Below are 283,464 nucleotides of genomic sequence, written 5' to 3' on the forward strand. Positions count from 1 at the left end.
TACTCACCCCAATGAGTTGTTTTTACATATATCAAAATGTCACTTGCATGGAAACAGTATGCCAATAAAAAAACTACATATTTTGAAGCATAGAAGAAACTTTACCTAAAATTTTCTGGGTTTGTTGGCCATAACATGGGGCTTCTTATAAAGTTTGGTACAACCCCAAGAGCAAACATGTTGCACCAGTCTAATTTCTGGTCTTCTGATAACACAAAAGCCTAGCCATATCCCTGAACAGTCCCAGGAGCCAGTGCATACTTCTTCTTCTCTTCCAAAGGCAGCATGAAAAATTCCTTGGCCACCTTCTCTATGCTCTCAAGTATACTCAGATCAATCCCATGATTAACCACCTGCCATATAATAGTCACCTCGATCGGACCAATCATTAGCTTCTATGGCTTGCCATGTTTTTTTTTATACAAGTGATATTTCTACACTACTCCATCTAAATCACGGAAAGGAAGTTTGGGAGGTTCAAACTTGGGTGCAAAGAAGAATGCACACTTCTATAACCAACTTAGCTAAACCCAAGTCTACTTTACCATGTTATTCATACAAGTAAAAAGAAAAAGTTTTACCTGGAAAAAGCCCCAGTTCTCAGAGGCGTTTGCAAGTTGGGAAATCTCAGTTTTGATTTCATCTTTGGTTCCTTTTACAAGCTTTGAGAAATTGATGGTGGGAATGTCAGTGGAGCATGGCATGGGAGTGGCAAGTGTTGCCCTCTCAGTCATGTCCCTCACAAATCTCTCAGGAATAATGGAAGGCTTGGATTTTCTGAGTTCTTGGACATCATCGATGTGACCAACCTTGATAGGGTGAATGGGTTCTGGGGCCATTTGGGAAGGAAGCACAATTTGGAGGTTAAAAAAAAAAAAAAAAAAAAGAAGGCAAATTGTATAGACTTGGTTAGATTCTATTAGGTAGCTCAAGGTCTTGTAGAAGCCTATATTTATAGGGGGAGAGAAGCATTGAGGTTAGGCACTTTGTTAGATCTTGTAATTTAATATTGCTATTGTTGTTGTTACATCAAACATTGGGTGTGTGAGCTTGTGGGGGCCTAGATTTATGCACTTTCTAAAACAAGTCATACATGTATCCCCCTTGGACTAAGGAACAATCAAATTATTGGCGAATATTGCCTATGGTAAATTTTTCGGTGGGCTTGTTACACTGCTAATTGATGCTCTTGATTTTACTCTATGATAACACGTGTCAACTTATAACAATGCATCCATTTATTCCACCGTATTATAACTCCGTAAAATATTAATCATATTAATTATAATATATAAAATGATAATATCACGTGACTACATCGTTCATTCATATATTTTTTTGGTATGAACATGTGATGCAATAAATTGTCGTTCTTGCAAGAGAAAGGAATCTGAGTTCCAACAGTGTGGTGTGGTGGTAGTCCATGCAAATTGTCTGTTGTGCAGACTTATTGGGTGGTGGTAGTAGGGGCCATTCTCAAGTGCTATTCAGATGCCTTCATTTTTGCAAACCAGATCCAGTGTTCTCATCATGTCATTGTTACCTAATGCAAAACAAATGGTCAGATGGATTGAGGAGGAAATGAAGTCAAAAGGATACAGTGAGAATTTGTAAATTTGGCTTCATCTTGACATACGATGGATTTTAGCCAGTGTTTTAAAAGGCGAAGGCGTGGACGAAATGTTTCATGGATAGCTCCGTCTAGGGAAAAGCCTAGGAGTAGGGGTGGGTACGGTGCGGTTCGACCCCTAAATTGGAACTGGAACCGAAATATATTAACGGTTCGATTCGGTGCGGTTCCACTTAAATTTATAACTAGAACATTACTGTTTGGTCTACACCGGTTCCGATTCGGTTCTTGCCGGTTTACGGTTCCTAATAATAAATTATTTGAACACCAAATCATTATGCATTCAAATACATCTTCTAAAACTGATTACATAAAGTTACATACAACACATCTTTTTTAATGCAAATGTCTTTGGTAGTGGCACCAAGTCAACAAAAAGAGACAACTAAAATACATATGCACTGGTCAATCAGTCAACAAACAAAAAAATGATGAAACAAATTGCAAGTTTTCAAACTTAAGAGAGCAAGCAAGAAGCAGCAGCTCCTGTACACAATTTTTCAACCTATTTTTCAACCTATTATACCATGACATGTGTGTGTATATATAATTTATTTATTTATTATTAATAAAACGGTTCGGTTCAGTTCGGCCGGTTCTTGGTCATACGAAACCGGAACCGGAACCGGTTTGAACGGTTCGGTTCGGTTTTTCACTCAAAGTTGACTTTTCCGGTCAACACGGTTTTTTTTCTTACGGTTCGATGCGGTTTTGCGGTTTTGCGGTTTTTATGCCCACCCCTACCTAGGAGCATGAGGCGAAGCCTCATGAAACCTAATTTTTTTAATGTATGTATATATACATTTATTATATAATATACATATAAATATAAAACTTTGTAAAAATATTTATATCATTCAAAAGTGCACAAGTCAACAAGTTTAACCAATCAATCAAATTAATCTAACAATCAAACAAATGGAATCAGACACCTAGTCTTAAGTGCTATTAATATGTATATGAGAGTTTTGAGTAATATTAGGATGAAATATGTAGTCTTAAAAAAGAGGAATAAGATAATGTGATGTTTCTTTTAAGTAAAGAATATACAACAATAAAAAACAATAAAAATAAAACATGTTTACTTTTTTTTTTTCTGTTGGGATGTTATGAGGATATCCATAAAAAAATGCTTATCTATAAATAATAAAAACAAAGAAGAAACAAAGGATGCTTATGTATCCATCTAAAAAATAATATAAAAATAAAAGTGAATAAAAAAAAAGATAGTGGGGGTAATAGCAAAGTGGGTCTATTTAAATTTTAAAGAGAAAGCAATTATTTTAAAACCAAAAGCCAGGAGACTGTCTATCTTCTTCATCTTCTTCGGCTCTGCAACTCATCTTCTTTGCTGGGCATGGTTTTGGGGCTTTTTTTTTTTTTTTTTTTTAAAGCAAAAAATGGAAGAAAAAAAAGACGCATGGACTCCTGGACGCCCTGAGGTGCACCTTTGCCGCCTTATGCCGACTCCTAGAAAACAGAGGCGGCAAGCCACCCAACTAATCTTCGAGGCCGCCTAGGTTTGCCCCAAGGCGAGTCTTTTAAAACATTGATTTTAGCCAACCAAGTCGTTTCAACCTCCAAAACAACGTTTAATTTTCATAATAGAAATCAGACCTTTGAGTTGTCGTCTGATTAATATCGAATTAATGTTGTTTTAACTACTGGGTTGTTTAAGGAGTTGTAATCAGTTTATTTAAAGTCTTTGGCTATTTCAGTGTAATCATTAAAACAATTCAAAATTAATCAAATAACTTTTTTGGGTTTTCTCTCAATCTCTGGTGGATTCCAAAAAAATTTGTTCTTCAAGATTTACATTTGTAATCCTTATATGCTCGTGCTACGTCACCACCCTTGCCATCCTCCAGTCACCATACCTCAACACCACTCACTTATATTAAGTGTGGAATTTTCGCACTCTTTACTTTTTGCGCACTTTTGCCGTTTTGTTTAGTGATTGGATTAAATGATAAATAAATAAATAAATAATAATCAACAGATAAACTTATAAGAGAAGTGCATGAGCTGAAAGGGAGTGCAAAAATCAGAAAACACTCCCCTTATATTAACTACGAAGAGTAACCTATGCGGTTGGTTAAAAATTTGTTGAATGTAAAGAAAATATTTAGACACAAAACCGTAATTAGGGATTGGATTTCAGTTTAGAGATTTTCAGTCTCTGAATGTAGTGCCCAAGATGAAGTCCAAAAACACAATGAATGAACTATGAACTAAAACTAGACCCCCACACACACCAATCTTGATGTCTTTTGGAGGAAACTCTAACCCCATAAAATTGTTTCACTCCATGTCGACACTTGTCACAAGTTTCAATTGTATATATACAACACACTTGATCTCATCATTCCATGTATGACCGAATCAGCGGCACACCCTGTCATGCAATAATATATTCTGTAAACATTAACAATATATACATATATTATATATACTTGAGTTTTAGCATTGTTCAGTAATAGTAAAAGGACGAAAATGCCCTTGATTTTTTCAGTCCATTACCGTTCTGCTGCCTGCTTCACATAATAAAATACCTGTATTGCCCATGATTGCCACATGTTGATCATCTTTTATCCTCCCAGGTTGCATGTCTATGATTGTTGAGTTGTGGCACAAAAAAAGATAAAATAATTAATTAAAAAACTGACAAAAAATTATTTAAAAAATATGACTTAAATCAGGCCACGTGGTTTGTGGCGCACAACACAATAAAAAATTATAAAAACATTGAATGCATGGACAAAATAATTATTAAAAATTGTGAGAAACCCACCTATCCCCATTGCTTTGCCTTTTGATTATTTTATTTTTTGATTTTGCTTAGCTTTTTGCGTTCCACGCCAAGTCCTACAGTAGGTGGCACGGAACATGGTTTGTGGCACAGAATACAATAAAATATTATTAAAACATTTGAATGCAAAGTCTTCTACCGAGTGTGGGCACAAAGAAAGATAAAATAATAATAAAAAAACTGACAACAAATATTTAAAAAAAAATGAGTTAATCTAGGTTTTTGGCACATAACACAATAAAAAATTATAAAAAAATTTGAATGCATGGAAACCAAATATTAAAAATTGTGAGACGCCCCGCTATCTTCCACCTTGCCTTTGGTTATTTTATTTTTTGGTTTTGCTCTGCTTTTTGTCTTCCACGTGTTGATCATCGGGGGATTTTCTGCTAAGAGGGCTTCTCCCTTTATCTTTCATTTTTATCTCTTTCTTTCCTCAATTTTTCCTTTGCTTTTTCTGCTTCTTTCTTTCGCGTTTTAGCAAACGGTGCTTCGTCTTTTTTTTGTTTGTGTGTCGTCATTGTTATTATGGGTGCATGATTTGGTTCTGTTTTGTATTTTTAGGAAATGGTGTTGTTCGTTTTTCCCAGGTTTTGTGTTGCCATTTTAGCGCTGGTTCTACTTCAGGTATGTCGTTCTTCTTTTCTTTTTTTTTTCTTTTTTTTTCCCACTTATTTTTGCTTATTTTATGTTCTTGGGTAAATTTGGTGTTTAATTTAGAGCACAGAAAGTAGGAAATAATTATTAAAAAATTCTGTTTTTGGATGAATTTGATGTTTAAATTAGAGTAGAGAAAATAGGAAATAATAAATAAAGAACGAAAGAGAAATTAAAAAATTTATGCTTTGTTTGACCAGGGTAAATGAAAAATATAGCTCCAACTCCTATCGATAAATTATAGTCGTATATAAAGCTAGCAAAGTTAAAAGTCCGAATTTGCAGGATATGAAAACCATCGATTCCCGGAGCTGCTCAAACATAAGCAAAGTAGGTGATTAGTATATGTATAATTTATCATTGTACATTTTTTTTAAATTTTTCTATGATAACAAATTGTGACAGCCCGTCCCGGACTTTTCGTACTGTAGGGGTGAAATGACGGTTTTGCCCCTAATGGATAATTGTTGTTTGTGTGGTTGTTTTGGGTTCTTGGTTGGTTGCATCCCAGCCACACATCCATCATCATCCTCATCCCCCTCTCCTGTTGACCCTGTCTGTCCCGAGACCCTTTTTCTCTCTCTCTCTCTCCCTTTCCTATCTTCTTCTTCATCATATGTACGGACAACACCAAAACAAGTTGAAATCGTGGTAGATCGAGGAAACAAACTACATATTCGTGCTCGTGAGGTCCTTAGGAGTTTAACCATACCCATTTCAGGTAAGGATACCTTCATTTTCACATCGAACTCAGGATCCCCGATTTTGGTCACTATTCATACACACGTTAATTCTTGTGTTTTTGGGAATTTCAAGCTTGTAGGAAGCTTGGTGAGGTCCTTAGGAGGCTCGGGGTGGTTCGTTTGAAGGTTTTGGACGTCGGGATCGTGAGTTGCAGGTTTGGCCAGAGTTGGTGGTGTTTTCCCGGAGATTCCATTGGTTTTGGTGCTTGAAATTGGTATGGATTTGTTCCTCATGTTGTAAGCTTCACTTTGGTATCAATTTTGTGAAATTTGGATAAAAAACGAAGGAGATATCAAGCTTAGAAAATTTCCCAGTTTTCCAACGCCGGCGACAGCGCCGGAGGTTGGCCGGAGAAAATGACGGAATATTCCTAACGGCGTTAACGGAATCAGTTAGATTTAACGGAATATTCCTGACGGCGTTAACTGACGCCATCAGTGTGCCAGGCACGTGCCTACGCGTGGGCGACGCGTGTGGCCATGCCTTGGCCGGCTCGTGGGGGCGCGTGCGGTATTGGAAAATTATTTTAAAAATATGGGGATGTTCGTGAGGTTGAGTAGATCACGTTGGTGTATTCATACACCCCATTTGAGCATTGTATGAGAAGTTATTTTGTAATGTTGGTTATGTGCTTTAAAATTTACGTTTTTATAGTTGTTTCGCATATAGGTGAGACCTAGCCCGAGGACGAGCGCGGTCACTCGAGGCAAGGGGGTTACGACCCTTCTACATACCAGTGAGTGGGCTTTTAGTTTTCCGTATATACCTATATACTTATGTTTTCCCCAAAAAGTGAAATGAAACGTTTATACGTTTATATGCCACGCATTATGTTTGCCGTTTGATTATGCATTATTAGTTGCATATATATATGTGTGTTGGTGCTGCGGACGCACAGGTAAGTGTCAGGTAAGTTATGGTTTATGTTTACGTCCAGTAGTGATTTGAGATGCATAGAGAGCTCATAACCTGCACCCCCGGTGTCAGTGCTCCTGCCCAGAATTGGGCACAGTCTTTCACGTGATGTTCACCTCCCGCACCACACGCTCATCTTGGATCCAAGTTAGGTGCACAGTCCTGTCGTACAGACCACTTTAGATGGTTCCGACTCGTAGGTGACCCGCGATTATTTGCCCAGTCTTCACGTGATCGTAGCACTTGAGCGTACTTATTATACACCCAGTCCTGTCGTACAGACCACTTTAGGTGGTTCCGACTCGTGTGCATGTATAGTTAGTGAGTTGGAGATTTGAGCTCTAGATTCAGCCGTACAGGTCACGTTTGGTGACTCCGGCTGATAGATTACATGTTTTGATTAGCATTACCTGAGTACTTACATTTTATTTAGAGGCATTTGATATGGCATATTTCTGAGCATGACTTTTATATATATATATATATATATATATATATATGTATATTCTATTTTTTGGGAAGTATACAGGTTTTACAGTGAGGGGTTAGAACTTGTTTATGAAATGGTTTTTGAAAAGCTTTGTTTTTGCCCACTCACGCTTTCTGTTTTGCGCCCCTTCAGGTTCTAGTTTGGCTAGCGCTTTTGGTGGCTCCCCAGAGGATTTTCTCGGCTTATCTAACAGATTATCACCAGTGTAGGACCACCTTTAGGTGTGTTTATTTAGTATTGTTTCTCCTGGACTGCACTAGGTCTTCTATGCTCTGAACTTTGTCTTTCACACTTACGCTTGCACATGTATGTTATTTACTTTGTGTATAGCTAGGTTTGTTTTTATTCGTACTTTTATATTTATTTATTAGCTTCCGCACTGTGCACATGGTTACGTCACTTCCACGTGACGACCAGCATGCCCTGATCTCGGTCGGGGTGTGTCACAAACAATAAAATTTTTATACCTTCTTAACTTTTTAAACCCATGTATATCTGATGGGAAGAAAAAAAAAATTAAAAAAATGTGATTAAAACTGGGCCACATGATTTGTAGCACAACAAACAATAAAAATTTATACCCGCCCACGTGTCAGTCATCGCCACAAGGTAGTATCTCTACCTTTGTTCTTCTTTCTTCCGTTTTCTTTTGAATTTTTCTTTGTTGTTTTTCTTTGCTTCTCCCGCTTTTGGTAGTCTTTTGCTTTCTTCGTTGTCTTTGTTTGCTTCTCCCGCTCTTGCCAGTCCTTTTGTTTTGTTTTGAATCGTTCTCAACACCTGAACCAAGTGATCAATCTTATAAACGAAAAAGAAAATCTGTGAGAATAGCGTTTTTCATTCCTGGTGAACAAAGGTTTGATATCTAATTTCATACTATTCTCAAATATGATGTTTATATTTTTACATCATGTTTTAAAAAATTTCCATGTGTTCACTTCAACTTTCTTAAAATTTACATATCAAACATTTTCAATAATTATTAAAAAAAAAATCGTCTTTTCTTCTTTCTGTGAAAAACTATATTAATGTTGCATAATCATTCAACTCAGTGAATCTAAAGAAATTTTAGAAGTTGATCCAAGAAAATGTGATGAGGTTCCGATCAAGTTATTTAAAAAAAAAAATTGCCTCCTACTCAGGCAAAGCCACACAGCAGCACTGGAAACAATGATTAGATTAGTATGCTTTCAAGTTGTTTTATCTTTTCCTCCATTACCATTTAAATGTGATACTAAATCCTACCTAAATATGTTCTGTTCTATTCCTCTTTGTTCAGGTTGTTTTATCCATGACAACAAGGGCTGAAGACACCTTTGACTACTCTGATCAAGAATGCTTACCGTGTTTTGTTTATCTATATTAAATCATGTTTAACATGTTTAAAAACCTGTACATATCTTTTTTTGCCCAAAACTCAACAATATTTTTTGCATCCCCATACAACGGCATCTCCTCATTTTTTGTATGCAAAAGCTAGAACACACTATATTAGATGGGGTTATTAGAAGAAATTCAGTTATTATAATGTTTTTTGTATCTTTATACCAGGAATTTCTATTTTTTGTAACTGAATGTAATCCTCGTGGTCCAGAAATACATACAACTGCTACAATATAATGGATAACTATAATTTGTATCTTTATATTATCTAAATTTAACCTTTTCCAGTTAACGCTTTTCCAAATTCATTGTTCCTATTTTGTAACCGAAATTTTTTTCATTTTTAACATTTTAACTTAAAACCCGCGGCAACGCGCGGGTATTAAGCACTAGCTTTGTTCTAAAGTTGAAACTGACGATATAATTTCTTTGAAAAAGACTACCAATTAGCCTTTTATAGTTTTATATATGATAATTGTCTACATTTAATTGGGGAAGGAGGATTCAGGTTTGACTAACATGGATATAAAATTGAATATATTTGCAGCGAGTGTGATATATGGCGCTAAATATCATAGGGTGTTGAGTTTTACCCATACATTCTGGGTTCGAAACTATTTCTTAGAATAATTTGAGGAAGGTGATGAGGAATAAGCAGAAGGTAGACAGAGATATTCCAAAGCAAGTAGTAGAGTGAATGGTAATATATAGTCATTGAGATTGGGAGATGGGGGCGCATGATGTCTTTGATTGTTTCTTTCTGAAAACATAGAAAACTTGGGCACAATCTCAATTTATCTCTACTAATTAATAAAACACTCATTATCAACCAAAACCTTATGAAATTACAAGTTTAACCCCTCTAATTAAAACAGAACATGAATAAGAAATATAGGTAGAAATGTAATTTCACACAACCAAATTTTGCTGTTTTTTTTTTCAAAGCCTCACCTACATGTAATCCTAACATATCTCTAATAAAATAAAATAAAATAAATAAATAAATAAACTTCCCACTCTCACATTCTCTATCACTCTCTTCCACTCTTCTTCTATTTCAAAAACAAAAATAAAAAAAAAATTCACACACACTTTGTGTGTGCCCATATGCTAGTATTTTATTAATCTTGTTTGCTCAAGCAATATCAAGTTCTCAACCGACTAAGGGCTGGTTTGGTATTGCTGTGCTTTGAAAAAAAACTGATTTTGCTGTGCTGTGAGAATAAGCGGCTGTGAAATAAAGCAGCAGAGTGTTTGGTAAACTTTTTTGTATAAGTGCTTTTGAAAAGAAAAACAGTATTATAGTGTTTGGTAAACTTTATGTAAAACAGATGTGAAAAAAGCCGATTTTCAAAGCTGGGTTTTGCAGCTTCTTGTTTTTGGCTTTTTTTCACCCAAAACTGTGAAAAAAAGCTGAAGCTGAATGTTTACCAAACACAAAAACAGCTCCCAGCTTTTTTTGATACCAGCTTTTTTCAAAATCACCTCAGTACCAAATCAGGTCTAAATAAAGCCAATTTTTCAAGTGGTAAAAAGCATTGTGCACCCGTGCATGTGCATACTCGTGTGTATTGATGCTAGGGCCAGCTCAGGGTAGCTGGAGTAGGCCGCTGCCTAGCCCTTTCTGTGGGCCCTCAATCTATTTTATTTTATTTTATGTACATATAAATTAATGTTAGAAATCTTGTAAATGTTCAAATAAGAAATTTATAGACCTTAAGTCTTTATCTAAATATAATATCTCATTGGATTAAGCGGTTGAGCTTAACATTTGTAAAATTGAATTATTTTATATAATTAATTGAATAAAAAAACAACAAACATGTTTTGAACGTGATAGGTGGAATGTCAAGTGACTCAAACCTATTCTTATTGACTTGAAAAAAAATTGTTACTTCTTTTATCGCACTCTTCAAATTGCCATACACCAAACCCTAAACAACTAAACCCTTCGGCCTTTGTCGCATTCTCAAGACCGGCCCAGATTGATGCACTAATTTTTAACAGCTAGAAAGCATTGTGCACCGGTCCATATGTGCACTGCAGAATTTTCCATTAGCCCAAGGCAAGCTAAAGTTTTAATTGCTTTCAATGTCACCACCATTTGGTTTGCTTTTCATTGATTCACTCAAAGTCAAAGAGTAATTACAACAGATTGTATTTCAATGTTTAACTTATGATTTAGAATTTAATTGTTTAATATAACTAACTAATTTATACTAATCAAGGCACAATCAAAGTAGATAGTTGACTCTTAAGTAATAGAATTTAATTGTTTAATTAACCGCTTTTCATCAAAACACCATCACCTTAGCGAACCCATTTCATGCAGATTTCTCCTCATTTACAATTGAGTTATTATACCTTCTTTTTTTTCATGTAAATAATGTCATGGATACCATCTATTTAAATTATATTTTGTAAATCATATAACGTGATTGTTGATGATTAGATTATTACTTAAGTACTGATTAACGTGCTTATTACCTATTGATGACACATTACATGGCTTGCAAATGTGGTCAAAATATTAATCTGTGTAGCATTACTTTTTTATTTTGTATAGTTTATCAGTTTCAAAGAAATAATGATATAGTAAAATAGATACACATTATTACTGTTACCAAACTAAAACATAGTATTTTGAGGTCCAAAATTCAATTCTTTACTATAAAGTATAAGGGAGGAAATTATTCTAGAAATTATAATTGTACGAAACGTCGACGTTTCACCGCCTAAAACCTTTCCCGCCAAAATAAACCGTCAAACTTTCATCTCATTCAACAGCTCCGGCACTGTAAAGGTTCCGGCTCCGCAGACTCACAGCATTCCGCCACCATAAAATCCGGTTATTTATATGACACTTTGACGGTTTCACCACCAACCATATCATCAACTGTTATGTCAGGCTCCGAAGAATTGGCTTTGCAAGCCGGCCGTTGGATGAAATGCCTGAACCAAACGTTGTGTCCTGGACCTCGCTCCGGTTACGTCGACACGGGTCAGCCCGGAATGGCTCTCTGGCTCTTTTGGAAGATGCCCGAGTGTACGGTTCTGCCCAACGAGTTCACTTTCGCGACTGTGATTAATGAGTGTTCGATCCTTGCTAATCTCAGAACTGGGAAAGGAGTTCATGGGCCTGTTGAACTTTTGTGTTTTCGATCTAACCTTGTTGTTTTCTCTTCGCTGGTTGATATGTACGGGAAGTGCAACGATATCGATAATGCTCAGCGGGTTTTTGATTCGATGGGCTGTAGGAATGTTGTTTCTTGGACTTCAATTATCAATTGCTTACTCATTGATCGGAGAGTGGGAGAATGCTCATGGTCTTAGGTCAGAAATGAGGCGTACGGGAGTGCAAAAAGAACCCGGGTGCAACCGGGTTGAGGTCAAGGACTCAACTTATGTAGTCGACGCAGGAGATGTATCATCATATGCGCGAGGGAGCGAGGTGGTGGCCTTTTTGAGGAAGTTGGAAGGTAAGACGAAACAAAGAGGAAGGTCTTTGTGGATGTGGAGGAGTCGGCCAAGGAGGAAATTGTAGGTGTGCACAGTGAGGGATTTGCGTTGGTAACCAAACTAAAAGGATTGTCAAGAAGTTTTCAAGCTCATTGGTGCCTGAGATTGTTGAGTGGGAGTTTCTTGTTAGAGACGTTAACATATTTCGTCACTTTAAAAATGGTTCCTGCATTTGTAGGGGTTTTTTTGGTGATTAGTGTTCAATATGTCTTTATATCCATAATAATCGTAATGGTATTAGGATGCTTAATATTTGATCCCCGAAAGGCAGTCGTTCTCTATGCACGACATCCCATCTTTATTAACGCATTGAGGAAACTTCGCCTCTCAAATTTTCGTCAAATTTGATCTCATTTATTGACATTGTTGCTTAAACTTTAGTTTCTAGTCTCAGATCTAAAATTTGACACCAAAGTCAGCTCAAAAATAGGCATCATTCCCCGGTAGTAGGCGGCATATGGATAGAACCCTTCCACTTAAAACCTAAATAATAAAGAAGACTAAAGTTGAAGAAAATTGAGAATACAATTTTTTTTCAGGACGTCCTGAACAGAGAATTTCTTTTGGACGTCCAAAACAGAGAATTTCTTTCTTACAAAGGAGATGAAAAACCCATGAATTCTCAAAGAGTAACAAAGATGTCAAACCCTTGCATTGCCTTAAACAAACAGCGTTTTCCATCTCTTAGTTCGGATCAAATTTCTGCCACATTTACGAGTAGCCATCTATGCAGTATCAGTCTTAAAACCGTTGACCATATTTCGCCTTCTAGTGTCGGAAAATCTTCAAACACGGATAATCTCCTACTCATGCAGTCCATGAGACAGCAGTTTAACCATAAGGGTCGAAACCTCGAGAAAATCTTCAAGAAACAAAATAAGGTCCAGAACTCGAAAGAAATAAAATGATGATTAGAACAGATAACTCCGATGATGAAAAAAAATGCCGATAACTATTATTACTGTTAACGTTATTGTTCATGTACGATACATAGTGCGAAAATCATGGAGGCAACACTGAAAAGATTATTCAATGTTGGAATAAAAAGAAAAACAAGAGAAGAGAATAGTAAATACATAATGTAAACAACCAGCACCTGCTGCTGCTAGCGACCGAAGTCAGCACCCATTCTTCTCCTGCATAAACCAAGATCCCACTTTGTGAATTGAAACCCGATAGAGTAACCTGCTTCGAGAAAACCTGTATCGTGTGGCAAATATCCAGCTTTGACATCCTCAAAGAACAAAACTTAATAATAATTAAAATCTTAAAACGGATATCTATCGTTTCAAGGCAAAAATCAAATCAAGAAAAAGCTCGCCCATCTGGCACGACTGATGTACTAAACCCACATCACAGAAGAAAAACCGTTATCTTACTATGTCTAAAAATAACAGAAAGAACTATTTGTATATAAGCTGACAGAAAAAGGCAACTGAGAGAGGGAGACCACCACCACGATGGTATCACAGGAGAATGGTTACTGAAAGTGGAGTACAAAGGTATGAATACCCTCAAGCATCGCTGCCTCTAGAAAACTTTATCCTCAAACAAATCAAACCGAAACTCAGGCATTTAAAACTGTTGTGCACTGAAGTTCAATGTAAAGCAGCCATATCAGTTACCAACAAGGATAAGATCTACAATTTTGCGAAACATAATAGGTAGACCCTCATTCGCTCGGTTTAGATCGAAAGTTGGTAACTCAACAATCAATGGCGACATTTCCAAAAAACAAGCTTGTAAAACAATGAATGACATCATCTGGCATACAAGTGAAAGTAGTATGAAAAGTTGAAGACCAATTAAGCTTAGTGCCCGGGAAACAATGAGCACGTGCACTCAGTTGATGCAATAAGCAAAGGTCTGACCAACACCAGGAGCATTTGAACTGAAACTAGAGTCATTGGTTCATGAACCACATCATAAAATATTTATTGCTGAGAATATAACAGCAAGTGCATGCTTAACAAAAACCAAAAACAAAAAGATATTCTAATTACTCTTCAGCAACCAACTCCAACCGAGAAGAAAGAACCCTCGTAACTTTTTTAAAATCTAAATATAAAAGTTTATTCTTAAATATCAACGTATCACAAGTACATAGCATGAATTGCGAGAAAATTTTCATATGCCATATCAAAGCATCACGAGTCATTGATGCAGACATAAACTGATACATCCCACCACATACAAGGCAAAATTTATTATTGGAAAAACACATGAATAATATAGGGTAATTCTTGGAGTAGGATAATGTTTGTAAACCTTTTTTTTTTAACACTTGAACTCACATGCAGCGATGGTCCTAGTATGTACTCCAGTAGGTCACAAGTCTGAACTTCTCAGGGGTTGCTCCACCAATGTTCTTTGATTTCACCTACACCAACATAAAAAAGTTTACAAAACACATTTCTCAAAAGACGACTTCATTGTTGCCATTACAGTGAAGAAAAATATTACATACCTGAAGATTCAATTCGTATTTCAGTCCTCGGCACAATCAACGTATACAAAAGCTTAAGCTTTTTTTGCTTCAAGTATAAAGGGAACCTTGGCCAAGAATTTGGTTTCCATTCCATCAAAATTCTGAAAAACAGTAACAAAACAGAAAAATGCTTGATAGAGCATTGACCGATCACCACTAGTATTCAACCTTCTCAAAATGGTTGCCTAAGAATATCTTCCAATCTCTATAGATATTTTTTTCTTAAACCTCAAGCACCAAATCACAGGAGCCAAAAAAAAAAAATATATATATATATATATATATAACTGAACTATTACATTATCTCTGAGCTATGCTCCCGAACAACTAATTCCTCTTTTCCCAACCCATTAAAACTTATGGCTGAGCATGATGTGCCCTTATCGGCGTCAAAAATAGACTTAACTTGCAAAAAAATACATTATAAAATTTGGTAATCAATCTCACTTTGTACACATGTACAGAAGAGATATGAACTGTCAGTAACCTGCCTTCTTTGCAGATTTTCAAGTGAAGGTCCAGGTAGGCATCCTTTCTCCTTTTTTTTTCCTGATGCCTGCCTGTTTAAGAGAGAAACCATGAAAACGTTCAATATATACAGGGTTGACTTAATCTCTAGCACCACCAAATTTGGATCGACTTATGGCCTCCATTGCAAGCTTAACCAGATGGATGAGCTCCTCTAAATCTTGGAAGCTGAAATCAATGACCCTCCTAATATAATAAATACAATCATTCTTATGTGCATCAGCCAGTGTCGCGCAAGCAGCTGCAAAAGCATTCTGGGATTTCCTTGAGGCTTCCATTGCAAAATTTACATCCTGTGTCTGCAAAATAATACATACTCATCTTACCCTCTTGTAGCACGCTGGTAATTGTAAAACCATTACCATACAATTAAATCTGTGCGAAAATATCTTACTGGTCCTACACAAGACGAGATGACCTATGAATTTATAATCCAACTAAATATTTTAATCACAAGTCATTCAAGATGTTTATAGAAAGAAAAATAGGCTTGCTTGGAAGCTTTCATACAATATATTTTTTTCTTTTTCTTTTTCGCTGAAACTCCAATAACAATTGGCTAATCTATGCAATATCCGGTGGCTGGAAATTCCAATTCAGCTTCCTAACTTTTTTATCCACTATACATCCATGATTCATAGTACTGAATCTGTGGTCCTGAATAAGTGAGTATCGAAACACCTTGAAAGAACACTTCTTAGCAAAAATTCATATCGAGACCGAGTGCAAGACTAAATCAACTTACAAAGTCAAGCAGCCTGACAAAACTAGAGCGGTTACGAGCAGCAGCAACATGGTTGTTCAAGTTATCTAAATCTGATGCAGAAGATGATGGAGACTCACCTGAACAGTGAAGAGTTTAAAGACAAAAAAAAAAAAAAAAAAAGTTGAGTTGTTTGATATTTTCTCAGTGAAAAGATAAGAACGCCCAGATTTCTACCTTCTGCTGTTTTTTATCAACAGAAGCGGTCTGTACATATTTATCACAAATGACAGATAATGTAGATATTTCATTATTAGTTATGATAAGTATGGTTCTGCAAATAACAGTAAAGACAGTATCTCTAAAGGCTTGACATTTTCAACTAAACATATTTACCACATGTTTGTTTAGTAACATAAACATTCAAACTAGAATAAATAATCTACAACTTCAAATGGCAACCATTTCCTAATGGAAGAACAAAACTGAAACTTGACATGAAATCCAAAGATTATCACATAAATCATTCATAACCTCCCTACCTTGAGGAGCCATATTGAGAGTAGCTTGCAACTCATTCCGATCCCTGTTTGTACTAGAATGTTTACAGTAAACCACCCTCATGTATGCCACCTCCATGCATTTATAGGCCAAGGCAGCAGAAGCTACTTCTTTGCGGTTTTCATATTCATGGGCACATAATCTGTGAATTCAAAAGGTTCAGCACAGAGCCAAACACCAGGCTATAGGAACGCAGAAACAAAAGCTTCAAAACTTATAGGGCATTACATATTTTATAAAATTAAAAGGGACCATCTCTGCATGCAAATAATAGCTAATTGAATCTATTGGCTGAGACATAAGTCATCAGGACGAGAAACAACTATTTCTCTTAAAACTTAGAGCATTTAACTTACTCGCAAAGTTTAGCTGTAGTACTGTACACTTGCAACGTAGTCATATCTCCATGTTTGCCATTCTCACTACTGCAACTTTCTAAAAGCACGGCTCCTTGGAGAAAGTTCAGGGCAGCTTGGAAGTAAGCCTCACTACTTTCAAACTCAAACCCAGAGTTCTAAAACATAGTAGAACCACACCACAGTATGAGTTAAGAGCACAAAAAAAGAAAAGAAAAAGAAAAGAAAAAAATTGTATCAAGTCTGTACTAAAGATTTGCTAAAAAGTCAAATGAGAACAGGAAACCTTAAGATAATCAGCATAGTCTCTAAGCCTCTTGGCCTCTTTCAAGATATTAGTAGCAGTCTGGGCAGAGGAGTTTCTCACAGGACTTGGCGCACTAACATCTAATGCTCTTTGTTGATCAGGCATGAGACGTACCAAATTGCAATTAACTCCATTCTTGTTAGCAGCAGTCCCAGCCTGCTTTAGTAACTTTGTCATATCACCATTGACAGTGATATCGACTGGAAGCCCTTGAAACACTACTTCTCTCTCAGACCCTGCAATAGGTGGGGAACAAAGAGATGGTGTTTCTTCTTTCCTTTCACCTCGGCAATGTAAAAACAATTGTGATTTCCCACTTCTTGACTCATGTTGCATCTGACCATCCTCATGTTTCTGAATCAGGTTCTGTTGCAGTGCACTCTTCCTATTAGGCCTCTGCGTAGAACTAAACTTCACAGCTGATGCATCATAGTCCTTTCGTTTTGGTTGAGTTTCCACTCCACTGTCACTTGACCCATGTCCTGCATTATCCCCCCTACTAATATGATAGTTTTCATCCTTAAGCTTGACCCACTTAGTGCTACACTTTTCAGGAAGATCGTGTCTAACATTATTCCCTTTTCCATGAACATAATTGGGTTCAATCTCAGACTCATATCTTTGACCCTTCTTCGAGCAATCATTCACTGGATCAGAAACCTTCATCTTCCTATCCAAATTAGAAGTGCCACTTCTAACAATGTCCTTAGACTGCAAACAGGAACCCTTGCCAGATTTTTGCACACAAACAGGATCTCCAGTGTGGTCCTTGTTCTCTCTGTCATCATCATGAGAATGATTCATGCCATACTGATTATTGAGGCACTGACCATTTTCCAAACCATCATTATTACCACTGAGCAAATGGCTATTCCAAACTTCAGAAGAAGGTTTGGCAGTGACATTGAGTTCACCATTGGCATCTCCATCCTGGTAGCCTACTGATGAAAATATATTGGCATCTCCATTATTTGTTAAAGGGAAACCACCATAAGCAGAATCATCTTTCCCTAAAGCATCTCCCCTTGCTGAAGTAAGCCTGTCTGCATTGGAGGTCCTCAAGGGAGATGAAGAAACTGATTCCACAGGTGAGCCTTTTACTTCTTCAAAGTTAACTCTAGTTTTATGGGAACCTGAAACCTTTGAAGAGCTTGAAGTGGCAGCCAAAGAAACATGCCCAGGTCCCGAATCCCTTCCCAATGAATTTACACCAATGAATGTTTGTTGAGATGCATTCTTTTTACTATGTTTCTTGGGTTGCTGGTCTTTTACAATACTCCTATCCTTTTCCACAACATGAATTGAATTAATTTTTGTGCCTGAAATAACAATATTGGTCGCTCTGATTTTTATATTTGGTCTATCATCTCCATTACCAGTACTAGACTCTTTACCATTAGACTTCAAAATCCTGGACCTCTTCTCCTTCCGATATCCGCTTTCACTACTTTCCTCCTTGGTATATAACTTCCCTTCATGCCCAAAATTTTGAAATGTCTCCACATTATTCTGAGTATCCTGCCATTCTCTCATCTTTCTTTTCTTCATGGAACCATCTCTACTGCCTGTTCTCACATCCAAAGCCCCACCATGCAATGAGACCTGAATTTGGTCTTTCAATTTCTTTGCAGAAACTTGTAATTTGTCCTTGGCTACATCCTTAGTGCCTTCAGAATGACAGAGGTCATTGTATTTAACGTCCTGACCACGTGCCTGGATTAGCAAACCAGTACTTGAACCGACACAAACCATCCCAATGTCAACATTAGAATTTGTATTCTTATCAGCATGCCACATATCTCCTCTCTTCAGTTTCTTAGAAGTTCCAAATATATGCTGATCATCCTCCTCCTTGTTTTTCAATCTTACTGCCCTGGCATTATCTGCAGATATAGAACAACCCAAATAAATACAGGCGCCGGTTACCTAGTTTTGCATGTGTTATGGCAGTAGGAAAGGGAAAATTTACAAATAACTGCGTACCTTCACTTGTTTGCTTCTCCTTCTGCTTAGGTATGGTTTTTTCAATTTTCAAGTTTTGCAGCTTGCTCGTATGTCGAGAACTAGATATCTTTATCACATTTGATTCTAAAGGAGGCTGGTTTATGTCATTTGAGCTTATACTTTTCACAGCTACTTGCAGGTGGTTCTTTGTAGAGTTCAAGAGACCACTTCCATTACTTGCATTTGGTAATTCCTTTAAACCATGTTTCTTCTTCCCTTGATTAGACATGGTATGAGAACTGAGGTTCTGATCAAGATGTAGGACATCAACTGCAGGTACTGCAGATGCTGTTCCATTAGCATGAGTTTGCAGCTTATTTATTCCTTCTGAAGATGGCATCTGGTATAATGTTTGGAGTGCTTTGGTTGTTTCCTCCTCACTGATGTCGCATAGATTCATCCCAGGCCTACAAAAAAAAAAAAAAATTCAATGCCACAGTGAAAAGGCAGCAAAACAAGCATGCATAGACTCAAGTGATTAGTTAAAGATCTACACATACACAGGCAGGAATGGGTATGTGCAAGCGCGCAAGAGTGTGTGTGTATGTGAGAGGGAGAGAGAGGGAGAGAGAGGAGTGAAAAAAAAAAAAAGAAGAAAAGATATGCAAATATTATTGTCAAACCCAATGGTAAGAAGGAAGCTTACAGCCAATTAAGCATGCTACACAACCACTTCTCAGGAAGTTGCTCCGGCTTAGTGCCTAAGGGTAGAAGCCGCCACTTCTGACAACTATCACAGCACACCCAATGTTCTTCTATAATTACAGGAGCTGCAGCCGCGGGTACAAGCTCCGAAGCAAGTCCATTTTCCTTTGTTTGTTGGCACGGAACGGGAACATCTTTTGACAGTAACTGATTATCAGACTTTTTGCCACTCCATTTTTCCCTTGGTTTATCCAAGCATGCCCTCAGTTTTACATCAATATCAGCAGCAGGTCTTTCTGCTAGATCCATTTTATCCCCTTGTTCCAATCTTTTGTCCCCCACTGAGACTCTTTGATTATCTCTGACCTTACCATTTTGCGACTTTGACTTCTGAATTTTTATATCAGATTGAGGAACACCATGACCTCCACTCAATTTATCTTTTGGAGCCACACCCATGTCAAACTCCAGGCGTTCCTTTGTTGAAATACTTGGTGACTTTTCCTTGCTTTGATTTTCCTTTGACTTAGCCTTGCCCTCAGAAGATAGCTTTGGCCTCTTGCCACGCACATTAGTTTTTGCTTGTTCACGTGATGTAACTTCCTTACCAACATTGTGTTTGTGCAAGTCTTCCTCTTCCTTGTATTTGGATACATCAGAATCATCTTTTGAGGCTGAAATCTTGTAATCCTTGCACTTGACATCATCCCTGAGATCAACTGGAATATCCTTCTGTTCCCAGACCTTTTCCACTGAACCATACCTAGAACTCTGCTTCTCATTCTTGACACCACCCTGATCAGATATCAACTCCAATGGCTCTTCCTTCACTAATTCAGAGGAAGATAATTTTCCTTTCACCTCATTCTCATTCGCCTCCCTAGAAGCTTCAGGTGTCTTACCAATCACTTTCAAACAATTACCAACAAATACGGAATTGGACAAAGGCGTGGCTTTCAAGTCATTGAGCACAAGCTCCTTGTCTTCTCGGCTCCCAGTTTCTGATTTCTTTTTCATAATAATTTTCGTGTTATTCTTGATACCATTCTCAAGCTTCAACGCTACCGGACTTTCACCCATCCTGGATGCTTTAATTCTCGTCTCCTTCGACACTTTGCTGTTGCCCAGTGTGGAAACAGAGTCCATCACAGACAAAGATGAATGCTCTTGATGACCCTTTGATGAAGGTACTTGTTTTTGTTGATAAAGCTTTCTCTTTCTTACTAAGCAAAGCAAACTGTCATGAAGTGGTGATATCAATGCATCTCCAGGAACAGGAAAGGAAGTCATAACCTGTCACAAAACATAAACAACGCCCATCAATGCAACAGATCATTTTAGGTCCATCTACAGCAATAGAAACTGCAATAAAACATCTGCGCTTACCTGAATAATGTTAGTGGAAGAGTTATCCACAATCACTTGAGATGGAGGTTTCATTGCCCTACTTTCCTCAGGGCTGTTCTCCGAAGATAAAGATGGAGAGCCAAGTCCAAGATCACTATATATTGCTACATTCTTCTGAGCCGTGTTATCAGGGTTCATTTTGATTCGAACCTTCAGTGTCCTTTGATCAGTTGGATTCCCCTGTCTGTTTGAGGTTTCATCTTTCACAGAACACCTCTCAGCTACTTGAGTAGGAGGCAAGCACAAATTCCGTTTAACTGAAATGTCTCCAGGGAGGACCCTTGAATTATGTGACAAATGAGCACTGTTAGCAGTTCCAGGCCTCACATTTGGGTGTGCATTTGAAAAAGCTTTCAGATTCTGAGGGTCACCCTGTATGTTAACATAACCCGCGAATGCTCAACTAACATAGAACTTTCCAATCTGAGATGATCTCAGCCATATATAAATCCTCCCTACCAAATAATAAATAAGAAGAATTTTTATCCATATACCTCTGTTAAACATTTAGGAGATCTTGATGTGTTGTAGTTTATCTGCGGGGTCTTTGGATGAGACAAAATGGATGGAGACCTTTCATGAGAAGGTAAAAAAGTGCCATACCCACCATATTTTGCCCCTGAGAAAACAATAAAGTCCATCCACTTGATGAGCCACTAAATTTACAAGTACAAATATGAAGCACTCTGTCTACTATTTTCATGGATGTCACTTACCCAAAGTCTCAACAGAATTACCAGCCTCAAAATCCTTCATGAAATGGCCCAAAGCATTCTGAATTCTCTCATCCTTGAAAAAAATCAAAAAGATAGTGTCATTACAAACATTTTTTTATATGTGTCATTACAATCATTTTTTTATATATGCGTCATTACATACATAAGACCATTAAAAAAGAATAATAACCAAAATGTCTGTACAGAAACATAAGGGCTATTACAGAACGTTGCAGAAGAAGCCAATTGTGTAAACTTGTCTTGGGATACTGTTACCTAAAACCAGCTTAGCCCATCATAGGTTTTGTTCACGTAAATGGCAATCAATAATGCTGCGTCTTAAGACTATCTTGGAATTTTTTTCACGAACGGTATTTCTGATAGCCAAGACAACAGAAACGAGGAAGTGGAAACTAAATGTTATTTAACATTACTTGTTCATAGACAACCATTTGGCCTACTAAACTCAACCACTCAGCATTTGGAAATTTATAGGGGGGGGTTAAATGTTTTGTTCTCTTGGACACTGAACAAACAAGTATTGAGTTCAAATTCACTAATGCTTTCCTTGCATCAATAAACATACAATCATAAATAATCTATGAAGCATCATAATGGAAAGAAAAGAGAATTTATGCTCATTTAAAAACTCTTGATACTATAAATCATAGTAAATCAATGGTACCTACGAATAACTGCAAGAGTTCACTACAATAAGGCTGTTGCATAATCAATTATCAGCAATCAGCCATGAATGTACTTCTTCTATACTTGAACCAGAAAATAATCTACATTGTCTCTAAAGCCAGCCGAAAACACCCAGAAACTTCACTGGCAGTTTCCAAAGCTTTTGCATATTTTGATGCGTTGGAATACTGCACAACTTAAAGCGAAAAATTTAAGACTCCTAATTATTGCGTTGCGTTTTACTATCCAAGGGATAAAAAGTTTCTACTTCACCCTGCTAAACAGTTGTCTGCAAGTCCAAAGTTCATGTTCCAACTCAATTTCCTTACTTTCTTATATTTTCTCGGAAACCAAGCAAGCAGTTACAAATTACAATCCACCATTGTAATTCAACATACACATACATCAAAAACAACATAGAAACTCAGCCTTAAGAACAAATTCAACACACTATTATCTTCTTAAGATGTCCATATATTGTTTATCAACTCCAAAGCTGTCAATCAAGATTCTAATGAGAAATTCGAACACGAATAAATCAATGAGACAAAGATGCCCTTACAATGTAAGAGAGATCGTTGTCCGGTTCAAGGTTTTCCTCGTCATCATCCTTGTAATAGCAAGGAGCCTCGCCCTCTTCAAGCTCAGTATTATTCACCTCCATCACCACAAACCTTACAAAACCCTAACCCTAACCCTACCTCTAACCCCAAAACCCCAACCTTTTCACCCCTTCACGCACCGACCTTCCCTAAAGTCCAGCATCAGTCCAATCCCCAAAATACCCCCTCCGACCCACCAAAGCTCTCGCAAAACCCAACAAAACCCAGAACCCGATTCTCCGACAACCGACTTTTCACAGTAGGAATTTCAAAACCCCCGAATGGAAAAAAATCCCCAAAAATATCAAATAAAAATTCACTGAATTCATATTATGTTAAAGCTCCTCCGGTGGAACTCGCAGATCATCGGGTTCCGGGATCAACGGCGGAGATTGGGCGGGGCCGATCAGTGCAGAGTATTGATTGGCTGCAACGGGTTTCGACGGCGGAGCAATCGTATTGATTGATTTGATTTTCCGTACACTGTCTCTCTTCTTCTTCCCTTCGTTGGTGTACCAATTTTATTTATTTTATTTATTTATTTTATTTGCGCCTAGCAATCCTTATTTTTTAGAGAGTTTTAATCAAAATATTTCTAGAATTATTCATTTTTAACGAAAATAATATTTTTATTCTAAAAAATCATTACTGATACTATTCATTTACAACACATTTTAATTAAAGCTCAAAATTTTGAAATTATTTTCATTAGTTTTTCTTATTTTTTTACTCTTTTTCTATTTTATTAGTTTTATTTTATTTTTAATTTTGATTTGTTTCTCTTTTCAGTTTACAATTTATTATTTAAATTTTTTTTTTCATGTATAATTTTGATGCGTGAAAGAATTGAGGGTGCGTGCCAAATTGACGATAGCTTTAAATTCTGGGAAGTCGGAGGGACATGTTTATGAGGGAACGGCGCTGTTTGCCATGTGTTTTGAGTTGAGAAAGATGTGCTACCGCAGACTTTGTCGTGTGGAATGTGGACCTTGGTTTTTTTTTTTGTTTGGAAACGTTGGATACGTATGCTACGTAGTACAAAATAACAAAGTCAAATATAACTTTCTTTTAACCGCGTTTAGTGGTTGGCGATGAATTCTAAGTTGGTATTTCACACAACACATTCTAAGTTCAATTTTTTGCATGGTGAATTACATGATGATGGCCAGATTAGAAAGAGGTTGAAATACCTCTGTGAGTTTTTCCAACCTTTGAAAAACGGAATGTCGTGGCGAAGCTACCAGCTAGTAGCCTTTTATAAAGAAAATATATATATAGTTGATCGTCATGTAATGACATGGAAAATATATTGTAACATATATGTTTTGAGGGTCATTTATATGAATTAAAGAAATTGACGGTTCATTGTGAGGATGTTCCTTGTTACTATAACCGTTTATTAATTTGAGGCATATGAATGGCTATATAGTCTCCAAATCGGCCGAATCTATATGTAGAAGAGTTTAAACAATGATAAAGATAATGAATGGTTTTGATTATAATATTACGGTAAAATGATTCCACATTAGGGGAAGGACCTTCCCTTTACTATGAATGAGTAAACTATTATCCTTGAAGAAATTTGCCAACCTTAACATGCTTATCCTTTAATTGCTTAACTGATTAATTAATTAATGCCTCATTCATCTTTGACGTTGCTCACTCAGATTTTGCATAAGAAACCACAAAAGTACTGCAAGATTAAACCCTAATCCTCCATTTGGTCATCCTGCAAGGCTGCAACCAAGTTATAACATCGTCCCCCATTCTACGTTGGCGTGAGTCAGAGGTTTAGGTGTAATAGGAATGTATTTATGTTTCCTAGTTTGGTTATAAATTCTCTTTAATATTCCTTGTATCACAAGGGGAAGTAGTATATATCACCTCTTAAGGAGAAGAACAAGATAGAAAAGAATATTTGAAACCCCATAACTACTTTTATATTGGCATCAAAGCAGGTTTCAGCCTGTCTCTTTCTCTTTTACTCTAGCTGCTAATCTCTGAGAACCCAAAATAATTTCTAGCGTGGTCTTGAAGCAAGAGAACCACTCACTGGGAAAACCTTATAAACCTAAATCACCAAAACCTCAAAGGCACTGCTTACCCCACTGAAAGAAGGAAAATAAAACCTAGAAATCTAAATCTCAGCATCTCAAAGCAAGAGACAATGCTCATCACACTGAAAGAAGAAGACACAGATCAAGAAGAAGACAGATTGAAACTCAAAATCATAATTTTATCTTAGTGCTGACATTAGAGATTCTTGTTGGCTTCAAAATCAATTTGCAAAAAAAACAAAAGCAAAAAATCAAGATTTGATCTCGAGACAAGAGAGTCACACATGACCTAAATCATACCAATCCACCAAGTTGTTGTTTTTAATAGATGAACAGCGAATGATTGCAGAGGCTGTGCAAGAAAAACATATTGAAGCAGGAACTGGGCTTGCGACACTTACGTCATGTATGCAAGAGTCTTGCCCTGCTATGTCTGGCACTCACCATTCAATTGAGCAGCAGGCGTGCATGCAGCCCAAACCGCTGAACATAAAGGAAATCATGATGTTGGCAGACTCGATAAAGGCTCACTGAGCCCACCAGCGAAAGTCCATCAGAAAATAGACCAGGACTCAGCTAGTCTTGGCCCACAACTATCTCTTTTAAACTTGATTGCTTCTCAAAAGCAATCCGACAATCCAGGTAAGATAGAAATAACCTTAGTTGCATTTATTGATCTTGATACAGGTTGGATCATTAACTCTAGAGCCACTGATCATATGACTTATGATCGTACTTTATTTAACTCTATAACACCACCACCACGAGATAGTATTGTCACTGCTAATGGAGGTATTGCCCCGGTTACAGGGACAAGTTCGATAACACTCAGTCATACTCTTTCATTACATAACTGTTTACTTGTTCCCACGCTCTCAAGCCATTTGTTATCACCGAGCAATTAGACTGTGTTGTGCAAATATTTCCGTCTTTCTATTTACTTCAAGATATCCGACTCATGCGATCATTGGTTGTGGTACTAAGAGGAGGGGATTATACTATGTTGATGATGTTGCATAGGGTCGTGTTCATCAAGTTCAAGGTCGTAATAGTGGGAAGTTGAAGACTATTAAATTGTGGCATCGTTGACTTGGTCATGCCTCCTTTGGATATTTACGAAAATTACTTTTGTCATTGTTTAAAGATATCTCATATTCTTCTCTACAATGCAATGTTTGCACATTAGCTAAAAGCCATTGTGCTTCGTATTCTTCAAGTTATAATAAACGAACAGTTCCTTTTAAGTTATTTCATTCTAATATATGGGGACCTTCTTCGGTTACTACTCAACATGGAGTGCGTTGGTTTGTAACATTTGTTGGTGACTGCACCAAAATGACTTAGTTGTACCTTATGAAAAATAGAAGTGATGTGGGTGGCATCTTCAAAAAGTTTTATCACATGGTCTATACTTAATATTCACTCCCTGTTAAAGTGCTTTGATCAAACAACGGTGGTAAGTATCTGGCATTCTTCATGAAACTACATGTCCTCAAACCCCACAGCAAAATGGAGTTGTCGAACAAAAAAATCGGCACATCTTTAAGATAACTCATGCTCTTCTTATTGGTAGTTGTGCACTCCAAACATATTAAGCTGATGCAGTCACTTATGCTATTTATCTCATAAACCAAATGCCATAACGTGTTCTCTCTTTTAAAACGTCATTGGCCGTGCTCGTAGATCATGTTTTGCTCTCTTCCACTCTTTATCTCGAACCCCAGGTTTTTGGTTGCGTGGCACATGTCCATCTTCACAAAAATCAAAGAAGCAAGCTTGATCTCTGTGCAGTGCAGTGTGTGTTCTTTGGCTTAAGTCTTCAACAAAAGAGGTATCGATGTTATCATCCATCTACTCAACATACATACGTCACTATGGATGTTACATTCTTTGAAGACAAATTATTTTTTCCTCCCAGCCATACTCCTCAAGGGAAGACAACCTTAATAGACAATTATGGCAAGTTCAATATAGTAGAGATTACCTCTACAGACTCTTCTGCTAGCCCAAGTATGCTACCTAATCAAGATGGTAACAGTAGTAGCATCCCTGCTACACTAAAAGAAACCCGAGATGGAACATCAAGAGATAGAAGCCCAAATGGCTTAGAGTGTGATAGCCATGCAATCCATTTGATTTCTTAAACCGTGACAACCCAAGTGGGCTATGTAATTTCTCAAATATTGACAGCCCAAGTGGGCAAGATCAGTCAACAGCAACCATCCCAAGTCCCCAAGCATCTGGGGTAATTAATGTCAGCTCAAAATGGGCCAGACTTGATATTCATAGCCACAGGTCTAAGTGATGGTTGTCTAGAATTAGGTGGACAGATGTGTAGCTCCATTGAAGCATAACACGTCAATCTTAACTTTTCTCATACTCCTCAAGTACACGTTCATGATCCAACGGGTATCCTTGGGGTAAGTTCTCACTCAGATATTGTGAAAACATCTTATGTGTTGCCTCATCGACAAAATCGAGGAAAACCACCTGACATGTACTCTCCAGAAGGAAATGTGCGGTACCCCATTGCAGTATCCACTCATCGACTCTCATCAAAATACTATGCACTTGTTCGACAAATGGAAACTATCAAAATACCTACCAGAGTGGAAGAAGCCTTGAAAGATCCGAAATGGACAGAAGCAATGCAAGTTGAGATGGAAGCATTACAAAAAAAAAATAATACATGAAGTGTGGTTACGCTTCCCAATGGGAAGAAATCAGTGGGGTGCAAATGGGTGTTCATTATAAAACATAAGGCTAATGGAACAATTGATCGATACAAAGCAAGGTTAGTGGCCAAAGGGTTTACCTATACCTTTGGGGTAGACTACCAGGAAACGTTTGCTCCCATGGCGAAAATGAATACCATTAGAGTTTTATTGTCTCTTGCTGCTAATCTTGACTAGCCTTTGAGATAGTTTGATGTAAAAAATGCATTTCTGCATAGAGATTTAAAGAAAGAGGTGTACATGGATTTTCCACCAGGATATGGCACTGCAAACTCCAGTGGGAAAGTGTGCAGACTTTGGAAGACATTGTATGGCCTTAAACAATCACCCAGAGCATGGTTTGGGCAGTTCACCCAGGCAATGAAAAAGTACGAGTAACGACAGGGTAACTCAGATCATACTTTGTTCATCAAACGCAAAGATGGCAAAGTAACCTTGCTCATTATATATGTGGATGCTTTATTATCACATGTGATGATACAATGAAAATTGAATGATTGCAGAGATACTTATCTTCCAAGTTTGAGATGAAAGACCTTGGGGGACTTAAATACTTCTTAGGGATTGAAGTTGCTAGGTCTTAGGAAAGAATATACTTGTCACAACAGAAATATATATTGGATCTTCTGTCTGAAACTGGTATACTAAGGTGTAAACCTGACAAGTCCGACCCTTATATTCTCCCAAATACCGTGGTAGGCACATGCTGACCGACACCTGAAGGTGACGAAGCCATAATAGAATGCATGAGAACAAGAAATAAATAAGACTTATAAATTTAAATATAATGAATATGCATTTAAGGAACGTGTTCAGAGCATACAACTAATATAGAACACTAAAAAAAAAAAATTAATATAAAACTAGTAAGGGAATGTCTCGTAGCTCGGGTCGTAATCCTCGTTCCTATGTCCTGACATCGTTGTAATTTCACCTTCCGCTTATATTCTAAACTAGATGTATGCTCTGAACATGTCAGGCATTATCTTTGTTAGTTGAATATTATTTATTATATTATTTTTGAATGAAATTTATATGCATGTTTTCCATGTTCTCAGCATTTGCATTAATTAAATGACTTTCGTTACCCTCAGGTGTCGGCCAGCACGTGACCATCCCGATGTCCGTGGGATATCGATCAGGATTAAGTCCTGACAAATAAGGAAAAATACCAAAGGTTAGTGGGACAGTTGATTTACCTGTTGCTCACAAGGCCAGATATTGCTTACGCAGTAAGTGTGGTGAGTCAGTTTATGGATGCATCTATTGAGGATCACATGGCGGCGATAATGTGAATATTGAGTTACTTGAAGGGAACTCCGGGGAAATGACTAATGTACAAAAAAACATGGACATATGGAAGTGAAAGGATACATGGATGTAGACTGTGCTAGAAATATTACTGATTGGCGATCCACTTCAGGCTACTCTACTTTTGTAGCTGGTAACCTTGTAACCTGGAGAAGTAAGAAGCAGAATGTGGTTGCGAGGTCTTTGGCAGAGGCCGAGTACAGAGGAATGACACATGGTATTTGTGAGCTTTTGTGGCTTCGGATTTTGCTTACTGAGATAAGATTTAAGCCTAAAAGACCTATGATGTTGTACTGTGATAATCAAGCAGCGCGAGAGATAGTAAACAATCACTTGCAGCATAATAGGACCAAGCATGTTGAGGTGGATATGCATTTCATAAAGGAGAAACTAGATATTAAGTTCCGTTTGTAAAGACAGATGAACAACTGACAAATATTTTGACATATGCAATCTCATCAATGAGGTTTCAGGACTCACTCGACAAGTTGGGCCTAAGAGATATCTATGCTCCAACTTGAGGGGGAGTGTTGGCGTGAGTCAGAGGTTTAAGTGGAATAGGAATGTATTTATGTTTCCTAGTTTGGTTATAATTCTCTTTAATATTCCTTGTATCACAAGGTGAAGCAGTGTGTGTGTGTGTGTGTGTGTGTGTGTGTGTGTGTGTGTGTATTACCTCCTAAAGAGAAGAATAAAATAGAAAAGAATATTTGAAACCCTAGAACTACTTTTATCTTTCTATACTCCGAAATTTTTAAACGTAGAATTGTAAAGTGTATTTCTCAACTTCTATGTTTTTCACGATACTTACTATCTTAAATTCTGCACCCTACATGAGAAAACCAGTCAGAGAAAACAAACACTTGGACAACCTCAACATAGGAATGAGTTAAAAGTATAAGTCAGTAAACTTAACAAACTACAGTAACTAATATTGTCGCCAGTAATTCATCCATGTCGTGATTGCAACCTCCCAATAATCCCAGGATATACATCAAGGCACAAAGTCTGTTAGACGAAAGGAAATTGCAAAATGTAATGATTTATACACCAGACGAAGAACAACTCGACATGACACAAAGACTTGCACAACCAGAACAAAACAGAAGACAACTAGAAAGAGAGAATGATTGATTACTAAGATGAAAGATCATTTAAGCATGCTACACAACCACTTATTTGGGAGTTGCTCCGGATAGTACTGATGGGTAGTAGCCACCACTCCAAACAACTATCACATCACACCCAATTTTCTTCTATAACAAAAGGAGTTGCAACTGCGAGTATGATCTCTGAAGAAAGTCTATTTTTCTTTGTTTGCTTGGAAAGGAGCATCTTTCGACACTAGACGATTATCAATCTTTTGACAGTAGCATAAGTGTCGTTATTAAATACACAAGACCAGAAAATATGAACAATAACCAACATGTCAGAAGTTCACATAAACATAAAGGGGTAGAAAAGAGTTGTAGATGAAATCCCAGTTTTAACCTTCTTTCTTACCTAAAAGCAGCTAAAGCCCATCATAAGTTTTGTACACATACTGGTAACCAATAATGTTAAATCTTGAGATTACCTTGGAATTTTTTTTTTTTCGCGAATGGTCCTAGACGATAGAGACAAGGAAGTGAAAACTAAATAACATTGTTCAAAGACAAACATTTGACCTACTAAATTCAACTCAGTAGTTGAAAATTTGTAGGGGTAACTATTTTGTTCTCTTGGATACTGAACAAAAACAAGTATTGAGTTTAAATTCGCTAATAACCTATGAAGCGTCGAAACGAAAAAAAAGAGTGTACTTCATAGTAAATTCAATTACTCCAAAAGTTCACTAGACTAATGCTATTGCATAATCAATATTTCAACAGTCATCCATTATGAACTTTTTCTATACTTCAACCTGAAAAACAATCCACATTAAAGAGAAAACACTAGAGCCAGCCAACCGAAAACATGCAGAAACTTCACTGGCAATTTCCAAAGCTTTCTACATACTATGCACCGTTGGAATACAACACATATTAAAGCGAAAAAAATTCAACTTCACCAAGCCAAATAGTTGTCTGCAATTTAACTCAATTTCCTTCTTTTTAACTTATACTTTCTTAGAAACCAAACAAGCAGTAACAACACATCACATGTTCAACATGCACGTACATAAAAAACAATGGAAACTCAGTCTTGATATAGTTAATCAACGCTTCTTTGTCATCAATATCATCTTTGTAATAGCAAGAAGCCTTGCCTTGTTCCAGCTCAGTATTATTCTCCCACTCCATCACCTTCACGCGCTGATTAGTCATGAGTATTGATTGGTTGCGGCATGTATCGATGATGGCGGAGCAATCCTATTGATTGATTCAATTTTACGCACACATTATATGTCCATCTTCTTCTCGTTTGTTGGTGGTGGGCATCAAAACACCAAAGAACCTTTGCTTTCCTTATTTTTTTGTCTTTTTTTTTTCTTTTTCGGTAATACTCTATTTAAACTAAATTTTATAAATTATACGACATGGTTGTTGACAATTGGATTATCTAACATGTTTATTTTTTATTGGTAACACATCACATGGTTTGCAAAATTAGTCTAAAAATTGGTCTACCTAGCATTATCCTTTCTAATATGTTGCCAGCTATGAATTTTTTTTATTTTTATACATAACGAGTTATTCACACTAAAGGCTAAGAGAATAAATTGGTTGCAAACTCACGATTTTTGAAATTCGAACCTAAGATTACTTCACGTACAAGTGAAGATGATTACTACTATAGTACTAAATGACGCACGACATGAAACTTTAGAGATGATTGAATTTTTTCAATCTCGACGTTGAAACAACCTTTGTTCATACCCTTCTTGTATTGAGAGAGAGATGGGGGATGAAAGAAGAGAGAAAATTGGGTATTTCTTGTGTTTATTTGGTTTTGTGCGAGAAAAGAAGAGAGGTAATGGAAGAAGAGAGAGAAAAAATGTAGCAGCCTAGCAGGACTTTCATTGGAAAGTTTGTTTCAGAGAGGTTTAAGGTATTCAGATTATATAATTTTTGTAATTTAATGTTTTAACTGTTTGAGCCACTCTTAACGGGTGGAGTTGCATTAGGATAATCACTATTTATGCAATGAATATTGACTGCCTAGATTCCGCTACCCTCTTGCCTGTGAGAACACGTGGAGTTGCTCTTATGTCTTGTTGATAATCTTAAAATTAGTTTCTTTAGTGACAACACTAAAGCTTGAAGCACTAGAGATATTGATAAAGCGTTTAGGCTTGTGCTTAAGGAATTTCCTAACCATAAATCCTAAAACATCTTCTCGATATATAAAGAGAAAATGTGAGGAGAAAGGCTAACATAACCACAAGTAATAAAAAGATGAAAAATATATTATGAATGTGAATAACACATGAGACAACTTTTTTTTTTTTGGTTAAATGATAGATTTTGTTAGATTAGATGTTAGACTATCTATTAACGAGGTTTGAACCCACTCCGTCGTGCAAGAGCTTAACACATTTTCGATACTGTGGTAAAGGACCACTTGCCATGAGACAACTGTTAAAATATAGTCCGTATTGTGCAAACAAAAAAAATCGTTTGACATGCACGTGAGCGTAAGTCAAGAGGTTAACTAGATATTTGCATTTTCTATTGCAATTTCCAAGAAGCAAGAACCATAGCATCTTTTTCAACAAATAAGTTTCCTTTGTATTTTCTTTGCTGAATAAAAAATGATTATGTTGGATTCATTCCCACATTTTTAATCGATGGAAATGACCGATAATTCCCCCAAACTGCATATCCTTTACATTTCAAATGTATATAATATGATAATTGTTACCTTGATGAATTATTATTTTTCTGGTTAAAAAAGCAAATATTTGATTCTAAAATGTACAAATGATGGGAAGGAAGTTTAATAAATAAGAATAGACACCTATACATTTTAGGACCTCAATTTGTGAAAAATTCTTCTTTTATCCCACTTGTTTCTCGTGTTAAAATCAATTTAATATTTTCAAAGATTTATAAAAAGTAGATTTGATTGCACATACTACTTTTGTTTAATCATATCACGTGGTACGATAAACATCAATAAAATAAATCAAGAAAATTTATTTATTTTTCTAATTATTTATCGTACCACGGGACATGATTAAACAAAAAAAAAAACAAAAAAACTTGAACCACATCTCACGTCTTCCAAAACTTTTCTACAGTTTTAGCAGTTGCATTATATCACCTTATTAACTTGCATGTCGTTCTTAATTATCCAGAGTCGAGGTAATTTTTAGAGCTTTTTGTGTACATTTTTGCTCATCACTCTCAAATTGTGGTAATACTAATTATCTTATTTATCATCGTTTAATGAATTTAAATTTTAAAATTTGTATGCATGCACTATATAAATATCGAAATTTTAGATCATCTCCTAATAATGAATAATCTAATGAATCATTTGGTGAGTAAAAATATTTTCAAGCCCTTTGGTAGTAGTTCCTTTGCTCTGTAAATTTTTTTAAGAAAAAAAAAATTAAAAAATTAAAAAAAAAAAAAAAAAAAAAAAAAAAAGTGCAAAACACACGGTTTTATGATTTTTTTTTTTAACGTCGCTATCAGAGTTCTCTGTCTTCTAGGGTTCGAAAATTAGATTCGATCGTGTCGCAACCCCTTTCTCGATTTTCTCACCCAATTTTTTAAATTTCCATCTTAATTATTTCCGCTAGGGTTTCCATTCCCCCAATTTAATTTCACTTGCCTTTTTCAAAATCGATTTCTCGAGATGGAGGGCGTTTTGGTGTTGTAATTGGTAGGTTTTCTCTTTTCTGCCCCCAATTTCCACGTGTTTAGGGCGGTTCATTTTAGCTTCCGGAAGTAAAATCTCCATTAAATTATTAATTTTTTGTTGGGTTTCTCTGGGATTGTGTTGAATCGGCTCAAATTCTGTTTCTTTTGGTTTTATTTTGGGATTTTTACCGTAATTTGGTTGAATTTTTGTTTTTGCGGTAAATAAAGGGAGCGGAGGGTTGAAATTTGTGTAAATTTGGGGGCAAATGTTTGCTACCAACATGGATTCGGCGCGGGATGTTGGTGGAGCTCCGAGCACGGTGTTGATCCCAATGCGTTTTGTGTGGCCTTATGGGGGCAGAAGTGTGTTTCTCAGTGGTTCATTTGCCCGGTGAGACTCTGAGTTTTCGGTCTCGAATTTTGTTTATATATAAATGGAATTTAATTCCATCTGAGTTTTAGGCTGCTTTGTTTGATTAAATTGAGTAATTTAGTTGTGTGTTTCTAAAATGGTATGTTCTTTCTGCAGCAGATGGTCTGAACTTATTCCTATGACGCCAGTTGAGGGTTGCCCCACCGTGTTTCAAGCTATTTACAGCGTAACCCCTGGATACCACCAAGTAAGTTTTTTGTGTTGGAATTAAAGCATTTGAATGGTTGTTGTTGCATAAATTCATGTGCCTTCACCTTTGAGTGGGAATATGAGCAGTAGCAGTCATGCACCGTTGATTCGGTGATCATAGATGATGGATTCATTGAGAAAGCTTGTAATGAATCATATCAATCTTGACATTTAAAGGAGCAAAGTTGAGAAATTTGAATGCAGGCCGTGGAAAAAGGTGTAATGTAGTTGAGTTTTGTTAATAATTGATTGTAATGTAGGTGAATTTAATTAGTAGAATCAAGTCATAGTCTTCATGCACTCAAACTTGGTATTGATGAGAAGAAATATGAAGGGTTAATATCAGGTATTACCATTATGAAATTTCGTTTGAATTATACTATATTAATGCAGTACTGTAAGGTTAAAGAAGATTATTTTAGTTTGAATATCCTTTTGTAAGTGGAATATTTTTGTGGCCCACCGTAGTTGAATTAAAACACTCAGTGATTATAGTCCTAGGATGATGAACTAAGTATATGGTATATAAGAACTAAGAGTTTGGTGACCTGTTCACTTTATGAAAATAAGAACTTATGGAAAACAAAATGGTTGTAAATGAGCCTTGGTGCAAGATGCATTGGATGGGTGGGGTGAGACCGTGTGTGTAGACACCCAAGGTTCAAATCTCCATGTGAAAAAGCTGAGTTGTTTGAGGCAGTGAAGTCGGTATTGTCTTGTTTTGCATCTTTCTTGCCGTGTTCCTCATGGGATTTCTGTCTATGAATATATTTAAATTTTCCATGTGGCAATAGTATGTGAACTTATAGTGCGGAAATCCATAGTGGATGCTTGATTAAGCTGAATTAGTAGTAATATATCAAGTAATAGAGTCAGTTCTGAGAAATTTGAGTGTAGGAGGTGATGTGGTGGTTGATATGAATTCTGGATCATTGGCTTGGCTCACAGATGTATAGAGGAATATTAATAATAATCTATGGATATCACATACTAACTATATTTTTTGTCCTTTTGAAAATGACATGTTCACCTCAATTGGATCACCAGTTTGGAACTTTATTTGTTGAAGTGATCGAATGTGTGTATTTTTATCAGGCCTGCATGCAGTTTGATTTTAGAATGCTAGTACTGGGGTATTCTGTGTTCACATTGATAGGACAGGGTGTTCAGTGTTCACGTTGATAGGACTTTAAACACTATCTTCAAAGTCTTACTTGCATGTGTTTCTCATACTACAGTACAAGTTTTTTGTTGATGGCGAATGGCGACATGATGAGCACCAACCTTTCGTGAGTGGTGAATATGGGTTAGTGAACACCATTCTCTTGGCTACAGATCCTAATCTCTTTCATCCGAATGTAACCCCAGAGATAACTTCTGGACCTAATTATATGGAAGAGGATAATGAGGCCTTTAGGCGTTTGGTAAGAGTCATTCATTCCTTATCATTTAAGATTCTGTAGTTTTTTTCCCTGGGGCGGCATTTAAGATCATGATTGCTACCTCGAAATTTAATGCTCTTTCTATTAACCTTTCCGATATGATTTTACTGAAATTGGGGGTGCTTCAACATTATCCCATCCATGCGATTTGTTTGTATTTGAGTAACTAGGTTTCTTATGGAATTTATGCCTGCTGAACTTTGCACATTTTGAACCTTGCAGGGTCCAATGGGCTACGCATGGTCTGAGTCACCTTTTTTTCCCAAAAAATATTCTTTCTTGCATTTTAATACTCATTTAATGCTCCTATAAGCTGTATTTTCTGTCAATTATTTTTTCTCCAATGAGTTATTAGTGAGAGTGGATTGTGATCTGTTTTGTAACACAGGTCCGGATTACAGATGGTACTTTAACCGATGTAATACCGAGGATATCAGAGGTTGATTTGCAGAGCTCTCGTCATCGTATTTCTGTCTTCCTGTCTACACACACCACATATGAACTACTCCCCGAGTCAGGCAAGGTTTGGATGCTTTGTCATTGGCCTTCCTTTATGCATTCCACATTTGAGCGTCTATATGAATTTGATGTACTATGCATTAGGCCCATTTTTCCCTTTTTTTAATCACATCAAGTTTACAGGTTGTTGCCTTGGATGTTGATTTACCTGTAAAGAAAGCGTTTCATATATTGCATGAGCAGGTATGTACAAAGAAAAAGACGTTTGTCGTTGTCGGTTGAATCATGCTTTGCGTATTTGATTTTTGGAAGAGGAAATAAATACATTCTAGCTTGGTGGCTTTATTATCATTTTTAATGGGGCATTGTGGAAGTTCTAAAGTAACTCATATTAAGTTCCATGTCATAACCGGAGGATCCCCCTAGATATCTTTATGGGTCCCTTTGTTCACATGATTACACCCTTTATGTAATTGTTTCAATTGACATTTTCACATTATTTTTATAAATTCAATTCAACTAAGGAATTTATCTAAGCTTTGCTAGTTGTCAAAATTTGCACGGTAACTTGCTTTTATTTTTTTTGTTTGGCATGCTTGCTTGATGCTGATAATGAGCCAGCATGTGCACCTTTCTGAGCCATTTTTTATTCTTCCAGGGAATCCCTTTGGCGCCTCTTTGGGACTTCAGCAGTGGACGTTTTGTTGGAGTTATTAGTGCATTGGATTTTATTTTAATATTGAGAGAGGTATGTTTGAATCTGAAATGATTTTTTTCCCTCTGGTGAGTTCTTTAAGGTGCAGTTATCTCTTTGTTATTTTGAATTCTTGGATAGTAATTTGATGCCAAAAGCTCAAATATATTAGTTTGAGATTTCCAATCTCCTGTTTGTTTTTACTTTGTTCTTCAATAACGTATACATTCTTAGGAAATTGTGAATCAGACATTTGTTAAAGTTTTATCATCTTATTTTATTGACCAAGTACTTGTTATGTAGAATTTTGCTATTAGTTTTGTGCAATGCATGTACCCGCATTTGACTATTTGAGTGATGTATGTTAATTTCTTAAAGTAGCTAACTTACCGTTTATCTTTTAGCTTGGAAACAATGGATCTAATTTGACAGAGGAAGAGCTTGAAACACATACTATAGCTGCATGGAAAGAGGGAAAAGCATATCTAAATGGACAGGTTGATGGACATGGGAGAGCAGTGCCCAGACAGTTAGTCCATGTGAGTGCTTTATGTCACTCTTTGAATTTCTGTCTTGTAAATGCAGTATGGACCATTGATCAGGTGGATTTTAACTTCAATGTGTTGCTAGATTCAAAATTTGACAACATAACATGGCAGGTATCTGGCAAAAGAACATAACCTGTTATACAAAAATATGTGCATCTTGCATATTATATTCATTATGTTTTATCGTAGGGATTCATGCAATAAGGTTTTTTTGTGTCTGCGCGTGTTTTGGAATTATTTTGAAATATTTTTTAAAAGACACAAGAAGGAGCTTATGATTTCATGCCTTGGAGAATTGCTTCTTGAGTACGCAAGCACACAGAAGCAGCCCTCCTTGTGAAGCTGTTGCAGACTCTTCTGTTGCATACAATTCGAACTCATTGATGATCATTAGAAAGCATTCAAAGGATTGTCACTATTCAAATCAGTAATAGTTTGTCTCCAAAGTTCCAAACAAGTAAAACAAATATCAAAGTTGAAACTTGAATGCTGTGGTAGTATGACAGGAATAAATGGGCTGTCACACGAGCAACCACTGTCAGTCCTCGTTAGCATAAATGCGAATGTTCGTGTGGAGATATAATCTGTCTTGCATAACTATATGATAGTTTTTGTATCATGATCAGGTTAATAATTTTGGTTAGACTGGTTCATTATTGATTTTTCAGGCTGGACCATATGATAATATGAAAGATGTTGTTTTGAAAATTTTGCAAAATGGTTTTGCTACGGTTCCAATTATCCATTCATCTTCAGAAGATGGCTCATTTCCACAGCTATTACATCTTGCTTCACTGTCTGGTATTTTAAAATGTAAGCTCTTTGGAAACTTCTTGTATAATACTGTAGGTTCAGTTCGTAGTTGGCACTACTACTGATAAATGTATTTGCAGGTGTTTGCAGGTACTTTAGGCATTCATCTAGCTCATTACCCATACTTCGAGCACCAATATGTGCACTTAATGTGGGTACTTGGGTTCCAGAAATTGGAGAGTCGAATCATCGGCCATTAGCAATGTTGAGATCAAGTGCTTCGCTTAGTGCAGCACTTAACTTGCTAGTTCAAGGTTAGCCTTGTGGTTTGAACTATAGTGGGATGCCATGTCCATTAGATGGTACACGCATCCATGCATTGCATTGGCATCTGGCAAGCCTGCTATTTTAGGAAGTGGAGTCAAGTTATCTGAACTAATCTTGTGTTTAAGGATTTGTTACGATTAATTTTTGGGTTATGCATCAATGCACAGGATGGATGACTTTATATTATAACACCAAAATTTTGGAGTGTGCAAATATTTTAGACGTATATCCCATCATGCTAACTCAAATGCATTTTTGTGTTTGCTTTGCAGCTCAAGTAAGTTCAATACCTATAGTTGATGATAATAACTCTTTACTGGAAATATATTGTCGAAGGTAGTTGTAATTCTATTTTTGTATAATTACTGCTGTTGTCATCATTGATTGAAATAAATGATCAGTTGTTTTTTATTTTAACGAACCATTACTAATATTTTTCCATTCACATTTTCTATACAGTGACATAACAGCTTTGGCTAAAGATAGAGCATATGCTGGTATTAATCTCAATGAAATGAGTATTCAACAGGTAAATGATGTAATCCCTGAACATAGTTGTTTTTCGGTTTCCATACAGATATGCTTGTACTTTCTTTTGTGCATCTTAAATGTCTTATGGAATCACAGTTTTTCAGATGCACTAGAGACAGAATTCCAATCATTTATTTTGTGGATTGGCAGATTTAGGGGCCTTATGGTTTTGAGAATTATAAGTTGTGGTTTAGTTAGGTGGCTCTTCTGTCAGTTTTGAGGAATTTTTTTTTTCTTTGGACAGTCCGGGGTGTTTTTGTCTTTTGGAGAATCTTTGTTTTTGTAGGCATTGCAGTTCTTATCTTTGTTTTTGTAGGCATTGCAGTTGGGGCAAGACTCATTCTCTCTCTATGAACCAAGAGGTCAAAGATGTCAGATGTGTTTGCGCAGTGATTCTCTGCATAAAGTGATGGAGCGATTGGCCAATCCTGGTATATTTGCTTTATTCACTTTCTTATAAAGAAGCATTACGGACTTAATGTTAAGCTGCTGTTGGGTAAAGTTGCAGAGCTATGATCGTATGGAGAAACGATATGTCCAGCTAATCTTCCCACTTAACTTCCCTCAAATCTTGGATTTCAGGTGTTAGACGACTTGTGATTGTAGAAGCTGGCAGTAAGCGGGTTGAAGGCATTGTTTCACTAAGTGACGTTTTCAAGTTCTTGATCGGTTAGCTCCTGAAGGCAATGGATGAAAAAGTTAGAAGGGGTTTGGCTCTGTGGTCCTCGACTCCAAGCATGTGTTGAGGGGCAACATCTCCTCCAACCCCAACTGCTCATTAGAGAGAATCCAGTACCTTACACGGTGACTTGATCTCGTATCATTCAATATACAATTGGATTGGCGTCTTTGCTTTGCCTGGTTTTTTTTTTTAGGATTTTAGGCTGAAGAAAGAGGCCTGTAAATACGAATTCATTTCCTCAGAAATTTGTCTGTCTTCCCCCTCCCTTATTATTTATACATTGTGATGCTGATGTAGATGCGATGTTACTGAATAGCGGGGTTCGTTTTAGTTTTATTTTATGTCGAAATTAGGGGGACTAAAGAGGGAACAAAATGATGGGGGGGGTGGAGGAATACTGAACAATTGACGTTATTTGGCGCTGTGCTTACTTGTAGTAGTTGACAACTTGACATGTAATTGGCTTTTTTTCGGCCTCGTTCGTATCTTCGTCGTGCGGTTTGATCCTTCAACGTATTGTAAGTAGCAGGCCAATGGAGAACTAAATGAAGACAACCATGTTATGCTGTGTATTTGTTACAACTTAATCTTCTGTAAAATTAAATTTGGATTCTCTAAATTCACCCAAAGTTTGGTGGAATTTGAATCATTTGATGCCAACTTTCTTTTAGGATCATTGTGGGTTAAATCTCACAATTGGTTAGTAATAATGTGGTTCAAATTCGTTTTTGAAGAAAATCAAACCTAAGACCTCTCACGTACAAGTGAAGAAGAATACTATTAGACTGTGGTACTAAGCGGTAAAGTGCAACGAAATTTGAATTTCAGGAATGATTGAGGCTAAATTCTGAGGTCCATGGGGCCAAATGAATCGAGCTTACCCATTCCCAAATATAGTCTAGGGTTTACATGTTCTTTTGGAGGGTTCGACTTTTGGGGTACAATGAAAATGGAAAAGTCAGGTTTGTAGGAAATCTAAATTGTTTTTAATTTAGATTAAGATTTTGCTCAAATCAGACTGAAGAAAAGAAAAGAAGAATTGAAAGGAAAGGTAAACCTTCGGTGGCTTCCCAAGCGACATTTTTGTGTTAATAATTTGGACCACGTGCAAAAGATGATTTTCGTAACCAAACCGAAAAATCTACCCAATCTAAGTTTAAATATAAATACTAAGCGTTTATTGACATTTTAAAAATATCACAATTCTTTACAAACAATACGAGAGAATTTGTCTGTAAGACTGACAAAAATTACCACTTCAATTTAAGGAAAACTAATAAAAAGAACTTAAAAACTTTGAGTTTTAACGAAAATGACAAAAAGATGTTGTAAGTGAATAGTACCAGGATTGACTTTTTAGAGGAAAAATGTGATTTTTCGTTAAAGTGAACAATATCGAGAGCTTTTCGTTAAAGTTTCCTTCAATTTACCCTACAGGGAGAGAGGAGTTTGGACCGGAGATGCAGCGGAAAGGAAATACCCTATGGTTTAGTTAACTTTGCCTTTCGTTTCACAATGCCAAAAGCTAAATAAAATGCAGAGATTTTGTTCAACATTTATATCATTATATACATACAAAAATGCTCCAAGATACACCTCTACGCACATTTGATTCTGGCGATGGTTGAGAGGGGGATATATAGAAGGGCCAAAAAAGATCCACAAAATATGCAGAGCACGTACGTTTAGGGTGTGAAGGGGAACTATGTAGGCACCAACGCCAGTATCTGGTTCCTAATAATGCCCATGCACTTCTGTATTTCTCCGTAAACCGAAAGGTTCTGCGGACAAAGTGGCTGCAAACTAGTCACGGCTTCGTCTAATACCTGGGCGACTTCAGACGGTGGAAACTGTCGCGCTGTACATGTCTGCATTTCATGTGGCAAAAACCAAAAGCAAAGGTCATAAACAGATAAATCCCACATTGTATAATGTAATTTGTTACTTGGCCCCTTAGAATTTTAGTTTCTTATGTTAGTTATATCCACAAACAATTTGATTGCTTAAAGCAAATGGGAAATTTTAGATACTCGAGAGAAGCCGATCAAGAAAAATTAGCAGCAACAGAAAACCTATGCAATGTATACTCAATTACCTGAATCATCAAAAACGCTGCAACACAATTTATAATAAGGTCTGTAAGGGCTTTTTCTTCATTTCGCTTCGATACGCTATTTGACTTGGGATCAGCTGAACAACTCGTTTCCATTGGTTTTGATGTACAGGCAGTTGGCTGATCCTCAGAAACCCGAACTGGATCTGCAGGGGTAGTAGAAGGTCCCAGCATGCCAGCGTCATCAGAGAGCCGATTACTAACAAAGTCTATAATCTCCTCCATCCTATCAAGTTTATCTTCCTTCCTCAATGATGAAATTGCCTGAAATAGTAATTAAGATGAAATTGTTGCCAGAGTGCCAACGGATATTTACTCGCTGCAATTTAACTTCTGGTTGAATAACAGCAGCTCATTGAGAGCACCAGGACAAAGAATCAAAGAGCACCATCCATACCTGCATAGCTGCATCAACCATTTTGCGGGCTTTTGCTCTTGAACTTTCAACAATATCAAACACATGACCTGCCGATTCTTGGGCATGACAAGGATACCCAGAAGGGCTTGGATGGCCACCAGGGTCGCTTAAATTTGCCATGGGCTTCACCAAGCTAACTGCGGGACTCCCTCTATATGTGTTGCGTTGTCTTAAGCAAAAAAGAGCAGAAGAAACCTGCGCATGAAAGGCTATCAGCTTGCTTCATAGTTGCATTGTTGCAATCAAATACCAACATGATAAACGGAAAGGAATGAAGCTACAAATGGGACGATTGGATACTGATACCTGATCATTGACTTGACTCAACTGTAAGAGCACCGCAGCATATTCCTTTTTAAAAGGCTCAGAATCCCTGATAAAGTTGTCTCCATCTCTTTGGTTTTCCAACACCTCATCATTCATGTGCCTCAACTCAGATACCACAGCATCCTACAAGTTTCAAAATTATCTTCTCAATACTAAAATACCCAACATTGACAGCAGTTGAACACGTAAAGTCACTTTTCTCCAAATATAACACATTTTTCCAACGGTTAACACCTAAGATGGATATAAGATATTAAGCACCACACCTTTTTGTCAAGTGCACGAGTCAACTCAAATATAGCTCGTATATCAGCCTCTTTTGCTTGGATCTGCACAGGAAGTGAAAGCTGAGAATTTGCTACTTGTGCAGCAGCAGTTTCATGGGGCCCACCTTTAGCTTGTACAAAATTCGATGATTTCCCCTAGCCACAATTTCAACTTTAGATAATAGCATATAATTATTTGCACTATAAAGTTTTCTACACATAAAGATACAGCCTTAATATAAGCTCCTTGGTTTAAGCAGTCAACATACACAAATGACCAACGGTAACAACGTCCTAAAAACATGAAAAAGTGAAAAGCATGCTCTGTGTATACCAATACAACTCCAACAGGACAATAATACACGGCACTGCATACAGTAATAGGATTCCAAGTAACATGAGCCGCAGACTGGTAACAATAATGGCAGATATTCTGTTTCAGCCTCAATGAAATCTAAAAGATTAGCAGTGTTAGTGGAGAAAAAAGAAGTGCACTCATTGTTGTGTCATTAAGACAATGACAGGCTTAGACGAATGCTCATCTTATAAAAGGGGCAATTTCAAGGCCCTGCATATATCAGATACTCCAAGATCCTTAAATATTTAATAACAAATCAGGGACGCAGACAAAATACAAAAAAAGATGTACAAGCCAGAATGCAAAAATAAAGACCACATGTTTTGGCAGCTGCAACTCATAACTAACCTCTGTCTGCTTTGATGATTTGTTGATCTGATGAGGCGATGGCTGCATATAACAGGGAACAGTGCTCTCCACATGGTCACTAGAGGCAACCTTATACCCTTCAGTCTTTCCTTCTTTAAGGCGTTCATTACCCTTGAGCTCCTTTAGGTTCTCAATATATTTGTTGACATTGACATTGACATTGTGCTTTGTGAAAGAAGCAGGTAAATTCTCCACTGGATTTAAAGGCATGCAATCAATATCCTGTCATGAAATATGTTACAACATACCATTAAAAAGGAACGGGAACTGAAAAGGTGTAAGTTATCATACACATCACATTCAAGACATCACTCAATCATATAAATATGTATGGGAGTGTTAGCAGCCTTCTCACTTCTACACATGCTACATGTGTTCCACTAGCACACAAAACTAATATTTAATTATTTTTTGGTTGACAAACTAAAAGTTTAATTATACTAACAAAGGAATAAAAGTAGTGGGATTTTAATATAATTAAAATTTTTGTTTTAAGTGATAGTGGAGTATACGTGGCATGAGGAGAAGTGAAAAGATTGAAATGAGAAGGTAAGTGAGAAGGTTGCTAACATTTCTAAAATATGTAATATTTCCAAAAATTATGTGAGGGGAACTAGTTACCATAATATGTTCAACCCCTAGTTCAGGCTGATCAAACTGAACACGACATCTACTATGGTCAACGGTTAGTACAATTCCATTGAGAATCTCTCTAGTCCTGGGATGAAAAGCAATGACATGCTGTCCTACTGATAAAGGCCGAGCTAAGTCAGTTGGAAGCCCTTCCCTTGTTCCAGCATTAAGTTCGGCATAATGTGTTCTAACAGATTCTCGGTACTGATTAAGCTTCTCCTTTTCTTCCTTCAGAAACTGCTCAGAAAATCTCCTCGGTCTGCCAAGGGAACTGCATGAACAAGCGAAAGCAAAAATTTAGCACAACTTTATAAAAATTTCTCCAAAAGATAGTATTACTTTCCAGTCAAAAGTTGCCCCTTAAAAAGAAAAGTTCCAATCAAAGAGGAAGATCAGGGACATTTACCTCCGTATTACACCCCATTCAACACGAGTTAATCTTGGAACATGACCTAATCCAACATGATTCAAGTACTCCACAAACTCCCTTTTAGCAAACCATGGGTAATCAATTGCACTATAAAACCATTCAAAAGCACACCATCTTCGCACTTGATACCGAGACAAGCAATTAGAAAGTCTTTCCTGAAAATGTAAACGTACACCAATAAATGAAACAAAATACAATATAAAAAAAAACCAAAGGTGGCGATATAAATGATACCACATTTTTACCTTAATATTTATTTCGCTGTTACGAAATGAAGGAACCAGTTTATCAGGCTGTTCATCTAAAATACCCTCAGTAGACTTTCTATCCTTCTCTATTGATGGTTTGTGCCTGTCCAGCTTCAATTTAATACTATCTCTTGCAGGTAAGTTGGCCTGGTTTGCAGATGGTACTCCTAAAGCTGATAATCCAGAATTATTCTCCTCCCCTTCATGATCAGTAGAAGAAGATGCATTCCGTAGAGGATTCATTGATTTCCCTTGCTTTGGGTGTGTAATATAATGAGAAGACCGTTTACCTTTATTCATAGACTTATTCACCTCAACTGTAGCCTGAAATCAAGGATAAATACCAAAGTTAGTAGAAATTAAAGGCACATGAAAGTTAAGAAAAATTAACTCACATTGTAACTACCATAAGAAAGGACATGACAATATGGAAATTATATTTTTGATCTTAAAGTGTTACTAAACTTCCAAAATAGCAATATAAGAAGAAAAAAAGGAGAGGAGGGGAAGGGGGGAAGGGGGGGGGGGGGGGGGTGTGGGGTGTGGAGGGAGAGGGAGAGGGAGAGAAAGGAAGTAAAGACAGCACACCTCAATCTTTTGATTGTCACTCCAACGACAGTCTGTTTGAATTGCGTCATTGTATACCTGCAATTAATGTCACAAATGTTCATCAATTTATGCTCTAACCAGATGGACCATATTAAGCATCCCGAGTAAAGAAAAACTGAGCGAATTTGTAGAGGAAGAGATGCTTGTCCTTACTTTAAATGGCAACAATTGCTTTCTTTTTTGCAGTCCGGTGTTAGACTGGTGACCTCCCTCTTTCAGTTTGCCCGGTTTAGATGTTTTCAAAGCACTGTGTTCAACCCCAGGAATTGAGTGAATCCCTTTTGTTTTAGACTTGTTAGCAACATAACTATCCTCTTCCCTGACATGTGCAGAAGACTCTAAAGACAGAACCAACAAAAAATAAATGTCGAGTCAAATACAATCGGTTAACCGTTTAAGAGGATCTATAAAGTAACTGCAACAATTTTAAAATCAGCCTGTTTAACTGATTTTGTAACCCTTGAGACATCTGAAAGCATATTTAAGAACAAACTGTCACAAAAGATCCCTCAAACTATTGATAATGAGTACAGATAAAACAAAGACAAACAGAATGTTAACTTTATTCAAGCATGCAAAGTCTAATTCTAATTAAGATCTACATGAACTACAAAGAAACACTTTTTATTTTATTTTCATAAAAGAGATAAGAAGAAAGATTTATGGTAAGTTAACAATTCAAAAACATTGTATTTGATCAAACCCCTTGATAAGGTACCAGGTAAGCTAATAAGAAGTTTTAAATTCTGAAATTGAATGCTAGCATTAGGAGAAAATGAATAACACAAACTGAACATTTATAAATTAAATACATACACCTCTTGAAAGAAGGAAATGATAAGAGATAAAACCCAATGTTCCTAGCAGAAGAGGGTAAAAGTTACTTTTCAAAACACAAATGTGTGACCTGTATCAGCAGTTTCGGGCATCATCAAGGATAGATCTGCCAGAGTTTGTAGTGCATCAAAGGGAGTGTTTTCATCTGCATGGAGAAAAGAGTTGGAATGAATATTATCTAGAAATGCTTCAACTGTTTGGAAGACAGAGCAATCAAATCGAAAGGTGATATCAAAAACCACACACAAAAACAAAAGCCAAATCTGACAGAGTTCAATGAGAATTGCAAGAAACTAGCAACACAAAACAAACCTAACTCAACTATACCTGTCCTACACATCAAAAGTACGCAGCTCAAAATTTCAAAGAAAACAGGTTGTACAGTAGTATACATAAACATCAGTTATAGAGGGAAGGAGAGGTTAAAGGGGGGAGGGAGCCTGACTTAAATGTTTTCTAAAATACCTTCTGCAATCAGAGCTTTTTTACTTTTGTTTCTTTGTTCCTTGTAAAAGGATCTTGCACTTTTCGCAACTTTAGTTTCAAGTTTTCCCTTGATAGTACCTCGCTTCTGTCCTTCCTCTGTTCCGCTACCGGCTTCTTTAATGTCTTCAAAATGATTGCTTTTATTTTCATCCCTTTGCTTCTTTACAGAGTATCTCTTCCCCCTCCGTTGGAAGTCCAGAGTATCAGTACCTTCTTTACCCACTGCATACTTTTTACTTCTGTCAAAGTCTTCATTGTCAGCTTCGGTGCTTCCTAAGCTCAATTCATGTCCACCCTCATCCATTTCACCAGCACGGAGCCTGGTTGTAGTCATTTCCGATTCTGCACCCTATATGTCACAAACGACCATGAATACTAAACTATTATCATGAAAGAACTGTTAGGAAAGCAGTTAAACTCTCTTTTAAATAATAATCTTACCATCATTTCACCATTCCTAACAGTTGGTGGTGTACCTTTGGCTTTTCTCTTAGATTTCCAAGAAACCAATGGAGAATCACCTCTATGTGAGGCCTCAGTCAATGCCAATGCTATCTCATTAGCAACATCATCATTTTTGGTGTCTACAATTGGTTTTAAACCTTGCCTGGCTGGTGAAACATAATTTCTACTGTTATCTTTATCACTAGAATATGCAACAGGGACTCGAGGAGTCCTTTTTTTAACAGCATGAGGCCTAATTCCTGAAACAGATTAAAAAAACATCAATGGCATTAACATCTTTGAAGCCAATATATACAGAATAAAAAAGGCAAAGAGAACTCTGAAGAGAACCAAGAGGAAAAGAAGAGACAGAGAGAGGGAGAGAAGAAAAAGATAAGCAAGGAGTAGAATGATTGCAAGAAAAGAAGTTCAAATTTATCCCTGTGATCTCAATTCACAAAAAATTTTGTATTGCATCACAGTAGGCCCTATCTATAGAGGTAATCCTGAAATAATAAAATAATAACAATTAAACCCTGATAATTCCCAAAATCCTGATTTTAATAAATAAATTAAAAACTATTTATATAAACCTAGTTTCTACCTTTGCTCCTACACTTCTTATTCCATCCACCACCACCAATTTCTCTTTACAGAAACAAGGGGCAAACATACACAAACAAGAAACCACATTTGACTCAAAGTTGCACTATATTTAAATATGAAAATATGACATGAACAGCACAAAAGGCAGCAGCGAAACTTCTTCAGTACAAAGCAGCAAATGAGTAAAAGAAAACCACCCGCCACCCCCTCCTTCAAGGAAAAACAAAGAAACAAAAATGCAAATGATACACATACGGAGATCATATCATTTCCCACCTGAGCGCCTATTGTTCAACAGTGACAAGCAGTCGTTACTTGATGCCATTGGAGGGGATTGTGAAGAATCTGGAATATGTCCAAATCTTTTTGAGACCTCAGTCTGAAATTTTACCCTTTCATGCTTTTGAGGTTTCCAAGGAGTTCCTACACCCTCAATGCTTTCTTGTTCACTGTCACTTCCTCCCTGCAAGGCCAGAGTCCTCTATATGACTTCCATATGGATGATTCTCAAAACACTAGCCGAATTTATATCAACAGTACAAGATCATTAAACTCATTTACGCAATAATATACATGCACATGGTCACCATAAATGGAGGGAAATGATTTTCACGCCCCTTACACACCCCTCTCCATTTCTGGGCTTTGGACTGAATAAATCAGAAGAGAATCAAAGGACATAAATTAAAAGGGGTGTGCAGAAGGTGAAAAGGCATGTGTGGAAATCATTTCTCTAAACGGATAGAAAAATCGGCAAATATTACATATCGTGACAATGACAAGTAACTCAGACCAAAAAAAAGACAGACAAAAATAACTTATAATCATGAATAAGCAATAATTAGCATTTATTTTAAGTGTGAATAAGAAACAAACTTTTGCTCACATGCTAGTTACTGCTTAGCAAGTAAACAGAAAATTAAGTGTCTTGAGCGGTAACTAGCATGTAAGCAAAAGAATATGTTTCCAACACGGTTAAAGAAGGAACTTCATTACTGTTTCCTTTAGCAATAAACCAATGACAGGTTTTTATTATTCCTTAGGAAAATTTGCGTTAACAGCTGAGAAACCCTTCACCGAATAGACCAATGCACTATGGCCACCTTCCTTTTATTTCCTGAAAACGTCCTTATTCTTTCTCCCTACTTGAGTTAGCTACATTTATCTTCTCCTTACGAATTTCATGACAAAATGTACAGTTTCCTTTCTCCAAGCAGAGTTTGTAGATATACTAAAACAGCCAAACTGGAACACTACCAGAGGTTAAGTGCATATAGTAATCTGAAAACTCGGTTAAATTTTTAATTAATTTACCAGTAGAGAGTAGTGGTCAGTCATCATTGCTGTCAGACCAATAACAGAAGCAACACCTTCAGGAAGAGATAAATAGGCCTGAAAATATAGCAAATTCTTGAGTGACATGCTACAAATAAAGCTTATCATTAAAACATAAAAAGCGTACACATTTATTTTCTGCAGGATAAAAACAAAGTTTTGTCAAGATTATGGCATCAACATAGTTTGTAAAACTATAACCACAAAATATAAATGTGTTGACTCACAATATGCATATTCAAATTCTATCATCTACTTTCATATTAGCTTGAAAAAAAGAATCAAGCAACGAAACTTCATCGAGCATTTACTGAATTCTGTTCAACTAATTTGTACATAACCAGATTTTTCTTTTATTTAAAAAAAAAAAAAAAGTATCCAATTTGTAGAGCTCAACAAACTAAAATGGCGTCAAATCTTATTTCCTGATGCAAAAATAAGTCATAATATACAATTTAATTTTTCTCTCAAACTACTGAAAACTCCAAGCAATGCTGGACTTGCCGCAACATCAAAACAGTTAATGAGGCCATGACTAAAACAAATTTTTTGGACACAACTTGATCTATATGGATCCAGATAGAGCATACAAGATAAATTGCACAATATCCCACACATACCTTATTCATTGTGTAAAGGGCCTCTACCATTTCTACAGATCGGTGGCGTACTACAGCAGCCACCTAAAAGACAAATTAAAAGTAAATTAGTGAGCTGACTGGGGATCCAAACATGTTATTCATGTGAAGAGTATCATAAAATTGGTACTAGCCTTCTTCCAATCTTTTCCATATTTACGATATGCTTCATAAAAATGTTTTAGCTCTTCCTTGCTCCATTGAGGCCCTAACATGTCCGACAACTTTCTCTTCTGCACATGAGAGGACAGGCAAAAAGTTTCAAAAAATAGTTAAACAACTACTACATTGAAATAGTTCTAAAACTACCATTAGACAATCAAGGTCATTACTGTTTGAAAGCTGCATAAACATAACAAGAAGTAAACCAAAATTGATCACATAACTTCTTAGTCCTGGAGTGGCAATGCAAAGTTGTTACTTCAGAAAAAGGAGGAAGAAAATCAAGAATTCTTTTAGTTTCCATTGACAAAGTTATACAATGGTAAATGGGGTTTTCCAAAAAACAAAAGAAAATTATTAAAAGCCAAGCTAAACAGAATTATAACAAATAAGGAAAGAAGTTGGATCCAGAAATCAACGTTCAATAACCATGTGAAGCAATACAGTACTTATAAGAACAAAGTCCATAACTAACTAACTAAAATAACTGAAATGGTCCCATCTCGCTCCCCCCAACCAACACAGACCCTAAAACAAAAACAAAAACAAAAAACAAAAACAAAAAAAAGGAAACGAAGTACTAATTAGGATCTGTTATTCTGTATTCGAAAAGGAAAAAGAATTTCGAAAAGATAATTGACTAAAAACATTTCAGATGATAACATCCACAAAACAAAGTCAGGACTTACTTTCTGCCCACTTGTGTTAGCATGCTCTCCATGCTTAGAAGAAGCCTCATTATCATAAGAAAACCGCTTGCTCACACTCTTTGATTTTCTTGTTGGGGGCATGGCTAACTCCTTAGTTACCTGAAACAAACGAAGAAGAAAGCATAAGCCCACTAAATCATAATCAAAAAGCAAGGTTATACAGTGATTCATACCAACACCAACTGCATCAAATCAAATCATCCTACAAAAGTTTAAGATTGCCCTATCATCAAAACTCTTTGTTACTTTGATGACAAATTACAGGCTACTAGGTGGCTACAGCGGGATGAGCAGGGAGCTGTCGAGAACACATCCCTTTTAGATATCTACCATAAAACCTCTAATTCGTAGTGGGTATAAATTACACTGTTCGAAAAATCCCCGACTAGCGCCTAGCCACCACCCCAATTAATGCCTAGGCATTTGAAAATTAAGAAAGGGTGCCTAGACCTACTGAGGCACCCGTCTAGACCGCCTAGGCACCCGCCTAGCCCCGCCTAGGTTGCGACTCACTTAGACAGAAAATAGATAACTTTCATTTTGCATTTTATTTTTTTTTTCAATAAATTGTAAGAGAATTGTTGAATACTTAAATGAACACACATTATATGCTTGTTCCCACGTTTTCATTATGTTCCAATAGCTCATAATAGATATGTCATTCTATTTTGTAGTTTATGATGAAATCATATATATTTTAAGCATAAACATACACTTATTTACACAAAATGTAATAGATTTAATTAAATCTGCCTAGTCCACCTAGGCGCCTAGGCGCTAGGCCCTAGCCTGCCGCATAACTAGCGCCTAGCGTCTTTTAGAGCCTTAAATTATGATAATTGATATCCAGTGCATGATGGGTAAATGTATGTTTCCCATATAAAGTCCCACAAAGCAAAAGGAAAGAGATTAATAATCCTAAGAACGAAAACTAAGATTCAGAATTTTACTCTCATATAATAAAACTATACTTGTCAATTTTCCCGCCAATTTTACTGAAAATCTTTGAGATGCAATCTTAGATCTCAATTGTGGAGCTCAAAGCTAAGGTTTTCCTAATCCAGATAAACTTGGCATCAGCGTTGGATCTCCGAGAATCAAACATGAAACAACAGAAAATCAACTTTCTAACACAAAAAATTTCAAATTCGAGGCTTCCCTTACTTTATCAATTTCAAAATTATCCTAAAACAATAAAATCCACCAAAAAACTGAGCCAAAACATAGCAATTTAGTCCGAGCTGAGCAAAAATTTCCACTAAAAGTTAAAATGATAAAAATGAAGAAGTAAATTCTCGAAAAATTGGGTTTTCTTTTGCTGCAGGCAGTTTTCTCGGAAACCCAGCATCGAACGAAACCCTAAAGCTAGTAATGCGTTACCAATACACCATTTGCAATTCGAAATTTTGATAACCCTAAAATAAAGGAAAATTCAAAAAAAAAAAAAAGAGAAAAGGAAATTCACCTCTGGAGGAGAGTTTGCAGACCAATTGGAGCGCGTCTAAATTCTGAGAGATGGAGTGAGAGAGCAATTGAGCAGCAGCACTGCAAGTAAGAAAAGGAAGAAGAAGAAGAAATTGGGGGTACAGCCGAAGCCGCGAAACTTTAAAACAATGTCAGAAGAGAATTTTGTTGCTATTTTCATATTTTGCCTTCGTTTCTGCAAATTTCCGCACGTGTCGTCATTTTTATTTTTTTTTTTTTTAGGAATTTAATAAACTATTTTCAGTTCATAAAAAACGCTTTTGAAAACAGCAACAAAACTTCTCACCATCACCATGTGGAGTTGTATTAATTCTATAACTCAGTCGTCCACAGTTGCGTCAAGTATTCGTCAATTTCAAGTATTTAATGTCTTTTTTAAGGTCTTATTTTAAGTCTTTCGATTTTTTTCTACCTTTTTTGTTCTGAAATGCTGTCTTAAAATTGCATTTTTTTAATCAAAGAATGAGGTTAAAAATCAAGGTTTTTTTTTTTTTTGAAAAAAAAAAAAAAAAAAAACACTTGTTATGTGATTTCGGGTCCAAAACGAAGAAGCATTTCCAAGCAGGTTAGTGTCATTCAAGAACAATAAGAAAGTGAGAACTAAAATTAAAAAATAGGCTGTGTGTCTGATTAAAGTTTGAATAAGAAAAATTTCTATGAAAATTAGATTAATTAAAGTATCGTGTTATCATGAACCGAAAAGTTAAAAAAGAAAAAGTCCCTGTACTACTAAAACTGCAAGATAAGATGTTTGGCTAATTTACTTGGCCTAATTAATTCTCATTCTTTCAAGATAAAATGTTTGAGTAGCTTGGAAAGCAAACAAATTTAATAATTTGACTGGAGTCAATTCTGTCACATCCCCGCCCAGGGGGGACCACTTTCCGGGTCCGTTCCACCACCGTAACACGATATTGTCCGCTTTAGGCCCCGACCACGCCCTCACGGTTTTGTTTCTGGGAACTCACACGAGAACTTTCCGATGGGTCACCCATTCTGGGAATGCTGTCGCGCGCTACTCGCTTAACTTCGGAGTTCCCATGGAACCCGAAGCTAGTGAGCTCCCAAAAAGCCTCGTGCTAGGTAGGGATGAGAATATACATTTAAGGATCACTCCCCTGGACGATGTAGGATGTTACAAATTCCGCTGACTCGAAGATGATAAATTGATTTGGGAGCTCTCACTTACTGGGAAGTTTTCCTTTTCTTCTGGTTATCAACTTATTCGAAGGAAACGTAGTAACTGTGCTTGAGCTAAGGTTATTTGGCGATATTTTATTCCGCCACGGCTATCTGTTTTGGCTTGACGGCTTTTTCATGATAAACTTCCTACTGAGGGTGCGCTTCAACGACATGGTATTTCTTTGGCATACATTTGTTGTTTATGTCGTAATTCTGAAGAATCTACTGCTCATCTTTTCTTCAGCTGTCAGATATCTAGGCAACTTTGAAGGGGGTTAGCATGCCATTTTGGTACCTCTTTGCCTCTTTCAGATTCTTTGGATGTTTTTTGGGATATCTATGTGCGTACGCCCTTTTCCCAACAGTTGCACAATCTCTGATTTTTTGCGAGTCTCTACCATTACGGCTATTTGGAAGGCTTGAAATTAGTTTATTTTTTATGGCTGACCACTCAGTTTTCATCTTCTCTGCATGTCTATCAATTCTGCGATTGTTCATAGTGGAAAGTTTATTCTTGGTTACTCACAGGGTTTTGACACTCGGATCATCTCTTCAATGGGGATCTGACCTATCTCTCGCAAGGCACCTACTATTCTTCTTGTCCTTTGGTCTCCTCCTTGGTTTCCTTAGATTAAACTTAATACAGATGGTTTATCTAAAGGAAATCCCAGTCATGCTGCTTGTGGAGGAGTTTTCAGGAATTGCCATGGTCATTTCCTTAGTGGTTTCTACCAACGAATTGGTTATAGCAACTCTTTTTTTACACAATTATTATTGGTGTATAGTTTGCATATCAACTGAGTTGGCATTGTCTTTGGTTGAAAAGTGACAATTGTAGTGTTATTTCTGCTCTTTAATTGTCTGATTTTGATCCTCCATGGCCTTTTCGTATGCAATGGTCTAGTTGTTTGGACCGCATTCAGAAAATAACTTCCTACTCATCTCATATATATTGGGAGAGAAATTTTGTTGCGGACAATTTTGCTAACGTGGGCTTGTCTTCTCTAACTTTAACTTGGCATGATTCTCCTCCACCCGCGGCTCATGCTGCATTGTTTTCTGACTATGTTGGCTTGTCTGGTTACCGCTTCTTAAATTAATGTGCATCTTGGCATCCATGTTTGTCTTACCTTCTTTTTTTTTCCCCTAACTTTGTGGTGTTGCTCAACTTGTTTTGCAGGTTTAGACCTTTAGGATTGCTTTTAGAGGGGTTAGACTTCATGTCCCCCCTATTTTCTTTGTTTCTCTCTTGTTTTCGTTTCTAGAAGGGTACGGTTTATGTCCCCCTTTCTTTTTCATGTATTGTTTTTGTTATCTCTGTTTTATGAGAGGTAAGGTTTATGTTCCCCCTGACTAGGTGTAACTTCTTTTTTCGTTATCAATAAAATTTCCCTCGTACCGTCGAGGTTTCCAAAAAAAAAAAAAAAAGAATCCACTGACTTGAGTGAATAGAAATACGGGAGAAAGTGGTATTTTCATTTCATCTAACCGAAGGGTCTCGTAACTGGTATAGTTAATTAAAAGCATTCACTCTTGCATTTAAAGTACTAAATCCAAATCTTTTCTCGGCTATATATATTTCTTGCTTTAGAAAAAAAGTATTTTTGAGTGACAGGTGTATTCAATTGAGATTTTGAGCGACTTTAAATCTTTTTATAAATTTGGGGTATTCAATTAGTATTTTAAGTGATTTTCTGAAATTCGACGTGTATTCAATCATGATTTTAAGATAGTTTATTACAATCCTTAGAAATCTGGGTGCATTGAATTAGGTTTTAAAGAAGTTTATAGCATTTTAAATGTCTTCAATTATAAATTTGTTTTAAAGAGTTTAAAAAAATTGAGGAATTTGAGGGAATTGAAGAGATTTGGTAGTGTATTTTAAGTATTCACATATCTCACATCTTCACCTGAGATTTCAAGGGCATTGAATCAAAATTTTACATGAAATCTCAACAAAGCAATTAAACTCCATCAAAATCCATATATTTATAAATCCAATAAAATCCATCAGAATCTCAGTTGAATACACATTATATTAGGATTAAAGAATATAATGCTGAAATTCGAAAACATAAAAATAAACAACCACAATTTCAATCTCCGCTCCACGAGAGATTGTTCAGTGTGACCGGCACATGGAGATGTACATTATGTGTCACTATACAAATAGTGGGATATGTGTGTTAAAAAGTTAATAACTTAAAAAATAAAATTTCTCACCACTTACATAAAAACACATGATGTACTACTCGTGTTTCCGTCACACTGAAAAGTTTATCTGGCAAAGCTTTGAATTCTCTAATGTCTTCCTCTTTCTTTCTATCGGCCATGTATGTGCATGGGATCCGGAGAGTCGTTCCTCCTTTTCATGTTTTTGCCGCATGCTCCCTATTTATACTCCTCTTTTCCATATTTAGGCCTAACTACTTCACACAATTTGGGCTTAGTAGCACCGGCCCACTTTCGACTACTAGCACAAGCCCAACACAGCTCCTACAAATCCTCCTCGCCGGATCTTCGAGTCGTCACGTATTTTAATCTAAAGTTCATGTTTTTATCAGAAATTTTGTGCTCATTTGGAAGTACTTTTAAAATAACTAAAAGTGATTCTAATGAAATTATTTTTAGAACCAATTTTTAATAAAAATGCAAGTGATCCTCAAAAAGCACTTAAAGTGCTTCAAGTTATGTGCTTCTTGTATGAAACACTTTAAATGTTTTTAGAACCTAAAATTTTTTTTTGCTAAAAGCACTTTCAGTTATTTTAAAATCACTTCCAAACGAAATCTATATTTTCTTGTATGAAACACTTTAAATGTTTTTAGAACCTAAAATTTTTTTTTGCTAAAAGCACTTTCAGTTATTTTAAAATCACTTCCAAACGAAATCTATATTTTCTACAAAACTTGCACAAAATACATTAAATCCAACAATTTAATACAAAATTATGACCAAAATAATAAGAAAGAAAATATATACACAATAATATCAATCTAACAACTCAATTTAGCAATTTAAGGTCTCAAACATAAACCAATGCTTTCTTCTTTGTAAGTCGGCTTTTTTTTATTTTATTTTATTTTATTATATATTTTAGAAGCGATAGTGTGTTTTGTTATTAAGAACAAGCAAATACAAGAGGTGCTAGATGGGTACAATTTCTTCAATGATCAATTTCTTGATCTAGAGATAGTTCGCACAACTTGCAAAGATTTTAAACCCCTATACGGCTACCACAATAAACCAACACAAATAGAAGTCTTATGAAAAATTATCACAAAGACAGTAGATACGACATTCCTAACACCAATACCCTGACATAAAGCTATCGACAACGAAACCACATAAATCGCATAAGCGACACAAACATATCACAGGAGCAGCACAAAATCTACTAATCTAACCCTCTCAAAACGCTACAGAACAAATACTTAAAAATTAACTAAGGACAATGACGTGTCCACATGAAAGACACGAGTACAAACGTGGTAGGAGGTGTGGGTTGCAGGACCACATGGGTGTGTGGGTAGCAAGGACAGAGGCTTGGTTGCAGATCCCACGACACAACAGAGCCACCATGGACATCGTCGTCCTCGCCACCAAGAGCCTAGAGTAACCTGCACAAAATCTTTAGCACCAAAAGCTGCCAATGGTTTCCACCTACTGGGAAAAAGATAAGATTTGTAAACACCAAGGCCACATGGATTACAACATAGCAAATTGAAACAGTAATTCACATATTGAATCAATGATTTGGGCAAGTGTGCATCAAATTTCCAACGGCAATGACGAAGGCCTCAACCAAGAGGCCATGTTCTTCACCGTAACGACATTGTAGCCAGCCAGCACCACAAACCCAAAACTAAAGGATCGAGTTGAAAGTTACAAATGGTGTCCCTCAACATACCCAATCCAACCAATAGAAAGCCTCAACGGCTTCAGCTCTGCAATTCAAACCACCTGCAAGAGTAAGATGGGGATGTTTCAAACCACCACGTACACTGTACACCCGAACTACCACCGCCGTGAACACGACCAACACGCTCAATAGTGTAGGAGAAACAAAATTAGGCCGTTATCGATAGGAAGGATAATAGCCTGACTCCACCCAACTAGAGAAAGGTGTTGAGACGTGGATAAAGGAAGAAGAAACGAGATAGGAGGAGGGGAATCGGCGAGAAGGTAAGAAATGAGAAAAAATAGAAGGTTGAAGGTGAGGGAGGACAGATGGAGAAGAGAGGGAGGCTATCGACCATGTTAGATGTAAAATGACACCAATGTTTGTGAAAATTATAAAGAAAACAAAATCAAAATACAAAAAGTTGGAGGCCTGTTGGTAATATAAGGCGTATTCATCCAAACAACAAGAAGAAAATTAGATACTAAATAAATAAAATGAGAGGGAAAATTAAATCAACAATACCATTCAAACAACCTAACAATACTCAAAATGAGACTTTACATAAACAATATATAATACGTAAATCTGATTAAAAACTACTGAAGCTTCGTGCTATCTTACTGTTATCGTTTGGTAAATCAATGATTTAATTTAACGACTTTGATTCATAATGTGAACCAAATCATGTTTTCGTTTGAGTCTCTTTCCATTCAAAACGAGAAGGATGCTTCGATGTTTCATCATTCTTTATACAAAACAAGAAGAGGAACACAAATGAGATTTTGAATGATAGGCACCTCCAACATCATAACCAATTTATAGTACGAGTGTATGTATGCTCTCCTTCGAAGGTTCCCACTAAACTACATTATATATTGCAGCCTTTGACTGGTTACTTCATGTGTCAAATGTACAATGATTGGGAAAGAGATTCTTTCCGAATCTCTTCCACCAAGGTCACCAGATCAAGTGATTCAGGCATTTAAAATTTCATTTAGCTGCCAAAAATTATTATAACTTTTAAGGGATCAAAACAGGTGGCCCGTTGGATGAAATTTCAAAGGCCCAGATCACTTGATCCGGTGGTCTTGGTGGAAGAGATCTGAAGATGATCTCTTTCCCAATTAGTGGTCACAAGGGCACATAGCCACGTCATACTTGCTGACTAGGAAAATGATAGGGGAAGAATTATATGTGTGTGTTTGTGTGAAATATGTCAAGAAATGACACCGTAAATAGATGAACAACGATTTTTTTTCGTTAGTTAATTAGTAGACAAATATGAAAATTTGAAAAACTAGTAAGTCAAAAATGGCGAACAAAAGGATGTACCGTTAGCTAAGCTAATAAGTCAGCCACAATATCGTCTAACGTACAATACAAGTATATGCGATTGAGTATAACATTATGCATTTTAAAAAGAATCCAGATACGATAAAAATACAAAGCATGAACGTTTCATATTAAAACTTGTTTGGCAAGATCATCAAGTTGTGTATGAACATGCTAAGTTCATCGTATTTGTGCACCAAATTTGAATTCCAAATGAAATGACGTGATCATTAGTTGGTTTTTTAAAAATATAATGACCTTGGTTCTTAAATTATCTAAAATCAAATCGTTTTTTCTTTTCCTAAAAGAAAAAAGATTGAGTTGAGCAACCAAATAATCAAACCCACAAAACCACCACCGAGACCCATGGTTCAATGTGTCACGGTGTTGACTTACCTCGCCATCAACATCAACAATCAAGTTTTATCTCATTAAGTGGATTGGCTGTATGAATCACAAAACGTCATTGAGCTCAATTTTGCACTAAGCCTTACCTCATCATGCTACGAAAATAACCATTTCGAGTCTTCAAGTCTTTTAACCAACTTAGATTATAATACATCAATAGTACATTAGAGAGCGATGAATTTGGGTTAAACCATAGAAGGACTTAAACCTAAGAGTTCTCGCTTACAAATAACTCTCAAGCCCAACCATCTGTAAATATCAGAACCTGTATGTTATAAACTTCTTATTTAAATGTGATTGTGTAAATCCTAGATTAGATTTGATTCTAGTTATTCTTCCTTATTAGGACTTGTATTCCTTGGAGGAGAAGGATTTCTTCCCTCCTTTATTACTATAAATAAAGGCACTGCGTAGGGGTAATAACACATCCTCTACACAACCCTACAAACACATTTTTCTCTATCCCTCTCTCTCTCTATATATATTTTCTATTTGTTGCTGGCCCCCTCCCCTGTCAAATAAATATAGGCTATATCATGTTATTAGCACGCTCCTATCGCTCCGCTTAGGAATCTGACGTGTAAGTTTTTTCTGTATCAAACTAGTCCATCAATATCATCACGCAATTAGGTTCTTTCAAAACAATTATTTTTATCTCAATATTTTTGTAGCCTTGATGGCATGAACATTCACCATAATGCATGACCTAACTTTACGTTATTCAAATTTTAGATTCTACATAAATTGTGTATACATTATATCCATAATTGTTGAATTATGTGAATTTGATATTGCCATGAATTGCATCAATTATATGTCCATGCATTAAATTATTTAATTGAATACGCATTGAATTAATCTGGAAATTGAACAAACAAAAAAAATTTAGGGTTTGCCGAATTCAAAACCCAAGCTTACACGAACCCAGCCACCACATGCAGTCAGCCACGACCTTCTGCCGTCTCTTTGGGACATCACGACTTGCAGTCATGTTTTGGGACCCAACCATCATCGAAGACGATTGGTTTCTCAAAAAATTTGATAACCATAGGTGAATTTTCAAAGGATTCTTCGAATCCTCACAGTTTCTTATACCCTGCTCCCCCTTCCCGCGATGTTGAAACTTTGGTTTCCGTCCAAAACTAGGGTTCCAATTGAACCTCTGTGCATCGCCATGCTGTGATCAAGCAATGGAAGTCGCCTGAAGCGACACCGGAGATTTTTCCGGTTCGAATCCCACACCCAACGCCGTTAGGGTTTTCTAGGTTTCTCAACCTAAGCCCTAATGGGCATCGGACCTTCGAGCCTACATCGCACATCACATTTTTGGGCTTGCTAGTTGTCTTTGCTGCCACGGCCCAAATCCAAACAACCTATTGGATTGATCTGGACCCACAACCCGCGAATGACACCAGCCTAAGTGGGGTTTGGTGTCCCCCTATGCTCCTCGTTGCACCAAATCCTAGCCCAAATGCTAGTGTATCTAGGTCCGCATTGCACCGAATCCCAGCCCATACGCTGGTGTATCCGTGTACACATTACACCAGATCAGAGCCTTTCACGGGCCTCTATTTTTTTGGGCTTACGCCTGCAATCCATTTAGTTTGTGATGCTGGGCCTGCGTGCATGCTAGGTCCAAGCCCAACCTAGCCTAAGTTTTTGGGCTTGGACCACGACACCAATTTGCTTAACCCACCCATGGGTTTTTGGTCCTTGTTTTTGGGCCCCGAGCTTAATTGTTTAATTTTTTAGACAATTTGGGTTTTTAAATTTTTCACCCACACTTTAATTTTGGCTCAAATTCCAAATAATTAAATCAATTCTAATTCTAAACCTGAAGATTTATTTGCATATTTATTGTTGCAGATTTATGTATATATATTTGTGTTTGTCTACAGGAACATCTGAACCCGAAGTTCATAATTCTTTCGAAACCTGAAGTTTCTAGAAACATGTCTTGTTTAAAAACCTGAAGTTTTCCTTAAAAACATCACCCATGAAAACTCGAAGTTTTTTCATGTAAATCTAAACCAGTAAATGTCTATTAGAACCTGAATGTTCTACTTATATGTGAATGGATTGATTTTTTCTCCATTATACTAACCACATTCTTGTCCATTTATTTTGTGATAGGGACATGTCGAATTTGAAGAAACTCGACTTCATTGCTTTAAAAGTCTTTGAAAGAAATTACCTCATGTGGGTCCAAGATGTGAAGCTCCACCTCACTACAAAGAATTTGCGTCTCGCCATTGAAGATGAGACGGACAACCCGATTGGCGAAGTTAAGAAAGCTACTACCATGATCTTCATCCAAAGACATATTTATGATGCACTGCAAACCGAGTACCTTGCTGAGGAAGATCCACGAGCATTTTGGGTCCCTTTGGTTGATCGCTTTGATCACCAAGAGGACATCTTCTTGCCTGAAGCAAGACATGACTCGCAACATCTGCGCTTCCAAGACTTTAAGTCTGTGAATGAATATAATTATGAAGTTTATTGAATCCGATCACTTCTCAAGTTTTGTAACGAGAACTTGACTGAAGAAGATCTCCTGGAGAAGACCTATTCAACCTTCTCTGCTACCAATATTGTCCTGCATCAATAACATAGGGCTCAAAAGTTTACTAAATTTTCGGATTTGATCTCTGTTTTACTTCTCGCTGAAAAGCAAAATCAGTTGTTGATGAAGAATCATCAAGCTCGACCTATTGGGGCGAGTGTTATGCCTAGCCGACCTCTTCACCAAATCATTATTGAATGCGACGTTTCAGAAACTTGTTCAAGGAATTAGTATGCGTAAACTTTCTGAGTTGTAACATTGTTAGTCCTTGAAGAAACGAATCCACCTCCCTAGAATCGTGAGATTTCGGTCCATTATGCTAGTTTAGATGATGTTTAGTGTAGAAATGAGATGATCGTCAACGACTCAATGATGCATTACCATATGCAATATTTACTGAGATTATGTTAAGCAATGACATTGAACCTCATTTCGTTGATGAATGTCGACATAGAACTTATTGGTCAAACTGGAAACAAGCAATCCAAGTCGAACTCGATTCGCTTGTGAAACGTAAGGTGTTTGGACCTGTAACTCATACTCCTCCACATGTGAAACCCGTTGGCTCAAATAGGTTTTCGTTCAGAAGCATAATGAGAAGAACAAAATTGTGCATTACAAAGCTCATCTTGTTGCACAAAGCTTCTTACAACGCCCCGGGATTGACTATGATTAAACTTATTTATCTGTTATGGATGTGATTACATTCCGGCTTCCATGCGCACGACAACTCGATTTGTCTTGGTCATCCCATACCCGGTGACCCACCACAAACCTTGGGTTTCATCTCTGCAAAGTATATACCTTGTTCTCTACAAAAAAAAAAATATATATATATATATATATTGGGGAAGAAGCAAATCTTTGTCCATCTGTGTTAGGAATCAAAATTGAAAAAACAAATTGAATTTGTATAAAATTGAAGAATTCGTATAGGGATTTTGGTTTAGGGGGAGCAACATCGGGCTGGTGGTTGCCTTCGATGAGGGCTGGTGGTTTCAAGAGGGAGTTGCAAATCTTGGAGTTGTGAGGGGAGGGAGAGCCAAGAAGGAAGCTTTTATTTGATATGGCTGAGTTTGTGTTGGGCGCAAATGAGAGAAGAGAGAAGGAAGGGAGGGCTGGGTGGGAGCGGGGTTGGGTAGAATAGGCCCCATATATATATTTTTTTATTTTAATTCTTAATTTTTAAATTTAATTTTTAAAAAAAAAATTAATATCCACGTGACACTTAGTCATTGTCCATGTGGACATCACATCATCAGTTAACGGAAATTTTAATAGAAAATTTAACGGATGTATGAAAGTGTCCCATAATTATGACTTTAGGTACCATTCTAGAACGAAAAAATCATGATGTAAAAAATTTTAAAAATTAAGAAACTTCAAGGTAGTAAACTGATATTAACCCTAAATATTTACTTGGGTTACAATCCTTTGTACGAAATTTCATTAGCTTACAAAAAAAGAGCGTAAATGACTGTTTTCTAGTGATGAGCATGTACTTTTGCAATTATTATATTTTCAATATGTCATTTCAACTAATTTAACAAGAAATTTTTTTTTGTTAGTGAAGATTTTATTAAAAGTGGATAGCAGCAACAATTTAAGGAAGACAATTATGTTTGACCCTTATTAAATTGACATAATGTATTATGTGAGCATGACGTCAGTATGGTAAGATTAAATGATCATTATCGGTACTCTTATAAATTATATTTTTCACTTCTTTGAGCGTATAAGTAAATGCAAGAGGATGGTAAAAAATGCCACCAAATATGTTGGTTTCTAAAGTTTTGCAAGATGATCCAACTGGTTTTGCTTTATAACTTAATATTCTCACCTTTCAAACTTGATGCCACTAAAAGACATACCTAAGCCTCATGATGCACGCAAGAGTGCAACATTGTGTCCGCATTAAAGTGTTATGCTATATGCGTGCAAAGTGTGTTGAATCAGGACGTAACGTTTCACGCTCGCAACGTACCCAGTTACATTTTTGTTATGTTTGTTTTTGTAAGTGGCTCCACTATAACTACCATGCTTAGTCCCTAGTCACCTTTTTAATCACTTTTACATTTTGTCATTTCAATAATATTTTACAAAAACAAAATTTGTAGTGAATATCTTTTGTTATCCAACATTCATTGGAGGTGAAGAATGGACTCACGATTCGGCTATCATTTCACGTTTACATGGGCTTCTGTTTGAGCTATTTTCAGACTTTCTTGCTTTATTTTATTGTATTTTTGTTAAAAAATTATTACGGTACTCCAAAAATCTACTCGTGTACTTCAAACTTTATCTATATAGAAAGAAAAATACTCTTATAAAGAGCGTATAATTACATTTTTGAGTACCAAAAGTAATTCCCTTTTTGCTATATCAGTTTTAATGTTATCCATGTTATTTTCTTACTAGGTTTTAATAAATAAGCTCCTTAAAACTTACTGTTAAAAAACAAGGAAAAGAAGCTCATTGAACCAACTGTTATTGCATTAGATTGTTATTACACATTATTTGAAAAAATTTCTCTCTAGTTTGAATTTTAATTCTTTTTTTTTATTAACATTAATATATATATATATATATAAACTCTCTTTGTCAACTAAAATAGGATGAAAAGACAATTTAGTCTTCTATCACACAAAAAAAATGATGGACAATAATGTAATTTCACAGGTCCAAATTTTATTATTTTTTATTGAAGCCTAGGTGATGTTAAATTACCTCCAATATTTATAAATAAAAAAATAAAAAATAAAAACCAAAGAAAAAACCTCCAACTCCTCCCCGTTCTCTCTCTCTCTCTCCCTCTCTCCTTATTTTCTAAAAAAAATGTGTTTATACACACAAAATGTGTAGGCAAATGCTAGTATATATATATTATCAAGAGGTCTAAGACACAACAAGTAGGGGTGGACATTATAGTGGGTCAATTCACCAACCTAACCTAAATATGTTGAGTTACGTTGAGTTCTAAACTTTAAGAAATAATTTTCCAGTAAAAAGCCAACCACTCCGTTTAATAGAAGAGTTGCGTTGGATTAGAATGGTATTACCAGATTGAAATCGACCAACTCGGTTAACCGTTCTTAAACATACATGTATATCATATTATCACATAGACATTCACTTGCATGTTTAGACTTGATTCGAAGGATGAAATTTGATGAAATTTCAATATTAAGTAACATTTAGTGATTCTACAACACCAAATTTACGTAATTTAGGCCTAGTATAACACGACCCTTGAATATTTGTCATGCATACTCACATTAACTTGTAGATCCTGCAATATCTAACCCACCTAAATATGGTTCGGATGGGTTAGTTTGTTCATTTACTTAGGTGATAATGCGTTAACTTACAACAAATGCAAATCCTAACCCTTGAATATAAGTCACTCATTCTCACATTATACATGTGAAATCCCGTTCCCGGATTTCATTGTTATAATCTACGTATTTATATTATTGAGATTTTATATTATTTTTCGAGAAATTATATTAATTTATTTGGATTTAGATCTTAATTAAATTAGTTACAAAGTTTGAAGTTTGGAAAGTAATTATCTAAAATTCGTTGACCTTTCGAGGTCACAAGTAACATATTCGAATAGATCTTGAAACTATGAGCGCATAGGACAAAGTCGTTTGCGAGTCCGGATTATAACGGTATAGATACGGACATTTGAAGTTGTGTTACTAAACTATAGATTTTAAATTTATTTAAACTCCCATCTTGTAGGAAGGAGGTCAATGATATTTATGTGAGTTAAGGGGAATTGAACAATCAGCAAGGGGAGAAAGGAGAAAGGCGGGAGAGAAAAGGAGGGGGAACAACCCAATCAGAAAAAGGGGCAAAGGAGGGGAAAGGAGATACCAAAAATGAGTCAATTTTCACCCGCGAACCACCATATTTGACCCGGCCATATCTTCTTCATCCGACTTCCGTTTTGGGTGATCTTGGTGTGTCCATGGAAAACTCTTGACGAGTCCTACATCCCTGTAGTGTTAGATTCCATTTTTTTCCTTTCCATTTTTCTAGGTCGAAGCCACAAAGTGCCGAGGGTTTTCCGGCGAGTTTTCTCATTGCACAGTGATTCCGACAATGATTACCATCGATCATCACTACCAATAGACTCCCCTCAACCCCTGGAGCAAGGCCCAAACATTGGATGAAGCGTCAGAGTTCGTTTTGGCGATGAATCGAGGAACACCCATTTCTAGGGTCTCCGGTGGGTTTGGATGAAATTGAGACATTTCCCGGCCGAATTGGACTTGGCCACAGTTTTATGAAGTGGGATTTGACATGCATATTGGAAATATGGTTTGTTTTGTATGATTGGCTTGATTTAATAAAAGGTGAGGGCTAGTGGTGGAACGTTAACCCATCGTCATGGGGTTTGTTGCTTCGAAACGTGTTTCACCTCTCATTTCATTATTTCATTTCTTGTTCCGTTGAGCCTTTATAACTTGAGTAACTTGATTTATGTGTTGTTTCATTGATTGGTTGTTATGCATTGTGCTCCACGATTCCGTTGAGTGATGGTCCGGAATCATGTCCTGGTTCGGATTTTGTTGAGTGATGGTCCGGAATCCTTCCTACTCTACTCCACGATTTCGTTGAGTGATGGTCCAGAATTGTATCCTAGTTTGGATTTCGTTGAGTGATGGTCTGGAATCCCTTTTACTCCGCAATTCCGTTGAGTGATGGTCCGGAATTGTATCCTCGTTTGGATTCCGTTGAGTGATGGTCTGAAATCCCCTTTGGTATCTTGGTTCCATTGGGTGGTCCAAAATCCCCTTTTTCTAGAGATGTAGTCTTCAGCCGAACTGTGTCGCTCTAGCCTCGCATTTCGACGTCTTGTATGTGTTATTGATGATGTGATGGTTGACATTATTGATTGATGTGATTAAGGATGATGTTGGTTATGGTTATGGTAATTATGATTAGACTCGTTGACCATTGTGACTAGTGAATAAGATTGTGCTCCGTTGTTTATTCCTTGTAATATTGCATGTTATGCATTGTGATATATTGTTAAGACATAATGATTTATGTGATGAATATTCGAGTGTAGTGAAATGCTGAACTACGAATGACTTGATCCCTGTTTAGGGTACGTAGGCAGTCTAACGAGGAGGTTAGATGCAGCCATAAAATATACGAAAATTACGACACAATTTGAATATTGAGTTATGCTTTGTACATATCCCGGAGGTGGGGTATGTTAGAGATACGGATATTTGGTAACGTCACGTATCGATCCTGAACGTATGTTGGGATCGGGGTGTGACAACTTTTAATGGTATCAGAGCTTAGGTATTAGGTCCTCGTACCTTTATCTTAGTGTATGAATGGTTTTTGAGTAACATAATGTGTAACTCTGACGGGATGTTACTTAAGCGTTTGATCTTGTTGATTTAAAGCCTTGTGTTGCTTGTGTGACATTACTTTTGGTTGGTATTGACGTCTTGAGCTCATGTATTGTGCTAATTTATTTCAAAGCTGAGTTTCTGTTGATGAATGTTGATAGTACGCTGAATAAGTGGTTCGGTTAATTTTTATTTAATCCTAGAAAATGTGGAGTGAAATTCACATGCATCCTTATTACTTCAGATAGTAGTTAGAATGCCTTTCAGTTAAATCATGGATATGGATGATTGTGAAATGGTTGTGTTCGTATGATTGAATGGGAGAAGGAAAATTTTAAAATATTGTATTTCATGTTATAGCTTCAAAGATGAGCGTTTGATTGAAGTCTCAAATTAATCTTGAATTGGGTTAATATTATGTTATGCAATATGAAAATGTTGAACGTGAAGATGATTGTGCAATTGTGATAAGTAGATAGAAAAGTTGTATTATACCTGTGCAATTGAGAAATGTTGAATAGGGTGGAAAAATGTCGTGGATGTTGATTCGGGCGAAAAGGCTGTGGAATGTGGAGGAATGTTGGAATGAGTAAAATGACCCGTGGAATGTGAGCAATGGATGAGTGGGCACAAAGACCCAATGTTTCTGGGGATAAGCTCCATTTGTGGCCTGCGAAAATGAATTATTGAAGTGATAAATATGTTTGATGTGTATTGGTCAGATATATTACAATCTTTTCCAGTCTACTAGTCACTTATTGGGATAAAAGCAAAAGATGATGAAATCATTGTTTTGCCAATGATGATTATAGCTAGAAATTTTAAAATCTTATGGCCATGATAATTATGGTTGGAAATTTTAATAATTATGAAAGTCATGATGATTTTACAAATGAGAATGAAATCACAACCCAAGGCTATGATTGGTTTAAAATATAGTGGTGAATAATTGTGATTTGGAATTCCAATGAACGTGGCTGGAATTTTTGATATATGATTTGCCAATTCTGATAGTTTGGCTTGAAATTCTAATATTTATTTGGCCAATGAAGGTTACGGCTGGAATTTATGATATTTGTTTTGCTAATGTTGAATGTGACAAAAAAATTTTGATGTTGGTATCGCCAATGTATGTGGCTAGAAATTTTGAGGATGAAATGTGGTAACGGCTGTGTATAGCCAATGATGATAAGTGGTTTTACCAATGATTGTGGTTATTATGCTAGTATTTATCTAGCCAATGATAGATGTAGTTTGATAATCTAATACTTATTTAGCCAATGAGGATTGCAGCTTGATGTTTGATAATTATTTTGCTAATGTGTATGGCTAGAAATTCTTATAATTATTTTGCCAATAAATGTTGCTGGGAATCTAAGTATATGGATGAGAATCACGATGATTTTCGTTGATTTATTTATTTATTTTTGAGCTTGAATAAACTTATAGGCTGAGGTTATGACTTTATTCACTATAAATAGAATGATGGGGAAAGTTGTAATTACAAATTTGGTTGGTTTGGTTGCCAGAATCAGGAGTATTAATGAATTCTTGTTAATAGTGGCATTCTTTGTGATTGTGCAAAGATTGGTGTTGAAGTCGTACTGGGACGACGATGATTGTATTTGTGAGTTGAGATACAATGTGGTTGAACTTGAGTTAGCTCAATCTGGTTATAGCCGAAATGTGAACGTGTTTGTGTATCACTATTTTCTTGAATTGTTGCATCCGTGGATAGTGATTTGATAGTGGAAATTTCAAGGAAATTTGTTTTTTTTAAGGGGGAAAGAATGTGAAATCCCATTCCCGGATTTCACTGTTATAATCTACGTATTTATATTATTGAGATTTTATATTATTTTTCAAGAAATTATATTAATTTATTTGGATTTAGATCTTAATTAAATTAGTTACAAAATTTGAAGTTTGGAAAGTAATTATCTAAAATTCGTTGACCTTTCGAGGTCACAAGTAACGTATTCGAATAGATCTTGAAACTACGAGCGTAATAGGCGAAAGCCGTTTGCGAGTCTGGATTATAACGGTATAGATACAGACATTTGAAGTTGTGTTACTAAACTATAGATTTTAAATTTATTTAAACTCCCATCTTGTGGGAAGGAGGCCAATGATATTTATGTGAGTTAAGGGGAATTGACCAATCAACAAGGGGAGAGGGGAGAAAGGAGAGAGGCGAGAGAGAAAAGGAGGGGGGAACAACCCAATTAGAAAAAAGGGGCAAAGGAGGGGAAAGGAAAGGCCCAAAATGGGTCAATTTTTGTCCGCGAACCACCATATTTGACCCAGCCATATCTTATTCATCTGACTTCTGTTTTGGGTGATCTTGGTGTCCATGGAAAGCTCTTGACGAGTCCTACATCCCTGTAGTGTTAGATTCCATTTTTTTCCTTTCCATTTTTCTAGGTTGAAGCCACAAAGTGCCAAGGGTTTTCCAACGAGTTTTCTCATTGTACGGCGATTTTGACAGTAATTACCGTCGATCATCACTACCAATAGACTCACCTCAACCCCTGGAGCAAGGCCCAAGCATTGGATGAGGTGTCGAAGTTTGTTTTGGCGATGAATCGAGGAACACCCATTTCTAGGGTCTCCGGTGGGTTTGGATGAAATTGAGACACTTCCCGGTCGAATTGGACTTGGCCACAGTTTTATGAAGTGGGATTTGACGTGCATATTGGAAATATGGTTTGTTTTGTATGATTGGCTTGATTGAATAAAAGGTGAAGGCTAGTGGTGGAACTTTAACCCATCGTCATGGGGTTTGTTGCTTCGAATCGTGTTTCACCCCTCGTTTCTTTATTTCATTTCTTGTTCCGTTGAGCCTTTATAACTTGAGTAACTTGATTCATGTGTTGTTTCATTGATTGGTTGTTATGCATTGTGCTCCACAATTCTGTTGAGTGATGGTCCGGAATCGTGTCCTAGGTCGGATTCCGTTGAGTGATGGTCCAGAATCCTTCCTATTGCACTCCGCAATTCTGTTGAGTGATGGTCCAAAATCGTATCCTGGTTTGGATTCCGTTGAATGATGGTCCGTAATTGTATCCTGGTTTGGATTCCATTGAGTGATGGTCCAGAATCCCCTTTGGTATCTTGGTTCCATTGGGTGGTCCAAAATCCCCTTTTTCTAGAGATGTAGTCTTCGGCCGAACTGTGTCGCTCTAGCCTCGCATTTCGACGTGTTGTATGTGTTATTGATGATGTGGTTGGCATTATTGATTGATGTGATTAAGGAATGATGTTGGTTATGGTTATGGTAATTATGATTAGACTCGTTGACCATTGTGACTAGTGAATAAGATTGTGCTCCGTCATTTATTCCTTGTAATATTGCATGTTATGCATTGTGATATATTGTTGAGACATAGTGATTTATGTGATGAATATTCGAGTGTAGTGAAATGATGAACTACAAATGACTTGATCCCTGTTTAGGGTACGCAGGCAGTCTAACGAGGAGGTTAGATGCAGCCATAAAATATATGAAAATTACGATGCAATTCAAATATTGAGTTATGCTTTGTACATATCCCGGAGGCGGGGTATGTTAGAGATACGGATATTTGGTAACGTCACGTGTCGATCCTAGACGTATGTTGGGATCGGGGACAATACATGAGGGAAAAAAAAATTAGGCCCAATCCCTAGAACTTGCACAAATTAACCTGCCTAAAAAAGGTTTTTTTATAATTTTTTTTTTATTTTTATTTTTAACAAACGATAGTATCTACACTAAGAGGGAGGGGGTAAGCTTAGCCTCATAATGGGCTAGTAATAATGTGATTCAAATTCGCTTTTGATGAGAATCGAACTTAAGACCTCTCACTTACAAGTGAAGAAGAATATCACTAGACCGTAGCACTAAGTGGCTGCCTAAAAAAGGTTTTGGTGGGCTGGTTTGTTCATTTACTTAGGTGAAAAATGTGTTTCCACAATGTCATCTGAACTTTGAATATCTGTAATTCATACTCATATTAGATATAAGATAAAAAAAAAAACAATTAGACCCAATCAATAGAACTTGCCCAACCCAACTCACCTAGAAATGATTCGGGTGTATAAGTTTGTCCATTTACTTAAGTTACAATGTGTTTTAACAACGCCAACCCGAATCTTTTGGGTTGGCCAATAGGTTGGAGTCCAACCCGAGCCAAACCACCTAATGCTCATTGCTAAAATACAATTTATACTCTTATTAAACTGATATGATATTTTACATGGATATAATGTCAACACAAAAATGTTCACGAATTGTTAGCATTGCTTAGGCTCTCTTAAAAACTAGTTGAGAGAGATTGATACCTACAATGAATATTTTAGCAGACGACAATAACATCTCTTATCAAACTGTTACGACGTATTTCTTATGCATATATTCAAGTGATAAAACTTAACTTGTAATTTTATATGGTTAAACTATTTTGCATATTACAAGAATGTCATGTCATTCTATATACAGTGAGATTATATAAAAATATGCATTTTATTTGATAATTGATCACAACTTTTTATTTCCCTACTTAAAAATATAGCATGTTTGACAAATTTAAGGTTGGATCCTTGATCCCTCTGTCAATGCCTTTGAAATTTATAACGAAACCTCAACTTTCTTCACAATATCACATTAGGCAGACAACATGACCATGTGTTTCAACATAATATTTTACAAACTTCCATTATTTACTTTAATTTATACGATGGTAGTGCTATTCACGCACTCTTTTTTACTTCACACACTCATTTTTATTTTTTTATCCATTAATCTTCTTCAATTTATTCGATCTGTAATAAAAATTTGAAAACGATAAGTGAGAAATAAGAAGTGCCCTTGGAGATGACACCACCCCTTATATAATTTATAGGGGTGTGATATCCACACACCCCACCCCATTTTACTTCTCACATACTCTTTAATAATTTCTATCCGTTGATCTTCTTTAATTTATTCGATCTGATGTTCAAAAATTTAAAAAGTGTGTGAGAAATAAAATATGGTATATAAATATCACACTCTATTTACTTTGCATGTACTTTGCAGTTCACCTGAAGAGGATTAGTTTAATCACATCATTACATGTCTGTGGTCATACTTTTATAAAATCTTGCAGCAAAAGGACAACTCTGTGTCTGTCATCTTCCCACAGTTGCATGGACCTCTTTTAGTCACATGTCAAATTCCAGGGACATTACAGTGCACTCACACCAGTTCCGTCTTTTTGGCATGTGGTATATTTTTATTTTTGATTATTTATTTAATATATACTAGCAATTGTACACATATTATGCATGTATTAATTAATTTTTTTTAAAATAAAGTTTGCAAAGAAAAAAAATATAAAATAATCGTTAAAACCTCTTTTAGTGATTATTTTTAAATAATTATTTTGTCACTAAAAATTTATTGCATTAGAGAAAAACGTGAGATGAAAAATAGGGCAATTGATAAGTAAAATTATTTTGTCCCTTTGAGGACATCCGATAAAAAAAAGTAGAATTATTTTGTTTTTAATTTATTAATTGCATATAATTTTTATTTTGGTTATTTTTCTTTAAATATTGTTGTTAGTTTTGCCGATAGAGTTAATTTTCTCAATTTTTTTATTTGATAAAGAGAGCTTTGTCAATAAGAACTTTTTTTTCAATAAATTATTTAGATAAACAAAATTAAATGCAGTACACATACTATGTGTGTGATTTAAAATTTTAAAAAGGATTAAATTTAATTAATGTCAATTTATGTAAAAAAATTAGTGGATTGGGGAAGTTAAAAAAAGTGAAAAGAAAAGTAGACGCATGTGCAAATGAGAGAGAGAGAGTTTAGTGTATTGATTAACCGACATGGTTATGAGATTAAAAAAAAAAAACAAAAATTTATTTGTACGAAATTACTTTAATGGTTATATTTTTATCTTTTGTAATATTTTCTTTAGTTATGTATAAAAGGGTATAATATTTTTTTTCATTAGTTTTTTGTTGACAAACTTGGTTATATTAATTTGTAGTTTAGATAATTAATTTTTTTAAAAAGGAAAAAATAAATAATGGAGGGTAATACCGTAATGTTGTTGTATATTTGGCGCGTATGTAAACCACCAACGGACTCAGACTCAGACTCAGAGGAGAGAGAGTGATTAAATAAATAAATAAATAAAAAAGAAAATGAAACCTCTCAAAATTAAGGAGAGAAAAGTAAGAGACCAAAACCAAAAAACGCTTTGAAAACTTTGAGAGAGAGAAACCCAAAACCATAACCAAAACTTAAACAGGAGGGGAGGGAGGGAGGGAGAGAGAGAGAGAAAGAGAGGGGGAGAGAGAGAGGCAGAAACACACATACAGTGTTTTTGTGTGTGTGTGTGTGAGGGGAGAGAGAGAGAGAGAGAGAGAGAGAGAGAGAGAGAGAGAGAGAGAGAGGAGCCCTGAAAATCCAAACCCTTTTCAGAATTCCATCTCTCTGATAACCCCATTTGATCATAATCTCTCATTCTTCCTGTACAGAGAGAGATTGAGGGGAGAGAAAGAGAGAGAGGAGAGAGATTGTGGAAAAAGTCGAGATATTTAAGTGAAGAATCGAAGTGATTTCAGTGTGACCGTACAATGGAGCGGTACGGTCGGACCGCAGAAGGGTCACAGTCCGATCCGTCGCCGGAGTGGAACCTTCCGGGACCCGAAACAGGGCTGGAAGGTGTGACTCTTCTCTCCCCAATACACTCCGCATTTCAATTTCGTTCGAATTCGGATTCGATTTCGGGTTTTGGGGATTGCGACTTGGTGGGTTTTGGGGCGAATGCGGCTCCGTTTTTCCGAATTGGGTTTTGATCCTTTCGCTTTGTGTGATAATGCAGAGTCCATGTGGCCGTTGGGGCTCAGACCCGGGGAATCGTACCCGGAGCGATCCGACGAGGCCGATTGCAGTTACTACTTGAGGACTGGGATTTGTGGGTACGGCTCTCGGTGTCGGTACAATCATCCCCGTGATCGCAGTGTGGTAATTTTATTGAATTGCCCTTTTTTTGCTGCTTTAATTGGTTGTATTTGGGGCTTAATTGGATGGTGATTGATTGATTACCAGTGTGGTGCTTTCGTTTTTGTTTTGATCTTGTGTGGTAGTAGAGATATTGTGGGTTTCGTCTGTAGATTTGATGATCAAGTTTGTGGTATTAAGCAATTTGATTAGTGGGGTTGTTCTGAATTTGTTGAATTTCAAGTCGTTGTGGAGAAAATTTGAACTTTTTAAATTAATGGTTAATGCTGATATGATTACCTGTTTACTAGTTAAGTTTGAGCGGTACATATTTCTCAGGTTATCGGAGCGGCAAGAACTGGAGGATTAGAGTACCCTGAGCGAGCGGGCCAGCCGGTGTGCCAGGTACTTAACTTTTTTTCGAGTTTAGGCCAAAATGTTGCCTTGGCATAGTATGCATTTACAGGATTCCAGCAGATCACATATTCAGCTTCCGGTCTTATGTGTTCTGCATAGAGTAGCATCCTCTATTGACGATTGCATGCTTTGCTGTCCTGAAAATTTGTGAATCCCCTTTGTTTGATTGCTCTGTGATTCTTTGATGGCAGTATTATATGAGGACAGGGACTTGCAAATTCGGCGCTTCGTGTAAGTACCACCATCCTAAGCAGGGAGGAAGCTCTGATAGCCCTGGTTCATTAAACTATTATGGATATCCATTGCGGCCGGTCTGTAATTCTCAAATTTGAACTTCTATTTCTTCAACTCATTGTCATATTATAGATCCAGCTTCATGATTGTGAGGTAAAGTATTGTAATCATGGATATTTTGCAAATAAAACAGGGCGAAAGAGATTGTTCCTACTATGTGAAAACTGGACAGTGTAAGTTTGGTGCAACTTGTAAATTCCATCATCCACAGCCGGCTGGCATACAGCTTCCTGGGCCATCACCAGCACCTCAAGTTTCACCTGTACCTGCTACACACACATTGTATCAAAATGTACAATCTCCGTCTGTTTCATCACAACAGTATGGAGTAGTATTTGCAAGGCCTCCTTTAACATATGTTCCAAGCCCCTATGGTCAAGTGCTGCTTTCCCAGGGCACAATTCCTTTCCCAGGTTGGAATCCATATCAGGTAAATAACATTTCCTGCTCCATTATCTTTTAAGTTACATGAATTTCCCTTAAGCTGTTAGTCATGTGGTGCAGGCACTTGCAAGCCAATTGCCCTCTCCAAGTACTCAATCTGGTGTTGGTGCTAGGACACTGTATACCCAACTATCTCCTTCAGCGCCTGCATTTACTGGAATGTATCAACCGATGCCTTTAGCTTCCTCTCTTGGTCTTCCAACTACTAGCCAGAAGGAGCAAATATTTCCAGAAAGACCTGGTCAACCAGAATGCCAGTATTACATGAGAACAGGGGATTGTAAATTTGGTTCCTCATGTAGATATCATCATCCGCCAGAAGTTATTCAATCAAAAACAACTGTTCTCCTTAGCTCCAGTGGTCTTCCTTCACGCCTGGTGAGCCGCCCTTACAAATCCTTTTCAGCATGATGCTTTTACTAGGCATGAACCATGAGCTTGTTTACATAGCAACACTCAAATCTTTGTGGGAAATATGTGCTGAAACGAATATGTTGGTTGCTGCTGATAGATGGTAATTATTTGGTTTGAAATTATGTAAGTTACAGCTATCTGGATCATGATGATTTTTGGACCCAGGGTCCATTTTAGGGAGCCTCACTTAATTTTGGGTCCCTTTCGGTGTTTTTTTTTTTTTTTTTTTTCAATTTTCCTTGCATTTATGCTTTTTTTGTTGTTACTTCCAGGTGATATTGTCTGTAAAGTCTGCTAGTCTGCATTTTTACTAGTTGAGCATATTATACTACTTATTATGTTGGTTGTCACGATCTTTATTTTTATTAGTTAACATGCTGGCCTTCTTTCTTAGCATGAATTGCTATGTTAAGTTTGCTTGCTTGTACGTTTTTGTACTGTGAATGCCTTCTTGGTAAGTTATACACTTTTCTCCTCACGCATACTTATTTTTTTTTCTCTGTGAATTTGAAATTCTATGTGGTAATCAGGGTGCTCCACTTTGCACTCACTATCAACAACGTGGAGCATGCAAGTTTGGATCCGCATGCAAATTCGACCACCCAATTGGAACACTCAGTTACAGCCCATCAGCGTCTTCTCTTGCTGATATGCCAGTTGCACCCTACCCAGTGGGATCATCAATTGGTACACTAGCCCCATCATCCTCATCCTCGGAGCTGCGACCTGAGCTTAGTTCAAGCTCTGGAAAGGACTTGGTTTCAGCCAGAATGTCTTCGTCACTGAGCACTTCGAGTTTATCAGTAGGTTCAACTGTTTCTAAGGGTGGTGTTACCCCTGCGGGTGTCCAACAGTCTTCTCAGGGTTCCAGTCCTTCGAGTGGCAGTGGCAACAGTACAGAGTCTCATAGTTCAAGCTAAGAAAATGTCAAGCAATTTTTCATTCTTCCTTTTTGATCACCTTTCTCCCAAAGCATCATTTTTTACCCTTTTCAAGTCCTCCAACAGAGGCTTCAATTCTCACTGCCTTAGCATACATCAGTCATGTTCATCTCTGTGTTTATATCATCTTTATACGGCCATCCCTTTTATCTCGAATAAGCCATGGCCGACCTCCAAAAGTTTAGCAAACCCCATATAGCCTTCCCGCCTCTCTCTTCAATAACCTTGAAAGAATTTGCGGTTCCTTGAGGCAAATCCGTGTCCAGATCTTCAATTTTGGAGTGTTATCCTCATTTGTGCTCAATCCTTTTTCAAAATGAAAACAATAGTTCCAGGCAATCTTGCCTTTCCAATGACCGTGCATTCGCGTCTATCCTTTTCTGAATTTTCCTTTTCTAAACCAGGGAACGAGCTTTCAGTTAAAAACTTGGGAGTTTGAATTCATGTTCCCCCACTCTTTGTCCAAGGTCTATTTTCGATAACAGAAGCAAATTAAAGACCGAAAGAAGAAGGCATCACAGTGCTTGCTACTTTATTTGGGATCTTCAGATACATAGTTATATTCTGTTGTGTCAATTGAAATGCTTGACCATGTTTTTTATGTTATGAAATACAAAATATATGAAGAAGCACTCTTTGACTCTGTAATAATCTTTCTCTTCCATTATTTCATTGAGCGAGGAGAAAATCATCTTTGTTACTTTCCTTTACACTGCTTACATCATACATGCATGCGCGCATGCATTGGTACTGTGAAATGACCTAGATTGCATGTGGGTCAGACCAGTTGGTAAGAGAAGTGTGTTTGTCCCCTTGTGTTTAAGTTCAAATACGTTCTCTCTATGTTAGAGTAGCTTAATATATGTGTCGTCTTGTCAAAATGAAAAAAAAAAAGGAAAAAAAAAAAATTTCGGGCATGCACTTCCCTTTTCTTTTGGGTACTTGTTGGCAACTCTTTCAGATTGCTTATATGGCAGCATGGCCCTTAGATGAACCTTGTTAGAAAGTTGGAAATCCTTTTTCACCCATTTTCTTCTTAAAAGTAATATAAACTATGAGAAAAATGATTTGAACTTAAGTCTTCAGTGCATAAGAGGGGATGCATTCGCTTTAGCCAACGTGATTACATCCGCATCTGCATATGACAACAAAAATCATTGCATGCAAAACTTGGTCCAATTTGGTTCATCAAAGAGTACAAGTTTTGCCTTTAAATTTCTTCCCTTCTAAATATGGATTGAAGTTAAAACTGATGGGATGTGCGGTAGTTTAGGGAACTTTATGGCTTTGGTCATGTCTTCACACTCCTCCCAAAGATTTTTCACAAGTACCATATGATTGAGCACAAGATATTCCCAAGGAAAAAAGATATCATTGACATGGGGTTTATTTATAGGATGGTGTTATTTGCACACTAATTTTTAATTACCTCCTACACACATTTGATTTTAGTCATTGATCTTCTTTTATTCATGTGATCTGATGGCCAAACAGTAAGAAGAGTGTTGGAAAAGTAAAAGCACTGCCTTATTTATATATGCAGGAATTTCCCATAATACCCCAGTCTCCCATCCAAGAAAATGCACAATTACATGGCCAAAAAGCTAAATAATGAGACATTTTCCAGTCTAATTTATTTGACGGAGTGACCGACAAAGAGACAAGAGGAATCCAGGTTTGAAGGCAATGAACTGTGTTGGGCAAAATTAATGGATCTCCTTTCCTTACCTTCCAAACCATGCCAGTAGTGCTTGATGACCATCCTTGTAAAGAAAAACAAAGGGACAAAAAAGCACTAAAATGAAGTGCTTATGTATCCAACTTTAATCTTGGAGTAGACAAGAACTCTTGGGATATATTTAGGAGCCTTGTATGTTACCCTTACTTTCATAAATTTAGGAGAATATATAGATTTATTCCCTATGGTCATCTTATAATGTAAGTTGTCGAATGTCGAGCTTTAATTATTGTAACACGTCACTTTTTAATATGAATGATAATAAGAGAAATAAGATCGACCAGATGAATGTTTGAACGAATGATATTAACTATTTAATCTACAAGCTTGTTGAAGAGTACCCATATGAACTACAACTTTGCATAGCATAGAAACTAGAAAGCATAACAAAAAGCTAGAACCGTTATTGCAAAAGCACTAATACTTTGCACTTGTGTGGCTGAGAAGTTTAGTGGTCCATGTCCATTTTTGCATCCAAATTAAGTTGCATGCATCTTTTTGTTAGGCTACGTTGTCAGTTAAATGTCAGGCAGATAGCCGTAAAGATAGACACATAATGCAGTTATTATATTATGCAATAAAGCCATTAAAGTGCTAGCTAATATCATCAAATATTGGTACAAAAATATCGTAGAACTTACAATGAAAGAGAAAGGGTTGCAAGAAAAGCTCAAGACACAAGAAAAATAAGTGCATGCGTATGATTAATGGATAATTTCCATTGGTGCACGTACGCACCAGAAGTTAATCAAACGAGTGAGTGGGCAAACTCAATGACTGCATCACCAAAAGCGGGAACTGATGGAGAGCAAGAGAATGAAGAAGAAGATCCATAAGCACTTGACTTTTCGACGATCGGATACAACGCTCCCATGCATCCATCTTCAATCATCATAGGATTGAACTCCCATGGCTGCTGGTTATCCCAGAATCCATGACTGAATCCATCAAAGCAAGGAATCTGATGATCTCCATTGTTGTTATTAGAAGCTGCTTGCACATGCGCAACATCTAGAGGAAATGTAGCACTAGTGGAGTTATTAGGGTTTGCAAAACTACAATTTTGATCAATTTTCAAAGCTTTTGAGTTTGTGTAATTTGTGGGGTGGTGATTATCCGAAGGAGGCCTCAGGCAACTATCAGGAACAATGCAGGCCAAATAGCCCGAGTTAGAATTACTCGAATCGCCAGAGAAAAAGAAACCCTCATCATCCTCATCATGTGCCGATGATGATGACCTAATATTAGTAGGGTTTTGAAATTGGATTTGATCAGACTGAAAAATGTTAGAATGATGAGGTGGACTGTTTTGATTGGTGAGTTGTTGTTTAGCGGTCTGAGTGGTGAAAAACTGTGATTGCTGTGGTAAAAGGGTTTGGACATCAAAGGGTGAGAGGAAAGATTGGAAAGTTGTGTTGTCAGAGTAAATGAAGTTGGTTCTTGCTTGTGAGCCTTTCATGGAGAGGGCAGCTCTGTCATAAGCAAAAGCTGCTTCTTGAGCAGTGTCAAATGTGCCAAGCCAGTGCCTTTCTTTAGTGCTAGGGTCTCTGATTTCAGCTGCATATCTCCCCCAAGGCCTTCTCCTCACACCAAGAAACCTCCCTGGCTCGGCCTGCTTTCGCCTTCCTCTTCTCTCACCGGATTGAGAGGACGGAGGAGGTGTGCTTCTCTGCAGTACAGCAGCAAAACCCACCTGTGCCTGACCTTGCTCAAAAGCTTTGAAGGGTTTTTCTAGGGTTTTGGAGGTAGACATTGACATGGTACCGAAAATAATAAGAAGTTCTAGAGAAAATGTGAGAGAGTGCAGAAGGATATGAGAAGTGAAGGTTTTGGTTTTGGTTTCTGGATTTTGGATAGTGAAGTATGTAGAAGTTGTGAGAAGGGTTTTAAAGACTATGATTTATAATCAGGAGGAAAGATAATTTAGTGTAAGTAAAGACATACGTGACAGATATTTATTAAACAAATGATGTGTTTTTTAAACACTTGACAAGTGTTTATTAGACGAGAAATACCACTAAGACTATGTTTTAGTTATAATAGAGAATCTTATGGAGATAAGGAGAGGGGGCAAGGAAAAGGACATTGCAGATGTCATTCTGTGGAAGACCATCCTTCCCTTTCCACCTACTTTTTTTTAAATCTTTCTTTTTCTGATTTCTATTTAATCGTGCATCTCTTCAACTGCAAATAATAATAAGCTAGCACTTGTAGGTGAAAAATAATGTGTAGATTCCCAGCAGTACTTGTCAAAAACTCGAAATGGAGGTCTGTAACTGCTCTAGGGTCTTTTATTTTCTAGCTACAGTCACTTTCTTCCAAGTTCCAATAAAGCCCTAGAATATAAATTCTCTATCTATATGTAACTTGCGATTCCATATGAAAATGGTTTGGAAATTTACTCACTCATAACACTCTTAAGTTTCAAAGATGTTATTGTTGTGGCTTACTTAAATTTCAAAGATGTTATTGTTGTGGCTTATTTCAATTGACAGGGAGAGAGGGGGCCAGCGGCACAGAGAGAAAATAGAGAGATATGTGTTTGTAGGGTTGTGTAGAGCATGTGTTATTTTCCTATTCATTGCCTTTATTTATAGTAATAAGGGAGGGAAGAATCTTTCTCCTCCAAGGAATACGAATCTTAATAGGGTAGAATAACTAGAATAAAATATAATCTAAGATTTACACAATCACACTTAAATACAAAGTTTATGACAGTTATTATTTTATGAGGTAATTATTACATCATGTCTATGTAACTATTGGGATTTGTTTGTTTTATGAATTTAGGGTTTTGAATCTTAATGTGATCTACTCACGTGTGGATCTACCGTCTAATCTAGATGAAAATTGACAAGTAAACTTTATGCTTAATCTTCCATGAACCATTATAATACTAGAACTTAAGTTGCAGAAAGTCAATGTTTGAGGACTAAGAAGGGACTTGAATTGTCATACTACGGTTTGATCGTATTCCTCTTCACAGTGAGAGATCTTAGGTTCGAATCTCATAGATGGCAAATTCGATACCAAATTAGGTTGCCCATTGTGTGGCTTAGCCGAACTCCCTCTCCCCTTAATGTAAAAATATTGATGTACTCAAAAAAAAAAATAAAGGGGGACTTGAATCAATGATGCTTTTTATTTTATTTTTTTTCAAAAATTTATATTATTATTAAGAGAAATGGGAGAGTTTGAAACTATTACAAGAATTTAGGGTAGAGAGAGTTTCGAACTCAGGACGCATGGGTGAAAATCCAACACCCTATGCACTAGGATATTGGACCACATGCAGAATCAATAATGATGATTGGTGACTGGTAGATTAGAAAAAAATAATGTTCTTGTCTCATATAAATGGAATCATAAAATGAAAATTTTCTAGATACATATCAAAATATGAGTTGTCTGAACGAAGAAATGCAACTTTTTACACGTAAGGAACTAAGTATTTCTAATAAAAAAATCTTCAAATTTTAGATCAATCCTACATATATAAAACCAGCTGAAAAGGAAAACAACTGCGTGGTTTTTGAGTACCTACTCCAAGAAATGAATTCATAATGTACCAACAAAAATGATCTCCAATATTCACATGTAAATCCGCATTTTGTGCAACCAAATTCTTTGTAACAATTCGCATTTTCAAACGGAGCAGTTAAGATTTTTCTCAACTAAATCAAAATTATCAGAGAACAAAACATATTTTATTGAGTTTTTGTGGTCTACATCTTGGAAACAACCAACCCCACACCAGGACAGAAACAATAGGCTCCCTCGTAAGGAAGGGCCCATCACTCAAAGTTTTATGCTTGTTTTGTTTTGTTGGTTTATATATGCTTCACCATATAGGATGTTATTTTTTATTTTGTTTTCTTTCGTAGCAATAGAAAACTAGTAAGCATATGAAATATGCAGAGTCAAATCATGCAGTGTCCACTGACCATATATTTCGTTTGATTTTTTATTATTAATTGGGAGCGGCAATTGGAACTTAAAATTTCTTTAACATTGGGAGAGAATTACCGCTAGATGACCTAGTTGTTTCGTTAATTTTCAAGCTTGTTCAGTAATAGAAGATGTTTAAAGTCCTGAGAATCTCCAAATTAAGTTGTCTAAATTTTTTTTTTCGCCCTCCGAAGTTCTGCACTTGGTCACGTATTTTCTATAAATCTGGAGTAGATATGTGCCGTCAAGAATCACAATACAATAACATAAGTTAATTTGACTAACAACATAAACATTAATATAGTAACATAAATTTGGCCAGAAAACATTATTTTTATGTTTTTTAACTTCTAACGTACTATAAATTTGATTTTATATCCTGAATTGTACCATTAAATAGTTTCGAATGGTTGATTTTTTTGCCACCATCAATTATCTAACTTTTAATCTAGTGATACTCTTTTTCCAATACCGACAAGATTTTAAGCCTAAATCACACCAGCTATCAAGCACCTTATTAAATTTAAGTCATAAACAAAACCTTAATGGTAAATTTGGGGACAAATTAAGGACTAAAGCATGCAGCAAGCAGACGTTCGACATTCCATATTTACTATAAGTTACTCACAAAGGACCCTCTTTCAAGTAAAATATATCAAGGTTGGATTTAGACATTGATCATCGTTTCCAAACTTCGAAAGCAATAAAAAAAAGGGCTAGGTCAAAAGGCAATCAAGAGCTTAAAAAAACACTTGCAAAGCAAGGTGGATTAAACTGCCCAAACAAAAGTTATAAGTGGAGTGGGGCAAGTGTATTAACACATTTGATTATTTAGCAATTCCAGTAGGAAAAGTAATCTTTAAACCCTTTGATTAGTTAAACCTCACATTGCCAAAACGGCATGGGGAATGGCATAAACTAATCACAATGCCAAATGGGTCAACCTACTTTCAGTTCATTTAGCATTTCCAAATGTTGCAATGCTTTGCCACTGGTCACTGTCATGGTCTATTGTGTTTGTGTAACGAACCTAACAAATATGAATAATCATAAAAACATGTAAAATGTTATTTTTCCTTACATGCAAATCGTAGTCTTATACATTAACTTATTAAAATAATAAATAAGAAATTATGCACCCTTTTCAAATAGTAATTTATGTGCGATTATGAATAATTCTTCACATATAAGCAACCAAATGCTTTCTTATAGAAAAAGAGAAGAAAAAAAGGGGGATAAATTATCAATAGTGTATCAAATATGGAGAGAGGGGTTTACAACTTACAAGGGAAAATACTAAATAGTATGATTAATTACAAAAAATTGGTTCTTTTAAGAATGAGATGGACTCAATTGGAATCTATGACCCTTGACTCCTCCACTAAGAATTTGAAGAAACCCAATAAGATAGGATTGCTTCATGAAACCCCATCTTAATAAATTGTGGAAAATGAAGGATTTTTATGAATTTAACATTAAAAGAGCAGAAAGGTTTGGTCTTTGGTCTTTAGTCAAGCCCCATCTCAAAAAAGTGTTGAGCTAGTTGGAAAGGATGGAGTGTATAAATTAACATGACTAAGTACTCATTAGATTTGCTTAAAACGTATTTACTTATTAGACTTGACCAAAAAAAATTTTAAAAAAAAAATTGCTTAAAATGGATAACAATTTTGTATTTAATATTGACAAAATAAAAAATAGAAAATAAAAATAAAAGAGATGTGGTAGGGGCCTCTCTGTGAGACTGTCCATTCCCTTGTTCCAAGTTTTTCTTTAACAAGTGTCTGGTGTTTAGTCAAATGAGAATTTTGCACATTCCCCCAAAACAAGCACATCATACTTTTCATTAGGGTTAAAGGTTCCCCCGGGATTTAGGGAAAATGATAGATGTGTCTTTGTTTTTAGGACTTGGACTTTGACACAGAGGGAGGGAGGGAGAGAGAGAGAGAGAGAGTTTTTTGAGGTTTTGGAGCTTTGAGATTGGTGGTGGTCTTTATATTAATTCAAGAAAGGTTCTTTTGCACTTTGATTGGAAATGTCCCATTGTTAGATTTTAGCCTTTCGTGGTTCAGCTACTTTCTACTTTCCAGTAAAATGCAACACGCTTGTGTCTTTCCACTACGATGCAGTCAAATTATGTGTATGATAATAATAATATATAATAAGCTATTCATTTTTCATTTATGTTTCGACAATACCTTAATCTATCAAATCAAAGATAATATAAATTTGTTCACTTACTTAAGATTCGTACATTTTTATCGTAGAAAACTTTTTAGTCCAAATGGTTCATTTATTAATCATCGCTTAAATGAGATTGTTCACTCATTCGTATGTATCTAAAACTTGATAGTTTTGAAAACAATTTTGATTATAATAATCTTTAAACAATAATTAACAAAGTGAACAATTTTAATTATGTAATATGTACGATGAAAATATGTTGATCTTACGCTTGATGAGGTGGGTGTAAGTTTGTTTTGGTTTTTTGAAATTATTTTTTCTTGAGAATACTACATACTATATTAGTGGCTTTATAGCTTGTGGGTGAAATGCTATTTGCCTGCCTAAATGATCATTGTGTTAATTTGCCAGAGTGATTGGGCGACGTGTGATTGGTTCTTATAAAAATAAAACCCTAGTGTTAGTGTGGTAGACCACTCCACGCTTTCATGGCCTTGATGGCATCTGTCTCTTTGGTATTGATAATTTGATATACTAAATTAACAAATGAATACTTAGTGATACCATCAAATAACACAACTCCAATGTAATACCAAGTTAAATTACTTTTTAGTTGATTACTACTTGACACACACTAAGATAAACCATGACTAACCAACCCAATACTAAACATGTCAAGTTAGTATTAATCTTTGTTTAATGATACTAAACAAAGATGCTCCGGTTTTGATTTAGCCCATGTAACTCCTTTGTCTTGAATACATAAAGAAAATGGAACAATATTCTCCAATTATCGTTACACATGCATTATATGAAGGTTTACTTTTAGAATTCGATTTTAATCTCATTTTACTTCCTGTAATTCAAAAGTCATAATTTTACTCCTTGTAACTCAAAATTTTACTCCATGAATGCTTGGAAGATTCAAGGATTATTTTAATAATTTTCCTGTGATAGATTTAAGAATTATTTTATGATGTTCCGATATATGAAATATTCTGAGTTTTATAACCGTTAAATTTGTTCAACTATACAACTCCATATCTAATGATTAAAAACCATGGTCCGAACACCGTAGAATTTTTGGAGATTTGGTTTAGAAACAGAAACCTATTTTGGTTCACAAGATACAACACAGTGTAGAGATCTGCTAGTGTGCTAGGGAGTACGGACTACTGTTTGACGTAGAGGTCTGCTACTCCTGCCACGTGACACTGTAGTGTAGAGTGCACAATCTGCAATGCCATAGCCTACGAGAGAGGATCTCGCCGGATCCTCTTTGTGAGGATCGGAAGGATTCTTTAATTTTATTATTTTATTATATATCGTGCGGTTATAAATTATTTTAAATTATATTTAGAATTGAATAATAAAGTATTTGACAAAAACACAATGTACGATAAACGAACATAATTAAAGAATATCCACAATCTTCATGAAAAGAATCCAGCAGCGAGGATGCTATCTCGTAGCCAACAGGGACTACGTGATCAATATATTGATCATCCAGTGTGTTTATAAAGTTGGAAACGTGGCGACCTCTCAATGCGTTTTCTGGTGTCACGATGACGTTGCAGAGAAGAAGAAGATCTTGGCCGTACAAATGCAAGTGCCGACGTGGTACGTAAATCACGGAACATCCGACAGCGTAGAGTAAGATGATGAAGATACGAGGTTGAGGAACGGGAATGAACGAAGCAGGCAGCTCAGTACATCTTCCATTCTTCTTCTTCTTCTTCTTCTTCATGCAGAGGGAGGGAGAGAGAGAGAGAGAACAGTAAAAGCGAATCTTTAGAGAGAGGGAGAGAGAGAGAGAGAAAGGGGGAGTGGTCAAAGATTGTATAAAAGGACGGTTGGATCGTGAGATTGGACGGCTACAAAGGTTCTGTTGTCGTTGCCTTGGGGAACAAACCACGATATTTACTCTACCCTCAACCCCTTCCCATGCAGAAACTAGAAACTCAAACTAAAACTGAACCGAACCAAAAATATACAGTAAAAAGCTGAAGTAAACAGTATAGTAGTAATTCTTGCTATTGGATTCTAATTTCATTAGAACTACGAGAAATGACGGAATTTAACAAATGGTGAACTACGAATGGCTTGAATCCGTTTTAGGTTATTTAAGCAGTCTAATACAAAAGTTTGATACAACCATAAAATAAGAAAAAATGATACTACGCCATTGTTGAACCGCTATTTTGTTTTTGGCCATGTCTCGGAGGTGAGACATGATAGCTGAACAGGTACGAATGTATGTTTTGGTGTCGCATGTCGATTTTGAATGTATTTCGGAATCAATGCGTTTCTACTGAATAATGATACATGAAATACAAGGGGATTCCTTTTTCCTTGTAAATCTGAAGTGGCAATTGGCAATAGTTATATTGTTTTTAGTAGCTAGATTGCTTTCGTGTTTAGTTTAGACATCCTATTGGAGCTTCTTCTACTCTTCGTACACAGAGAAAGAAGCTTCACATCATTGGAAGATCAATCGGTAGTTATGACACAATGCAAGCAGTTAAACTTAAACCGACCTTTTAAGCCCTAAGGACATGGCTAGGAACATTGAACTACATTGCGGTGGGCTCATACAAGGGTATCCCTCGAATAAGCTTATCTGAGGGATCCCTCAATGAACCTGCCTTTGTGTGCGTTCATCGTGTGGGATGCAAGTTCATGTGTGAATGAGCGGGCCCTTGCTCTTGAGTATGCTTATAGGTGTGCGAATGTGTGAATATCACCAGAAATGACAGGATAACTAAAATTTTCTATAAGTACATCAAAGCCTGTTTCATTCTTTCAACAGATGTTACTGAATTTCATGAGTTGTGTCGAGATCGTATACGGAGAAGAGAAACAAATTGCAAGAGCTGATACCCTTCTATTTCTATCGGTTAGCAGTGAAATAACACACGAGACCACGAGCTCACTTCCATTGAGGCCACTTGGTTGTTTCTGTGGATCCTTTCCTAAAACTTGAAAAACTGGAATTATCTGCAGCATCGTGCCATACCATTTCCATCTGAAGGAAGCAAATGAGAATATGTTGTCATTGGAAATTATATTAGAAGAAACAACGCTACAAGTTTTAAGTTGGACACTTCAAGAAAGTAACAAAGTAATAACAGAGCAAAGAAACATACATCTCCAACAATCACCGTGTCGCCTTCTTTCACACCAAGTTTTATAAGAGATTTGTTCACGCCACAAGCATCCAGAACATGCTGGAACCTTCTCCCAGAATCCACATATCTGTTCAAAAACATTCATTACAAATTTTCCGTGAGGATCGGAACAGCAAAAACAAGATGCAAATTATATCAGATAGCAACACTGAGGCATCGTAATCAATTTTGGAGAACATTGAATTGTGCATGATCTGACTACAGATTATAAACGTAAGTTCATGAGCACTATGTGTTCTGTGTGACGGTGTGAGACAAAAGAAAACCAATTTATACTAAAACAAGGGTGCTATTTACAGCCATGATTTTATTAAACCCATTGAACAATGGACTAGCTGTCCTTTAGAAACAATACAGCAATAAGAACAAACTGCTAACCATCATACGGAAAACATTGCATGAAATAATTCACACCAGAACTTAAACGTCAGCTCTCCAATATGAAAAGAAATAGAGGAAAAGGGAATTTCCTGAAACTCAAAAAGAGACTCGAGGCCCCTCACTTCACCTTCCCAACCCCTCCCCTCTTTTCCCCTTACCCCCTTCTTTATATCTAAAGACATTTTGTGCACGTGAGCTATTCAAATTAAGGAAATCCTTATCTTTGAGTAGTACTGCATTAGCACAAAGCAATTGAAGAAGAACGAGGTGGCTGTTGATCTGATCTTCATTAATTCATCAATCCATATTCATTATGTATTTTCTAACAAACTACATCATAAAAAGAGGTGGTTGTTGCTTCACTCTATTTACTTGTGCGATTGTCAGACTCACACCACTGATCACTCCCCCCTCATCATGCACTATTCTTTTAAGAAGAAAGAGAAAATGAAACTAAAAGACTTCTATTAGTCAAAATTTCATGATATTGAATCCACAATGCAGGTCACCCATTACAATGCAACTTTTGGAGTTTGAACTTTCCACTATAACCAACAGATAACGAAACAAATTTGATATCATAACAGATCAGACTTGTGATATCAAGAAAGCATAATATGAAAAACTATAACAGTGACATTATTATAACAGTTTCTAACCTACCTCCAATTCGTCATTTGAACAAAGCGTTGCAACCCAGATCCCACAACATGCCAAGTATTGCTACTGTTGTCATGAGTGATCTCAAACTCATTAATAGACGCAGTTTGCTGCTTACGCACCATCTCAGCTACATGATTCAAATTGACCGGGTCTTCCATATCAAAACCAAAGAGACTTGTCAACACAGTGAATGAGTAACATATGGAGTTAAAGCTTATTTATCCTATAAGTACAAGCATTTATGGATGTTAAACATTAGTCAGCTGCAAAAAAATACTTATAAGCTCTGCTTTTCTCTTTCTTTCCCCTTTTCTTCTGTTATTACACATACAGAATTTTGTTTCTTACAATAAAGCGAGACCATTTACATTAATGTAGTCATGCCATTTCTCTTCCGTTTTCGATCAATTCCAGTGTCGCTTAAATTATAGTAAAGCTTACTTCCAAATTAAACAGTGACATATCTATTTGATAGCCCGTCATCAAACAATCTTCATAACATGTATAATTTAAACAACCCTATAGTCCATGTGATAATGTGAGAATAAAACAAAATCCACAAGATAATATATGCATGCATTTAGTTAAGAAACCCTTTTAATATAGAAAAAATTAAAGTAAACTGACCTGGGAACTCCTCCTTGGCCACTTTATTTTCTCGTAGAAGCTCATAAGCAGCACAGCTCACTTCATGAGTACCCTCTCTTTTCACTGCACTCATGCAAAAAACATGAATCCCACGAGATTCTAAATTTTCTTTGAATGATGACCAGTTTTCATATGCATCTGGAAGGTCCATTTTGTTAAACGCAACTACATAAGGCTTTTCAGCAATTTCAGGGCTAAACAGTTCCAACTCCAGACGTACTGCATCAAACTCAAATTCTGGCTGTTGTGATGAGCCATCTACGACATGTATCTGACATTTCCAGAATGATGAATATCTTATCAATAACGATGGTGTTGATAAGGAATAAAACAAAACATTTTTGCACAAACTTTAAATTAAATAAGGGAACTATATTAGCACTCCAAAATTCTCATTGTGCACTCCAAACATTCTATATGTAGAAAGAAAAATACGCTTGTGAGGAAAGCGCAATGAGATTTTTGGAGTGCCAATAACAATTCCTTTAAATAAGAAAATTTGAAACAGTGATTACTAAACAGAGAACAAAAGGGAGTTTTCATTTTCCTCAGCCACAGAAAGAAGTAGACTTAACATTCATCGGAGACGTAAATTTAGCCTCATAATTTTGCATATATTCTATCATGTAAAGGAAGGACACAATGGATGATACCAGAAATTGATTAAAATGACCACCAGAAAAGACCGTATAATTTGGTTGAAGGAGAATTCATACTGTGTTTCCACAGGGTAATATGCGAAGATGAGCTAATGACAATTAAGATGATAAAAAATATATCAAGCTATTTTAATGTTCGAGCATCCAAAATAATTTGTAACAAAGTTCCACATAACTTGAGAGATGATGGTCAAAGCCTATACCAGGGCGGAACACCTCTCAGTGTGCCGTAGGAACTCATGGCCCAAACCGAAACCGCGGTGTGCTCCTTCAAGTAAACCTGGCAGATCTGCTACTACCATTGTAGAATCATAGTCAAACGAAACCACACCCAGATTGGGAAGTAAAGTTGTGAAGGGGTAATTTGCTATTGTTGGCTGAGCAGCACTTATCACACTCAAAAGTGTGCTTTTCCCTGCATTTGGAGCACCCACTATTCCAATATCTGCAACCAGCTTTAGTTCCAGCTCCAACCACCTGCTCAATAATACCAGCATTTATTCATACTGTATCCCTAATTTTGAGATCGCTGGGACCAAGGAAAGGCCATTGATTGAAAGATATCAGACAACATAGACCAATTCTAAGAATTATTTTAACTAAGCTAAAGACCAATTTTAAGAATTATTTTAACTAAGCTAATCTTCAACTGTTTGATATACTGCCTAGCTTTCAAGATTGAATCTGCAAATCGAGCTTAGAGAAACACTACAAGTCTACAAGAGGGTCTACTTTTACAGTAACATAAGATCTCCTGGAAAGCACCTAGCTTCTAATTGCACCAATATTTAGGTCACCCTACCAATTTCAAACTGCTTCAGCGCATATCATCTTCTACTGCCAGAACGATGTCTCAAATCAATCCTTCAAAAGTTTTTACCATTGTTTTAATTTTGAATGACTACAGACTAACAAAACAATTCCATCTACCACAAATCATCCAAACAATAATAAAGAATCAATGATGACAACAACAGCATGCTTTACGTTAAAGCAATTCAGATTGACTGACAAGAGACTCAAAGAAGGGTAAACTCACATCTCGGGACCCTCTGCACCATTCTCAGCAATCCTGGGGACCTTATTTGTCCCGGATTTAAACGAAGCGTTTCCTCTCCCGCCTCTCCCTCCAGGCAACAACAATGCACGCTGCCCCGGATGCAACAACTCCAGAAGCACCTCATCCTTCCCCGCCTCTCGGACAACAGTCCCGGGCGCCACCTTAATCACTACGTCCTCTCCCTTAGCCCCATTCTGAGACTGCCCTCTTCCATGATCACCTCTCCCTGCCCGAAAATGTACGCTGTTTCGAAACGGCAGAAGTGAATTCATCGACCCATCCACCTCCATATACACATTCCCACCTCGCCCTCCGTCGCCGCCTGAAGGTCCCCCCAAAGGCACGAACTTTTCCCGCCGCATTGCAACCACGCCGTTTCCTCCGTCCCCTGCCTTGGCAAAGATTTTGGCGCGGTCGAAACACCGCATTACCGCTGGCACTCCCTTCTCCTTCACTTCCACTTCCTCCAATTCACCCTCATTACCGGAAAAATTCACAGCTTTGCCCTCCTTGAACCCTAGGAACTCACCGTCGTCGTTTTGATAAACATTTTCCAGTTCGCCGTCAATTTCACCATCACTGTCATCCTCCTCCTCCTCCTCCTCATCCAGTTCAGAATCGTAATTCCCATCAAAGACCTCAAATTTCCCAGAATTCATCCCTAATTTCTTATATGTGCCACTTTCTTCCTCCTCCTCTTCGTCGCTGCTTAAATAATCAATCTCCTTCTCAACCACCAATGCGGCATTTGACTCAGAGAGCTTCACCTCAGACGAGAGCTCCAACAACGACGCATCGAGAGACGGGAGAGAGAAATCCTCTCTGGGAGGCAGGCGAGTGTAGGTGGTGGCCTCGACGCCAACGGAGGACAACTGCTTCGCGCCGGTTCGACCCTTCAGCCTAACGTTAGGGTTAGGGTTAGGCCTCGGAGTTACCTGCTTCTTATTCGGAGGCTTGCGAGTCTGTGGGACCCTCGGGCGAGCCATGGCGAACGGGCAGAAGCTTATGGATATGGTCGCCATTTTCAGGCGCGGCAAACTGAAACGAAACTCCTGAGTTTTCTTCAACTCAACTGGAAAAAGCCTAGTGTGTCTGCATGCCACGTGTCCCGTTCTGGATTACGTTTTCGAAACGCAGCGTTTTGTTCATGGGCTTTTATTCTTTTCCCTTTCCTTTACACCCTTGTTAGGCCATCTCTAGCAGTGCTGCAGTGGACCCATGTTCTTGAATTATTTGGATCATAAGTACGGGACGTTGGAGCAACGGTATATTTGTGTTATACAAGTTATTTTTTTAGAAAAAAAGTTATACTCTAGTTAGCAAGGGATTATTTACTAGCTAGTTGGCACGGTTGGCTACAAGTAGGTCTCAAGCATAAGACTACGAGCACAAAGGGTGAATGCTCCAAAACACTTTAGTTAGAGCATCCCCAGTGAGGGGGCTGGAAAAATGGTAGATGTAACTTGTTTTCGAGCTCTGAAAATCTTTGAGGTTTTATAAAAGAATATCTCTCAATGAGGAGCTATTTTTTTTAGGCTCTATATGGATATATAGATTTATTTATGTAGTAATGTGATTATGCAATTTTTTTTTTTTTTTTGTGTTAACTTTTCTTAAGTTGATTGACACACCCCTACAGGAGTCGAGGCATGCTGGCCGACACTCGAAAGTGACGTAACCAAAAAGGAAAGTGATGCATAAGAAAAATGTGGATAAATTTAAACCCAAGCTAACATTTATTTAATCTAAGGTAAAGAGTGCCCAGTAGTGGGAAGAACCCATAAAACACAAATGTTCAGAGCATAGATGACAGTACGATAAAAGTTGTGCAGTCGAAACTAGTTAAAGTACTTAATACACAACCAGGAAAATGCCCCTACATTTATCTATGGAAATGTCAGAATACGCTGGAGATTCCTCGTATGCCACAACAAGTTTAGCTATCTAAGTCCTGGATGGGCGAAAAACAGAAGGGTGAGTGAGCAAAAACAAAGGTTTATAAAATACATTTATTTCTGAACAAACTAACCCCTCGCCGTACAACATGTATAGTTTCCAAAAAAATCATACTACATATAAGTATGAAATCAACTGTAAATCAACAATAAATCCAGAAATACGCTAATCATAATATCTCAACAGCAGCATAAGTAAAATCAGGTACTCATCAATCTATGCTAACACACGAGTTCATGTAGAGGGAATCTGACATGAACATGACTGGGTGTAATCACAATATACGCTCGAGTACTATAATCACGTGAAGACTGGCGCTAGGCGCATCACATACGAGTATGAGTTGCCTATTGCAACCTATACGACAAGACTGTCACCTACAATGGATCCAAGGTGAGCGTGCGATGCGATGTGAACATACACGTGAAGTCTGGCCCTGACCCGAGCGAGTATAACACCGACAAGTATAATGTGTATGAACATGCCATGACAATATGTAAATCTCAACAATATAATGGCATTTTTAAAATTAAATAAAACATGGCATGATAGGCGTAAAATTAATCAAAACACTTGTGGAAACTATAAAACTTTGTATATTATATATATATATATATATAAACAAATGCCCACTCACTGATACGTCGATGGATCGTAGCCTCCTAGCCTTGTTTGTCCTCGTACCTCCTCGGGGTAAGTCTCACCTATATGTGAAATAACTTTACTAATTAATTAATTAGGACATACACTAAAAGGCTAGGAAAATCCCCCATAGTTTGCTTAAATGGAGGGTTTAAATATACGAAAACATTCTACTCGACATCATGGACCCGTACACGTCAAGCGCACGCTGCCCTGAGGCCGGACGAGCCCTCGCCCTCACGTGCAGGCCACGCGCCTGACAAACTGACAGAAACCTTAGGGAATATTCTGTCAAATTTGACTGAATATTCCGTTAAGTTTAAACGACGTTACCTAACGGCGTCATAATTTTCCATTAACTTTAACGGAATATTCTCCTTCTTCTTTGGTTGTCCTCCGCCATCCGTTGCCATCTGGTTCGCCGATTTCTACAAAAATTCGCCAGATTCTAGAAAAAAATATAAAACTTCATATCTTCTTCATTTCTCAACCATTTTTTATGTACTTTATATGGAAATGAATTATGAAGAGTAGAACAAGTTTATACCTTTCAAAAGTCCAATAAGTGGATGGAAATGGACTAAAAAAGCCTCGAAACTCTAGGCCCTATTTTCATCGTCTCAAACACGTGTGTTCTCACGTTGGCTCCACTTCAAACCTAGGCTAGTGGCCATAGGGAGTGGTCTGGATGTCTCCAAACCTACCAAAACCGTGCAACTTGAACGGAAAGTAATCAAAAAAATCTACACCTGAGGCGGAGCTTTGAGTTGCTCTGAGTTAGACACTCAAAACTCAACCACTTTAAGATCGGCTCGTACGGATGAACTCGTGAGGATGAGGGGAGCACGATGGTGGTGATTTAAAGGTCGATCTGTGAGGTTTGATGATGATTCTTTGTTGTTGCAGAGAGAAGGGAGACTCGGGTGAAGGAGAGAAGAAGAAGAAGAAGAGAGAGAGAGAGAGAGGGAAATGTTCTGATTGGACAGAAAGAAGAGATTATCTGATTGGGTGAGGGAAAATAGGAGAAAAGTTGATTGGTTGGTGAGGGAGAATAGGGCATGGGACATAATTTAAAAAGAAGAAGTGATAAGATTTCTACAATTTGAAATCACATGAAATCTAACGCGCCTTATCAAAAATAGTAGTCTAACACTAAATTATTAGTGCACACGTGTACAAATCTACCCATTGTTAACGCACTTTAACTAAACGTAACTTCTTCATTACAAATCCAATTCGGGTCTAACTCGCGCTCACACATTCGTAACAACGAGTACTAATTAATTACGATATCGAGAAAAATAATTTAAAAGCCGAATAACTACGTCAACGTCAGGTTCCACTTTTGCCAAAAATGGCATATACGTCATTTTACACCCTCGGGGAGAAAATTACATGGAAAATTAGGGACGGGTTGTCACATTGATTTTTGGACTTGTTATCTTAAATTTTTTTTATGAATTCTCTTATCTCAATCTCAGGCGTTGAAAGATACAAATTATCACTTCGCCCTCTGAAATAATTTGATTTTTACGTACAACATAACAATTTACCTAGTATCAATTGGTAAATTAGCATCATACAATTTTGATTTTTTTTTTTAATTTCACCCACCAATGACCCTGAACGTTAAATCAATTTGAAATTTCTAATTCTTATGAAATTTAAAACCCTCATTAATTAGCCAAATTGCAAGAAAAATATGTAAGAAAAAAAGAAATAAAAAAAAAAGAATAAAAAGGAGAGTATAAGTTTATTTGGAAGTAGAGGGAGATTGATGAAATTTTGCTCATATGGGTTGTTACTTTTTTTGTGGGATTTATTGTTTTTTGGGGCTAGATGTAGCCTAATTTTATGCTACCAAAGAAAGGAAGTTGCTTGCCTAAGTAGTTGATTTAATTGCATTTTCCGGCTCATTGGGAATGCAATTTCTTGCCAAGGCTTGAAATGTAGCAGTCTTATGGAGGATAAAGCCCCTATTGGAGATACTCTTACAAACTCCTTGCAATTGTTATTTTAACAAATGCAATTGTATCTTAATACATTTAAAATGTTTAATCATATCTTCAATAGGAAAAATGCTAGAGAGACCATATTTTTGCACCACATTCATGTATCATCTAATGTACTATGACAAAGAAAAGAGTATTGCTACTTTTACCATATTTTTCATACCACGTTTGTGGTTGTACCACCTCCCTAATAGAGGTAGGGCTCACCAACACATGTGGATCTCATCTCTATTAGAGAAATGGTACAAATGTGGTATGGAAAATGGGATTGAGATCCACTCCAGATCTCTGTGTTCGAAGCCTGCAGACGAAAGATCCAGACCACTTTCAATCCTACGGCCACCGTTCACCTATCCCACTGACCCACTTCACTAAAACCCAAGAACTTGAACAGCCTGAATCTCTTTCTCTCTCTTGAACGGTCAGATCTCTCGGTTTGCAGGCTCGAAACACAGAGATCCGGAGTGAATCTCTTTCCTAAAAAAATGTGATAAGAATTGCTATTTTGTAAAGAGAATACTCTCTAACAACTAGATTTTACTCTTGTAAAATCAACTCTTCCCTTAATTTTAGAGTGCATTGTATCTTCCCACCTTTAAGTAACGGTGAGCATTATTATTATCTTATATTCAAATCTTATGGATAGCAGACTCGATATTAGATTAGATTGTCTATTGTGTAACTTAGCTGAACCCTCTCTTCCCTTAATATAAAAATATCGATATACTAAAAAAAAAAAAAATTTTTTTTTAAGTCACTCATTGAATGACAGTTAATACGATGATACTCCTCACCACATCTTACTTTTTGCTCATTCACTTTCTCACCCCTACACCCTAATTCTCCTCCCTTCTTACTATAACTCCATAGTCCATAGTAATATCACACCCATGTGTGTAAAGTGGTGGTTGAAATGATAAAAAGGAAGGGAATTTATGGTAGGGCAAACCCAAAATCTTGATGGATCCTTTTTGCCCTAATTATGGAGGGAGGCAGGGAACTTTGTGGGTCGTGGGAGCTAAGGAATCTGTGGTGCTGTGTTTGGCTTCATATGAGTTTGTCATACATTCACTCAGTGAACAGTCCCAAGTAGAGAGAATATGGACAAATTTGTGACTTATTGGACAATGAAGTCGTCTGTAAACGCATATAGGCACATTGTAGCTATGATGAGTGGTAGCGAGCTCATGAAAAACAATAGTACTTGGAAGTTGGAAGTGAATGCCTACCTAGTTGTTTACTCTTCTTTTATGTGCTCCACCGTTTTAGTGGGTTTATCTGAGTGAGATGTAGGGTTACATTTATATCTTTTGTTTGCATCATGTCATTTCGTGTTTGTGTAAACATAAAAGAAATAATTAATTTTAAGTTGATTCAGTAATGGGTGTTTAGATTCGAGCTCAATATATTTTTCGTTCTCAATATATTTTTCGTTCTCAATAGATTCGAGCTCAATAGATTCGAGCTCAATATATTGAACTCGTTTATTAAGGTTTATATTGATAGTAAATGAGTTTTGTATTGAGAACGAAAAATATAAACCTTAATAAACGCTAGCATGTGGGTAGAAGTTATGCAGTCAAGTCATCACCTTTTTGACTAGTTTACAATTTGTATTTAGAAGTATTTCGTTTTCGTGTTAGGTTAACAATCATTTCATATTGTAACTTATGTCAATTTTGGAGCCTTATTGTCTAGTCGTGTCAAAACCCTAGTGAAATGCGAATGATTCAAAAGGTTGTTGGACAATGTTTTGAAACGGGTACCTAACGGGGATCGCCAATGCTACATATTATGTAAGGTTTGGTAAAACTGTACAATTGGTGTCCTTAGAATAGTACGTGTTTTGTGATCTTCTTGAATTCAAGTTTGCTCAACAGAATCCCACCAGGACCAACTTGATGTTTGTAAGTTATGAGACAAGTACGGCTCTGAGTACCAAGTACAGCCGGTATGTATCAACTTTATATCGCTCGTATATTATTGGTGTCCGTAGTTTTAGGTCTAACTAACCAACCTTCAAATGAATCTAAATTGCGGAGAAGAGAAGTCAAACTTAAGTTTATAAGAGGAATTACATTCATTCTAAACAACGCGACTACGCACACTTCTATTTGTCTAGCTTAACTTTAAGCTAAAGAACTATACAAGTCCTAATGTTGAAACTCAAGTTTTTTTATGTGTTGTGAACAAAGTGGGGAGTCATTGTATCATACAACAATGTATAATACACGTGGGATCATGAAATTTCAAGGGCTGGAGTAAGGTGGATCGGAATACGCTTACCTCAGAAGTCCGACCATGAACTCAATAGCCTCCATTGCGGAGTTGACTAAACGGATCAATGATGCCACCATCATCTTATTCCGAATTCAGTGGGCGAAGTTTGTCGACTTCGCTGAGATAGACCATGCTTGTTCTGCAAGATTTAGGAACCTAATCGAGCAACGAATCAGCAGGTTTCTTAAAATCTTGGAGTCCTTACAATCTAACGATTACGTGCGCTGTAGGTAATCACACTCATAAGAGGTACAACATCTACTTCCTAGATATTCTCTATGATTCTCCCAATTTAATAAGGATTCTACCGATTTAATAAGTTCTACTATCCTAAATGGTCCTCTCCTCGACTGGTATAAATACACCCTTATAGGGTTCACCTCTGGTAATGCAATCTCTGCATACTTATTCTCTTGTCCACTGCTTGAGTATCAATATTGCTTACTAACTTAACCATCGGTCGAAGAGCCTTTGACCGGCACACCCCCGGTCTTTGGCTTGCTCATGGTTGTATGTTCTTTTACAGGTTAACGAGTTTGGGCATCTCCACCACTCACGGTGGTGCACAAATTTGGTTTAACAATGGTGTCTTTTTGGATCATGTTTACCGCTTAAATTTACTAAATTTCTTAAACGTATATTCGGCCGGGAAATTCAATAATGTTTGTAAGGGATTAAATAATGCATGTTTTATGACACAAACAACACTGGTACACTAGTACATGAGTCACCCTTAAGAATATAACATTGAGATTACTAATTAAACTTGTTTTTGTTGATGTGTGATTAAGCTTAAGCTTTGCCCGAGCTAACATACACCAGCAATTTGTGCAAATATCTTCACATATATATTCAAGTGAATAGTACACTCCCAAGAGTGATTGTATCGGTTCCCTCACCCATGACTGTAGTCATTGCCATTTCTTTCTCTTGAATTCTTTCTAGCTCCGCCACCACCATCTCCATCTTCGGCCGCCTTTTTGCCGGAAAACTCATGCATTTCAGTGTCAGCCTGATCAAGTCCCTCATTCCCTCCGCGGTGAAGCTTCCAGCTAGCCGGCGGTCCACTAGGTTATTCGAACTCAGCCGTGATTCCACCTTCACAAAGTTCAAAATGTGATTCAGAAGACAAACAGTAGCCTTTAACTAGTATATGTATAGAGACATTGCAAAATTATGTGACCACGTCTCTTAGAGAGCGGAGATTCACTCACACAGGTGAAGGGGATGTGATCAACAATGTAGTCGATAAATAGGGTGCAAATAGTTTTATTTTATCGATGATTAGAGTGCTTGCTTGTTCATACCCATTGAAATAAGCTTTCATTTGATCCCAAGGAGCCAATGTGCACAGCCTCCTGTCCAGTTAGAAGCTCCAAAGCGAAAACCCCGAAGCTGTAGACATCACTCATTTCAGAGGTAACCCCGGATGCTCCAGCCCTATCACATGCATTGTTAGCTTCTGAATATGAATGAAAGCGCCAAAACGAAAACCGAGTTCATTCAGAAGACATCGAATTACTCTGGATCTTCGAAAAAATTGACACTAGACGTGCGAGAAGGACCTGCTTCTTCTATCTTCTCTAGCAGTTTTGAGATTCCTGCATCTGCAACCCTAGCAATGAAGTTCTCATCAACCAACACATTGGCTGTTTTGAAGTTTTTGTGTACTATGGGAGGCTTTAGGCCATGCAAGTGGGACAAACCTGCAAATTAGATACTTAAAAACTTCAAACATGGTTCTTAATTTCTTCGTTTCTTATGGAGTTCCCATTTGATCTTACCTCTCGCAGCGCCTAGAGCTATTGATAGCCTTTGCTTAAACTCAAGTTTAGTTGATGGCTCTGGTCTAGTATCTGCCACAAATTGAATAGCATCTGAAAAATGCTTATAAAACCAGTACTACGCACACTCACGCGCACACGTATGATCAGTGAAATTAGGTAAAAATAATTACCATATAGGTGACTAGAGATGCTGCCATTTGGTAAATACTCATAAACCAGTACTTGATATCCACTTTCCTGGCAGTAACCTAGAATTGTAACTAAATGTCGATGATGAATCTCTGACAAATATGTCACCTGTTGCAACATAATAACCTGTCACTTCCTCATGAAATTCTATAAGATTAAGCTCATAAATAGTTTTTCGCTTATGAACCCCCGACACCACCTTCATTTTCTGCTTAGCAAACGATTCATTAAGCAACTATATGTATACGAGCTACGTTATGTAATGCTCATAAACATAGAGCAATAGACTTCTTATTTTTTCATGATCGGTTACCTCTGAGACAAAATCGTGTCTAGGAGCACCAGGCCGCTTTTTGATAGCCACAACAGTCCCATCACGCATCAATCCTTTATAAACCAGGCCAAAGCTTCCATATCCCAGCAGACTGCTTTCATCAAAATGCTTGGTTGCCTGGTCTAACTCCTCCAATGTGAAGACCCTCGGCCCCTGTCGTGCCCCCGAGCTGGGCCCACCCCTGTTCCATTCCACTGACAATGTTGGGGAGCAAGGTATCAGAGTTGTTAACAACACTACAACCATCAATTGACCAATGTAGCATAATTTTCTTTCGAAAAATGCAATATTCAGAACTACTCTAATCAATGGGAAGGGGGATTCAAATTTGGGTGCAAAGAGGCCGACACGCTGCTTGGCTAACTAACATACATTCACAGTTCATGTAAAAATAGAAGACAAGAGGAGTTTTACCTATTGCAGATGGATCTGAGGAGCCTGTTTCAGAGGTCCTGTTCGAAAAACTCTTGCAATGAGCCCTGCAAAACCACACGAATGCGATGATGATTGCGAGCAAGGCAAGTGCCCCAGCAGCACCTCCAACAACAGCAGCAGATGGCTTTGGCATTTCAGCAAGTTGGAATCAAGCAACCAGCCATAGATGTGGCAGTACAATAACTTATAGGACTTGCAGATTATACTTTTATAGCCTTTGGCACCAGAAAAATGGAAATTTGAATATATATTGCGGTTGGTGGGGTTTTACTGCAGACAAAGAGCTGAGAAATGCTAACTGGCTGATCTCAAGAATCTACTTAGAAAACAAGAACTTTGGGAAGAATCAGTGCTGCTAAAATCTAAACAAACAGATCAGAAAGACAACTCATTTGCTTCTTCTTTTCTTTTTCTTTTTTTTTACGTTGTGCCCCCACTTTGTTTCAGCATCTCATCATAATGACGTTGGAGAAAACCCCATCACTGAAGAACATCTTGGTCCTTTCAAAACCCCCCTCCCATCCCCCACCCCAACTTTTCTCTATTTAAGTTGGGGCGGTGTTTTTCACACTTTCGTTTTCTTATTCTACATTTCTCCTTTTGTTTTATACGACGGTGAGAGAATGAAAGTGCGGAAATCACTTTGCTTAAATGTGATGAGGTAAATGGGTGATTTATGAGACCAAGTAGGAAAAAAAAACATAAAGCAGAAATTATTATTACCCTTTTCTCGTACTGATGTTACACTTGATGTTGGCTTATATTTGGCATTGCTGATTACAACAGAACAAAACTTCTTGGGTGCTCCAAATTACTGGGTACACCGGATTTTTTAACTAGTAAATTTTAATTTTTTTTAAAAAAACAAAGATCTAATGGTTAAAATACGCGGAGTATTCAAGAAAGTTTCTACCTCAGTCACTGTAAATTTCAAATGTAATGGAAAGTTAGAAAAATGATGCATGGCAAAGACTTTTGTCAAGTAAAAGAGGCGACAACCTATGAACACTTTATGCAGATATCAGTGAATGTAAAGAGAAATGACTGAGCTCAAAATCCAACAAAAAACAGGAAGTAAAAAAAAAAAAAAAAAAAAGTGAAAAATCTTTATGGGGATAGTTGCTGGTTGTTACCAACTGTAAAATACTTTTGATTTTTACTATGAAAATGTGGACATGTGTGAGAGTGGCTTTAAATTGTTGGACAGTGGAAGACATAACAATTAATTGAAAGGGATCAAATTCAAGAATTTTGTAACATGCTCTTGAGTATTCTATACATTGAAATATTAACCGTCAAATATTAGGTATCGCATTGTTAACCAAGAATCTAACAACCAAAAATCTCAACGTATAAGTATCTAGAGCATACTAGAATTTTCTCAAATTCAAAAGAAAGAAAACAAAGTAGTTATATTGATCAATCATTCACTTCCCTGAATTCACTCCCATGATCTTCCTTTTTGCCTCTTTTTCTGTCATCTGATCTGGAAAGAGAGGGAGGGCAGTTCCTGTATTTGTATAAAGAGGAAGTCCTCTCTCTTCCTCCAGATGGGGTCATTTGACAGCTGATCCAACTACACATTATATATCTCACTGCAAGTTCTGCAGCAGGAAAAACAAAATATGATATCAAGTTTCCACAGTATGCATGTCCTTGGTTTTTTATTGCTACACAAAAACATATATATATATATATATATGTATATATAATGAATATATATACATATATATCCCATAATTTCTGCTTTGGAAAATTGGGGTAGTCTTAAAATTTCTTAGCCTTGCCTGCTTTTGTGAATATTTATATTTCGAGCAATTTGGTTGAGCTGTACGAATTGTTGGTGGGGAAGGCTACTGAGCTGTAAGTCTCTTTCCATTTTATTAATTCAGTTTGTTTGTTTTTCTGAAACTTTTGTTTGTGTTGTTGGTTTGGCTGGAAAGGGAGGGGAGGGATTGGAAAGAGGGTTGTCATGTTGTGCAGCCTACAGGAGGTCCATATCACAGTCTGGATTTTCTCAAATTTGGCTTCTTGTTTGGATCTGGTGTCTGAGACTCTAATCACTGAAAAATCTTCAAGTTCATTTCGGGGTATTCTATACTTGAAGTTTTCAATTGTTTGATCTTAAGTTAAGGATATAATAATTAAGATTTAACGGTTAAAAGCTCCATAGAAATTTTAACATTGTTTTCCTTAGTAACTTCATGTGCTTTAACTCCTATATTTCTAGGTAATTCGTGGTGAGTTTAGAAATTTTCTCTTCCATGGCAAGATGTCGCAAGCTATTTTGGCTTGTCTTTTTAAACATTTTGTCAAATATCTTGCTCTCGTAACCTTCATGCTTAAGAAAAACATCAAATGAACATTGGATAATAATTTCGTGTGTAGCGACTGTAGGGTGGGAGGATTGCATACCCTAAACCCTAAGTGGATCCGTCATAGTAATAGGTATCTACGAACTTCAAAAATAAGGTAATCACATTGTTACACACGGGTTTACGAACTTATTATGTATTTTTCTCTCATCATGTGACTTGTACACCAAAGTTTTACTCCTTGGCCTGTTGCTTAAACTGCTGCTAGGTATTGGGCCAAGGGTAGTCAAAGTGGTACCATAAAAGCCAGATCATACATGGCATGTATGCTTGGGAGGACTGAAATCAAGAAAATGTGTGTGTGGGCAGGGTGGGGCGGGGGGACCATCCATTTTGGTAGGGAGGAATAACCTTGCAGTCCTGCACTTGATTCATGACCAGTGAAAACTGACTGCTGATGGAGGACCGTGAGCAAAGAATCTATTGCACATTTTGAGCCTTTTTTCTTCTTTTTTTCTTTCCCTTTCTCATAAATCAATATATATGCATCATATCTTGAAAAGCATCTGACATGTTATGTTACTGGACGGAAAATTAAAAGTGATCTCTGTATGAACTTATTATCCTGTAACATTATGCAAAGATTTCAGTACTGATTTGTAAAATTACAATAAATTATTTATTAATAAAATATATAAGATACTACTTTGTATCAAAAGAGAAGAACTTGCATGGAATAATGGAAATAAAAAGATTATGATAGAATCTGAATATGTACTTCTAGTAGTTGATTTTACATGCAAAAGTAATACTAAATTGTCATGCCCTTAGTTCTCAAAAAAAAAAAAAAAAAAAAAAAAAAATCTCGTGCCCTTATGCATTAAAGTTGGTTTTGTGAAATTTGTCATGTTTATCATGAAATTTTTTTTGTTGCTGATGATTTGGCTCGTTTGGATTTGTCATGTAGTTTGAGTCCATTCTTTTTTGAGCAAGCTACTCCTTCTTATCGGCGGTTGTTAATTGTAGTTATAGTTGAGTCTCGTGATATTCTTATGTAATATTTTTTTTTCTTTCAAACTTATGCCCTGTTATCAACCAAAACAAAGTAAAACTTGTTTAGGGGGGCATTCAAAGTCCAACATGTCATGCCTTGCAAAGCTCTCCTAACAATATGGGATCTTTGTTCTCATATATTTTAATTTGATCCGATTCACGTTAGTTTCGCTCAGTGTGAAAACTGCTCAGCACATCTTTAAAGTTGACACGATGCAACTTTGACAAACCCCTCTTGGTACGTTTAAGATCCAATTGTTACGTTACTCGATTAGACCTTGCTTTTTCCCATGTGAAACTACAACACAGCAAACAACAAACAACAATTCTTCGACCCCGCAAAGGTTTGTGAGTCCGCAATCACAATGTCAAATGTGAACCAGCCACGGTCTCGATGTGGAGTTTTTGGAGAAAGAAATGTGGTTTCAATTTTATCTCTAATTGGACGAGAAATACATAATTTTATCTTATTATTTTCAGCATGTTTCACAAGTTATGTATAAGAGTTTGAATCTGGCCCAAAAATAGGATAGGGGTCAAGATGCAGTCGGGTGTCGGCGGCTAACTCAAGTGTCCTCGAACTACACGAAATGGCTGCTTAAAGATTATGGGTATACCCTGGCGCTGGTGGTGCAAGTAATCAATTTTCTCTTAAACACACATGAATAATCATGAATAATCATTTCATGATGAATTCAAAACTTACCACACGAGTAATCATTTCATGATTAATTCATATATTATTGGGATGAGTTAGATTTTACTGCACTCATTATGTTACTTATTGCACTCATTATGTCGTTTTATCAACACTGGGTGAAGCCCACATACTATATTTGTGTAAATATAAAAGATTTAAAAATAAGAAAAATATGAAAGAGAAAGAAATTGGAGAGAAATGTGAGAGAGAGGGGAAAGTAGAAGGGGACAATTTTACTTTTAGGGAAAATTTATTTAAATCCATCTAACATTTTTTTACATCCAATTTAAATTTTAAATATTAATTGTCTATTTTATCTTATTGCATAATTACTATTAAGTACAAAGTATATTAATAATAAAAATCAAATTTATCAATAGACCTGTTAGATCCTACATCGCCCAGGGGAGTGGATCATCTGTGCCTTAAATGTACTTGCCCACCTCCATATAGCACGAGGCCTTTTGCGAGCTCACTGGTTTCTGGTTCCATATGAACTCTGAAGTTAAGGGAGGAAGGGGCCATAGCATCCTAGGATGGGTGACCCCACTAGGAAGATTTCGTGTGAGTTCTCAGAAACAAAACCGTGAGGGCGTGGTCAGGGCCCAAAATGGACAATATCGTGCTACGGTGGAGTCGAGACCGGGATGTGACAATTTGGTATCAGAGTCAATCTTTGGTTGGAAGTGTGTTGACGAGGACGTCAGGCCCCTAAGGGGGCGAATTGTTAGATCCCACATCGTCCAAGGGAGTGGATCCTCTATGCCTTAAATGTACATGCCTACCTCTATATATCACAAAGCCTTTTGGGAACTCACTGGTTTCGGGTTTCGTAGGAACTCTGAAATTAAGCGAGAAAGGGGTCAGAGCATCCCACGATGGGGGACCCACTGGGAAGTTTTCGTGTGAGTTCCCAGAAACAAAAGTGTGTGGGCGTGGTCGGGACCCAAAGCGAATAATATCGTGTTACGATGGAGTCGAGCCTGAGATGTGGTGGGGGCCTGGGTTGGGATGTGACATGACCCACATACTACTAAACCCTAGCATCACTCTTTGTTTATCATACGTTCATTTCAACTAAAACCCTAATAGCTCTGATAGAGAAAAACAAACTTTGCTATCGATTGATGGTGATTTTGAAGTTTTTAATCCTCCAACTAATGTATGACTTGATTTATGAATATTTTGTTTGTTTGTTTCTTCTTTGGATTAAATTTCATACTTTTTATATTATATTGTATTTGTTTCTCTATGTCATCTGTATGTGCCCCAAAACACTAGTGCAATGACTTTTGATTAGTACTGCAAAGACATAAAACTTGATTCTTGGTGCAAATAAAGATTGTTCAACCTTAACCACAAACTAGCAAGTGGCATGTCTTGCACATTTTTTATTCGAAATAGCTCCAATTTGTTTATTTGTTTATTAACATAGCATCAAAACACCTAGCCCTATGTTACTTCAAAGTTTCTTAAAAAGTACATGAAAATGCTCGATTTAAAAAGGATTGAACTAGAACTTGCATAACATTCTCTTGGCAAATTCAAGTCTATGAAATGATCTCTTGGATCCCAAGTCCATGGATGGGTTGTGGTAGCAGAAAGAAAAAAAAGGGGCCATGGAAATGCTAGTCCTATACTACAGATGCAATTATAGGGGGCAAAGGACACATCTTTGAAGGAAAAAAACATTCAATTAGAGATATTATTTTATAAAGAGAATGTGTGTAAAGATAATTTTATATTTTGAATTGGGTCTGAGAGGGTAGTTTAGATAATAAATTTGGGTTTAAAGAGATATTAATTTTTTAATAAAAAACAATATGGGTGGAGAAAGTAAGATGAGTGTAGAAAGAAGTTAGATAAGTTCAAATAAAATTTCCCTTACTTTTATTTTTATTTTGAAATTAGAGATTTTTTTATGATGGGTGGGAGAAAATAAAAAATAATTTTTGTACAAAATTACTTTAATATAATTTTTATTTGTTTTTTTTTAATTATGCATGCAATGGTATAATAGTATTTTCATTAATTTTTTATTAATAAAAAGTGTTCTATTAATTTTTTTGACAAACGCATTTGTAGTTAAAGACTCGTTTAAAAGTACTTTAAAAAATGATTAAAAAATTTTTTAGAGAACTTTTTGAGTTCCAAAAAGCACTTTACAAGAAGTACTTGAAGTGTTTTTTTTGCAAGAAACACTAGTTATATGTTTTTTTCAGAAAATACTTTAAGTGTTTTTTTTTAAGAATTTACTTGTGTTTTTACTAAAGATTGATTGTAAAAATATTTTAACCAAATGTGCTTTTAATTATTTTAAAAGTATATCTAAACGAACTTTAAATTATTAATCAGTCGATAACGTGCTTGAATTAATCCGTCTCTGCATTTATAATCATACATAATTTCAATATGAATTTGTTCTAATTTCTAAATAATAAATATTGATAATACATGATTTGGACAAAGCTTTTGCCAAAAAGTGACCCCTCTAATCAAATTAATTCATAAAAAAAATAAGAAACCCAAAGGCTCTTGCTCTATATCGCCACTTCCCTGGGTAGATCGGAGCTCAAAGCTCAAAGCTAAGATTTTTATATATGCCCGTGGCAGCTAGGGCTTTGTTCAGCGACTCTAACCGTGCGAGGGCTCCGGGTTGGTCCGAGTTCAGCAATGTACAGTGGGTCCAGCGACGGCGAAGGCCATGAGGCCGCGCAGAGGAAGATCCCTCCCGCCTCCTCCATGCTCTGGGTCCGCAATCTCCGCCGCTTCATCGGATCTGGCGCCGGACTCGGATCCGAAGCCCTCATGGGTATTTTCCCTCGCACTTCTCTCTCATTTCCATGCTAATCCTTCCAAGTGTCGAATTTTAAATTTTGGAATTAGGGTTTAGATTAGAACCATGTGTTACACATTTGGGATTTTGGGTGCAGTCAGTAATTCTATGTTTTCCCTCTTTGTTTTAGGAATCATCAACTGTTATTAAGCTGTTTTCGTAGTGATTAGAACTTCCTTAAGAACTAATGAATCAAGTGATAGCGAGATAAGCTCATCGAAACAGAAAAAAGATGAAGGAAAAGCTCTCTTAAAGTTTCAATTTTTTTGAAGTTTGAGGGCTTGTGTCAATCTATCACAATTGTTCGAATGGTTGTATTTAGGTATGCATTATACATTCAACTGAGCCCATGATTCATGGGTGCCAGCGAATTTCGAAGAGTTCGGCTTGGTTTTCTCTCTTTGGTCTGTAATATGTGAGGCACCTGGTCATTGACTACTTGAGCCCCTTCCCCAAGTTTTTAGTAGATAATGGGTCGGTGTAATTTGCTTTTATGAGCACATCTGTGAGTGTGCACGCTCGAGATAGAAACCAAGTTTTTAGTTTCTACCTTGCCAGTTGCTATTTAAATTGCTGAAACATGGACTGATGAAACTGAGGTGGATTTAGTTCATACATATCTGTCTCCATGCCGATATTCTCTGCCTGAGATTTAATCAAGTGTTTTATATTATTTTATTCTGTGTAGAGCTTGAAACAAAAAGAATCTTGCTTGATATTTTCAAAGAGAAGCAACAAAAAAGTGCTGAAGCTGGCACAATCCCAAGTTTCTACAAGAAGGCATGTAGTAGGGTTTTTGTTGTATTTCAATGATTCTGTTCGTCTTTGGGAATCTGAGGAGGAAGGCATTAATTTGTGATGGAAAATTCATAATCTTTAATACATTTTTGTTTTGACCCTTCTGGTGTGCTCTTTCCTTGGTCCGTTTTGACTTTGCGCTGTCTTTCCATTTTTTCAGAAACCTGAAGAAGGATCTATTAGTCAGAGGGTCCAGAGGCTGGCAAAATATCGTTTTTTAAAGGTAATCATCTGGATTTTCATTCCTGATGATTACTGTTTTATTAAGTTACCTAAGCATCTGACTTTATTGGTGGCATTTACCTTTGTTTTTGCAGAAGCAATCAGATCTTTTGCTAAATGCGGATGATCTAGATGCTATGTGGGTTTGCTTAAGGGAAAATTGTGTGATTGATGATGCAACTGGTGCAGAAAAGGTCTGTGGTAACTGAGACATTTTAATCTGCTTTACACCTTTGCCATATGTTATAAATATCTCTTATGGGTTTCACACTAACATTTTGATGTTGTATCTCTCTTATGGGTTTCACACTAACATTTTGATGTTGTATCAAAATCTTTGAAGAATAGTATTACGGCATCTCATCTACTTCCGTTACATTATTATCTGCACTTCAATTTATGGCTTTGAATAATTATAAATTTTTTATTGCGCAGTTAGGTATCTGACTAATGCTAATAAGTTCCCTGATTTATCATCGTGTAGATGAACTATGAAGACTTTTGCCACATTGCCTCTGTATGTACGGAGCAGATAGGGCCTAAATGTCGTCGCTTTTTCAGCCCTTCAAATTTCATGAAATTTGAGAAAGATGAACAAGGAAGAATTGCCATTCTGCCCTTTTACCTTTATGTGATGAGAACGGTGGGTATAATTGATAATTAATTCCACCAAGCTTTTTCTTGCATCCTTTTGAAGAATTGAAATTATGCATTTTATGACTACTGAATTGCAAAAGTCTTGAATGCTACTTACGAATTGTTGCCTCCAGGTTTCACTTACTCAAGCTAGAATTGACATGAGTGAACTTGACGAGGATTCTGATGGTTTTCTTCAGCCTCATGTATGAACTTGTTTCAAATTTTCAGCATCTAAGTGTTACATAACTTATATTTGAATCTTGAGACTCGTACTTTAGCTACCTCATTTTTGTGTATGATATTTGATAGATCAATGATGCACTATCTTTTTCCATCTTTTCTTATAATTGTAATGATTTTGTTCTTTCTTCAGGAAATGGAGGCCTACATACGAGGCCTTATACCTAATCTAGCACAATTACGGGACATGCCTTCAGGCTTTGTTAATATGTATTGCCGCATAGCTGCACAGAAGTTCTTCTTTTTTTGTGACCCTCATAGACGAGGTATGCCAAAGTTGCAAAATATAAAATGCAAGCCTCTCCACTCATTGCCAATTGGTTTTGGGTTGGATGCTTTAACTTTAGAAAAAACTAGATTTAAAATTCTTTATTTAATTGTTGAAAAAAATTAAATTAAAATTTTTCACACAGGAAAAGCCTGCATAAAGAAGGTGTTATTGAGTAATTGTCTCCAGGAACTAATGGAACTGCACCAGGTAGGCTGTGAAAGAATTTGTGAAAAACTTGCTATGTTATAAATTGCATCATCTTTATTAGGTATATATTCTGCAAAGTAATTAATTATGTCAATAAAACATCCAGTAAATTCCGATCTTCTGCTAACTATATGTCCTGAATTTTATTCCATATTAGGAAACTGAGGAAGAAGTCACTGACAATGAGCAAGCTGAAAACTGGTTCTCTTTGACATCCGCCCAGCGCATATGCGGTGGGTACTTTTCACATCTTAACTTTCATTCCATGTCTCCGGGTTCCATTGTCATTCCTTTTTTGCTATGGGTTGTCTTCTACATGTGGCATATTTGTGCTGCTGTTAAACTGTATTATGAGTTAAACCGTATTATGAGGATTCCATTCTAGAGTGAGGTGATTATCTGCAGTCTTGGCTTTGGCTTGATTGCCATTACCTTGTCTTGATTTCGCTTCACATTCTTGAGTCTAGAAGACAATTAAGTCCTAGGATCAGTATGTAATCTGTATCTCAATCTCAAGATAAATGCAATGATTATATTTGAAAGCTTTAACTCTACTGTAATTCTGTTGCTGATTGTAACCGCGTGCTTTCTGTAGACATGTTCATTGCTCTTGATAAAGATTCGAGTGGATCATTGAGCAAGCAGGAACTTCGAGAATATGCAGATGGGACATTGACTGAAATTATCATTGAAAGAGGTATGCCTAGAAAATTTGAATCCACTGTTTTTATTGTGTACATTCATTTACTTAAAAATGCTAAGAAATCTGTATGGAATTCTATTTCTGAGGATGCCCCATCTGATATGTTATCATACAGTTTGTATTTTCCTTTTTAGACTCGTTTATTCATGCTTTGCATTTGATATGCCCTCAACAGTGTTTGATGAGCACGTTCGGCGTGGAAAAAGTGGCGGAAGTTCTAGGGAAATGGACTTCGATAGTTTTCTGGATTTTGTCCTGGCCTTAGAGAACAAAGACACTCCAGAGGGGTTAACATATTTATTTCGATGTCTTGATCTTCAGGGAAGGGGTTACCTTACAACAGCTGATATACACTCTCTTTTCAGGTAAATATCCTTCTGTTTAGGACTTGTTTGTGGGAGACTTATCAGAAACCCAAAAGAAAACGAAAACTTTACTTGGTGGTAGAACTTCTGTTGTCAAAATTTGTTCTGTTCTTTGCTTGGCTGCTCGTGCAAAACGCGAGTATTGCTTTCTCGCAATGTTCTGTAACACCAAGCAGAGCCAAATATGGAATGGAAGTAAAGAAGAGGAGCATCCGAAAGCTGGGATGTTACCTGATACAAACTTCCTACAGAAAAACCTCTCTGGTATTTTCCTGCTGGCAGTACTTGAGCAATATATCTGCAAGTCTCAGATTATCAGAGACATGAACATCACTAATGAACTCAACAAACTATAAGATTTCATTGTCCTTTGCTTCAGCACTGATTCCTTACTATGTTGTGTCAGTCAAAATATCTTATTTTGTGGTTTTATGAAACAGGGATGTACATCAGAAATGGATTGAGGGCGGAAACTACGAATTGTGTATTGAGGATGTAAGGGACGAAATCTGGGACATGGTTAAACCAGCTGATCCACTGCGGATTACCTTGGCTGATTTACTAGCTTGCAAACAAGGCGGCACTGTTGCCAGCATGCTCATTGATGTGCGCGGTTTCTGGGCGCATGACAATAGAGAAAATCTGCTCCAAGAAGAAGAGGAACCAGAAGAAGAATCGTAAATACACTCCGAGGACTCAAAAGTTTGCCCCCGGGCTTTACTAACAAATTTAGAGGTTTTTTCGTTCTTTTGTTTTGTTTTTGTTTTTGTGTTTTTTTTTTTCTTTTTTTCGAGTTTTATGTCAACGAAATGATTGCTTTGAATTGTGTAAGTCAATGTGGGATGTAAAATAACAAGTATAGCAAATTGTTGATTGGAATGCTCAGACTAAATGTGAGATCATAGATGCAAGTACAATATAAATTTTGTTTGACTTTAAAGCCTGAGGGTACATTCGGTATTTCGTTGCTTGCCATGGTGCAAGTAATAAAAATGTCATGTTACCAAGTGTCGAGAGCTGACCTAATTGCCAAAAAAAGAGCAAGGTTTTCGTGTGTGTGTGTGTTTTTTTTTTCTTTTAAAGGAGGACAACTGGTAGCAAGTGTTATTCGTCATTTTTGGACCTTATGAGGCTATGAGGAATTTCATTTTACCCGTGGTCGTAGTCAAGCAAAATCATCAGTTCGGAGCATCGAACTTGGAACTTTTCATATTTTTTTGTTTAATAGGGAGCCGCAATCCGCAATCCTACTACTGAGCCATTTGTTGTGATTCAAGAATTTGAATGTTGGGTTCTCGAAAAGTATTTTGAATTTTGAAGAAACAAGATATCATTAAAAATATTTCTCAATCAAGATAATCACTAAATAGACAAGAGTAACACTCATGGAACGAATGCAACCTAGCGTAGTATTTAATGTAAAAAATAAAGGCTAAATTTGGGGTTATACTATTGGCACGGTGCTTGTAGAGAGCGGGTTTCAGCTTTCGTTCACAGAGACCGACGCCTATTGGTCCATAAATCTCAGCATCGGAAGCAAAATCTTTCAAATTTCACTCACTTTCACTCCCAGAAATGGAGGTCCCCAAGGATCAAATCGCCACTCTCATGGAGCACGGTCTCTACAACTCAGCTCAGATGCTCGTAATCTCTCTTCTCCCTCCTCCAATTTCAAATTTTGTTTGCAGTTTCATAACATTCCGCCGACTGAAATGATGTTTATATGTGGGATTAGGGTTGTTTTCTTGTTTCGTCACCGGCCGCCAATGCCGAAATCAATCCGCACCTTAAAGCTGAAAGCTTGGTCAGAATCTTCAACTCCATGAGTTCACTTACTCTCTCTCTCTCTCTCTCTCTCTCTCTCTCTCTCTCTCTCTCTCTCTCTCTCTCTTTTAATTTCTTGTTAATTAAATTGTTAATTATTGCTTGCAGGTGCTTCTTGGCGATTCGTTGTATCGCGAAAGAGAGTTTCGCAGAGCAATTGTAAGAAAAATCACACATTTTCCAGTAATTTCGTATTGTAATGTACAAAGTAGTGATCTTGCACAAATGTAGTGGACTTAACACTCTTAGTGGTTGCAACAAAATTGGAAGGAATGTGTAATTTTTTACCGAGTGAGCTTACCCTTAGGTGAAAATGCCCATTCGATACTTTCTTGTGTTAAAAATCGTATCTACCTACTTCAGATTTCTTTACTGTACGATTATTATGCTGTCATTTTATTGATTTTCGCATGCTTCTTTATATTTGTTTTCTTTTTCGTTGACAGCATATGTACAAGCAAGCATTGCAGCTTTGCAAGATGATTTCCAAGACAAATGCACCAGCTACTAGAAGCTCATTGTCATCAACTAGGTCGTCTTCTCCAAATTTGTTTAACATTTCAGGAATTAATGAGAATGAGGTAGGCCCCTTTCACTTTTCAAGTACTTATTTCTGTTTCAGCTTATACCAAAGCATAATAGTGGTTCTTTTTTGTTTGGTGCTATTCTACATGATAGGTGAAGTTCAAAATCGCATCCAGTTACTTTGCGCTCGGTGAGAATGGAACAGCCCTTTCTGAGGTACAGACATACATGCTCTAATGTTTATGGGCTGGGAAAATTTTCATATTATCTGCGTTAATATTAGGGTAATGCTGGGGAGACCAAAATTTTAAACCAAATTTGCAAACCAAATGATGTGTCACCAATAGCAAATAAGCACGTTAATCAACGCTTAAGTAATAATCCAATCATTAACAACCACATCATTTGGTTTAAAAAATTTGGTCCCCCTAGCATTATGCTGAATATTAACGTCTGATTATAAAGATCCTGATAAGTCTGTGTTAATTTTGTTGGTTTTACTTGCTTCCTTATCTTTTTTTTTATCTTTTTTTCTATCTATTTCTCCTGTAGCCCTATATATATTGTTAAGTTGTGAGCATAGTTTCACTTCGGCTGGGTACGTTGGGAATATGTACTATATAGGCACAGGGCACCCTTTCTTTGCAAGCTGGTTTTGCAAGAAGAAAATCTACCCATGGGTTTCTCATCAATATGAATATGCACTTATATTTCTTGTGTCACTTTTGGAATATTCTTACTGGGGTCTAATGCACCTTTAAACTTTACAGATGGACAACATTCCAAGCAAATCCAGAAACTTGCCAATGAATCTGTTGATGGGAAAGCTTTATCGGTTTTCTAGACAGAATCGTTCTGCCATTTCTTGTTTCAAAGAATGTCTAAGGTTTGTCAATCAAATTGTGATTCTCATGTTTCAGTTTGTATTTTTATGTATGCAGATATTTTGAGTCTTATACTTCTTTGGTTAATAAAATTTTGTGATCATTATGCTGCACTAATACTCTGAATCTCAAGAATTAGGAGTTCTTTGTTTCTCTGGAGTCAGCAATATCATGTTCTGGTGGACATTCATTTTTAAAGACTTGGATACTGTAGTTGAAGTAATTAAAGGGTGGGAAGGTTGGGGTCAAAGGTCAAGGGCTGTGATCAATTGCAAGATTATAGGTGTATTTTTTTTGCAGACCCTTTAGATCCCTCGTTCTATGCTTTCCTTTGCTGGTAGCTCCTGTATTATTAAAGAAGGTTGCACCATATATTACTTTAGAAAAAGTCGATGACCAAGACATTCCTATGGATATAAAAGCCTTTGGATTTCCTTCTTCTGCTCCCCTTAAGTTTGATTGGGCCATATTGCATCCATCTCCACTTGTCTTTATTCTCGTGGAGATTATTCTCTGTGAATTCCTTTCCTGTTGCAATGTTTTTAAATGTGTTAATCCTTTCTGGTCTGCTAGCAATCTTTACTTCATCTTGTTAGATTCAGGCTGCTTCATTTTTTGCGCTTTTGACAGGCATTGCCCTTATGTCATGGAGGCTATTGTTGCTTTAGCAGAATTAGGAGTTCCTGCCAAAGACATTATTTCCTTGATTCCTCAGGTTTGTCCTGTAAAGTTTTTTCATAGTGAAGCTCTCTGTGTCTTATGCTGTTTGTAGAAAAACAAAGTTAGAGGGGCCATATGAGACATGGCTCATGTGGCTATTGTTATCTGATTACCTATGGAGTGAAGCTTTATAATTAGATGTCCATCCCAATCTTTCTTCAATTTAGTTTCTTGACTCTCAATTTCAGACTCCAAACAGAAGCGGGAGGGCTCCATTTGATCATTTTGACTCAAGTCGTTGGCTGCATGTAAGTAACAGTGGGGAAAGCAGAGGTCGTTTATCATTAGCTATCATTTGGTCTATATTTATATATTTATGCTCTATGTGTATATGGCTTTGTATCCACATTGAACCGTGGCACTCATTGTGACAAATATTGTAAGGTTGTTTGGACAGACTTATATGTCAAGAAGAGAGTAGTTACTTTAGCACCTAGTGATGAAGATTTTTGTTAGTCAGCCTATGTAGTTGATTTGTCATGCAATAGAAAGAATACACGTGCATTTTGCAATTTAGCTTGCACGATTTTGTTCTTTCACAACTGAGCAATTCTAGGGATAGGATCTACATAATGGAAAGAGGATTGAAGGGAAGAAAGCCCAATTATTCCAACAAAGTTGTTACATTTGTTTTTCTCTGTGCAGCGCTACGTTGAGGCTCAGTGTTGCGTTGCTTTAAATGATTATAGAGGTAATGGGAATATTTTCTTCTGTACTCTTTGGTCTCATTTGATAGAGAGGATTGGCTTGGATAGGACTATTCACTATATTAAAGGGATTTTATAAGAAGAAATGAATGACAAATTCCTTATTTTGTCCAGGTTGAAGGTTACTCATGAAGAATTGTTGTCCCTTTTAATCCTACCATTTTTGTAGGGATTAGTGGGAATATTTTTTCTTCATGAGTAGCCTTCAACTTGGACAAAATAAGGAATATGTCATCCATTTCTTCCTTTAAAATGTCTTCAGTATAGTGAATAGTCCTACCCAAGCCAATCCTCTCTATCAACGAGGCCTTTGGGTTTTTGTCTTTATGTGTGTTTGTGGAAACTTGAGAACATATTTAAAAAGTATTCTGTCATGATAAGGCTTGCTTCATCGTCAACACTGCATGCATTAGAGGTCTTTTCTATATACTGATTTAGTACGTGGCCTATATGTGGTCACACTTCGTTTTGTAAAATTTCTACAACTAATAGATGGTCATCATATTGTTCTGTCAACAACTCAGTGATTGTATAAAATTTCTGTGCAAAAGCCCAGTTTCTTTCAGGCAAGGAAGTAAAGGGGAACTTTGCATGGATAAAGATGGGGATTATTACAGTTAAAATCTTGGTGGTATATAGATTTGCTGTATTACTTCTAGAATCTATTGGATGATGCCCTATAAGGAAGTAGAAAGTTGTTAGAAATAGATATTTGTGGCAGTTCTCATTGATTTTATTTCATAACTATTCTCGATCCTAGATGTAGTTTCATTATGCTATTAGTTTGAAAATTCTGCTTGCATTGACAGTCTATGTATTTAACTTTGGCATTGCAGGTGGTCTGGAACTCTTTACGGATCTTGTACAACGTTTTCCTAATAATTTACACCTGTTACTTGAAGTTGCAAAGGTTAGAACTAATTGTTTGCGAGGTTATTGCGCTTTTTTTGCTATGATAATAATGGTATAATGTTGTCTACCGATTTTGCTTGATAATAAGCAAATATATGCGTGCACTGATTGCTGAATGAAACTATGCTTATGACGGGAGGAGTAGGTTTCTGACCACTAAATCTCATCTATATGTACCACGAGTATGTAGGTTGCTTGTTTGCTTCTTTTAAGTTTCTCATTCCTACTAGATCTTTGCAGTTGCTCTCTATTAGGTATAATTTGACAAAGAATGAATGGCACTAATACCAACCACCAAAATGCTCACCTCACTACTCAAAGATAAAAGATGATTACAGTTTCATCCTTCCATAAAATTATCTATGAAAATCCTGCTGCTAATTTTTGGCGTGTTACGGGCATAAGTTACTTACAGAATTGTAATTAACCAAGTATTTGTTTTTATTTTTCCCAAATAGAGTCTTTTGGCCTTATTAAGAAATACCACAAATTTACGCTGAATGAATGCAAAGAGCGCTTTCATTCTGATTACTTGGGTTAAATTTCTATTAACAGACTTAAATGTTGTCCTATGATGTTTCTAACAAGGTTTTGATTTCTGCTTTTGTACATGTAAAAACTTGCATGGGAAGGTTGAAGCTATTATTGGGAAAAACGATGAGGCTATATTGAATTTTGAAAAGGTAATTTCTGGTCATGATGGTGATGCATGTGTTCACCTCTCTCCCTCTCTCTCACACACACACACACACACACACACACACACACAGAGACCCGCACATGCCCATGAGCATGCTTGTGCACATGCCTTTAAATGAATGCATGTCATGCAAATACGAATTCACATGTTGATGCTTCTACTCTCTCTCTCTCTCACACACACACACACACACACACACACAGACGCACATGCCCGTGAGCATGCTTGCGCATATGCCCTTAAATGATTGCATGTCATGTGCAATATGAACTCACATCTTGATGCTTCTATTCTTTGCAGGCTCGATCAATTGATCCATATGTTGTAACATATATGGATGAGTACGCAATGCTTCTAAAGACAAAGTCTGATTTTTCTAAGCTCAATAAATTAGTGCATGATTTGCTGATTGCTGATTCTACGAGGCCAGAAGTATTTGTGGCCTTATCTGTTCTTTGGGAAAGGAAAGATGAGAGAGGATCTTTATCCTATGTTGAGAAGGTCTGTTCGTCAAAATTGAGTAAGTTTGCTGTTTGTTAATTAATTAATTATTTATTTTATATCTCATAAGTTCCTTATTTTTTGCATCAGAGTATACGAATCGATGAGAGGCACATACCAGGTTATATAATGAAGGTACCGATGTGATCTTTGTATTTAATAAGCTGCAGCATCTATGCTAAAAAATATCACCTTATCTTTCTTCTTACCCTGTTCTCAATGAGGAAAATAAGAAGTGTTCCACGCTTTCAGGGTAACCTGTTGTTATCAATGAAGCGAGCAGAAGCAGCTGTAGTTTCCTTCAGGGCAGCTCAAGAGTTGAGACCTGATATTCGTTCATATCAAGGTGGGACATGTAAAGGAAAATACTCATGTGCATGACATGCATCTTATGTCCGCATTGACTTATTCATGTTCGATTCAACCATTTTGCAAAAAAGAGAAATATGAAGTAATTGCAGAAGCTTAATGATTGGGAGCTCAATTATGATTTCAGGATTGGTTCATTCATATTTAGCTCTCTCTAAAATCAAAGAGGCTTTATATGCTTCCAGGGAGGCTATGAAGGCTATGCCTCAATCTGCGAAGGCTCTAAAATTAGTAGGGGATGTACATGCGAGTAACCCCGGTGGTAGGGAGAAGGTAAACCCGTAACAGATTATTTCAGCATGATTTCAGAAGTCAAGTTGACATACTTATGAATTCAACCTAATCTTGAAACAGGCAAAAAAGTTCTATGAGTCAGCCCTTAGGCTGGAACCTGGTTACCTTGGTGCTGCATTAGCTCTAGCTGAGCTCCATGTTAATGAAGGCCGCAATGGGGATGCTGTGTCACTGCTAGAGCGATATCTGAAGGACTGGGCAGATGACTCGCTGCATGTAAAACTTGCTCAAGTATTTGCTGCAACAAATATGCTCCAAGAGTCATTGTCGCATTATCAAGCTGCGTTGAGGTTAAGTGTTATTTTTGGATATCAAGAATCACTTTCTCACTGTTAGGACTTAAAAACGCGCATTCTCATTGATTATTTGCTTGGGTGTGTTTGTGTATGGTGTGGAAATTTTAGGGATCCCATTAATAGCAATTTAAGGTAGTCGTCCTAAAATAATTAAGGTCATTTAAGAAATTAAATTCCAACCATTGATGGCATGGGATTATAACACACTTTTGATCTGTTGTGCAATGCTCTATGATCATATGACTATAAGGTGCGTAATTTTTTCTTCTGACATGGATTGCAGGATAAACCAACAGAATGAAGCTGCGAAAAAAGGTTTGGAGCGCTTAGAGAAACAGATGAAGGTCCGTCGTCCTGTTTATACAGCTTAAATGAGTGATTGGGTGTTTGGTTTACATTGTTTAGTATAATGATTTGCTTAACAATGATGAGGCAATTCAGGAAGATGTAGTCTAAAAGTTGTCCTTTCTGTAGGGGGTGGATCCAGATGCACCTGAAGAAGATGATGAAGAAAATGAGGTCGATGATGCTGATGGAGACCAAGAAGAGACCGAGCTTCTTTAAATTATGCTAACCATGAGTATTTGTAAAGCTTCCGTGACGAGACTCTAGTTGCAAAGAATGCCATCGTTGGAAGTAGAGTGGGGGATTTTCCGTGTCACAACAGGCCACCAACGGAGTGTTTGTATTGATATGGAAGGCGTAAGGTCTCGCAGAATAGATTGGGAGCAGGAGAGAATATTTACCAGTTGCTGCGTAGTTAAATCTTTGCGACCAAGGCAATCCTCCTAATGGTGGTAACCCTGTAATCTCCAATTCTTCGTTGTGTCACGTAGTGTATTTCATTGGGATCTTTCTCATGTTTCAACACAAGTTGTATAAAGTGTTCGTAATCTCGCCCCGTTGCAATAACTGGATTTAGATGTTCTTTCGAACCTTTGTGCATACAGCCGCCCTAGTTCAGTGTCGTCTGTATGGACAAATTTACCCGTAACGGCTTTCTTATCGTTGTTCCGGTGTTATTTTTCGTCTTTGTATAATTGTGTCATCTGTCAAGTTGATTTTGTCAAAGAACAGAAACTAGCTTCGGTAGTCATGAGACATCAGAATCAACGTTTTCTTCACGTGATCGTGGAAGGGCCCACATATGTTACATATTGAGTTATCGACAGACATTTTAAGGTTCAGACCAAAAACGAAAACTACATGTTACGGTGACAGATGGGTTCACTTCTTTACATGGTAGAACAAGTAGGACTCTCAAACAGCGAGCTCCTCAAGCTGTGCAACTGGTCTCATAACCAAGCAAAAGCGTTGCGGTATATGGTTTTGGGTTCGGTGCCATTGGAGGGCAGTTGGGATTTGTTTAACAGCTCCCCGCTCTCCGTTGGCAAGATGTTTAAGTCCATTCTTTGTTTTCTTCAAACTAGAAAGGTTTCCGAGGTGTCGGTGCTCGGTTCTCCATAGATTGCAATCTCTGTTTCAGGTGGAAAACTTCAACCTGCATAGCGACATGAAGAGGATGTCGATGGTGGCTAACAAAATAAAGAACTAAACCTTTGATGCATAGATTTTTGTAAAGTTTAGAGGCAAGATAATTCAAAGAACAGCTATGATAAAAGATGTTATAAGAGTTTCTGTAACGCACTAGTCTGCGAAAAATGCATACCTGTAGCTGGAATGCCCTTGCTCGTTCTCCTGCAAGGACTCCTCTGGTTGAATGGAGCTCCTGTTGATCACCCGATTTGGCATAAATCACTTAACGTAACAACAGATAACTTGGTTTCTAAACAAGAACATTAAAGTACGAAGTTTCACAGTACCTTCTGGGTATCATCCAAAACCGCCTTGAGGAAAGCCACATCATGCTCAAGCCTGACATTGTCAGAATGAACAATATTTGAGAGGTTGTTAGCCTCTTCTTGCGCTATCTCTACACCCGCAACCTTTTCCTTCAGAAATTCCATCTCCTTCGCACTGTCTGACAATTTTCTCTCCATCTCCTGTCTGCTCTTGAGGGCCGAGGATAAATTTTTCTCAGCAGCTTCCTGGCTGGCCATCACAGTAGCTAACTTTCCTTCTAAAATTCCATTCTTTCTTATTAGTGCGGCCATCTTTGATTCATAGTAGTGGTACATACTTGAAGCAGTTGATAAGGCTCCTAGTTTACTATCATTTTCTGGGAACACGGCATCGTTGTTATCCATTGAAAGGTTTCCAGTTCCATGATGGTGAGGATTTGAATTTTCAAAATCATATCCAGATAGTATCTCCTCCGAAAAGAGTCTGCCTCCATATATGTTAGTCTGGACTCCTGAATCAGATTGACTGGTTTTCTTTTCTATTGGCTGAAATTAATGTAACAGTAAGTCATTAGATCATAAAAAATAGTGTATGTTTAACAAAGAATGACTGCGCATAGGGAAATAGATTTTTCTTGCTCTTGTTTGTACAACTGAACTCAAAAAGTTTTTTTATTTTTTTTCCTAAATCATGCAAGTTCCATTCGAGAATTCAAAGCGAGATAAAGATGATAACATAAGTCAGGTAGTGATCATTAACTAAGAAAAGCTTCTGCAGCTTACCTGCGAGAAAGAACTTTCATCTTCCGTACTTTTTGCCACCTTAACAGTCGTGTTGAATTCTTCTTCATTGTGGAATTGTTTCCTGAGTGAAACGTTACCAGAAACAGTATTTGGATCAACAAGCAAGGACTCCGACAAAGATTTTCTTCCAGAACCATGTTGTTCAATTGCAGATGCAAGATTTTGTCTGGTAACCGAATTAACTGAGCGTTGGGAAGAACCATTACTTAGTTGAGAAGCCAAGCCTGTGGATGATGCGCGTTTCTCAGGCAGCAAAGTTCCAGGGCCTTTGGTGGGTAAAGATCGACGACTTATGGATGATTCATTCTTTTCCATGGTCAGTACTTCAACCTGTAACAAAAAAAGTTTAGGTAATGAGCTAAAGTTTTATGAGAAATCAACTAAAGTCTAAAAACAGAAAGACGAGTTTCCAATAACCTGATTCGTTGGTTCCTTTCTGCATCCCCCAAAAGAAACAAGAAAATCCTTTTCTTTGTGTTGCACGAGCCCTAGGCTGAAACCCTGAGAATATAACATAAGAACAGTGCTTAAAGTACCAGCCAAAAAATTATTTCCGTGCTACATTATTTTAGAGGAAAAGAAGAAATCAACACCAATGAAAATTATGCTACAGGTAAAAATCACTGCTGCACACCTTATTCGCGGTGATTGAAGAAGGAGGCGATGTAATGGCCACTGACCACTCAAGTTTCCAGATATCAAAGATCAGAGTCTCAGCATGTCCTGGAACGATTAGGATAAGTCAATATAAGATGTTGCATCCTTTTTCAATGTTTCAATCGCTGAGTTAAAGAATAATGAAACTCATGCATATAATATGTCAGTACATAAACAGAGAGAAAACTTCAAGCATCTCATTCAATTATGAGGCATACGTTTTTTCCTGCTTCCACCCCCAACGATATACCATTTGGTTCCACATAGGACCCCACAGCAACCAGCTCTAGGAGATGGATGGAAACCTCGTTTCTTTATTCTTGACCATTCCATCTGAGAGAAAAGCCGATCAGCATGTCATAGGTAAACTCTCATCCATGAAGAGATGAAATATTGGCTACATAATCAGGCAGTTTATAAGATACAAGCATGGGAGAGAATTCACTCACAGTTTCAAAGTCCATTGAATACAAATCATTCAAAGTCTTGGATTTTGATGTGCCTCCAAATATTAAAAGAGTTTTATCATCATAAAGAGCTGCTACGTGGTTGGACCTTGCAGATGGTCCTGTACCGCTGCACATATATCAATATATATCAAAGTTGAGACAAAATCTGTGTCTACCAAAATAAGAAAGGAGAAGGGTTCAGTAGCAACCATGTGCAACGTAATATTTGTTACAGATAGTTCGATCAAAGAACAATATCATTGAATTTCACACAACTTAAGAAAAACCCACTCACGTGCAATGAAGGGGTAACCATGTCAACGACTTCAGATCAAACATATGCAAATCGTTCAATTTCCTCCTTTTAGCATCTTCACCTCCAAATAGGATTAATGTAGAGCTTGCCCTGACTACAGTGTGACCAGTGCGAGCAACCTGCCATGCGTGAGATATGTGGGTGGGTTAAATTATCACTCCATTTAACTATCATTAGTTGAGTAATTCACAATTCCTCAGCAAGACAATAACTTAGAGATACGGTACTAAAGGGTATATAATTTTAACAATGCAGTAATTAGTTACACCTACTAGTTCAATATAATTTTAAATATGTAGTATTTAAAATTATGCTGAAGATAAAAAACGATGAAAAAGGCTCAAGCAGTCGTGTTATAACTTTTCAAGTGTAAGGCCAAGAAAAAATTATACTAAAGCTGAAGAAATGTTTGTGCATTGAAGAAAGAGATAATGTACCGGTATATTGCCCTTTGCTTCCATATGAGACCAGCATTCTGTCTCTGTATCAAATGCCCAAACTGCACAAATGAATGAAACATTGGACAATTTCATACAAGCACAAGCAAAAAAGTGATGTTTTCATGAAGCTTCAAAGACAAACTTTAACCTGAAATTTTGTCGCTCCACGGTTCAGTTTTTCCTCCAATGAGGAGTGCCTTTTTCCCCCAAGACACCTAACAGGAGAAATGACGGAGAAAAATTCAAAATATCAAGCAAGACATTATTGTTGATTCCAATTTATGATATGCTAACCTTCTTATAGTCCACATCTACAGAAACAATCAACCTTCCCATGGTATTTTTTTCTCAATGTTGCTTGGAAACTAGGTCCTAGGAAATGGTTTTTGATATCCAATGTGTTTCGCGAGTATATTCAAATTTTTGTATTGCATAGGAAGGAACTATACACTGGTTCATGATAACAAAGGAAATGCAAACAAACAAGACAACAAGGTTTGGTACGTATATACGATTGTACCAGTTTGTGGCCCTTGCATGCAGGGATCTTTAATGGCAGACTGCTCGGTGACAAGTAAAGCTTTGACGAAGCTGTGGTCCACGTCAAACTATCAAAGTTAAGCACCTGACATTTGCAAACACCACTATCAAATTAATTATCAAACAAATCCCAAAGATTCCTACTCCAAACTTCAACCAAATTTCCTGTTCATACCCCTTGAAATGTAAATTTACGCAATAAACACACATTATCCTACCTGTACATCATTTAGCAATTCATTCCCAGATTCACCACCAACAACTATCATTTTGTTCCCAATTACAGCAGCCGCATGCTGTTCAGGAAAATTAAAAAAATATATAAATCTTTTGCTTTTGGCAACACCATCAACAAGCATGAACCAAATCAATGTACCATATGAAACAATCACAAGAAAAAGTATTAATAACACTGTACATTGAAGCGGGGTGTAGGCTTGTCCCCAGAAATCGACAACACCATCCAATTCTCAGAGCTCCCAGTCGCGGAATTACTAATCTCGGGCACAGCAGATGGACACTGACCATCGAGCTCATCAGAATTACTACTTGCCGGCACATCAGATTCATTCTGAAAAATGTAAACAACCTTTATTGTACTAAGGATTCATTACACCGAAAACAACCTACACGCAATACAAAGCTAAAAAAAAGCCTTACATTGGAGCTGTTATTTCGTTTCGGGTTTCTTATGGGGCTTCTGGTTCCCTGAGCAGAATCCGAACGCTGGACTTTCAACCTGAACACAGTAAATACCAAATTTATATCAAAATCTGAATCTTTAAACATAATTAACACCACAATTTCAAATGTCAAAAACTACACATTATTTACTGACTGCCTCAATGATTAAAAGGTCAAAACTAAAAATTAAAAATTTCAAATTTCAAATTTTTACAAAAAAGGGGAAAACAAAAAGAAGAAAAAAGTTAGTTCAAAGTAGAAATAAAGCAAAAGGAGAATAAGAACAAAAGCTCTCACCGTCCAAACTTCATGCGCCTGCGAGAAAAACCGAACATCTTCGCGAAACAGCAACCTCCGCAGCAGGAACAAACCTCTTCCTTTCCTAAACAAACCAAAAAAAATCATCATCGGACTCGCCAAAAAATCGAACAAAATCCTAAATGTCAAAGGGGAAGCTACATTAATCTTCGAGTAAACAAATGAAGTTCTCAATAAAACAAAATAATTAGAATTTTACTTTAGCGTTGCTGTGAGCAAGTAGTCGCTTACCTTCTGTTTGGTTGCCGAGAAAGTTAAGGAAAATGGGGGAGAGGAAATCCCGAATCACGAGCGGGTGAGTTTAACTGAGTGAGTGAGCTGGAGGCAGGGCCTGGTACTGTAACTATACAGACCAGAGGTTAAGGTGCGTACGTTAGCATCTTGGCGCAGGTTGTCCTGTAGCGCATCACAGGAATTTCCTTTTGTTTTTTTACTTAAAGATGAAAATCCTTGCAAGTATTTTCAACATTGTCACTGTAGAAAATAAAATTTATATTTATATTTATTCTTCGCACACTTGTTTTTATCTTCGAACATCTTATTTTTCAAACATCTATAATTAAATTTGCATATTTCTCTAAATACTTATAATAAATTTTTAACTTATTCGTATTTAAAAATAATAAAAAATTGACACAACTTCTTATTTGAGCATCATTGGGAAAATAGAAAAACCCGTAGCGGATGAATGACGAGAGAAATGGAAAGACGGACTCGGGGAGAGAGAGCTGGGTGGTGGCTGCAACAACACTTTTCCATTTATTTTTTATCTTATTTTTAAAATGTTAAGAATTATTTTTTTTAATTTAATTAGGTATTTTTCTAACGTTAACAATAAATAGGATGGTTATTTTTAAAAATATATATATATATTTGTGGATGTCCATAGAAATTGGGAAATTAATTACATATTTTTTTTCTGTTTGTGTGAAGTGTGGATGACCGTTGCGTGGGAGAGTGAGAGTTGAGAGAGCGTGGTTAAATATTCGAGAGAGACATTTATTGTATGCGGCAGTGGGTCCCTGGGGTTGTCTTGGGACTTGCAAATTTCAGCTCAAAAGATCAAATCTCTGTTTACGTCCACGTTTCGATTCGTAGAGAGTTGTATGGTTTTGATATTCTCGAGTATTTTTTTTTTTCTTTTTCGAAGATATTCTCGATTATAAAAAGGTTGGCTCATGTTAAAAATGCGATTTAGTAATTAATTTTTTTTTCTTTTTTCTTTTTTTTATTATTTTGTTAATTAGTTTTGGTGATGATAAATAAGAGAATGAATAATATTTGGCTATTCAAAGACGAGTAGGAATTTCTACTTAGAACTCTTGGTGTTCGAATCACAAAACTTTGCTTATGATCAGAATTATTATGTTATGAATCACTTTATAAAGATTATCTCGGCAAGAAATGAATTAAAACTAAGATCGTTTGGTCGATCTATTGTAGCAAATACATAGATGATCCGTAATACTTTTATCAATTCCGTTTATATGTTTTTGTATTATTTGATGACTAAACGACCTTAGTTTCAATTGATTTTTTGCAAAGACGATCTTAATAGAGTGACTTACAATATGAACAGCTTTTATCATAAACACAAAGTTCTATAAATCAGCAAAGAACGGTTTTGAGTAAAAACTCCGACTCATCTTTTGAGTAGCCAAGTGTTGTTCTGAGTGAATACACTACTGTGATCGAATTAGTTAAGTTCAAGTATGCACGAGTAAAAGTGGCAAATCATCTCATTGGGTTGTTAACGGGTATCATTAATTAAAAATCATTTAATTTGATTTTACCTTACACTATCATAACCACTACTAATCTCGTCTCTATATCTTGGTGATATTAAATTATACGGGTCTTAATGGTACCCATTAACAACCTAATGAGTTGCTTTGCCTACTCTATGATTGTGTCAGCTTTATGTCTATATATTAAATACTAGCATATGTCCCACACTTTGTGTGTTAAAATTTTTTTTATTTTTGCTTTAAAATGGGAAGGAGAGAGGGAGAAAAAGAGGAACGTCGATTTGGAGAGAGAAATTTTATTTCTTTTTTTTTTAATTAGAGAATGTTAAATCACTTTTGGTGAGACTTAAAAAAAAAAATTATAAAATTTAGTTTGTGTGAAATTTTGTTTTTTTTTTTTGTTTTTTTTGGTCAAAAAGAAACATTCATTAAGTAGAAAAGGTTACAGGCTATATCCAAACGAAAAGCAAAAATAACCCAAAGCAAACTGGGGGGAATCAAATACATAAAGCCTAGCCTAATAAGCAAACTAACGAAAATTAAAACCCTAATCCCTAATTTCCAAACACAGGCCGCCGCTACCGTCGGTATCACGAATCTCTTGCCAGTAGCCACCAAAGCAGCAATACTAGAGAAAGCAATCGAGTGGTCAATTCGACCAAGACATCATAACAGAACACCTACAAACCTGCAACTAAAGACGCCAAACCAAGAAATAGTCACTAGATCCGAAACACCATGACAAATCCCTTCAAATACATTCAAACATAGTAGCATGGATGGAAGGTGAGGCTAAGGGGTATGTAAAATACCCTTACTTTGGCCAAAACCTCAGAACACTTGGCCTCGAGGGGATTCAACCATGCTAGTTAGGGGGAAGAGAAGTGAGCAAGGGAGAGGGATATGGCATCCATTTTCGATTTGGCGCAGCACCCAAGATGGGGTGCAGGTAGATTATGAAGAAGTGAGGTAGAAAGGAAAGGTGGGGGGAGATGAAGTTCTGGGTTTGCAAAGGGATTCCCGGAAAAGAGGGAGGATGGAGAAAGAGTGATGATCGCCAAAGAAAGTGCATGAAGCCCAAATTTGAGACAAGCTCAAGGAAAGGAGGAGACCAAGCTCAAAAATTCAAAACAAAACTGAAAGGAAAACTGAAATACAAGCAAGAGGGAAGGAGAGAAGGAGAAAATGAGAGAAGAAGGAGAAGAGAGAAGGAAGGGGGTTGCCACCGGCACCCAAGCCAAAGGCTAGGGCCGGGGGCTAGGGTTTTACCTCAATTTGTGTTTACAGAGAGATGAAGCGAGAGCAATATCTCTATCGGTAGTGACTTACTAGCTTATGATCTGTAGTTTTATGGTTTCAAACACTTAAAAAGGACACTAAACTATCTATAATCATTGCAATCCTATATATTATTGCCATATTAGGCATGCTTTAGTTCATACTACCATGGCAAGGTACTATATAAAGAAAACACATCATTAACTTCTCACTCTTGTAATACAGAGTTGAGATCTTTTATATACAACCTAATTATGGGTCAAAACATTGATATTAGGGAAATTGTATGCAAACTTTATGGAGAGAGATTTTTTAGTGTGCCAGAAACACAGCTCGATACACAAAGTGTCATAATATAAGTAGTTAGATACTTGGAAGAAAAAAAAATCCAGCCATTTATATTCTAACATTGGGTGTTTTAGATCGTGTTCTCGACATTCTCGAAAATTTCTCTTTTTTGGATAATGCATATAAAATTATTCTATTAAACTACACATACATTTATATAGAATAGTCTTGTCCACACATCAATTTTACCTCTCACACACTCTCTTATTTATTCATTAAATGACGTGGATGCTAATGTGGATTCTAAATAAAACAGGAAAAATATATATATATAATCTAAAAGGAAATTAAAATAAAATTAAACGAAAGAAACTCTATAAACCTGCAAACAAGAAAAGAGTAAAACTCCATTGATTCGTAACCTCCATCTCCATCTTTGTCAATGAGGTCTACAATTAAATATCAATAATCGAAAAGGAAGCATGGTGATGAAGTCCTATGAAGATCTTTTATTCATTTATTTTTCTTTGACATTAATAAACGAATTTAAAAAAAAAAAAAAAAACAGTAGGCATCAGCACAATGGATATCAATAATCTGTCATTTTATGAGCTAAAAACCAAATTACCCTTTAAAATTTGCCCTGAACCCTATATATATAAGACGAGCTATCCGCCACCAATTCTGCTTAAAACCAGACCAACAAAACGTGGGGACCTAAACTTCCAATACAATATATATATATAAAAGACGAGCTATCCGCCACCAATTCTGCTTAAAACCAGACCGGCAAAACGTGGGGACCTAACCATCCAATACACACTCCACTAGTCTACCCCAAACAAAAGAGTGAAATGCCTTGGTTTGCATGTGGAGATCAAGTGTATCAAACTTTGGAATTGCTCCAAAACCAAACACATATTTTCTTTGCCGTATCTAATAAATACCTAAGACAGTGACAATTATTCATTAGCTTCTGTTAGCCCCATTTCACGGGTTGTTTTTTTTCTTTAGATAGCATAATCATTACTTAGCGCTACCATCTAGTAATATTATACTCTACTTATAACGGTAAGTTTTAAATGCCACTAGTGATATTATGAGTAATGCATTGTGTGTGTTAGAGTACAAACTTCATCTCTAGTGTATAAAATATGTCGTCGTGTTAAAATAATAATAAGAAATATAGCATGAGGGCTGAGGGTTAGAGGAACCCAAACTATCCAATGATCTTCCCAGTTCGAAAAAAAAAAAAAAAAAAAAAAAAGAAACTATATCCCCCAGAAGAGTAGGAAGAGAACTCAATTCCCAATTCAAATGAGCAGAGAAATCAGCTGTAATTGCCTCCTAATGAGTCCATATTATATCATATATTTTACCCTAATCTTAGTATTAATTTATTAGTTATTTTGGTAGAATTTTGATACTTTGTTATATATTTTCAATGTAGGACATTCGACTTCCTCTGGAGCAAAAATTATTCAAACATATGAATTTTGGAGTGATTCCAATTGAAGGATGTTCGTGTGCCTTTCAAGATGATTGTATCAAAATTCCAGATTTTTTACCAAGCCATTTGACCGTGACGATGAAATTAAAGCCCAGCGCATAACTTTCACAAATTGATGTTTTTGGACGTTTTGGGTATTTTGGAGGTCAATATGGCGTATTTTGAGAAAAATTCCTTCTGAGGATTTGTAGGGGACGTCTTCAGCTTTAAAAGGAGACCTTTTGGGATCAAATTGGAGTTGATTTGGTCAGTCAAAAGTGTGATTTTCTGAGAACTTTGAATTCTAGTTCAAATATAAAACCTTTTATTTTCTGTTTTATCATTTAATTATGTTTCCTAATTTTATTCTAAGACCTTTTCAAGGTAGGGTTTTATTTTCTGGTAGTATAAATAAGGCTCGTTAGCCATTAGGGTTCTCTATGCAACATTGGGGGGAACATACGTGGAAAATTTAGCTAGGCTTTGACGCTTTGTATTTTGAATGTGTTTTCTATCTTTTTTTCTATTTCAATAAATTCCTTGTGTTTTATGGTTGCTAGTAGCTAATTTTCGTTTGCTAGGGCGATGCCTTGAGCCTTAGTTAGATATGTAGTTTTTATTTAATTGCTTATGATATTATGCATGCATGCTTTGAATTATTAATCAATGTGCTTTAAACTGTCTCTATATCTTAATGCTTAGCTACCATTAGGATTTTTAGATAAGTAATCGGATGAAAATCGGTCGGAATACCACCGGAGGATTAAGTATTGCTTCTTGTGATTGATAGTTGTAATTTCACCGAATACCACATCTTAAAGGTTGCATGGTTTTTCAAAGGATTTTCACAAAGCATAATGAGTCATACATATTTATATTTGATCTGAATACCACTGACAAATTGCATGTTGGATATACGTTCTAACTTGAATACCACGAGTAGAATATGCGTTAGGAAAACCTAACCTTCATAGTTGCATGGGTAATTCATAAGTAATTGATAAACCTACATAGAATTGTTAAGGGGACGGCGAAACCCTAGGCTTTTACAATTTGGTTTTCAAAACTATTTTCTTTTGTTTTCTTTACTTTGTCAAGTTATTTATTTGTTTTAATTTAAAATTCGTTTTTAATATTCTAGGTCATAAAATCAACTTTTTCCAATCTTTGTTTTTTAAATAATTAATTAAGATTTGGTATTTACATAAATTATTCATTCAATCCCTGTGAAAAATGACATTGCTTGAGCCACTATACTACGACAACCTTGTACTCTTGCAAGTATTTTTAAATGTTTTTATCCCTACTTTTGCAAGTGGTAAAAATCTCTATCACCTCCCGACAAACTTATCTTCACATATGAAACATTTCATGCTTCACGTATATATATCCAATTTATAGAGGCGTTTATAATCATTTCGTTTTCAGTTTTCAATTTTTAGAAAAATGAAAACTGAAAACTATTTTCTTGAGTTTTCAAAATTGGTCTTGAGCTTTTAGTTTTTGGTTTTCAGTTCTTATTTATTTTTAACTAAAACCTAAAAATAGCTAATAAACAAGATTTCAGTTTTCCTAAAAGTGAAAACCAAAAACCAAAAACTAATTATTATCAAACGACCCATTACTAATCACCTCTCACACATGTAAAACTACCTTGCAGAGATAGATATTTCACGTGAATGTGAGTTCATAGGAAGTTTGATGAATGATATTAATTAGTCTAAATATTCTTTTTATCCATTTATAATTATTGTTGTTGTTGTTACAATGAAAGGGAATTATTGTTGTTGTGATCTGGTTCTAGATTATTGCATTTGCAGAGGGGATTATAACGAGGCTAAATATCCATATGCTTGCATTATTATAACAAATTCTGCTAGTGTTAACCGTTGATTTTGATTGTCCTTAATCCTACTTAACTTAAATCACAACTTAAGCTCGATCTTACATGAACATTGAAATTACATTGTATAAGTAGGCACCATGATTAGTAAAAGTAAGATTTTATTACCATAATAATTAACCAGAACCAGAAACATAGCATCTTACAAAAAAGCTAGAGTACATAATAAGTTAACAACTTTATTATATGATATTATATATATATATATATGCTCTATATTTATTCCGACTCGGATACTTGTTTAGTTAATATCTCAAGCATGCACAACTAGGAATCTTAATAGCTCCTGTTAAGCAAGTTAATTAGCCATAGTTTGAATTAATCAAACCCATAATGCTCCGACACGCTTAAGCATGGGGATTAAGGAGCGCCTAAGATGAAGACTCATGACCTCATTGGCTCCACCAACAAGTTCACCACCAATGAACACAGCAGGCACAGTAGGGTTGCATCCTAGCCTAGAGAGAGCTTGCTCTATCTCTCTCCCTCTTTGCATCTGATCAAGCTCATACACTGCTGGGTTCACCCCAAAGTCACAAAGCAGGGTTTTGATCGTGTGCGACATGCAGCACGAGCTCTTGCTGAAGATCACCACTGGTCTCTCTGATGCCATATTTGTCACCGCATCCATCGCTGATTGAAATGTTGCTAGTAGTACTCTTCAAAAATGTAAGAAGATTAGGGTTTAGGAGAGCAAATGAGAATTGAAGTGAAAGTGTGTCAAAAAGATTGGGAAGTTGGGAAAAGGGTAAGGAGAGCAATGCGAATAGTTGAGAGGATTGAGGTTTGATGTTGTGAGTATTTGGGGAAGGATGGAGGGGTTTATATAGGGACATGGGAGACTAGTGGATTGGCATTGTTGGCTTTAATAATTCGATGATGAAGGAAAAACAAGAATGTTCCAATAGATATTTAAGCCATCCCATCCAAATGCTGCACACTGTAGCTTAATTAGATCATGAAAGTTGCATGCACAAAAATTAACCGAATCTTTTTGCATACGGAAATTATAGAGACGTGTCCTTTGTACGGCTTCACGTTCTTATCTTGTTCCATGATATGCTATTGCCTAAACAGGTACCTTGCTGTATTCTCCTTTTTTTTCTTTTTTGTTTAATAATTTATTTCTCTTGTGCTAGCTAGATTGCTTATTTACATGTTTGTTTAGGGTTTCTTTTATATGACGGTAACACCAAGTGACATGTTAATATGAGGACACACTCATTTCCGTTTGTTCTACATTTTCTGCACATAGGAAGGGCTATGGTACTCAGCGAGTTGATGATCAACGGCTCACTACAAGAAAGGGTCTATTGTATTTGATCTCCCGTATCTATCCTTGAGCATCTGCTGAGTTGGAGAAACTAGTTGGTTTTATCCATTTGGGACCTCCTTTTTCGTACTTGGATTCGCATCCAATTCATGAAAAGGATACAGAAAGCCAAGTGAAATGAGAAAATACATGTCCCCAAGAATTATACATATGCAATGTTCATACCTGTCAAAAACTACTTACAACTCAAAAATTGATCAAGTACTGATGCATAATTAGGTTCCCCACAAGAAGCCTAGCTAATACAAATTGGTTTCATTGCATTCCAAAAATGTCAAAATAAATTTGCGACCTAACGAAAATTTTAATTAACAAATCAGTCTCCTCTCACTTTCGACGGACGATGATGCACAGCGGGGCACGTCCTAAATCCAAAAACCGCCGTACATGGAGTGAGATGACAAATCGATATGCCATGAGGTGCTGCCGTGGTCCCAAATGTTATACCCTATGTATCTTTCCATGTCAAAGTGATGTAGTTTGTTGCTTTTTGTTATTCTATAACTGGAAAAATACATGTATTTAATTTTCTTGTCTATGTTCCTCGAAATTACTAATATCTAGTCTGGACCGCCCATGCATAAACCATGTTTTTGAAAGGTCGATCGAGATGTTGATATATTGTCCATCAGTCATCTCTAGAAGAATGAATCCCATCAAATGGAAAGCTCCTTCACTTTCTTTTGATTGATTTTCCATCACCACTTCAAATCCTGGTCATGCGAATTGATGCTAACGTGTCTCAGGGATATGTAATTTATACTCCTCAATTCATATGTATGTGTGTGTGTGTGTGTATATATATATATATATATATCAGTACTATGATTCTTTATGCCATGTATATGGAGGAAATGATCATACCTGTGATTTCAGGTCTCATCTCATATTCTCATGCATGTGTGTGTCACGACCTATAGAAAGCCTGTGACAAAGTACATTATTAAGGAACAATGGCCTTACCTAAATGGCCCAGCATTATGGCAATTGGGAGCCAAGGGTCATCTTGGTCTTGGAGGTTCCATGACCGTACATCTCGTACTTATTGCAGCATGCATATATATGCATTAATGCATGCATGGCTATTTATCATCTCGTATTTATGCATGACTTCCATATAACATACATACATACATACATACATACATACATATATATATATATATATATAGCAGTGATTCTAATGTTAACTGCACCGCGGATAAAATATTGACAACTGTAAATTTATAGTATTCAACGGTATATCAAAGACATATATATTAACCCCATATTGACCCATATTAACAACATGTGCAGTTTAAAACATTGAAAAGCTTATATATTAGTATATATAAATATATTTTAGGCTGCATATTTTATTAGACCTGTTATTAAATGCAACTTAGAATAAGTTTTATATGTGCAGGACTCTCAAACACTAACTTAATACAGCATTAATCATTCATGTAACCTTGTTTCACAAAATAATCTTATGATTCGAAGCGTTCATTTTGACTATCAATATTATTCATGCATCATGAACCTTCACACTTTACATTAAAGGCTTGTTTGGATGTACTTTTAAAATAACTGAAAGCGCTTTTAGAGAAAATGTTTTTAGGTTTCAAAAGCATTTTAAGTGCTTTCTACAAAAAAAACATCAGTTATGTATTTTTTTCTATGAAGCATTTTAAGTGCTTTTTCAGGATTTATTAGCATTTTTACTAAGGATTGTTTCCAAAAATATTTTCATCAAAAACACTTTTCGTCATTTTAAAAGTACATCTAAACGAACTCTAACTCATAATATATGTACCTTCCATGACTATTCTCTTTCGTTCACACTAGCTAATATGCGAGAGTGTGTGTGGGCGATAAGGTCCGTATAATTACACGTGTGTAGGTAGCGTAAGTTGGAAAAAGAATGCCAACTTTTTAAGCCAAAAGTTATTAAAGATAAAAAGTAACGCGACGACGGATCGTGGCATCACGCAAATTAGGGTTTTGGGTTGGTGAGGTCAGGTACGTGAGAGGCTCTTGTGTGAGGTCAGGTACAGACCGTGTACAGATTCTCTTGATTGTTTTATTCCTTCTCAGAAAGGAAAGAAAGGATTCTTTGTACGCTTCGTAAGGACCCATATTTGCTTTTCTCTCACACACAGATATATTGTTACATCTCATATCGTTCAGGGGAGTGGATCTTGTAAGTCTTATATGTATATTCTCATTTCTATCTAACACAATGACTTTTGGGAACTCATTGGTTTCGGGTTCCATCGGAACTCCGAAGTTAAGCGAGTTCAAGCGAGAGCAATCCCAAGATAGGTAACTCACTGGAAAGTTCTCGTGTGAGTTCCTATAAACAAAACCATGAGGGTTTGGTAGGGGCCCAAAGCGGATAATATCGTGCTACGGTGGAGTCGAGCCCAGGTTGTGGTGGGGGTCCGGACCGAGATGTGACAATTTGGTATCAGAGCCAATCATTGGCCGGAAGTGTGTCGATAAGGACGTCGGGCCCTTAAAGGGGTGGTTTGTTGCATCCCACATCGTCCAGGGAAGTGGATCATGTAAGCCTTATATGTATATTCTCATCTCTACCTACCACGAGGCCTTTTGGGAACTCACTGGTTTCGGGTCCATCAGAACTCCGAAGTTGAGCGAGTTCAGGCGAGAACATTCTCAAGATGGGTGACCTACTAGGAAGTTCTCATGTGAGTTCCCAGAAACAAAATCGTGAGGGTGTGGTAGGGGCCCAAAGCAGACAATATCGTGCTACAGTGCTAGACTCAATAGTAATTGTCACATCCTGACCCGGGCGCCCACCACATCCCAGGCTCGACTTCACATCGCAACCCGAGCCCCTACCACATCCTGAGCTCGACTCCAACGTAGAACGATATTGTCCACTTTAGGCCCTTACCACGCCATCACGGTTTTGTTTCTAGAAACTCACATGATAAGAACTTCTTAGTCGGTCACCCAATTTGGGAATGTTCTAGCCCCTTTTTCGCTTAACTTCGGAGTTAATATGGAACCCGAAACTAGTGAACTCCCAAAAGGCATCGTGCTATATGGAGGTAAGCATGTACATATAAGGCTTATAGGATTCACTCTCTTGGGCGATATGTGGTGTAACAATTCACCCCCCTTAGGGGCTGGGAATGTTCTGGCCCCTTTCTCCCTTAACTTCGGAGTTTCTATGGAACCCGAAACCAGTGAGCTCCCAAAAGGTATCGTGCTATATGGAGGTAAGCATTTACATATAAGGCTTACATGATTCACTTTCCTGGACGATGTGGGATATAACAATCCATCCCCTTAGGGGCCCGATATCCTTGTCGGCACACTCGCACCACACAACAGAGTGACTCTGATACCAAATAGTCACATACTGGCCCGGGCCCTCACCACATCCAGGCTCGACTCCACTATAGCTAGACCTGGCAAACGGGTCGTGTGTGTCGTGTTCGTGTCGTTTTCGTGTAACACCTGTTATCTTAACGGGTCGTGTCGTGTCACACCCGTTATCTTAACGGGTCCTTAACAGGTCGTGTCACTTTACCCAACGGGTAAAGTGACCCGACCCGTTATGACCCGTTAAGAAAAAAATATATTTTTTAAAAAATTTGCACATACCACACATTGCGACATAAATATTACTTGAAAACATTAAAACATTTCTCGTTCAAGTACTATATCTACACTCGAAAATGAAAGCCTAATAAAAAAAATAATACATATACTACTAATCTATTACAAATATTAAATGTGCGAGGATAAAGAGTTTTTGTTTTTAAGATTGACTAACACTTAGAGTTTATTTATACTTTTATTAAGTATAACATAAGATTTTGTGGTATCCACTTGTGTAAATATTTTAAATTGAAGATCGAATTCATTCATTGTATTCATATAGGGTCAAGGAGTGTAGTTATAAAAAATCATCAAAATCGGAGTTAAAATAACCGTTAAATCGTGATTTTTCGTTTATAACCGTTGAAAAGCTTTGTCCCGTTACTTGATCTCTGAATGTTTTTTTTTTGTGATTTTTTGCTGATGTGATCTCCAAGCATATACAAACAATTTTGACGGTTTGGATCGTTGAAATTAGTTTTGGAGAATTCGTAAAACGATAGATTGACTAACGCTTAGAGTTTATTTATACTTTTATTAAGTATAACATAAGATTTTATGGTATCCACTTGTGTAAATATTTTAAATTGAAGATCGAATTCATTCATTGTATTCATATAGGGTCAAGGAGTGTAGTTATAAAAAATCATCAAAATCGGAGTTAAAATAACCGTTAAATCGTGATTTTTCGTTTATAACCGTTGAAAAGCTTTGTCCCGTTACTTGATCTCTGAATGTTTTTTTTTTGTGATTTTTTGCTGATGTGATCTCCAAGCATATACAAACAATTTTGACGGTTTGGATCGTTGAAATTAGTTTTGGAGAATTCGTAAAACGATAGATTGACTAACACTTAGAGTTTATTTATACTTTTATTAAGTATAACATAAGATTTTGTGGTATCCACTTGTGTAAATATTTTAAATTGAAGATCGAATTCATTCATTGTATTCATATAGGGTCAAGGAGTGTAGTTATAAAAAATCATCAAAATCGGAGTTAAAATAACCGTTAAATCGTGATTTTTCATTTATAACCGTTGAAAAGCTTTGTCCCGTTACTTGATCTCTGAATGTTTTTGTTTTGTGATTTTTTGCTGATGTGATCTCCAAGCATATACAAACAATTTTGACGGTTTGGATCGTTGAAATTATTTTTGGAGAATTCGTAAAACGATAGATTGACTAACGCTTAGAGTTTATTTATACTTTTATTAAGTATAACATAAGATTTTGTGGTATCCACTTGTGTAAATATTTTAAATTGAAGATCGAATTCATTCATTGTATTCATATAGGGTCAAGGAGTGTAGTTATAAAAAATCATCAAAATCGGAGTTAAAATAACCGTTAAATCGTGATTTTTCGTTTATAACCGTTGAAAAGCTTTGTCCCGTTACTTGATCTCTGAATGTTTTTTTTTTGTGATTTTTTGCTGATGTGATCTCCAAGCATATACAAACAATTTTGACGGTTTGGATCGTTGAAATTAGTTTTGGAGAATTCGTAAAACGATAGATTGACTAACGCTTAGAGTTTATTTATACTTTTATTAAGTATAACATAAGATTTTGTGGTATCCACTTGTGTAAATATTTTAAATTGAAGATCGAATTCATTCATTGTATTCATATAGGGTCAAGGAGTGTAGTTATAAAAAATCATCAAAATCGGAGTTAAAATAACCGTTAAATCGTGATTTTTCGTTTATAACCGTTGAAAAGCTTTGTCCCGTTACTTGATCTCTGAATGTTTTTTTTTTGTGATTTTTTGCTGATGTGATCTCCAAGCATATACAAACAATTTTGACGGTTTGGATCGTTGAAATTAGTTTTGGAGAATTCGTAAAACGATAGATTGACCAACGCTTAGAGTTTATTTATACTTTTATTAAGTATAACATAAGATTTTGTGGTATCCACTTGTGTAAATATTTTAAATTGAAGATCGAATTCATTCATTGTATTCATATAGGGTCAAGGAGTGTAGTTATAAAAAATCATCAAAATCAGAGTTAAAATAACCGTTAAATCGTGATTTTTCGTTTATAACCGTTGAAAAGCTTTGTCCCGTTACTTGATCTCTGAATGTTTTTTTTTGTGATTTTTTGCTGATGTGATCTCCAAGCATTTACAAACAATTTTGACGGTTTGGATCGTTGAGATTAGTTTTGGAGAATTCGTAAAACGATAGATTGACTAACACTTAGAGTTTATTTATACTTAGATTCACCACTTCTATTAATTTTCATTTTTCCCTCTCTTTTTTGTTTCCTTTTCAACTTTTTCTTATCATTTTCACTTTTCCCTCCAACATCTTTCCCTAATTGAATTCCCTCACTTTTTTGTTTTATTTTCAACTTTTCTTAACATTTTCATTTTCCCTCCATTTTTTTTTTCAAAAAGGGCAGCAAGTTGGCAAATGGCAATGGCAAGAAATTGATTATTGAAATTTGAGAATGGAAATAAATCACATATGAGTCCTGACGCATCAAATTTCAATGGATGCAAAATCATGCAAATATGCAATGCATGATCATGCATATTAAATGATTAATTAATAATTATTATAGTTTTTATAAAATTTAATATATATATATATAATTAGTATAGATAGACTTAATATTTTGGGGGTATAATTATTATAGTATATATAATTATTATAATTATTATAAATTTTATAGTTAATTTAATATATATATATTTATTATAATTTTTAGGGGTATAAAATTGTAAAATTAATGTATATAATTATTACAGTATTTTTTGAGGGTTATAAAATTATAAAAATAATATTCTGCTTATCGTGTATCGTGTTTACCCACGTGTATACCCGACCCAACCCGTTATCTTAACAGGTGCTTATCGGGTTACCCGATAAGACCCGATTCGTTATCGTGTCGACCCAAACACCTGTTAATTTCGTGTCGTGTCGTGTCGGGTTATCGGGTCGTGTCAGAAATTGCCAGGTCTAACTATAGCACAATATTGTTCGCTTTGGACCTCGACCACGCCCTTAAGGTTTTGTTTCTGAGAATTCATGCGAGAAGAACTTCTCAGTAGATCACTCATCCTGGGAATGTTCTGGCCTCCTTCTCGCTTAACTTCGGAGTTCCTATGAAACCCGAAGCCAATGAGCTCCCAAAAGGCATCATGCTATATGGAGGTGGGCATGTACATATAAGGCTTACAGGATCCACTCCTTTAGGTTATGTGGGATGTAACAATATGGAACCCAAAGCCATTGATGTCCTTGCCGGCACACTCGCACCACACGACAGAGTGACTCTGATACCAAATTGTCACATCCTGGTCCGGGCCCCCACCAGATCCCGGGCTCGACTCCATCATAGCACAACATTGTCCGTTTTGAGCCCCGACCACGCCCTCACTGTTTTGTTTCTGAAAACTCATGCAAGAAGAACTTCCCAATGGGTCACCCATCCTGAGAATGTTCTGGTCCTTTTCTCGCTTAACTTCGGAGTTCCTATGGAACCCGAAACCAGTGAGCTCCCAAAATGCCTCGTGTTACATGCAGGTGGGCATGTACATGTAAAGTTTATAGGATACACTCCCTGAACGATGTGAGATGTAACATATATACAAATATATTAATTTTTGAAAAATAAATAAACATTACATATGTATATATATATATATATATATATTAATGCTTGCTTTCGTGGATTCGAAACAGACTCCGTCCAAAATCTTAAAGCAGAAAGAAGAAAAGAATCAAAATCTCTCCCCAACTTATATTGTGCATAAATATGCCATTTCTATTATCGAACAATATATTATATGATCACTACTTCAGTAGCTTGCTTGGCTGCGATTCGTGCTCTGTTGTTGGTGCTGCTGGCATCTTCTTGGTTCTGACTAGGAAATGTGCTAATTTTGACATCGATATTTTCTTTTGTTCTGCGCGTTAAACACGTTGACAAATTAAGCATGTGTTTGATTTATCTCTATGATCTTGACAAAGAAATCAGAGCCGGCCCTGAGATTTCAGAGGTTCTGTGTGAAAGTGAATTGGAGGCCCTGAACAGTACTAAGAATTTAATTTTTTTTATTTTTTTTGTTCAAAATAATAATTTTAGTTTTCAATTGAGCTTCTATAAATTCTAATAGTACAAACAAATTTAACAAATTAACAAGTGGAAAGGTAGCATATTGTTTTTCCTTAACTATTTAGAGGGTCAGGGTTCGAATTTTCATGTTATTGTGTGAAATTTTTATATTATTTTGTGGAAGTTTATGCATTTAATAAAAATATAAACTGAAAAAAATGATGAGATGAGTTTCAAACCATTTCCCTAGAATGATGTAAAGAAGTAATAATTCTACTTGCCCTAAGACTCAAGTTTGTAATATTTTACACTTACTACTATATATACGTATATGCATGCAAACTTGAAAAATCAGGAGCCCTTCTAAGATAGGGGCCTTATGCGGTAGCACTACTTGCACCCCCAAGCGCCGGCCCTGAAAGGAATTTAAGCTGTATATTGATGGTCAAGGGATACCAACATTTTTCAAATAATTAATGGGGGGGATATATACGGCATCTCAAGTGGATATATCGTGCTTGCTTTAAAAGATCAATTCTTAAGTGATGGATTTGTGACAAGCCAAAAAATATCAAAGTCTTAAGTGATGGATTTGTGACAAGTTGGCTTGTCTTTTATATTTCTGTAAAAATTCCACCAAAATCTTGTCACTTCCAAATTTTCAATCATGATTTGTAAAAATTCTTTACGAATTTTGTAATAGTCAAAGTAACAATTTTATATACAAAGCTTGAAACCAAATGATTTGTAGGATACCTACCTCTTACAAAACTTAAAAGGTAGAGGGAATACGTAAATAGGAATCTTAAGATTTCTTTCAATTAATAATCTTATTTGGTTTGACAACATTCAGGTTACCTTACTTTGTTGAAGAAAATCCTAAATTTAAATCACATAAACAACAATTTGTTGAATAATATAACAAAAAATATTTCTCCAAATCATTCTTCTTTTACAAGAGATTTGTAGTTTCGGAGAATGTTAGAGATTTTTGGTGATTCTTGGCAACGGACCCCATCACTCTTCAATAGATAATGCTAAGGAGACCAAATTTTTTTAAACCAAATGTTGTGGTTGTTGATGATTGGATTATTACTTAAGCGTTGATTAACGTGCTTATTTTATATTGATAACACATTATTTGGTTTAAAATTTTGGTCGTCCTAGCATTACCCCTCTTCAATTAAAAGGGCCTGTATTTACCTGAAGGGCCTTGTTCAACCTAGGGTCAACCTTCAAGGTGTTAACAAATCAAAAGGCGAAAAGAAGAGATCGATATTGATTGCAAAACTCTAAATCTTATTTTATAGACAAAAGAAAAAAAAAAATCAAAACAATTGTCAAGAACGACTACACGACACAAATGCAACATCTTGCCAAAACATAATTTGGAAAAAACAGGAAAGCAGTCTAACCTTAATTAGGATAAAATATGAAATAAATTAAACAATCTTTGTTGAACAATCTTTTTTTCAACACCACTCACCGTCAAGATAATAGTGGTATTCAACATTATGAGTTTGCTAAGAAAAGCCGATGAGTATGCCCTTCTTGATGCCCATGCCAATACTGATGTAAATTTTTATTGCCAGTATCAATGCCAGTGTCAATGTCAATGAAAGCTTCTAACACCAATGCGAACCTCCCATGTCAATGCAAACTTCCATTGGCAACACTAATGTCAATACCAAATAACATAAAATAACAAACTGGTGCCGAGTGAAGATAAAGTGGGTCAACATCCATCCTAGACAAGCACAAGCAACCAATGTATGTCCAAAGACTCCAAACTAAGCACCACCTTCATTCTCGTGACGGACATCATCCTAGACCAAAGGCGGAACTACAATCAGACTAAGGTGGCCTATAGCTCAAGGGGGAAAAGTTTGAAAAATTATGACTAATTTCTAGACCTCCTAACCATTTTGCATGAATTATCCCAACCTACTAACAAGAAATTAGCCACCAACTACTCAAAATTCTCGAAAATGGAAGCCAGACTAATGCATTGAAACTTCTCGTTAAAAAGAAAATAAGGAAACAAACTTATACCTTTGTTGGAAAGAAAAATTATCAGCCCACCCTTGATTACATTCTTAATTCCGCCAACATGATCATGATTCACTTTTATATTTTCCAACAGGACAAACAGAAAAACAATCTTTGTAGAACAAGTATACCAAATCCACAATGACAAGCTAACTTAGAACTTATACTACGTCTAAAGACTAACTTAGAAAACAAAACGATTTCCCAAAAGTTCCTAACTTTATATTTTCCAACACAGGATCCTTGAAAATTATTAACCCTCGGGTTTGGACGACAACAAATCAACACTAAATGTTTCCATGATAGTTCTTTTGATGATTATCTTGAGTACAACTGTACAAGCGCGATCATTGATGCTATAAATCCACATATGTTATAATATAACTAGAAAGTGTTTAATATTCTTGAAAAAATCGTTACGACTTAAGACACACAACACATAGAAGTGGCAAGGCCAGTTCCATCTCTCTCACTCTCTTTTTGAAATTCTCTCTTGAGTTTGGATTGATATTCTAACTAGGCAATCACACATCATCTGCAAATTTGCCAACTTAAAATTCTTAAATCCCGATGCATGCATCACAGCATCATCTCTGTGTGATGCAACTTCTATTCGTGCGCGTCTTCATCAAACACCTAATTATATCTAAAGTTTGACATTGGTTATCATGCTTAAGTCCCTCTCAAATTTGTAACAAAGGGTGTTTTCATCCACAAATAAAAACCCACAGTCCCTTAACTTCATTTTTTAAACGTCTTTTTTTATTAACACTCCACATAATGTTGAATAACCTCGTATTAAAATATATTATTAAATTACATATATACCCTAATATGCAATGACTGTTTAGGCATCATAAGTTTTTTTTTTTTAAAATAAAACTTTTAAATGCATCACAATCACTTTCAACATGTATATCTCATGATTATTTTTCTCTTCAAGCTCTGAAAAAGTCACTTCCACCATCCACTACAAAGCGGAAAAAAAAAAAAAAAAAAAAAAAAAAAACCTCTAACCAACCAATAAAATTACAAATACTTTGATTGAAAAAAAAATATTTTTGACAAATGAAACTTGAAATCAATGTTTTAAAAACTTAACATGAGATAAAATTTTATAATTTTTCTTTGTTTTAGTGATTTTATCGACGTCATCAATCAAATTAAGACATTCTATGCAACCGATGATTGGTGATCTGTGCAGAGATATCAACGAAAATAGCTTTTGACTGGTTATGGAGCCTACGATTTAGTTCAGTTATGAAAAGCTAATCCTGCTTACTTTTATCATTGACAAGACAGTGAGACCTACCCATTCAAATAAAACCCCCAATCACGAATTGAATGTTCCATGCAATTACACATTACAAACTCTTTTGCAGCAAGTTATTCGGAGGCAATAAAATTCATGTTACGTATACGAAGATGATAAAATTCTTTGTTTGGTTTGACATCTAAATTTGTGAGGGTTCTGATTTACGGGTACCAATTTCTGGTTAGTTATCCAAATTTACCAATTTTTGTGTACTTAAATGAATCGATCACAAGGCAATGCCTCTACATGGGACATTGAGGTTGCATCTAGGATGTGGATAGTATGAGGTATATGTAGAAAATGAAGGGTGTATAAAGAGAGTGTGGGGCTTGAGGGTATTACGAGAAAGTATGTGAGATGTATTAAGTAAGACAAATTTCAATTAAAAAAATAATTGTGGGATGTATAAAGTATGTGGGTTGTATTCAACAATATGTAAGGTGTAATTAAAACAAACCTTTTTAAAATAATTTTTTTCAATCTCTCATATTCCACTTTCAGCCACGTTTGGCTTATCTCTATAGTGTCTTAGAGTCTTGGCACATAAGTTAGTGTATTAACTATTAAGCCAAACAAGTGCCTTTCATATCAAGGGCAGTTTGGGCATCAACCCAAGTCTCTAAAGGAACCTTCTGCTTTCGCATTCCCTTTTCCCTATCGAATTTAAAGAATGCATATAATTTGTAATCCCACCTTGCTAGCTTCCCATTTGGCGCCTATATATACGTGCCCATAAGATATCCAATTCCATCACCAAACCAATCTACTACTAGTAACTAGTAAGTTGCATGCAAACCCACAAGCTTCTTTACCTACATTTGCTCCATTTCCATAATTTTCCCTCACATTCCCATCTAGTTTCTTGGCTTCCACACAAAAGTTCCATCAAGTCTTTAAACCCTAATCCGATATCATAAGCATCCTTACCAACTAATTTTCATTTAGCCACATATACATTCCACTTCTTGGGTACATTTTAATTTCTTTCTAGCTATTTGAGATCAACAGTAAATCCATTAATGGATCGTGTAACAAAATTGGCATCACAAAATGCCATAGTGATATTCAGCAAGAGCTCGTGCTGCATGTCCCATGCAGTCAAGAGACTGTTTTACGAACAAGGGGTAAGTCCAGCAATCTATGAGCTCGATGAGGAGTCAAGAGGGAAGGAGATGGAGTGTGCTTTGACAAGGCTAGGTTGCCAACCTTCAGTGCCTGCTGTCTTCATTGGTGGCAAATGTGTAGGCTCAGCCAATACAGTCATGACACTTCATCTCAATGGGTCGCTAAAGAAATTGCTAAAAGATGCGGGAGCATTGTGGCTCTAATTAGCAACATTAATTAGCAGTGGAGCATATATCTATATGTGTCCCAAATGGTTAAAAGGGATAAATCAGTTGTATTTTTCTTTTTACTTTCCTCTTGTTACATCCAGAGGCTAAAAGCACAATGGAACTACATATCACTTTTGAGTGTTTGTCTAAATATAATTTTTGAAGTTTGGCACTATATACAGGTAATCTTTTTCTCGCATCATCCATGTACATAATGTAAACTATTGAAGAATGTTGATGAAGATAGTTATGCAGAAAGAGAGAAGAAGAAGAAGAGAAGATCGAGAGTTTAGAGAGAGAAGAGAATTTCAGAAAATGTATTATCTTTCTTATTAGTTAGAAATGATGGTTACAAGGTTTGTATAGTTTGCATTGGTAGCTTACACTCTAAGCTACACTATAACAAACTTTAACTAACTCTTTAGTCTCTTGACACATGTCTAATTCACAACTATAGGATCTTAATACTCCAAACACCAAACACATAATACTTTACTAAATATCTGTCCCTAGAGATCAAACTTTTTTTTTTTTTTTGGGGTCAAAATAGATCAAACTTTTAGTAGAATGTAACCCAAAAGAAAATGCATCATACAATATTGTTTCAGATTGATATATACTGATATAGTGGGTTGAATTAACTAATTAAGAAAATGAATAAATAAAAAACAAAAAGGAGAAGTTTAGCATTTGCCACCACAAAATAAATAAGGCTAGGATGCTTTTTGAGTAAATTAATTAATTAGCCTATATAGGTTAGTGCCATGCAAAAGCATTAATCAGCTGCGAAATGGCTGAAGATTCTGAGGTGCATAAATTTGCGTCACGTACCCTCTTGAGTAAACTCTGAAATTCTGTAACAAATATTACGTGGTGCAATCATACCGGCGGAGACGTTCCATTTTAATTGCAGATGTCTTGTCAATAATGAAAATTATGGATATATTATATTCTTTGATGGCTAAATCTATATTAACATTGGATTATCGACTTTATTGCAGCTATATGAACATATATCTTGGGAGTGTTGTTCCATCACGCATATATGGCCCTTCCAGTTCTCCGATGGGTTTCATCTGGACAGCTTTGAACCTTACATAAACACATATGGCCTTTCCAATTTATAAATGCTTATTCCTGCCACACTTGTTTACAATAAAAATATGATTAGGCCTTGGTTTGGCCTAATAAGACGATTTGCAAAGGAATCTTGGACCTTTAGTTTACTCTAAATGAACTGTGCACGCCTAAATTGTTTTTAACTTGTCAAAAATATCATAATCTCAATCTTTCTTCTCGACTAAAGAGAGCATTAAATGCGAAATACTTTGGTGTTTTAGAGGGAAGGTGATCGTGAATTTAGGCAAAACCACCGTATTGGTTATGCTAATCTTCATTCACCGCTAAAATATTTTGGATTATTTTTCTATTAATGCATCACTTTTTGGAAAGTAATCATAGGTCGACTTCAAATGAGAACACATGAAGCATCGATGGAAGAGATGGACGGTATATAAATACAAGTGAAGGAAATGACACTCAAATCATATAACAAAACATATTACAAGCTTTCAAACTAAAAGCTCATGTCTTTTACTTGTTTCATCCCTTTTGCTTTATCAAAAGACAACTTAAAATCAAGACCTTAGAACTTTAGGAAAACTTCCTTTAGACTCTAAGGCCAATTATAATTTGCTCTGTTTCCATCTCTTTTGCATAGTATCAATTAACTAGCCTTAAGACAGACAGTCTTTTTGGTTGTAACCCTTTACAAGGAAGCATTTTGACCCCAATCAGATGGTCTCATATCCAATCCGATAAGAGCTTAATCGATTGTTCTTCATTCATTTATGTATGTACTTTGCTTGATTGTGATATTTAGCAATATTAATATCAATTTCAATTACTTACTTATTGTTATTATCGCTTATTGTCTTTACTTTCTGTTGTGAATTGCTGAAGTGGTATGCTTAAATATAACTAGTTTGTATTTAACCCCATCTTAGTAGTTTCTGGTCCAACATCAAGAAACTATTAAAGTTCTTAACATGCAAGACATTAAAAAGAACCAAACTTGAGCCAAACATTGGCACAATTCTTTATAAAAAAAAGTTTTACTACTTGTGGTGCAAGTACTCAATATGCATATAATGTATTCTAAATATATTACAATTTTATGCTGGCAGAAGCCAACAGTGGCGCATCTAATAATTAACAAACCAAATGATTAAGCCTCTTTGAAGGTCAAAGTGTGAAGCCTATAGCAACTGGAAAACAAAACTACTCCGCGAGCCAACAATGTTTGTTTTCACACGGACCCTAATGTGAAAATCTACGAGTGCATATACTTAGTTATCATTATATATAATCTTTTGCATTATCATCATCTCATCCTGAAGTGGAGGAACTACTAAGGAATACGGTAGCTGGGAATTAATGTACATAACGAAGCTAAAATTTTCATTATATTTGTTGTCATAGACACATAGTGGAGCCTCCTATCCAATTACTCATCAAATCTTTACAAAAGAGGGATACTTTTGAAGTGAACCATTGCTTTTCGCTGAATTATTCCAAAATATTGTAGTAATATTTGCTAGTAGCTATTTCCCAATCCCAATCTCTGTACTAATTACATCTTCCATCATACAAAGTTATTAGCTTAATTAGGCTACGGAATTTAACTATATAATTATATAATGTTGCATTTTCTAGGTTCTAATAATACTTCATGTTTGGGGCGAGAAAATTGATATTTCATCAATATTGTATAATGTGGCACTTTGTAGTTTGTATTCTTTCATTTTCGAAAAGCGTTCTAGATAGGCAAAATATTCACCCTGTCAATATTGAGTGGTGGAATTGATTCCACGTTATCTTATAAAAATTAAAAATATATAGAAAAGGGCTCAACAAATCATGAACAACGTGTACAGGAAATATCAACGACTACGAGCTGCAGTTGGAGATGCAGGACAGTTTTTTAGGTTTATACTTTTATACGTACTTTACGTACGGACGGGTTCTTTACTGTAATTTTTGTAAGAAATATGGGCTTGTGGTGAAAGTACGGGAATGGATCATTTTTAGCAGGATCCATGACATAGACACAGCCACAGGTATTTCCATTGTAAAGCAATCATAGTGACACATAAGCCCATTCATCAACTCCTGAAGTTTCAAGCATAAACCATACTTACTACGGCCGAAAAAGTATAAAACATACGATTCGGCCTTTTTCCCTCAAAGACTGACACATGAACTTCATAATTTTAGTACTTGATTAACCAGAAAATGAAATCAAGTACTTGATGCAGTGTAGTTTTGAAGTAAAGTTTGTACGTTACTATACGTAAATATAGGGTCTCTGTGTTGATAAATTGTTTATCTTAATTACATATATCATATTTTACCGGTTTAGTTAACATTACTTTGTACATCCAGTAATATTTTAAAGAAAACGACACTTTCATGTATAATATATGCTTTAATCTTAACGTGTATATGGATACTAATGAGTTTCGCGTGCTTAGCATGGTATATAATTGTCCTATACTCCTGTCTATTAAGTGGCAAATCACAGAAAGAATAAAACATCTCCAACATGCATACGTGAATTACCACACATGCAACTAAAGATGTATAATATTCTGTCTGTGTTTGATTGGCGTGGCTTTGGTTGCTTCATCCTTACTTCAACTTAATTAGCTTTTATCAGGATAAAAATGTACGGGGCAGAACCAGCAAGCATGCATCTACATTTCATCAGACAAGTACTTATCCTGCTTTTCATCCATGTCATCCATACACACACACATGCCCTTTATGCAAAGGGATCTTCATTTAAAAAAATAAATAAATAAAGATTAGGTGTGGGACTCACTTCACATTGAATTTCAATAATTCGAACTGTCTATTTTGTTAGTCTCGATTCATATATCATCCTTGCAAAAATTCAATTCAATCTGAAACCATTTGCCTATTTAATTATCAAGATCAAATTTCATTGTTTATTATATAACAAAATATTTGTTTATTTCTTTGAACTCAATTAGATGTCTTAACTATTTCCGATTTGGCCAATATTTTGCAAGGATGATCTATGAGGTACAACTTGAAAAATAGATGGTTCCGATCGTTAAAGTTCAATGTGGTGTGGACCCCACAACTAATCCCAATTTTTATAAAAAAAAAAATGAGGATCTCTTTCCTTAAAGACTTCATATATATATATATATATATATATATATATATATACATTATCTGTTACTATTTGTGATAATGTGATAAACTCCCATTTTAGGGTGATTCGAAAACTCTAAAACTATACCATAACCCTAAACCCTACTATTAATAGAAAAATTAGCCGACATAATCCTGGATTAACCCACCAAAAGAATCTTCTTGCTAAACTTGTACAAATAATATTGAAGATATTCCAATCCCATCTACTTTCACGTTGTAGTATTAGATTTTCCAAAGGCTAACAAATGAAATTAAGACGTGATGACGTTAAAACCTATATAAATGTGCTGGCTTTTGTTGTCCTTGAGAATTAGCAATGGACTATTTTAATTTTATTTTAAGAAAAGTGCATGGCGTAAGATAAGATGCATGCCCTGGAGATCGAAGAATAGAGGTGTACAACAAAGATGAGAGTTGAATTCCACAATAGAGAGAAAAAAATTAGTTTTGCATGTACTTATAAGAAGTTGAGTTACTCATCGTATTGTCAATTAATTTCAACTTTCTTCACAACGTGCTGATGATCTTGAGATCTTCAACCAACCCATGAAAATCACGTGGATTGACATTAATCGGGTTGGACTCGGTGTCGGATTCAGGCCAACCTTGTCAATAATACACCTCCAATGGAGAATGAAAGTTAAGACTTCTAATCTTAGACGAGGTAAAGACGCTATCAAAGTTTGTCTACAACACACTACAACATCAATCCAGTCATCCAACATTGCAACTTATACATCAGTGCACTGTACAATTTCGTATTATTAGTAGGAATCTTGAAAGGTCTTGTGTGGGTGCTCTTTGGGTTGAGGCAATCGTGTAGTGTTTGACATTAGCATTGTGACTGTATGTTGGGTTGTCAACTGAGATTCTAGATCTTGGTTATTACTGAACATTAGCACATGCAATTTGGTGCGTCCTTGTTAAGTCTGCAGAGGCTCACAGCCTCACAGCCGTAGGTAGTGCCACTACATTCAGCTTTTCAGCTAATGGCTATGAGGACTGAGAACTATAGGTGCATATTGGGTTAGGTGGGATAATCATTCGAGTTGAATTGTGCTTCAAGTAGAGAAAAAAAAATAACATACTGTCAAGCAGTGTATAATATCATATCATATTGTATCATGAAGATGTAATTTAATTAAATGGTAAATAATTTTGAAGAATGTTGAGATTTCACAATAAAGTTAATTGGTAATATGGGAAGTAACTCAATTATTAATAAGCACACGCAATGTTCTTTATTTCTCTGATGCGGAATTGATACTCTCAACACGCTCTCTCACGTGTGAACAATTTTCAAGTCTAGCACGTAAACAACATAAATCAGATGACGTAGAGCACACTTAGTCGTTGGATATCACACGTTAAACAATATGTTTTGATACCATGAAGAAAGTTAATGTTTTATCATAAAATCAATTGATAATAAAGTAAATAGCCTCATTACATATGAACATATGCAAAATTTCTTTATTTCTCGATGTAAAATTAATACTTTCAATAAATTCAAATTTCAGCTCCCAAACGCAACAGATTAAAAGTCTCGTAAAACAAATGTCTCCCTTTTTAAGTTTTTATTTGCATTTGAATTCATCAACCCTATATTTATGAACTATAATTCTTCCTCTTGTCAAATATTTTTATTAATTTTTAGTCAGAGTAATTGGCTTGTGGTACGGATGTTAGGCAATAGTTGTTGGTTTGTTTGACCAGAAAAAACCATTAAAAACATAATAAAAAAAATTAAAATTTTACTGGCCATTTCAAGTGACTTTAACTTATTAATGGCTAGTTTGATATTGTTGTACTTTTAAAAAAAAACTACTTATGTAGTTGTGTTGTGAAGATAAACAAATGCAAAATAAAGTTGTTAAGTGTTTGGTAAACCTTTTTTTTTTTTTTTTTTTTTTTTGTAAAAGTGCTTTTAATAATAATAATAAAAAAAACAGTGTCTGAATATTAGTAAACTTTTATATAAATTGCTTTAAATATGTTACATGACTAAAAATGATATAATATTTAATATAATATAGCAGAGGCAAAAACTGTAATTTTATAAAACATGTGGGGGTATACTTGCCATTTGAAAAATTCATTAAATAAGCATTGATTACTATGCTTTGAAAAAAAAAAAAAACTTTTTTTTAGAAGCATGGTAGACCTTACTTATGTTTTTCTACTTTCATTAACAGTAGTTTAAAAAAAAAAACTTTTTTTTTTTGTTTTACCAAACACATTTAATATTCAAAATTTTTTAATACGCTGTTTTTTTTAAAGCACCACTATCTCAAACCAACCCTAAATAAAAGTTGAAATATTTCTTACCATGTAAATTTATTACATGTTCTAATAAAAAATATAAAAAATCAGTAAATCTATAATATAGGACAAATACATTTCATAAAACTCCGCTAATTTGAATCATTTTAAGGAGAGAGAAAAGATCAAACTTCAATAAACCTAGCCCAAAAACAAGCAAATCAAAATTTTAAAATTGTAGTTGTGCCCCAAATGGATTTGTTACTTAAAATAAGCAAAACCGACACATTCTGCAAAATCAATTTCACAATTCATACACTTCTTCAAGATTGGTTTCAAAGTTTTCAACACTTTTGCAAGGTCACTTTCAAAGTTTTCATCATTTTTGCAAAGTATTTCTACAAGATAAGTTTTGGAATTTTTAGCACTTCTGCAATATCAGTTTCAAAATTCCAGCATTTCTGTAAGATTAGTTTCAAAATTCTTACTTCTGTAGGATCAATTGCATAATTCCAGCACTTTTGCAAGATCAGTTTTTGAAATTTTAGCACTTCTGCAAGGTCAGTTTCAAAATTCGAGCACTTCTGCTAGTTTCAAAATCTCAACACTTATGCAAGATTAGTTTCAAAATTTCATAATTTTTGCAAGATCAGTTTTAAAATTTTCAATACTTTTACAAGATCAGTTTCAAAATTCCAATACTTCTACAAGATCAGTTTTAAAACTTCTAGCACTTCTAAGATTAGTTTCAAAATTTCAACATTTTTGCAAGATTAACTTCAATATTCCAGCACTTCTGCAAGATCATTTTTAAATAATTGCACTTCTACAAGATCAACTTCAAAATTCATACCTCTAAGTCATCAAAACCTCAAAATCAAATACTTTCAAGCAACGCTAAAAAAAAATCTAATCATTCTCATAAAAAAAACACTCATAAATCTATGGAACAATACGAAAACGATGGGGAGGAGAGAGAAATACGAATAAGAAGTAGGAGAGAGAAGCACGAAGGAGGAGGAGAGAGAGAGAAGTAGAAGAAAAAAGACAAGCGAGTGAAAGAGAGAAATACAAAGAGATAGAGCCCTATCTTTCAAACATAAGGGGGTGAAATTGTAAATGTAATAAATAACAACTATGACATCGCCTACTAAATGTATAAGTTTGTCCATCTAAAATAGAGTCTTATAATTTATTTACTTTTGTCGAAAAGATAGAAATTTATTAAAGTTGAATGGCAAAGTTTACAGCAACTGTAAGAATATTAAATAAAAGAGGTATTTGTTGATTCGTTTCCTGAACTTGTATGCAGCTGTCAATTCTCCTCTTGACTTTAATTTTAGCCAATTACCTCCTTGAACTTTTATAATTAGTCAATTTCTCCCTTAAACTTTAATTTTATCCGATTACCCTCATGAACTTTTATAAATAGCCAATCCCCCTGGTGTGTTAGATTTTTAGAACTTTCATTCAATTTTTCATCCTTTTTGCCCTTATACAATATTCATGTTTTGTTTCCGTGATCAAGATGGATTAAAATTCTTAAAATCTAACGTTAGGGGGAAAATTGGCTACTTATAAAAGTTTAGGGAGTAATCGGCTAAAGTTAAAGTTCAAAAAGAAAATTAGATAATTATAAAAGTGTATGGAGGTAATTGACTAAAATTAAAGTTCAAATGAGAGATTGACAACTCTATACAAGTTTAAGAACAAATTGACAAATATGCCTAAATAAAAAATGCGGCCAATCTCATCCTAAAGGAACTCACCGTCATACTTGTTAGCAAACAAAGCCACCTCATGGGCAACAAAGTTTACTATCCCCCGGAACAACACACAAACTTTGCAAAATCAAAATACATAGCTAAAGAATCGATATCAAACATCACCACTTATAATATTGCATCCCGTTTCATTTGGCTCTGTGTGTTTTTGCTTTTAAAATATAAAAGATTTTTTGAATAAAAAATTATTAAACATATTATTGGTATTTGGATTTTGGATTTTAAATTTTAAAAATTGTCAGAAATGTACTGCTACTCTGATCTCTCCCCAATACGGTTGGATCATCAGACAGCATCGTCACACCTATTATCCACCAGTAACCCATTCACCCATCTCTCCATCCAACGGCTCACACCCCTATACCACGAGCAATAAAATAGTTTCTAACGCAACGGATCGGAACCTTTCTTCCCCACCCAGAGGGTCTTCGTAGTTTTAAGACATGTGTTAAGGATGTCCATCACAAAGTGTGTATGGAAGCACATCCCTTCGAAAGGTAGGTCCCACTCATGTAGATGATCCTCATTCATGATTATTAATAACAATTGTAAATTTTAAGACGTCTGTCCTTAAAGATTTTTATGCGTTCGGAATATAGGATAATACACTAAATGTCGATATGTAAGTGAAGGAATACGTGAAAAATAATATTTTTCATCACTTATATAACGATATATAGTGTACCATTCAGATTCCGTGCACACTAAAAAAATTTCATTCGTCCAAATAGTATTTTGATACAGTCAAATATCGTTATTATTTCGTTCAAATTAGAAAGTTTAATATATTAGTTTATATTTTATCAGACATATTTTCAAAGTCAGGCGTAGAAATTTTTTCGTCAAACTTTATCCTAACACGTAAAATAAAATAACATATAACTTGTCTATAGAATATTAATAAAAATTTATCTACCCCAAAGGATAAAAAGTTAAAAAAGAAAAAGCATAACCAAAAAGTAAATTTCTTTTTTCTTGTTGGTGGCATAAGGGCATCTTCTCATGATTCCAAGAGATTAACATTACGTATGAGTAATTAGCTCCTAATGACTACATAATCCTACAATTAATTAAAAGTTAATCCCCCTCTTATTATTTCATTATTGTTGGTCTTCATATTTTACATAATTTTTCTCCTATTTTTTTTAAAACTTGTAATATTTCTTTTTCTTTACTTCTCTTTTTACACCACACCAGTTTTTTTCTTCGATTTGTTGATCTGCTTCTTCAGACATGTTGGTCTCGATCTTATTCTTAAATGGCCACTTGGGATCCTAGAGAGAGAGATAGAGCGAGAGAAAGTGGGTGAATTTAGAAATTTTGATTGGAATTGGGAGATTGGGTTGTGTGTGTGGACTGTGGGGAAGGAGGTAGGTGATGACTGATGAGTGATTGTTGAAAAAGTTTTGAACTTTTTGTTGGGGGAGATTTTGATTTTTTGCTTGGAGTTTGATATGGGTGGGTGCTTTCCTTGTTTTGGATCATCCAAAAACAAAGAGGGCAGCGGTGGTGGTAGTGGTGTCAAGGAAGTGACCAAGAAGGACTCATCAGTTAAAGAAGGCTCAGCTGCTCAGTCTCACCATGTTACAAGAGTTAGCTCTGGTGAATTTTTCTCTCCAATTTTTTATTTTCTTCAAAGTTGTTTTTCTGGGTTTCTTTGGTTTTTGATTGGTGGGTTGTGGTTCTGCTGAATTTTGTGTTTTTTGGGGGTTTTTGTGGTGTACCGTGATCATGGGTTGTTGGTAAAATATGTAGTACGGTTGATCTGATGCATCTGTGGTCTTTGTTGGATGGTTTTGGTTGGTTTGGTAATTGGGGTTTTTATGGTTTCTTTGTTGGAGTAATTCCTTAATTGTTGATTTTCTTATATGTGTTGTTTGAATTTGAACTTGATGGAGTTGCAAGTGAATCAATCCTGGAGATCTACAATTAGTTCCTGAAGTTTCGAGCATTTTTCTTTCGGTTTATGGCGTTTTGTGTTCATTCTTTAACTTCCAGATGTACCAAACATTTAGAAATTATGTTAGTTTTAAGCTTTAAATTGACATGGTCACAGAATAACTGTTATGACAATTTATATGTGCCCGGTATGCAGTAATTGTCGTTGTTAGTGATTTTGAATCTGAGGTCTTTGCTTGTGCATTAACATTGAAGTATCATTTAGGCCACTTCAGCCCTTAGCTTTCCTCGTCTTTTTTTGTTTCTTTCCAATTTTATGAATATCCGTTAGGCTACTGAGTGAATAGTTTCTATAGCTTCAGAAGTTGTTCGCTTGGCTCTATGTATTTTAGTTTCTTTGTTAACCAAACCCCTTTTCAACTTCTTTGATCCTTTTTCAGATAAAAAATTACGGAATGGTTCTGATCCTAAGAAGGAACCACCTATTCCAAAAGATGGACCTACGGCACACATTGCTGCACAAACATTTACCTTCCGGGAGCTCGCAGCTGCAACAAAGAATTTTAGGCCAGAATGTTTGTTGGGTGAAGGTGGTTTTGGACGTGTTTACAAAGGTCGCTTGGAGAGCACAGGACAGGTAGGTTCATTGGTTCGAAATGAAATGGAGAAACATCACCATAGCATATTTAAGTATTTTTCTGAGTCTTGATACTATCTGTTACATTTAGGATCTTATTCAGCATTTTCTGGATTGTGGTAAACTTGTATGCAGAGTTCATTTGAAGCATCAATTGCTGATTTTCCATCTAGTAGTCCATGATCGATCTCTCCTATGAATTTATTTGTTTCCAGGTAGTTGCAGTGAAACAACTTGACCGGAATGGTCTTCAAGGAAATCGAGAATTTTTGGTTGAGGTTCTTATGCTTAGCCTTCTGCATCACACAAACCTTGTTAACTTGATTGGCTATTGTGCTGATGGGGATCAACGCCTCCTTGTTTATGAGTTTATGCCCTTGGGATCCTTGGAGGATCATTTACATGGTTAGATCGAATTTCTCTTATTACCATAGAAAAATATAATGACATGACTCTTCCCTGATTTAGTGGCGAATGGCGATGCATCTTATCTTAAATACATATTCTCGATAACTTGTTCTGCCTGTGTTAGTCCTCGAATGTTAGTTTCCTTAAGGTGATCTTATATCTTGCATCACTATTTTAGGGTTTGTTTTTATGGCAACATTTCTCACATGAAACAAGAGTTAATCAGGGATTCAGCTAATAGATTACCGTCACTGAAGTAGATCAAATGCTGATGAGTGATGATTAATAAGTCATTCCTGCTATTTATTTGACAATTCTATCTAGTTAATCTAACTTGTACTTTTAGTCTGTACTCAACTGCTGGCATAATCCCTTGGTTATGCTGCATGAGTTCCTTTCTTGGTCAAAGTCATAGCGTTGCGCTGTTTTTCCGTATTTGATTATGCTTTCCATAGTGAGATTGCGGGATTCAAATCAGAAAAACCAGTGATAAAAAATTTTGTTGGAGACAAACATGGGATTGCTTTAAAATGATTAAGTTTTGTAACCTAGCCATCTTTCTCCTCATCGGCTCTTGACGTCTGGAATAGCTCTTACTTTGAGTTTATTGCGTTGACATGACATTGTGTCTCTGTTGTAGTTCTGGGCTTGTTTTGAGTAGTGAAAGTTCCAAATTTCATTTTTTCATATTTGACAGTCCATGGACTGTACATTTAGGATACTAGTAGGCCAAAAAAGGCGCACTGTGATGCACATGGGATATGCACTGAGTCCTGTACGTAAGGCTGACATGGTAGTAAATGCGGATTCAAAACAGAGGAAACAGTTAATCTAATTGCCACATTGTCGTAGAATACAGAAGGGATATTTTTACTGTGTGTTTACTGGCTGATGCCAGATACATCTTATGTTACTGAATGAATGATAGGAAAACTGAATGAATGAAACCAAAATTAGGTCAGTAAGATAAATGCATGGAAATAAAGGAATAGATATTAGATTGTTTGCTTTTCTGATCAGTTGAGGGTGATACCTGTCAAAGTTACAGTTGAGGGTAATTTTTCAAAATGGATTTTCCCATCGGAACAGTGATTGGATTCAAGCTCACGGTATCAAAAGGACCTTAAAAATAATTGTTGGAACAGAAAAAAAATGTGTGAAAAGGGCCTGAAGTGAAGCTAAGTGGCAAAAAGGTTTTTAGTCGAGTAATATAGCTCCAAAGATATGAACTACTCTTCCGACAGTCAACTACCCAGACCTGGGTTCAAGTGTACCAAGGATCTCTAGGAAACCTTTCACAGTACTTACAAATGAACGACTAAATATTGCTATGTAAAAGAAAGAGTATGTTAACTTGAAGGTTAGTGGCCTTTGCTGCAAACTGACTACTTTTGTAACATCTAACTTTCAAATTCAATGCACTGAGAAGGGCCAGTAAACACTCTGCTCAGTCATATTGCCAAAACCCCAAAACCTAATTTTGCAGTATCATTATCTTTTTTTTTTCGTGAACAATTTCTTCTCCCTTCAAATCTCTTTATTACTTACAAATCTGAAGTTTGTTTTCGATGTGTACAATTTCTTTCAATCATCCACATTGCTTCTGTTTTACATTTTCAGATCTTCCATCAGACAAGGAACCCCTGGACTGGAACACAAGAATGAAGATTGCGGCGGGTGCAGCTAAGGGTTTGGAATATTTGCATGATAAAGCAAACCCTCCCGTCATATACAGAGACTTGAAATCGTCAAACATCCTTCTTGACGAGGGTTTTCACCCAAAGTTATCTGATTTTGGGCTTGCAAAACTAGGTCCCGTTGGTGACAAGACACACGTCTCCACACGTGTGATGGGAACATATGGCTACTGTGCTCCAGAGTATGCTATGACTGGCCAGCTGACTCTGAAGTCCGATGTCTACAGTTTTGGAGTCGTCTTCCTTGAACTTATTACAGGGCGAAAAGCCATTGATAATACCCGAGGTCCTGGAGAGCATAATCTTGTTGCATGGGTAAGTATGCATTTGTCATTTTTATAATTTTGGTTGTTAATATTTTTTCAGATAAGTTTTCATCACTCCGCAAATTCACTTGAAACAAAGCTGTCCTTTTGTTTTTGTCTTCTCGTTTTGTGGATATTCGGTTTACAGGCACGGCCACTCTTCAAGGATCGTAGGAAGTTCCCGAAAATGGCCGATCCGCTATTGCAAGGCCGTTACCCAATGCGAGGGCTCTACCAAGCTCTTGCTGTTGCAGCCATGTGTTTGCAGGAGCAAGCGGCTACAAGGCCTCTAATAGGGGATGTTGTGACTGCTCTCACGTACTTAGCCTCCCAAACATATGATCCAAATGCAGCCAGTACTCAAAGTAACAGAGTTGGTCCATCTACTCCTAGGCACAGGGATGAACGAAGGAACATGGGAGATGGGCTAGATAGCCCAGATGACTCTGAACGTGGTGGACGACAGGGTTCTCCTGCTAGGCATAAAAACTCACCTGATTTCAGAAGAAGAGACCCCAATAAGGACTTGAATACCGCCGCAGAATTAGGGAGGGTTGAAACTGGCACTGGGTCTGGGAGAAGAGGAGGTTTAGATGGGTTGGACCGACAAGAGTCTCAGAGAGACAGCCCATTAAGTGCTGGGAGAGCACGGGAAACTCCCAGAAACCGTGATCTAGATAGAGAACGTGCAGTGGCTGAGGCAAAGGTTTGGGGTGAAAATTGGAGAGAAAAGAAGCGAGCAAATGCGATGGGTAGCTTTGACGGTACAAATGAGTAAATGCAGCAACAAGCCTGGTAAAGTTTTCTTCTGAGGAAAAATGTATTGTAAGTTTCTGGGGGACATCGCGATGAAAGAGAAGATTATGAGAGCTGCATTCATCCTTTACGGTATTGGTGTCCATGCTCACCGAGGGAATAAGTATTCTGTCATCCTCCGGCTTTGGCTGTTGTTTGCTTGTGATATGTCATTCTTGTAGTTGAGTATGGAAACTGAATGCTCGGGTATTGCAGTAAAGGAAGAAACAAGTCGAGAAAGGGATTGGAGGAATGGGGGTAGTTTAATGATTTTCGGGTAGCGCCCGACAACAGAACGGTTGTATGCAACATGTTGGTCTTTGTATTAATGTTCTGATGCTCATATTACAGGGAGAGTCGTCGGAACGATGTATAATTTTTGCCCCGTATGATGTGTAGCCTGTACGTTTTGGGGAAAGTAGTGGGTTTGGTTTGGATGATGTTGTTGCATCTTTTGTACTCTCTCATACAATCTCGTGTATGGATGGATTTCTGAGTCATGTTTTCGGCCTATACAGAAACGTCGATACAATTGTTTTTCCCATGTATATTTCTCTCCTTGTGAAGTTATTTTCCCATATGTTTTTATTTTTATTGTCTTCATTGTTCAATGTACAAAATTGATATTGCAAAACATTGTTTTTCATGCTTGGTACTTCGTTGCAACCCCCTTGCTTTGTACTTCATAAAATTATAGCTCGACCACCAAATCGCATCGTATCGTATGCACCTTAACCCTTGCTAGAAAACCGTAAACGAGAGAAGCTCTTGAGGTCAGCGTAAACTATGTACGACACTGCTCTAGTCACCTTGACCAACCACACGTCTACTAACATCATCAAACTTTAAGAAAAAATATATACTGCAACCGCGACCGAGAGGAACTACAGAGATAATATCCTCTCTACACATCAGACGAGCAGTATACCAAAGACATACATCTCATTGAATGACATCCATGGTGTTCAAAACATTGTCGGTAGATCAGAACTAGTCTCTATTTCTTTATACATATCTTTATAATTCGGCTAACCCTACCGCTACTAAGATCACGGTCACTACTCCGATCACGGGTAATGTTGAACCCTGACCGTGACCCGAAAGACAAAAAGCCTAAACTTACTCCGTGCTTTTCGATGTCGAAACATCTGATGCCTCAAGCACCCAAAAGCATTCAGGATGTTTTTGTTTGATCATTTCCTTTTTTTACCCTGCAAAATAAGACCATAAATTGTTTCAGTTATTCAAGCCATCAGCCACCACTTACAGAGATTAAAAATCGACACTGTACAACTCAATAAAAGAAACACATACCGAGTTGACATAATCATCCATTGTTAATTGCTTCCTCTTCTTTCCGGAATTTGGGTTCTCAGTCGGCTGCCTGCCCATGGCCCGCTTCGATGGTGTCATGCTCTGAAACAAAACATGATACATGATAACGCATCATCTAATTGGGAACATTTCTTTAAAACAAGCTTGACAATAGACCAGGAACGAACACAACACAACAAAGCCTTTTCCCACTGGGTGGGGTCGGCTGTGGGGGGATACAACACGAGAACTTCCCAGGCGGTCATCCATCCTAGTACTACTCTTGCCCAAACTCGCTTAACTTCGGAGTTCGGATGGGATCCGGTGCATGTGAGTTGGTATGATCGCATCCCAAGGATTCGACGTAAGATAGGAGTGTCGGTTCTCAACTACCTAACGCCCTTCCCCTCCTTTATCCGGGCTTGGGACCGGCAATGTAAGATAAACTTACACAGGAACGGAAAAAAAATAATAATAAAGTACAGAATAAATGTGTGCATTTGAAGCCTTCAAACCTTAGCAAGCTTCTTCTCTTTGCGGGCCTGTCTCTCCCTCTCGTCGTATTCTTGGTTCTCTTTCTCCACCAGTCTAATTATTGTATCACACCTCCTAGCGAGTTCCTGAGTTGTGCGAGACTTCACAAACCAATCAAAACGAAACAAGGGTGATGTGCGGAATTCTGCCTTCAACTCGTCCCAATTCCCATACCCAAGTTTGTGAACCATGCACAACTGTAGTGACATAGACATGAAAACCCACCAGAGATTAAACATCAAAAAATCAGAGTTTGTATAGAACAGAGTCTAGAGAGTCCCAAACTGTACCATGAAACGATCGCATTCTTCATTGTACAACTTCCCTTTGTTTTGACCATACTGGATCTTCAATTCCAGCCATGGATTCTTGTAACGATCCAACTTCTTCCCAATGGCTTTCATGATCTCATCTTTGCGGGAAATTCTAGCCTCACCTCTTTCAATGTTCTTAATGATCCTATCATAATCTGAAAGCACCAATAGAGTCAACAATTTGGAATCTAAGCTTCCAATCACAACAGGTCCCTAAACAAAACCAAAAGACATTGTATGTATAATGTGCATATATATGTGTGTGTATATATATATGACATTTCTACATACACACACACACACACACACACACATGTAAGCGCCCCAAGTTTCATTAGCTCAATCACAAACTATAGCTTTTTCTGATTTCCCAACCAATGAAAAGAAACTCAAGTAACTCAAGCATCTACCATGTGCTTGAGTTCATAACTCATAAGAGATCTAACTTGCTCAGAATCTGAGATGATTTGTTGGAAAGCGTACTTAGAAAGGGTGCTTAAGCAATAAAAATCAGTGATGTCAAATTGCCTATCTACCACAAATCATGGTGAGACATTAATATGCTCAAGCACTGAGCAATACAAGCCATAGAAAATCCAGTCACATGATTTGAAATTCAATACCTGGACAACTGCAAACAAAATCAATTTTTTTGGTTGGATTATTTAGATTTAAAACCAATTCATGTTGCATGTGGATAGTATATTTAAAAATTAAGGATCATGATATTTAGCTTTAAAGCCAATTCCAAATCCTGCCTTCCAACGTTTCCAAATAGAGCCTTAGACTTTAACCAACGACATTGTCTACCTAAAGCTACCAACACATAACTGCTGGACATCGCTTACCATTTAACTCCTTGTATCTTTCTTTAAAAACCTTTGCGTATCTTTCAACTTCCTCCTCTGTTTTCCCTTCCATCTCGGCAGCAATGCTTTTTATGTCATTACGGCCATACTTCTCACAGGCCCTAATGAACGTATTAAAATCTCTTCTACTCCAAGTAGAGAAACCCTGAAATCGACCAATAAAAAGGCTCAATAAAGAAAACCTCGATGAGAACCTTATCTGCAGCATATATTATACTTGCCTCTTCTAACAGGCTTTCCTTTTCTTCCACCTCCTCAGCAGTCAAAGGATCTCCAACTTCTATACATTTGAATACGCAGTTAGCAGATGGAATAGCAGAAAACACAAAAGCACATTAATTGAATTCATATGAAAACCATAAATACCTTCTGGTTCCTCCACCTCTATTGTATCTTTCAACTGATTCTTCTGATGAGTTTGCTGAGAATTTTTCGACAAAATTAAGATAGATAAATAGGCTGCAAAGGCGCATATATCTCAAGCCATAAATAGAAATGAATATAGTAGTTCACTTATACATACCATGAGGAAACGTACTTCTTTTTCATACAGCTCATTCAACCTTTGTGTGTGGAAAAATTGGAAATCATGTCTGGAGACAAAAAGGCAAGAATAGATAATAAGAATTATTGAACATTTATAAAAGGTCAAAGAACATAACACAGATGAGAATCAGTCAACAACCAGCTTAAGGAGGCGCTTACAATTGAGGCATGCGTGGAATTCGAGGCTCTCTTGGTTTTGCTGGAGCACCTTGGCGCATTGTTTGCTTAAAGTATTCAGACTCTGAGTAACTAAAAACGAAAGCACAAAAATTCATGCTTATAAACTAGAGAAAATAAATGCAAAGTAAAGAGGCAGACAGGTAAATCCATACTTGCGCTTCCGCTCTCTTTTTGGTGGTTCAATCCAGTTATCACTAACAATTTTCTTGAAATCAAGCTTGTCATCCTTCATCAGGTAAAAAGATACACACAAAATGAGTTATAAATCACAAAGACGAACAAAACTACGGTAAGCCAAATGAAATAATACCATAACCATAAAAATTTGATAGAAGAAGAAAATTAAAAGAATATGGTGCCCACCTTTTCATCATCAAAGTCATACAATTCAGCAGCTGCAGAAACAGCACCAACATTAGAAAATTGCAATTTCCATTTTAACATCAATTGCAATAACAAAAATATAATCTAATGCATAAAGGAAAGTAACAATAAATTGACAAACATACTATCATCCATCTTAAATTTGATAGCATCTTCAGTAAATTTCTTCATCTTTGCATCAAGCTCAGCAGTTGTCTCTTCTCCTTTAGCAATAATCCTATCAATGTCCTCATCTGTAATTGTGCTATCCTTGGAACTGAAGACCATTTCAGCACCAAACCTCACCATTTGAAGTAATTCATCTTTATTAACAGCTGCATACAACAAGAACAAAATTAAAGGAAATAAATTTGTGCATATGCTTGCTTAAAAGATCTTAGAAAAAAAATTGTGTTCCATACTTTTTTGCTCTGCTAATCGCCCTTGTTGAATCACCAAAGCATCAAGAGCAAGCTTTTTATAAGCCCTCTCAATAACTTTTTCCTCAATAGTATACTGTTTCAAAGTGTAAACAATGCACAATGAGAAACTACCCATATACAAACATTACTTAGTTTGAAATGTATCATGTCAGAACACATTCATACCTCAGTGCAGAACCGGAACACTTGAACTTCTTTCTTCTGACCAATCCTGTGAGCACGATCTTGTGCTTGCAAATCAACTTGAGGGTTCCTAGGACACGTCACATATTAAAGCAATATCAAACACCAGAGGTATAGAAATGTAGACAGAACAATGACCATCGGTATAAAGAAAATGATAAAGATGCTCACCAATCACTGTCATATAGGATGACAACATCTGCAGTGGCAAGATTAATACCAAGTCCTCCAGCTCTGGTCGATAGCAAAAACACAAATTTCTCACTTCCAGGCTTGTTGAAGGCATCAATGGAAGCATCACGATCTTCTCCGCCAGTATTGCCATCAATGCGACAATACAGGTACCCCCGCATCATTAAATAATCTTCAAGGATATCTAGCAGCCTAGTCATCTGACATTTAAACCAAGGAACCATACAACAGAATTGAGATACATCTCTGGGCATGCAGTGCAATTCACAACATATTTGCGTACACTCACATGAGTTCATACCAATAAAAGTATAATGATTTCACAGAACGGAACTAACCTGTGAAAATATTAGGACCCTAGAATCACGCTCTTTTAACTTTGGAAGCAACTTATCCAAAAGAACCATTTTACCTACAATGGAGAATTTAATAAGGATGTGTTAGATGATCAAACAAACAATATGCATCAATGAAGTCAATGACTTACAAAATGTCAAGCTTACCAGCATTTGTGATAAGATGGTCTCCAGTCGTATATGGAGGCCCAGGCTCAGCACCTTGAAAAAGATAAGGATGATTACAGCATTTACGAAGCTGCATTGCTATGTTCAGAAGGCGTTTACGTTCTCCACCAGCGTTAACAACTTCCAGATCTTTTTGTAGTAAAGCCCTGTAGTACTGTTTCTGCATTTGTGACATGCCTACTTTGAGAATTGTTTCTTTTTTTGGAGGCAAACCTTTCTCAACATCTGACTTCAACCTTCGAAGAAGAAATGGCCGGAGGACCTTACGAAGAATAAATCAAAGTGAGATATTGCAATGATAAAGCAGGGGCACCAAATACTCAAGATGACTTTAGGCCTACCTTGTGAAGCTGTTGAACAACCTCCTGCTGGTCGTTCTCACCAGATATTTGAAACCATTCATCAAAAGTTTCAGCAGAACTAAATATCTCTGGCAGAAGAAAGTTAAGCAGAGACCATAGTTCGTGAAGATTATTCTGCAAGCAAACCATGGAAAAATAAAAAGCATGCTTAAAAAGAAAAATTCTTGCTACTTAGAAATTAAATTTAACCCAGGTTACCCTCAAAAATTGACATCGAATAAAAATAAATTAGAAACTTTCAAGTGCCATGCTAGGTATGCATAAATAAAGCATCGCCAAACAAAATTAATCCAGCATGTAGCATGTCCCATAAATCAAAGAAATATCGCAATTCATACCTGAAGCGGTGTACCTGTAATTAGGAGGCGGAAGTTAGTATTATACAGCCTCATGGTTTTTGAAAGCAGTGAATTCTCGTTCTTAATACGATGGGCTTCATCAATTATTATATAACGCCAACTAAAACGGCGTAAGCAAGTCTTCTCTTTGATGGCCATTTCAAAACTTGTGACACATACATCAAAATTCCCAGCAACCAGCAGGTCCTCACGTATATGCTTCTGCAAGATAGAGAAAGAAATTAAATCTTGAGCAGAGTATCCAAAACTTAAATAACTCATGCATACAAATCACACCAGAATGACTTACTCTTTCATCAGGATTTCCAAGAAATTTCACAGCACGCAAGATGGGGCAGAAACGCCGAATCTCATTCATCCAGTTTCCAAGAGTTGACTTTGGAGCAACTACCATATGAGGGCCAGTTATTCCTCTAAACTCATGCAGGTATCCCAATAAGGAGATGGTTTGCAATGTTTTACCAAGCCCCTGATGGAAGAGAACAAAACGTATTCATCATTAGGACAGCTCACACAGAATAAAACACAATTCATAAATGGAAGAAAGGAAAGATTTAACCCTATTAGCCGCAAATCAGTGCTTACCATTTCATCTGCAAGGATTCCATTTATACCATTTTCATAGAGTCGTATGAGCCAGTTCAATCCAGCCAGTTGGTAATCCCTCATCTTCCCCTGAATACCTGAACAAAAGGAAAAAGGAAAAGCAAGTCTAAAACTTTAAACTGTACCTAAACAGTGAAGTAAATTTTAAAGCAGCCTTCAGAAAATCAACTAGATTTAAGAAAAATTTCTCACAACAAGGTTGTGTCAACAGCCGTGTGGTTCCAGCCCCAGCCAATCCATCTTCTTCCTCCTTAAGGCATTCTTCATCCTCTTCCTCTTCAGTTAATTTTGAAGCATGACGACCTCTAAATTTGTGATTAAACAAGTAAGCACCAGTAAGAACTTTCAAAATCTTAATTCCCTCATGCAATAATCATAACCTTACACAAAAGAAATTCTAGCTCAAAATTTTGATTCCTATTTATCTCTTCAAGGAAAATATACTACCGAAGACAATAATCAATGACCAAATAGTATAGATTATGAATACGCAAAGACTCTGCAATAATTAGTGAACTTACTTTCCCTTCACTTTCTTCTGGGATGCAGACTGGTCACCTTTAGCAAAATGGGCAAATAACTCTGTCTGCTGCAGAAGATACTTCAACCGCCCCTTCCCCTTGTTATTCTGTAATTAAACCAATACCAAAAAAATCAGCTACCTTATAAAAGAGACTACATATCCAATAACAAGTGCAAACACAGCGCCATATTAACCCTTCCAACGCACTCACCATGTCAGCCTCAATGGCTGCATTTTGTGCATCCAATATTTCTTGAACCTTTTGTCTCTTCAAATTTTGCATGTCTCTGAGCCTAGCCTTTTCCCGTTTTCCAATTTCAGCATTACTCAAACTAGCTTCATCATCCTGCATGAATGACAGAACCTTTGGTCATAAAAAAGGTGCGCTGAAATGCTTTGGCACTTACACCAGCAAACCTTAAAGAGTCAAACCCAAGTACAATGATGCCAATGCCAACTAGTTTTTTGTTTGTTGGAAACTAGTGTATCCGAGTCACTAATAACTAGCCCCACCCCCCCCCCCCCCCGGCCTGACCCCACAACATTTGCGGAGCAAGAAACTATAGCATTTTTGCTAGGTGGGTACCGTGGGAGAGAGTCGAACCCCAGCCCACTTGGGAGCAAACCAAGGACCTGACCGCTAGGCCAACAACTCTTAGGTGATGCCATTGACAACTATTATCCACCAAGAGCCAAGAAATTTGGAGAAGCTTCAGTACTTCCGGTAAATGCACAAACAATGACAAAAAAATAACCACTCGCAGTTCATTACTCAGCTTTCATATCAGAAAACAAAGTGCCAGTACAAAGAAACTTGTTTTTCTTCAAAGACCACCACGCAAAACAAAACTAAAAATGCTGAGAAATCAATTTAATAACGCCAGGCCAAGGCATTCGTTTCTCTCCTTCCCCATTCTTCTATCCCAAAAATGGGGAAAAAGCAACCAATCCCTGTACCGCCAAAAGCCTAGCGCAACAAATTCCCAAACTTCAATTTGAAACAACCATAACACACCAGCAGTAACACCTCACAGCTCAGATCCAAAGCACCACCGTAGACACTACCGCAATGGCAAAATCGTAAATGTCATACCTCTTCCTCCTCCAAGCCATCATCGGCCACCATGTCATCGTCGGAGCCGGGGTAGTTCTCGTCGGCGGCTGCCTCGTCGTCGTCGGAGCCAGCGGTGCGAGCCACGGCTTCGAGCTCCTCCTCGTCGACCTCCTCCTCCTCCTGGTCGTTGATCGGCTCTTCCTCCGACGAATTAAAGCCGTTGGATGGGGCTTCGTCAGACGACACCTGCGGCTTCGAAGCTCTCGCCATGGCGGTTGTTAATTTTATCAGATCGAGGGTTTCGTGAACGAAAGAGGAGAAGAGTGAGAGACAGCGGTGAGAGAGGGACCGAATTTAAATTATATATTTTTGAAGCCTCTGGGCGAAAAATAATGACAAAGTTTAAAACTTTGAAAAATGAGCGAGAGTAGGGCTGCTTCGGCTTGGAGGATGTTATTAAATAGATGCGTTTACAGCCGTTCGATTTGGAAATCGAGATGGGCGGTTCGGAAAAGCGTTGGGTGGGAAAAGTAAGAATTTCCCGCCAATTACAGGAAAATGTGGTTTCCCCTCTCATGTTGTTGGTCATTCTACGGGCCGAATCCTGAGATCCTTCAATTACATTCGTTCATCTGTTGTACATCTTACGGTCAGTTTTTATCAAGTATTATTTATATTGAATTTTAAATAAAAAAATTTACAATGATTTCTAATTGCACGATATATTATGAACAGATGTGATTGGAGGATCCTCATTCATTCTACGGTTCCTACCTTATGGGTCGGGTTGCCGGATGGGTCCATCAGCTAATTTTTTATTTTTTTCCTGGTTTGGATGCCCGATCGGTGGGTCAGCTGGCTCAATTTTCTTTTAATACAACGTTATTCTATATTTGAAAACGACGATTTATCAACTCAATTTATTTTTTTTAATACATGAACCTTACAGGAGGCAATGATTTGTCGACTCAAGATTTTGTGTTTACTTGTAATGTCTTATAACTGTCAACGATAATTAATTAGTGCTGACAATTACTCGCAATGCAGACTTAATTAGCAAGTAATAAACTGCCCAACACACAACCCAAAACAAGAGGAGCACACGTACACCCAGAATGGTGATCCCCATGGTACGAGCATGAGGCACCTCTACAACGCTTTTGTTGCTTAAGATCAAATTCGCCCTGCAATAAGTTCGTTGGCATTGGCATTGTTGTCAAGACGCATTCTAATGAGTTCGTCGTTAACCTGGTGACGAGCAGAGGGTGGACAGAGCGAAGACCCGGTGTTCTCGGGATCACTAGGAAGTTCAAAGAAGTGTATGTGAGAACCTCCGTGAACCATTCAACGGTTTGGGCAGGTGGTGAAAAAGAGAAGACCATCATGGTTGTGTTGATAATGTGTTATACAAGTTTTGAACTAAGAAGAAAAATCTAATTTTAGACGAAGATGAACACAAAGAAGACTACCATGGTTCTGTTGTTTTTGGACTTTGGTTTTAGCGAAGAAAAAAGACTTATCTCTCTATTTCCCATGTGACCAACTACCCATTTTTCTTTGTTTTAATCGTTGTTCAATTAGGTTGTGCGAACTAGTCTTTTACTTTTTATACCACATGTTTAACATTTATTTTAGGATTCACTATAAATTCATACAACATCTGAAAAATATTTCGTAAAGTATTTAACACGTAATCACTTGAGCTTTTATCTCATACCATCAAATTTACTAAAATACTACAACAAAAATTATGATATTTTTGTATGTTATAAATTAAATAATAAACTCAATTACAAGCATAGTTTTTTTAAGTGTAAATAAACACTTATTTATATGATTTATAATAAATTTACTTAAATCCGCTTAGTCCATTTAGGCCCCGTCTAAGCGCATAGGCACTAGGCCTCACTTGTCACTTGACTAGCGCCTAATGACTACCATACGATGTTAGAATCTTGTATCCTTCACTGACTCTAAAGCTGCACCTCCATTGCTTCTATATATATATACAGCGATACGATTTCGATGCTTATGATCAACTTACGTACGTGGCATATTGAATGCAGTAGTTGTGTCCGGAAATGAACGTATAGAACAATATTGTCTTCATTTGCATGTCTTGGTGACGGCATCTGCTTGCTGGCAACAAATTCTCCAGCTCTCAGTACCGATAACTCGATAATATGATAACTAATGTTAGTATATTGAAAGTTTATGTTAATTAATATGCATTTAGATGGCGTATGATAACAATATCTGTCTCTAACTTGCTCTACTACTGATGAGAGAGAGAGAGAGAGAGAGAGAGTTGCACGGGCAAGGGTGGAGAATGGGGGAGCTTCGGAGCTGCCGACAGTGGTTGTGTGTGAGTGTTTTCCTTTCAAGTTTTTAAATTTTCATTGGTGGAAAAGAACATGTAATCTGTAAAATATTTCTTGAGTCAACTTAAATATTTGCGTGTGAATGAAACCCTCTCATGTATATTCTTTAAGCATATACTTTATCCCAAACCTTAAAGTATACCCTTTAAAGCGCAACGTTAAAGGTCCTCATTAGTAAGTATTATCTTTCGATTTTGTCTAATGATATTTTAACACTTATTTTATTGCTTTAAAATAATGGATATCTTATTTATTTTTTCTTGGACTTTAAAACAAAAATACATGTGACATTTTTTTATTGAGCCATATCAAAAAATTAGTTGATAGAGTAATCACTAGTGAATACCTAAATATTATCCAAACAAGAATTATTATGACAAAACTAGATATGCAAGAGACTAAGCACAATTAAAAATAACAAAATAAACATTCAATTGGTACAAGGGGGTTTCGTTTTCCAAATCTTGACTTCACTTCTTTCTTATTTAATCAAATGAGGATTCGAATCAGAGATTATTTTCAATATTGAGAAGCGAAAAATCGTTAGATCAATAGGTAGTGTGTACAATCTAAACGCATTAGTTAGAGCATGTGTACTTCTCCTAATTCAAAACTCCATGTTCGCATTTAAAATAAAATATCAATTGTATCAAAAAACAAAATAAGTTTACATACCATCAAAAGAATTCAATATTTATTTATAGGAAAATGATTTAAGTTAATTTTTTTTCAAACAAACGATATTGCTATACTAAGATGGGGGATGTGTACTCATAATAGGCTAGCAATAATATAATTCAAATTCATCTTCGGCAAAAATCAAATATAAAACCTTCAAGTACACGTGAAAAGGAATAGCAAGTGGCTCTAAGAAAATAACTAGTTAGGGGAAAATGAAGAACAAATTGATAGCGTAGAGGAACAGTACGGAGGCAAAATTCCTGTCATCCAAACCCAATCCTAATCCGAAATAATAATATACACATCAGCACGTGCAATTCCACACGCTTTAAACACCGGCAACTTACCGTGATTACCCTCCAATAATGGCCCTACAAAACACGTAGAGGCAAAGATCGACGGTTGATAAACAGCGAAAATAAGGGTATTTTAGGAAGTATACAATAAACAAACAAGCTTGCATTCCTCATTCTTCCTCTCTCTTTCAGTTATTTATTTATTTATTTTTCGCCTTCTTAACTCCTTTCTTGGGTCTTCCTCCACAGTCTTACCACGTTGGCAACCACCACAGCAACAGCTCCTAAACGGTGCGTTGCGGATCATTACCAAGATTGCACGGTCGCAAAATCCGCTTCAATCCGACAGTCTTCGGAGCTCCGAAGCCGCCGCCGGGTTGGGGTGAGTGGAGTGGGACGTCGTGACGGTGGTCGGTTTCTCTAATTTTCTGATTGCTTGCAACTAATTATTGCTGAATTGTGCCCTAAATTGTTTATTTCTGCTAGTTTTTGGTCAGGGCATGGAGAAAAGGAGATGGTTGGTATTCTTAATATTAACGTGCATGTTTGTTTTTTCCGCTGGAAGAGGTAAAATTTTCAATTTTTGCATCAAAAGTTTTATCTTTTATGTTTAATTAAATTTTAAGTTCATAGCGGTTGATTAGAGACTTTTTTGTTGTATATATAGAAATTGTAATTTGGTTGAAGGGAAATTGATGGTTGCTGAAGAATTAATTCAGGAGACTCAATGGGTCATTCAAGGGCTCGTTTGGAAGTATATTTAAAATGATTGAAGGCGCTTTGAGAGAAAATGATTTAGGGTTCCAAACGAGCTCCGAGTCATTATTCTATTTTAGAAGTGTTTTAGAATAGCCAAGCAAACCAAAAACGCTTCTGACGAGGTTTGGTAAGAAAAGTTAAAAGTGCTTCGCGGTTTAAAAGTGACAGTGCTTCGTGGAGTGGTGAAGCACTTGGATTTGTATAAATTTTTCCTAAATGCCTCTAATAAAAGCACTTCTAGCACAATCGCTTATGAATTGAAGTGCTTTCTAGAAATGTATTTCCAAACTGGTCTATGATAGCATTTGCAACAATGTGGTATTTGTTGGTTTTACCTTATCATAGTTTATCAAAGGATGATTTGGTATCAGTCTGTTAGGGACTAAACTAAAGAGGTTCTATATTCACTTTGGAGAAGGAAATACGTGATGCGAACCATACGATTATAAAGTGGTTGTATATTGCGGATTCTTTGTGTATTTTTACTTCGGTTTTGTTTTTGCCTTGTTGGGGTGTGCGGAATTATAGATCAAAATAGTTGGAATCAGAATTTGGTTGTGTTGAACTTTTCGGACCCATTTTAACAGGGAGTAATTTCTTCTTACAAATGCAGAACTGAAGATTAAGCACAAGGATCATGGCCCCATATACAATCACACGCTTGCCACTATACTAGTGCGGTATGCTTCTACGGTAAGTTTCATCAGTTATTTGCTTGTGTCACCATTTATGGGGATTTATTGGAAACATCTAGCCTCACCATTTCTCTTGCAAATCTTTACCATATGCTTTGTTAGTCGTGGTATGTTGTAATTGTGACATAGAAAAAGGTTGTTTTTGGGGAGTATTTAAATCTGTCTAGATAAAGTGGAAACCAAACTATGGAGATTTTCTGGATTATATGTCAAGATTTGAACTATTAGTATGTACCTGCTATAAGGTCCGTCACAATTGAAATCAAATTTCTGCTTTTGTAGGTATATGTGTCTGATTTGTCGGAGCTGTTTACTTGGACATGCTCGTGCTGTAATGGTTTGATTAAGGTACTGAGACTTATCTGATTAATTTGAAGTTCTTATGCTTGAAAATTGTTGGCCTTATTTCTCCTTTCAATGGGACAGGGATTTGAAATGATAGAGATTATTGTTGACGTCCAGCATTGCTTACAGGTGCGATTTCATAGTTCAGCCTGGTTTTATGTGTTAAGGTTATTTCTTTGCTGCCTCTGTATGACATTGTCAACTTTGTTCAGGCTTTTGTTGGAGTGGCACAAGACCCGAATGCTATTATAATTGCATTTAGGGGGACTCAGGAACACAGGTGCGGGGCTAACGTTCTTATCATTCTCGATTAAAGTTTCTGCTGAATTATTTATTTGAGCCCAAACTATGGCATAGGTGAAGGGAAAATTGAAAAATACAATGAATAAGTACATGTGTTGCTTTTCCTTTAAATATAATTATATGTATCTCTATGGGCAATCTGATTTGCCCTTTTACCAGAATTTGTTGATTAATGGATCTTCTTTATATGTACAGCATACAGAATTGGATTGAAGACTTATTTTGGAAACAACTTGATCTAGATTATCCTGGCATGCCTGATTCAATGGTATTGCAGTAAAGTTTCTCTACTTTGTTGCTTGCTGGAATATATAGTATCAGTTCTCATTCTTTTTCTGTTTTAGGTGCACCATGGGTTTTATAATGCTTACCACAACACAACCATACGCCCTGGAATTCTAAATGCTGTGGAAAGAGCCAAGGAATATTATGGAGATATTGGCATCATAGTTACAGGACATTCAATGGGAGGGGCAATGGCTTCATTTTGTGCTCTTGATCTAAGGGTAATCATAATTAGGCCGGTCTCCATTTTGCATGTTTCATTTTGCAAGATCTGTTTGAGTTTTTCTTGCACCACGATTCATCTTGTTTCTGTCTTCAGTATACCTTATCTTGTCAGAGCCTGACTTACGTGCTATAAAAACTTAGTTATTGCCAATTGCAATTTGACTGATTTTTTTCCTTTGATTTTAACTGATCAAGATATGTTAGTATATCGGCAACATTTCTTGAATGGCATAAAAGATTGAACTTATTCCAGAAGGGTATTTGAATTAGTTTAATTGCATTCACTGCTTGCTGAAATTGTAGTCTATTCTGGAATTGTTCTTCAAACCTGTTACATTGGATGTTTTTCCTTGAATTCCCAGGTCAATCAAAAAGAGAAAGATGTTCAGGTTATGACATTTGGACAACCTCGTATCGGTAATGCAGCATTTGCATCATACTATAGCACACTTGTACCAAACACTATACGAGTAACAAATTCACATGACATGGTGCCTCATTTGCCTCCATACTATACTTATTTTCCTCAGAAGACATACCACCACTTTCCACGAGAGGTATTCCCTTAGCTGACATTGCTGGATGCCTTGACTTTGAAGCCTTTAAGATCTATTAGAAAATAAACCGATTAAGTAGTTTCTTCTAGTAAATCTATTTGTGACCAAATTTTCAGTATTTTATGTTTTTTAGCCCACATAGGTGGATTAGTTACACATTCACTTTGAAGCCTTTAAGATCAATCAGAAAATAAACTGATTAAGTAGTTTCTTGTAAAATGTCTGTTTGTGGCTAAGTTTTCAATATTTTATGCTCTTTATATACAACCAATTATTTGTGAATAGCTTAAGATTATGTGAAATATTTGTAATTGATGAGAATATGATATCTGACTTACAATTTCTGGTCATATTTTGAATAGGTGGATGAATATTAATGAATAGGACTGTTGATATACACTTGCACAAGGCACTTGAATCATAACTTCGTACATTTATGACCTTTTTTTTGGAAGTTCCTTTCTCTTTAGACCATTGAGAGTCTTATTCTGATTCTAGGTGTGGCTTTATAACATTGGAGTTGAAAGTCTTGTTTACGAAGTTGAGAAAATCTGTGATGATTCAGGCGAGGACCCAACGTGCAGCAGGTAATCTAGTTTTTTACGTTGTGATATCATTGGTAGTTGTCTCCTCAGTTCCTTTCTTTCATCATGTTCCGACACATAACAGCTCGCTAGTGCAGTCTTCTATGGTTAGAATATTAATAAAATAATGAAGTCGAAAAGAATAACCTGATTACAAAAATATGATATAAGTTTTTGAGACGTTTTTGTGCAGGTCAGTGAGTGGGAACAGCATTTCGGACCATTTAGTTTATTATGGCATTGAATTAATGGCCAAGACATGGAGACGGTGCAGAATTGTGATGGGTACTAGTGTAGAAGGGTACAGCAGAACAGATCTAGGAGGAAATTTTGTATTGTCCAGAGATCCTGCAACTTCTGTTCTCAAGTTGAATGCATCGCCAGATACTGGGGCAAAACCTCTGTAGAGTATCAGTCATGTTTTCCCTTGGAAGAAATCTGAGAGAGGTCAGTTGTAGGTGTATGTCCTGGAAAAGCTGTTTCGTTGTATGCCTAAAAGCTCTTGCTTTTCAGAAGCCATAGCTGATGAATATCGTGGGTTGGGATGGGGCTGCGGATGACTTGTGTATATATAAATGTGTTCATCTTCATTCTAATTGGGATATGAATGCTGACATTGTGTTACTTGTGTAAATATAATGTGTTCATCTTCAAACACTTGTGTATCTTTGGGCTCACCTGTAAAACTCAGTTGTCAACTCAGGAAAAATCTTAGGTGCAACCGGGTTTTATCGAAACGAGACCACATTGATGTGGCGCTGCACAATGACACTACATTTCCATATCATTTCCAGTGGGTTTGATCAATTAACCTACCAAGCTGGTACTGTGCTTTAATTTGATTACACTGACACATTGACACTACATCTTCATCCCTTATAACTCGTGTAACCAAGTAAGGTGGTCCAAAATTCAAATGTCATTTCTGGTTCAAGCATAGGAAACCAACATAAAACGCCTTCTTGTCAAATTTTCTTCATCATTTTTACTGTAAGACGATATTTTAAACTAATCTAATTTATATAGTGGCAAATTTCAAGTAGATGCAAGGACACTATAATGTCTTGAAGTTCTTTCTAACGTTGTAAAGTTTCTTTTAACCCCTTGTGCAGTTCCATAATGTTCTTCCCTGACGATACAAGGTCGTTTGACATACTGACAAAGGCTAACTAGTCTAATCCACGTCTACTTAATACATTAACATTGAGTGTTTGAATTTGGTCTATAAAAGCGAAACTGGACAAATTTTGAAACAGAAAGCAATTCCAAGATTTCAACACGCAGTACTGCTACATATTCTCTGTCCAAATTACATGTTATATGAATAGCAAGACCAACTTTGTAGGACAGGAGTAGAAAACCAATAAAAAGTAGGTGATTGATCAATTACAAACACAGAATCCAAGTGAGAAGCTTTAGCTTTCCTAATTTAATTGCCCTTCGCACTTAGCTTGTCTTCTCATCCTTGGCTGGTGAATCGCCCACATATTGTTCCTGCACTCGTGTACTTCTAGTTTCAGATTAATTCTTCGCTTCTTCAGCAGGGATTGAAGCTTTAGGTTCGGCGGCTTCAGCCACTTTGGCTTCAACAGTGGTTGTAACTACTGCTTCTGTTTCCTTCACCAAACTCTCCTCCGGTTTCTTTACGGGCTCTTCTGTACCTACACAATAACCAAATTAAATCAGCAGCAATACGTTAGACGGTTATCATGCATGCATGCAATCTTGCAATGTGATCAACATAGTTTTACGTTAATGTTGTAATTAAACGATTTAACATTGTGGTTTACAAACCCCTTTTTTGTGGCTCAGCTACTAGAGCTTCTGTTTCTGCAGGCAGATCCAATTCGTTGTCATCCTCTGCAATATCATCATCTACCTTGAAGAAGCTTCCCTTACTTCCATGGCGTGGAGTGTAATAATCTGATGTCCCCGATCGTCCCTCAGAAATAATCCCATCAATTCCCTCCTCATCCAATTTCCTCGACGAAAAGAAACGATTCGGAGAACCATGCGAAATCAATCTCTCCGCCGCCTCGTCATGCTCTTCTTTGTTACCTTTTTCCAATACTTCCTTACCATCATCTTCTCCGTCCTTGTTAGTTACTTTTATGTCTTTCACATTCACATCATCACCCACGGCAGACGCCTCACCACCACCAACGTTATTGGCAACCGCATTGTCCTCCTTGACTTGTTCTTCTTGTTGGTCATGTTGTTGTTGTTGCACCGTTGAGTTCGCTGCATTGTCCTTGTTTTCTAGGACGGTTTCTATGTCCTTGCTCTTCTTGGAAGGATCGGCAACGCTAGATTTCTTGCGGCGGAGGACGGTGTTGCTGGTGGCAACCGCCAACTTTGATTCCCCGCAACCCATTTTTCAATATTTTGTGTGGTGTGAGGTCTCAAAGATGTAGAGATTGGGCAGAGGAGAGACCGAGACAGAAGAATTAATGCTCGAGCTCCCTTTAATAATACGAGGAAGAGAGAGATGTGAGAAATGGAAGCTTTTTTTGTGTTTGATTTTGTTATCTGTTTGTGTTGGAGCTGTGGTTTGCATGGGTGTAATTTGGTGGCATGCAGGTATGTACGTAGCTTATATAGAACCGTTTTATTCGTTGTGTTTCGAAGGTGGAGATGGATTTTATGTCTTGGCAGCTCATCATTATTAACACGTCAATGTTGCTTGGTGTATTGTACTTGCATATAAGCAAATTCACATTCCTTTTTTAACTTTTCAACATTTACTAATAATGTATTTTCATCGAATAAATTCATATATTTAAAAAGTCCGTTAGCTATAGGTTAGTAATTAGGGAACATTTAGTTTGGCAAAGTTGATGCATGCATTCAAAACTTTTTGTTAGGGTTGGGTTTGGTTCATTCAGCTCCGTTGTTTTCGAAAATCGAAAATCAAACTGAAATTATTGTTCAGTTTGGTCTTCTTTGGGTTTTTTCGGTTTAGTTTTTTTTTTCAGTTTGGATTGGTTTTGGTCGGTTTTTTTTCGCATTTTTTTTTTTTGAAAACCTATAATTAAACTGGCTTTGCCCAGAAAAAAGAAATCTGGAATGGCAAACCTTAAGCCACGATGGAACGAAGATGGGATAAAAATGAAGAATGGGATATAGAAGATGGACACTCCACAAACATTGGCATTTATCCACCTGAAGAAGGTTAATGTACCTGAAGAGCGAGTGACTGTTTTTCCAAGTAGTGTTTCACCGATTGGATCCCCAAGCTTCCTCTGCTTTATAGAAATTTGCATCTGATTCCACAAGGTGGAAAAATTACAGATAAAAAATAAAGATGGGATACAAGGAAAAAACCGACTAAATCAAGCAAATCTGAATAATTTCGTTCAATTTTAAAATAAAAGAGTGTAATCCTGAATTGAAGCGAACCAAAACATATAACTTAGAGAGCATGAAACACTGGAAACACTGGAAAATTGGTTTCTCCACTGGTTTTAGTTGAAATTGAACCGCATCGTACCACTGGAAGTTAGCTGGTTCGGTTGCAGTTTAAAGGTAAAACTTATTCAACCGAACCGTCCCACCTCTAAGTAAAAGGTTTTTGGGATGAGTTGAATTCTGTAATACATGTTTTACATTTCTTAGCCGCGGAATATACAGAAGAGCAAATCAACTGGAAAAATAGGAAGAAAGAAGAAGAAAACTGAAAAACCAAATAACAAAACAAGATTGTTTGGTAGTTTGAATGCGTTCATGTTAGACCAAAGGTTTAGAATCATAACTGCAGAGGGAAATACACAATCCAAAACAAGCCCAGGATTCACAAGCACACATTTTGGCCAGATACTATACAAGGATATATTTGAAGTGAGACCATGAGAAAATCACTCTCATCGAAGTCCTATCATGCTTCGGCGTATGACACACATCAGAGGAACGAGCAGTTAAATGTGCGATCGAGGATCTAATGAATAAAAATTCTACGATTACAAATTTTAGTGTGTGTTATACACTCCACATACTTAAAATCCTCTATTACTTCTCAGTTCCCTTTTCCGTATGAGAGCTTTTTTGGTGTAATTGAAACACAAAACAGTATACCGCGTGTTAGAATAAAACTAGGGAGACACTGAAAATTATACTATTCCTCTATCTGAGTAATGCTAGGGAGACCATCTACTTAAACCATATTTTGTAAACCATGTTTCATTGTTGTTGATGATTGAATTATTACTTAGGAATTAATTATGCTTATTTCCTATTAGCGACATATTGCATGGTTTGCAAATGTGATCTTAAAAGTTACTTCACCTAACATTATTCTTCTCTATTATATTATAACACGTGACATATCAACTTGTATTTCCGAATACAGAAAAATCTCACCTCCACATATTTGAAGAGAGTTACAAATTTTTTTGGGGACCGTTATGGCAGACATGAGGGAAGAACACCAACAAAAATTGAGAAGTCCCACTTGAACGTTGTATGTATCTCAGGTTTCAATAACATCCATTGCACAGACCCCCAAATGGCTCAATATCATCAATAAACAAGATCAAATAGATGAGAAATTTTTCAGTGTGATTGTGATACGGGATGAGATACTATATATTAATGTACAACTAATAAGATATGTGGGTTAAAAAATTAATAACTTAAATATTAAAAATTTTCATAAGTTATATAAAAACACATAATATACCATTCGTATTCTAATCATAATAAAAAAATTGCATAAACAACTAGGCCAACTCTCTACAACTTGGAAATGAACAAGAAAGAAGCAGTTTCAATTTCCCATAAATCTCTACCATAAAAAAAAAAATTTCCCATAAATCTCTAGATGCATGTGACGTCATGCCATCTCCACCTCATATTTTGTTTTAAATAATGAACATACAGTAGAGGCAGTTAATCTCAAATTCATGACAATTTTAGCTTAATAAAAAAGGAATGTGGATTTTACCTCGTGAAATTTAGTGTTATGAATAACCGATTAATGACATATTGAGTTGTGCTAGTGCATGTGGAGTGATTTTTAATCGTTAATGTATTATGAAATTTATTTGTATCAACCACAAACAATAATGATAAATTATAAGTATTTTAATTTAAACAAGATGAATAAGTTCTCAAAATTTTACGTTTTAATTTTTCATAATCAAACAAACTTTCAAACATTGATTAAGAATTCATCATGCACACTTCCTCTCTTATTTATTTCACTAATAAAATATACGATGACGTTTTTGTAATGTCAATAGTAACTTGATAAAGTTTCTTCAGTGGTTGTGAATTATTGTTCGAAGTATGGAGCAAGATCGGCAATATTGTCCCACAAGATCTTGACTAGAGTCGTATGAATTGAATTGGATAAGAAAAGTGTTGGGGATACAAAGTTTTATCAAGTAGCGTGAGAGAGACAAACAGACATGGGAGAAAAGCTACTCATAGCTTGCGTCTATATTAAAGCTAGTGAGACTGAGAGTGCTTTTTCTGTTATCAAATATTATTCTTCTCCAATTTTTGGTCTCTTATAATGTCTTTGTAAACTTTGCAATCGAGCACCGTAAATTCTATTATGTTTCTGTGTATAACATGCACCAGTATGATCAACAATTCAATAAACAAAATTCGGAGGCCAAGGATCCCGGTTATGCTATACACGCGGGTTCTTATTAGAAAGTCTCATAAATCAATATTCAAAAACATCTTCAATGGAGAGATGTGGATTTGAGATGTAGAAATACAATCTCATAAGTATTTTTAAGAAATATAAATGTGAGTTCTATTCAACGAAAATGATGTGAATTTAAAATCCCGTTTACTTAAGTTTTAGTTTGTTTCTTGCGAATGCATGAAGCAAGTGATAGCGAGGAATCTTAACTGCTTTTCTGTTATTAAATTTTAGGCCAGTAGTGAACGTTTAGATAAAAAAAATAAAAAATCAATAGTTTGGACTACTGAGTAGTGTGATAGCGTTTCTAACTTTCTGCAGTAAATAATTAGTTGTTACGAAAGGAGCAAAATTAATGTGAATCAAACATGCACCAGAATGCATGTACACGATTGCTTTTCTTCATTATAGTAAAGCGTTATCTTCAATAATCAGATACTAAAACCGAATTACTTAATAAACTGGACTACAAGAGACAAACTCGAAAAAAGAAAATAAAAAGAAAGTTGCCTGAATTTCCGTTCTGATTTCTTCATTCAAGGGGGTTCATTCCCCTTCTCCATGAAAAAGGGGAAGAGGGAGAAAGTGATGATGTAATTAACAATTATGCCCAGCAGGTGTTTGTTAAAATGCCCACCGGAAAACAAGATTGATTGTTTTGGTCAGTCTGCCTCTCATTCTCTCCAATCCGATTCGCTCATCTAACGGCGCCTGTCCTTTTCTCTATCAACGTCCACCAGCCACTGCCAACCCCACCTTATCCTCTCTCTCTCTCTCTCTCTCTCTCTCTCTCTCTCTCTCTCTCTCCCCATCTGTCTGTCCAAGTGGGTAGCAGCAAATGCAACCATGGCAACTCTCAAAACGAACAAAAAAAAGTTTAGATCTTTTTTCCCAAAACTCTTATTGCCCATTATTTTACAGCTTAATCCTTGAAAGAAAAAGAAAAATAATGACTATTTTAATGCAAAGGCGATCCTTTACGTGATGGCTCTGGCTCTTTCTAATCGAGGAATCAAGAGACAAAGAGAGCCAAGCCAACAGAGCCAACCCATCCTTCCCAAATCGGGAAACTTCCATTCATTCTTTAGCCTTCCCCTCTGCAATTCCTCCTCCAACTCTCATGGAAGGCTCAGCCAATGAACGTCTTGATTTTGGGAAGATGGGTTACGGGTAAACCACCATTTCGACCTTCCCCTGCTTCCTCATCTTCGAATTTCTGGTTCGCTTGCGAGAAATATGAATTGGGTTTCGTTTTTATGGCTTATTGTGTCTGGGTTTTTGTTTCTGCAGATGCAAGCATTACAGAAGAAGATGCCAGATTCGAGCTCCGTGCTGCAACGAGATGTATCCGTGCCGCCATTGTCACAACGAAGCCACGGTATTTGTTACGTTTAACTGTGAACAAGCATTTCATATTTCAATTCGTGACATTGGTGATTGGTCTGTAATATATGTTTGATTTTCTCAGAGCATGTTGAGCAACCCCTTTGATCGGCATGAGCTTGTTCGCTACGATGTGAAACAAGTATGTGACGTTATGTTATACTCTCTGTTTGTAATTTATGTCCTTTTTTGGAAAAGGAGGATTCGAACTCGGGTGCAATGAGGCGGGCTCACTGCCTGCCCAACTGGCTCTGCGGTTATAATTTGTGTCTTTACTTTTCTGAGTGTGCTCATTGTGTTTATTTGTGTTGCTGTTTCAGGTTGTCTGTTCAGTTTGTGACACAGAGCAGCCGGTTTGTTTTCCTACTTTGTTGGTTGTAATCCAAATTAAAGGATAGAACAAAGAAAAATGTTGTCTTGGTTCTGATGCTCTTGAATATCTATGTCGATTTTAGGTTGCAAAAGTTTGTACAAACTGCGGCGTCAGTATGGGGGAATACTTCTGTGACATTTGCAAATTCTATGATGATGATGTAAGTTAACTTCAATCTCGGATTGAATTATCGGACCCGGAAATTTGACGAACAAATTTAGTTAAATGTCTGTTCTTTTGACTTTATTGGTTTATCTGGTAGTTGGTCTGTGATCTGTATCTTTTGTTGGTGGGTTGCTCCTCATCGAAGTAAGCTTTTCTTTTTATGCGTTGCAGACCACGAAAGAACAATTTCATTGTAATGATTGTGGGATCTGCAGGTTAGTACAATTTCAGTATTTATTTTCTTTTGCTACACGGTTGATTTTTGTCATATAATTTCGTGGCATTAAGGAATTTCTTTATCTGACTTTTCATATCGAAAACAGAATCGGCGGTCGTGACAAATTCTATCACTGCAAGAAATGTGGTATGTGCTTACTTAGACTCATTATGCAAATATTGTTTCTGAAGTTGGAAACTTCCCTTCGTTAATGAACTTCTTGCTGTTAGTTATTCTTTAGATAAATGAAGTCTCTGCTTTTTAGATTCACCGTTTAATTTCCTCAGATCTGTCTTTTGGATCATAGTGTTTCCAGGTCGAGTGCTAATTTAAGTTTTGGAAATCCATTGTTGGGTTGCATACTACCAATCATCGGACAGACGCTGTTCTGATTTTATGACAGATTCTCATTTTTACTTTGTAACATTAATATTCTGGTAAGAGTTCAGAATATAATGATGCTTTATATATTTTCAGGGTCTTGCTATTCAATTGGCTTACGTGATAATCACTTGTGTGTGGAGAACTCCATGCGGCATCACTGCCCTATTTGTTACGAGGTTTGTGTTGATGTGTCCATTGTAGTTATACAATAGTAGGGGACCTTTGTCATGCCCTAACTAACAGTACATACTCTATCATATTGTGTTGTGTAGTTTCTTTTTGACTCTCTGAAGGACACTACTGTAATGAAATGCGGGCACACAATGCACTGCGAATGTTACAATGAAATGATGAAGCGTGACAAGTAAGCAGCATCACTTTGATTTCATTAGTTTACAAGTCAGAAGATGATTACTTGATTCCTAACTCAAACTGGTTAAATGATTCAGATATTGTTGTCCGATATGCTCCAAGTCAGTGATTGACATGTCCAGAACCTGGAAGAGAATCGACGAGGAGGTAGGCTTCTCAAGTTCAAGTTCAAAGTGTTTTGCAGTTAATTCACATTTTGCGTTGGTCCTTTAGTTATCTCAGTTATGCGATAACGATGAAGATTTCATACTAATTAGTTGACATTTGCACACTGCCAGATAGAAGCAACCGTTATGCCTGAGGATTACCGGTATAAGAAGGTGCGTACTTGTTATCCATGTTCAGGCCCACCTATAGAAAACAATGCCTCTCTGGTGTAAAATCCTGAATATCCACTTCCATATAACATCATGAGTCACGAATTTGGAACCATTTATCCATACAAGTCTAAGAATCAATGTTAATTCACAGGTATGGATCCTTTGCAATGACTGCAACGACACTACCGAAGTCTACTTCCACATAATTGGGCAGAAATGCAACCACTGCAACTCATACAACACACGCACGATTGCCCCTCCAGTTCTTCCTCAATGATATCGAGTCTGGTAGGCGCAGTGAAAGCTTGTACCGTTAATGAACAACGTAAATTGGAATCCTCCAATTGTTTCTGTACCATTGCATTATGATTCAAATGATTGGAATGTTGAAATGCGTCCATCGAACCTTTTCCCGGCAATTCTTCTTCTTCTTCTTCCAATTTATTTGGTTAAAACCCAGTTGATGGTGACCGGATGAGTCTTGGGTTGATGTAAACATTATATATACTGTAATTCTAGGGAATGGTTTATGGACCAACGAAAGATTTGCCACATGATAATAACCATGCCCATCTTGCTTTCATCTGTTCACATTGCCTTACTGTGTGTAGCAACAATTAAATTTTTTATACAAGCGATATTGAGGAACCGGGAGTCGGACCCTGACGTCATGAACAAGAGTGAATGTTCTTAACAAACTAAACTACAGGTTGCGTTAACAATTAAGTTTTTATTAGCATGCAATCTTTGCAACGTTAGAGAGCCCACTTAATGGGTTAACTCATTTCCTGCAACTTCCCAGAGGGGTGTGGGTATGAAGTGGAATGTCACTATTTATGAATGAGGGAAGCACGCTAGAATAACTTGCATAAAATGAGTCCGTCGTTATTGTAGTATTCTGATCAAATAGTACATTGATACGGAAGTTTCTCTTATTGGAGCGCATTTGATTTTGTTTTGAGTAGTAATAACAGCTTCCTATACTTGTATTCAAATTTTATGTTGTTGCATCATAAAGCCCCTTGCCTATTATAAAAAGAGAAGTGTTATCTAGACACTCATTTTTACTTCTCAAATACCCATCTCAATTTTTGGTTGTCAGATTGAATGAATTGAAGAATATCAATGACAAAAAATTAACAAGGGTGTGTGGAAAGTAAAAATATGTGTGAATAACAGTATTCTTACGAAAAATACCAAATCTATGAGGATGTATTTGTAATTTACCATTTTCCAAGTCTTCTCTCTTTTTGTTTTGTCACCATGAAATTTGGAAATTTCGTAATTTCATCTTTTTATGTTGGATGATTTGACAAATGGATCGTCTTTATTGTGTTTGTACCATATCCGTTAGGCCTTTATCTTAATGAGTTGTGTTGTGTCACCCGTCTTTAACGGGTTCTTAACATGTGATCCTATAATGATCCGATTCGTTAACATATTGTATTGTTTCGTATCGAATTAACGAATCGTGCAAAAATTTATCATTTCTAATGTTTAAATTTGTCAAACGATATCTGAATGGATGATCCAATAATAACCCAATTTATTATGAATGATTAAAAAACAACCCGACTCGCAACGGATTAATCCGGAATCTGTTATTTTGATAGTGCAAGAAATTGACAAAGCCTGATCAAAATTAGGGTGTATAATACATAACAATTAGCAACGAGCGAAGCTCCACAGAAACATTTATGGACCGCCGTTGCACAGATACATGCTCCTCTCTCTTCGTCCCTCTACCCTTTAAACCCTGATCGTTCAGTCAGTGTCTGGGCTTTAGCTCTCTCTCTGAAAACTCGCCGGCTTCACTCAGAGCCCCAAACTCGGCCTGGACTCGGTCCTTCAAAGCCATGCAAGTGATCTCCAACACTCGCAGGCTCTCCAGAGCTTTCAAATCTCCCATTTTTATCAAATCCGCCGACCAATTTCTCTCCCCCGATGCCCGAGTCGTCGAAGCTCCACTCACTTCTCTCCAATGGCGGAACCTCAGCGCCGGCTCTTCCCAAACTGCCTTGTTATCCGGTAACCTCAGAATTTGCTCATCTAATTCTCACTTGAAAATTTCAATTCTTTTGTGTTTTTAATTGAAGTTTTAGTGCATTATGTTCTATTCGGTTGCCAAAGAAAATATCTGGAAAAGCAAAGACGAACCCTTTCTTCGGAACTGAGAAAATCTGAGGATTAAAATTTTACATTTTGACAATTTTTGTTTGTTTTTTGTATTTGGGTTCTCTTGCATTAGTATAAATTCTGTTTGGTTGCTAAGAAACCTGAGGAAATGGAAAGAACGGAAAAGCTCAAGTTATGAAATGAGTTTTGTTGGGTTATTTTTCTTAGAGTAGTGAACGAAGCAAACAAACTAATTCTATATGATCAAATTGATAATTTCGTAAGATGAGATGCTGAATTCTATAGGCATTACCCGCTGTCATCTTTTGCCGATGGAACAACATGCAACGTGTGCAGTGATGACGTTGAGAGCACCCTTTTCTTCTGACGCAAGTACCATCGAAGGTGGTTCCACAGGTTGTAGCTTTGCTTTGGCTGGAGTTGGTTAGGATTGTTGTTTTAGTCCATTTGGTAATATCTGCTTTGCTTTGTTGGGTGCAGAGGTTGTGAAGGAGCTGTATGATAAAATGCTGCAGTCTGTTAATATCAAACGATCAATGCCCCCTAATGCTTGGTTATGGTCATTGATTGAAAATTGCAAAAAGGAAGAAGATATTAAGCTTCTATTTGACATCTTGCAGAACCTCCGAAGATTTGTTAGTTCCTAAATTTTCGCTTGCATCTTGTGAGTGAAGTGTAATTTGTTTCTGTTGGCAGTTGTATGATTTGGTTCTGATTGCAGAGACTGTCAAATCTTCGCATCCATTCCGACTTTAATTGCAACCTCTGCCGAGAGGTTACTAAGGCATGTGTTCGTGTGGGAGCTCTTGACTTTGGTATGCTATTAATCTGATTTTTTGGCCTTAAGTTAGAGTTGTTACTAGGTCTACACTTTTGAGAAACCCATGCATGTATCTTACATTGCAGGAAAGAAGGCCTTGTGGAAACATAACGTGTATGGATTGGATCCTAGCATCGGATCTGCGCACCATTTACTGGTACCAATGAAATTGCACTTCGACTGTTTGGGTTTCTCTTGTACTTCATCTTTGTATGCAATAAATTCTTACTGTAAATTGGATGCAGTTGTATGCTAAAGAACGCAATGATGCTAAACTTATGGTGGAAGTAATGAAACTTTTGAAGAGGAATGACTTACCCTTGCAACCTGGTACAGCAGATATTGTTTTCAGGTACCTAGGTTATAAGCTAGGACTGCCTCAGTAATGCTCTTCTTTCTTTTAAAACAATTGTTGTGAGAAATAAGATAATCATTATAAAAATTGATAGCTTTCTATAGGGTTTTATTTTGTGGCTTTTTAATTGTTCTTAATATGATCTTAAAGCCGTTTTGGGTTGACCATTTGCAGCATTTGTTACAATACTGATAATTGGCAGCTGATGTCAAAGTACTCAAAAAGGTTTGTCAAAGCTGGAGTAAAGCTACGTCAAACTGCTTTTGATTCATGGATGGATTTTGCTGCTAAAATAGGTCTCTTCAAAATCACAGTCCTCTTATATTTTATAATCCCAAATAATATTCCTTTTCTATTGTCATCCTCAGTCATGCCAGTACTTTAGGTTATGGTTTCTTTTGCTTCATATGAAAATTTTCCTGTTTTCTGGTATCCTGTTCATTATTTAAAGAATTTCTACGTTCTTGTTTGCAGGAGATGTTGAATCATTGTGGAAAGCTGAGAAGTTAAGATCTGAATCGATGAAGCAGCATACTATTGCAAGTGGACTTTCATGTGCTAAGGTATTGAATTTGAACCTTACATACACAAACACAAGAACAAAAACAAAAGTTTGTACCTATTTGTTAACACGACTTAAAATGGGTCCAGTTAAGCAATGGACTGGAGATGGAGGATTCTACTACCATAAATGGAAGAGAACCCCCAAACCTGGTTATAACCAGTTAATTCACAGTCCTTGTATATCTGGCTAAATGGATTCTATGAAACTAGAACCAAGTAGCTCTTGGTCTGAGTGGTATTTCTTTTTCAATGTTGGAAAACTGAAAAGGTCCTTAAGTTCGAAACTGTTCCTCTTAAGAAGAAAATAAAATAAAATAAAGAGAACTTAAGTTGTAGCTTTGCCTCAGCATCTCCAGTTAGAGCTTTGTTTGATTGGTTTCAAGTTTTCAGCCAACTGAACCTGTGCTTTTTCATTTTTATTTTTTAAAATTCATTGCAGGGTTTTCTCTTAGAGCGTAAGCCCGAGGAAGCTGCTTCTGTTATTCAAATTCTAAATCAGGTTTGGTTCCTTAGTATACTCATTCTTTAGACTTATAATAGGGACAGAAAAGAACTTTCGAGGATTTCATACCCAATTTAAATCTTGAGTCTTTTGTGGAACTGTAACGTATTTATACAGTACTAAGAAATCTTTGTTGAATGAATGAAGTCGCAATGCTAATTCGTTTATTATGTCTGGAGTCTGGACTGAACTTTTATCAGTCCACCCATTGATATATGTTTGGCATACAAAAAGGGAATGGTTGCTACACTGGTTTTTCATGAGGTTTGAGTTCCATTGTTGGCTATAGGGGGACAAAAATTTTGGTCAAACATGTTTCCAATATGATCTTATTTTATGTTTTCCTATTTGCTGAGTCCATTGGGATTACTCTATGCCAGATTTTACCTGATACAAAGAAGTCTAGCGTTGTGGTCGAGCTTGAAAAGTTGGTTAATGAGTGGCCCTTAGAGGTTATTAGGCACCAGAAGAAAGAGGACAGAAAGGTATACCAGTTATGCAGTTGTTTTTGAAAAAAGAAAATTAGATACCTATACAGCTATGCTTGTTCAATAGTCTTTTTGAGAACTCAAGCTTACGTGGTTGTTTCCGTGTCCAGGCATTAGCTACATCTTTAATCGCTGATATCCCTACAATGGTTAGTTCGCTATTAAAGACGGGCTTACAAGTGAGCGCAAGCATTGAGGACCTAACCACCAAAGAAGGTATTCTTTATTGAACTCCGGAGGGTAGAGACTGAAAATCTGAAGCTGCACATGCCGTTTGTATCCTGTAAAAGAGAGATAACCACGTTTTTCTGCCTTGGTTGATGAGCATCCCAATAACCCACCCTCCTTACGAAGGCACTCCCAGATTTCTCAATGGTGCGTTAGATTATAACGAATTTTGTTATGTCAGTCATTTGATTGGATTTGACTATACTAGTGCTTTTGTGTCATTTCTAATGTTTTCATGTTGAAACATGGTTTTGGTCTTGTGATATGGAGGGATATTTTGATAGTTTAATTTTACTCTCTCTAGCATTCTAGCTAGATCATTTGAACAAGAGGATAGTTGGAAACTTCTGGTAACATTTTCAGAATTTAAACATGCTATTAGAACATCTTAGAAACCTGAGGACCATCTCCCAGTTTTCCAATTTAAAGTGATTCTCTTCTCGTCTTCGGTCTGAACTCAGTGTGCGTGAATCTAACTTAAAGTCTTCTTACTCCATTCTGTGGTGATGATGATTGCAAAGTACATACTTGGATGGGTTTTCCTTTTGATAATGATTTGTTGGATGGCCACCGTATGGCCGATGAGTCTTCCCGATGGACGGCGTGGAGATTATACTTTCCCATGTTTTTCACGCCTGAGTACTGACTGCTAGAATTTGGCTGGTTCCAGTCATTGGCGCCCGTGTGTGAAATCTGGCTGTTGATGCGTCATTGTATTGTGGGTCACACATGCATAAACTCGAAAATATTGCCCACATGCGTAGGCAGCTGGACGTAGAGTACATCTTACATAAAATTCCACGGGCAGGACCTTGGGCATGGGTGTTTTATTATTCTATTCACTCACACCCTTGAAGCTTTTTCTTCCATCTTCTTATGGCTAATTTTTCATAGGTGAAACCATAACTTTTTCTGTGCCAAAAAATGGTAGCACACCCTTGATACTGAGAGATTCCCGTAGCATTCCTCAATTCGATCTCGTATGTTGGAATATGGCTGCTGCCTCTCTTTCCCAGCATTTTCTTCTCCCTGTGCATCATCTTCATTGCTCAATTCGTAACTGCCATCGGCGGTAGTTTCGTTGATGGCTTTGCGGTCCGTCTGGTCCACCGCGACTCACCTCTCTCCCCACCATACAATCGTTCCATGACCGCCCTAGATCACAAGCAGCTGCTTATCGTTCTTTCGCGCACCTCAATCGCATACACTCCCTCACCACCGCCCTTCCATCCTCAGACCAAGATCGTGAGACGTCATCTAGGTTATTCCCCGAACAAGGAGAGTATATGGTGGCTTTCTCGATTGGCACTCCCCCTGCTCAAATGCCTGCCTTCGTTGACCCCGGAAGCTAAGTCATTTGGGTGAAATGCTCAGAAAATTCCAACGTCTTCAACCCTGCAAAGCCGTCTCCAAACCTTGCGAGGTTCTAGCGCGCATTAGAACGTGCGTAGGGGATGATATTTGCCAACCTTGCTCCTACAGACTAGAATATGTTGATCGTTCTTCAACGTGGGCAACTCTTCCACATGAGAAGTTTGCGCTTGAAGATCCTTTCGGGAACCCTGTCGATGTTGGTCAGTTGGACTTGGCATCTTCATCTTTAACTACAACACTTCATCGGAATTTATCGGCTACCAGACAGGCGCTCTGAGATTGAACCAGTTGCGTTTGTCCTCCATTTATCAACTAGGAATTAAAAAGGTGCTCATACTGCATGGTGCCGCCGGACAACGAAGGACCAATCACAGGCAGTTATTGCTGGCAAACTCCATGTGATCAACAGAGAAAGGATGGCTACCATCTGACTCTCAATGGAATTAGCGTCGGTGATCAAAATGTTCCTCTCCCTGACGGGATTTTTAACATGACAAGTGACGGTGAAGGCGGGTCTATCATTGATTCCGGCACAACATACACAATGCTTTGGCAAGAAGCATTCGATGTAAGCTTTGTTAGAGCTGCTCACTTGTTTAACACGTGCTTAAGGGATTGAGATCATAAGAGATTAGGATTGATTATACTTGTAAGCTATCAAGGAATGTATGTGGACTGATATATAGCTAAGGTAATTCTGATATGAGTAGATATAATTATACTGATATGAATATTATGGTTTCATGGTGATAAGGGTTATCAGTTTGATAGTTTGATAAGGATTATATGATGGGAAGTATCCTTATCAAACACCACCATTTAGGATATATAATAGGGTCCCCTGCTCTCACACTAATTACGCACAAAAAGACATCAAGCCCCATTGATTGTAGCAGTGCATTCGGTCTGTGTTGAGAGTAGAAGAACCCTTAGTTCATTGCAGCAATGGCGTCACAAGGTTAATGGTTAATTTGGTATTGTGATTTACTTATTCCGCATATATTGATCTTACATTTGGTATCAAAAAGCTTTCACATACCAATTAATCCTAAGTGGAAAGCATAAAGAATTGTTTTTTAATTTTCAGGTTAAAGACTAATTACGTATTATACAGGGAGAATAAGTGTATGCATATGATAGCTAAATCTATTTGTGCAATATATATGATTCTCATTAAGAATACGAAATTAGTATTGGCACTAGGATTGACGCATCGTCACTAATCATCTAAAGATGTTCGGTAGCCTATGTTTTGATCTCAAGTGGCATGGCACTTTACAATCCAAGGTATGAACACAGTTACTTCTTGCAATCCACAAAGGGTTGTAATAATGACTACAGAAAAACATATGTTGGCTGTGAAGGTGCTATGATTAAAGAAAAACCTTCATATAACTCGTTAATCCAAAGGTTCTCGAGTCTATGATATAAAGAATGGGGATTAAAGATTAATACTTTTCAAGTTGCAGCCATGAACCCTAGTTCCATGAAACTCAACACAGTTGAACCATCATTGGTGTCAACTATAAAATGGAAACAAGACTTAGGAAATTGTTCTAGGTGTCATGGATATGGATTTAGCATTGAGAATTGAGGAACCCCGTTGACTGTCAATGGGAGCACTTCTAGCCAAAGATCAAAGTATGAAAAGTGGCAAAAATCGAATCGGATCTCGCTGATGATAATCAACGAACAATGACTGATGTTCGTGGATGATTCCCAGAGGCAACGAATGCAAAAGAGTTCATGAAATCTATTGAGGAAAAGTACAAAGAGTCCGAGAAAACTGAAACTGGCAATCTCATGAATTCACTCACTTCAATCAGGTATGATGGTGAAGGAAGTGTGTGTGAATATATTCTCAGAGTCATCAACATTGCTTGGAAACTCAGAAATCTTGAGGTACATGTAATCATGAATTCACTCCCAGAATCCTATACTCTGTTGAAAGTTGCTTTCAATGCTTTGTAAGCCAAAGCCAAATGGGATGTGAATGAGAATTTCGATTTGCATTGGGGAGGAAGTGAGAATTAAAAGAAGATAATTGAAAAGAGTGAGTATGTGAACTATATTCAAGGTCATACCAAAAGCAATAGGTCAAGGTTGCCAGGAAAGAAAATGCTAGAAACATTCCCATGTCTAGGACTTTCAAACTTAACAATTCTACCGTGTTCAAATGTTATTTTGCCAAAAGGCAGGCTATATGAAGAGAAATTGTCCCAAGTACAATGCATGGCTTGCAAAACAGGAGGCAAATAAAGGTAAAAATGTTTTTCAAATGTTTTTTGCTTGTTTTGAATCAAATTTGATTGATATGCCTACCAGTGCTTGGTGGCTTGGCTTTGGCTCTTCTATTAATGTAACGAATTCATTGCAGGACTTTATAATAAAGAGAACACCAAATAAGGATGAAGTCAAAAGTCTTAATTGGCAATGAAAGAAGAGTTGAAGTCATGGCAATAGGAACTGTAAGGTTAAAATTAAATTTTGTTTTTTGCTTAGAAATTGATAACGTGGTTTATGTACCTTATATTAGAATGAAATTAGTTTCATTTCGAAGTTGGTTTTGCTTGTTTTTTTATTTTACTTTGAATAATAAAGGCTTGAACAATTTTTTTTTTTTTAACATTTCTTCTCATTAATGCACCGGTTCTTTATGTGATGGTATGTTCAAATTCCATTTAAATAAAACTGAAAATATTTTCAATGTTAAGAAAGTAACCACACGACCAAAGAACTCTTCAAATCTTTGGGACAAGAGACTTGGTCATATTTCAAAAACTAGAATGGAAGTTTTGATTAAAAACCAAATCTTGCCTCTATTGAATTTCAACGATTTTGAATTTTGTATTGATTGTGTCAAGGAAAAAATGACAAATAAAAGAAAGGAGGGTTCAACTAGGAGCGAACAACTCTTAGAAATAATCCATACAAACATTTGTGGTTCTTTTCACGCACAAACAATTGAAGAAAATAAATATTTCATAATCTTCATAGATGATTTTCACGCTACTATTACATTTATTTATTTTCTGAAAAATCAAAAGCCTTAGAAGTTTTCAAGATTTATACTATGGAAGATACATGCAAATTGGCAGATACCACCCTTTGCTTTATTTTTACAAGAACATAGAATTGTAGCTCAATATACCACCCTTGGTACACCCGAGCAAAACGAAGTGGCTGAGAGAAGAAATAGAACCCTAATGGACATGGTAAGGAGTAAGATTGTAGGACTAATCTACCCAGTTCCTTATGGAGTTAGAGATGGACGATCATGCAAGCACAAGAACTGACAATTTTATATTTGAAGAAGATGGCCAAATGGAGAATGATTTAAACATTCACCGATTGCAGCAGCTTTGGTTCAACTTCCAAATCAAATGGAAGAAATTAAGTGGAGGTAATGATGATTGTAATTTTGGGCATGGCACTGAAACTAATGAATTGTTGCATGGTGAGCAGCAAACTAATGTGTTGTTGCTTGGTGAGCAGCAAACTCATGGAGTTGGCAGCTTTAAGTGGCAATAACAACCGACTGGAGCATGGCACTGAAATTGGCGTGTTGTTGAATGATGAACAACACGCAGGAAATCAGAAAGCACGCGTGGAGGCAGCACTGCTAACGGCAGCAACCACTGACTAAACTAACCAGTTTTGGCAATCGGTGATGCTCCTTCGCTTTTGAGGAAATCAAATAGGGTAAGAAAGTCAACATTCTCATCAGATTTTGTGTATCTGGCAGAATTAGATTTTAATTTATCAGAGTTCGATGATCCTGGGACTTTCAAACAAGCCATCTCGAGTCCAAAAGTAAGCAAACAATTAGAAGCTATGGAGTCTGAATTGTCATCAATGGAAAAAAAACAAAGTATGGGAACTAGTGGAACCATGAGAAGGCATAAAACCGAAAGGTTGTAAACGGGTGTTTAAGACCAAGAGAGACTAAAAGGGAAATATAAAGAGACATAAGGTCAGATTGGTGGCCAAGGGATTCATTCAAAGAGAAGGTACCGATTATAAAGAAACTTCTAGTCTAGTACCAACGAAAGATGCATTCAGAGTAATCATGGCGATGGTGGCACATTTTGACTTGTTTTGCATCAAATGAATGTAAAAACGATTTTCTTAAACTGTGATTTGGAGGAAAGTGTATATATATATACACACACATATACACGACACAACCAGAGAGTTTGAAGGAGAAAGGGAGAGAGCATTTAGTTTGTTTATTGAAAAAAATCCAATCTATGGTTTAAAACAGGCGTCGAGACAGCGGTATTTAAAGTTCCATCGTGTTGTTAAGGATCATGGCCTTGTGGAAAACCCTTATGATGCCTGCATTTACTTGAAAGTCAGTGGGAGCAACTTCATTATTTTGGTACTCAATGTTGATGACATATTATTGGCAACAAATAGTTTGATTCCCTTTTATGTGATCGGCATCGAGATTAAAAGAGAGAGAGAAAAAAAAGGGATTGTTAGGGTTGTCACAAAGAAGTTACATTAAGAAAGTTTTAAAGAGATTCAACATGTCAGCATGCGGCACAACTGAAATGCCTATATCGAAGAGTGCTAAGCTAAGCAAAGAGCAATGTCCCATAAATAATTTGGAAAAGGAAATGATGAAGGATAATCATTACGCCTCATTAGTAAGGAGTTTAATGAATGCTCAGGTTTGTACTATGCCAGACCTATCTTTTACCATCAGGTTTTTAAGGAGATTCCATTCTGATGCAGGAGAAGCACACTGGAATGCTAGGAAAAGAGTTCAAAGGTACCTGTAGAAAACTAAGTCTCATATGCTGGTTTATAAGAAGATTGAAAACTTGGTCTTAGAAGGATACAATGACGCAGACTTCGCTGATTACCCAGATGATTTGAAATCAACTTCAAGCTATGTGTTTATGATGGCTAATGGAGCTGTCTCTTAGAGCAGTGCCAAGCAAGACATCATTGCATTCTTCGACAATGGTGGTTGAGTACTTGTCTTGCTGTGAAATTGTGAATTAGGTAGTTTGGTTCAAGAATTTATCACTGGTCTTCGTATTGTTGACTCAATCTCAAGATTCATTCAGCTTTATTGTGATAATAGTGCAGTGATTTTCTTCACAGAGAAGAATGAGAGATACAATAATACAAGGAACCCAGAGAATAAGTTTCTTGTTGCTCGTGAAAAGGTGATGATTGGTTTGGTTAAAATTAATTATTTGGAGACAGGTTCTATGATAGCAGATCCGTTGAACAAGGCCATTGCAAAGGCAATATTCAAGAAACATGAAAGGAAGATGGAAGTGCTGGAAGTTTTTGGTACTGCAGAACAGTGGGAGTTTTGATCATGTTTAAGACATTTGTTCTTGGACATTGGTTGATTCAGGTATTTTTGGAATATGCATTAAAGTACTTATGTTTAAATCATCTTAACTAATAAGGTAATACGCTGGTAGTTGCAAAGGTTTCCAAGAAATTGCAGTGTTATAGTTATGATATAGATACATTATGAAAGTGTAATTTGGATGACAATTTGTTTGAATTGTTGTAACAGAAAAGCAACTTAAGGGTGTCAGTACGAGACAATAAAGTGGACTAGTTTACTGGTCTTGAGGGAGGACCATAGTGCAGGTGTATTATAGAAGCATTCGTATTTGCATCTTGTATTATTTTTCATGTCTTGATGGAGTTTCATGTGTTTGATGGTTTCATGACAGTAATTTTGGGTTCTTCATGAATGCTAACTTATGACAGAAACTTGTTATCGGGGCTTTGTTAATCTAATTCTCATGGCCATTCAAGTGTGATTTCTTATTAGGTGGTACTGTGATAAACAAGTGTTGGCTCTAGTGGGAGAATGTAAGCTTTGTTAGAGCTGCTCACTTATTTAACACGTGCTTAAGGGATTGAGATCATAAGAGATTAGGATTTACTATACTTGTAAGCTATTAAGGAATGTATGTGGACTGATATATAGCTAAAGTAATTCTGATATGAGTACTGATATGAATAGTATGGTTTCGTGGTGATAAGGGTTATCAATTTGATAGTTTGATAAGGATTACATGATGGGAAGTATCCTTCTCAAACACCACCATTTAGGATATATAATAGGGTCCCTTGCTCTCACACTAATTACGCACAAAAAGATATCAAGCCCCATTAATTGTAGCAGTGCATTCGGTCTGTGTTGAGAGTAGAAGAACCCTTAGTTCATTGACACCAAGGTTAGTGGTTAATTTGGTATTGTGATTTAATTATTCCGCATGTATTGATCTTACATTGGATGCATTGGTCAAGGCACTACGGGAAGCCATAAAATTGCCGCAAAGAAAAGGTCCTCAATGGTTCGAGTTGTGTTTCGAGGACTTGGACTCTGCAGGAGTAGATGTGACATTTCTTTTCCAAGGCATGTTAGCGAAGCAAACTACTTGCATCGAAGTAGAGACGGGGACTCTAGTGCCCTGCAATTATAAGGTCCAATGAAAAGCTGTCCACACTTGGAAACATTCATCACCAGAACAATTTTGTTGGTTATGACCTTGAACAAGGAATGGTTTCGTTAGCTCCCGTTGACTGCGCTGCCTTCTGACAATGATTGGATGATCGCGACATGGCAGGGGGGACTAGGTTAACCGTGTAGCCATGGCCAGGAGCTTGAACATGCTCTTTGATTCCAAAACAGGGATATTCAAAATACCCTTTAAGTTTCTTCAGCTTCGTACGGCTATTTTTCTAAGAGTCACGCTAGAGAGATCAACTTTTTAAAACAAATGTTGTAATTTTGTAAACTATATGGTGTAATGGTTGATGATTGAATTATTACTTGATAATTGGATTATTACTTAATAATTGGTTAACGTGTTTTTTTGCTATCCGTGACACATTATATAGTTTACAAACTTGGTCTAAAAAGTTGGAGTAGTGTTACATTTACCATCTATTTGTATCTCCAATAGAGGTAGGGCTCACCAATATATGTGGGTCCCATTATCTATGAGAGAGATGCTACCAATGATGGTACAAGATGGTAAGAATAACATTTTTTAAAAAGTTGGTCCACCTATTATTACCTTTCTAAAGATTAATTTGATATGAATAAGCACGTTAATCAATACTAAAGTAATAATGTAACTCTTAACAACCAAGTCATGTGGTTTACAAAATTTGATCTCCTTAATATTACCCTTTTTCTAATGTCCAAATATAATTTAGGATAAATTAGAATTAGATGCCTCATTTTAGATTTTTCTAAATTAAACATCGGTTACTTTTCAACTTTTGATTAAAATGCTTTTACTTTTAATTAAACTTTATATTCCAGGTATATTCTTAATTTAACTATTTTATAAATTCTTTTAAATCCATTTCTATGTAAAAAAAAAATACACTCAATAATATTCTTTAATTTATTGCTATTTTTATGGAATCTCATCCCTTCCTCAATTTAAGGATTCAATTATATCTATTGGGGTTCAAGATTAATTGGATGAAATATAGTTTTTCCAATTTCCAACTCAACATTTTATAAGATTATAAAAAAACAAGAGTCGTTTATAATTAAAATTGAGATGTAGTTTTTTGGGTTACACAACTTACACATAACGTACCATAAGTTTTGTATGTACCAAAATAAGGATAATACAACATACTAATAACTTGATACGTACTAAATAAAGAATTGCATAACGTACCAAAAGCAATATTTTATAATGTACCAAAATACTAATACGAACTCAGATTAAATTTATATAACATACCAATAACATACCAAATGATTGGTACGTTATATTTAATATATGTGCATGTTATATTTCATAATTGTATGTTAATAGGATGTTTATGTGTTTTTAGAATTTAAAACAACAAATTATTTGAATAAGAAATCATTTTGAACGAATTATAATAAGATAAGATAGGATGTTTGAGGTGATTTTAGAATATTTGTGATATTATTTTTTGAATTAGTTGGTTAATTAAATACAATAAAAATCATAATTTTTAATTAAAAATTAGTAGAAGAATGTTTGATAAAAAATTTAAAAGTTATAGATGTTTGATTAAAAAAATTCAAATTTAAGGCATCTATATCAAAATGCCCCTATAATTTACTTAGCTATTTTTTTCACATGCCCTTTTTCTTTTTCGTAATGGCAAAATTGCCTATTTGATTACAGGTTATGAAAAAACAAACAAAAAAAATTAAAAAGTGAGGACAAGAAGTTAAAATGCGGGAAAGAGAGAGAAACTTAAAAAAAAAAACAAACAGTTACGAAATTCAACTCTAAGCGTTAAAGAAAAAAAAAAAAAACTACTCTTACCCTATTTGTATTATCTCTATGATTGAGATAAGATACATATGAATTAGTCGGTCCTATCTTACGTTGACCATTGAAACTTAAAAGTCATCATTTTGCTTTCTGAAACTTAAAATTCGTTTCAGGTTTCTGTAGTTTACGGAAGCCGACATGGCATTTGCTGCTCTCAATGAAGCTTTATCCACCACGCCGGTTCTAGCACTCCCAGATTTTTCTAGATCCTTTACTCTTGAGTGTGATGCCTCAAATGTCGGAATTGGGGCGGTGTTATCCCAAGACAGTCATCCAATTGAATTTCTCAGCGAGCTCCTGGTACCTAAACACCAATCACTCTCAGTATATGATAAGGAAATGTTGGCAGTTGTGTTTGCAGTACAGAAATGACGTCCGTATTTGATCGGCCATCACTTTAAGATCCTCACGGACCATCAGACCTTGAAGTATTTCCTCGACCAATGGATTACCACGCCCGCACAACAGAAATGGCTCCCCAAGTTACTCGGCTACAATTACACATTGGAGTATCGTCTGGGGTCCTCTAATGCCGCCACAGACGCGTTATCTCGTCGTCCGGAACTCCTCTCATTAATGGGTCTCTCTCAGCCAATCTTCGAGTGTGTGACTGACATTCAGGCAACCTATATTGATGACCCGCACACCATGGCCCTCCTCATGGCTTTGAAACAGAATCCCACCAGTAGGCGCTCTTCTACACTCCAAGGGGATCTCATCTATTACAAATCTGGGATTTTTGGGCCGACCTTTTCCCCGTGGCATGCTTGACTCCTCCAGGAGTTCCACTCTTCGTCTTCTGCGGGTCACTTAAGGTTCTTGCACACCTACAAGCGTTTCACGCTCAACTTCAATTGGCCGGGCTTGAGGAAAGAGGTTAAACGCTTTGTGTCATAGTGTGATATTTGCTAGCGCACCAATTATGAAACCATCAAACCACCAGGGCCGTTGCAGCCCTTAGCCATTCCACAACAGGTTTGGACGGACATCGCCATGGATTTTATCGAGGGACTACCGCCCACTCAGGGTCGGAATGTTATTTTGGTTGTTGTGGATCGTCTATCCAAATATGGACACTTCATTCCAATCAAACACCCATATTCTGCCCCAAAATTGCAGACATTTTTATTCAAGAAATTTTCTGTTTACATGGCATGTCGGCATTGATCGTCGGTGATCGGGACCCTATCTTCATCAGCGAGTTCTGGAATGCTTTTTTCAAACAACAAAACACCACCTTGTGTAAGAATTCAGCCTACCACTCACAATCTGATGCGCAAACAGAGGTCCTCAATCGAACCTTGGAGCATTACCTTCGGAGCTTTGTACTGGACAGACCGAGTACTTGGATTCAGTGGCTTCCATGGGCGGAATGGTGGTACAATTCCACCCTTCAATCTTCTATCCAGATGATACCCTTCCAGGCCGTCTATGGTTACCCACCGCCCACCGTCGCGACAGACCTACCTGGTTCTTCCCCAGTGCACCAAGTCGATGTCTCTCTCCACCATCGTGACACCCTTCTCACCCAACTGAAAGAGAATATGCAGCTGGCCCAAAATTGGATGCGCCAACAAGCGGACAAACATAGATCAGAACGGACTTTCAACATAGGCGATTAGGTTTTTCTCAAGCTCCACCCATACAAGCAGCTCTCGGTCTCCAAAACGCACTGTCCCAAGCTTGCTCCTCTCTAATATGGTCCCTTTCAGGTGTTGGCCCGAGTTGGACATGTTGCCTATGTTAAAGAAATCAACCCCATCTCATTAAAGGACTTACACAAATCTAGAATAAAGAATTCTAGAACATTCACTAAGGTTGGTTCGCTAGATTATCCAAGTTAAAGTAGTACTTTGTAGAAATGACTAGAATGTTGTTTCTTAAGTTGGTGGAAGAGTCTAGAAGAATGGTGAGGTTTCCACCAACATGCAAGATTAGTGTGGATAATTCTAACTTAGGAAGTTAGTGGAATTATCTAGATATCTCTAGCATGGTGTGTCCATGCTTCTCCAAGGTTCCATCCATGCCTATAAAAGGAGAAGGCATCCACACCATTTGTATCAACAAATTAACAAACTAAGCAAGCTTGTAAGCAAGCAAGCAAGTGAGAGTGAAAAGAAAGAATAGTCTTGTAAGAGTGTGAGTGCTCTAGAGTTTGTCTCTAGAAAGTGAGTGAGTGTCATAGCTTCTCAAGAGTGTCTTTGATAGTTTGTGTTGTAATATTTTGTTTGTGTAATACAAGTAATTTGTTTACTTGTATTGTCTCTCCAACACTTGTGTTAGAGTTGAGTACTTTAAGTTTTTTCCAACAATTGGTATCAGAGCGGTATGATCAGGGACCGTCTCTATTAAAGCTTTTGAGAATCGTGAGAAGTTTAGTACTTCGCAAGATTATTTGTTAATCTTGTTTGGCTTATCGAAGCTCTACCGACACGATGGGAGATCTTCAAGTTGTTGGAGGAATCAAGAAGTTGAACAACAAAAATTACAACACGTGGGCGACGTGTATGGAGTCTTACCTACAAGGCCAAGATCTTTGGGATGTTGTCGGCGGTAATGAAGTTACGCAGCCAGAAGAAGACACCAGGGGTGCTTTGAGGAAGTGGAAGATCAAGGCAGGTAAGGCCATGTTTGCCTTAAAAACCACAGTTGAAGATGACATGTTAGAGCACATACGGAAGGCCAAGACACCAAAAGAAGCATGGGACACCTTCGCCACACTCTTTTCAAAGAGGAACGATACAAGACTGCAGCTTCTCGAGAACGAGTTGTTATCAGTGGCCCAAAGGGACATGACGATTGCGCAGTATTTCCACAAGGTAAAGTCTATTTGCCGTGAAATTTCTGAATTAGATCCTAGTGCTGCCATTGTAGAATCCAGGATAAAAAGAATAATTATCCATGGATTGAGACCCGAATATCGAGGCTTCGTTGCCGCTGTACAAGGATGGCCTACCCAACCATCACTTATTGAGTTCGAGAATTTGCTTGCCGATCAAGAAGCTTTGGCAAAGCAAATGGGAGGGGTCTCGTTAAAAGGTGAGGAGGAAGCGCTCTACACCAAAAGTAAAGGCAGCTTTAAGCAGCGTGCTGGTGGTGGATCTAAAAGAAATGGTGACAAGGAAAAAGGTCATCAAGGAGGAGGGAGTTCTCGGCCAGGGGGAGTTCCGAAGTATCACGGCAACCGTGGTCAGTCCCAGAATAATAAAAGATTTGAGGGCAAGTGTTACAATTGTGGAAAGAATGGCCATATGGCGAATGATTGCTGGTTCAAAAAGCCAGTAGAAAGTAATGTTGCCAACTCAGAGAAGAAAAGTGAAGATGATTGGAATGCCATAGCATATCTAGCTATGGATGAAGAATGGGATGCTGAAGCATCTTCTTGGTGGTGCTCAGAAAATGAAGTGTTGCCTGACTTAAGAGAGATAGAAGATAAGTTGCAACAAAAGATGAGGGAGCAAATTGTTCGAATCCATTCGAGACCAGATGAGTCTGAAGATTCGCTTGATGGTGATGATGTTGAGCAAGCAGTGCCCCAAAACCCTTGCCAAGCTGACATATATCAACAACCAGAAGAAGATAGACCTAGTGAAGTGGAAGTATCAACTCCACAATCACAACTAAGGATGTTAACAAGAATCAGGAAGCAAAATCCTAAATACGCCAACGCAGCCATAAAAAAAGAAACAGTTGAACCTGAGTGCTTCAAAGTTGGGAAAAAAGGTCACTGCAGCAAAGCTAAATCAAGCTTGGAATCCAGTGCCAAAGCGAAGAGATGTGAAACCCATATCATGCAAATAGGTGTTCAAGATGAAGCGTTGTCAACCCAGTATAGAGAGAAGAATGAGATGGTGTTGAGGGGGAGTGTTAAAGAAATCAACCCCATCTCATTAAAGGACTTACACAAATCTAGAATAAAGAATTCTAGAACATTCACTAAGGTTGGTTCGCTAGATTATCCAAGTTAAAGTAGTACTTTGTAGAAATGACTAGAATGTTGTTTCTTAAGTTGGTGGAAGAGTCTAGAAGAATGGTGAGGTTCCCACCAACATGCAAGATTAGTGTGGATAATTCTAACTTAGGAAGTTAGTGGAATTATCTAGATATCTCTAGCATGGTGTGTCCATGCTTCTCCAAGGTTCCATCCATGCCTATAAAAGGAGAAGGCATCCACACCATTTGTATCAACAAATTAACAAACTAAGCAAGCTTGTAAGCAAGCAAGCAAGTGAGAGTGAGAAGAAAGAATAGTCTTGTAAGAGTGTGAGTGCTCTAGAGTTTGTCTCTAGAAAGTGAGTGAGTGTCATAGCTTCTCAAGAGTGTCTTTGATAGTTTGTGTTGTAGTGTTTACTTGTATTGTCTCTCCAACACTTGTGTTAGAGTTGAGTACTCTAAGTTTTTTCCAACAGCCTATACGCTGGACCTGCCCCCTCAATCTCGCATACATCCCACCTTTCATGTCTCGCTACTTAAACCCAAGTTGGGCGCGCATACAATGGCATCTTCCATTCTGCCGTCAGTCTCCGTAGATGGTGCCTTCACCTAGTTCCCAGAAGCAGTCTTACAACGCGGCATGTTCAAGCGTGCAAATAAAGCGGTTACTCATTGGCTCATCAAATGGACAGGTTTGCCGGAGCACGATGCAACTTGGGAGAATGCAGATTCGATCTTGACCCGTTTTCCAGAGTTTGTCGCCTGAGGACATACTCGTTCTAAGGGGCGTGCCCTATTAGGATTTTACAATGACTTAGTTACTTTTACTTACCGTGTAATGGGGTAATAGTTAAAGGGTGACTCACCACTAGGGTTGCCAAGTCGTTCGTCTGTAGTGAATGTGTGGGCTATATACAAATCCCATGTAATTCCCTTTTGAATTATGAATCAAAACTGAACTTTATCTTCCTTTTGCAAATTTCCTTTTCTCTGTCATTTTTCCCCTTGGGGGCGGCTGGAACCTACCAGCTCAGTGCAATCAATTTGTGAGCACAAAGAAAACCCCACCAGCTCAGTCCAGTTAATGTTCGAAATTCTCGTTTGCTTTTTTTGGTTAGAATAGAAGGAAATCGAACTCTTACATGTCTAATTCAAACTTAATCGGCGTTAACCTAATTGGACCCTAAAGGGCTTTTCGTACTCTCACTTTCATGTCACATCATCAACTTGGGTTCACCAAAAAGATTCACAATTAAGTCATAATAATCTAAAAGCTTCCGTGTGGACCTAAATTTGCTCTAAATATCACATATCTATCGAAAAAAAACTCTTAGCAATGATACATTCAGAAATATTATATTGGCAAAGATCATTTCAACAGGATACAAATTATATGGAGTGGTAAAGATGTAATCAAACTGCATTATCATGCACACACACACCAAACTAGCTAGTACTTGACAACATGAACAATAAAAATAGGCTCTACCTCTACAGGCATTGTAAATTAGCGGGTTCTGATCAGACAATTTTTCTAGTTAGACGTCCTGCTAAGGCCTAGAACAGCAAGCACAATAAGGAAGAAGAATGCCAGAGATCCAAGCAAGGACAGGGTGGCTGAGGCCGCGACATGGTGGCAGAATTTTCCGAAAACATTGCAAACCTTGTTCCATTGCACGTGTGTATTCCCTTGGTACCCCATCAGACCAATTGCCCCAGTGGATCCAATGGCGGAGAAGAGCAACGCCACCATCGTCAGATCAAGCATGATGATCACCAGCCCTAACCTATTTTTCTTTCCCCGATTCGCAAACAAAAGGACTAGGGAAAATGCTGCATATGCGCATGCTATGACATCTGCTACCACAAGGTACCTAGCACATAGTCAATCTTGGTAAAATTAGTTACTTAAATAATCACTGCATAATTAAAAGACAAACAAGAAAAAGATTTTAGTCAAGAAATAACTCACGTAGGTAAGGATACAAGTATAGTAGTCTAAACTGAGGTGTCCAGGACCGTGCTAGCTGATTGAATATTAGTGAGAGAAAGTGGTTTACGTACTTAGGAGGGACTTGAAAAGTCTTGTCGTGCATAACTATTTTGTTTTATTTTATATATAATGATATTTTACTCTAAATGGTGAGAAATACAAGTTAAGTCACAGTAGGTCAGTTATAATAAATAGGCATTAAACTCGTTATTCAAATGAGTCGAATTTGATACTTCAACTTATAAGTGAAGTGGAATACCACTAAACTGAACTTTTAATGATGTCTTGCATAGAGGATCATACGTATTCAAATTCAGGAGGATGTTGGAAATTTTTAATGAGATAAGTCACGGGCAAAGCATTGACGGAGTGAGCTATGACTAGAGTGTAACTTTGAAGCAAAGACTATCTTCCACTACATCAATCTTCATCTATGACATATGTATGTTTTGTTTGGTCCGAGAAAAAAACTTCGTTTATGATTTTCGCCTAAGCCTCAAATTGTATGGAATGAACTCTAGTTTTACTCACACTAGACAATAGTCTAAATAAATAAGTGCATGCGCTAAAACTGCATTTGGTAACACCGTGTGTCAAAATAATAGTCAAATTGAAAATATACGGTAATTTTCTCTTCATCTAGCTTGATAGCTAGATATCTTGCACATTTAATGTTGTTAATTTGGACCATGATCAGTTTGACAACACAATATGTCACATTGCCAAACATAACATATATAAGTAAGATTCTACCTCTTATAAAATTCAGATGGACAATTTTAGAACATAACATAAGCTGTTAATGAATTTGACTTATAACATAACTTGAAGCTTGATAAACGAATACATGTGATGCATCAAAGGTTGGAAAAAAAAAAAAACAACGATGCAATATAAACAGCATATATTGGGTATTTATGAGTAAACTGGAACCGGTTTTCATCATTTCTTACCCATAGAACAATTATCTTGAACTCAAAGTCTATGAAATATCTTATCCATAAAATCCATTAGATTGCATGGTAGTGTATTTATATATGTGGATTATCACATGTAAGTTTTCAATAATATTACACTTTAGAGAAAATCTTTCAAACTCAAACGATAATGGGAAAGCTTAACAACTAAAGATCGATTAGAGCATAATAAATGGACAAATAAGGTATTAGCTCTGTCCAATTGAGTTGTTGAAGTAATTTTGTATAAAACTTAGAGTTGTCGGGGTGTTTTCTTAATCAAATTTACTATTAATATAACTGGTGAAAATTACTGTGAGAGAGAGAGAGAGAGAGAGAGAGAGAGAGAGAGCTAGCTTACACAAAAGCAGATAAGTAATGCCACTTAGCCGTAGCAGGAATATCAATAGGAGGCAAGGTTGGGATGACCTTCATCGTTACAATTTCGGTTTGCTTACTGACTCCAAGAACAATAGAAGCCGTAAGAGTTAGAACCAAGGCCAAAATCCTCAGAAGTGGCTCACATGTCCCACCTCTTTGGTTTGCTATCTTCACTTCCTTTTGCTGTTCCATCCCACTATTGCTCCCACTATACTTGTTCTCGATATATTATATCCACACTACACAAATATTACCAAATAAATCACCAAAATACAAACCTAACTCAGAGATCTCCCAGAGAATTAGAAAAAAGAGAGAGAGTGAGGAGAAGAGACATGGGAAGAGAAATGAGCAGATGACCTTTAAATAGCAAGAGAGGAGGAGAGAGAGAATAAGCAATATTAGGGGATTGGTCTCCGTATTTTAACTTCATTTGTATTTTGTCATAAATTAAAATTCCAAAAATATTGGTCTCAAAACTTATCGCAATATAAAGCAGTGGTCCAAATTAAAAGGTTTTAAGAGGCAAATAAGAGATATAAGTCCTAAAGGGATTATCCACATGGATAATGTTATCTTGAATTTGAAAGAGAGAATCTAAACACAATCGATAGATTTCTCTTATGTGTGACATTTAAGATTTTTTGAATTAGTGATTGTCTGTAAATAAATAGACAAATTAATTTGATACATACGAATAATTACATGTTTGATTTTGGGAGGCTCTTTTGAGCTTTTAAGTTCTTAAGAATTATTCATGCAAAAAATGGACCAAATCAAAAGTTGTTTAGTCCTTTGATTTGTTACAATTTTGTTTTGACTTTATCTAAAGAACATTGTTGTTTTACGCGTTTTAATATGACCAAATAATTTTTTTTATATACGTATACTTACCAAAATCGAATTATATGTGCTCTGTTTGATCTATTTACCTTACAGAACAAATGATTAAAATATTTAAGCTACTAGGGTTAGCTCAGTAGTGATGATAGATAGAATAATGAGTAGAAGAAACAATTTTGATTGCATACTTTAATTCCAAGTAATTATATTAATAGGATGAAGATGATTTCCACATCTTTTAAAATATATAATTGCTAGGGAAGTACTTGTCCTCCTTTTCAATGATTTCGTTATAGTTTGAGTGCATGTGTGGACACTGTATATGGATGGCAGCAACTGCGATCTGTCAGAAGAGAAGAATCTGCTCTCAAGTTTTTTTATGGCAAAATGTGAAAGTACACGTCATGGCCTCAAGCGGCTACTTCAGCGGATGACTAAGATGCGAAAATATGAGATTATGGTATGTTGAAATCTAAGGTTTACTAACTACCCTAATAGTAATACGACGAGGTGTGACGATCGAAAGTTGGAAATATTATACCGATAATAACTAACCAACCCTACATCGGACAAACATTTCAGAGATGAAAATCACCAAAAAATTCCAGCCTGAATTTGTCTGGAGAGTTGCAATTATCAGCTCTGACTCCAGCGAATGCCAGCGAGCAGTGACTTAAATTCTGTCATGAACATTGGTGAAGTAGTTGACAGAAATTCAAGAAACCAACCAACTTGTTCTCAAAAAGTTATGACGCATTAAAAAAGGCATGGTATGGCTAATTATAATATAATAGTTTTCTAATAGTCCAGTTTAATTATTAATATATTATACTACCATTCGATCTTTGACTTATTAATCCACTCTGTGGTTTGAAAACCCTAATTCCTTCAGACAGAGTTTCTCCATCGAGTTTCCAGGCTTGCCATATATATAATATTGTATAATAGTAAATACACGTACCGTATGTTTGCATGAGTCAACCGAATGTTTTTAGTGTGTAATTAGAATTTCTTAATTGTCTCTTATACTACAAGTTTTGTGTAACCTTTATATATATGTATGTATGTATGTATGTATGTATGTATATTATATCTTCGAAAGAGAGAAGAATATATAACAACAAATTAAACCCTAAAATTATCTCCGTTGTCGGTCTCTGTATATATACACACATGCATAAAAGATTTTAGTTTCAACACACGCAATATGAAGAGTATAAGATTTGAATGGAAGTGACAGAAGCCCCCATAACAGAGTTCGGTCACGTACTGTTCTACACTGAAAGTAACAAACGTCAAACCATGCATGCATACCATGTTATGCTGCTAATATTAGTCTGAATCAGAGCCACATATTTGGATATAATTTTGCTTCTACAATTCTTCTGATCAGTAGGCTAGCTACTATATATGTGTGTGCGCGGGTAATATATGCCTGTTTGTGTCCACATATATTATATAGAGTATACTATATATAGCAGTATTGATTATCGTTATATAACCTGCACGTCTTGCTTAAGTTGTGCAGAAGAAAGTGTGTACGGTGGAGTGTTGTGCGAAAACAAATGTGTTGCATATGTAAAAATACAACCGTTGAGCTCTCTCACTCTCTCTCTCTCTCTCTCTCTCTCTCTCTCTCTCTCTCGCGCCGTGCCTCTCCTACTTTCACTCTAAATTTTTCTTCAACAAGTCTCTATATTTAATTATTCGACATCAAGAAATTTCTTTTAGCGCTTGAAAAGTAGAACACTTTTTTATTTTTTTAGCATGGAGAGGAGGACAATACTATAGCCAGCAAGAAATAACACCTTCCCTTTCCCCATAATAATAGACAAGCTCCAACTATGTCAGGCTTTGATTGCTTTCAATTAACTAATCAAGTAGAGAATATTCTCCTAACCATAAGAATCACACCAATCAAAGAGTAATGCTAGGGAGACTAAATTTTTTTAAACCAAATTGCAAACCAAAATGTCTAAAGTACATGACGCTCGGACGATCAGGATCAGAACGAGAGGTGTAGATAGATTGGAGCAAGCTACTCTAATTAGGTTAGTCATATGGGAGTAAGCTATTCTGATGAGGTTAGTCATATCGGAGTAAGCAACTCTGATAAGCTTAGCCTAGTCGGAGTTAGCTACTCTCATCAGAGGAGTCAAATTTCTTAGTCTGGATCAAAGTAAGCTAGTTGATTGGAGTAGGCAGGCTAATTCGAATTGAGAGACTAATTAGAACACTAAGTGTAGTTAGACAACCTTAGTCAATCAGACTAGGGTTATGATCATTATAAATATTACTTGTCTCCCAAGTAAAAGGAAATTTAATTCATGTCAAATTATGATATCTCCAAGATTAGGCAACATAATTATAATCCTAGGAGGATTGGATATCTTATCCTAAATTCCCTCATAGATATTTTCCCAATTTAATAGGGAATACTCTCCCTATAAAGACTCTCAAGATCCCAATATAAACCCTAACTTCGGTATTCTCCACGTACACCATAGTCTACACATAGCCACGTCCATGAAGGTTCATCTCTCCTACATGCCCAGTTATAGGCTTATTTGCCAAAGATGGTTCACGATGTAGCATCATCACACTACTCATTCTCTAAGGCTACACCTGAGATTTGATTCTTCATTCATGGAGATATGTAAGAAATCCAACATGGATTCAATCACACCCCTAATCAACCCTATTCACCCCTTGCTGACATTTATGGGTGTCTACGGATGTACACAAATTTCGTTCCAACAATATGTCTTGCACACATATGCATATTTATGCATGTGTACCTTTTAACTAGCTATATATTTGGCAAGTGAATATATGTGCATATTGGTTAAATAGATAATATATTTTCTGTTGCAGTCCTATTAGATTAGGAATGTTATTGTGTAAATCCTAGTAGATCTAGGAATATCTCGTATATTCTTATTAGGAGTTGATTACCTATTAAGAGTTGTACCCTAAAGGGTAAGGAATTTACCTTTCCTACTACTATAAATAAAGGCACAATGGGGGTGGAATAGAACACACCCACAATTACACATCTCCCTCTTCTTCTCTCTATGCCGCACCTTCTCTCTCTATATGGCCTTCATAATTGTTCAGTAAATTATGCCTACAACACGTTATCAGCACGCTCTTGATGCTGCGCTAAAGAGAGTTTGATCTTCAATTTGGGGAGTATAACGTTTTAATCATTCTTTTGTGATTAATTTATTCTTTTGAATTGATCTATATGCTATTGATTCAATTTAATTTTTCTATGTTGAATGTGATACAACGCATTGGAGATGCAATTCTAGCTTTCCGAGAAGGATCTTTTACAAAGTCAAAGGCTTTTATTGTTTTCTGCCAATCAGGTACGCTTAAAATAGAATAAGACATTTGAAATGACTGTGAAGCATGAAAATATTCCCCATGATGCATGAACCCCCCTATGTTTATATTTTCCTTCCAATATATATATATATATATATATATTATATGTGTTTATATTTTTGTCAATATATATATTTATTTCATGCGTCGAACAATTAAATTGTTATGTGGAATATATAAGTCAATGTATACAAAATAAATTAGAAGCAATTTGGGTTTTTCAACCCTATAATGTTTTCGGAAAAAGAAAGAAAAGAAAAAAAAGAGAAGAAAAATCACTTTTTTTTTGCGGCTGAAATCGCACCAAGCCTGAAGCTTGGGATAACCCTAGCTTGGGACAACCCTTTAGGCCTACTGCTCAAATTGGACCAGGCCTGCTGCTTGGATCCCTCGTGCACTGTCATCACGCCTCAGCCCGTTCCAGAAGCAGCAAAAACTGCTGGGATTTTTTGCTCTCGGCCCCATCTACTTGCTGGGTTTTCTCTCGGCCCGCACACTATCAGTCGGCAGCTGACTGGGCCTTCCTTCCATCTGTGACAGACCCTGGTCAACTTTGCAGTAGCAAGCTGGCTGCTTATGTTTCATTTTTTATTTTCCTCGGCCCGTGATTGCAGCAAACCTGCAAGCTTACTTCTGCAATTTGTTGGGTTGCCTGCAGCAGCCTCACATGGCCCATTTTCCAACTGCAAGCCTGCAGCTTGCACACACTGACTGGGTTGCCCCGTGTGGCTTGCCCAAGCCAAATTTTGGCCCGTTTCTGCTCTTATTCACTCCCGACCATGGGGAGGCCACGACAAAGCCCAAATTGGGCCATATTTCCTTTATTGCTTGGCTCAGAATCAATAAAATGACCCGAATGTCATTATTTTGCTTCTACGATCAACTCCGAATAGTCTCGATCTATTGAATTAATTAAAAGTGACCTGCAATCCATTAATCCGATAATAAATTCAAAATTCTTGACCTGAAGATCACTTTTGGACATTAACGATTCAATAATTTATTTTCAGACTTTGAATCGTTGACATACTTTCGTAGTAACGAAGCTCTCACACTTGAGTTCTTGAAGAAACTCAAATCCACTACACTTAGTTGTATATTGCATTCTGTGTTCTCACATGAGCCTCTCTTTTGTGAACTAAACGTTCATAAACTAAATTGAACATGTAGTTTCAAATTTAATGCCTTTGAAACCCGAAGTTTACATAAAACAATACACCCATGAAAACCCGACGTTTTTCATGAAAACCATGTCTTAGAACTCGAATGTTCTAACTTTGATGCTTATGGATGATTCATTCCCATAGCACTAATCACAATCTTGTTCCCTCCAATTCAGTGGATGTCGAACCATCACAAGTTCAATTTTCCTGATTTGGACATTTTCGAATAGAAACCACTTTATGTGGGGTACAAGACGTGAATCTCCACTTGACTATCAAGAAGTTGAGAAACAATTGAAGCCAACAATGGCATGGAAGAGCTGAATAAGCCTCTGCCATGATCTTCATTCGAAGACTTATGCCCGAAGCATTACCAATGGAAGTACCTCATGAACAAGGATTCCATGGCTCTTTGGCTCGCTTCTATGGACCGTCTAATCATGAAGTATATTGCCCGAAGCACACCATGATTACGTCCATGAATCAGTACAATTTTGAAGTTTATAAATCTGATTGAATTTTGACTAGAGAATACTTTTCTCGTCATTCCATGTTTCTAAATCACTCCTGAAGCAACAAGTGTAGAAAGTGGAAGTTTAGCAAATTCTCTGATTACTACCATAAACGTGAGAGAAAGGTATAAACCCAGTTCGGCTAGAGCCTACCAAATCCAATTCGGGATATGTCTCTTTCACAATCTAATTTTGAGTTTGTTTTTTACAACATATGGTAGAATCAGGGCCTGCCAAGGTGTGGCATCATGCCCGAAGCATGATCCTTGGTACCTGAGACCTAAAACTTTAAGAATAAGGGATAAAGCATGATCCTTGGTACCTAAGACCTAAAACTTCAAGAATAAGGGATAATATTCCCGAACCTCAACTCTGCAGAATCTACTCCTGTCTCAATGGAATAGATCATTCGCTATGCACCTGTTCGTGCCCCTACCAATGTCGTTGAGGAGTACCATTCTTGTAATCAATATATGAGACTAATTTTGCTCCACCAAACACTGTTAGAATAACAGAATTTTGACATGGATGACCTTGTTAGCCGAATCCCTTTAGTAGACCATTTACTTTATGAACATTTTTCTATGTTCTTGGATTCAAGTTTTGGTGTATGTTGTACTTATGGATAATCTTTTTGATATTGTCCTCGAATATGAGTTAATTGAATCATGTTTCTTAATACATGTGACCGATTTAATTAAACATGTGATTAGGTAGGAATGTGGGAAGGTTAGTTGTCTAGATGAATGCGTAATACGCACACTAACTTTACACTTAAATCACATATTTGACAACGACTTCAGGTCTATCCAACCTGATTAAGAGCATTGGCATACTCATTGTTGTATGAATGGTATTGAATTACCATTTAAGGGACCTTAAATTCTCCTTGTCGTTGAGTTTTTAAGGATATTTCAGATGACAATGATCATAAATGAAACCACTCGAGACAATAGTGAAATGTCTTTGCACCACCTCCAAAAATGAGTCTGAAGCTTTGATTTGGGGCCAATGGGTTGTCCCCCAACTAGGAATTCACCACATGTGGCCGGTCTGGAGCCTAGTGATTGAGCAGTTTACTAGCTTTGGCATGACCTTTTGGGACACTTAGGTCGAACAATGATGCTATGATGCATCTCCTTACTCGAATTAAGGATCTTGTGCCTAGAAGCACACTTTGCCAAGCCTGCTTATTAGGGAAATTGATTTCTATATCATCCCTCGAAAAGATACGAAATCACCCATTTTCACAGTAGATTCAAGGGAATATGTGGACTAATCCAACCAAAATACGAACCATATAAATACTTATGGTTTTGGTTGATGAATCGACAAACTGGTCACATGTTTGTCTACACATATTGCTGCTAAACCTCATGGCCGATTAAGGGCTCACCACCCTACTTAACCCTTAAGGTCCGGGAGACTGGATAATGCCGGAGAGTTTATATCGACAGTTTTCGATGAAGTATTGCTTGTATTTTGGGTTGAACATTGAATTCCCATGTTCACCCCAAATAGCCTCCCCTAGCGATCATAAAACGCAAATTTAAATGATTGCCCGAAGTTTGGTAAACGTACTAAGTTTTCGATTTCTGCCTAGGGCTATGCAATCCTTGTATGCAGTAATGGTGGTTCGCCTTGAGGCCTATTGCCACCCAACCTATATGACGTTACAGCTGGTTACTAAGTCCGAACTTGACGATTCTCGTATTTACGCATTTGGGTGTGCATTCCATGTGTAAAGTTGCTTTGCCGCAATGTACCACTATGGGTCCTCAAAGAAGGATGTGTATCTTTTGTCGATCATGATTCTCCTTCACACTAGCTCTCTAAGAGCCCTTGTATGTAATCTCTTTGCTACACATTTGTGGGTTGTCACTTTAATGAGACAGTCTTCCCGTCATTAGGGGGAGATAAGAACGTCAACGTTCCTGAAGAACGACACGAATTTGCGTGGATGTTGCCCACTATGTCTCATCCGATCCCCGTACCGCACAAGTGTGATAAGCAAGTGCGATGAATTATAGATTTCAAAATGTTGCTCTAAATGCATTCCTCTGATCTAGCTAAATGGACGAGATCATATACTAGCTGCAAACATGCCTACAAGGATATACGTACTTAAAGGACATCGAGTCAACATCTCTAGAGGGTGTACCGTCCCTGTTGGACGATTTGGACGCCCTTGTTGGATGGTCTGATACACCGACAGATAGCCAATCAATCAGTCTTAGCCTGAAGCATGAAAAATCATTCGGTTCGTAGGATTCACTTCCCTAGAAGAGGAAGACATGACACAACAATGAATCCATACTTGATCGCTGTCTAAGATCATTTCTATCTCTTGAGATTAATCCAGATTACTCCCAAGACTTGAAGTTTTTAGTCCAGTATACTAGTTTGGATGAGCTAAATAGAATTGAAATGAGATTACCATCGATAATGTTTTCACTTATAGGGTAGCTACCGACATAAATGAAAAACGACGATATTGAACCGTGTTCCGTTGATTAAGTGACAACGTAGAACTGATTGGACAACTGAAATTACAATCCAGGTCAAATTCCTTACCAAAGTGTGTATTGGATTTATTGTTCCTACACTGCCCAAGGTAACCCTATTGTGTTACAAGTGGGAAATGAAGTGTTATGAGATGAATGAAATAGTGCAATATAATGCATGCCTTACGGTGCAAGGTTTCTCTCAAACGTCTTGTGATTGATAACAACATTATGAAATGTGGTTAGTGTTTCTTCATGGAGATATAGATACGGAGATTGACATATAAGTTCTCGAAGAATTACATGGACTGGACGTTCAAATAGTTCCAAACCACAGAACAACCTCTTAACTCGTTTTGAGGCATTCACTTATGGATTGAAAAATCCAACGGATGTGGTATACCTGTCTATGTGATTATTTGATCAGTTAGGGATATGAATAAATGCCCTTACATGTTAAACTAAGAAGTCTTATTCTAAATTGCTAAAGTTATAGTTTATGTCATTAACACAAATCTCACTAAGAGTTTGGAAGAGCTTGAGAAAACTGCCTCGTACTTGAAGATGAAATTTTAGATGAAGGATCTTAGGAAAACTCGTTTATGCCTCGACCTGAAGTTGAAGCATTATTCTGATGTTATTTTGGTCTACCGGTTGAATTGCACCCTGAATATGTCACCTTTGAGTATAACTTTGATTATCCATACGTTATATGCCAATGAGATCCTTGAAGAGGTTATGGAATCCTAAATTCTATATCTAAGTTAGACTTTGCACTTCGTTGTACTTAGCTCATTGTATTAAGACAGGACATCTCATTCACTGTTGATCTTGGTAAGGATGCAGTACTGCGCCTACACGTAAGCATTCAATTGGTATTAAAGATGTACCCTGAAGGTACTACGAATTTGGGCAAATCAAATCCTAACGCATCTCGAGCGGATCCAACCCCTGATCCTCGAAATGATGTTTGCCTTGTTTGTTATACTGACGCAGGTTACTTATCAAACCCGCACAAGGCAAAATCCCCAAATGGTTATGTCTTTACTATTAGGGATAGCGCAATATCTTGGAGGTTAACGATATGACCTTAGTTACGAAATCTTCGAATCGTTCCAAGACTCACCTCACTTCACTACGCCATAAGTGAGACATAGTTAGGAGTTCTTGTTGAGCATATTCGAAGTACTTGCTATTTTCATCCATCGTTGAGTCCCAACAATGATCCATGAAGATTATGCCACATGTATCCAACCGACCAAGCCATGATACATTAACGAAGGTAACGCCAAGACATATTGCGTCCACATCTACATCAGCAAAACATCAGCAGATTGAAGTCATGCAAGCCGATCCCAGACAACCTTGCCGACCTTTACATGACGTCATTGCTGAAGTCAACCTTCCATAAGCTATTGAAGTCATGAAAGTCGATCCCAGACAACCTTGCCGACCTTTACACGACGTCACTGCTGAAGTCAACCTTCCAGAAGCTTTTCCGAGGAATTGGTATGCCTAACTATCATATGCAATGCTTATAGTTCTCATTTGGAAGTTATGTTAAACTTAGTGGGAGTATCTAGAAGTATAGTCACTTGATCTTAATGTATTCTTTTTTAGTGTTCTAAAAATCGGCCTAGGCATCCGCCTAGGCACTGGGCGGCGGAGCTCCGACCCGATTTAGAACAAAACGTTCAGTTATACAGGGATGACCTAGGCGGCCGCCTAGGCGCTCGCTAGGTGCCTTAGGCGGGCTTGGCAGTTCTAAGTGGCAGTCTAAGCGGTTTGAATCTTGTTGCAAGTTTTATAACCAGATAGACGACTTCCGACAGCAGCAGAGCTCCGACAAATTTTTGCAGCTCGTCTTTGTGAAAATGACGGAAGAGAGAGAGAGTATTAAACATTTCAATCTGTGGTGGCGCAAGTTGGATTTGAGATCCAATTTTGAGGTTTTGAAAGTGAAAGGGTGAAGAAGAAGAACGAAGATGAGGGAAAAGAGAGTGCCGAGATAGAGAGAGAGAGATAGAGAGAGACTAAAAGCTTCAGGCGAAGAAGAAGAACGAAGATGAGGGAAGATAGAGTGCCGAGATAGAGAGAGCTGAGAGAAAGCAGGAGATGAAGAAGGAGAAACAAAATTTTCTAAGCTCAAAAGCAAGAAAGAGAGAGAAACAAAAACCTTCAGGCAAAGAAGAAGAAACAAAATTTTCTAAGGTCAAAAGCAGGTGATGGGTCCATCTTGGGTGAAGTGAAAAAGGTAAAGTGGATAGGTAAGGGTCATCAGATGGATGGTTTTAATTATGAAAAGCACCCACTTGTGTGGGCAGATGGATGGTTTTAATTATTAAAAGCATCCAGGGCTTTTCATACTTTTAGAAGTTTGTGATGTATATTATATGTATATAAATGTTATATAAATTATAAATTATTTAGATAATATTTTTTTTTCCTAGGCAAGCATATTAGATATGTACATAAAACATTCATATATGTATGTTCTTCTATAAGAAATAACATATTATTCAATAATTATTTACATCTAATATAGTAAATTTAATTAATTCATATAATATATAAGAAATTTATCTAAATCCGCCTAGGCTGTGACAGCCCGTCCCGGATTTTTCGTACCGTGGGGGTGAAATGACGGTTTTGCCCCTAGTATGGTTTTTTCGTTGTGTGGTTGTTTTTGAGTTTTGATTGGTGGAGTTTGGACCACACACACACCCTACACTCACCTTCATCCCTATCCCTGTCCCGAGTCCCTCTCTCTTTCTCCCTTTCCTATCTTCTTGTACGGACAACACCCAAAACCCTTGAAAACTTCACAGATCGAGGAAACAAGTTACACAATTGTGTTCGTGAGGTCCTTAGGAGTTCAACCATACCCATTTTAGGTAAGGATACCTTCGTTTTCACGTCGAACTCGGGATCCCCCGATTTGGTCACTGTTCATGCACACGTTAATTCTTGTGTTTTTGGGAATTTCAAGCTTGTAGGAAGCTTGGTGAGGTCCTTAGGAGGCCCGAGGTGGTTCGTTTGAAGGATTTGGACGTCGGGATCGTGAGTTGTAGGTTTGGCCGGAGTTGGTGGTGTTTTCCCGGCGAGATTCCGTTGGTTTTAGTGATTGAAAGTGGTATGGATTTGTTCCTCTTGTTGTAAGCTTCATTTTGGTATGAATTTTGTGAAATTTGGTTGAAAAACGAAGAAGATACAAAGTTTTGAAAATTTCCCGGTTTTCCGGCGCCGGCGACGGCGTTGGAGTTTGGCCGGAGAAGACGACGGAATATTCCGTCAGTTTGGACGGAATATTTCTAACGGCGTTAACGGCATCAGTTAGATTTAACAGAATATTCCTGACGACTTTAACTAACGCCGTCAGTGTGCCGGGCACGTGCGGCGTCAAAAAATTATTTTAAAATTATGAGGATGTTCATGAAGTTGAGTAGATCACGTTGGTGTATTCATACACCCCATTTGAGCTTTGTATGAGATGTTATTTCGTGATGTTGGTTATGTGCTTTAAAATTAATATATTTATAGTTGTTTCGCATATAGGTGAGACCTATCCTGAGGACGAGCGAGGTCACTCGAGGCAAGGGGGTTACGACCCTTCTGCATACTAGTGAGTGGGCTTTTGGTTTTCCGTAAATACCTATATACTTATGTTTTTCCCAGAAAGTGAAATGAAACGTTTATACGTTTATATGCCATGCATTATGTTTGCCCATTTAATTATGCATTATTAGTTGCATATATATATATGTGTGTTGGTGCTGTGGACGCACAGGTAAGTGCCAGGTAAGTTATGGTTTATGTTTATATTCAGTAGTGATTTGAGATGCATAGAGAACTCATAACCTGCACCCCGGTGTTAGTGCTCCCGCCCAGAGTAGGGTACAGTCCTTCATGTGATGTTCACCTCCCGCACCACATGCTCATCTTGGATCCAAGTTAGGTGCACAGTCATGTCGTACAGACCACTTTAGGTGGTTCCGACTCGTAGGTGACCCGCGATTATTCGTCCAGTCTTCACGTAATCGTAGCACTTGAGCGTACTTATTATACACCCAGTCCTGTCATACAGACCACTTTAGTTGGTTCTGACTCGTGTGCAGGTATAGTCAGTGAGTTGGAGATTTGAGCTCTAGATTTAGCCGTACAGGTCACGTTAGGTGACTCCGGCTGACCAATTACATGGCATTGTTTGACATTACCTGAGTACTTGCATTTTATTTCGAGGCATTTGGCATGGCATACTTCTGAGCATGATTTATATATATGTATATATTCTATTACTCTGGGAAGTATACAAGTTTTACGGCGAGGAGTTAGAACTTTGTTTATGAAATGATTTTTGAAAAACTTTGTTTTTGCCCACTCACGCTTTCTGTTTTGTGTCTCTCCAGGTTCTAGTTTGGCTAGAGCTTTTGGTGGCTCCCCAGAGGATTTTCCCGGCTTATCTGACAGATTATCACCAGTGTAGGACCACCTTCGGGTGTGTTTATTTAGTGTTGTTTCTCCCGGACTGCACTAGGTCTTCAGTGCTCTGAACTTTGTTTCTCACACTTACGCTTGCACATGTATGTTATTACTTTGTGTATAGCTGGATTTTTATTTATTCGTACTTTTATTATTATTTTTTTTAGCTTCCGCACTGTACACATGGTTACGTCACTTCAATGTGACGGCCAGCATGCCCTGATCTCGGTCGGGGTGTGTCATAGGCCTCCTAAGCGCTAAGTGCTAGCCCACCCCCCGACTAACGCTAGCGTTTTTTAGAACCTTGCTCTTTTTCCCTACGATTAAGAGCATTTTTCCCACTGGGTTTTTGTTACCTAACTAGGTTTTAACGAGACATCCATCCTGAGCTGATCATACCCTTGTGAGCTCTTCTACTTGCGTCCAAAAGACGTATAGTTTTGACTTAATGCAACTTCTCACTTTTCTCCTTAGTTTATGGGTTTTTCTGCCACCTTGGGTTTTATCATAATGAGGTTTTGTGAATTTTACTTTTTATGCATTCTTCCATTGATTTGAGACTCGCATTCGTTTATTGTGCCGACGACTTCATCAACTGGACTCAATTCATCACTGAAGACCTGATGCGCTATTTACTTGAGTATTTACACACTCAAGGGGGAGTGTTGCAGTCCTATTAGATTAGGAATGTGATTGTGTAAATCCTAGTAGATATAGAGATATCTCGTATATTCCTATTAGGAGTTGATTACCTATTAAGAGTTGTAATCCTAAAAGGTAAGAAATTAACCTTCCATACTACTATAAATAAAGGCACAACGGGGTGGAATAGAACACACCCACAATTACACATCTCTCTCTTCTTCTCCTTATGCCGCAGCTTCTCTTTCTATATGGCCTCCATAATTGTTCAGTAAATTATGCCTACAACATTTTCTTATTTTTACTATTGTTTTACGAAAATGCTCAGCATGTCACATTTTTGTACAACATTAGTGTATCATACAATGGGACAAGTGATGTGTATATATCACCTCAATTAATGAATCTATTTGATTAGATGTTGGTTGTATGCATCACTTGCTACATGAGATGGTACACCAATGTGGTTTAAAAATGTTCTAGCATTACTCATTTGTTTATTCTCTTACCTATAGGTATAAATTATGCATTTGTGTATTTAATTTTTTGTTTTTTGTTTTTTGACAAACGATATTATCTACACTAAGAGTGGGGAGGGGAGTGGACTAAGCCTCATAATGAGCTAGCAATAATATGGTTCAAATTCATCTTTGGCGAAAATCGAACCTAAGACCTCTCAATTATCAATAAATAGGAATATCATTAGACTATAATATTAAGTGGCTACATTTTAATAAGTTCTATACTTTTGGGCAATTAGCTAAAATAAACATATTTTGATATTTGGTACAAAAATGATTAATATTTATAAAGTAGTTATATAATCATTGTGTTGTCGTTATGTCAACTTTTGTATCATCATTATAAAAAAATAATTATTTTTGAAAGTGGGCTTATGACCCAACTATTTTTGAAAGTGGGTATATTCTTGAATAATTTAAAGGCGTCTGTAGTTAAATGGTTAAAATTACTTATTTATGCATTCAGATTCCATCACCATATAGCTTATATCAAACAAAAGAAAAAATACATGTAAGAGAATTCGAAATCAGATACAAAGCTAAGGACACACTGTGGAGCCAAAAATAATCAAGAAGCAACATGTGGATTTTTAGGTCAAGATGACAAAATTACCCTCAAGACACACCAGGTTTTCTACACACGAGCAATGGAGAGTCATCCATCAACCGAGTCAAGAGTGCCCAAAATAGGTAACAAGTTCAAATTTATCTCATCTATCTTTACTCCATATCCTCTACAAGGAAATCATTCCATAACCTTCAAAACCTTCCATATAAATTAAATTAATTAGGCTAATTAATGGATTAATTCCTAATTAATCACCAAATTAACCACCATTACACCCCAAAAAACATCCAAGGGCTGGCCATGCTCTATAAATAGGACTCCATTTTCTTTGAAAGACTAGTTTCACACTCTTGCAAAACTCCTAAAAACTCTCCAAACACTTTTCGCTCTAAATTCTAACTTTGGCATCGGAGGTTCTTCGGCCAAAGCCTCCCCTTCATCGTGGGCGCGTGTGGCTCTTGGCCTTGACGTAAGGTGTTAATTGTTTTTATTGGAAGGCACTTTCGGCACTTTCTTCCTTAATTCAAGGGATTAATCATCTCCCTTAATTCAAGGGGATGTTATTTTATTTTTCCCTAAACCAGCTGTTGTGGTGTAAAGCAAGAGGTTAATCCTCTTATATATTGTTGTACAATTGTAAAAGAACATACAAGTGAAATATAATTCAATCCTTGAAAATCAATATGGTATCAGAGCAGGAAAATTAACTTGCGTCTGCTATACTGCTATCCGAGCGTGTTCAATCCTCAAAATGTCTGAAGACAATCCGCTGATATCCGAAGCTGAAAGCTCACAGGAGCCTTCCTCCATGAACGTGCATGAGGTGGACGTCAACCCAAATCAAAGATTAAGCTCAGTCGTGTTGAATGAGTTTAATTACTTTCCTTGGTCGAGAGATGTGTCTTTGGCGCTAGGTGGAAAGTCCAAGCTGGGGTTCATAAATGGAAGCTTCAAAATACCTGATGTTTCCTCACCAAACTATGAATCCTGGCTTAGCAAGGATCAGCTGGTTATGTCATGGCTTTTGAATTCCATGGATCGTAAATAAGCTGAAATATTCAGCTATTCAGAATCCTCGTACCAGCTATGGGAAACGGTCAAGGAAATGTATGGCAGCCAAAACAATGTTGCACGGGTCTTCCAATTAAAGAAGGACATCTCCGATCTGCAGCAAGATGGCAAACCGTTTGTGCAACTCCTAGGAAGCATGAAAAGCATGTGGAATGAGTTGGAAATCTATCGCCCTCACACAACCGACGCAGCACTGCTACGAAAGAGAGCAGAAGAAGACAAGATATTTCAACTCTTGTCTAGTCTTGATTCAACGTATGAAGATCTTCGATGTCACATACTCATGAACACTGAGCTTCCTTCTTTCACCAGTATGTGTGCGACGATTCAACGAGAAGAAGTAAGAAGGAAAGTTATGAACATAGGTACAACGACCAGTGTACCTGAGGCTAAGGCATATATAACCAACGAAAAGAGGTACAAAGGAAAACATTCGAACTTGAAATGTCAACACTGCAATAATATAGGTCACGTCAAAGACACATGCTAGATCTTACACCCAGAGTTAAAGCCTGAGTTCATGAAGGACAACAAGGGTGTGCAAAAGATGAACCGTGCTCCACATCGAGCGAATCATGTGTCTACCTCCACCTTCAATGGGCCAGATCCACTCAAGAACTTCACAGCGAATCCTGCTGAACTAATGAACGAGTTTATGTCGTATCTTCAAATCAAGAAAGGAGTTGCTGGAAGTGATCGTGCTGATAGCATAGAAGAAGGGAACTCGACGGCATTGCTCGGCAAGTTTGCAGGGTTCTTGGCAGACACGAGATCCATACCCCAAGAGGACATGCAAGGTATCATGAAAGCCTTTAAAACTGCTCTTAAAATAAATATGTTGCATGATTTTTGGGTTGTAGATTCAGGTGCCACATATCATATGACCAACCATGTGTCTAAGTCTCAAAAATTTGAAAAATTTGCAAACCCTTCTCAAGTTTCAATTGCAAATGGTGAGAATGTGAAGGTCTTAGGGAAGGAAAAAATAAAATTAATGTCAGACAAAATTGAATCAATGGCTTTATATGTTCCTTCCTTCCCATTTCAACTTCTATCTGTGGGAAAGATCACAAATACCTTGAATTGCTTAGCCATTTTTTCTCCTCACAATGTTATCTTTCAGGATTGTGCCACCAAGAAGACGATTGGTGAAGGGTTTTATTTAGATGGTCTCTATTACATATCAAAGAGCAATCCGAGAGGGTTTCAAGCCAAGCTCAACCACATTCAAGATAATCAATTGTGGCATCAACGTTTAGCTCATCCTTCTTCACCCATTTTGTCAACTCTATTTCCAAACTTAGGAACGGATGATATTTCATGTGAAACATGTCACTTGTCTAAATCCACTCGACTACCTTTTAAATCTTCCTTGTCTAGAACTAGTAAGTGTTTTGAACTAGTTCATTCAGATGTATGGGGACCAACTAGTGAATCATTTGATGGCTATAAGTATTTTGTGATTTTTGTGGATGACTTTTCTCGAGTCACATGGTTATATCTCTTAAAGTCTAAGAATGAAGTTATGAAAGTTTTTAAGGACTTTCATAACCTTGTTAAAAACCATTTCTCCTCCCAAATTCAAACCTTAAGGTCTGACAATGGCATCGAATATATGTCCCATATCATGAAACAATATTTGAGCACTCATGGCATCATGCATCAAACAAGTTGTGTTGGAACACCTCAACAAAATGGTGTATCCGAACGCAAAAACCGTGACCTACTTGAAAAAACAAGAGCACTAATGCTACAAATGAATGTACCAAAGAGATTTTGGTCTCAAGGTGTTATGGCAGCTGCATATATCATCAATAGATTACCCAGCCGAGTCTTGGAATTCAAGTCTCCACTCAAGGTTATGAAAGGAAGGAAAATTGACCTCTCACATCTTAGAGTGTTTGGCTGCATCTGTTTTGTGCATATTCAATCTCTTCACAGAGGTAAATTAGATCCTAGAGCTGCCAAATGTATTTTTCTTGGTTATTCCTCTACACAAAAGGGATATAAGTGTTATAATCCCCAATTAAGGAGATTGATTGTGTCCAAAGATGTGCGATTTCATGAAACTAACCATTTTTTCAGCAAGTCAAGTGAACTCACAGCCCAAGGGGATGGCATCTTGGATGTGTTCCCACTACCAAGAATTGAACTGGATGAACCACATCAACACGAGCTCAGTTATGTCAACGTTGATGCTTCTCCCAATGAAGATAGCAATAAAGGGTCTCATTCTGAGGATACACTGCATGACAATTGTGACAATGAAGATGATACGAATGAGTGTGAAACAACGCTTCCAGCTCCTCGACGCAATCCAATGCGAGTTAGAAAAACTCCCACAAGACTTCAGGATTTTGTTATGTACAAACCCACACATCCCATCTCCAATTGTGTATCATACAAGAGAGTGACAGCGAATCATGCTGCATTCCTAAGTACTATATCCAGTTACCAGGAGCCTCAGAATTTCCACGAGGCCAACAACCAAGAGGTGTGGAAAGAGGCAATGCAAGAAGAACTTAAAGCTCTAGATCAACACAATACCTGGAGCATCACCAAACTTCCAACAGGCAAGAAAGCAGTAGGTTGCAAATGGATTTATAAACTCAAATTCAAGTCAGATGGTTCAATTGAGAGACATAAAGCAAGACTGGTGGCTCGGGGATTCACTCAAACATTTGAGGTGGATTACAAAGAAACGTTTGCACCTGTGGCCAAAATGAACACAGTAAGAGTGTTATTGTCTGTAGCTGTAAACAAATGATGGTCCCTGTACCAAATGGACGTAAAGAACGCATTCTTGCACGGTGATCTCAAAGAAGAAGTCTATATGAAATTGCCACCAGGGCATCCACAAAGCAATGAACCGAATGTGGTGTGCAGATTGCACAAAGCCATTTATGGCCTAAAGCAGTCCCCACGAGCTTGGTATGCCAAACTGAGCTCAGTTCTCACTAGTGTTGGTTTCAAAAGCAGCAACGCCGATTCCTCATTATTTGTTCGCACAGGAGCTGTGGGCACATTAGTTGTGCTTATTTATGTTGATGATCTGATAATTACGAGTGATAATACTGACGAGATCTCCACTCTCAAACAGTCTCTCAGACAAAGATTTGCAATTAAAGACCTTGGGATATTGAAGTACTTTCTTGGTATAGAAGTGGCAACCTCACACAAGGGACTGTTTCTTAACCAAAGAAAGTATGTCTTGGATTTGCTCAATGATGCCAACATGAGCGATGCTAAACCAGCCACCACTCATCTTGACAATAAGCAAAAACCTAGCTTGAAGGGCACGCCACTCATGGATATCACCCATTATCAGCGATTGGTTGGAAAATTGATCTACCTCACAATCACTAGACCCGACATCACCTATTCTGTAAGTCTTGTGAGCCAATTCATGCACTCCCCGACTATTGAACATTTGACTCTGGTTAAACGAATCTTACGCTACTTAAAAGGTTCAGTGGGTCGTGGTATCATCATGCGGAAGAATGACAACACTCAAGTCGTAGGGTATTGTGATGCTGATTGGGCAGGCAACGCAATCGATCGTAAGTCCACCTCAGGCTACTGTACATTTGTCGGTGGAAACTTGGTCACCTGGAAAAGTAAAAAGCAAACTGTTATCGCCAGATCCAGTGCCGAAGCTAAGTATCGTGCAATGGCTTCCACTGCGTGTGAGTTGATATGGCTCAAGGGTCTTCTGTGTGATTTAGGGTTTCCTGCAACTCTTCCTATGTCCTTATTCTGTGACAATCAGGCAGCAATGCATATAGCATCTAATCTCGTGTTTCACGAGAGAGCGAAACACATTGAGGTTGATTGTCATTTCGTTCGGGCACAAGTGCAGTCGCAGGTAATTCAGACACGGTATACACGAAGCTTCGACCAATTGGCCGACATTTTCACCAAGCCCTTGGCTTCTCATCGGTTTCAATGGCTTTTGTCCAAGCTTGGATCCATAAACCTTCTGGATCCAGCTTGAGGGGGAGTATTGGAAGGCACTTTCGGCACTTTCTTCCTTAATCAAGGGATTAATCATCTCCCTTAATTCAAGGGGATGTTATTTTATTATTCCCTAAGCCAGACAACTTCCATAATTCAAGAGTGCTTTCGGCACTTTCTTCCTTAATTCAAGGGATTAATCATCTCCCTTAATTCAAGGGGATGTTATTTTATTTTTCCCTAAACCAGCTGTTGTGGTGTAAAGCAAGATGTTAATCCTCTTATATATTGCTGTACAATTGTAAAGGAACATACAAGTGAAATATAATTCAATCCTTGAAAATCAATAGTTTTATAGGTACAATTTTGTCCAAGAAGAAGAAGGCGAAAATTTGCATCCACACACACTACCTTTGAATAACTTGTGTAATCATATCTGCAAGGTCTGTTATTGTTGCGTTTGAAGAAAACAAACTACAAGCAGCCCATTTCTAGGTGTCATAAAATGGTTCCTTGACTAAAGTCAAAATGTATGGGCAAGTCAACTGCATGGAAACAAATTTAATGTTTTGATTGCATCCTATATACACGTCGCAGAATCGAGTGGCATAGTAATGTTACACTGTGGTTAAGAGTGATGAGCAAAAACATTCTAGAAATGTTTTAGGTACTACAGTTCTTGTTAACAGATAAACGAAAGATATCAAACCTAACAGCGAAAGGCTCATACAGCTTAGGACAACCATACAATTGTACCAATCTAGATAGAAGATTCTTCAAGCAGATTGACATTTTCTTTTAGTAAACAAATTTTTTATTCAAGGGATTAAGCAATAGTTTTGACAAATCTCTTCAAAAGATTATCAATCATGTTGGTTTTTTTATAATTACTTGAAGAGCACTCTTATCTCCAATTTGCTAAAACATGTTATGTGTAAGTTCTTACGTGAAGTCTTTGAGTGTGCAAAAATATAAGTACGAGATTGTTTAACAGTAAGATTTTTAGCGACAATTTAACTTTGGTAAAGTTTCAATTTTGTGGCCATGACAAAAGAACATGATCACCTTAGGTAGGAGTACATTTTTATGCATAGCGACAACAAAATCAACCTGTCAAGTAGCAAATGTGAGGCATGGCACACATTTCAGCATGATATTAGTTGAATATGCATTTTTTAGGTGTGGAGAATTGAGAGAAAGTTTAATTTGCTTTCGAAACCCCTTACTTGAATCTAATAAAATTGTACGTAATGGCAGATATATACGATGTTGCAGCATTATCTGTTTCAGGGGTTTATGGTTTTATTACCATGTTCACTAATTAGTCATCTTATCTCGAGCTTCCTCAGGAGTATTGGTCCTTTTTGCCAGGACGTGATTCTCTCTCTCTCTCTCTCTCTCTCTCTCTCTCTCTCTCTCTCTCAGTGGTACCTCAATATTTATCCGATTAGATTGTGAATTTGAATTAGGCATCCAAACATTAATCAAATTGTTAATGGTTCAGATTCATGGTTTGGCACGAGATTACTTTTGTATAGTAAGAACGAACATCCACACAAAATGAATGTGTATAACTCATTTGTACGTGCAAAATATGTGACAAAGTTGATATTGGGAATCATAGCGTCGGCCACAGGCACTGCTGGAAGTGTTGCATATATCTTGCTAAGGGGCAATGAAGAATTTAGATGGCCGGATTCCTGCTATGCTTACAACAAATTCTGTCGACATATCAGGGTCTCCGTAGTTGCCTCCACTTTGCTCGTCTTGCTTCTCTGGACCTCTGTCATCACTCTTTACAAAAGGATCTCCTCCAAACTGATCAGTCCGCCACCACCATCTCAATTAGTACCAGAGACACCTAACTAACGCTTTAGAAACATTTTCTGTATGTATGTATGTATATATATGTGTGTTGTATGCGCGCGCCTGAGTAATGTGATCCAAAAATCCTTTGTTGATTGGGGCGTGTAGTTTGTAATTGTAAAAAACATTTTCTGGAAATTTGGAATTCATGAGGCTCTTTCTTCCTTCTTATGCAATATTCATCTTTACGGAAATTTAAATTCATCACTTCCTTCAATAAAATGGAGACCGTATACTATTAGGTAAAGTCCTTACATACCATCACAAAAGTGCATGAAGGGTCGGTAACCACTACTATACATATCTCTATAATGACTAAATGAGTACGATCCTTTTGGTTGAACCATAGACACTTTAGGATTCATTTCTAAATCTTCTGTCATTTCGATTCAAGATTAGAAGTAGATAAATAAACACGTCTCATTACATCTTAATTAGAAACGTCCACAACGATTGAGGAGAAATTCCAAAACATGATCGAAGAAGCCTATAAATTGTATTCCCAAAAAGTGAAAGAATAATTCATGAGATGCATAATCACTTATTTAGTGATAGCAGAAGTCATGTTTACGTAACTCAATAATAAGCACCCATTTCGTTCAACCAACACTAGGTAAACTACTTTTCAGACGCAAAAAGGATACGCTTCATATTTACTCACCCACCAATCTTCACAATGACGTGTGCGTCCATAGATGAATATTATATTATTATAATGAATCAATGATTTCCTTATCTTCTTATTGCAGTGAATTTCTGGAAGGTCTCTCACTTGAACTTGAATGGTTTCAAGTAGGTGATGTATACAGATTACAGTACAAAAGAAAAAGTCGCCCACTTTCTTGCGAGAGACGCACAAAATACTTAATATATTTTTTTTCTTCCAATCAGTTGCGTTGATTAAAGAATTAAACGAAAAAAAGAAAGAGACATATGCCTTTGTTTTACGTGAGATCAGCCCATAGTATCAGTATTTGTATTCTGCTTGGTTGATCCGAAACAGAAAAAAAGAAACAAAAGCAGAATTAATTAGCTTAAACTTAATTTAATATCTTAATCATTATTAGTGCATAATCACAGCTAATATCCGGGTTAGGATGGATAAAGAGAGAGAATACTGATAATTAATTAAGGGTAATCAAGTTGTTGATGCCCCGGCTTCTTTTAGTGCGGCCGGTAGTCCTATCATGGGGGTCCATTGTTTCAGATTTTGCAATAGTTGCCATCCTAGTGACCGTGAGTTTCATCCTATTTTTTGTTTTTGTTGATGTTTCTTTGTTTTTCTCTTTGTAGGTTTATGTTTCGTCCCCCGCTTGTATTCTTATATTTTCATATTTTTTTATTTAATAAATTTCGGAGATAGGAAACGGGAGGTCGTTCTATCGGTGAGTTAGCCCTTTCTAATAACTCCGAGCGTGAAGAAAGTAGCAGACTTGTAGCTGAAGGCTAATCTTGGGATCTTGGTTTTTTCTATCCATCTTGTGCGGGGTTTAGTGAGTAAGGCTTTTACTATTGTAGTCCAATGACTAAGTTTTATGTGTAGTTTGACTTGCTCGATTCATTATCATCCTTTCATTAAAATAAAAAAGTTATAGAGATTGGGACAAGAATACGCAAATTGTGTGCTTGATGTGACTTTGAACCACAAAATTAAACTATGATATAATACAATTGTAATTTGTCAAGGTTACACGATAAATATGGGGTTTGGAAAGTACTTAACTAAGAATTGTTTGTTTTCACAGGTACTACAAGAATACGCAAATTGTGTGCTTGATGTGACTTTGAACCACAAAATTAAACTATGATATAATACAATTGTAATTTGTCAAGGTTACACGATAAATATGGGGTTTGGAAAGTACTTAACTAAGAATTGTTTGTTTTCACAGGTACTACAAGAATACGCAAATTGTGTGCTTGATGTGACTTTGAACCACAAAATTAAACTATGATATAATACAATTGTAATTTGTCAAGGTTACACGATAAATATGGGGTTTGGAAAGTACTTAACTAAGAATTGTTTGTTTTCACAGGTACTAAATTGGACAATTATAACAAAACTATGCAGACCTTTTAAACCAGAATTAATTACGGCGCAAGCTGTTTTATTCAGCAGATTCACAAGGCCATTTTATGTTATACAAGCATACATGGGAGAGGGAATAACCACATGCTCCTGTGCAAGATATGTATGTGCACGCGCACGCGCACGCGCACACACATATGTATAAGTTCTTAATTAAGCACTTTGAGATGTAAGGAGTTTGTAACGCAGTTGGCTAACAGTATTCACTCTTGCATCTAAAATCCTTATTTGATTTTCCTCCTCTTAATATTGTTGTTTAAAAACCGCTAAGCTACAAGCACGACCACGTACTAATAGAAGTCTCATGTTTCTTGCCCCAGAAGACATAGCTGTGACAACTAGCACTATTGCATTCTAAACCCAATTAATAGTGGAACTTACAAATTATGACCCTGTAACAAATGCTATTTAGTTTCCTATTACCGCAGTCCATTTCTGATCTTTTCCCTCTGAGATAGAGACTAAATGGTATCATTTTCTCTGGATTATTCTAAAATAATCATTTATTTAGTGACATTTAGGAGAGAAAATAAAACAAGGAAGTCTATGGTGTATAAGATGATGATCAAACGGTACACACCCAACCAACTAAACCCTTTCCATATTAATTACTTGGCGTAAACGAAACTTCAACCAAGTTTGGATTTATACCATTTTAGTGTGCCCCAAACATCATATAATTATACATGTTCATAGTGCAATATCTTTTCACCACCACCATCTACTACTACGTACAAGTACTACACTCGGACTTCTGCTTAACCAACTTATTCGAGCACTAGATACCAGCAGCTTCCATGGAAACCAAGGATAAGCCAGCTGGTCCGGAAGTCCCGCTGCCATCAAAGGAGGAGTCCGAAGTCCCACCGCCATCAAAGGAGGAGCCCGAAGCCACGCCTCCTCCTCCCCCTAGACCCGACTACCTCTTTCTAGTTGATGTGGCTCTCAGGTTCATAGTGTTTGCAGCATCATTGACAAGTGTGTTGGTCATGGTCACCAGCAAGCAAACAGTATACCGAGGTCCTTTCCCAGTTCGGGCCAAGTTTAATCACTCTCCCGCCTTCATGTGAGTAACTTCAAGCACCCAAACATGCACATATAATTTAGTAAAATAACGTATACACTGTAACACAGAGAGAGATATATATATATATATATATAATGTATATTTTTACAGATTAGGGTTTCAAGGTGTTTGATTACTCTTCTTTGGCACAGAAACACTAATTCTGTTAAAAAGATAAACAAATACTCTGAGGAGAATCCGATAAGCAAAATTTCTTGATAGACAAGGAATAACTAAAATTTTCTTTCATGTTATTGTCTTCTCATCAGATATGATACCTACTTTTTTCTACAACTTTGAATAGTATTACGACGAATCCAGGTTTAAGATTAATCGACTTTTATCTCCATACTTGTTTTAACCAGCTTAACTAGTGGAAAGATTTCATGTTAGCTCTTTTAGATTCTAATTAATCTAGTTAATCTTTACTTTTCGTTCCTTTAACATGGATTCCATCTAATCTTCTTTATGCGTGCAAAAGAAACAATTTTTCAGAAAGTAGATCTGATTTTAATCTTTAATTACTGTACAAATGATCTCAGCCTTGCCTCCTAATCTGCTTTAATCTAAAATTAATACTCTTTTTCTTTTTATTGTTTATACATACATACATACATACATACATAGATATATATATATATATATATAAAATATCTGCTTAGACTTGGAGCGCGCAGAGTTTTTACACTCCTGAGATGGATTACATAAAATGGAGATGCCTAGTTGACAGTGTTTTAAATTCATTTTTAGCTTTCAATTAACATCACATAATTGATTTAATACACTGCCACTGTACCATTTACCTCGAGGCTTGATTATTAAATGGCATCAAGGTTGAAGTTGGAACCCTATGCATCTCACTCCCTCACCCCACAATACAATTTTCTAGTAACCCTAACGATAGCATGGACCCACAATGCAACATTTTTAGCCAAATAGTCTTTGAGATTGACATAACTTCTCACTTTGATCTTTGAAATTTGAAATCGATAGAAGTGATCCCTGAGTTTGTCCACCATTAATCATTTTGGTCCTTTGGTGAAAAACTTTGTTAAATAAGAATCAAAATGACAAAAATACCTTCAATTCAACAAACAATGGGCTAAAATGATTTTATAAAAATTGAGAGTATTTTTGTTATTTTATCCTTACTGAACAGAGATTTTTTCATGAAATGACCAAAACATAGATTTTTGTCAGAAAGACCAAAATAATTGACGGTAGACAAACTCAGAGACCAATTCTATCGATTTTAAATCTTAGAAACCAAAAAAAAGAGTTATGTCAATCCCAGAGACCATTTTAGCTAAAAAGCCAAAAAAGACTAAATCATCTATTTCTGTTTTCACAAGGAGAAAACATTGCATTACTTGCCTACAACCACAATCAATCATGTGGCAAACATAAACTATCATTATCCTAATACAGGTACGGCCCACCTGTATTAAAAAGTATGTCAACTAGTGTGTTTAATGGGTGGATATTAGACGACAAAAAACTGAAGAAGGTTTAAAGTTTCTTGTTTCAGATACTTTGTGGTGGCTCTATCAGTTGCTGGCCTCTATGCTCTTCTTACAACACTAGCATGCATTTCAGTCATCTGGAAGCCAATTTGCCCACCAAAGTTGTTGCTCCATTTTGTATTTCTTGATGTAGTAAGTTGTGTTCTGTTCTCTAATTTGTACCAACAATTACAATACAAACATCTGACACACGATATTGACAAACTATATATGTGAAATGCCTTATTATGCAGCTGATACTGGGTTTGGTCGCCTCAGCCACCGGCACAGCCGCGGGTGTTGCATATATCGGATACAAGGGTAATGAACATATGATGTGGCAGAAGGTGTGCTCTGTTCTCGACAAGTATTGTAAGCATATAGTAGGCGCCCTCGCTACCTCGCTGTTTGCCTCAGTTTTGCTGGTTCTTCTGGTCTGGCTCTCCACTTTCACCCTCCACAAAAAAATTCGCCAGTAGAGTTTGTGAAGATTGAAGAACATAATGAAATGTATTAGAATCCTACCCACAGGATGCCTTCAACTAGTGTGTGTGAGCGCTCACTTGCATGTATTATCGAATATCTTAGTGTTTTCTGTTTAGAGGTTCTTTCATTGTGTAAATGTTGTCTGCTATGCTATATCTATCTTGTCCATTTGGAAGCTTAGTATTCGGATTTCTTATGTTACAGGTTCTTTTGGTTTGTAAACGTTATCTACTTGCATCTGAGGCATTGATTCGTCTTGTACCATTTCATTCAAGGGTTTTCTAAGTGTGAATGTATGCAAAATTAGTTTCTGTTACAAAGGAATTACTACATGATTTCCATCTTCTTCAATATGCAAAAGAACGCGAATGCAAATGTATGTAACGACATTTGAGTTTTTGAACTGCATTGGATACGCTATATCAGGAAGGAACCCACACAACCAACTAAGATTCGGTTGAAAAATGAAGTATAAACCGAAGAACGGTGATTACAGGTCGTAACTTGCAATGCAAGTCATCAAAATCTAACAAGTGATCACATTATCATCTTAAACAACCAATCTGATGATATATTGATATAACTGAAGTATCAGTTAAGTATCTAGCAGCGATGGTAGAAAAAAGACTGCTTGTCACCGATACGAAATACAGTTTGGTGTACAGATGAGAAACTGCGTACCTGAAAGCAGACTGTTGTACAAAACTGGTTGAACCAATTGATAAATTGAATGTACAAACTTTCTAATGATAGCATGAATTCTTAGAAAATCGTTTGTTCGCCTAATTCCTGACCGGCCATCCCCTCCCTCAGCACAGTCTCAAAGAATTCTTCCAACGTGTCTTTGCCATAACTCGGCGTTTTCTCAGCATTATATTCTCCAGTCTCAGGATCCAAAACCAACATACTCTCAGCTGCATAATACCTTCCAATTTTCCCAAACTCAGCAGTATCTTCCATTGAAGGAAAGATCTTTACAAGGAAATCAAGAACCCCGATAGCAAAGTCCATAATTTCAATAGGCACCTTCAGGAACTTGGGTTCCCTCCCCACAAGTCTAAACAACAACTCCCCTTGCTCCAGTGGTGTCAACGCCTTCCCCGGTCCTCCAATGGGCAAAACCTGGTTAATCTTGTTCTCACTCAACACGCAATCCACAATAAATGAAGCCAAATCCGCCTCGCTGATTGGCTTGCAAGCACACAACTTCCCATCCCCAAACATCACATAAGGCTTGCCATCTTTCACCAACTCAACCTGACCCCCCAAACTCTTAAAAAACGCGGTCGGCCTCACAATGCTATAACTAAACCCATTATCCTCCTCAGCTTCTCTGATCAACTCCGACTCGAATTTCAGCTTTGCACGCTGAAACTCAAGAAGGGGCTTCTGCACACAAATTGCAGACAGCAACACAAAATGTGAAGCCCCACGCTTCCTACCAGCGACAAGACTATTTTTCGTGGCCTCGTAATCGATCTTCCAAGAGTCCTTCACACCCCCAGAACGGCTAGCAAGGCATGAAACAACAACATCAATCGAAACCCCCAAATTTTCCAAACATTTCTCCAAAACACCCAAATCAGTCACATCCGAAAAGCACACATTTGCACCTTTCAACTCCCTCAAAGTCTCATCCTTGCTAACTTTACCCCTGATTCCACTCTTCTCCCTAGCAATGGCTATAACATTGAACTCTCTGCTGACCAACTCCTTGACAACAAATTTCCCAATGTACCCAGTTGCACCCACCACCAAAATGTTGATGTCTTTTGAGTTTTTGCCACGGAACGAGGGTGGATTCGTGATTTCAGCAACTGGGTTTGATGAAGCTGATATCGGTGTTAATCTATCTTTTATAAAATTCAAAGTTTCAGGCAAGTTTGGAGGAGAAGATGATGAAAAAGCAGAAGGAACAGAGCTTACCTTGCAGGTTTGGTTAGGGAAGCGAGAAGATAAAGGGGTTATGAAGCTTTGGTTCTTTGCGGCATGGAGATTGAATACAAGGGAGGAGAAGCACAGTGACATTGTTTTTCTGGTTGGAGTTGAAGAAAGCTGATGGGGGAGGAGGAGCTTGTGGTTGGAGACTTGGAGTTCAGTGGAATTCCATGGCTGTTTTTGGAGGTTAAACTCTATCGCTGGAGGATCCAAATGATAGGTGGATATAAAAGATGACGTGTGACTATAAAGTAATGAACTATTAGAGAGGGCTGGGCTGGGCTGGTTTGGTAACCGAACCAAAAGGCCTAAACTAGTTCCAATCGACGGGCCTCGGCCCTTGGAATGGACATTGAACCGGTTGCGATCGGTCATTGAATTTGAGTTGAATCGATCCTTTTGGTCAATTGAGTTTTGTAGAGAAAAGTTTTAGTAATACGCCTGAATTTTAGGTTGTGTTCTACTTTGCCCAGTAAACTTTCAATTTGATTATATGTTCAATTTGTGCCATTGAGCGACTGAAAGATAAAGAAATAATATATTCAAGATAATTATGTACTTACAAACTACCTTCTCAATTTATTCTATTTCATCATATTCGGGATGTACATTGTTCCTGTTGAAATTAACAAAAATTTGACAAGATTAACAACTAAGGAGGCATGAACCACCACAGGTTGGCCAGTAGTTAAGGACGAATTGTAGGATCGTATTTCACATGACACATCCTAATCTTGGCGTTGATGAATCACACGATGATGGTTAGGGGAAGGTTGAAATGTTTCTGTGAGTCTTCCAGACCCTCAGAAGAGTGGATTGTCGTTACGAAGCCATCAGTTGGTCCCAGTTAAAAAAAAAATTAAAAAAAAAAAACAACTGAGGGGGGCATGGGCATGAATTGAAAGTTTAGAGGGTAAAATAGTATGAGGCTAAGAAATTTTCCTTCTTATAAATAGACGAAAAAAAAAAAAAAATCATTGAAGCTATGTAGTAAAAATTAGGGTCCTTTTTTTTTTTTGCACTCTAAAATAAATTTGCACTCATCGTATTTTAGTTTCCCTTATTAATTATATGGTGGAATCACCTCAATTTTCTTCGTTGTATCACAATAGGATTTTCTTTATTTGAAAACTCAACAAACACATGTTTTCACGGCATCCAATAAGTGTTATTACATGTTATTCCACATTGAAAAACCAATAAGTCTTGTATATCCTTATATAAGTCAAACTAATCACCTCATTGTTAATCAAATTTAGAGTAAAACCTCAACTTTCTTATGCCAGTTTATGCAGATAGTTGAGCTATATCATGTCCACATCAACTTGTATCAGCAATCTTTATTAGGGTGCGTCATAAGTGAATTATTCACCAACTAAAGCTACTCGTATCCAACTTTTCTCTTGTAATTAGTAAAATCAGTTCGGTTTGGCTCATTACCAAGGAAACAAATAAAAGTGGGTTCAAGGTGTCAATTTCATACAATGAATGCATACCAACTGAATCCACACGCATTTCCTTGACTAATTGGTGCATTCAAACATAGGTTTTTTGTTTTAGTTTAAGATTCACACATAGGCTTACTTTTAGGAGCAAAGTTTTACTTAGTCAGCTAAGGAAATTTAAAGGAAGTTTCTCTGGCAAAGCAAAGTCAGGCAAGGAAATTTAATGGAAGTTTCTCTGGCAATGGAAATTTAGAACCAACCATTTGAAATATTGACACTAGGTAGAAATTTTTTAGTCTAATTAGAACGCAGTCTGGTATACCAAGTATAATAATACAATTGGTTGAAATTTTTTTTTTCAAGTTTTCAACCAATTGTATTATTATACTTGGTATAAGGAGCTGTATTCCCGGCATATAAAAAAGCTCTCCTATATAGGGATTGTTTATCCTTCCTTTTTTTTGTAAGAAATTCTTTTATAGAAATTGTATTTTGCACTGTAAAAAGTCATCATGCATTTCTATCTTCTTTATTTTTTTTATTAGAAAGGAGTGCATGCTGAATCGTTCAGAATGTCAATAACAGCTCCATTTTTACAATGTTATTTGTAAATATTACAATAGTTCCTACTAATTTGTCATTCATTTGGTTAATATATATTTGATTAGCAGCGCTCCCAAGTTTTTTTTCTTTTCATAAAAGCAAAATCAGAAAAAAAAAAAAAATCCAAACCAAACCAAACCAAACCAAAATATAAAAAGTGAAATAAACATCTGAGTATTGATTTGTGAATTTGGAATCATAGATAAACTTGGCGCTTGGGATTGTACTTATGTACATGAAAACATAAGCAAAATAGTTCTTGTAATTTATTTGGATTTTCGCTTCCGCCCGTTTGTAAGTTTTTTGTAACACTGTCGTCTTTGTAATTCATTAACAACGTTAGTCAAATGTATTGAATACGAAAAATGACTTTTCGACTTGGAATTTTATGTGAATGAAAATAGATGAAAATCGAACTAAGTTGACCTATTAAACAAAGGCAAAACAAAACAAAATAATAAGGACAAAATGTAAGGAAAACTCCAAATAAGCTACATCAATTAGTGATGCAATTTGAATGCGGATCCCTTTGTAAGGATTTCAGATATCCTTTAATCGTATATCGTGCGGTTAGAAAGCAATTTAAAATTAATCATAAATAGTACTTAACGAAAACTGACCGCACGATTTACAATGAATGAATACGATTAAAGAATCATTTGGATCCTCACAAAGAGGATCCTCATTCATGCAATTTTGAGAGAGAGAAAGAGAGAGAGAGAGAGAGAGAGAGAGAGAGAGAGGGAAAGAGAGGCAGAAACTAAATAAACATAAATTTATGAGATTATTATCTGTGGTTACAATTGGAAAAGAGCTCATAATTCCGACACCTTGTCACCGATATCACTTAATAAATCTTACGACAAAATTTAAACAACACCATGATTCATTAAAAACATGATTATTAAATTATTACCAGCACCTCAATGCAGCAAAAATGAGAAAAATTACTGAGAGAGGAGAGGAGAGGAGAGGAGAGGAGAGGAGAGAAGAGATCAATATACGTGTGGCATGTCTGGAGAACTCAAAGATGTCAAAACTCAATAGCAGCGGTATACGGCAACGACGCCGCCACGCCGCGGCGGTGGAGAGAAAATAGTCATGATGACAAGAGCTACGACAATCACCAACAGAAGTGCCGTGAGACTAAGACCACCTTCGTCGTCTTCAGAGCAGCAATACTTCCCCATCACCTGATAGCTTGAAAGCTTGAAAGGTTTTGGAAATGGAGAACGAGTTTACTTGAGAGGGAATGAATGAATGAATAATTTGATGAGCGACTTGGTTTATAAAAGTAGGAAGTCAAGTTGACTTGAATTGTTTATTAGCAGTTGCCTCAGAAGTCGAAAGTCGTGTTTCATATGATTTTAGGAAACTTTAACGAAAAGTTCCCGATACTGTTCATTTTAATGAAAAATCACATTTTTACACTAAAAAGTCAATCTTGATACTATTCACTTTACCCTTTATTTTGCCTTTATCGTTAAAACTCAAAGTTTCCAAACCATTTTCATTAATTTTCCTATGATTTTATATATGCACGGAAATTCCTCCTTTCTTACACATCTAATAAGTCAAGATCTGAACACAAATACACAAGGGCGATTCCAAACCAATAAGGTCTTCCATTTCGCGATTGTTGAGAGATAAAGTTTATAGTACACAACCTTACCTTTCTTTTGCAAAGAAACTGTTTCCGAGACTCAAACTGTGACCTTTCACAAAGAACAACATCTCTGCTTTGCTAAAGCTCATTTCAAAATAATATCCACTTTAGCAACTTTGTAACCAACTCATACACGTTAATTAATGTGACAGTCATTGTTCTTAACTTCTTATAAGTAAATGAAGTTATATGTAACATCAAATGACACGGGTGGGTTAGGCCGGTAAATTTGGATTGTATGTACGCCTCGTTACACTTAAGTTCGAATTTTCCTCTTAAGAAATTAAAGTATTTTATTATCACAGTTAAAAACAGCAGGATCAAGCAAATGAAGGGGAAAAGTGTAAAACTAAGAGGTAATTATCATTTACCAATAGAAGTTGTGCAATTAAAACTTTCTTACCGCCATGTCAAATATCAAACTTTTTTACTGGAATAAAAATGTGAGTATTATATGTTGGAATTTTGTTGAGTATTTCAAAATACAAATTCATCGCATCTGTTTCCTTTCCTCCCATTTACTATGCCATATTATTGTTTTTTAATCTGATATTATTGCATGGCCGTTTCATCACTTATAGCCTCATTTGCTATTAGCCAATTCATTTAATTCATATCATAATTGAGTTTTTTTTTTTTTTTTTTTTTTTTTTTTGAAATTCAAGTACAATATTCATTGAATGATAGGAAATATATACAAACAGAGAATAGGATGCTAATAGTGAGCTCGATAAAAACTTTGCCGAAAATTTCAACCCGGTTGAAAAGAAAAAAAAACATCATACACCAAACAACTTAACTAATAATATTATCTTCAAACAAAAAATTTGAGATTACATTGAAAGATTTCTCAAATAACGAGACTTGGTGTTTTAATTTCTATCTTAACCTTGCTAGACGATGTGGGGCCCTGTTTGCCTCTCTACGACTGAACGGAGCTTTCCGTGCAAAAGTCATTAAAATCTACCGTGTCCTCCACCTCAATAAGTTGAATTGCAGTTAAGTTGAATTGCAGTTATAACCACGAGGGCATCTCCCTCCACCTCAGTAAGTGCATTCGGCCATTGATTGGGCAATTACATAGTCTAACGGTTTTACAGCCTTTTGTTTTCTTATAAATACTCTCATTTATTATTTTGAAAACTGTTATTAGTAATTCAAAATTTTCATTGTACACTCCTCACAAGTGTATTTTTCTTTCTAATTCTAGAAAGTTTGGAGTGCCAAATGAGATTTTTAAAGTGCTAATAACAATTCTCATTATGTTTATAATAAGCTCTAAAAGTTGTCTTCTATATATTATTGATTCTTCATTTTCTCTTCAAAGATATTCCTCAAGTTTTATGTACATGTTAACCTTTAAAACTACCAAATCTACGTAGCGCGTAAGCTGAGTAACTAATAAGCTAACTACGTCTTTCGGTTGTGTGTGGGGTGTGCCAACTAGTCGGTCGAGTGTGGCCAGGGAGTAAAATATGTTGATGTGCATTAGGCGCTGCTGACATTTTAATCTTGCGATTGCGGCCTAGGAAGGAACACGTCCTGGCCTTCGGATTCTAGAGCCTGAAGACAAGGCTGCTAGTTCTGCGAAATTCATAAATCATCGGCACCGGGTTCGGTCTCAGTAATTATATTCGTAAGAGTATAAGTACGCTGAACCGGTATCAGACTATACGAACACAAATACTCGAAAGAGATAAATGTCTTGATGGTAAATGTGATTCGGCCGTCAAAATGCTGAACTCTAAAATGTACTTGTGCATATCCAATCATAAAATAAAACTTGGCGCTCAATGTGCCAAGCCTAGTAACTCGTAACGCCTCACTTCGTTGAGAAGGCTGATGAGATGACCTCCACCAACAAGGACTCAAAAACCCTTATTGGCCGAGACTTGGATAAATAACTAGTCGGACTCAAAGCAGTGTTGTCTATCCAAACTGAAGTTGCTCCTCAGTCAGCTGATTCTACGGCTCCAATGTTGTCTATCCAAACTGAAGATGTCGTTGGTTGCCTTCACAGTGCTATTTATCCAAACTGAAGATGTGTTGGTGAGAAGAAAGGGGAAGAGGAAAATCTCAAGGTTGTTGAGAAGCTTTGCACAGGGGCAATTTGTGTGTTGATTTGAAGGGGCTTTGAATGATGCACCTCTCATCTCTATTTATAGTAGCGAACCCCCTCATGGCCAAACTATAACTTTACTTAGATTAGAACTCCTCAACCCAATCTGATTAGGTCTCGGCCAATCCTAATCCATATAGAACTTTGAACCAAGCTCCTTAACGAACCAGATTCATCTCCTAATCTCAAGCATCCTCAACTTTAAGACTCCTTGTTGCATTGGGGTTCAACTACCTCATCCTTATCTAAACTAATCCTCTTCGTACTAAGATTCAGCCAACCTCGATTGGACAGCCCATGACAAGATTTTAGATGAATGCTACTGGGCTGAGAACGACTCTAAGCTTAGCCCAAAATATTATTTTGGGCCCAAACATTGCCCTCTCGCTTTAAAGGTTTTCAGCCTATAATTCATGGCCGAACCTCAACCTTGAAAAAGTGATCCGTTGTTAAAAGAATAAACCATTCGCATACTCTTTCCGATCAACCAAAGATCATTGTGAGTCTCGAATATTCCAACCAACCAGAAGTATTTATTATGCACAATCTCTCACCTTACCTTTCAGATTTCAAATACTGCAAAATTGGACATGTGACGGCTCTTCATTGCGACTGTCCATCTTCAATAATGCGTACTCCCACGTTTGAGGCGCGCAGACGCTGAAACGTCTCTTGGTCATAAACTTCGCCGTCACACTCAATCGTGCACCCTCAATTTGCACGCTTTTCGGCCTCTTCACCTGGATTTCAAAGATCTGTTATGATTATGAAATTCTTTGGTCGGATTTACCCCTCACCTTCTAAAACTAAACCGTTGATCTTCTCCCTCAATTGCCTATAAATACTTTACCCAACTTTATTTGGACTTTCACGCTTTCAAACTTCCAGAAATTCTTGTCATTTGCTCTCAGCCTAGAAAAAGAAACCAAACTTTGAAACCTAGAAAAACCTTCAAACTTTCATCAATGGTTACCAATACCTTCATCACCAAGTTCGCTGAGGAATTCAACAAATGTCGAGACTTCATTGATCGGAATGCCATCAAAACCCTCTTATTCAAGGGTGATTTAAATGCCTACTACCAAATTCTGGGACCACTCTTCAAGGATGACGTCCCAGAAACCATCACCTAGATGATGAAGGTCCACTACCTAAAACCTTTATTCCAAGGGTATGATTGGTCGAAGTAGAAATCGGTCAAACCCTAAGGAGCTTGGCCCTCAATCCCCATGACCTGGGCTACTTGGGTTACTCGAATGGAGCCACACGTCAGCGATGAGTGGAAAACTCTTGGCATATTCGACGCCATCAAACTCTCAACTTTTTAGATCAACATAAACCGAGAGCTTCTGATGGCAACCCTGAGCTTCTGGTGTTCGGCCACCAACACCATGGTTCTTCCCCTCAGCCCCATTGGTCCAACTATGCTGGACATCACAGCCATACTCGGCACTTTTCCCTCTGGTCTCCCAACTCTTTCTCGGTATCAATTCGACTTGGATCTAAAGGCGGTATTCGACGAGTGTGTCGTCGAAGTTTTGACAAAGAACGGTCATGAGCCGTCGAAAAATGATGTTCACAAACTGCACAAAAATTTCGTCAACTATAGCACCTTGATCAACCAATTTGCTGGCTTGGAAGAGGAAGCTCTCAAGAAAGGAAAACACGAGGCCTTCTTGTTCTACTAGTACAATAAATTCATTTTTTGTACCAAGTCGAGCAAGTGCCTAGCTGAGAATTGCCATTGGCCTAAGCTCTGGCCAGTGGCCACATTCTGGCCCCTTAGCCCAGCCATCCTTGCCAATCTTACTTGGTGCTTGGCCAAGGCTTCCGTTGGGAGAATCAACCCGTACCAGAACGACCCGCTTTAGGTCTTCCAACTCTGGCTGCAGGTCTACTTCTGCATGTTGAGACTGGAAATCCCGAGCTTTAACTCTTCTGAATCTATGGGTCTTCAACTGGCATCGCACCCCATTCCTGCTCATTCATTCGAAGACATCTTCAAGTATTTCTTCGGCCTTAAAGATCTGTCAGACGATGAGTTTCTGGTCTGCCGCCGCTAAAAATATCTGTCTTCTATCAAGCTCCCGACATCAGCATGGGAAGAAGTAGAAAAGGTCAACCTTGGACACTCCTGGGGGTCGTTTGTCCTAGCTCGTGACATTCCCTTTGGTTGCAATGCTCGACGAGCCAGCTGGGAGGTTTACCATCCTCACTTCATGGCCCGTCAATTGGGTTTTCTTCAAGGCTGTTCTGTGCCACTCCTCACTTCTCGCTCATTCTTGAGCCGAGAATGCCTCTCAGGCTCCTCGGAGAAGGAATGCGAAGAAACCGAGGGGAATTTCAGGAGTGATGTACCAAATTCTGCCTTCGGCTGAACACTCCAGAAACCTATTGAACCAGCACTTTCACCAATTGGTGGGATGCTTACATCAAGGATTTTTTCAGTGCTTCAGCCGAAGAAATTTCAAATGAACTTTTTGGCGAGCGACCAAAGAAAACTCTTGCTCCAAAATCCAAAGAAGCGGCTCAAGGTATATATCTTTTATTTCTCTGTTCACTTATTCAAACTTCATTTTGACTCAGGCTTAGTTTTTCCAAGTGGTCGTGCAATAAAACGAGCCTATGTGGTTGTGATGGTCACAGCCAAGAAGAACCTCGCCCATCCTTCAAAGAAGCCTGCAACTGTTGCGCCGATTGTACCGAGTAAACGGCCTCGCCCGAAGGCCGAGACAATTAGTAACGTTGCCTAGCCCCAAAAACGTATCAAGAATTCATGTTATTTCAAGTCAGACCACATGAGCAACCACTCTTAGCATCATTCTCCCTCCTCATGTTATCCAAGTCTCGACGAAAGAACTAAAAAACCCTTCAACCTCAACCACGGGCTAAGCGACCGAGGTTTGACCCACCACACAAAACTGCTGCTGAAGTTGAACCAGTTGTCACCCCGATGGTCGAGGAACTTGCGACCCTGGAGCCAGCCGCTGCCTTTGCTAATGTCGGCCCAGCAGCTGCTACTCTAGAAGAGGCGGCAACCATGGCCGAGAGAACCCTTCCCCTAAATCCAAAAAAGATTCCAATGATCGTCATGGAGGAATAGGTATGACAATTTCCTTTAACATCATTTCATTTGACTGGATCTCCCGAGTAATAAACGATCATTTTCTATAATCAGGAGAGCGAGAGTGAAGTACCCTCGCTGGTGAGGCATCTTCGACAAGTTGAACCAACAACTACAAGTCATTTGCCTCTGGACAAAGGTAAATGTGTCAGATACAATCTGGGTGAACTCCAATCGATGATCGAGGCGGCTGGCCAGGTCGACCCCCAAGCGGCCAAAGTAGGTCTAAGGCATGAAGCGGCACCTTCTATTGAACCAGAAGCAAAGGCAGAGATTTCGGTTTATCCTCAAGACCAGAACCTTAGCATCCCTCCTCAGGAGGTCACTTCAACCTTTGTAAGACTCATTATCCTTACTTTTATTAATTTCCTAGCTTAGAACTCTAAACCAAGAAAAACATTAAATGCCAGGTGCCCAATCGTTCATTTCATCGAAAATTCTATGCGCCGAAGAGCGTTATTTATATTTCATGGCCACCCTAGTGGCCACAAACGTAGATAAACTTCGTCGGGCGCATGAATTGAAAAGCTGTCTTAAACACTAGGCTCGACCGTTAAGCTTTCTAGGTTTAACCAAGGATCCAGCAGACATAGCCGAAGTCTCTTCTCGGCAGGTCTAACATAACTTCTCTCTGCCATCTTTTGAATTCTCTTTTCTCTAACAAATTCTTTATGTACAACCTTAATGGGAAGTTAAGCTGGACGCTTTTCTCTACATCACTTCAGGGATAGCTAAGCCTTCTGCAACCGCGGCTGAGTCTAGCACCCTCACCAAGCTGCAAGAACTTCTATCTTTCTTGACCTCACAAATCATTCAAAGCAAAGGCCTTGACTCTGTGGGAGAGTGCTTGAACAACCTTGCAGCCGACGACCTGCTGAGCAATGAAAGTATTGTTCATCTGTTAACTGTCCTGGAAATAACTCGACAATTTTTTACTTTTTTTTTTTTAGAAGGCTCTTCAGGAAAATGAAGACCTCAAGGCTGCAATGGTCGCTCACGAAGCTATCCGACCAGAGCTCGAGGCAATAAAGGTGAAGAAGGAAAGTCTGGCCGACCTTGACCGTTAAATCGCTGAACTTCACTGTCAAAGGTCGGCCATTGCTTGTGAGCTTGAACAAACTGCTTTGTTCGATAACTCGTAACAAGTTTATGCTTAGCTCGACCGGTAGCATCACATCGTGTTAATAAGTTAACACATACGAGGTCGTCCATGTTGCTGATCAAAATGAAGTTTGATATGCCCATAATGCGTCATTGAACTTCAAATGCCACATACCAGGTTTTTGTTTTATCATTTTCTCAAGGATACCAATCAAAACTTTATTGCTTGCTTCGGCCTGTCCATTTGCCTGTGGGTAGTACGGCGTAGACTAATCAAGCCAAATTTTCAAACTTTATGTGTATTCTTTAAACCTGTAGACCGTAAAAATCATGCCATTGTCCATTATAATTGTTTCTGGTACCCCGAATCTCATCACAATGTTTTTTTTCTACAAAATTGCAGACCTCTTTAGATGTTAACTCGGTGCATAATTTTGCTTCGACCACTTGAAGAAGTAATCAGTCGCTACAAGTATCCATGCATGCTTTGCCAATCCGGAAGATGGCGTAATCTTGCCGATTACATCCATGGTCCATCCTCTGAACAGTCATGGCTTGGTAACCGAGTGAAGTAATTTGGCCGGGACCCTCTATATGGGACCATGGATTTGACATTGTACGCAACCTCGCGCGTATTCAATGCAATCTTTTAACATACTCGGCCAAAAATAACCTTGTTGGCGGAGCAACCAACGCGTTTTGCGTCCGGATTGATGAGCCCCGCATATTCCTTCGTGTACCTTTGCAATAGCTTGGGCGGCCTCATCCGGGCCAAGGCACAATAACAACAGACTGTTGTCACCTTTTCAGTATAGTTCATTATGGTACATTATGTAACTTGTGGCGTGTACCCTTGTCTTGCGGTCATGTTTGCCACTAGGATTGTCAAGATACTACATGATTAATCTTCTCCAGTTGTCTGGTAATGTCTCAATCACGCAGATATATATAGGATCATCTCGTTCCAACAATGAAGGTAGGGACATAACTCGTGTACGGATTACGTGGTCGTGTTGGAGAACTTGTTGATTAACCAGGGCCAGGTGTAGACGTTGCACCACTGGTATGACCCAGTTCGCCCCCCAGGAGTTGTGCTCCGGAGGCTATTTGAGCTAACTCGTCTTCGTCATTATTTTGAACTCGTGAAGTGTGCTTGAACGTAATACCTACAAATGATTCAGCTAAATAGCTGGTAACCATATGATAAAGTGCCAGAGTACAACTCATGCAACGAATTTCTCAAGTCTTGACATAGCTCACTACAAGTCTTTTTGCCCATTAAGGCTGCTTTGATGATAGTTCAATCTCTTTAGTCATTCAATGGCCTGCAGGCATAAAAAATGAGAGCTTTTTTATGGTCGAAGATCTTAATGGTTGGTACTCGTTGAGCTCAGCAACGAATTCTTTGCTGAGCTATGCATTGAAAATCTTGGTGGACCAAAGTTTATCTCGGTGGACTTCAAATTTTTGCAGTCGGTGGAATTTCAAATGGCCATATGGGTCCAAGAATTATGATTTATATTGGATATGATAGATGAGTGGTGAAGTTTCTCCAATGTTTTATGTGCATATATGGTTGAATTTGATTGGTGTCGACATCATTTTCTTTTGTTGGGGAGTATTTACCATCAATTGGGATATGATTTATGCTTGCCGATGTGCACTACCGAGTTACAGTTTACACGGTTATTAAGTTCAAGGATAGCTCTTAACGACCACTTAGGAAGATGTTGGATGTTCTTGCGCTGCATAGAGACTTAGCAGTGGTTTGGTCATGCTTGATCGAAGCCCAACAAGGGGAGACAACGTTGCTGTCAGTGATAACACAACCACTTGGTGTTGTTGAATTTTAGTAGTCTTCGCTTATTTAGGCATCTCCTGCGGAGTCCCATACTTTTTCTTGATAAAGATAATATGCTGTGAACTAGTAAAGTTTTGGGGCGACCCATTCAATGAGACAATGTATGGCCGTTTGGATTAATTAAGTACGTGCAAGAAGTGTATATTCGGCCAGCTACTGTTTCTCGACCAGTTTCTCATGCAACAGTCCATGATTTAGTATAAAGCATTTGATGGCAAGATTCGATCAGTGGCATTCATTTAAAGAGTGGTGTTCAATGGTGAAGTGGTACCCATCAATTTCACAAGTCTTTGAGGTAGAGTCTCAGCCAGTTGTTGTATCTCGACCAATTTTTTTTTTTATCAGCATTTGGTGGCATTTTCCCAAAAGTCCACTCGATGGTATTTGTCAGAAAGAAAAATACGGTTGCAATCATATTTTTTGCTATGGCCAAAAGAGATGGCATGCAAAAGATTATATGATTTTAGTTTGAAATGAGATAAGGGCAAGTTCATGATATAAATGAAAAGTCACCCATTTCAAGTGATAAGTCCCATTGAGTTGGTTAATCACAAGTTATGAATCGTCAAGGACAAGCATGCAAGTTGCCCTCAAGTCGTGAAGGATATTAAGGCTAATGATGAGGGCTTCATATTCGGCCTGATTGTTTGTACATTCAAAATCCAACTTGAGAGAAAAATACCATTAGTAGTGATCAGGGCACTGGATGATGAATCCGACACCGGCCGAGGTTAAGGAACTAAAGCCGTCAAAATACATTGTCTAATAATTATCACAAATTTCCACCATGCCAATTTCGACGTCATTGCCCCCAAAACCGTATGGAGAAAGATGTTGAGCTAAGAAATCGACATGCGCCTGTCCTTTTATAGCTTTTTGGGGCACCTATTACAAACTAAATTCGGACAGTGCCATTGTCCATTTCACAATTCGGCCTTTTACTATCGGCCGAGTGAGCATATAGCAAATAACATCTATTTGGGCGATGACATGAGTAATAGAAGGGAGCATGTAATGCCTAAGCTTAGATTCAGCGAAGAACAAAACCAAACAGAGTTTCTCGACGGTTGAATAATTTATCTCAGTTGAGTTAAGATTTCGGCGAAGATAAAAAATGGCCTACTCTCGCCCAGTGTCGTTGTCTTGTGCAAGAAGACAGTCAATGGATTCCTCGGCAGCCGAGATATACAACTTAAGAGGTTTACCGCGCCAAGGTGGCACGAGGACAAGTGGGGTAGTGAAAGAGACTTTGATTTACATGAAAGCGTCCTGATGTTCTTTGCGCCATTCAAATTTGTCAGAATCCTTAAGTTTCAAAAGCATGGAAAAAACCTTCATTTTCCCTGTCGAGTTAGAAATAAAACGGCGTAAGAAATTGATTTTGCCAAGTAAGGATTGTAACTAGTTCTTGGTTGTTGGGGGTGGAGTATCAATGATTGCTCGAGCTTTATTCTCATCTACCTTGATGCCACAATGATGCATAAGAAAACCCAAGAAGTTGCCGACCGATACACCAAAGACGCATCTGGCAGGGTTCATTTTAAGGTTATGTTGGTGCATATGAAGGAAAGCTCGCCGAAGATCATCTAAATGTGTTTGGCGGTGCTTCAACTTGACGACAACATCATCGATATATATACCTCAACGATTGTGCCAATCAAGTCATGAAAAATGGTATTCATAATGCGTTGATATGTGGCACTGGCGTTCTTAAGTCCAAAAGGCATAACGACTCATTCATAGGTCCCGAGTGCCCTGAGGCAACGAAAAGCAATTTTGTGGACATCGGCCTCAGCAATGAAAATTTGGTTGTAACCAGCATAGCCGTCCATGAAAGATAACATCTCGTGGTTTGTTGCAGCGTCGATTAGCAAGTCTGAAATTGGCATTAGGTATTCGTCTTTAGGGGTTTCCAAGTTCAAATTATGAAAATCAATGCAAATACGTAGAGCAACACTTTTCTTTAAAACTGGGACAATATTCACCATTTTTCATCGGCTATTCCAACGTTTATTTCGTCTAATAGATATTTGACTTGGGGCCAACTGTCTTCAAGCTTGGCCAGGGCAGCTTGGACTTTATCAAGTGACAAGACTGAACTGTTGTCTCCTTCGGTGAGGAACTCTACTAAGTTCACACCAGAATTTGGTTGCTTGGAAATAATGTACCAATGGTCCAGCAAGTGCTCCATGACAGATGAAACTGCGGCCTGGCGTTTATCTTGTTTGGTATCAGGCATCAAGATTGGCAATTAGGTTAGCCAACCCGAGTCTCATCGAATCCTGGTGAACAATCTCAGCGCCAACCTTCTAAACTGAGATCCGAGTCAGCCGTCCTTCTTTGTTAAAACCTTGCAGGGTGATGTAGCCGACGTGATCATCGTAATAGCGACCTTGAATCATATTAGCTTCGAACGGTTGATTGTCGGCCGGATGAACTACGATTGATTTTCCGTCCCAGAAGATAAGGACTTGATATAATGATAAAAGGATACAGCTAGTTTGATGGATCCAATCATGACCAAGCAATGCATTATACTCAGTCTTTGAATTGACTATAAAAAACGAGATCATGTGATTTTGACCTGCGATATTCACCTCTAAATGAAGCATTCCCTTAGTCTGAGACTTGTCACCAACAAAGCTATTCATGGTTATCCCTAATGGAATGAGTTTGTCGTTTGAGCGACGTAGTGTTTTCATGATAGAAACAGGCATGATGTTGAACGTTGTTCCATAGTTGACAAATATTTTAGAAATCGGGTATCCTTTAATATGGGCCATGACATATAACGGCTTCAAATGATGAAGAATAATGGATGAAGAATAGAGCAACAGTTCGGTAAAAGCTGTTTTAAGTTTATCTTCTTTGCTTACTTGCTCAATTTCTTCGATGGCCACAAAATCAACTTACGTGGCCTTCTCAGCAACCACGTCGCCGTCCAAAAAAATTAGTTGGGATGCAATTGGCCAGAATTCTATAGGTAAGACATGGACCATGCTGATTTCTATGTTGTCGAGGACCGAATGGCCCATCGGGTCGTGATCTTCGTCTTCTGGATTTTCGGGCGAGATATTTTGGCCATCTTCGGCTGCCGTGAGAATATGTTTATGTGGCATCTCCGTCAGAACTGTTTCGTTTTGAATGTTGTCTTTTGGCTCGCTCGGTATTGGGACTTGGTCCTGCGCTTGTAAAGCTTTGCAAGTCTGCTCCCGATATGCAATGCGGGCATCTCTTGTGTCTAGATAAGCATTTAAAAGCGCCACATGCTCTTTTTCATCGGCCATAAGGTCGTAAAGGGAAACAGTCAAGAAAACTTTAAAATGGTATCATAAATATTGGAGGTTCACGAGAGAGAAAGGGAAATCGGCAGCATCAATATCAGTATATGGGTCTACCTCAAAGCCGAGAACTCGGGCCTCACGTATATGCTGGAACCTAGCCTTCATTCCTAGATCCGTGGTCTTTTGGATGATATGCTCGACATCGGGGCAGGTTAATGCCAAATCAAGGGACTTTTGGCATACTTTTGGTAGGCCGTAGAAGTCATTAGCCGAATCCTTCTTGTGGAACTCCCACATATATTCCAAAGCTTCACCGAGAAACAGCAGATAGAGATTTCATCTTACTTTAATTAATGGCTCTTGTAGGGGTAGCGGAGAAAGTTTACTTTCGGCTTCCTTCCGAAAGTGTTCAAGGCGAGCCTTTATCTCCCCAAGCTGTAACATGAGTTTGATTCGCTTCTTGAATTCTTCAATTGTGGTTTCAAAATCGTGATCGATTACCTTCTTCCCTTAAAGCAGCTCGATTATAATTGTCGAAGGTTGCCGATCATCTTCACTACCCACTGTTTCTTTCGGCTACCATTTGGTGGCTGGGGTAGCCTGGGCTGTTCGTCGGCGAACCATACAATCTATTCTTTGGCGGTGATGTTTCTGCGATTTGGACAACGCAGTATATGTACCGGTCGAGGAGTTGTAGTTGTACCAACGTTGGTTGCGCGACTCAGGTAGCTTGAGGGTTCGTTGGTTCGCTGGTGAACCTGAGCTACCAAAGTTGCGCGCATAATACTCTTCATTGTAAAATGGCGCATCGAAATCAAATCACTGTCTGGCTGAAGACGGCTTACTATTCTGCATTTGGGGACTGAGCTTATAAAAAAACTCTCTAGGGTTAGCCTGTACCGAGCACTTTTTAAGATGTTACTACAGCTGCAGGCGTCAGTTGCTGTGCTTCAGCACCAAGTGGTTGTTCCTTCGGCTCAGTTAAGATGACGTTTGATTTGCACCAACTACATAAAACTATCGGCCCGTCAGTTTCCTCTGTGCTGTAGTCCGACATTGACTCGACATAAGCTGAGTTTGGAAAGGATTTGGGTGGCTCGTTCGAATATAGATCAATTTTCAATTATGGCCGAAAGTTTCGCTTAAGAACGAACTGCGTTGGGATGAACTTGACTTTTCCTTTTCCCTTGTCCTTGGGTAGATGAGTATTTACCATGCTTACTGTCGCCGAAGGGAAATGATCGATGGCAACAGTCATTGGGGGTTTCTCGAGAAACTTGAGTTTGTCGTTGTCGATCCAATTTTGGATGGCATCACGAAATACGACACAATTATTTGTCATATGCTTGTTTGAATTGTGGTATTTGCGATATATCTTTCTTTTCAAATTTTTGGCCTTGGGAATATTATGCCCTGGCCGAAGTTTGACGATCTTTGCGAGTAACAACCAATTGAAGATGGTGTCGACCTTAGTGATGTCAAAAGTGTAGACCTTTGACGTTTTGACGACGGCCTCCACAGAGGTTGAGCGGGTTTTGACATCTTTGGAATTAACGTGAGCCAACACTTTACATACGTATGGTTTGTCAATTAATATCTCGATCGCTGTCTTCGGTCGACCCATAACTTACCGTCGGGTTTTTGAAGATCGTCCCTTAGGTTGGGGATTTCGAGATATTCTCTTCTCGGAGCAAATAATCATATAGCTCGACATGTTAAGCCAATTCATACATATCTCGGAAGTTTGGCCCCAGGAATTTCTTCTTGTATTCCATGTCCAGGCCATTCAAGGCAAACCTGACAAACTCGACTTCAGGGAAGGGTACTCAGCACCAGTTTCTGGACAATTTAAACCTCGTAAGATATTCCATTGGTGACTCGTCGAATGATTGAGCCATCGTGGCCAAAGAAGAAACTGACATTTCCATCCTTAGCCGATAAAATTGCTCATGGAATTTTTCGACAAATTCCTCCCAGCTTTGGATGGAGTTGAGTGGGAGGTTGATGTACCATGCGAATGCTGAGCCGATTAACGAGAAATTGAACAATCATAGTTTACAAAAATCGTTGTTAACATCTTCACATTGAGCAGTGAATCAAGCCACGTGTTCTAACGAGGACAAGGACGACTCTCCAGTGAAAAAGCTAAAGTCTGGAATCTTAAATCCCTTAGGATGCTCGAATCTTTCCACAAAGGCTGGATATGGGTGAATGAATTTTGGGAACTTCGACCCCATTTTTAAGGCCGAATCAATCATTCTCTAAACCTCGACCATGTCAACAGGTGTCGTTTCTGCTCTTTGGTTGGTTTTGTCCAATCTGCTGCTTGATCCACCACTTTTCTCTAAGTCAATCATTTTGAGCCGAACAGATCATGTATCGGCTTGTATTGCTGGCAGGGAATTATTCTTCAGAAGAGGCTACCTAGGTCAATTAGCGGGTCCAATGTCGTGGACTTTACTAACCAGAACTTCGAGCAATCTGTTGTGCATAGCTCTATTATTGCGCATATCTTCAAGTATGATTTTTACCTCCCGGCTGAACATTTGCTCAAACTGCCGGGATTGCTCTTCAAATCGTCGCTGGAGAAAAGATCTAGATGGTGGATCAGAGGCCTTATCATCATCAACGTCACAATCCTCCACTAGTCCTTCAACAAAAATGCCTTTTGTCATTTTGGTGGGGATTTCTGCATCACGAGTCTGACCGCCGACATTAATTTCCTTTTCTCGGCGTGTTGTACTTCTGACTTCGTGTGTCACAACAGTAAGAGGATTATGTGCCTGTGACAAGCCATCGTGTACTGGGTTTTAGACTGTAGGTGGAAGATTAGTCGTTGACTTACCCATGACTGTTTTCTTTTTTACTGACTGTGTTTCAATGGTCATGAACTTCATAGTTTTATCACTAGGTCCCACTAGGCGTGCCAAAATGTTGACCCTAAAAACTACCAAACCTATGCGGGGCGCAGGCCGAGTAACTAATAAGTTAACTACATCATTCAGTTGTGTGCAGAGCGTGCCAACTTGTCGGCCGAGCTCGGCCAGGGAATAAAATATGTTGATGTACATTAAGCACACTGCTGACTTCTTAATCTTGTGATTGCGGCCAAGGAAGGAACATGTCTCGGCCTTCGGGTTCTATATCCTGAAGATAAGGCTGCTAGTTCTACGAAGTTCATAAATCATCAGCACCGGGTTCAGTCTCGATAATTATATTCGTAAGAGTATAAGTACGCCGAACCGGTATCATATTATACAGACACAAATACTCGAAAGAGATAAATGTCTTGATGGTAAATGTGGTAATGTCGAACTCTAAAATGTACTTGTGAATATCCAATCATAAAATAAAACTCAGCGTTCAATGTGCCAAGCTTAGTAACTCGTAACACCTCACTTCGCCGAGAAGGCTGATGAGATGACCTCCACTAATAAGGACTCGAAAACCCTTATTGGTCGAGACTTAGATAAATAACCAGTAGGCACGAAGCAATGCTGTCTATCTAAACTGAAAGTACTTCTTGGTCGGCTAATTCTACAGCTCCAATGTTGTCTATCCAAACTGAAGATGTCGATGATTGCCTTCATAGTGCTATTTATCAAAACTGAAGATGTGTTGGCAAAAAGAAAGGGGAAGAGGAAAATCTCAAGGTTGTTGAGAAGCTTTGCACAATGCAATTTGTGTGTTGATTTGAAGGGGCTTTGAATGATGCACTCTCCTCTCTATTTATAGTAGTGAACCCCCTCATGGCCAAACTAGAACTTTACTAGGATTAGAACTCCTCAACCCAATCTGATCAGGTCTCGGCTAATCCTAATCCTTATAGAACTTTGAACCAAGCCCCTTAACGAACCAGATTCATCCTCTAATCCCAAGCATCATCAGCTTTAAAATTCCTTCTTGCACTAGGGTTCAACTACCTCACCCTTATCTAAACTAATCCTCTTGTAATAGGATTCGGCCAACCTCGACTGGACGGCCCATGACAAGATTTTAGATGAATACTACTGGGCTGAGAACGACTCTAAGCTCGGCCCAAAATATTATTTTGGCTCCAAGCAATACCAAAGGAAAGAATCAAATAGTTCATTCGATCCAAGTATTGCAAGTGTATGCTTATGAGGATTAAGGGATGTTGTATCCTGGAGGTTAAGGCACTCTACACCGAGACATTGTGTTGGAGGGGCGAGATCTGACCTTAAGGACAGTGAACAACCTAAAATCTTGTTCTAATCAAGTATCGACAAAGAGCGTTTTCTACCTACAAAAGACAAGTATTTTATCTTATTTCGTTTATTTTATTTAATAATTTGTGGTAACAAAATTGTGACATACTAATATTAATTTTATGTGATTTGTTGTAGAAGTAGTATCTATATCGCCAATATTTTCAACATTATAAAGAGCAACCTTTTTAAACCAAATAACAAAAAAAGTGGAAAGAAAACACAGACCGTGAAGAAGGGATCATGTCTGAACCTAAATCAGAGAAGCACAAAATTAACTTGCTTGTTACACTAATCCCAATAATTAAACATTATTAATGTCTTAAACTATTGTATTATTATGCTGATTTAAACCGTCACCTATACAAGATGAAGTAAACGCTTTGAAATGCGAGCAGTGTTTGGGACAGTCGCTCACTCGTGCATGACAGGTTGGGAGCGAGTGGAATCGCAAACAACCATGTGAGTATTCGTGCAAAAATTGAGAAGAAAAAATTTAGATACATGAGGGGTGATACATCATACGTATAGAGTCAAGTCCCACACAGAACTTGGGACCTATTGCATATATCTCAGCTACCTGTACAGAGATACACAGCTTCGATGGTCGGATAATTCTGATTGAAGACAGTAAGAATTGTACGTTCTCTACATAAGTGATCCCGCTGTACCGAGTATATCCAAAGTAGACACGAAAATGCAAGACCTTTGGCAGCTCCATGGTGTTAGACAAATAACAAATATAATTTTTAGCCTACATACCTTTTTCTACACATGGCGAATGCTCCTTGAGCGCCTTAAACCAATGGTTCCCACTGCTAAATCCAACCCCAACAATGCAGATGGATGCTAGCAGTAATTCATAAACTCTCAAGGAAGTGAGAGAAACTGGGGTATTTTGGCTCCCACCCTATTTCCTCGCGAGTTTTTGAGTTGTTTAATCTCTTACCCAAGGGATCATTGGTCCCTGCACAAACAGCATCAATTGGTGTGAGGTGGATATCAAAATATCGTAAAACCAGAATTCCCTTTAAATATCTACATGGAATATTAGCAGGAAGCTTACCTGTAAAGGCCTCAAACGTTTCTGAAAATTTGCCACTTTTAGTAACCAAGTCCATCACTTCTTGCCTGCAAAGATATTGGCAGGGCCACAAACACTCGTGTCACTAGTTCACGGGGATAATTAAGAAGGAAATAACAAAATGACTATAAGATCTGAGTATGAATTGTAATTTAGCAGTGTAATTGTGTGTGCGCGCACACGCAACTGGATGCTTTGCATGTGAGTATAGGATGATCAAAAGACATCAGTGTAAAACTTGCCAGTTTTACGTTTGATTCAACCATTGGATTAGCAGTTTAATCATATACAGAATATAATGTACCAACGTGAATTGATTGTAGCCCTACATACAAGTACACACAGAAAACCGGCAACAGTTAATATAGTCAATGCAATTCAATAATGTTGAAGGATGCAATGTTCAGATTAGGACCTGGACAATGGATGATTGTCACAACCCAAGAGGAACCGGTTACGTAATCTCTTCTTCAAGATTGCAACAGAGAGGGAAGCTGCATCCTGACAATTCAATGAAACAGGAAGTATATTACTGACCGTGACAAAGCGTAACCATCTAAAGCGTGATTTGAAATTTAAAGAGAAAAGGAAAAGCCAAATGTAAGTGACTTTTAAGTAACAAAATTGAAAAGAGAAAGTAATGATAAAAGAGAAAGTAATGCATATTGATAGAACTATATTAAATAACTTTTCACTTTTCAGATACACAAGTACAGTAGGATGATTCCGTCACCTCGTAATGTATAAGATTCAGGACGTGATCTGGACGAGCTTCTACAATCCCCTTCTTTAACCAATAAACATGTGCACCTCTATCTGATTTGTAGGCATAATTAAGGACACTTTGAAATATAAAAAATACCAAGATCACCCAAATCCCTGAATGTTTTCCCCTATGGTACAAATAATCTTTCAGAGTTTGACTTTCATAAAGGATATATAAAGCGCCGCCAATCTAAGAACTACACCGCCAAACTCCAGCACAACTTCTTCTGCGTTAAGAAGGACATCGGTCCTGGGGCTCCTCCCTATTGGCACTACTGGAGTGTCCTGCAGAGAGGAATATGACCAATATGACAAAACGAATCACTCCAAAGTCCAACTCCCACATGACTATGAAATCAAACAAGTTTACAGAATAACGCTACAGCAACTTGGTACCACAAGCAGAAATAAGTGTCTACCTCATCACATGAACCATTGTCGTTGCAATCATACGGTGCAGAGCTTGATGTAAACAAAAACGAACCTTCAACATTCCAGTTCAATGCAGCCATTCTGCTTATTTAAAAATAAGTCCAAACCAAATACATATCACTTGCAGCAAAAATAAATAAACCATTGCCAGCAAGCATTACAATTTACAACTTATTCTATCATAAATAAATAATACTTAGTAAATAATTAACAAACATGAAACACTCACTACCCAAGCATCACTTCCATGAGAATGTTTGTAGTAAGACAGTCACACTGTCACGCGGGTTAATATGTCGGGGACTCAGGGTATGGTGTTAACAAACAGATACACTTGTAAAACGAGCAGATTGGTAATACAATGTGACGACTACGCCGGAAAAATTACTCACCTAGCATCAGCAGAGTAGTCTGAGGTTCTTGATGGTGGAGCACAAAAGATGACAAAGGAAACTTGTGGGTCGTTTTGGTCCCCTTTAAACATGGATTGATACCCTCCTCACTCAACTCCTCATGGTGATCAACTGTCACAGTTTGCCCATGTATTTGACACCCAGGATGCTCCTACGTACAGATAGAGCAGCATAGTAAGACCAGTACCTCCCGCCATTGTTGTGCCACCAAGCGCCCAAGGACACCCGGCCCCACAATCAGAAGGTCATCGGCTCCCACATTCCCAGAAGAAGTTACCTCCTTCTCTTCATCTGGCTCCGACCCGTCAAACAATTACCATAGATAAATAGATAAATGTTGGAAATTCACAACCTTGAACAGATATTATTGAGGAAAATGTTCAAAATAGAGTGAGATTAACGGCGACGATGCTGCGGCGGAGACTTGGAAAGGCGCGGCGTCCGTGGCTGTGTTGGCGGTGGTTCTGCAATGTGAAAACTTGGAAGAAGGGCAAGTGAAGATTAGGGAAACGCCCGACGAGTCCTCAAGGTCTTATCAATGGAGTTGTTGTGAGGAGGATAACGCCAGCAATGGTGCCCATTGTCTTCCAGCTTGGAGACTGTTCTCCGAGGATTTGATAACGCAGGCGGAGGTGTGGACGGATGGGAGGCATCACTCTCTATCGTTTTGTTTTTCAGTAGGATGGGTTGGCTGATGGGGACCCACACGACGACGTCGTTTGGTGTTTGTTTGGTGTTGGTGTCTGCCGTGACGACCAAAGCTCAACTAAATATGGAGTGCACATCAAAACTTCAGACTTCTTAGCTTCTAAATCACATAAATGAGAGGATTTGCGCTTTTTTTTTTTTTCTTTTTTTGTGCTTCAATTTTTAAGCTTAATTTTCTAAATTTTGAATTAAATCCTATTTGTTAGTTTACCAAATTTTTGAATCAATACGGTATAATACTGTTTTTTTATTTTATATAGAACATATCTCATCACACATTGATGACAAACTAATCTCTCTTTATCGACCACACATTAGACGACAGTGTACTGTTGGCGTTAGGATCAAATGGTACACCAAAACAGAGACAATCACTCCAAAAAGTGTATTTGTGCGAGTTCAAACTCGGATTGAGGATTTCAAACCTTTACGATCTACTAGGGGACTTGAATTGAAGACTGAAGTGTTAGTTGACATAATGTTAAGGGCTTATTTGAGCCTTTGTTGTTGGCTTAAGTGGTGAATATGAGTAAGGTTGTAACGGAAGCGAAAGAAAGAATGTTGAACCTCATTCTTCAACGAAGATTTATGATCCAAACCGTCACTTGTCTGGATATCCTTTTGAGAAATGAACCAACCAATTCAACCGAGAGAGAGAGAGAGAGAGAGGAGTGTTTGTGGTGAAAATTTCAAAAGGTGATTTTGGAGGAAGGCTTTGGCACTGGATTTTTGGTTAACACTAGTCCCCAAATTTAGCGTTGCGGAATAAAAATCTCATTGTTTTGCATAGTTCAAGAATAAATTCGTCCAGAAATTTTATAAGATGTTATATTATATTAATCCTCACGAATTAGCTCTAGTGCTGAAGAGGGTAGGGTAAACGGTATAGGATCTGTTGATGCGCAAAACAATAAGACTTTGGAACAACGTAAAATATTAAGTTTGTAACATTCGCAAAGTTATTCTAGTTACTTAGTGAGGATAATATGTACAGAGGTAGAGATTAGGAAGCAAACACAAGATATACGTAGTTTACCTTAAGTTGGACTACATCCACGAAGGTAGATAAGTTCTCATTAATATTGAAGAGTTTACCAGATACATAAGTTCAAACATAATCACCATTAGTCAATTCCAATGACAAATTTAAGTACAATAATGACATTACTTCCTAATTGTGAGAGAATGATTTCCTTTTATAGTTAGGGAGAGTCCTCTGCGTCTGTCTACAAGCGATGTGAGACTCTAAAAACTTTATTCTTATGTTGACACGTGTCGCGTTATGATTAACCTCTTGGTTGGAGAGAAACTCTTATGTTTCTGCAGATGTGCCTTAATAGGAATTCTTCAATAAATCTCAGGACGTATGGAGTTGCTGGTGCTCAATAATTTTGAAATTGATAAAGTATGGTACAAACAGTACTACTCCAAGTTTCCAAATGAGAAAAGGTTCTCGATGGAAACTTGTAAAACTCAAGTCACAAAATAATCATGGAACTTCTGATTCCCCAAGCGTAGTACATATCATGAGTCCCTCCCAAGTTTCCAATCGAGGAGAATAGTAGGAGGTGACTTTAATTTTTGTCCATGTGTCAAGGGGCCAGAGTTCCACCCTTTCCATTTCTTTGCTTTTTCTAACATGTCCCAACTTTTTTTTATTTATTTGAAGTGGGAGCCCTAAGCCTTCTTTGTTTTATCAGCTAGATCCAAAGTCAAAATAGAAAAGGGTTTAAGACTGGGCTGTAGTCCAAGTCATTGCTTTGCCATCCTCCACTTTTGTCTCAAAATGGCCGAACGCCAGTCCTCTTCCTTCCCCATCTCCTCTTCTTTCCCCCACAGTCCACACACCCCCCATTCCTTCCCCAATTCATTAGGGTTTTTCCCTTTACCCTTCCCCTCCCCTGCTCTGCATAGAAGAAATGAGTCGATGACTGATTTTGATCCTGCTTTTGATCACATTGATCCTGCTTTTGATCCTCTGGATGTTTCATTTAGTTCCACAAGCTTTTCATATTCAAAAGAATCCGTCCAAACTTGGTCTGGCCCATTGGTAAAACCAGCTGCAGTCGGGGCTCCAAGGAGAAAGCAACACTCGTCCGGACAAATTCATGTGCTCTCGAAGCCCTTAAGGAAAGACCCAAAGCAATGAGGGTTCAGCTTGGTTCAGTTAGTAACAAATGGCATTCAGAACAACTTTCTGTCATTTGGTGAGACAATTCATGAGGCTGCAATTTCTGCCGATTCTTCCGAGCCAGGGAGGAAACATGTTGAGTTCCTTTAAAGTGGGCATGCTCAACAAAGCAACTACAATGTGTCAAGGTTTTGCCAAACCAAATCAAACCCTACTGTAAAAATGAATGAAGGTAATTATGTGAATTCAATACTGTCGTAAAATTGATGTACATCAAATTGAAGGAGAATAGACTGATGTCTAGCCAAATCAACTAAAACAATACGTTCTCCCTCCGCATGTACGTTTGAATCCTCATTTTTATAGTTTAGATTTTGTATTAAAAATACTTAAACGTTATTAGGCCGTTTGATAATCATTTCATTTTTAGTTTTCATTTTTTTTGAAAATTAAAATCTTGTTTAATAACTACTTTTATTTTTTCTGTTTAAAAAATGAAAACTCAGAGCCAAATATTAAAAACTTAAAACTAAAAGAAATTACCAAATAAATTTTCAATTTTAAAAAAAAAAAAGTAAAAACTAAAACTAAAGATAAAATAGTTATCTTAAGTGGTCCAGACGTCATCACTGCCCTAATTGATTGAAATACAGAAAATGATTACTCTCACTACTGAATAACAAGGGAAACACTGTAGAAGCTAATGAATCAATTAATTTGTTGGCATAAAATGATGAATGCAAAGAAAAGGGTAAAAGACGGGTGACTTACTTTTTTGCTATCACGCTCAAAAAATCAAACTTTATCTTATATAAAGTTTTCGGAATACGCTTAACTTTGGATTTGACTCATTGTTTATATACATGGTATTATCCATAATTTAAAAGAACCTCTGTTTGCATGGACCTTTAATATTCATGCAGTACAATGCAGGTCATAATTCAGACCATGGAAAAAGCACTAGTTCAACATTTGCCAACAGTTTTTGACATTGGCAATGCCTTATCCAACGTAAAAATCGTGTCAAATGTCAGGGCTTACTTTTCTTGACCTCCTTTCGTTTAATAATTTATCACATTCAATTGGTAACCTTTTTTTATTCATTAGAAGATTATAAATAAATTAAAAATACTTGTGTACTTTTTATGCAAAAGTTTGAATCTTGTGCCTGTAACTGCGAGAAAATTCCTGCTCCAGAAGCCAATGCCGAACGTCAAGCCAATTTTGATGTCTGGCATCTAATCTGCTTCTTTAAGCTACAGTATTTTCTTTTGTGGGTTTAATAATTAACATGGAAATTCGTTTTTTTAATTGAATTAAGTTTGCGTCAATAACTTTATGCAATGGTATCCCATCCGTCTCTATCAACAAGTATATATATGTTATCCTAAAATAACCCGTTGCCAGTAGCCACCGCCTTTATTCATTATGCAGGAGTTTAGATGAAGAAGAGGATAAGGATGTCCATACACGGCACTTTTTGCGCATAGCGCGGCAGTGCCCCCAACCTATCTAGCTTTTCCCTGGGACTCATGGGGAGATAAGCTTATACATAATGCCACACTCTCATGGGAAACGTACATCCATATACCCTTATAGGCAGACATTTTAGCTAGAGACATAGTTTGATACAGAACTTAATTGAAATAGGGAACAAGTTGGTGCCGATTAAGTTCTCGTGGCTGATGGGATTATTGTTAGGCCTTGTATTGGTATTTAAAGAGGTGATCTAATAACACTTGACACCTTATATACCTGTTTGGGCCCAAAATATTATTGTTGGGCCGAGCGGCAGGATGTGCTCGGCCCAAGGTGATGATAAAAACTATGGGCCGAATAATAATTCCCGGGCAAGCTGGCAGGGTTGGCCAAATCTTATCCCAAGTAGTCCGGGTGAATAGAAAAGGGTCGAGGAAGTCCTGGTGCAACCAGGATGCTCGACCCGCAAGGAATGGAGTCCCGAAAAGAGGAAAATTCAGAATCCCAGTGGGAGTAGGTTTGTTCGAGTTAGAGTCGAAATGGGACAAGGACTCCCAATCCAAATCAAAATTGGTTTCAAGGAATGGGGCACTATAAATACCAGAAATCATGCAACGGAAAAGGACGACACAAAATCAGCATACAATTGCCCCGCGCAAAACCTCTCAAACACCTTGAGATTTTTCCTTTTCTTTTCCTGCCGACACACCTTCAGTTTGGATAAACAGCACTGTGGAAGCACCCGGCGAGCGTCTTCAGTTTGGATAAACAGCACTACTGCCGCAGAATCAGCCGACCGAGAAGCACCTTCAGTTTGGATAAACAGCACTGCGTCGAGGTCGACCGGTTATCTATCTAAGTCTCGGCCGAGAAGGGTTCTCGAACCTTTGTTGGCAGAGGTCACCTTGCTAGCCTTTTCGGCATAGTCAGGTGTTACGAATTGCATTGCTCGGCGTACAGGACGCCGAGTTATTTTATGATTGGATACTCGCAAGTAGGTTTCAGGGTTCGGCATTCCGACGGCCGAACTACGTTTACCATCAAGACATACATCACGTTCGAGTACCTGTGCCCATATAGTTTGGTCTCGATTCGACGTGCTTATACTCTTACGAATATAATCACAGTGACCGAATCGGGCTCCGACGATTTGTGAACTCCGTAGAATTAGCAGCCTTGTCTTCAGGCTGTGGAACCCAGAGACCGAGAGTGTTCCTTCCTCGGTCGCAATCGCAAGATAGAGAAGTCAACGACGCGCTCAAAGCGACATCAACAAATTTTACTCCTCGGCCGAGCTCGGCCAACGAGTTGGCACGCCCCGCATTCAACCGAAGGACGTAGTTAGCTTACTAGTTACTCGGCCTGCGCGCCACGTAGGTTTTGTAATTTTTAGGGTCAACAATACCATATACTGAAATGGCTAAACCTCCTCCAACCTTTAAAGTTGGTGGCCTCTGAACGTTAAACATGTGGGGGTAGTTAATTCTGTTGTAGTTAATGCATATGGCTATTGTTTGTTTGAGATTTCAAATAAGATTTAGGCTTCTGATCCTAGTGAGGGGATGATTTAAAAGGGTAACGAATTTATATGAAGTATTGAGCATTGTCGGTTGAGTCGCTGGATGTAGGCGCGTTGACTTTGTTCTTATGCCATCTTTGCTGATGTGCATATATGTTATAATCGATAAGTCTTTGAGACTCTTGACACGCTTTCGGATTTCATACTTCATATTAAAATCAATGCACCTGGTTCAATATTCAGTTACTAATGCAGCTGATGGTGAGTGGTGACCCTTGACTGTGTAGTCACTAATGCACTTGCTAAGTGTTATTCTTTATGTGTCGTCCTATTGCAGAGGCGACGTCTAATCATACATGCAAATGTGAAGACCAAGAGTGAGAAGTTTCCTCCTCCGCACCAAGACGGAACATTTGGCTATCCTTTGGGTTCATCAGATCACATTGATCCGGCTTTTGATCCTCTGGATGTTTCATCTAGTTCCACAAGCTTTTCATACTCAGAAGAATCCGTCCAAACTTGGTCTGGCCCATTGGTAAAACCAGCTGCAGTCGGGGCTCCAGGGAGAAAGCAACACTCGTCCGGACAAATTCATGTACTCTCGAAGCCCTTAAGGAAAGACTCAAAGCGATGAGGGTTCAGCTTGGTTCAGTTAGTGAAAAATGGCATTCAGAACAACTTTCTGTCATTTGGTGAGACAATTCACGAGGCTGCAATTGCTGCCGATTCGTCCGAGCCAGGAAGGAACCATGTTGAGTTCCTTTAAAGTGGGCGTGCTCAACAAAGTAACTACAATGCGTCAAGGTTTTGCCGAACCAAATTAAACCCTACTGTAAAAATGAACGAAGGTAATTATGTTAATTCAATACTGTTGTAAAATTGATGTACATCAAATTGAAGGAGAATAGACAGACGTCTAACAAAGTCAACTAAAACAGTACGCTCTCCCTCTGCATATACGTTTGATTCCTCATTTTTATAGTTTAGATCTTGTATTAAAAAAACTTAAACATTATGAGGCCGTTTAATAATCATTTCATTTTTAGTTTTCACTTTTTTGAAAATTGAAATCTTAGTTGATAGCTACTTTCACTTTTTTGTTATAAAAAAATAAAAATAAAAAAACTCAAAACCAAATTTTAAAAACTTAAAACTCAAAGAAATTACCAAACAAAATTTCAGTTTAAAAAAAAAAAAAAACTAAAAACTAAAACTAAAAATCAAATAGTTCTCTTAAGTGGTCCAGACGTCATCACTGCCCTAATTGCATGAAATACAGAAAATGATTACTCACACTACTGAATAACAAGGGAAACACGGTAGAAGCTAATGAATCGATTAATTTGTTGGCATAATATGATGCATGCAGGAAAGAAGGAATACGAGGGGTGACTTATCTGTCAATTTTTCCACTATCACGTGCAAAAAATCAAATTCTGTCTTATGTAAAGTTGTCGGAATAGGCTTAACTTCTGTATTTGAATCACTGTTTATATACATAGTATTAGCCATAATTTAAAAGAACATTATGTAGTCTTGCATTGCATATTTGCATGGACCTTGTAATATTCATGCAGTGTAGTGCAGGTCATAATTCAGGAAAAGGGATCATCTCCGGATCCCTTTCTGATAATCCACCAAGTACAGGGATCCGAACTATTGAAATTTGATCCAATAGTTACAAATAGGGGCCCACTCTAAAATATTTTCTCTAAAAGCATTTTCAATCATTTTAAAAGCACATTCAAATGAGCCCATAATAATTTTAGCTGTTGGATCAAATTTCAACAGCCCGAATCCCTGAACTTGATGAATTAGGAGGAATGAATCCGGAAAAGATCCTTCCCATAATTCAGACCAGGAAAAAGCACAAGTTCAACATTTGCCAACGGTTTTTGACATTGGCAATGCCTTATCCAGCGTAAAAATCGTGTCAAATTTCAGAGCTTACTTTTCTTGACCTCTTTTCGTTTAATATTTTGTCACATTGCAATTGGTATCCCTTTTTTCTTGATGGAATTAGAGAAATAATTCCAAGTTTTCCATCGGTATCAGGCTGAACAGAGGAAGATCAAACAATCAAACTTATAACAATAAAAACCAATTCGTAATACGGAGTATTCATGCAAGTGTCCATTATTCTTCTGCGATTGGAGATTCACACTTCCAACATTGAATCTGATAATAATTTTGACCCTTTTTATTATTTATTCATCTGCAATCTAAATTGGATATAGCTCCAAGAAACTGCACGAGATTAATTAAAGACCAAGTTTCTTATGCTAAAAAGATTGTGGCAAGTCACTGGCATAGATGGATTTATAGAAAACTAATGAAAAATGCTTGAAAATTTTGAATTTTAACAATAAGGACAAAATAAAAGGTAAAATTAATATTACCAGAATTGACTTTTTAGTGTAAAAATATAGTTTTTCGTTAAAGTGAACAGTACCGGAAGCTTTTCGTTAAAGTTCTCTTAATTTATATATCTTAAAATCTTAGATCTCGTAAAAAGTTGGAGGTTTTAACCTTGCAACTACTCTTCAATATACGAAGTAATCCAACTCTTTATAAACACACGTGAGATTTGTGTTGGAAATTTTAAGGGAACTGTTATTAGCACTCCAAAAATCTCATTCTATATTCTTCACAATTGTATTTTTCTTTCTAATTATAGAAAGTTTGAAGTGCCAATAACAATTCTCATTTAATAATATTATTATTATATATTAAATTTGTTAATTGAATTAAAACTGAGGTCTTTTGGCAAAAATATGTGTTTATTTAAATGAAGAATTGTAACTTTTGACTCTTCATGAATGATCACATGTTTTCCAAAGAGGTATCTCAAATTTTATAAATAGGGAAGCCTCATATAATCATTAAATAAATTTAAATCATGCACATATTCATGTACTAAATATTAGAGTCTCATTGAGTCCATATGAGAATTTTTAACACAATTGTGGTTAATGGAGTCTTGTGATTGGGAGACAAGTGCCGATCAACCATAAGCATCATAGTAGAATGTAAACTTGTCTTAAGGACATAGTGTCCAACACATGCATTGACCATATTTTTAGGTTTTTCTAATTCATTATGTTATGTTCATTTAACATTGGTTACTCATGTGCATATTTTGATATATAATTACATGAATTATTTCTTGATTTTCTGTTTATTGATTTAATATAAAGATTAGACCTTGTTTTTCCGGAAGAATCTTCAATTTAAGGCAACACTCGACATCCTAAATAATGCTGTTGGTTATATAAGGTAATCAAGAGAGCTCCAAAGCGTTTTGTACACGTCTGAACAAGTGGCTGAGTCTGATACGATGCCATGTCAGAGTTTTGCAAGTTGAGTTGCTAATTGAAAGGGAAGAGGATTTTCTTTCACTCCTAATATCTCTTTTTTTTTTTTCTTTCCTATTTGAATGATTACGGTTTAATCACATCGATATTTTATATTGATTTTTTTATAGAGACAATAAGATAAAAAGCAATAAATGAGAGAAAGGGAGGAGAAGGGATGAGAATAGGAGATAAGAGAATCCTCCTCCAATTGAAAGCATTAATAGCGCGTTTACTAACTCGTAATTGGAATGAGAATAAGGAATCTGATTCCGATTACGGATTATACCTATATTTACTAAAATTGGCTATCTATCTTGAGAGACAAGCGTCAATCAATCATAAGCACTGTAATGTGATGTAAACTTGTCTTAAGGACATAGTGTACTACACATGACTCGACCATATTTTTAGGTTTTTCCAATCCATTATGTTATATTCATTTAACATTGGTTACTCATGTGCATATTTTGATATATAATTACATGAATTATTTCTTGATTTTCTATTGATTTAATATAAAGATTAGACCTTGTTTTTCCGGAATAAATCTTCAATTTAAGGCAACACTCGACATCCTAGATAATGCAGTTGGTTATATAAGGTAATCAAGAGGGCTCCTAAGCGTTTTGAACACGTCTGAACAAGCGGCTGAGGCTGATACGATGCCATGTCAGAGTTTTGCAAGTTGAGTTGCTAATTTAAAGGGAAAATGATTTTCTCCACTTCTAATCTTTTTTTCTTTTTCTTCCTTCCTATTTGAACGATTGTGGTTTAATCATATTAATATTTTATATTACTTTTTTTATAAAAATAATAAGATAAAAAGTAATATGTGAAAGAAAGGAAAATAAGGGATGAGAATAAGAGATGATAGAATCCTCTTCCAATCGAAAGCATTAATTGCTTTGTGCTGACTGTATTTGTGTAAACGAACAAAATCTAGATGCTCACTGCTGACTCTTAATTATTTATTAATTCCTAGTCCAATCCCAACTCCTCTTATGCACAGCCACAAGATCTGAGGGCTCTGATGTTGTGGGCTTTGGGAGAGATCAATTTTTTACTCTTAATTATTTATTAATTCCTAGTCCAATCCCAACTCCTCTTATCCACAGCCACAAGATCTGAGGGCTCTAATGTTGTGGGCTCTGGGAGAGATCAGTTTTTATGGTATGAATATACTTTTATATAGTAGTATTTTATGTCACGTGTACACCGTCAAGCGGCAAAAAAAGCTTACAAAAAATCTCACATATGCACTTCGGTGTGTGCTTGATTTGCGTATGATGATGCACCATCTATCTATGGTGAGGATACGCTGCCAATACACTAAATATCCAATTTATGTGCACAACTCAGGTGCACGGATGAGTAAATCTCAAAAAAACTTATACATATATAGTATTGTATAAGTGATAAGAAAAGTGTTATCCTTCTCATCGCTGGACCCGTATGGTTGGCGATTGATCAATCTCATAAGAAAAAGAGAAAACAAAACAAAAACTGAGGCATCAAAAATCGGAACTCAAGTTTGTCCATGAAAATATATTAGGAAGCAGTGTGGCCTGGACATGAGTCACCAGCACCACAAACAATATTTGCTTCCTCAATTATTTACCACATGCGCTGCCACACCAATCCAAACCTCCTTCCTTTCAATATGCCAAAATATAAATCATTGAACTACTTTTCTGAATAAAAATAAAAAGAGAAGAGAAGGGGGTTTTGTGATTGGTGGAAATTGGACTGAGGTGGCTGCCTGATATTCCATGCAAACCAAAACCACCGCCCAACTCATATCCACCTACTCCTCCTCCTCCATCACTCTCTGACTACTTGACTATGAATACTCCCTCCGTTCTTTCCACGCCACCCAAATCTATTCAACTCACAATTCTAGAATTCTTGGTTAAATATAATGTTGTCAACTAATTTTCTGTAATTTTTCTAATAACAAATAACGTTTTATATTCAATTTATCTTTCACAGTTTTGGACTAGTTAGTCATATAAGAAACAAATGATAAATAACTGAGAAATGAAACAGGTGACTCTAAATAATCGATGACAAAGAATATTTACAAAGTCAAAACTATTTGGTAGGTTGTACTGCCAAAGGCAATCGGTTCTTGAACTTTACCTTTGCTTTCTCTTCGGCTCGTGATGTTAATCCTCATTCTTTAGCCTCATGCATTCGTTACATTTTTTTCATTGCATTATGTACTACCAAAGTATCACAGACATAGACATAGCATATATAATATCAGTTTATACCAATAGGATCCTCTCTGGATCCTTTTGATGAGGATCCTGAATATTTGTAAATCGTGTCCGTTTATCGTACATCGTGCAGTCAGTTTTTGTCAGGTACTGTTTGTATTTAATTTTAAATAAAAATATTTAAAATAATTTCTAACCGCACGATATACGATGAACATATATAATTCACGCATATCCGAAATCTTCATAAAGAAGATCCGGCGAGGATCCGGATTCCAGTTTATATACCATTATTGACATTTGTTTATATAATGATTGGCACTTTGACAACATCAAATTCTTAATAACAGTATCTAGATACATCGCCTGTACTCAAGCTTCTCGCTATTTTAAGGTTTGAATGATTCAAAAAATAATTTTGTTTTTGGAATAATATAAATAGATAAGCATGTGGTGCATGATTAATAACCTAACAAGACATCACCAAAATATCATTTGGATAACGAAAATTTATCGGTTTCTTATCCAAATAGCCCTGATTGAAATATAATTGATCATTTTAGTTTTTGAGATTTAAAATCAATATAATTGGTCTATGTATTTGTTAATCATCAATCATTTTATTTATTTCGTAAAAATCTCAGTTAAATAATGATAAGATGACTAAAAAATGAGAATTGAAAGATATTTATTTCATAAAAATCTCAGTCAAATTATTTTGGCACATTATTTATTAAATTGAAAGTATTATTTTTATCATTTGGGTCCATATGTAACAAAGATATTTCACGGCGGGCCAAAAAAGATTTATGGTGGACAAATTATGGGACAGTTATATTGAATTTAAATATCAGGGACCAAAGTGATGAGTTATAACAGGAACAGGATCCTCGCCAGATCCTTTTCCTGGGAATCCCGGAGATCCCGTGATCGTAACCTTTCATCGTACATCCTGCAGTCATAAATCATTTTAAATTTAAAATCCAAACTTAAATATAAATAGTACTTAACAAAAATTAACCGCACAATATACGACGAACGATCACAATCACGGATCCTCGGGATCACTTGTCTGTTATAACAAGTGATCATTTTGGAGGACCAGGATCCTCTCCTAATCTAAGGATGAGGATCCTCATGACCAAGGGATGTGGGTCGTTGAATGAAAATCCAACGGCTACAAACAGAGGATCCCTTTAAAGTTATAATAATTATAACCATTGAATTTTCATCCAACAGCCCACATCCCTTGATCATGAGGATTCTCATCCTTAGATTAGGAGAGGATCCTGATCCTATTTTGGATAAACAGTCAAATTTATAGGAAAAAAAATTATTAAAAAACAAATTTCAAACCATATTCTATCCCTTCTTTTGAAAAAAAAAATTCGAATAATTTAGCGCAGGACTACTTTAGCCACCTTTGCGATCGACACGTGGTAGAGTCTTATTGGCCTTTCGTTTTATTTTTTATTTTTTTCCAAAAATAAAAGACGCGTACGAGGTCCTCTTTTGTGTGTATAAAGCTCAGCATCGGGGCCTTAACTTGTCAAAACTCGTCAGCGCCTTATTCGTCTGCATTCAGAAGCTCTCAAACTTTCTGGATTTTCATAAATTAAAGTCACAAAAATCAAATTTTCAATTGCTTCTTTTCTTTGTTGTTGATTTTTTAAGTCTGTTGATTTCGGGTTGTGAAAAGTTTTGAGTCTTTGGGGGAATCGGGTGTTTGGGAAATGGAGGTTTCGGTGTTTCGCGGCTCTCAGGCGGTGGTCAGAAAGGCGGAGTTGGCGCGAACGGAGCTTGGGTTTTCTAAGTTGAATGGAAATTTGAAGACCAACGTCTGTTTTGGTCAGAGCAAGAGCTGGAAAAGCGCCAGGCTTCAGTTTACTGTGAGGGCCGTACAATCCGATTCACCAGTCCGATCCGATAAAATTTCGGGTCCTGCCAAAAGATCCAAACCGGTAAGTGGTTTTTTCTTTTCTTCAATTTTTTTTGTGTTATATAACTTTGATTTTTGTTTGGTTTCTGAGAAATTGGAGAAAAATGGGAAAATAGTGATTGAATTTCAAATTTTTATTATATAAATTAGAATTGACCTCAAGTTTATGAAATTATAAAGGGGTTTTCAAGAAACATGATAAGTTTTGAATTTGCCTACAATACTTAGCATGATAATTTAATGTTTTATAGTTTCTTAGTTGGTTTGAAGACTAGAATTTCAGCTAAAATGGTATCTGGAAGTTGAATAACTCCTCAGTTTAGTCCCTAAGATTTGAAACCTATAGAAGTGATTTATGATTTTGTTTAGCATCAATCATTTTTATCTTTTTATCCTCGCTCGTTTAATAGTGATTTTTCTTGGAGTAACCAAAATGATTAAAGGTGAACAAAGTCAGAAACTACGTTTATTGATTTCAAATCTTAATAACCAAAATGAGGATGTATGCAAATTCATTTCGACTAAAAAGCCTTTCAGTTAAAACATGTTTGGAAGCAAGTAAAACAAAAGACTTTTTAGCCAAAATGGTGATGAGATTGTCGTAACTATTTACTTTGGTCCCTTATATTATCTACCGTCAATTATTTTGATCATTTTGTGAAAAAAAATTCCGTTAAATTAAAGAAAATCTAGTTCAAGGAGAGGTTAATTTGACAAAAATATTCTCAATTAATGGAGACCTATCGCCAAAATGATTGACGGTGAACATCTTAGGAACCACTTCTATTGATTTTAAATCTCAATGATTAAAATGACGAGTTATGTCAATCTCACTAACCATTTTGGATAAAAAGGCCAAAACATTAATTTAACTTATTATGTAGTCCTAGAAGTTTAATGTTCTATTTGTTGATTTTCCGGCCTGATTTATGTAACTTAATTTACTCATTTTTTTGTGATGTGTTATACTCTGCAGAATGATGGAGTAAGATTATTTGTTGGGTTACCTCTAGATACAATTTCAGACTGCAACGCGGTGAATCATGCTAGAGCGATTGCTGCTGGATTAAAGGCTCTGAAGTTGTTGGGGGTGGACGGTGTGGAGCTCCCGGTCTGGTGGGGAACGGTTGAGAAAGAAGCCATGGGGGAGTACGAGTGGTCAGGCTACCTAGCCGTTGCAGAGATGGTTCAGAAAGCCGGCCTTAAGCTCCATGTCTCGCTCTGCTTCCATGCGTCTAAACAACTGAAGATCCCACTCCCTGCGTGGGTATCTCGCCTTGGCGAGTCCCAACCTGGTCTATTCTTTAAGGACCGGTCAGGGCAGCACTACAAAGAGTGTTTATCGCTTGCTGTCGATGAACTTCCTGTTCTGAATGGAAAGACTCCAATCCAAGTTTATGAAGACTTCTGCGAAAGCTTTAAATCTTCGTTCGCACCTTTCCTTGGTTCCACAATCACGGTAAGGAGTCATGATACTTGAAAACTCCACGTTTCATTAGTCATCATATGTTTTGTATGCGTACTAAATTGTCAATTTCCTGTATTGCTAAATTTCAGGGCATCTCAATGAGCTTAGGACCAGATGGTGAGCTTCGATATCCTTCTCAGCACCGACTGGTCAAAAATAAAACTCCCGGAGTTGGAGAATTTCAGTGTTATGATGAAAACATGCTAAGGATTCTTAAGCAACATGCTGAAACAGCCGGAAACCCTCTGTGGGGTCTTGGTGGTCCTCATGATGTTCCTAGCTATGACCAGTCACCAAATGCAAACAACTTCTTCAAGGATAATGGCGGTTCATGGGAGTCTCCATATGGTGACTTCTTCCTCTCCTGGTACTCGAACCAGCTCATTTCTCACGGAGATCGCCTCCTCTCTCTTGCCTCGTCAACTTTCGGTGACACTGAAGTGGAAGTTTGTGGCAAAGTTCCACTAATGCACTCTTGGTATAAAACAAAGTCTCACCCTTCTGAGCTGACTTCTGGGTTCTACAACACATCCTCTAGAGATGGTTACCAAGCGGTTGCTGAGATGTTTGCGAGGAACTCGTGCAAAATTATATTGCCTGGAATGGACCTATCAGACGAACATCAGCCACGGGACTCCCTTTCAAGTCCCGAGTTATTACTGTCACAAATTAAAACAGCTTGCAGAAAGCATGGGATTGAGATTGCTGGCCAAAACTCATCAGTTATGGGAGCTCGCGGAGGCTTTCAACAGATAAAGAAGAATTTGTTGGGAGAGAATGTGATCAACCTGTTCACATATCAGAGAATGGGAGCTGATTTCTTCTCACCCGAACATTTTCCTTCGTTTTCTGAGTTTGTTCGGAGCCTTAATCAACCACAACTGGAGTCGGATGATCTACCTACTGAAGAAGAAGCTGCTGAGCCCATTCCTACAAATTCGGAATCAGTCATCCACTTGCAAACCGCTTAATTTCAATTAGAATTTATAGTTGTATTTGTATATATTAAACTTGTCTGCTATACGTATATCTGCAGAAACGACGCAAAATTGTATAATCCAAATCAGAACAGCAGTATACCACTGCGTTACATTGTACCAAAAACTATGGTCCTCGAGCAATTTTTAGGCTTTTATTCACCCTGGTAAATGTTACTACTTTAGGCTACCAAATTTGTTTTAAGTTGTATCTTGTTAACCCATTTTTTTCTTTTTTCTTTTTGAAGTGCGGAGTGCGGGAGAAAACGGTAAACATGGGGTAGGGGTGTCCGAACGCATGCTTTCGGATCCCTATAAAATGCATCGGATCGCACTATATTTTATTACCAGTCGACACCAAGCTATCCCACTCGATAAGAAAGCTCCGTAGTGACGATGCTTGCGTTAGTTGACCTGGTTAAAAAATATAGAATACGCTTCAATTAGGCGGGGGGAGCGACGAGGATTAGACGTCACCCATGTCCTGCGGTCTGTACCTGGTGCCGTCTTAGGATGGGGGCTGGCCCTAATGCCTCCTAGGCATGCAACAGTAAGTAATCTCGGTTGTATGCTGTACACAGAATGCACACCAAAGAGCCAAGGTTTGGTATCGACCTCTGCACCAAATGGCATGCAAACAAACTTTGCAAATTCCAGAGTTTGACCAACTCAGAGAGCCCTGTTCTGAAAACTCGCAAAATAAGGGCAGCATACAACTCAAAAGACCTGTTCAATCAGTACCACAGTCGAAATACGCGTAGATTCTTTGATAAGAAACAGAAGACGATGAAGTTTGTTGGAATTTTTTTATCGATGGGTTCAAGGGACCCCACTCTAACGACACTGATACTACTCCCAACTTAGTAATTATCATCTACCCAATCCGTCTTATGTGTGATTTTTATGACAAAAGATCTCGGTATTAGTTAGAGTGGAGTAATCCTATTTAAATTCATTATTTTTCTTTGAACCCACCGATGTGGGATAGCTAACACGCCTCCACATATGGAACCCCATTTAGTGACTCACATGGAGATCCACACATCGGCAATTGAAACTCAGAGGTCGGTTCCAATGGAGTACAGACTTGTTTCCAATCCCTTCAAGAAGTGCTTCTTAAGAACTCAAATGCCGACTCCATGTTAAGAGTCCAGGCTTGTTTCCAAGTCCACACTTCCTGGTGACAAGCACTTTCGGCTTGCACTAGCCCGTAACCAAGGTTCTGATACCATGTTGAAATTTTTGAAGTTTGTAATTTTTCTTCTTCTCTTCCTTGTCAAAAGGACATAACGGGCGAGGTTTGGAACAGTGCCAGAAGAGCCACCGTCCATGGATGCAGCTTTGCAAAGCAACTCGTTATAAGAATTCTGAATGCAACGGGGGATCGAACAGCCTACTTGGACGAAACAAAATATACATATAAAATTAAATGTGGTCAAATTTCAGGAAAACAGGGTTTTGTTAAAATAGCTAATATATACATTCAAAACGTAAAATTTACAGCACATGGTGGAGTGATAAAGAACCAAGGCTCTCCACCTTTATATTCCAGAACTCCGGGGTTTGGCAAAATCATGATCCAAGAAGGTCTGGAGCGTCTGAGCACGCTGTATGCCCCAGCACTACGAACACCTTCAGTGAACGGCCTCATTGAACTCAACCCACTAAGTGACCTTTAAACCTAGCTGCTACTAGAATACGAGAAAAAGATAGGGTCAATCATACTCGTTTAGCAGATATTGGCACCTAAAGACCAACCGACTCCATCAACATTACAAACAAAGCACAAACAACCGTATGGATTCTGGAAGTGTTACGGGCGCTCGGGTGAAAGAGTTGTGTTCAAGTATATAATAGTTGGTTAACTTAGGTTCAAAACTAATTACCAGACTCTGAAAGATTCATCTTTTAAATTACTAAATCTATACCTTTATTCACAGGCAATCTTGGTGTCAAAGCTGCTGAGGCAGATTGAAAATGCCTGGAACGCTGATATTGGATACCGGTAATCCATGGTAAATTGATCCTTGCCCACTTTTCCAAATTGGAGGATGATCTTCTCGTGTTCTGGCCCAGGGGGTCCATTTTCCGGAGAAGCCACCAACTGAAAGTTCTTCACTGAAGCAACTGTTACTCGTCCATGAAAGTTCAAACACCAACACTGGAGTTGCTCGTGCCACCGAGGAGACTTGTTTCTTAACACCAGCACCCCATCTTTCTGTCTGGCCAAAGGCCCTGACAGGAAACTCTCCATACGGTTTGATTTCGATCGATTAAATGAGAGGGATGGAAATAATTCTGCATTGTTATGTGAAAACTCTGCCTGTGTGGGGGCTACTCCTCCAGGCTCAATTGAAGAGGATGGAATTGAATCCATGGTACACTGCATTCTCCTCGGACCCCTGCTTGCAAGAACTCTGTGAGCTTTATAATTTCCTCAGTATTAAAATAAAAATGCACCCTTACCTAAGTGTACTGAACAAATTATGATCACAGCTCACAATGTTGTTGTGAGGATTGCGGAGAATAAGAGAAAAGAATGAAAGCATCACCTATGCCGATGGAATACTAGATGTACTCTTATAATTTCACTTCTAAAGTACGGTTCTATAACTTGTCCTACAAGCATAAGGTTTACCTGGAACCCAACATATTTAGTTCATATTGAATTTGAGCCACCGGATAGTTGCCAGCAGGGACTCTAGGGGAAACTTGTTTCAAATTGACAAGCCTAGTGGAGCGACTTTTTGCAATCCTGGCTCCCGAATGACTCGGCTGCCCATCAAAGATTGTAAACTTTGTTCCCAAGAAGTTTGATCTTCACAAAGAGAGGGGGAAAAAGTGTGTTAATACTTAAGCTCATGGTGAACAAGAAAACAGGTTACATCATATGCATCTTTCAGCACACCTCAGTTTCCCAACATAGTTGCTGCTCCCCTTTGACATTTCATCAGCACACAGTGAGATAACATAATCAGTGCAGGTGGGGCGTTTAAACTTTCGCGCAGCAAGTAGGAACTTGCCTTCGTCAATTAGAGCTGCCATTGACACCAGACAAACAAGAAAAGTTAACACAAACTTATAGCTCAAAAATGAAACCGAAAGAGGACAGGTCCACTATTTACAGAAAGCAAAAGCGATTTCTTAAGAGAGAAATCAATACCTACATGACCTAACTGAAAAAAAAAAACTAGAGCAAATATGGAAAACCCATATCTTCGAAAAACAAACAAGAAAAGTTTACCTGTCATTCAAAATGAACTCAAAACAATATTACTTCCCTTCTCGGTTAAAAAATGCTCACCAGGGGTCAAACCAAGAAAAAGATAATATGTTTGGTTGGAACGGTTCCGTTTGATAAAGCACTGCACGAGATCATCCCTTGGACCAGGCTGCAATCAGATAAAACAGATATTGAAAATATGTACAACGACCATTTCAAAGGTAGAGAACAATGAATCAAAATTTTGGTAAACCAAAGATTTTCGAACCCGAAAATCGGACATAATAAGAATTCAGAACGTGATTCACGTGATCTTAGGCTCTTTCCCTCGCTTGTTAAACCAATTTACACTACATGGTTACTAAAGACTGAAATTTTGCAATTTTAGCCACTACAACCGTTAAGAAAAATTGCTTTCCAATTCCAAAAAACTTTACAAAGATTGAAGATTTGGCTAAACTTGCCTGGAAGGCCAAGAATTATGCTAAAAAGTTCACTCCAGTCACACTCCAGAAGCATCACAAACAAATCAAGCAATGCAATTTCCACTGAAACCCAATTGTAATACATCCAGAATCCATGAGAAATGCAAACAAATGTAAATTTTGGACATAAACTCAAACAATTAGAGAAGAAAAAGAACTCAATCAAAAAAATTTCCTTTTCTTCTAGAGAGAGAGAGAGAGAGAGAGACCTGCTTGACGGAGATGGGGAAGGTCAACTTTCCAGAGAGTTCAGGAGCCTTGACGATCTCCTTGGTGAGGTGTCTCCAACTCCGGCAGACACCGGCGCAGGCGACGACGCTCTTGCGCGGCGGCCAGGCGGCCTCGGAAGCCTCGATTCTGACCAGAACCTCTCTGAGTAACTCCTGAGGCATCTGAGCCCAGCAGCTCTGCTTCAACGACTCCCCCACCGCCTGGCCGCCCGACCGAGCAGCCGAGTCCTGCACCACCCGCTGCGACCGCGAGAACTTCATGTCCTGGATTATACTCCTTATCGACATCTCCCAATTGATTCAAACTCCACGACGAAGCAGAATACGATGGGATAAGAAGTTGGATTTGGAATGGAGGATTTGGGATTTTTGAAGAAGAATCGAGTGGCCAGAGCAACTAGGAATATTTATTCTTTTTTTTTCTCTGTTATTTTGTACTCTTTCTTATTTGTTGTTTGGTGAGTGGGAAAATTTTTCTTTTTCGTTTTTGGGGCATCATTATTATACTCTTCATTATGTAGAGGGATTAACTACCCAGGTGGCAATTGTGATCGAAAATTTTTAAACTCGTATTTCACACGATACGTTTGTGAATCACACAATAATAATTAAGGATTTCTATGAGTTTTTTCGGTACCAAAAGGTTGGACTATAAAAAGAAACATTATTCGGTGGGATTTTCTAATTAATTATTCGAAATTGTTCAGCAACAAATTGTAAATCTGTGAATTGGAAAACGTGATTTTATTATATTTTTTGGAATAAAACTCAAATTCTAAGTTCTAAACTTACTCCAATTTGCTCCAATCTTGAGGTTAAATATGAGTTTTAACCCAAAACTTAATTTTAGTACAAATTTAGGTTAAAATTCTCCGTAAGTTAAAAGGGCTGACCCACCATATACGTGTATTTTTTTTAGTTTTATATTTATAATTTCATAGAATCCAACCGGCAAAGATTTAATATGATTAAATTCAACAATAAAACAAAAATATAACAATCCAAATTTAAATCCAACGGCTAAAGTAATTAAAAAAAATCTTTTATGTGTTTCATATTCTTTCATAATGTTCCATAAGTTTCATAATGTCGGTTTAGTGTTTTTTTCAATATTTAGGAATCAAAATATTTTTAAGGGGGTGTATTCAATTGGGATTTTAATTCTTTTAATGAATCTAGGGGTATTTAATCAGGATTTTAAGTAATTCTCTGAAATTCAAAGTGTATTTAATTAGAATTTTAAGATAGTTTATTAAAATTCTTAAAAGTTCGGGTGTATTCAATTAGAATTTTAAAGAAGTTTATAACATTCTAGGTGTATTCAATTAGAAATTGATTTTAAAGAATTTGAGAAAGTTGAAGAATTAGAGGGAATTAGAGAGATTTCGTAGTGTATTTTAAGCATCCACAAATCTCACATCTCCCCATGAGATTTTGAGAGAATTGAATCAAAATTTTATATGGAATCTCTACAAATCAATTAAACTCCATAAAAATCCATAGATTTATAATCTATTAATCTCTCAAATTCTCAATTGAATACACCCCCTAAATTAAAATATTCATAGAATTAATTAGGATATTCTATATATATATATATATATATATATATATTTTAAGTACTTTATGAAAAAAAATTATTCCTAAAATTCATTCTTTAATAATTTCATACTCAAATTTAATTCAAAATTATTAAAAAAAGAAATTTTTTTATAAGTTAAAATTTAAATTTTTTGAATTTAAAATTTTAAAGTTCCAGTACAGAGTTGAAAATTGTGAAAAGAGGATTTGGTCAGCCTTTTTTTCCATATTTTCCATAAATATATTATTATACATCTAGAATTTTCAACTGTGAAATTATTTTATAGTGTACACGTGGCGAAGTGGGATGATTGATGTGTGCGATGAGGAGATTTATTTAATAGTGTGAACGCAAATCTTAAATTTCGAGCACTACCACCAAGGGCGTTGAAAAAATAACCCCTCAAAATGGGTGAAGGCGAGTGTCAACCGTAACATCATCCAAGTCAAAAATAATTTTCTCTTATATAATATGCATCTTATTGTAATTTTTATTAAATTAGGAATGTGATTATGTAAATTTTAATATATATATATAATATTTATTGGGGATTCGACCATATGTCTTAGATTAATATTATACTATTACAGTTGTAATCTTATTGGGTAAAAAATTTACCTTCCATATTATTATAAATAAAGAGATTGCCTAGGTTAGTGATCTTCTTCCTAAAAGTTGGGTACGCCCATCATTTCGTACAATCAAAGTAAATGTTGATGGAGCTTGGATCACGGCGTCGAGTCATGGTGGATATGGATAGGTGGCAAGACATTATGCGAGTATCCAAAGTAAATGTTGATGGAGCTTGGTTCACGGCATCGAGTCATGGTGGATATGGATAGGTGGCAAGACATTATGCGGGTATCTTTCAGGGGGCAGACGACAGTGGAGACTTGCCATATGAATCTAGTTTAATGGTGAAGGCTGAAGCGATACAAGTGGCAGTGTTGGCTTGTATTGATAAGGGCTTTGAGGTGGTTTAGATAGAGTCGAACTCCAAATGTCTAGTGGATATGCTTAATGAGAAAACTCAACTTGATATTGTGATTGAAGGCATCATCTTTGATGTTCAATGGTTGAAACAACAGTTAAGGTCAGTAGAAGTTATCTTTGCTCATCGTGTTTGCAACAAGGCAACGCATCCAGTGGCTTCTTTTGTTACACGAGAGTGGGGCTTTTATAATTGGGATGGTCTTAAGCCAGAATCGCTATTTAATAATTTGGCTTCAGATGTAAACATTTACATTCGAATATAATAAAATTTCTTTCTTTTGGAAAAAACAAAATTACTATAAATAAAGACACGGCGTAGCATAACACACATCTCACAATTGCCCATCTCTCTCATCTCTCTGTGATGCACCCCTCTCTCACTCTCCTTTATATTGTTCAGTAAATTAGACCCACAACACATCTCTCAATTTCCTTTTCTTTTATTTTAGAAATCTTGAAGAAAAAAAATACAAACCCTAAAATATAAAAAGTAAGTTTAACTGTACCCAACATGTTATAATTTTATTCTATTTTATTATTAAAATCATAGTATTAACTATAAAATATTGTTGTCACCTAGTAGTACGGTCAGTGATATTCATCTTCTTCATTTGTAAGTGAGAGATCTTGAATTTGATTCTCACCAATCGAATTTGAATCTCATATTATTGTTTCGCCCATTATGAGGCTTAGCCTACTGGATAATATCGCTTGTTCAAATAAATAAAAATACTACAAAATATTGTTTACGCATTTTAATTGAAATACCAAATTGCCACTTAGTACTACGTTCTAGTGGTATTCCTCCTCACTTGTAAGTGAGAAATCTTAAGTTCAATTCTCATCAAAGGCGAACTTGAACCACATTATTGCTAGCTCATTGTGAGACTTAGGACACTTCTTCCGTTTTAATGTAGATAATACTGCTTGTTTAAAATAAAATAAATTTTAAAAAAAATGGAATACCAAGTTGTAGTTCTACACTTGCACTGAAAGTTTATCCCAAAAAATTAATGGAAAATTTTATCCGAAAAATGAATGGATAAGGTTGGACTCTAGTGGAAAGAGTATTTAAGTTCAATACAATTTAGCCAAAATAATTAACCAACTTTTTTTTTTGCCACTCAATATTACGGTATGTGGTATTTCTCTTCACTTGAAAGTAAGAGGTTTTAGGTTTGAATTTCGTGGATGGCGAATTCGATACTAAATTAAGTTGCCCATTATGTGGTTTTGCCGAACTTCCCCTCCTCTTAATGCAAAAATATCAATGTACTAAAAAAAAAATATATATATATATATATATATATATATATTTAACCAACTTTTTTTTTGGTCAATAAACCAATTAACCAAATTAAGTTCAATCTAATCAAATCTAATCGAATTTGGTTCACCTTTTTATTGTTTTTCTAAAAAGAAATCAGCTTGTGACTTTGCCATGACAGTCTATCATTTCGGAGGTTGGGACGACTCACAGAGACATTTCATCCTCCTCTGACGCCAAGAATCGATCCAGAACGTGCAGTGTGGAATGTTAATGTAGAATATCTTCTCCCGAAAGACCTTTCTAAGCAAGGCAAAGCCTAACCCCCAACTAATATTTTTTGTATCCAACAACAACAAAAAATAATAATTTGGTATGGTATCCTCGTTTAATACGGTTGCCGCCGGCTGAAAATGCAACGCAAGAAGTCAGATGGACGACCTCAGAAATACAAACTACATAGATAATCCGTCTAAACCGATGGGCGGAGATGACACAAAGTTTGCCGGCTAATCAGTGGGTGGAGTCTTATGGAACATAAGCAATTTGTATTCGACTAATCCACAAATTAGCCTTCCCTTCCTCTTTATTACACACACAAATTTTTGTTTTAACGTAAAAGTAAAGTAAACTAGTATCCAAATTTTACGTACTCTACGAGTATGACAGCCCTTGGTTTTGTTTTTCATATTGCTTAGTACCCAAGTGATGATTATGACGGGATTCTCTAACTTAATTCATATTTTATCTGTTTTTTTATTACGTTTTTCTAATCGACTTAATTATTTCTAATCTGAATTCACAATTCTATCTGTTTTCTGTGTTTTAAAATCGACATTCTAACTCACGAGAACAACTTACATGGAACCAGTTCACCATCTATGTGTCATCCGGTCCAATAATGCATTGCCGCATGAAAAAACTTATGCATAGCGATGCATTATTGAACTGAAATGCTACGGGACAGTGAACCAGTTATATATAAATCTTCCAGACAAAACTTGAACGGCAAGCAAAGTTCGTAAAGATAAGGGGACAAAACCAAAAGGAAACATATGAGAAGAAAACATGTGTACATGAAGACACTTGAATTGAGAGGAACACTTTGTTTGTCGGTTGTTATATTTCAATTATCTGTCTCTCCCTCTGTCTAATCAGAAACCACCAGAAAAACAAACTGGCAAATGCTCATACTTTGAGATATATATGAGATCCTCTTGGGGGAGGAGCCAAACCTGATGTGTTGAGGATCGTATTTGACCTCTCTCCCATACGAGGATCTAGGATTTACACAAGGTTGGTGTGGGCCTCTGGTTTGAGAGTATCATATTAGAGAGAGGTTTTATGTTGAAATATCATCTTTTTATCTGCAAATCACAGTCGTTTGCAAAATCAGATCATTCCAATTACAGAAACGAGAGATTCAGACCCATTACACGTCAAATTGTGACTTATCCGCAACATACGAGGAGACAAGAATTTTACTTAGTGCTAGCCCACAGGATGGATGGATGCTACCCCAAAAACCACCCACTCTTGATTTATTTGCTCTCAAAGTATGAGCCCACATGCCAATTGGCAGGATGAGGAAAGTGACACTTCCCAACTTTTTAAATGGGGGCACTATTGCAAAAGAGAGGATGCCAGCCATATCAATCACACGGCCACTATGATTTCTCAAAGCATATTCCTACACCTACACCTACATCAGCCTTAAATCATCTTTTAATCACTTGGCAGAGAATTTAAGGAATTCTGACTGACACTCCCGAAAATTTTATCCCGCACTTCCTTAGACGCAATTTCTCCTTTGTGTTTTTACAAATGCAAAATGAGTTTTTTAGAACGGCAATAATTGCTTCCGAAATTCGTACAGATAAAGTCGTTGATTAAAATTTTCTTGTTTCGATAAACAAACGAAAGCATCAAACAAAAGAGACCCAAGACATAATTAACATTTCTAGGTGTTTCTTTTATCATGATATCTAGACACGCTTTCGGAACAAGACCCCATCACACACATAAGAAGTAAGAACAAGGACATAATTTAGCATTACCTTTAACTTGCTTGCCGTTTATATCTAAGGATCAAAATATCCAGGACATAATTAATTAAAATATCTTACCACAATAACAAGAGGCTGTCTTAAGTCTGTTGCTGTCACGCACAAGTCTTGTCTTGCGCTGCCTGCTGTTTTCACACATTAGGCCTGTGCTTCTATCATTGCATAAATGATAAATGTTGATGGAAACTTACCAGGGCCCCGCCAACTGAGAGCTCCCGCTTAATTTCGTAATCGAATTGGAGAACATGTTTCCGTCACCACCAAACTTTCGATAGCCACAGGATAGGAAAAAAAGGATGACATGAAATTTTTCTCCATGTAGCAGATCGAAGATCGTACAGAAGAATTATAGTAAATGGAAGGCGACTTCAACGAAACTAACGTAACAGAGAGAATATTGCATCAATTAAAAGGCTACAAATAGTCATATTTACAAATTAGAGAGTAGCATTTCTTCGGACAGAAACTTGGAACATCATGCACAGCAAGTGATATACAAACATTGCTCAGTCATTGATTATTATGTAGAGGCCTCGAATGAACGTTTTAATGATGAGTATAGTCAATTTCGGAAAAGAAACCTAAGTCCTAGCCTCAAGTATTAGGTTCAATTTGAACCTAAACCGAGGCAAAATTTCCTACCAGGACTCCTATATAACGTGAACACTGCCAGTTTTCTGTTGCATGGTCCGCAGTGATTGTCCTACAAAACCAATGAAATTGTCTGGGTGAAGGATTTATTTACCATTGTGGAAGTACTTACAGAACAAACAAGTATGATCAAATCTAATGTACGCTTCTAATGAAATACTACACATCTTACAAAGGATTCAAGAATACCTGAGTTACCCGCAAAGGAATAAGGTTTCAAAAGAATTTTGCTTCTAGTTAAACCAACACTAGCCACCTCAGGCCTTGGAACATTATCCACAGGTAACTGATTCGAGAAGTCACCATCAGGCTGGCAACCTACTGAGTTCCCCAAGCAAACTTCAGAATTTTGTGCGAGAATTTGATCAGGTTTCCGTAAAGAAGGCAAATGCTGTGAGTCTCTCTGTTTTACAATTAAGTAATTATATCTCAGATTAGCTGTTTGTCACTAAAAAGTTTGATGGAAAAGGGAGAGGGAGACAATCTTGTTTTGATGCAATCCAAAGTGTTGTCCGATACTCATTTAACACCTTCATACTAGTGACTCACCATGTCACTACAAAGCTCCTCAGTTGAT

The 283,464-nt window shown here is 37.1% G+C and overlaps 24 protein-coding genes, 1 long non-coding RNA gene, 2 other non-coding genes and 4 pseudogenes across 56 annotated transcripts in view; 15 read left to right on the plus strand and 16 right to left on the minus strand.

Moving 5' to 3' along the window:
- Window positions 1-11,403: 11,403 nt before the first annotated feature.
- Window positions 11,404-11,958, plus strand: LOC137732671 (pentatricopeptide repeat-containing protein At4g15720 pseudogene; annotated as a pseudogene).
- A 1,119-nt stretch (window positions 11,959-13,077) lies between these two features.
- Window positions 13,078-23,703, minus strand: LOC137731549 (cysteine-tryptophan domain-containing zinc finger protein 3). 6 transcript variants are annotated; one of them, XM_068470681.2, is made up of 13 exons: window positions 23,109-23,703; window positions 21,860-21,932; window positions 21,638-21,762; window positions 21,123-21,515; window positions 19,738-21,029; window positions 19,071-19,498; window positions 17,067-18,970; window positions 16,781-16,938; window positions 16,406-16,566; window positions 15,906-16,003; window positions 14,612-15,459; window positions 14,439-14,524; window positions 13,078-13,280 (listed from the first exon to the last, which is right to left on the minus strand). In XM_068470681.2, exons 1-11 carry the CDS (start codon window positions 23,208-23,210, stop codon window positions 15,241-15,243), a joined length of 4,953 nt encoding a protein of 1,650 aa, XP_068326782.2. In that variant the 5' UTR covers window positions 23,211-23,703; the 3' UTR covers window positions 13,078-13,280; window positions 14,439-14,524; window positions 14,612-15,240. The 6 variants fall into 6 exon arrangements, with proteins under 6 accessions (XP_068326782.2, XP_088543883.1, XP_088543882.1 ...); XM_088687757.1 differs by having other exon boundaries at window positions 13,078-13,344; XM_088687756.1 differs by having other exon boundaries at window positions 14,413-14,524.
- A 10,156-nt stretch (window positions 23,704-33,859) lies between these two features.
- Window positions 33,860-40,584, plus strand: LOC137731903 (sucrose nonfermenting 4-like protein). Of its 4 annotated transcripts, none has more exons than XM_068471155.2 (14): window positions 33,860-34,063; window positions 34,270-34,432; window positions 34,571-34,661; window positions 35,902-36,087; window positions 36,494-36,628; window positions 36,748-36,807; window positions 37,223-37,312; window positions 37,663-37,797; window positions 38,475-38,619; window positions 38,700-38,873; window positions 39,159-39,222; window positions 39,346-39,415; window positions 39,734-39,848; window positions 40,000-40,584. In XM_068471155.2, the coding sequence occupies exons 2-14, from the start codon at window positions 34,308-34,310 to the stop codon at window positions 40,089-40,091; spliced, it is 1,482 nt and encodes a 493-aa protein (XP_068327256.2). In that variant the 5' UTR covers window positions 33,860-34,063; window positions 34,270-34,307; the 3' UTR covers window positions 40,092-40,584. The 4 variants fall into 4 exon arrangements, with proteins under 4 accessions (XP_068327256.2, XP_088543206.1, XP_068327258.2 ...); XM_088687080.1 differs by having other exon boundaries at window positions 33,863-34,063; window positions 38,451-38,619; XM_068471157.2 differs by having other exon boundaries at window positions 33,869-34,063; window positions 34,574-34,661.
- A 976-nt stretch (window positions 40,585-41,560) lies between these two features.
- Window positions 41,561-52,772, minus strand: ALY3 (DNA binding protein). 2 transcript variants are annotated; one of them, XM_068470192.2, is made up of 20 exons: window positions 52,554-52,772; window positions 51,068-51,187; window positions 50,351-50,449; window positions 50,199-50,261; window positions 49,558-49,635; window positions 48,520-48,706; window positions 47,635-47,897; window positions 47,173-47,542; window positions 46,778-46,852; window positions 46,024-46,208; window positions 45,850-45,906; window positions 45,259-45,585; window positions 44,990-45,168; window positions 44,572-44,854; window positions 43,930-44,172; window positions 43,224-43,379; window positions 42,937-43,080; window positions 42,610-42,825; window positions 42,195-42,476; window positions 41,561-41,967 (listed from the first exon to the last, which is right to left on the minus strand). In XM_068470192.2, the coding sequence occupies exons 2-20, from the start codon at window positions 51,167-51,169 to the stop codon at window positions 41,803-41,805; spliced, it is 3,474 nt and encodes a 1,157-aa protein (XP_068326293.2). In that variant the 5' UTR covers window positions 51,170-51,187; window positions 52,554-52,772; the 3' UTR covers window positions 41,561-41,802. The 2 variants fall into 2 exon arrangements, with proteins under 2 accessions (XP_068326293.2, XP_068326294.2); XM_068470193.2 differs by having other exon boundaries at window positions 43,224-43,286; window positions 52,554-52,750.
- Window positions 52,773-56,903: 4,131 nt separating this feature from the next.
- LOC148689954 (uncharacterized) lies at window positions 56,904-58,128 on the minus strand. The gene is made up of 2 exons (XR_015957968.1): window positions 57,666-58,128; window positions 56,904-57,421 (listed from the first exon to the last, which is right to left on the minus strand). It is a non-coding gene; the product is annotated as an uncharacterized LOC148689954 (long non-coding RNA).
- Window positions 58,129-73,530: 15,402 nt separating this feature from the next.
- LOC137730986 (zinc finger CCCH domain-containing protein 34) lies at window positions 73,531-77,523 on the plus strand. The gene is made up of 7 exons (XM_068470017.2): window positions 73,531-74,046; window positions 74,207-74,349; window positions 74,665-74,730; window positions 74,934-75,053; window positions 75,170-75,466; window positions 75,541-75,858; window positions 76,425-77,523. Exons 1-7 carry the CDS (start codon window positions 73,959-73,961, stop codon window positions 76,812-76,814), a joined length of 1,422 nt encoding a protein of 473 aa, XP_068326118.2. The 5' UTR covers window positions 73,531-73,958; the 3' UTR covers window positions 76,815-77,523.
- Window positions 77,524-79,121: 1,598 nt separating this feature from the next.
- Window positions 79,122-80,429, minus strand: LOC137730798 (ethylene-responsive transcription factor ERF086-like). Its single transcript, XM_068469770.2, has one exon. It carries the CDS (start codon window positions 80,330-80,332, stop codon window positions 79,322-79,324), a length of 1,011 nt encoding a protein of 336 aa, XP_068325871.2. The 5' UTR covers window positions 80,333-80,429; the 3' UTR covers window positions 79,122-79,321.
- A 7,026-nt stretch (window positions 80,430-87,455) lies between these two features.
- EMB269 (GTP1/OBG family protein) lies at window positions 87,456-94,945 on the minus strand. Of its 3 annotated transcripts, XM_088687794.1 has the most exons (10): window positions 94,450-94,945; window positions 94,236-94,350; window positions 93,898-93,964; window positions 93,185-93,255; window positions 91,284-92,509; window positions 90,448-90,721; window positions 89,565-89,856; window positions 88,938-89,088; window positions 87,852-87,960; window positions 87,456-87,730 (listed from the first exon to the last, which is right to left on the minus strand). In XM_088687794.1, exons 5-10 carry the CDS (start codon window positions 92,324-92,326, stop codon window positions 87,635-87,637), a joined length of 1,965 nt encoding a protein of 654 aa, XP_088543920.1. In that variant the 5' UTR covers window positions 92,327-92,509; window positions 93,185-93,255; window positions 93,898-93,964; window positions 94,236-94,350; window positions 94,450-94,945; the 3' UTR covers window positions 87,456-87,634. The 3 variants fall into 3 exon arrangements, with proteins under 3 accessions (XP_088543920.1, XP_088543921.1, XP_068327208.2); XM_088687795.1 differs by lacking the exon at window positions 93,185-93,255 and having other exon boundaries at window positions 94,450-94,912; XM_068471107.2 differs by lacking the exons at window positions 93,185-93,255; window positions 94,236-94,350; window positions 94,450-94,945 and having other exon boundaries at window positions 93,898-93,984.
- A 3,902-nt stretch (window positions 94,946-98,847) lies between these two features.
- LOC137732252 (proline-rich receptor-like protein kinase PERK3) lies at window positions 98,848-101,588 on the minus strand. The gene is made up of 7 exons (XM_068471556.2): window positions 100,919-101,588; window positions 100,484-100,698; window positions 100,152-100,278; window positions 99,979-100,050; window positions 99,717-99,900; window positions 99,502-99,634; window positions 98,848-99,292 (listed from the first exon to the last, which is right to left on the minus strand). The coding sequence occupies exons 1-7, from the start codon at window positions 101,070-101,072 to the stop codon at window positions 99,047-99,049; spliced, it is 1,131 nt and encodes a 376-aa protein (XP_068327657.2). The 5' UTR covers window positions 101,073-101,588; the 3' UTR covers window positions 98,848-99,046.
- A 5,772-nt stretch (window positions 101,589-107,360) lies between these two features.
- Window positions 107,361-112,228, plus strand: LOC137731553 (putative serine/threonine-protein phosphatase 2A regulatory subunit B'' subunit TON2). 2 transcript variants are annotated; one of them, XM_068470684.2, is made up of 12 exons: window positions 107,361-107,819; window positions 108,532-108,623; window positions 108,802-108,864; window positions 108,959-109,057; window positions 109,348-109,506; window positions 109,634-109,705; window positions 109,876-110,008; window positions 110,156-110,220; window positions 110,378-110,453; window positions 110,816-110,917; window positions 111,099-111,288; window positions 111,729-112,228. In XM_068470684.2, the coding sequence occupies exons 1-12, from the start codon at window positions 107,681-107,683 to the stop codon at window positions 111,967-111,969; spliced, it is 1,431 nt and encodes a 476-aa protein (XP_068326785.2). In that variant the 5' UTR covers window positions 107,361-107,680; the 3' UTR covers window positions 111,970-112,228. The 2 variants fall into 2 exon arrangements, with proteins under 2 accessions (XP_068326785.2, XP_088543836.1); XM_088687710.1 differs by lacking the exon at window positions 108,532-108,623 and having other exon boundaries at window positions 107,428-107,819.
- On the plus strand, window positions 111,492-111,615 carry LOC137733079 (small nucleolar RNA snoR104). Its single transcript, XR_011068397.2, has one exon. It is a non-coding gene; the product is annotated as a small nucleolar RNA snoR104 (small nucleolar RNA).
- A 466-nt stretch (window positions 112,229-112,694) lies between the features above and the next one.
- Window positions 112,695-120,029, plus strand: LOC137730903 (anaphase-promoting complex subunit 7). 2 transcript variants are annotated; one of them, XM_068469901.2, is made up of 18 exons: window positions 112,695-112,932; window positions 113,024-113,092; window positions 113,221-113,271; window positions 113,559-113,693; window positions 113,791-113,853; window positions 114,408-114,523; window positions 115,152-115,236; window positions 115,430-115,489; window positions 115,887-115,932; window positions 116,785-116,858; window positions 117,493-117,543; window positions 117,861-118,061; window positions 118,152-118,196; window positions 118,314-118,407; window positions 118,558-118,703; window positions 118,785-119,014; window positions 119,304-119,364; window positions 119,495-120,029. In XM_068469901.2, exons 1-18 carry the CDS (start codon window positions 112,864-112,866, stop codon window positions 119,582-119,584), a joined length of 1,686 nt encoding a protein of 561 aa, XP_068326002.1. In that variant the 5' UTR covers window positions 112,695-112,863; the 3' UTR covers window positions 119,585-120,029. The 2 variants fall into 2 exon arrangements, with proteins under 2 accessions (XP_068326002.1, XP_088544414.1); XM_088688288.1 differs by having other exon boundaries at window positions 112,719-112,932; window positions 117,861-118,080; window positions 118,132-118,196.
- Window positions 120,030-120,123: 94 nt separating this feature from the next.
- Window positions 120,124-125,480, minus strand: LOC137730902 (uncharacterized). Its single transcript, XM_068469900.2, has 17 exons — window positions 125,262-125,480; window positions 125,010-125,094; window positions 124,689-124,767; window positions 124,447-124,599; window positions 124,247-124,324; window positions 124,009-124,113; window positions 123,637-123,703; window positions 123,486-123,547; window positions 123,028-123,167; window positions 122,733-122,859; window positions 122,502-122,616; window positions 122,261-122,349; window positions 122,044-122,127; window positions 121,606-121,956; window positions 120,844-121,368; window positions 120,690-120,749; window positions 120,124-120,521 (listed from the first exon to the last, which is right to left on the minus strand). The coding sequence occupies exons 2-17, from the start codon at window positions 125,045-125,047 to the stop codon at window positions 120,447-120,449; spliced, it is 2,148 nt and encodes a 715-aa protein (XP_068326001.2). The 5' UTR covers window positions 125,048-125,094; window positions 125,262-125,480; the 3' UTR covers window positions 120,124-120,446.
- Window positions 125,481-131,820: 6,340 nt separating this feature from the next.
- LOC137732473 (monothiol glutaredoxin-S2-like) lies at window positions 131,821-132,551 on the minus strand. The gene has a single exon (XM_068471785.2). It carries the CDS (start codon window positions 132,365-132,367, stop codon window positions 132,059-132,061), a length of 309 nt encoding a protein of 102 aa, XP_068327886.1. The 5' UTR covers window positions 132,368-132,551; the 3' UTR covers window positions 131,821-132,058.
- Window positions 132,552-144,878: 12,327 nt separating this feature from the next.
- Window positions 144,879-145,585, plus strand: LOC137730477 (monothiol glutaredoxin-S10 pseudogene; annotated as a pseudogene).
- A 9,063-nt stretch (window positions 145,586-154,648) lies between these two features.
- On the plus strand, window positions 154,649-160,027 carry LOC137731870 (serine/threonine-protein kinase PBL27). The gene is made up of 5 exons (XM_068471113.2): window positions 154,649-155,340; window positions 156,078-156,274; window positions 156,490-156,679; window positions 158,303-158,694; window positions 158,833-160,027. Exons 1-5 carry the CDS (start codon window positions 155,193-155,195, stop codon window positions 159,460-159,462), a joined length of 1,557 nt encoding a protein of 518 aa, XP_068327214.1. The 5' UTR covers window positions 154,649-155,192; the 3' UTR covers window positions 159,463-160,027.
- A 377-nt stretch (window positions 160,028-160,404) lies between these two features.
- Window positions 160,405-168,276, minus strand: LOC137731869 (ISWI chromatin-remodeling complex ATPase CHR11). Its single transcript, XM_068471112.2, has 25 exons — window positions 167,885-168,276; window positions 167,003-167,137; window positions 166,790-166,896; window positions 166,461-166,573; window positions 166,248-166,345; window positions 165,952-166,131; window positions 165,642-165,863; window positions 165,283-165,417; window positions 164,921-165,203; window positions 164,756-164,829; window positions 164,397-164,617; window positions 164,208-164,295; window positions 164,022-164,115; window positions 163,746-163,934; window positions 163,600-163,631; window positions 163,389-163,462; window positions 163,216-163,305; window positions 163,034-163,103; window positions 162,877-162,931; window positions 162,732-162,790; window positions 162,490-162,655; window positions 161,618-161,796; window positions 161,309-161,524; window positions 160,794-160,895; window positions 160,405-160,690 (listed from the first exon to the last, which is right to left on the minus strand). Exons 1-25 carry the CDS (start codon window positions 168,113-168,115, stop codon window positions 160,673-160,675), a joined length of 3,231 nt encoding a protein of 1,076 aa, XP_068327213.2. The 5' UTR covers window positions 168,116-168,276; the 3' UTR covers window positions 160,405-160,672.
- On the minus strand, window positions 161,027-161,145 carry LOC137733045 (5S ribosomal RNA). The gene has a single exon (XR_011068365.2). It is a non-coding gene; the product is annotated as a 5S ribosomal RNA (ribosomal RNA).
- A 3,126-nt stretch (window positions 168,277-171,402) lies between the features above and the next one.
- On the plus strand, window positions 171,403-175,611 carry LOC137731796 (lipase). Of its 6 annotated transcripts, none has more exons than XM_068471015.2 (11): window positions 171,403-171,613; window positions 171,690-171,770; window positions 172,576-172,655; window positions 172,940-173,005; window positions 173,084-173,131; window positions 173,215-173,282; window positions 173,501-173,573; window positions 173,650-173,811; window positions 174,178-174,372; window positions 174,871-174,959; window positions 175,150-175,611. In XM_068471015.2, exons 2-11 carry the CDS (start codon window positions 171,704-171,706, stop codon window positions 175,361-175,363), a joined length of 1,062 nt encoding a protein of 353 aa, XP_068327116.2. In that variant the 5' UTR covers window positions 171,403-171,613; window positions 171,690-171,703; the 3' UTR covers window positions 175,364-175,611. The 6 variants fall into 6 exon arrangements, with proteins under 6 accessions (XP_068327116.2, XP_068327118.2, XP_088543927.1 ...); XM_068471017.2 differs by having other exon boundaries at window positions 171,410-171,613; window positions 171,701-171,770; XM_068471018.2 differs by having other exon boundaries at window positions 171,443-171,585; window positions 171,701-171,770.
- A 590-nt stretch (window positions 175,612-176,201) lies between these two features.
- Window positions 176,202-177,480, minus strand: LOC137731797 (uncharacterized). Its single transcript, XM_068471020.2, has 2 exons — window positions 176,751-177,480; window positions 176,202-176,617 (listed from the first exon to the last, which is right to left on the minus strand). The coding sequence occupies exons 1-2, from the start codon at window positions 177,328-177,330 to the stop codon at window positions 176,478-176,480; spliced, it is 720 nt and encodes a 239-aa protein (XP_068327121.2). The 5' UTR covers window positions 177,331-177,480; the 3' UTR covers window positions 176,202-176,477.
- A 3,660-nt stretch (window positions 177,481-181,140) lies between these two features.
- On the plus strand, window positions 181,141-184,403 carry LOC137730976 (E3 ubiquitin-protein ligase MIEL1). The gene is made up of 12 exons (XM_068470003.2): window positions 181,141-181,776; window positions 181,897-181,984; window positions 182,075-182,131; window positions 182,310-182,342; window positions 182,445-182,522; window positions 182,699-182,742; window positions 182,851-182,891; window positions 183,222-183,304; window positions 183,401-183,492; window positions 183,578-183,647; window positions 183,779-183,820; window positions 183,972-184,403. The coding sequence occupies exons 1-12, from the start codon at window positions 181,727-181,729 to the stop codon at window positions 184,095-184,097; spliced, it is 804 nt and encodes a 267-aa protein (XP_068326104.1). The 5' UTR covers window positions 181,141-181,726; the 3' UTR covers window positions 184,098-184,403.
- Window positions 184,404-185,458: 1,055 nt separating this feature from the next.
- On the plus strand, window positions 185,459-189,242 carry LOC137731517 (uncharacterized). Its single transcript, XM_068470639.2, has 11 exons — window positions 185,459-185,848; window positions 186,242-186,352; window positions 186,437-186,591; window positions 186,678-186,771; window positions 186,863-186,933; window positions 187,022-187,128; window positions 187,306-187,427; window positions 187,606-187,694; window positions 188,135-188,194; window positions 188,578-188,682; window positions 188,796-189,242. The coding sequence occupies exons 1-11, from the start codon at window positions 185,677-185,679 to the stop codon at window positions 188,913-188,915; spliced, it is 1,206 nt and encodes a 401-aa protein (XP_068326740.2). The 5' UTR covers window positions 185,459-185,676; the 3' UTR covers window positions 188,916-189,242.
- Window positions 189,243-189,669: 427 nt separating this feature from the next.
- On the plus strand, window positions 189,670-196,870 carry LOC148689955 (putative aspartic protease At2g35615; annotated as a pseudogene).
- Window positions 196,871-203,878: 7,008 nt separating this feature from the next.
- Window positions 203,879-206,263, minus strand: LOC137732672 (CASP-like protein 1E2). The gene is made up of 2 exons (XM_068471969.2): window positions 205,852-206,263; window positions 203,879-204,415 (listed from the first exon to the last, which is right to left on the minus strand). Exons 1-2 carry the CDS (start codon window positions 206,061-206,063, stop codon window positions 204,076-204,078), a joined length of 552 nt encoding a protein of 183 aa, XP_068328070.2. The 5' UTR covers window positions 206,064-206,263; the 3' UTR covers window positions 203,879-204,075.
- A 15,335-nt stretch (window positions 206,264-221,598) lies between these two features.
- On the plus strand, window positions 221,599-224,331 carry LOC137725232 (uncharacterized). The gene is made up of 5 exons (XM_088687145.1): window positions 221,599-221,875; window positions 222,068-222,361; window positions 222,425-222,531; window positions 222,688-223,058; window positions 223,650-224,331. Exons 1-5 carry the CDS (start codon window positions 221,599-221,601, stop codon window positions 224,329-224,331), a joined length of 1,731 nt encoding a protein of 576 aa, XP_088543271.1.
- A 5,818-nt stretch (window positions 224,332-230,149) lies between these two features.
- LOC137732072 (CASP-like protein 1D1) lies at window positions 230,150-232,854 on the plus strand. Its single transcript, XM_068471369.2, has 3 exons — window positions 230,150-230,542; window positions 232,071-232,197; window positions 232,299-232,854. Exons 1-3 carry the CDS (start codon window positions 230,274-230,276, stop codon window positions 232,521-232,523), a joined length of 621 nt encoding a protein of 206 aa, XP_068327470.2. The 5' UTR covers window positions 230,150-230,273; the 3' UTR covers window positions 232,524-232,854.
- Window positions 232,855-233,080: 226 nt separating this feature from the next.
- Window positions 233,081-234,684, minus strand: LOC137732071 (divinyl chlorophyllide a 8-vinyl-reductase, chloroplastic). The gene has a single exon (XM_068471368.2). It carries the CDS (start codon window positions 234,556-234,558, stop codon window positions 233,293-233,295), a length of 1,266 nt encoding a protein of 421 aa, XP_068327469.2. The 5' UTR covers window positions 234,559-234,684; the 3' UTR covers window positions 233,081-233,292.
- Window positions 234,685-254,381: 19,697 nt separating this feature from the next.
- Window positions 254,382-256,907, minus strand: LOC137732674 (uncharacterized; annotated as a pseudogene). Its single transcript, XR_015957461.1, has 8 exons — window positions 256,782-256,907; window positions 256,574-256,745; window positions 256,169-256,262; window positions 255,923-256,034; window positions 255,718-255,806; window positions 255,400-255,485; window positions 254,967-255,031; window positions 254,382-254,867 (listed from the first exon to the last, which is right to left on the minus strand). The product of XR_015957461.1 is annotated as an uncharacterized LOC137732674 (transcript).
- Window positions 256,908-269,375: 12,468 nt separating this feature from the next.
- LOC137731602 (inactive beta-amylase 9) lies at window positions 269,376-272,585 on the plus strand. Its single transcript, XM_068470758.2, has 3 exons — window positions 269,376-269,967; window positions 270,922-271,404; window positions 271,503-272,585. The coding sequence occupies exons 1-3, from the start codon at window positions 269,740-269,742 to the stop codon at window positions 272,382-272,384; spliced, it is 1,593 nt and encodes a 530-aa protein (XP_068326859.2). The 5' UTR covers window positions 269,376-269,739; the 3' UTR covers window positions 272,385-272,585.
- A 725-nt stretch (window positions 272,586-273,310) lies between these two features.
- On the minus strand, window positions 273,311-276,840 carry LOC137731603 (tubby-like F-box protein 3). Of its 2 annotated transcripts, XR_011068275.2 has the most exons (7): window positions 276,308-276,840; window positions 275,695-275,782; window positions 275,299-275,428; window positions 275,029-275,208; window positions 274,319-274,792; window positions 273,930-274,081; window positions 273,311-273,783 (listed from the first exon to the last, which is right to left on the minus strand). XR_011068275.2 is itself a non-coding variant. In XM_068470759.2 (6 exons), the coding sequence occupies exons 1-5, from the start codon at window positions 276,614-276,616 to the stop codon at window positions 274,321-274,323; spliced, it is 1,179 nt and encodes a 392-aa protein (XP_068326860.2). In that variant the 5' UTR covers window positions 276,617-276,840; the 3' UTR covers window positions 273,788-274,081; window positions 274,319-274,320. The 2 variants fall into 2 exon arrangements, 1 of the variants encoding a protein (XP_068326860.2); XM_068470759.2 differs by lacking the exon at window positions 273,311-273,783 and having other exon boundaries at window positions 273,788-274,081.
- A 5,774-nt stretch (window positions 276,841-282,614) lies between these two features.
- The window catches only part of LOC137731880 (uncharacterized), a 6,661-nt gene continuing 5,811 nt past the window's right edge, over window positions 282,615-283,464 (minus strand). For 9 of the 10 annotated variants that reach the window (XR_015957766.1, XM_088687701.1, XM_088687700.1 and 6 more), the window contains exons 11-13: window positions 283,437-283,464; window positions 283,077-283,290; window positions 282,615-282,939 (exon numbers count right to left, since the gene is read on the minus strand). The exon at window positions 283,437-283,464 is cut by the window's right edge. Coding sequence is in view for 9 of the 10 variants with exons in the window: in XM_088687701.1 (XP_088543827.1) it covers window positions 282,887-282,939; window positions 283,077-283,290; window positions 283,437-283,464 (295 nt within the window). In the remaining variant the exon portion in view is untranslated. Of the gene's footprint in view, window positions 282,940-283,076; window positions 283,291-283,417 lie in introns of those variants that run through there. The other variant, XM_088687706.1, reaches the window with a different exon arrangement.

This window comes from Pyrus communis, chromosome 16 (assembly GCF_041283825.1).
Source record: "Pyrus communis isolate YQ-2024b chromosome 16, ASM4128382v1, whole genome shotgun sequence".
In the NCBI taxonomy this organism is placed as follows: domain Eukaryota; kingdom Viridiplantae; phylum Streptophyta; class Magnoliopsida; order Rosales; family Rosaceae; genus Pyrus; species Pyrus communis.

Excerpts from the sequence above, each read along its gene's own strand:
- LOC137730986 (XM_068470017.2), top strand. The coding sequence starts at position 73,959 with ATGGAGCGGTACGGTCGGACCGCAGAAGGGTCACAGTCCGATCCGTCG. Across the intron at positions 74,731-74,933 it reads CGGGCCAGCCGGTGTGCCAG|TATTATATGAGGACAGGGAC; the intron begins GTACTTAACTTT and ends CTTTGATGGCAG. Across the intron at positions 75,467-75,540 it reads CAGGTTGGAATCCATATCAG|GCACTTGCAAGCCAATTGCC; the intron begins GTAAATAACATT and ends CATGTGGTGCAG.
- LOC137731602 (XM_068470758.2), top strand. The coding sequence starts at position 269,740 with ATGGAGGTTTCGGTGTTTCGCGGCTCTCAGGCGGTGGTCAGAAAGGCG. Across the intron at positions 269,968-270,921 it reads CTGCCAAAAGATCCAAACCG|AATGATGGAGTAAGATTATT; the intron begins GTAAGTGGTTTT and ends TATACTCTGCAG. Across the intron at positions 271,405-271,502 it reads TCCTTGGTTCCACAATCACG|GGCATCTCAATGAGCTTAGG; the intron begins GTAAGGAGTCAT and ends GCTAAATTTCAG.
- LOC137732672 (XM_068471969.2), bottom strand. The coding sequence starts at position 206,063 with ATGGAACAGCAAAAGGAAGTGAAGATAGCAAACCAAAGAGGTGGGACA. Across the intron at positions 204,416-205,851 it reads CATTACTTATCTGCTTTTGT|GTACCTTGTGGTAGCAGATG; the intron begins GTAAGCTAGCTC and ends ACTATGTGCTAG.
- LOC137732072 (XM_068471369.2), top strand. The coding sequence starts at position 230,274 with ATGGAAACCAAGGATAAGCCAGCTGGTCCGGAAGTCCCGCTGCCATCA. Across the intron at positions 230,543-232,070 it reads AATCACTCTCCCGCCTTCAT|ATACTTTGTGGTGGCTCTAT; the intron begins GTGAGTAACTTC and ends TTCTTGTTTCAG. Across the intron at positions 232,198-232,298 it reads ATTTTGTATTTCTTGATGTA|CTGATACTGGGTTTGGTCGC; the intron begins GTAAGTTGTGTT and ends CTTATTATGCAG.
- LOC137731903 (XM_088687080.1), top strand. The coding sequence starts at position 34,308 with ATGTTTGCTACCAACATGGATTCGGCGCGGGATGTTGGTGGAGCTCCG. Across the intron at positions 36,629-36,747 it reads TACTCCCCGAGTCAGGCAAG|GTTGTTGCCTTGGATGTTGA; the intron begins GTTTGGATGCTT and ends TCAAGTTTACAG. Across the intron at positions 39,416-39,733 it reads ATGAAATGAGTATTCAACAG|GCATTGCAGTTGGGGCAAGA; the intron begins GTAAATGATGTA and ends TTGTTTTTGTAG.
- LOC137731549 (XM_068470681.2), bottom strand. The coding sequence starts at position 23,210 with ATGGAGGTGAATAATACTGAGCTTGAAGAGGGCGAGGCTCCTTGCTAT. Across the intron at positions 21,516-21,637 it reads CTCCTAAATGTTTAACAGAG|GGTGACCCTCAGAATCTGAA; the intron begins GTATATGGATAA and ends GTTAACATACAG. Across the intron at positions 15,460-15,905 it reads TTGTCAGGCTGCTTGACTTT|ACACAGGATGTAAATTTTGC; the intron begins GTAAGTTGATTT and ends ATTATTTTGCAG.
- LOC137732473 (XM_068471785.2), bottom strand. The coding sequence starts at position 132,367 with ATGGATGCGGTGACAAATATGGCATCAGAGAGACCAGTGGTGATCTTC.
- LOC137730903 (XM_088688288.1), top strand. The coding sequence starts at position 112,864 with ATGGAGGTCCCCAAGGATCAAATCGCCACTCTCATGGAGCACGGTCTC. Across the intron at positions 113,093-113,220 it reads ACCTTAAAGCTGAAAGCTTG|GTGCTTCTTGGCGATTCGTT; the intron begins GTCAGAATCTTC and ends TATTGCTTGCAG. Across the intron at positions 115,490-115,886 it reads ACTCAAGTCGTTGGCTGCAT|CGCTACGTTGAGGCTCAGTG; the intron begins GTAAGTAACAGT and ends TTCTCTGTGCAG.
- LOC137730976 (XM_068470003.2), top strand. The coding sequence starts at position 181,727 with ATGGAAGGCTCAGCCAATGAACGTCTTGATTTTGGGAAGATGGGTTAC. Across the intron at positions 182,343-182,444 it reads TTTGTGACACAGAGCAGCCG|GTTGCAAAAGTTTGTACAAA; the intron begins GTTTGTTTTCCT and ends TGTCGATTTTAG. Across the intron at positions 182,523-182,698 it reads GCAAATTCTATGATGATGAT|ACCACGAAAGAACAATTTCA; the intron begins GTAAGTTAACTT and ends TATGCGTTGCAG.
- ALY3 (XM_068470192.2), bottom strand. The coding sequence starts at position 51,169 with ATGCCCCCAACAAGAAAATCAAAGAGTGTGAGCAAGCGGTTTTCTTAT. Across the intron at positions 50,262-50,350 it reads ATGGAAAAGATTGGAAGAAG|GTGGCTGCTGTAGTACGCCA; the intron begins GCTAGTACCAAT and ends TTTGTCTTTTAG. Across the intron at positions 41,968-42,194 it reads CAGCGTTTTTGATGATTCAG|ACATGTACAGCGCGACAGTT; the intron begins GTAATTGAGTAT and ends CATGAAATGCAG.
- LOC137731797 (XM_068471020.2), bottom strand. The coding sequence starts at position 177,330 with ATGGGTTGCGGGGAATCAAAGTTGGCGGTTGCCACCAGCAACACCGTC. Across the intron at positions 176,618-176,750 it reads AGCTGAGCCACAAAAAAGGG|GTACAGAAGAGCCCGTAAAG; the intron begins GTTTGTAAACCA and ends GTTATTGTGTAG.
- LOC137731603 (XM_068470759.2), bottom strand. The coding sequence starts at position 276,616 with ATGTCGATAAGGAGTATAATCCAGGACATGAAGTTCTCGCGGTCGCAG. Across the intron at positions 275,209-275,298 it reads AACTATGTTGGGAAACTGAG|ATCAAACTTCTTGGGAACAA; the intron begins GTGTGCTGAAAG and ends CTCTTTGTGAAG. Across the intron at positions 274,793-275,028 it reads CTAAATATGTTGGGTTCCAG|GGGTCCGAGGAGAATGCAGT; the intron begins GTAAACCTTATG and ends TCTTGCAAGCAG.
- LOC137732252 (XM_068471556.2), bottom strand. The coding sequence starts at position 101,072 with ATGCCAAAGCCATCTGCTGCTGTTGTTGGAGGTGCTGCTGGGGCACTT. Across the intron at positions 100,699-100,918 it reads CTCAGATCCATCTGCAATAG|TGGAATGGAACAGGGGTGGG; the intron begins GTAAAACTCCTC and ends CAACATTGTCAG. Across the intron at positions 99,901-99,978 it reads AGCTCTAGGCGCTGCGAGAG|GTTTGTCCCACTTGCATGGC; the intron begins GTAAGATCAAAT and ends TCTAATTTGCAG.
- LOC137730902 (XM_068469900.2), bottom strand. The coding sequence starts at position 125,047 with ATGTTCGGTTTTTCTCGCAGGCGCATGAAGTTTGGACG. Across the intron at positions 124,768-125,009 it reads AGGCGCATGAAGTTTGGACG|GTTGAAAGTCCAGCGTTCGG; the intron begins GTGAGAGCTTTT and ends TACTGTGTTCAG. Across the intron at positions 123,168-123,485 it reads AAGCAAAGGGCAATATACCG|GTTGCTCGCACTGGTCACAC; the intron begins GTACATTATCTC and ends CACGCATGGCAG.
- LOC137731796 (XM_068471015.2), top strand. The coding sequence starts at position 171,704 with ATGGAGAAAAGGAGATGGTTGGTATTCTTAATATTAACGTGCATGTTT. Across the intron at positions 173,132-173,214 it reads ACGTCCAGCATTGCTTACAG|GCTTTTGTTGGAGTGGCACA; the intron begins GTGCGATTTCAT and ends AACTTTGTTCAG. Across the intron at positions 174,373-174,870 it reads ACCACCACTTTCCACGAGAG|GTGTGGCTTTATAACATTGG; the intron begins GTATTCCCTTAG and ends TTCTGATTCTAG.
- LOC137731870 (XM_068471113.2), top strand. The coding sequence starts at position 155,193 with ATGGGTGGGTGCTTTCCTTGTTTTGGATCATCCAAAAACAAAGAGGGC. Across the intron at positions 156,275-156,489 it reads GCTTGGAGAGCACAGGACAG|GTAGTTGCAGTGAAACAACT; the intron begins GTAGGTTCATTG and ends ATTTGTTTCCAG. Across the intron at positions 156,680-158,302 it reads CTTGGAGGATCATTTACATG|ATCTTCCATCAGACAAGGAA; the intron begins GTTAGATCGAAT and ends TTACATTTTCAG.
- EMB269 (XM_088687794.1), bottom strand. The coding sequence starts at position 92,326 with ATGGCGACCATATCCATAAGCTTCTGCCCGTTCGCCATGGCTCGCCCG. Across the intron at positions 90,722-91,283 it reads GGTGCAGAGGGTCCCGAGAT|GTGGTTGGAGCTGGAACTAA; the intron begins GTGAGTTTACCC and ends ATTATTGAGCAG. Across the intron at positions 89,857-90,447 it reads CTGAGAGGTGTTCCGCCCTG|ATACATGTCGTAGATGGCTC; the intron begins GTATAGGCTTTG and ends TGGAAATGTCAG.
- LOC137732071 (XM_068471368.2), bottom strand. The coding sequence starts at position 234,558 with ATGTCACTGTGCTTCTCCTCCCTTGTATTCAATCTCCATGCCGCAAAG.
- LOC137731553 (XM_068470684.2), top strand. The coding sequence starts at position 107,681 with ATGTACAGTGGGTCCAGCGACGGCGAAGGCCATGAGGCCGCGCAGAGG. Across the intron at positions 109,507-109,633 it reads ACCTTTATGTGATGAGAACG|GTTTCACTTACTCAAGCTAG; the intron begins GTGGGTATAATT and ends TGTTGCCTCCAG. Across the intron at positions 110,454-110,815 it reads ATCCGCCCAGCGCATATGCG|ACATGTTCATTGCTCTTGAT; the intron begins GTGGGTACTTTT and ends TGCTTTCTGTAG.
- LOC137731869 (XM_068471112.2), bottom strand. The coding sequence starts at position 168,115 with ATGGCGAGAGCTTCGAAGCCGCAGGTGTCGTCTGACGAAGCCCCATCC. Across the intron at positions 165,204-165,282 it reads TTGTTCAACAGCTTCACAAG|GTCCTCCGGCCATTTCTTCT; the intron begins GTAGGCCTAAAG and ends ATTCTTCGTAAG. Across the intron at positions 163,935-164,021 it reads GCGATTAGCAGAGCAAAAAA|CTGTTAATAAAGATGAATTA; the intron begins GTATGGAACACA and ends TGTTGTATGCAG.
- LOC137731517 (XM_068470639.2), top strand. The coding sequence starts at position 185,677 with ATGCAAGTGATCTCCAACACTCGCAGGCTCTCCAGAGCTTTCAAATCT. Across the intron at positions 186,592-186,677 it reads TGCAGAACCTCCGAAGATTT|AGACTGTCAAATCTTCGCAT; the intron begins GTTAGTTCCTAA and ends TTCTGATTGCAG. Across the intron at positions 187,129-187,305 it reads ACAGCAGATATTGTTTTCAG|CATTTGTTACAATACTGATA; the intron begins GTACCTAGGTTA and ends GACCATTTGCAG.
- LOC137725232 (XM_088687145.1), top strand. The coding sequence starts at position 221,599 with ATGTATGGCAGCCAAAACAATGTTGCACGGGTCTTCCAATTAAAGAAG. Across the intron at positions 222,362-222,424 it reads ACCCCAAGAGGACATGCAAG|ATTCAGGTGCCACATATCAT; the intron begins GTATCATGAAAG and ends TTTGGGTTGTAG. Across the intron at positions 223,059-223,649 it reads GACTTTTCTCGAGTCACATG|CAAGTCAAGTGAACTCACAG; the intron begins GTTATATCTCTT and ends CCATTTTTTCAG.
- LOC137730798 (XM_068469770.2), bottom strand. The coding sequence starts at position 80,332 with ATGTCAATGTCTACCTCCAAAACCCTAGAAAAACCCTTCAAAGCTTTT.